Source organism: Hippoglossus hippoglossus, chromosome 12, assembly GCF_009819705.1.
Source record: "Hippoglossus hippoglossus isolate fHipHip1 chromosome 12, fHipHip1.pri, whole genome shotgun sequence".
Classification (NCBI taxonomy): Eukaryota; Metazoa; Chordata; class Actinopteri; order Pleuronectiformes; family Pleuronectidae; genus Hippoglossus; species Hippoglossus hippoglossus.
Genome location: NC_047162.1, coordinates 9817448 through 10058682, shown reverse-complemented (window position 1 = coordinate 10058682; position 241235 = coordinate 9817448). Strand labels below are relative to the sequence as shown.

General features: G+C 41.3%; 2 protein-coding genes and 1 long non-coding RNA gene across 3 annotated transcripts; all 3 read right to left on the bottom strand.

Moving 5' to 3' along the window:
- Nucleotides 1-34023: 34023 nt before the first annotated feature.
- On the bottom strand, nucleotides 34024-34999 carry cmlc1 (cardiac myosin light chain-1). Its single transcript, XM_034603033.1, has one exon. The coding sequence runs from the start codon at nucleotides 34901-34903 to the stop codon at nucleotides 34298-34300; it is 606 nt and encodes a 201-aa protein (XP_034458924.1). The 5' UTR covers nucleotides 34904-34999; the 3' UTR covers nucleotides 34024-34297.
- A 40324-nt stretch (nucleotides 35000-75323) lies between these two features.
- On the bottom strand, nucleotides 75324-92738 carry LOC117771807. The gene is made up of 2 exons (XR_004615651.1): nucleotides 92608-92738; nucleotides 75324-75437 (listed from the first exon to the last, which is right to left on the bottom strand). It is a non-coding gene; the product is annotated as an uncharacterized LOC117771807 (long non-coding RNA).
- A 27712-nt stretch (nucleotides 92739-120450) lies between these two features.
- On the bottom strand, nucleotides 120451-233245 carry brinp1 (bone morphogenetic protein/retinoic acid inducible neural-specific 1). The gene is made up of 8 exons (XM_034603165.1): nucleotides 232798-233245; nucleotides 207256-207523; nucleotides 181309-181499; nucleotides 172812-172981; nucleotides 153565-153670; nucleotides 139224-139460; nucleotides 134963-135185; nucleotides 120451-125641 (listed from the first exon to the last, which is right to left on the bottom strand). Exons 2-8 carry the CDS (start codon nucleotides 207471-207473, stop codon nucleotides 124501-124503), a joined length of 2286 nt encoding a protein of 761 aa, XP_034459056.1. The 5' UTR covers nucleotides 207474-207523; nucleotides 232798-233245; the 3' UTR covers nucleotides 120451-124500.
- Between the last annotated feature and the right edge of the window lie 7990 nt (nucleotides 233246-241235).

The following is a 241235-nucleotide window of genomic DNA, read 5'->3' as shown; positions in this document are numbered from 1 at the left end:
TTGGTTTCATCTTTTACTGGGAGAAATTAATCTTTACTAACTGGAGCCAGAGTCTGAATATCACAAAGAATAGAATGTGGCTGTTAGATTCAGCAAATGCAATATTTATTAGCGCTAATTAATCAGCACATGTATGCTCGGATATTCCTTTACATTTGATGCCAATCCCATGATTGTTGAAGATCAAAAAAAACATTCGTTTTAATTATTTGTACTGTCTTGTGCTGGGGATTTTTTTTTTTCTTCCTCCATCAAGGGACATCACAGCACAAACACTGGCGTTTCAGTCCAGGGATGTACTTGGGGGTCGTCTTGGATGGTGTCCACCATAATTAGTTCCTCAGCAGAGCTGGTGCATCCTCAGGCTTAATGGGGAGCAATTAAAGCCAACACAAACAGTGTGTCTCTCCCCGTGTGTGTGTGTCAATATAAAGTGTTTGTGAGAGAAGATTACTGGAACCAGCTCAAACTTTATATTTTGTCTCGCTGCTTTTTTCGGGGATATGCTTGTGGATGCGCTTCGACAGCTCACACGTGTGCCACCGCAGCCGCGCTTTCACAGAGCCGGGGATTGCGCGCGCACGTGAGACGTCAAGGTAGAAAAATGATATACATGCGAGCGCTCATTGCATTCTCTGTCTCTCAACCTGCTGTCAGGGGTTAGACATATAATTGTGTTTATAGCGGAGCACATCTACGCAGAAATATTCCACCTACACACTACTTTGAAAATCTCATTTATTTTCTGTGGCCATCTGCAAGTACTCCATAATGAACCTTGTGAACCGAATGAATCACTCTGTTTGCAGGCAGCAGCACATAACTTTTCTTTTTTTTTGCTTTTTTTTCCCCCCTCTGAAACGCACAAGTCTTTCAAATGGAGAATGTTTTTAGATACGAGCACCTTCTCAGCTGCTCAGACGTTCACATGCAAAACACACATCGCTACAGGGTGAGTTAAAGGACAGAGAATAAACTCTGGAATAATACTGTTATTATGCAGACAGGGTACTGTTCATTTTTTATAAATCTGATTTTTAAAAAGTGTGCATATATGCTGTAGTTTCTTTCTACAAATGTTTAAGTAATAGTTCAAGCTAAATTAAAAGAAAAAAAATCTGTTTAACTTAAAGTTTTGGATAATATATGGTCATTAGGTTTGCATAGATCTGTGTGAGCCTCAAACAAACCAACTAAAGCAGCTGCGTGTACAACATACACAGACCTGGAATTACTGGAAAATTACCTTGAACAGCTTGTGCAGCATAATCCAATTGTGTTGTCATTAGATGAAATCCATGGGGGTCTAAAAAGGGTCTAAAAGGCCAATAAATAATGATGCTGAACATGTTTTCATAAACGTTGCCAAAACATCATGCTTCCAGTACTAGTTTTATTAAGTGGCCTAAAAAAACGAGGACACATCAATGTAATCGTTCTCTTCAATAGGCAGAGGGGAGAACAGGGGGAAAAACAGATTGAGTTTCGATGAAACTTGGAGGCATGATGCAACCAATCGCGTGTGTTTCAGCATCTTCACACACTGTCTGGCCGGGTGGTGGGAACTATTAGCTCAGAACGGCTCAAAACAAAGTGTTCGGCTCAGCTCAGACAGAGGCTGCATCCATGGGTGATTCCATGGGAAACATGTAGGCTGGAGCCGGGTGTTGATTAATGAGCCTTAAGTCACTTTCAATAGGTCATAGATGGGCATCTTGGATTTCACTGAAAATCTTCTGAGCAAAAATGCAAATGCGGCAGTTTCGCTTGCAGCACAGTTTGATCCGTCTGTGCTTAAATTCCCTGCTGAGTTTGTTGTCTGATTGTGTTACTGATTGGGATGGAGAGTTAACTGCTATTTCACAGGAGAACTAAGAAACAGGTCCGTATCTGTATTTTCAGAGAGGAGGAAATAGTGTGACATTGTTATCGAGTGTGTAAAAAGTTTTTCTGCTTCTGTTAACACCGAAATCCTCAATAAATCTTTGTGTCAGTTCCATGGGCAGCCACGCAGGCTTGACCCAAAACAGATCCACCGCCATGGTGGCATGGTTTGGTTCATGAGCTGTTCCTTTTCTTCCCTCCCTGACTTTCCTCTTTCTATAATCTTGATGGAGGATTTTGTTTTTGTTTCATCCATGGAACTTCCACATCTTTAATGGCTTCTATTCTTTTTTTGTTTGTGTTTTGAACTGCTGCAAGGTCCCTCTGTTTTCAAGGTCTACCAGGGGCTTGCATCTTGTCTACATGACTTCAGGACCAGTGTAACAATGGCAATTAGTCAACAGTCTTGTGTGTCACAGAATTCAATGTGCATTTCAATTTATTTTATTTTCACAACTACACAAAATCGATGTACTTAGTTATTACCTGACATGTACAGGCCTACACTGTCAATGCAGAATATTTGGTCCCTACGTCCACCTTTGGGGGACCCCCTCCTGCTTCACCTCTCCCCTTTCTATTGTTGTACCATTCTACTGGGTCAGACATTCAAGTTTTTGTATGTTTGCTTTATGTACCATATGCTGACCGACTTCTGATGTTTAATTTGTGTCTCGGTCAACACAATGCCCTCCAACGACATTCATGGTCCGGCCTTGACGTTAAATAAATCGCACTGTAGACATCACTAGACTCCATCGGTTAAACTAGGTCATATTCCAGTTTAAAGGTTTGCTGTGAGCATCTGCGTTTGGCAGACCAACAACCTTTGATTCACCGGATAGATTTTAGCTTTTTAACCTCATTATTATCACCTCTTCACTCTTCATATTGACGTACAAATCCACCTCAATCTGAACTCTTGACCCAACTCCGAACCACGCATGAGCCCTTCAGTGCTTGAACCACTGCTGAAGTAACACACAGCAGCCAAATCGACAATTACTACCCAAGTGTCCAATTACGTTTGGGCATGATGTGTTAAAAGGGGTATTTTTTAACCCACAGTTCTTTTAACACTGAACCCACTAAAATTGAGGCAGAGATTAAGCACTTTAATGTAGTATTATTATTTGTTTCACATTGAATGGGACGAAGCACAAAGCCTGGGGAGCAAATCAATGGGTCACCATTCAAGTGCTTTTATGGCCTGAATGAGCCTGAATGAAACATGTGTATATTCTGGAGGGCAGATAAAGGTTCAGTGTGTAGAATATAGTGTCAACTAGTGGTGGAGTTGCATGTTGCAGCTGAATAACCCTCACCTCACCCTCTCCTTCCAAACATGAAAGAGAGCCTGTGGCAGCCTTCAGTTGACATTCAAACTCAAAAGATGTTTACTTTGTCCAGTTCGGGCTACTGTAAATAACATGGCGGCCTCCGTAGAGAGAGAACCTGCTCCTGATGTAAATATAAAGTATTTAAATATAAAGGGCCATTCTAGGGTAAAGAAAACAACAATTTGTACAATTTAGATGAAACACACTACTTAAAACATCACTGGGATTATTTGATATTCAATTTCTGCCAATAGATCCCTTTCACCTTAATCTAACACACTGGACCTTTTAAGAAACATTATGTTTTTATATGTGGAGGACTTGTGCTCTGTTGGCCCAGGGGGGGACATTATGGATGTGCAACAGTGCAGATACACTTTTATACACACACTCATGCACACACACATACACACACACTCAAACACACACAGATACCAAATAAATATGCAAAGGTTTTTACTCGTGTCCATTGTTACTTATATGAGGAGGTTATGTTTTCATTGCCGACTGTTTGTCTGATTGTCCGCGGGATTACGCAAAAACTACTGAGCCGATTTCAGCCGAGACATAATGGAAAAGTGGAGGATGGGCCAAGGAAGAACCCATCACATTTTGTTGTGGATTAGATTAAGGAGAAATTTGATATTTGATAGATATAGGGCTGTTTTCCCCAAGGTCTTTAACACTGTAAGTCCTTTTTCAACATATATGTGAATCTCTCAAAAAGTTAAGCAGAGATTTTTTTGAAAACAATCAGGAATACGTAGAGTACTGACAACTGTGTACTACTGAAAGGTGCAGATCCGAATAATGATCCGGATTTTGTGAATCAAAACAAGGATTATTAGGGGGTGATCTTCATTCAATTACTGTACTGTAACAAATAACTATATCAGATAATGGAGGTTTATTGAGAGCAGAACATTTCCGTGAGATCGGATACAAGCACATGCATCTGATCAATAATTTCCCAGCGAATAATATGATGCAAAAAAAATCTGGCATATTTAGGGGACTGATATTTATGAGTGGGTGCAATTTATGAGTGGGTGCAATTTGTGAGTGGGTGCAATTTGCGTGATTGAATTTACAGAGACTGCTGGACCATGGCGGAGGTATGAGCGCCACTGTGGTTCCTCGTGTTATCGTCAGTGCTCATAATTTATAATAATTAAACACTGAATGACCCCTAGATTTGATGTCTATGATGAAGTTAATGTCAATTAACATTAGATGTCAACTGTTTATCACTGGTAAAATATTCACGCTAGGCACAGAGAAAATGAGCGGCAATGTTTACATGACTGCTGCAGTCCTTTCCTTCTAGAGATGGTTTGCTCTGCCTGTTCGTGCATGTGACCCCCGACCATGAATATTTTAAAGACCATAGGAATTCTACATGTTGTACATGTTACCAGCAAATCCAGGGTGGGGTGGGGGGGCTCTACCACATTGATTTTCCTCATGTTTTTGGCGCCGCGCCACACGTTCTGTGGGAGGTTCCTGGAGCTGACAGGCATGACCTTTCATTAATTGCCTTCTACTTCATCTGCTTTGTTTTAATGAGCTATAGAAATGCGGTGAGACTCCGTGGACCACCACCGCAACACATCAGAAAAGGCAACATCAGCCTTTCACGAGGTAGTCAGAAGTCAAAGGTTCAGAACTCCCAAGGCACCGCGGGTTGCGTTCTCTTTCAAGGAGCTTGCTTTCGCCATTCATTAGAATTGTGCGAGAGTGAACATCTGTTGCGCGGCGTTGCAAATTGAGATGCTATTTTTATTTTAAAATTCGAAAAGCAAACTAGAAGCAATCTGATGTATTGTATGTAGAATGGTCTACAGAGGCATTACATATCATTACTTCTGAATATTACGAACAGTATTCATTCATACCTGGTTCAGAACATATGCAAGGAACAAATCCAAAAGGTACGGGTAAGCTATGGCTAATTAGGATTAAATTATTAATCGCTGCAGTATTAAATTGAGTTATAATGAGACAGTGCACACATTAATTCTCGACAGACATGCTCTAGCATTCGTGTCCCCTTCACCGGGCCAAGGAAGGCTTTAGTGCCAAACACGTTCCGACCGACATACTTTCCACACTTGAACACACCGCCACCCAAGACTCCGGTGTCAGCTTCATTAAAATGCATGGCTACTCACACAGTCGCACACCTTGTGTATGCAAAAATTTACATGAATGATTCCACGCCGCGTTATCCCTGTTGGAGGCCCCACATGACTCTAATGTTAACAGACTAAATGAGGGGACTTGCTTCCAGGGCTGAGTGGAACGTGCATTGAAACACGAGGAGGAGAGAACGTGCGTCCACGCTTAACCGAAGGCAAATGGTCTCCTCGACATCGTCCAAAAACACAGATGAATGCTTCATCAAAGGTGAAAGGAAATGTCAAACGTAGAATTTAAGGGATTAAATGTGATTCTTTGACTTCTTGCGTGACCTTCAATATCCAGAACTGACTTTATTCTTGTTGATTAAACCTAACACACACACACCATGTTTGAAATTACAAGACAAGGCAGATCCTTCCACAAAGAGCAATTATCCTCCACATGAAATGGGGCTTTGCTCTGACCATTGTCTGCAGGTGTCATTCAGGACGGCGAACACAAAACCCAGTTTCTCATCAGTTAGATAGCGATCAAAGCTGTTTCCCATGCAGATCATCAGGAATGTTTTTATTAATCAAACCTTCCGGTGGACTCGCCACCAGACGGACAACAAACTGAGGACACGGCTTCTCTTTTCAGGACGGTTAATTTGACTTTTGAGAACCTCATTTGCATGGCAAGCACCAAAGAAGAATCTATAAGTGGATGCCGCTGCCTCTGACAATTGAGATGGAGTGGGCATTTCTGCTCTGTGCTATGAAAAATCAATCGATGCGGAGTGGAGACCTGGAGTTAGAAATGTTTCCTATACAGTGTAATTAACAGACACAAAAAGTCTATTACATCTTATGAAGGAATCACATTCTTTATAATTTCTGGGATTTTATTATTTTGTACTGAGCCTAGAACATTAGCACTATGTGTATTTTACAAACCAAGACAAATACCACAGGTATAAACTAAGTGATAGAACGGAAAACAAGTCCCCATTGAGTTCAAGGAACATAGAAATAGTCTTATTCTGAACACCATGCCCTTACAGCAGGGAAATTTTATTTTTGTTCTAATTGCATTTTAAAATTAATTTCCTATATCTGTGTCTGCAGCTAAAGACAGCCTGAGAGACCTGGCTTACATGGTGTCCCAATCTTAAATATGGAATTGAATAGAATTTAGATGGTATTTTTTATCCTTTTTTTCCAATAAAAATATTATTATGATCACCATTCAAGGTTAAATGACAATGTATTGATGCATAAAATCACAGAAATTACATTTCTACCATCCCAATGCATGGCAGAAAGTTCAGATTTGATGATTTGGTTTTGACAAATTGCGCTAATCTTGCTTTTCTTTTTCTGACCTTTTCATCATGCAATATATTTGATTTCTAAAGCACATTTAAACACAGCCCAAGCTGACTGAAGAATAAAAAAAAGATTAATAGAATACAGTATATAGCAATGAAGAGAAACATGAAGAGATGATGAGAAACATGAAGAAAAACATGACAATAAAAGCAAACCATGGACAAATAAATCATTTTAGATATTACAACAGACAAAACTGGACTTTTAGGCAATAAAGACGCGAAACAGCAGCTGCAGAAGCTCTGTCACTTATTGTCACTTTGCTTTCCACAGCACCTACAACCGAGAAGTTTGAAAATACAGCTTGATAAAGGAGTTTGTTAACTTCAGGGCTTCGTTTCAGTTTGGATGAGCAAAAAGGAAGACGTTCGGAAATGATAACGCGGGCTTATCAGTCACGGCTCGATTAAAAAAGCGGTGTTTGCAAACACTAACAATCAGTCATTATCAGTTCTACCTCGTCGTTGGTCCAACCCCCCCCCCCCAAAAAAAAGTAAGGATGGAAAGTTACCCTTGAAACTGAGTGGAAACAGATTTCTGAACTGAAATTGTTTGTTTTAATATGCTGTTTTAGAACAAAAATATATTAATATGGATATAGCCTATATATACTATATCCATATAGTTCCAAAACCACTGCACATATAAGAGAGGTGTGTTGTCAGATCTTGGAGCTGAGCATCAGCAAAGGTCTGTATATTATTTTTAAAATGGAACAGGAGCCACTGGAAGAAGCTTGGACCGATTTCTTCTGTCACACGCTCTTCTCATTCACTGCTTCTATACTCTGCACCGTATTTGCTGCTGCTGCGGCTATAACCTCCTATTCTACAAAACAGATGCCAAAATAAAATATTTCTTTTCTACTCATTAAAATGTTCCCTACCAAGACTACTTACTGAACCCTCTTGAATAAATTCATCCGACACTTTAGCAGGCTCTACATCTGGTATGAGAATCAACGCAGTAATTAGCACCGTGAGTATTGTAAAAAAACAAAAAATAAAAACTTTCCCCAACTTTCAGTAACTGTTCTTCCTGTTAAATCTTTTTAATTAAACTCTTTTATTTTATTATTTCAAATGCAGAATTGAATAATTCAATTATGAATAACCTTGCAGAAAGAAGTTGGAATCATTTGACTGATTTTCACCTTTTATTTGTTTGCTCGACCCTGTTAATCTGCCGTCGTGTGCTCGGTGACAGCGGTTAAGTCGTACATGCCACATGCTGACACGGAGAAAAATAAACAGGGTGGGTGGAATAGCTTCTAACGAAAAAAAGAAGAAAAAAAAAGAAGTTGACTTGAGCAGAAATACAGCTCGAGAGAAAGGGTAAATCATTATAAGTTGCTGAACCTTACAAGTGGCGAGGGCATGGTGTTACAGTTCTTATGCAAAAATCCTGCTAATAAGAGGATGCTAAGGAATGTGCCTCTGTCCCCCGGGGACTTTGCACAGCTGTCTCCACCTGCTGAGTATTTTCTCTGTTAACTCGGTTTTGTCTTCCACCTTTGAACACGAGAACATCCTGATGGCTATAATTAGCTCCGTCACTCTGCACTCATGAGCACGAGGCACGCTGTCATTCATTCCTCCATACTTAACACACTACACCTAACCACTCAAGCAGCTGTACCCGAGCCTGGTGCATCACAGTCTGATTCAGCCTTTGTCTAATATTCCATCTCCACATCCTTTTCCCATTTGCTCTCATTCGTTACTCCAATCTTCTTTTATTTCTTTTTTTGCTTCAGATAATGAAAAATGCTTAACACTGGTTTTGCGAGAACTAATGGCACTTATAACCTGTGACTCTGCGATGGATTCACGTGCCGTCCACACGAGTCTTAGAGCCGCTAATACAAAGAAGGTTGGAAATGCTGCTGGGCTCGTTTTAGCTTGAAAACTCCTGGGCCGTGTTTTAATTTCGACGGGCAGAAAAGGAGATGTTTGAATTGATGACTCAGACACCCACAACCACTTGCTGATTCAGTCTTTTCGGCCATGACGTAGCCTTCGCTGATTCGTCAGACGCTTATCACAACCGGCATTAGCCTTGGCTACCGGTGGTAGAGCGCAACATGGATGATCAATTACAAGTGTTGTCTTTGCTAACATCTGTTGTGAAGCTAAATTCTGCATTTTACAATGATACAATTGCTTACATGCGTAGGAGACAAGTTATTTTTTGAGTAATCTGCGACATTTCCTGTGTCCTGTTTACACCAGAACACGCACGCAGAGTTTTCAGGCGTGTTAGTGTGGACGGGGATTCAAATTGATCCGAGCCAAAACAAATGTGTGAACAGGGACTGTTTTAGTTTTCAAAGGAAAACGTAGTCGTATAGATGAGGTTAGGTTAAATTACCTTATTTGTACCAGTAGGTAGATTTTGTTTGCAGCAAAAATGTAACCTAAGATGTAGCCTAAGTTACCCTACCCCTACAGGAAGAGCTAGGTGTTACACATGCTAAAGTAAGGGGGGTGAGCTGTGCAGGTGTGTGAGTCTTTGCATTTTTCTTTTTTCCATTATGGAAGAGTAAACATGTGTCAACAACCTTTTCATGCAATGATTCCTAATCAAAAACACCATCAAATGTATGTTCTGCTGATCATTTTCTGATGAAAGCTTGGATTTCTTTGTTGTGATGCTTTTGCAGTTGTCTTTGAGTAGAAGAAGAAGAAAAAAGGAGATGCATATTTTACGAAGACTGAAAGACAGCTTCTGGTTCAACGGAAGCTCTTCATGAAAGGTACGCTATTAAATATATACTCTTAATTTGTCACAATCAGAAAGGAGAGAAAAAACACATCTTAGAGTGCTGTAAATATAGCTCCCTTTCAGCACCATGCCAACCTCATTTGCTTGGTATTCATTACCTGCTGAGCCTCTGACAGGTGAGTTTATTCTTGGTACAGTGGCATTTTTTTGTTCAGCTCTATACGTGCGTGTGTGCACGTAGGTTTGGTCAGTAAAGATGTGCGTTCAATCAAGGCCTGTGTGCGTTTAATTGCACAACAGATAATGAAGCATGTCCAACAAGGAGCCTGGTGCTCAGCATATTTATCCTGTATGTTTCTAGCTTGTGCAATACTATCGATTGAATACAGGAAGTTACTGCTAAATGTAAAAACAAATTAATTAATTTAATTTAATTTATATTTTTATTATTTTTTGAGGTGAGGACAGTCTACCCTGTTTTAAACCCTGCAGGGCTCCCTCTGAGGCACTGGTTGAAATGTGAGTTAATTTGTCAGCTCTAATTTGGCCACAAGTGTTTACGTGTTTTTCCGTCTACACGTATTCACCCTGTGACGGACATAGTCATCTGTTAAGGCTGCACTTCATGTCTCACCCAGTATGTGCTGGGAAAGGCTCCAGCCCCATGTGAGCCTGTACTGGAGAAATGATTTTGAAGGGCGGACAGACAGATGTGTTAGTTTGGCCACAAGACAACATAATAACAAATGTGTAACTGTCACAATAAACTCTTACTGCACTGTGCATTTCAATAAACAGAGACAAGTAAAATATAATGTTTTCTTTTTAATTTAAGACAGCAATATCACAATAATCATTCAACAACCTGTATCAATTCCAAGCTTGACGTCTCTTTTGTATACTAGCTCATAAATATACGTTAGACACAATAATCTACTTGAATTTCCTTCCCAGACAGCTCCAATTTGCAGAAGAATCTTCTAAGACATCTAGACGTTGATGCTTAACATCTGTGCAGTTCCCATTTAGTACAAGAATAAAATCTTGCTTTGACAGATTGCAACAAAAACTGTCCCATACATTTGCGTAAATTCTCTAATAAGAGGTAACATTAATCACCAGAGGTGTAGGTACAACCTCCTTCCAAAATGGACTCCAAAATTGTACAGTTCCATGTAATTTCCATGAGCACAATTTCAGATCTGCCAACTAAAGGAAGCTGGTGCACAGAGTTCAATGAAACCACCAAAGACACATCGGACACCACTGATTTCCTGCCAACCGGAAAATAGTGCCCTGTCTTTTCCATATACATAATTACTGTAGTAACTGGCTATCAAGGGAGCAGAATAGAAAGTGTTCACTTATTTGTATAAGTGACACAGGGTAAACACTGAACTGCATTCATAGCTGTCAGTGCATCACAGAGCTGTCAGTTCACTTTTAACCGAAGCAGCCGGTGTACTGTGAGGGGCTAAAGGGACAATGTCCTTGGAGTCAGATGACACTATTCCCCTGCCTTAGACGCGTCATGCCCTCCCTGTCAACTCAACTGTTTTTCCCAAGGATTCATGAGAGGGAATTCGTCCATTACCTAATACAGCCTGGAGAGCTGTGTGCCTTGGAATGTGCATTTTGGAGCAAAAAGGGTGAGTTTTATAAATGCTGAAATATGATGGTTGATGACATGCTACTTGATGTCATGCTAACACGGAAACCATTTGAAGGTCACAATAGAATAGAAGGAGGAAATTATCTTTGTCAGTCCAATATGTCACAAACATAAATATTTGCAACTCTTCCTATAGCCTACCCGTTTCAAAATAAAAGCACTCCAGTGTTTCTGTTGACTGAAAGGATGAATAAACCGAAGCTTGGATATAATAAGTAAATACACATTTCTATTCCTGTGTACATTCTGACTGCCAGTTACTTGGGCTGAACATTTCAGTTGACAAACAAAATGTAATTTTTCTGAACAGTATAAATAAGTACATGACCCAGCTTGCTACTTTGAAGATAATGCATCTGTTCTCCGATTGGGTTTATCTTACCATTATTTCCGGATAGAGTGAAAGGGAAACCTTTGATGTGGCCACCTAGCGATCCGGATCACCAGCCACGACAGAACGGCTGGTGTTGTTTTCACCTTGTGAGTCGGTGTGTTTCTAAAGAAGACAAGGACTTTACAAGTGTGTGGACAGAGTTTTCTCACTGCAACAGCAGATGGACTCACAAAACTTTACAGGCATGTAGATGGGATCAAAATGAATGATGATGGGTGTGATCTGACCCATGACTACTGTTTATAGTGATAAATTAGTGATCACTACTGATTACAAATGGGTCGTAATGTTGATGAGAAACGCGGTTGGGAGATGAGATGGGCTCCGTTTGGATCAGACACTCGGGCTACAAAAAAAACCATTTGCTTTTAGTGAGCACTCTCCCAGACTTCGTCACTTGATATTCTGTGTAGCTCTTGGCTTCATAGAGAATGAAAGATATAACAGCTTATGAATTGCTTTAATTTGTGGAATATGATGCTGCCATGATTTGCAATCTGTTTGTAGGCAGGGCTTGCAAATGGAGTCCCTGACGTGGGCAGCTGCACAGCTGGAACAGCAGACAGCAACCAAACCACAGAACAGAACAGGGAAGACATTACCATGTATCACAAAGGAAATGTTTGTGTGAATCACTGTGAAAGGTTCACAAGTTTATCTGAAGTAAATTGACCATGGGCCCTTAATTTTTATAAAGCTTACATAAAAGAAAAGAACTAGAGTGACAAATAGCATATTGACAGCATAAAAAACGTATCAGTATAAGCAATGTTGTTTTAGAAAAGCATGAGTCAGTTAACAGTGTCTGGAAATAGTACAAGAGTCTTTTTTATTTCTTTTCAGCAGCTAAAGGACCCACCCACAGGGATGGGCAACGGCGAGAAGAGAAACTGCTCCTGCATCCTGGAAGTAGTACAGGATGATGGACGATACGCTTAGTCCTAAACATCACATTAATCCTCCGGCCCGGTGCGACTCCCCCAAGGACGCTGCAGCACAGTGTACTCTGCCACAAGCACGGGGTAGAATCCGGGGCAGGATTGTGAAGAGGTGGACACACCAGTTCCGAAGGCACGGGGAGCCAGACTGACTGGTGTGGCTCCAGGAAATGGAGAGGAGAGCGGCAAAGGAGGGAAAGATCAGTGGAGCAAAGAGGAGGATGAGAGGAAGGCACAAGAGGGAGAGACTTGAAACAGAGTTGATGGAAAGAAGATACAAAAGGATTTATCAAGTGTGGTGTGAGAGGACAGGGTTTTATTTTGATGTTTATATTCCTCTTCAACCCCAATTTGAATAGAAATGAGATTATCATGATGTTCAGATGTAGTCTCCATTGTGTAGTACTGGGAATATAGCTACAATTAACGTTTCTTATATTTTTCAGCTCGAACAAAAGAAGGAGGTATTTTGTTTTCATTCTGCATGAATTGATCTCAACAGTCAGCTAAAGCCTTTTTCTTATTTTCCTTCTTTTACATATGAACATTCAAGATTCAAGATTCCTTAAATATAAAGAGAACATAGAATAGCACAAGGAAATTCTACTAACGTATACAGATGCATGGTTATTAAAATAACCCATTCACTTGAAATAAATGAAGGGCATTGATTGTTGTACCCAGAAAACACTTCCATGATGCATTTATGATTTTCTCTGAAAGTGGTCATTCTTAGAAATGAGGAGACAGCGTGCAAAGAAGCAACCGGGGCTTTGCTCCCCCCCAACTGTGATCTCTTGATCAGCCATTCCAGGCACATTGATAAAGTGAATAGTCTGTTAAGTCTCTTATTGGCCTTGATGTGATTGAGTGAATGGTGCGGGGGTGGAAAGACTATATTACATACATGAATTTCTCCTCATATCCTGGTATTTGTTAAGCTCATGGCCGAAGTGAGACCTTGGCAAGTGTCGTTCAGCAATTGTGATAAAGCCAAAGGTGAGAATCTCAATCTTGTCATAATCTGCTTGAATTCATGTCATTTGTTTAAGATCATCTGTTGAAATGATATTTGTAGATATGAGATATGAGATATGATTGTCATCTGTCATCAATGAAGTTAACTTGTACCAAATTGATCAAATCTGCCAAAAGGATTTGCACATGCATAGGAAGAATAGTTGATATCCAGAATGGGTACAAGTAAAAACAAAAAACGAATGAAATAAAAATCTACTTAGTGATTTTTTTTAAGGCAAATTATATGTCACAGGTATATTTCTGTTGTTTGAAATGTATTGTTAATTTCTGATATTGTGATTTACCACATTTCAACGTGACTTAATTAGACTGCATATAAATAGCATCCTGCATTCAGGACATATTTCGGTTGTACGTGACATATTATGTTCACGTACAATAACTAAGTGTAAAGCGACATGTGAAATTAATGAAGGGAATTTGCATGTTATTCATACACCATTTGGGGACACCAGGCTGTGTGGACATTTAAAGCTTTGAATTACCGCAGGTGTCCCCCCAAGTGTCTGACCTTCTGTCTTTGTGGCTACTAGCAATTGCAATCATCCTATTAGGGATCAACAAAAGAGTAATTCATCATGCAGACACTGTGCTTAAAAAAAGAAAATAATGAACGCTGGAGCTCTGTACCTGCTGATGGCCCCCGGTGCACTTATTGTAAATGACCAAACCTCCCTGCACAGCTTGAGGAAAGTTCCTCTTTGCAAGCAATTTGATCTTGTCTTGCCACGCGCGGCTCTCCGGAGTACCTGGAGGCACGAGCATTTATTACTTTCTTCTAATATCAAGGAGACCAAGGAGATCAGCAAAGCAATTAATCAATCAAGTCAAGCTGGAGCCCAGCGTGTGGGATGAAGATCCTGCTGCATTGTGCCGTACCTCTGGAGCTTGAGGGTAGTTTTTCACGGAGGCTCCAGGGAGCTTTTTGCCTCATGATATCACCACAGAAGCCTGGGATGCTGAAAAGACACTGGAGAGTTGTGCTTATATAGAAAGTGCTTTCATTGTTTGGCATCCAGGGAAGACATTAACAGCCCTAACAGCACTATCTTAAAGACAATATTGAGTTTACTTCTGTGCCCGTTTAAAGTTTCTTGTGAAACACTGGGAGTGAGGAAACACCTGAGGAAGTTCAAGTTTTAAGATGTCAATAAAAAGATTCACTTAATCTAAAGCAGCCTTAACCTCAAATACAAACTATTCAAAATATCTGCAGGAGTTAACAGTCAGACAATTCTGTTAATAAAAGTATAGTCTATAGAAATGTTTTAGTTGAGAATGTTCTTATATATCCACAATGCGCTTCGCTGACGAAATGTTGAATGTGACTGTCACCTTTACATTGAATAGGTAATGGAATAGTTTAATGTCAGAATTAATAATATGTTTTTGCAGGATGTCAAAAACAGAATCTATTTGAATGCTTAAATGCATCCATACAACTGTCTTCGTTTGAAAATGGCATTTTCAAACTATAGTGATATTTGTCCACAGGAGTGTTTTGGCTTCCTATCAGTTTGAATCCCCGTCCATACCAGCACACCTGAAATTCATATCCCACGACCACTCACATACACTGGACATACAATGTGTACATTTTTCTTTTTCTGTCTTTTCCGCATATAGTTCCCTCTTCTTTTTCTCCATGTTCACACATATTTCTCTGAGCCTGTCAGCTCACACCTGAGGCTTTACTCATTTCCCACATAGTCTTTATGTTCTTGAAGGAGCGTCGCTGGCAGTGATGGTCTGCGGGGGAAACAGTGACGGGCAAGTCAAATTAAAGATGACTCACCCATGCTATATTCGACTCTTTTAATACTGTCATTGCGACAACACTCTTCCTCTTGTTACCAGATACGAGGAATCACACTCCCGTCATGTAACTGCTTGTATTGAAGTTGAGGCCCCTGACTGGGATTTAGCATTAGCATGTAGTGGGTCTGCCTGTGTGACACTGGTGTGGAAGCTGAGCACGGCGGCACAGAACACAATGAAAATGCGAAGGGGCTCATACTACATCAACCTTTCATTTTCCATTTCATTTAACAAATTCATTTATTACTCCACATCATTTACTTCTTCATTATGTTGACAAAATGAAACGGTTATCAATGTTACTTCTTTTTCTTTTTTTAGAAATGCTACAGGACTTCAAATTATCCAAATTAATTCCTGGTTTTAACCGGCGCCATGTTGCGATGCTCGGTGCACGCTTCATTTATCTGGCCTGTGCCTCATACTGGGTATGTGATGGTAAAAGAGACGGCTTGTGTTTTCTGAATACTTCCATGTGTGCTGTGCATTAATGTTGACCAGAGATTCATTCTTTAAGACATTCCTGTTTCACACGTCAGTATTTATTCCCACTGGCTCAGTGGGAAATGTTGCCTCATGACAAGAGGTGCATAGGTTCAAGCCACAGACTGTTTACTTTGGTTAACAACTCACACTCCTACTTCCTCCCTGAAGACATGCACGGTGGAATGTAAATACTCAGGAGTTCACGCGTTGTTTTATGCCCTCTGCCCGAAACACCTCAGTCATCAGTGACCCTGAGATAGAATAAGTGAGTAAAAAATGAATTGAATGAATGGATTTACTTTGCCTTATTGATTTCCTTACACATCATCCAAGTCAGCCAATAATCCAGGAGGGAAATCCAGTCTATGCCCATGGCTGATTTTCAACAGAGATGCACTGTATCTTTGGAAAAACCTCATGAATCACAATACTGCTTCACATATCTTACCACTAACCCAGAACTTGGCTCATAAGATGCAAAGCTCAGGCAGTAGCGTGTGCTTTAGGAGAAGTGCCTTCATCCTTCTTCCTCTCCTATTGTGTTAAGGAAGAGCCCGGCACTGATAAATGTCTCTATAACCTTGGCAAAAGTCACGCTGAATACATCCCCAGCAAGTTGGGCTGTCAAGCGAGAGGTTGAAGTCAAATGCACGGCCTCTGCTCTCAACAGCAAAACTGCTCTTTATCACACATGCAAGCTGGGAGCCATTCCTCACTGACAACTGCTACGAAAGCTCACGTGGAACATATTTCAAACTGACGGCAGTTGATGTACATGTAAAAAGTGACAATGTCGCACAAAACCGTTGAATTGCGCATAAACTGCTGTACTTTTAATTACTCTGTAAAAGCCATCTAATCACAACGGACACCGTGCCATGTCATAATGAAGCTTGGTTTCTTCTACACGTCCATTCAGCTGTGGCCCAAAAAAAAAATCAATCCCGTGCTATTTAATTAAAGGCCAAGCTCACGTTACATCGAGTTCTTTCAACCACACTGGTTGTGCAGCAAGCATCTGTTTTGCTTGAGTGTTTGTATAGCGGGGGGAATACTTGGCATTGTTGGCATTTATTTGGATGTGTGACCTTTTTAACATGCTTTCAATTGGGGGTGATCGTGTTTTCTCGCTGAAGCAAAGGTTTTTGTGGAAATGCCACCGAGTGGCAGCGTATAATGGGAGAGTAATGGGGAGGTAGTTAGATATGTCTCTGGAAGACAGATAAGGTGCACATGAGAAGGGACCCTGCTCACAGAACAAATCAATGGATTAAAGGGTTTTGTTTAGCTTCACCCATGGATTTCTCAGATCTGTACGAGTGTGTGTCTGGTCAGTGTATCATAATTTATTTCTTACTGATTCTTGCTTTTTCTGAAACAAAGAGCCTGATCAGAAAAATCGCACTAGCTGATGGCTTCGCATATATGGTGCAGTTTAAAACTGGTCTATCTTCATCCTCACACATTTCACACCTTGTTCTGTCCGGACTTTCACACTTTTCAGTTTAGTAAGAATCAAAGTATCAGGTGTGAACAACAGACCAAAAGAGTTGGTTTTGATCTGGATCAATCTAAACAACAGGTTGGTTCATTTGCGGTGTGGAAATGTTGAGACGGCATTAATAACAGAAGAGTGGAAGCGACTTGCAGGATTGCTTGTAGACTTTGCCACTGACGATAAAAACTGTTTACAGTGAACCGTTTTATTCATTCCACTCAAACAGAAATGCTACCACCCACTGAATTGACTTCATGCCGACGTCAGATCCCCGCCCATCTACAAACCAGTCAATGTCAAGTATAAGTCGATGAAGACCAAGGAGGTGATGACGACAGGATGTATGTGTCTCATGCAAAAAGCCTTTGGTCTGCTCCATACATTTTAATATGAAAACCAAACTTACCAAGTCAAATGTTTGCATCATAACAAAGCCATTGACCTTGGTTCTGACCTTGGTCCAGACTTTCAGGTGTGACAACAAGATTCACAAATTTCTTCAATCAACAGTCGGATTAACATTTCTACTTTGTACAACAGCAGCAACTGACTGACATCACACCAATACTGCAGGTCTGATGTTGTAAACGTATTAATACAGAGTGGAAGAGTAGCTGCAGATACAGAAAGAGCTACACATGGTCAATAAGGTTTGGTCTATCAACACTCGTAGGTACGTTTCTTATTTATCGCTCTGTGTGTGAACGTGGGGGGGGGGGGGCCTTATTATTATTGCCTGAGTTTTATGAATAGTGCCATACAAAGATTTATTGATGATATTGTTTGTGAGACCTTAGGGGAATTTCTTTAAATTTGGTATAAACATTTTCTTAGCCTTTTTTTAGTGGTCTAAGGTCAAAGGTCAAATTGAAAGTGACCTCCTGTCTTGTGAATGCAACATATCAGCAATAACCACAGGGATTGTTTTTTTATGTTTGGTATAAACATTCACTTGGACTCAACAGTGAACTGATTTGAATGAGGTGGTCAAAGGTCAAGTCAAGGTCACTGTGACTTCATAATACATACTTTTATCTCTGGAGGAACATGTCGGAACTTTACACAAACGTTCGCTTGGACTCAAATTGACAAGACTTCGGTCAAAGGTCGAGGTTCCTTTGACGGCAAAGAATAACATTTACGGCCCGAACTCAAGAAATCACACAAAATACAATTCCTTAAAGTCTTCGATGGATGGATATGTGAGTCCATATGTATGCAAAAGGATAAACTGATCAGATTTTGGTGGTCAAAGGTCACTGTCGCTTCACGCAACACACTTTTGGCCACAACTCAAGCATTCATAAGCTAATGTTATATTCAGTATTGATTGCATACTGTACATAGAGGTGTAAAGTTCTGATTCATACAGAGGGGGAAAGGCTGACAAAAACAATCTGCTGTGTCTTTCAATGCAGAGCTGCTCTTTTCAGTCTGCACAGGACTGTTGAGAAATGCTCTACACTATTAATGCACGCTGGGAGATACAGGTGAGTGAACAGCCCGAAGCCATACATCCCAGCAAACAATCAAATATGCATTCAAGAGCTGTCCATAAACACAGAGCTGCTGAGGCCTACGCTATGATAAATCCCTTTTGTGATTTGCTACACCGTATAATCAGATCCTTCTTTTAAAAGTCTATCAACTTTCAACAGATATTCCTGTTGCTGTGTAAAATATACAACATTATTGACACAGTCATATTGTTGCACTCCTGTGTGATTAAGTTCCCCTGAAGCATTCAAGTCTTGCTCCTGCAGACTACTGGAGCCGACATGCTATTTTCACTTTTGCTTTCCACCTCCACACCTGTGTTGTCAAGGGCACAGTTGGCTTTCATAGTTTTATTTTATAAAGACTGTTCTTGCCATTCGCATCTTTTGTAATTGCACGTCTTTGACACGAGGCATGTTTGAATTCCAATGTAAAATGCTGTCATATATCCATCAGCATTATACTTAATTATCTTTATTCAGAATCACTTTGTTTACTTCACTTTATCTATAATGCTCACACACTGATCCGCAGTCAGTTCGGCTCGATGAACAAAGTTCTGTTGATTGCAGGATACTGCAACCCTCTGTGAATCCTCCCTCGCATCACTCAATAGTGTGTGTTCTATTGCTTAAGAGCCACGGGGACTTTTGATCAATACTGTTTTATACACAAAATATTAACAATAACACTTTTATTTATTTATTCATTACTTTCGCACAGCGTATTTTCAGACCCCAGTGCAGTGCCCTTTAAATGGTAGATATAGGTCAGGTTAGAATTAGCATGTTCAGGTCTGAAGGTGTAAATTTGCCTGGTGCGGCAATTTAGAGATCAAGGTAAACTAAAGTGCAAAATTTGACTCACCTTGGGTTTCTATGCCCAATTTCATAAAGCAATGTGTCAATTTACTGTCTTTGTTTTCATCTCAATTACTATAAGAGGCCTTTAGAAAAGGTCGCTCATAATGAGCATTCAAGTTTTGATTTGTGTTTGATGAAGGAGCAGGAACTATGGTGGGGGGGGGGGGGGGGGGGGGGGAGGAAACCGCATTGACTCCCCATTTATCAAATGCGCTCACTAGATAGACAATATCGATCTGCGATGTGGGAAGGTAAAACCAGTGGGAATCTCCAGGCAATCTCTCTTTTATGCATTCGCAAACCTGCACTGCAGTGATTTTTTTTCTTCTCTAATAGATGCCGAGGTGGTTGTCAGAACTGTCGAATCAGTGTGTGAGTGTGTGTGTGTGTGTGTGTGTGTGTGTGTGTGTGTTTGTGTGCATGTCTGTACATTTCTACACATAAAAGGTTTCATGTTTGTTTACAAATTGATTGTCTGACCATCCCTGTTACTCCAGCGCTCTGGATTTTGTTCTGGCTCTGTTGCATCGTCACGTCCCCTGATCTCAAGTTTGTTGGTGAAATATCAACATAGCCCGAAGGCACAATAGTCCGAGGTACAAAAATAAGACCCATGTTGCAAAAAAAACAAAAAAAAACAGGATTCACGCTTCTGCTTCTTTGCCCTCAGTGACATCTTGCCAAGGACAGTGACAAGCGAGGTAGCAGCTAATTGGGACATATTTTGGGTCTGCAGTAGAGAGACAATGCCAAAACTAAGGTTATCCACAGCTAAACTGTGAGGCTGCAGTTAAGCAGGAAATTGACAGTCATTTCTTTCTCACTTGCACATTTGGCTGCACACGTTTTCCACTGGTAATGGGACTAATAGGATCCACGTGATGGACATTTGTAAAACTCTGTCTACCTTCTGGCAGTGGTGAGGAAACTAATAACTGTCGTGTTATAAATGATTCAACCTTTTACACTTGTACACATTTTCTATACACATGATACATTTTCTTTCATCTGATGACATAACCTTCTTCTTTTTTTTTTTTTATATTTCAAGGCTTAAATGGAAGTTTTGGTAAATTGCACGTCATCAGGGCATTATTACATTGTGCTATACAATTATACAACGTGCTTTATTGCCAAACCCAGAGCACTGCAAACTCCAGGAGGCCGTGGAACTCCTAGAGATGGTCGGCAGGGTGCTGAGGTTCCACGCATTTGTAGCGAGCACATTATGGATCACCTGCTGCTTTTTAGTGTGCTGCTCTCCCAGCGTACAGCAGTGTTTGAGCCTAATGAGCCCATTGGGGGGCGTAGCCTGTGTGAAATTCTATACATTTAGGGCCCTTTTTTTTTTTGTGTGAATCATGACAACCAGTACTAGGCTCAGGGGGAGTGTGTGCGGGAGTGTGAGGCAGGATTTTGGCTGGAGGCATGTAGCGCGCTCACAGAGAGCATGGTAATGGTTTGGAATTAGGAAGAATACATTATCATACATTACTTATCAACGACTGCGTTAGTGATTGTTAGGGACTGGTACGATTCACATCAGCTGCTCTTATTCCGTGTAAAAGAAAGCAGTGCTCTCCCAGCCCTAACATACTGACATATTCTCCTCCTGAGGAAACTAACACATGCAGACACACAGTTCACCCAACCAGCCATGCATTATCCATACAGCTAGTCCTGTGAGGGTCACAGGGGGTCACATAGTTTGAATTCGAGGAAGAGTTTAGAAATAGTTTTTGGTTTTCTAGCTTGGAGTTTGACCATTTGTAAATGTCCCTTAAATGTAAAGCTATACATCCAGGAGAGGATTAAGCCAATAGAGGCTGGAAGCAACAGCCAGCCTTGCTTAGGTAAATGTAAGCTTAACTCCTTATATTTCCTTTTTTATGTCTGTACAAAAGCCACTTATAACTCAATTTTAGATTCATAGTAATGTCCTGGGTTATTTCTTGACAAGGTGCAATGAATTTTATAGCGTATATAAACAGAATTTCCCCAAAAGTTGAATTATTCCTTTAACTTTATGCAGCATTTCTCCCGCATTGAATTTCAGAGAAAATTTTTATCTGCCACATTATTCAAAAGAGGCGAATTATAAACAGGCTATTTCATGTCTATGCTTTAGGTTACTTTTAAAAAAATCGCACTTGCTACAAAATGAAACGGTTAGACACAACTTTTATTTGGTCAAATTAAATGAGGGAGATGCTGCTGCAGTCCCACAAGCCATTGTTTTTCAATTAGAAGAAGAGACGAGGGGAGTGAGTGGGTGGTTTAGAGAGAAGATATAACTTTTTTTATTTTATTATGATTTTTCACGGACGCATGGGCTCATTGGACACAGATCGTGCACAGCGACTGAACTGTGTGTGTCCAATGTGTCCTTTGAAACACAACCGACCACTTTCAAGTGCAGTGGTTTGCAGGCTGCACTGCAGCAGCCTGGAGGTGGATGAGAACACCTTCCACCTTGAAATGGCTGCAGAGATTCAGGTAAGACCCTAATACATCATGCAGAGGCCAGCTAATTTTAAATTCTATCTCACAGCAAAAGTTGTGGGTCATGGAGCATCTAACTAGGACACAGATTTATGTTCTTAGTCAGTCAGTTGGTTTAATTTAATATTGATGCATTAATATAAATGACACAATGTCAACATTTATAATGCTGACTGCTATTGAACACGAGCCTTCTTTTCACTAAGGTTAAAGATAAATAAATTGCCATGGAGATAAGTGAGGCACACTGCATCACTTGTGGTAGACGGGTTAAGAATGGGTCGGGCCCATTGTTTGCAGGCTTTGACGAATTGGATGAATTTGAACCTTCACAGAAGTAACAATAGTCTGTGGTGCTCCTTTCTACAACCCATCAGCCGTGTCCCATTTCGGGGGCTGCATCCTTCGGAGGACTTGGTCTAAGAAGGCCATGCTATCGAAGGGCAGGCTGAGCCACAATAAGACAGTCTGGTCTCAATGTGCATGCTGTGATAAAGCGAATAAGCTATGCAGCCAGCCGAGGTGCAGTAAGTGCAACGGCTCAAAGAGGCCAACCATGCAACCGAAAGAGCGGGACATGGCGGTGACGCAAAGATGAGACCACACTGTCTCATTCTAGTTCTGCCTTTACGGTCTATTAAGGCCAAAGGGTTCTTAGAGCCATCGTTAGCTACTTAGAGCCGCTGCACTCGACTGGCCACATAGTTAGCTGTTAGCTTCAACACTGCACATGCATTTAAATCCCAAGGAAGGATCTACCTGTTTGATCCTTTGTTGTTTAGGAATGGGAGGACACAATTGTTGGCCGAATTTGAAGGAGCCTTCGAAACCAGGCTACAAGCGACGGTTTGATGCCAACAGTCTACAAACGCAGCCTCCAAAGGACGCTGGCCCCCTGAGTCGGGACACAATTTACAGTGACGCCTTACTCTGATTAGCTAGCAGTAGTTGCTAATCAGTAAAAGCCCTGTTCTACCCTGCATTTAACACCTGTGGTCAGGTTAACATGCAGTATCATGAATCAAGCATGATTTCATTGGAACAGGCACCAAGTCCCCATTTAATACACATTTAAAAGAAAGAGCAAATTTCACTTTCTCACTGAACAACTGGAAAGGGACCTAACTGTCCTCGTCTATACATTATCCAATCAGCTATAGTGCAGCCCATAATATTGCAGTCATTATCTATAGTCCCACTTTTCTACTCTAATGGGCAAAAAGCCCTCTCAGAACTGAAAATAACAGACTGACTGAAATTAGTGGTTATAAGAAAATAACATGTTGTCACACCACTAGAAAAATAAAAGAAAGTGAGGAAGGCAATTACGTGGACTGTGCATTAGAGCTCTTAACCCACTGAATGGACGGACATGAGGCCCCAGTGCTTCACCGCGCCGTGAGCAGATGTGATCACAATGGCCATTTCTGCTTCACTTATCTTTGCGTTTGACGTTTGAAAAGAAAATGAGCCTTTGTCTCTGGAACGACAATATTTGGACATATGCTGCGGTGCGGTGAAGTTTCTAAGGCTGTGTTTTAATTAGTAAACTACAGCCAACCACATGATCAAATGTTAAGAGTGACTTAATTAATATTAGGTGGCAGTCAGCCAAATATCTTGCTAAGTAGCATTAGAGGATACCGTGGATTTAGTAGGTTGCAATTATCAAGTCATTAAGCAATATAGGTGAAAGCACATAAGTAAATTGTGTTATTAATTTCCTTTACTCACTTGTGCCAAGAAAATAAAGTTGCACTACAACACATAGGAGTGTGAATAAGAACAAATATGTGCTGAGAAAAAACGCAAATACTCGTAACTTTTACTTTCTGTAGTGGAATCGCTCAGTTTGCTTTACTGTACAGATGCTGGAACAGTGACCAGAAGCTGCAGCAGTGTGTTTGTAGGCCATGAACGTGCAAACGGATTTATCCTGTAGATCAAATTTTGACTCTATATATGGTTCTTGTGGAAATCTGTATTGATACGTAAGAATACAAAAATCTATCCTCTGAACATGTTATTCTGAAGACTCATGGAGCAAAAAAATGGTGTGTGTGTGTGTGTGATATTTACACATAACTGAGCATGAACACGTTGGGCTATCATAAATAATAAATAATCCCCCCCAAAAAATATATATATATAACTTGGAAGACTGCAGTAAAGCAAAACAAGAAAAAAACAAAACTTGTTTATGTCCAATGTCCATTACAAGTGTTGGGCTGAGCTTGGTGCCAATGCATTGAGGCGTCATTACCTGATTGCTGCCTTGATTTGATTTCCAGCGCGGGGGTACATCTGTCATCTGTCCCCTCAGTCTCTGCAGCAGCTGCCTTCATTCACATCTCACTTGATTTACCTGATGTGTCTATCCCCGGAAAATATGTTTCTCAGCTTCATCACTTCTCAAACATCACAATTTGGGAAGAAGAACTTAGCGGTTTGAACGTTTTCTAAAAATGTTCTCTCGTTCCCTGCGGCCCAAACCGATGCTGATATTTAATGTATTTTTCAGAAAGCTTACTGATCAAAAGAAATTAATTCCACATGAAAAAGTAAGGGAAAGGCATCCTCTTTGCTATAATGAATCCCAGCTACTTCAGCAGATTAATTAATTTCCTTCCCTGAAAGAATTACTTTTTCTTTTTTTTCTCCTTTAAAAAAACCATTTCCTTATATTTTCTGACACGGGCTCAGTGGGTCGTTGTTTCGGGGTCAGAGAACATTTGCAGACTGATAATCTGCACCTATGAGGCAAGAAAAGGGCAAAAAGCTGTGAAAGAAAAAGAAAAGTTTCACCGATGAATTCAAAGCAGACTCGAAGCAAAGTAAATTTGCAATATTTTCTGAGAAATGTGAGAAAGTGTTTCCTCTTAGTGCCACTTTAGATGTTTTGGCCAGAGGCTGTCTCTGTAATCCCCACAATGGTTTCTCAGTTACGGCAAAAAAATAAGGAGAACACTGTCTACAACACTCAATTAGGATCAGACCTAAGGACATAGATTTACATTAAGTGTTTTTCCGCCAGAACTATAAGACGTCAATATGATTTACAGCCGGATGACCTAATTCCCTGTGATTGACGTGGAGGTTCAGGGCACAAAGATCAAATGTGTCTCCCTGCTTGTGTGATACTTTTGCAATATTTGTCTATATATGGTCAGGATTGCTGGTTTTGTAGACTGACGTTTTAGCAGCGAAACGTGTTTCCGTCACAACACAGCTCAGACAGTCTGAAAACTGATCTTATGATTTATGCACGCCCCCACAGGAGCACAGGGAAAACTGATTTGGAAGCATCCTCACAATTAAATGAAAAATCATAATGAATATGTACAATCGCTGTGAAACGCCAGCAGGCAGCCGATTAACATTTACATCCACAATTTTTTCTGTAGTTAAATAAAGCTTTGACATCAGATGTTTCTTTAACTCTTTTCTTTTTAAACGGTGGCCTCTGGAAAGACGAACATCTTGGACTTCATAATTACCAGGGTCTTGCCTTCAAACTTTAATTGCAATTGGGGGATAATGAAGTTATTGTTTTGTGTCGAGAAACAGAAAAAGAATCTCAAGTAATTACAGTTGAGCGATCATGCCAAAAATGAACAACTGACCTCAGTATTGAGACTAATGAAGGGTCTAATTAGTGCAGTAAAAGTACATTATATTGTCTTAAATTAGTTTGTGTGCACGTTACATTCAAAAACTTTCTTCTGAATAAGACCAATTAGGATTTCAGACATTTATTATTACCCTGGCAGGGATTTTACACACTAGATCCAAATGTTGAAGATGTTGTAAAAAAACCTGTGTCAGCCTGTTCTCTCTCTCTCTCCTTACAGCAAGCTATCAAATAATAATGATCACACACACAAAGACCAAGAAAATGAAGAGCGTTAGTGTCGCTGGAAGTCGGAGATTCAAAACATCACACAACCCCTCGGTGGACTGAGATGCTTCAAGCAGAGTATTGGTATTTTTCTCTTTGGTCAGTCAGGGTGAGCTCTCCCTGCTCTCCGACTTCCCTCTGGGTTAAATGATTCGACCGCATCCAGTTGTCTTTGTGAGGATTTCCGCGAGGGGCAGCTGAGGACCCAAACCCAGGGCGACTCCGGTTGAGACGTGGGCAGCTGCCTGGTGGGGCTCCAAGTTATCATCTTCCATCCGAGTGGAGGTGGTGCATTCACAGCTCACAGCCACATGAAGCGAAATGGAGTCTGGCTTTTGTTCGATTTATGACGTTGCCAAGAAATGTTTTGTATCTGCGGGTGTGACGTCAGTGAAGCTTGCCCGCATCAGCTCGGAGGGAGAGCTTGGCTCGTTTTCTTCATTGAGAATCCAGCTAAACCCTCCTCAAAAACCCTGGCAGTTCAATAAAGTGTTGAATGAATTTGACTGACAAATCAGAGCCGTGCATGAAAGATGTAGAGAAAGCGAGTTCTGAATCAATGTGTTATTTTGAAAACTTATTTGCGTAAGTCGGTGTTATATATTTCGTTTTTTCCTCTGATGGGATTTGCTGAGGTTTCAAGTTGACTGTCAGCTTGACTCCTTGTCGAGGAGCACGGACTACAGGAAAATAATAGCCTCACGCAGCTGAGGATGGCAAAAGAGACATCTCTGGAGGGTTCAGGCAAGGGCTCACCTTCCCTATGGGCAGGCACGGACCCGACAGGACAACTCTGTCCTCGGTGCAAAATTATTTTTATTTATAGGCCAGTCGGGATAATAAATGTCAAATGAAGGATTTTGTAAAAGGTTAAGTTATAAGTGGTGAATCTGTTCTAGGGCTTGATTTACCTCCGCGGCATTACAGAGACGAAACAGCAGCCTTATCGTGGTCGCGTGTTCGGTCGGGCAGTGCTCTTAAACTGAAACAAGTTGAGAATTCAGTCAGAGCAAAGCCACACGTCATTGGATATATATTGAAAATTGACTCTTGTTTAAGCACTTTTCTGTATTTTTTGTTATTTAGTAAGTGACTTTTTTCTTTTTAAAGACTATTGACAATGTGGTGTTTTCAGTTTTAATACATGTAATGTGGAATTAAAACAAATGGCATTGGGCTGCATGTCTATGAGATGGTGTACAGCGTCATTAGGCAGCCTAATGCATTTCTGAGACACAAATAGCGAGAATGAACCAGTCGAGGCCTAAGTTATGTCTGTGTGCGCTAACTTCACTTCAGCTCTTCTCTCTGAAATTCAAGAGTTAATTACAGAACTTTTAATATAACAAATGAAGTTGAGGATTGGTGGTCTGTTGCCTCTCGACATCCCATAACGCTCTGATTAAAAAAAATATTTTGGGAAACCATTTGGGCAATCGGAGAGAATAGCAAATCACAGTGCAACCCATGAAGCAGAGCAGAAGAACACTGACTCAGGTTCAGAGTTATTAAACGTATTCACCACTTGAAATCAAACGGGAGCCTATAAACCAATATAAGTAAATGTGGGATAATTACTCCCTGTTTCAGGTGGATTTTGTATATTTGAGTTAATCTGTAGATAACTGTAATCTTTCATGTTAAGTAAAAACATGAATTTTCAATTAATCAGTCATTTAATTCCACGTGTCTCGTGTTGCACCCCTGAGGAGGGGGCCATGTTTTTTAGCTTTTTTTTCATGGATTGAATATTTTGCACTCAGGGAAAACTTTCCATTTTGAAGAGAAAAATAGAATAATCCAATTAAAGGTTTTGATTTGCAGTTAAACTGTATGAAACCAAAAGGGAGTTCGACAGCATTTACATTTTCATGCAATCATCAAACAGAATTCTAATAGGTTTATCCAATCATACAGAATCCCGTAATGCATTTTGTGCCATTTAAGACAATCTGTTAAGATGTATTTCTATAAGACACATTGCTTTGTATGCAAATATCCCCTAATGTTAATTCAGCTGACCTTGAGTTCTCTCCATCACCGATCAGTCTAAATGTTACAGGCTCATGTGTTTGTGAGAAGCAGGTTCAGGCTGCTCCTCATTATTGCCCTTGGAGCTGCATCTCTGGTGTCTGTGCTGTACGAGGAGAAGAAGTATCGATCCCCGGACACAGTATGTGGTGAATGAACGATAATGAAAGCTGCTGTGAGGATAGAGCCCGTTTTATCATAGAGAGCCTTCGCCTGCACTTAGGGACATTGCACAAAAGCTTATCAAAGAGCCCCAGACAGTATTGACATTGGGAATCATCTGTGTTAGAACTCCTTATTCTGCAATCATACAATCTAAAAAAATCCAAAACAAACCGAGATGACAACATAAAATGAGAAAACCCTTCAAATTTGTGATCTCCTTCTCACTTCTTTTTCAAACTGATCCGCAGATTTCGGATTGATACGTATGTGATGGGTGCTACTGGGAAAAAAACATGGAGTTGTAGCTTGTCATCATTTTAATGGAATACATTTCAGAACCTCTTGCTATTGGAACAACATTTATAAACTGCATCGTGTGCTTTAATGATCACAAATTGCAATTAATAATTATAGAATTTATATTTGTATTTTTGAGAGAGCTGAGAAGCTTCAGGAGAGAATACAGCAATAGTCTATGGAAGAATTCAAGCTAAATCAAAGAGGTGGAGCATTACACACACACACACACACACACACACACACACACACACACACACACACACACACACACACACACACACACACACACACACACGTGTATTGAGGACAGCATCAGCATAATTACTTAACTGCCATCAGTCAACCGCCCACATACACACTAATGGCATTAGTGCTAACATGTGTGGTGGTGTTGTGCATTACAATGACTGTATAAGCAATTCATGAGCTGTTGAGTTCCGTGGTAAATGCTACACAAAGTTTGACGAATCTGCATCCCGGCAGAGATACCGTTTGATACCAGTCTCAGGGAAATTCAAAGGGAATTAGTTGATGCTGTTCCCATTAAAAACTGATTAAGTGCATTGATTTCTAACGGCTTTCATTTGCAAGGGAAGACACGCAGATCATTGTTAAGGTGTCGATTTTATTTTCAGCTCGGAAAAAGACAGTAGGGACGTTAACGGAAAGTTAGGACAGCTGACTCAAGTTGATCTCAAAGTTCTCAACAATCAGGTTCACAGCAATGCTGCGGCCACACAGTGATTTATTCTGTTGTGCTCTGTGTCTGAGTATTATTATAATTAAGTGGGTTTTGTTTTGAGAATAAACATAGCTTATCAATGTGTTGACTGACTGCAGAGTCCCACGCACTGAACTGAAACAACAAAACGTTGGACACTACCCATGGTCCCCAGCTTGTATGTGAAAAATACACCAAACTCTCTCTATGACCAACAGCTCGGCTGATTCAGGCAACTTTAGCTGCAAATATCAGTCGTGAATACAAGTGACCGAAATAGGTTTTCGCCGTCGAGTGCCTGGGCTCAGCCCTGAAGAAAGAGTGAGGAATTAAGACGTCCAGATGGAGATGGGAGAACAGATGCTCCTTCATGATGAAAGGGGACATTTGAGTTGGTTCAGGTATCTAGTCAGAATGCATCCTGGGTGTAATCCAGAGGTTTACCGGGCATGCTCTACTGGGAGGAGACCCTGGGGTAAACATGCTGGGGGGACTACATATTCCATCTGGCCTGGGAACGTTCCTGGAAAGCGTGGCTGGGGAGAGGGTCGTCTGGAAAACTCTAGTTGGGCAGCTACCCCTGTGACCTTGGCCTGGATAAGCAGTAGACAATGGACGGACGGACTATCAGTCAGTTATGCACTTCTCACAGGCGATCGTACCGGCTCACCAAAGTTACATAGAGAAAGAGGAGGGCAGCTCAGGATGAGGAGTGGGAATTGAAGAGGCACCATTCTTCCTATTCCAAGTCAGAACCATGAAACTAATCTTGAAGTTATTATTTTAAGGTACAAAAAGTTGCATAACGTAATTGCATTGTGGTTTGGAACGAAGAGTAAGCAGCAGTAATCACATGTATGGACCAATGTTAAATAGTTGATAAGGTTTGCAGCTCGTGAGTTGATGATTACTTCTTCCCATTATAGACAAAGGATTTTATTCAACCAATATCAGGCCTCATCCACCATAAACAAGACCTGCTCTCGATATTCAGAATCCAGTCACACTCCTCAGGACAATGAAATGAGTTCATCTACAGAGAGTGGTGAATTTGTGGCACCCCATGAAAAATGATAGCCTGCCAACAGATGACGCCGGCTGATCTTGACCTTGGCACGCCGTGTTTGACTCGCGCTTGCTTTGTAATCAAGGTCGCTATTTATCGTTGTCATTACTTTCATAGTAATTTGCAACTGCTGAGCTAAACAGTGTCAACTGGACGTTAAATATCGCAGGAAAATGTCCCCCCAGGGAAAAACAAGGAAAATGAAAAAAAATATATATATTTATTTTTATTGATAGAGAGTTCAAGGCTTATATTTGTTGTTATGCTACCTCTAAATCCTATCCAACAATGACAGAAGAAGAAGGAGGAAAAAGGATTGCAGGACCAGCATGGAAAATTAAAATTCAAGGTAAGAGACAAGTCAGTGCTCATCGGACAGTTTGCCTGCCAAAAACACGACACAATGCAAGATTGCTACAGCAATAAATGCTTGGCACCAAAAAGTGAACGCTGCCTTTGGCGAAAAATATGAGGATCTCACAAATTGCCACTTTAAATGAGACAAAATACTGCCACTTGATATTTCTTGAGTGTGTGTGTGCTGTGGTGTTTAATGCACCACCTGGGCTTCCCGAGCCACGGAGAGAACAGTTAGTGTTGTTGACATTTTAATATAATGCGCTCTAAAACAACAACGGCATAAACCACCGCTATAAAAGTTACAGTGGAGGCATCACCTAACGCGCTGTCGCCACCCACCGTGCCTCACGCGCTCTGCACAGCCCCGAGTTAAAACGTATGCACACGCAAGCGGTCGGATCCTCTCGGCCAGGAGATCCACATATTTGACAAAGGACTTTAAAGCTAACAGCTGCTGATTAATCACGATGGGTCGAAATTACTGGCTGGCTCTCGACCGGCTATGGAGTCGAATGCACAGTGCACTTAGAAGCTCCTTTGCATGTGCTTGACAGCTGCATAGAGTAAGTGCCACTCCTGCCGGTTTGGCTCCATCTTTCTACTCCTACAGTAAAAAAAAGCTTCTAAATACCATGTATCTAAAGTGCAAATTCAATTGTTAATTAACTGTCAGTGTGGCTCATGGGCCCCATCATTACCTGGCTTAATGTGTGTTTGGTGATCTATCAGTTCACTTCATGTAATAGAGTGTCTCCACATGTGTTTACAGTGACTACTTGCGATTGAATCCCACTTTCCTGCTCTACATGCAAAAACAAATCTCTGTAATGTCTCTTTGCAGTAACCAAATGGGCTGTTTTTAGCCAGTCAAGGTCTGTTTTATTCTTAAAACTTATTATTGTATAATAATTGTGATGTTTTATGATGATTATTTCTTTGATATTTCATTTGATTTCATGTGGCCTCAGAGTAAACGATGGGAGCAGACAGAACAGAATTCTATTGATGGCTCTCGTGCTCAGCGGGGAGCAGCATTAGTTCTGCAATTGTGAGGTCTGAAGATGACTAAAGTGATAACGGGACAGAATAGTCACCTTCCACTTTTCAAAAGACGACATCCGTGAATCGAATAAGGAAGCAGATACGTCTCCGAGTGAACAATTTCCCCTGAAACACTCCCCGGAACACAAATCTAGAACCCGTTACCTGCCGATAAAGTACATACATTGTTTTGCTAAGAAATATTCATGAAAAAAATGTACACCTTTTTAAACATCCTCGTACATTTTTCAGAAAAAAGAATAATGAACTCACTCCAGTGTGCAGCAGAAGCAACGGAGACGCACATCCTCCCAGAACTGCACAAATTCTAACTACCCTATAAAACAGGCAGAATCATAGAAAAGTAAACACAGTTTACTGTAATGGTCGACATAAACCATGACGAGTTGTTTCTACATATCTATCAGTGCACTTTATAACCACTTATGCTGCCCACTGTTGCTCTCAGCATGGGGAGGAAATCACACACTTAACATTTGTTGCAGATCTACAAAAAAGTAGAGGGGAAAACAAAAATCATCGCTCATCAGCCTTAGTTTTGCCATAGCTGAATTATACGCTCATCGACTGACGCTGGGAGCTATTTGAGCGTCTATCAACATTCCTGATGATATTTATCCTACACTGGAACAGAAATACACACCTCAGAAGTCATTGATTTCCCAAAACCAAAGCACTATAGCGTCTACTCTTAAAACTGATTTAAAAGTGTTACCTAAACAGATATGACGTATTGCAGAACTAATACCAGAAACAAACGATATCCGGTTATCTAAACAATGCAAAGATATCATACCTGTTGTCCGTCCAGCTAAGTTTATATAACAGTTTTTAAGTGTGTGTGTGTGTGTGTGTGTGTGTGTAGCATAGATGGACCTAATCTGTAATTTTGCATACCCTGACCCTTTGCATAACAAAATTAATCTTGAAATGATTCTTTACTGTGTTGAATCTCCAGAGAATCCCAATACAAGGAGATGATATTATGTAAATCAGGCCGTAACCAGGAGCTTGCAACAAGTCAGCCTCAGACTGCATTTTTACATTAGTTTCTATGTTTGGCTTGCATCAATATATTATTAAAAAAAATTCAAATCAAGCTATGTTTCCTTCCTATTATTGACTTAACTGGGTTGACAGGAACTTTTCTTGAGTCTTCACTTGAGTGATTGGGTTGTATTGTATGCAAACAGCATTGCATCAGAAAGGTCTGAGCAAAAAACAATTTAATGTGATATTCGAGGTAGGTTGTGCTGTGTCTGTTTTTTGTGCGAGATGTGCTTTTACAAATTCAGTTTTTAACCCCAAAATCCAGACTATGCAATCACATTTCTAAGCCTACCAGCCCTGTCTGTTCGGTTTTGAATCTGAATTGGTGAGGTCTCATGATGTGAACTTGCTTCCCAGTAATGTCAACTCCACTCTCAATGAAAAGCCCACTTTAAACCTTTTACTACATTTTTCTTTTTCTAGCTTTCATCCGCTTTCAGATGACTCGTCCACGAGGTTGAGTTCCAACAGCTCTCATAAAACCGTTATATGAATCATAGACGTTTCCATGACATGAACTCGCAAAAGCCAAACCTATGCTACTCACTTGAAAGAACACAACCTGCTTTTGAAGGTATTTAGTGGACTTTTAAGTGGACGGTTAAGGTAATAAGACTTAATAAATACACTAGATGTACTCAGAAGCTAAAGTGATAAACATATGAGACAAGTACTGTTTTAAGCGATTAAATAATGACTACAAAATAAGAAGTCTTAAACTCATCAGCTATACACAGAATATGATAATAGCAGTAAAGAGGCCAGTACAAATCTTTCTGTCAGTTGCTACACTAGAAATGAGGGGGCCCATCCTCGGAGCACCTGTCTTGTAGTTGTCAAAGGGGAACTTGACATTCATGTGTGGGTTTGTGTGTGTTTGTGTGTGTCCAGAATGTGGGTGTATATCTTCATCCACAGCAGCTGCCCCTCAAGCACAATGACAAACATGCTCATTCAAACGCTCTTTATGTAAAGCAGAATAGAGGAAAATCGGTTCTAGTTTCAAATGGAGGAAAATCCTATTTGTTTCTTGTTTTTTCCCTCTGTCCCAACAATACTTTGCACTAATCACATTAACACAGTTGACGTGATTAAGTTTAATAGACTTAAAATGGGCACTTTTATCAGCAATCCTGTGTGAGTCATCGTTTTCTCTTCACATTTAAATGTTGCGCATGCTGAAATGACATTTGTGAGGCAATTTGTTATCATATTTTCCTTTATTAATGGGATTTTTCTTCACGGACGTCCATAGTATCTCACGGGCATTTAATTATATTTCAGTGTGTTTGTTAAAAAGAGCTAATCTAGCTGTCATCATTTTTTTCATAGAGCGGTGACTTCTTCATTTGACGGTGGAAAAAAGAATGTCACCGACTAAATCAAACGCTCACCTCTAAATCGACAAATGTTTAGTAAGGTTCCAGAAAAGTGGTGTAAACGGAAATTAAGTCTTAAATGCTTAAATGTCCCATTCAGCCGGAAAGAATGTGCTTCACAAAGGAGGCATAGTTGATGCACCCGTTGGCATCCTCCTGTCCAGCCATCAGCCTGTCCACCTCGTCTTCTGTCATTCTCTCTCCCAGTGTTGCCAGCACATGACGCAGCTCCGCTCCCATGATGGTGCCGTTGCCCTCCTTGTCGAAAACCCTGAGCCCCTCCACAAAATCCTCGAAATTGCCCTGATCTTTTGAACGGGAGATGTGTTGGAGCATCGGCAGGAAGGTCTCGAAGTCCACCATTTTCGTGCTCATGTCCTCCGGCTTTGGTTTCCCGAGCACTTTCAGCACGTCGGCGTTAGTAGGGTTCTGGCCCAGAGCTCGCATCACGTCCCCGCATTGGGCGAAGGTGATCTTCATTTCCCCGGTGGGTGTGCGGTCGAACAGGGTGAAGGCCTCCTTGAACTCGTCGATCTGGTCGGAGGTGTACTCGAGGGTGATGCTTTTGGGGTCAAAATCTGGCTCCTTGGGAGCCTCCGGCAGCGGCTCTGGAGCTGCAACTTGTTTAGCCGGGGCCACATCTTTCTTGGGTTCTGGCTTTTTGAGCTCAGGCTTCTTCGGTTCAATCTTCTTGGGTGGCATCTTGTGAAGGGATTCGGAGGTGAGCTGGTACTTGCCGAGAAGCACGCGAGTGTCTGAGAGGATTGGGGGTGATTCCCAAGCACGAGGGGCCACCTACTATTCCAAAGCTTTTATATGTGCTTTCTCTCAGGAGCCGGATAGCAATTTCCAATGGCACACTATAAAAGGAAGAAAACCGAAATAGATCCCCATAGCAAGTGATGTCAACATTAAGTATTGTTCTCAGCTGCTGTCATGTAGCCGACAGGGCTATTTGCTGTCATTAGCGAGGGTCCAGTTGCATTAGGCTGAAAATGTTCTGTCTCTCTGATGGACAAAGGGATCAGAGCACAGCCAGTGTATCAGCTCATGAGGGAGACAGACCAAAATAGCTTTGCTCGCTAACTGCTGAAAGTCTGGGAATCACTGGTTTCTGGAACAATGGCTTTTTCTTTCCCAGAGCATTGTTGAACCTACCTCAGGAGCAGTTATGTCTTTATGGCAGAGGTCTCAGGTGGGCTGAGGACACTTAGGGACTTATCATTATGGATTATTTTATAATAAGAGAGGGACATTCTCCTTTTAGACAGGACGATGATAGGGCTTTAGGGAAATGCATTAAATCTGCCTTGCAATTCCTGCTATCACTTTATAGTTTTGAAGAGACAGAATGTCTGCCAAACCTTTTTTTCAATGAGAGATATGTTTTGATAGTAACGGTGCTCAATGATTCGTACAGGGAATTTGGCAATTTCTCATTTCCCAGATAAATGAGCTTGCGTTCTCCCTCCTGTCGCTGAATAGCTCAGAGTACTTCACCGTATCTAGGAACCTGGCAAACTCGCACGGTCCCTAAAGGCACTTTTAATTAATATTTTATTAAATGGTGATGTACTGGAAAGGTCAATGAGTTAAGCCCATAAATAAGAAAATGTGCCAGTGTGCGTCAGTGACAGCATTAACCATGCTGTTGTGAAAGAATATCAATGCGTATTTATATTTCAAACAAAAAAGTAAAAATGACATTACATAAATTCACATGATTTCTGACTTTTTTATGATTACATTGCTTTAATCAAAAACACAGTTATTCATATTTCTGACTGACATCATCCTGCGTGGTTCAAATCTCCATGCAGAGTGTATTTTTGCAGGGTTACAAGGTGAAGGCAGGGAAAGCAATCCCATTATGCCGCTACTTTATAAACACATAATGTGTCACTTGGCTTTATGTAGATGGCTGTTGGGTAATTCCCTTTAGTGAATAATAAATTAACCAACAGAATATTAATTTCATATATGGGACAGCGAGTGTATGGAATGTGCGGTTCTCTGTCGCAGTCTCAATCAGTAGTATCTTTAATTTCATGCAGGCATCACAGTCTATCAACTAAGTTTAAAACAGCTAGAGCTTGTCATGCGATAATCACATTTAGCCCTTCTCCATCTCCATGCCAGTCCCCCCTTGATCCATCACTCTCCAGCCTGAAGTCCTTGGACAGTGTTCTTTCAGTGTGCAGATGTGCGAGTGTGTGCACGTGCGTCTGTATACTTGTCCTTAGCCTGAGATCATTATCTCCCTTCTCTTTGCTTTTTTTTGAGGTCACATGGCTTGTAAAAACTGACAGCTAATTTGTCGTCCGCTGGCGTGTACGTGCATGCGGGTACGTGCACATGTGCGTCTGAGAGAAACAAAAAGAGTAAGACCTGCAAGACGGGCCAAACAGAATATTTATCTTCAAACACCATACACTATATGTAAGATTCCAGGTATTTCCCTCATGGCTACCACTCCAAAAAAAAAAAGAGAGAAATGATGAAGCGCCTCGATGCTTTACTTCATTCCCCATCCTCTTCACTTGGATGGGTTACTTACTGGTAATCATTACTGTCATTTTGCTGGCAAAAAAAAGGTTCAAATTAATCCATATATATCAATCATACCCACTTTCCTGCCTAGAGTAATTTAATCCTTTCACATTCATGGTAACCTCAAGGTGAGAGCCGCTGCTGTTTGGCATCTTTACATTGCGGCAAAATGAAGCCCCGTGTTGGATGGGAGTAACCTGACATCAGACCTTGATGAGAGCCAAACAAACCACGGCAAGGTCGGTCTAATGTTTCGGAGCATCTGACCAAAACTCTGTAGCGTGAGCCTCGTCGAGCTGTCAATCGGCTGTGCACAGATGTGCCGGCAGGACGGGTCAGAGAGGGACGGAGTATTATTGTTCCTGCTTATTTGTCGAGCTCATCAAACAATTGCTTCAATCGGTATCACAATGCATCTGCAGTCAAACAAGTGGCAACATCGTTATGATCTGTAAAAAAAAAAAGTGTCAGCTGTCAGTTAATGTTGAACTTAGCCGATTTATGGTGGATCTTAAAAAAAAAGCATCTTTTATTTTCAAAGGCTTCACTTAAACTGTGTCACATTACAAATGGCTGATTATGTACTTGCTCACATCTCGAGTGTCTTAGATGTGAGGAGAAAAACAAAATGATTATTCAATAACCTGATAAATCTGAAACACCAACGCTCAAGACTGGACATGATGTTGAATAGCACTGTGTTAGATAACTTCAACTAAGGTCACGAAGCCAAATTCAGCCGTGCATAACAATATTTGATCAAATGCAAGTGTCCCCGGGAGCCACGAACCCAGAAGTGTTCCGTCGGTTCATAGTGATGATGCTGTTACCACGGATACAACGGAGAGACTCCTGACAACTGCAAAGACGGATGACAGTGATAAAATCCTGGATGGCAACATAATAATGCACCATGGGATATATTTAAAACAAGAAGTGACTTCATGTGTACAATATTAGATATTGCATTTACTTAATCGCTGTTCTGTTGAAGATCATATCTGGGGAAACATAGTACAGTCTCACAATTACTGGATATTGATATGTCCATGCTTCTGTAATCCATACAGGTTTACCATTTTACTCAATAAAGGGTTCTTATATTGAGTTGTGAGACATTGATGTTCACGGTGTCACTTTGGTTTATTCAATAAGCAGGAATGTGGGTTAGATACTCGAGGTGATAAACACTTATAGGCTCTATGGCTCTTTTTTAGCCTCTTTGAGCACTTGGTTTTGGTTTTATCGCCCAAATTTCACTTTTCTTAACCCTGCTTACCTCAAAATAAACACATTGAAGACTAACTCATAATTACGACCTTGTAAGGAAGAGATCTGAATCATGGGGCTATTAAGATCTCTTCAATGTCAGAGTAATTCACGTTCAGCACATCCAGTGGTACGCAGCAAACAAAAACCCAGAGCCATTAAGTTCTTGTTTTTTTCCAGTGTTTTTATGCAGATTGAGAAAGGTACGTCTTGTTTGTTTGGGAATTCAATGAGGGACAATCTGGCTTAAGTGCTCTAGTTAGGGCTGATTGGGTAAAGTGAAGTGTTTCACTTATACAATTTACAATAAAATGGCATAAGAGATTCGAAGTGTCAACTTAAAAGCTTGTTATGTGCTAAGATGTTCCATTTCAGATTTGTTCATTGTGTTTAGAGTATGTGGACTGCAGTGCGTTGGTGGGCTGTCCACTCACAACCGAGCTATTTCATGCATCTTAGCTAATGCAGTGAGTATATGTGATCATCCGAGACCACTTTCGGGAAGCTGGCTTTTCAACCATTTCCAGTAATACTGCCCCCAAGTGGCCTAAAAACACCCTGCAGCTTTTAAAAGAGGAGATTCAAGTTCTTTTTCTTCTCTTTAACAATATTGTCTGCACTCTTAATTCACTGTTGCCTTTCTAAAGTTTCAAAGCACAACCATCTGAACTATCCCACCACCCGGAATTCCCTATCTAACATCAGTCATTCCCCTCCAACTCCGCTGGGTAACTCTCTTTCCCTCCAAACACATGTGTGGGCGAGTGTGTGTGCGCTTCCACGCCTGTGTGTTTTCCACAGAGGTCTACAGAGGGCTTGTGTGTCCAGGCGAGGAGAGGGTGGTCAAAGACAGCAAGCCCCTTAATCCCAGAGATAACACCGGGAATGAGGGCAGGCAGACCAGCGGTCTAATAAAAGAGAGTGATCGAGACAGCGGTTACATTCCTCCCACGGCCGTGACGGGGTGTGACTCAGACTTTAAAGATTCGGTGTTTTGTTAACTGGCTAAAAAGGGAAGCAACTCCGAACCCGTTTCTTTTCTCCCGGAGCCCAATTGACTGTCGAAGTACGTGGAATTATTTCGCTCCTATCGTGTGATGAACAGAATAATAAAACTGTCCTCAAATCTCAAATTGTATTCATCCTGGACACATCTCTATATAAAGAGCCAAATACGTTTGTACATTTACATCTTTCTAAAAGTATGACCACAGCACCCAACAACGTTCAAGTAACTGTTGACAGTGAGGTATTTAATGCGTAAACATTAGTGCTCCCCCCCCCCCCCCCCCCCCCCCCCCCCCCCCCCCCCCACCCCCCCCCCCCCCCCCCCTCTTCAGCTGCCACTCCAGAGAACGGTAGCCTTTTCAACTCGTAGGAATTAGCTAATCTGAAATAGGGCTTAATTTCTCCATTTTAGTGTTTGGCAAACAAACCTTTTCTTACAGAGTCCAGTAATAATATTGCGTTGTTATAATGGAATAACTGTTACGAGGAACCAGCTTGCAGACATCTGTGTAAACAATTTAATTAAGACCATGTTTGATGAATTATAGCTGGTGAAGGCACTGCCTGTTCTAATACTTATGTTTAATTACACCAGACACCCATGTGTTCATTCTCTCTGCCCGAACCCCCCGCACTCTATCCCCCTGCTCACAATGAGAGAAATTGAAAAAAGAAAAAAAAAGTAAAGCTACAAAAGGGAAAGTACATTTCACACTCTACTGAAGCAAAGCAAGCAATTTGAAATTAATCAAAATACAATAAGTTTACAACATGATAAAGAGGTGCTGTATATAAAGTGAGGAGAGTCAATTTGTGATACCCCGCACTCGGTTCAGTAGTACGACGTTTAAAACAGTCGTGGCCAAGAATTTAACGACATTGTAGGTGAGATAGTTGAAATATTTACATAATAAATAAAAGCAAAAGTCAGAGTAACAAATATGCTTTTGAGAAAATGGAATTTGGAAAAATGTGGGACACTGCACACGAATTTTCTATCTTTCATTCACAGTTATAAATAGAAGAGACCTTTGTCATTAATAAAAAAAAAAAAGGTGCAGCATCCCTGAAGCCAACAAGCGTCGAATGCCAGCCCTTCTCATAACAATAGCACTGACGCATCCCAGTGAAACTTGAATCAGAGGGGAGCGCGGTTCATCAGGGTCAGATCTTCATATGTGATTCAGACAATCAGTGTATTGTGTTTCCTTTTGAGAGGCTCATTAGCCCGGTTCAGAAATCAAGCAGAATGATATTTCAGGGAATGTATCCCAGCGGCAGATCTGTAAAACCAAGTGATGGTAAAAAATCCACTTGTTTTAATATCACTGCACTGAGGTGGCCTGCGATATTAACTTCCATAATAAAAATGTAAACCAACTGCAAACTTAAGAATATTGTAATTCCCAACTTTCTAAAGATCTGTTTTATGCTTTTAAATGTTTTGTTTAAATATATAATTCTCGTTGAATCTTTCGGAGCTCTGACAGATTTCACCTCAGAAGGTTTAGCTGAGGTCACGGTCGAGGGCATGTTAGTATGCACTGACTGTGACTGTAAATGTGATTAGCTTCTTTGACAGCACTTGATATAGAGCAGAAAAGAATGACTTGCATTGTTCCAACATGATCCTTTATACTCAACGTTGAGTCTATATTTAGTGCTATAAAAGATACCTATGTTAGTCCCAAACAATAGCTGGAGGATCACAGTGCACATCCGCCTCACTGGGAATGAGCACTATGCCTCCTTCTCGCGAGCTTGGCGTGGAATTCTGACGGGGAGATTAGGGAAGTTTCCAAGCTATTCATACCCCCCCCCCACCCCCCCACCCCCCTATTCTACACAGAGGACTTGGCTTGGCGGCAGAATCCTCTCCTGTTCAGCTGGACCGGTCTATTTCTGATGTGCCTCTGATGCCGTGTTTGGAGCGTGTCGCTGAATGGCTTGTACCTGTTTATCCCAGCTGCACACGGGCTTATGAGATGTTTTCCTCGAAGCTTACGAGGTGCTTTTCTCAGCAGGAATGCCTGAATGTTAAATTCAGACCCTTAATCCCGGGAGAAGTGGACTAAACATGTCTTCATAGCGCTTCCACTATCTAGCACAGAAATGTGCTCCATAAACTTTACCTTTTTGCTGCATCTTCTTCTAGTTCGCTCCTCCTCTCCACCAAGTCTGTGCTCAGGAGGCATGAATCCTGACAGAACACAGAAGAGGACACAACCGTGACACATGTCGTCGATGCACATAGATAACACAAATGTTATGTTGACAGTGGCCAGACACAGCTGGCTTGACAGGTGGTGAAATATTGACATGAGGCATTATAGTTGCCATGGCTACTGTGCCCATTATATCTGAATTCGGTCACTCCGCATTTCACACTCCAGTTGTGTTACAGCTGTTTTACTACACGAGGCTGAGGTGGGTCAGTGTTGAGGCTCCACTGCGTCATTAGTTTGACGTGTTTATTTCTGACAGATTTGGCTTCAGACCAATATGTTTTCTGCGAGGAGCTCTTAAAGGAGAGTTGTTCAGTGGTTCGCTCTCCTGAATCCAGGGCCGTCAATATCTCATCATCTTATTCCTTATTTTCATCCAATTTAAGCTATTTTTCTCCTTTCTTTCTTCCTTTGTTAGTGGTCACCATGAGAAATGGCCGCTGTCTCAATTTCAGCTTAATGGGATCAGATAAATGTGAATGGGACCTTTCTTTAAAAAACATATTAATATTTTTTGAAAAAGTATTAAAAGCAAGGAACTGAGATAATATGTATTGATACAAATTAAAATGTTTTTAATGGCACCACAATGTCAAAAGGTAATTTATTTTATAATTTAACATTAGATATCAGAAGCTGTCAAAAGGTTTTTCCGAGGCGCAGATTATTCATTAAACGATCCAATAAACTTAATGGATAAAATTGAAATAATGACCATAAATAACTGTGCAGCTTACCACTAATGGAATAGAACAAACAACACTGAACATTGGCTATGATTGGATTTTTCGGAAAAGGACAATAAATAAATATACGGAACGCAAACTTTTTCATTTGGCAAACTTTCATTAACTCTCTCGACATGAAGGTCGAAGCCTGCGCTCTCCACCGCCGGTCAGTGTTAGAAGTGCTTGTCCTTCTCAAACCCCAACGTCTGGTGAGACATACTCAATGAGACAAGGTCAGTTGCCGGGCAACAGAGAGCCTTCATGTAGATATCACAGGGAGAACAGGGCCATGGGATGGTTTCATCTTTTTGTTCTGGTTTTTAGTCATCATATCTACTCAATTCCATCTTATTGTGTTGCTGCGTTCTTCATATTCATCTCCGCTTGCAGTGCTTTTAGAGTGGACTGTCTGCATGGACCTAAAGCTGCAGACCTAAAACTGCCTCATTGTTGGGTTCAGGCATGATGAGAGTGATGATTGGTTCAAGTTAGGGGAAGGGGGAGGGGGGGGGTAGGGTTCAAATTAAATAATAGTGAATGAACTGCATATCATGTGTGTGAATGCAGAATGTGATTGCAGACAAGCCCTCCAGTGTTTGTTTGCTTGCTGTTTGTTTCCGGAGGCGGCAGCTTTTGGTTGAGTGGATTGTCATGATTGTGCCCCTGTTAGTGAATTGACTCTGGGCTGGGCGGAGAATTAAACAGTCCAATCCAAATTCAGTTTATATTTCATTGAATAGTTTTATTTTTGTTTACTGGCCAGAGGCTATTCTTATTTGTTTTAAGTTCCATTCATATCATTTTTGATCTCTCTCTATTTGTGTGCGTTTTTTCTTCTAACCCCCTGTGCCTGTGTTGGTGTGGCCTGAGGATTTGAATACGTAGCACAACCTTTGGAAAGACACTAGTTGGTCTTTCGCCTTGTTGGCCTAAGCCACAGATTAGTCACTGACAGTTCAGCTGTAAATGGAAACAAAGAGCAGGAAGGAGGATATTGATGCATTCATAGTGGGAAGAATACTAAACTGGAGTAAGACTCGTCCCACGGAGCAAATTAGTGTGAGCGAGTGAAACCTTTCAATTCTTATGCTACTCAAGAGGCCATTGAGATCATCCGTTTCTGTAGTTGATATAGAAACACTGCAAACATGGGTCTAAAGTGAATGTTTCAATCTGACAATTCAGACTAACATGGCAGCAGAGTGAGGAAAAAACAGACATTTGAGTTTCTTGCGTGAGATATTTTTTTACAAAGTTACAATTTGTGCTTTTCTATGCTCTTTAAACAAAGCCTGTATCTGATCGTACGACATTAACATTCAACCAACCTTCTGTAACTGCTTGATTTTGTTCAACTGCTCTCATTTTCTAAACTGCTCATCCTGTAAATGTGATGTTGGGGACTGATAGAGTGCTTCTCCCCTGTAAGTGTTGCATTTTCTATTGCAGGGCTAAAACAGACTGACAAAAAAAAAAACAGCACTACACTTATGTGCAATTTAGAATTTACATATCATCCAACAGGCATGTCTTTTAGGGTGGGAGGAAACAGGGGGAGCACCCAGAGGAAACACGTGGACAACATGCACAATCCAAAAAATAAAAGGGAAGGAAATTGTGAGTGGGGAATTCTGGGTTTCTCTCAGAAAGTGTTCACTGGAAAGTGGTTGCTTGACCTTAGAAGCTGACTTTCTTGTTCGGAGGATATGTGAAAAGGATGGTCCGTCAGGGCAGCAGCACCCCTCTGACTGCTCGGGAGACCCATGGGTGGCTGGAGTGTATGTGGTAGAGGCTACACTGCTTTTGATAGAATTGAAATGCAGAGTATGTCATTTCAGGAAATCAAGATCCGTACTTGCCCAAACTTAGAAAAAAAGGAAAACGGGCTTAGGTGTGTGTGTGTGTGTGTGTGTTGTGCTTGTGGCTCTAGCCGTTCTTAAACCGATTGTGCAATGCAACTCCACGTACAAGCGATGTTTTCACACCTCTAAGACAAACATGGGAAAGATGATTTGGTGCTCTGTTCAGCTGCCTGCCAAGTCCTGGAAGAAAGAATATGATCACAGCACAGCTCAACAGGTATTGCTTTGTGTTTTTTTTATGTAAAATTGCATTTAGTAAGTGCTTTCTTGACATTTCCAATACCCTGTGCCCCTAAACTACAACCATCACTGCTTACATTGCATAAGTCCGAGAGTATGTAGTCAGACTGGCCCGACTGATACATCATTTTCAATTCAGTCTTCAACCTCTCATATCTAATCTATCGCGGAGGATTTCAACAGTAATACAAGCCATCAATTTTATGGGAACTAATCAGTCCTCCTGCCCTTTACTAAGAAGGAGATGGACATTATAAATGTCACAAAGATAAAACACTTTAATTATCAAAGACTTAAATGAAATGATTCATCTGTGCCAAAAAAGCGGCGTTATGTCTTCTCATGGGATGTGGCATCAAATGTGGGTGGGGGGTTAATCTGCCGGTGTCACATCAGGCCAAAATCTCACTCATTAAAAAGGTCCCTCGCACACATTTCCTTTGCTCCATGGTAACACTGGCATCACTACATAGCGCCTGGGAAGAATTGCATTGACCAAATTCACTTGGAAAAAACGTGACACCCTGCATTCAGATGTCATATTTACAAAAAGGTCATTTAAACAATGTGGCCGGAACAGTCTTTGCGGTCTGGTCGTTGAAGTTCTGCCAGATTTATGTGCTTGTTCTTAGTGGCATAATTTCATAGAGGACATAAATGGAATTTGTATTATTTTTTCAATCGAGTAAGCAAGCTTTGCAAGTAATTCACATTTCGTAAATAGAAAATATGTGTGTGCCCTCTGTGTACACTCAGGAAAGAAAAGAGTAATGAAGTGAGGACGGGCCGTGGTCAAAGAATCTCTCGTAGATACACTTTGAGATTAGAGCTCTTCATAATGACAAAGGTTCAAATACCAACTAAGTTACATTACCAGCAACTACAAAAAGTGCTGCCTCCATTCAGGCCGGCGTAGCAGAAACTACTGTATATCACATACACATTTACAGAGAACAGCTGTAGTGGGTTTTGAAAGACATTGCATTAAGCAAATAAAGACGATGAACTGAAAATACATTTTTGGATCAGTGAGAGGTACATTCTGTGTTGGAGCATGTTGTCGGCAAAAGCTGGGCAATATATCCCAATAAAAACACCCAGAGAACATAAAATAATCACAATGCTGAAACCGAGAAGTGGATATGTTTGGCTGAGCTGTACCAGTGACCCTGCAAATGCATCCATGAGCAAGTGAGCTACACCAATGCTCCGACCTTTTCCGATGAACTGTTGCTTTTTCAAAGTAATTTGGCTTGAAAAGTTAGCATTACGTCATCGGGAAGTGCAACCTGTCTCTTTTGGCTGCTCAGATACTCTCAGCTGCAGTGTGAGGTGTCTGCCTGGGTACATCCCGCCTGCTGACAACTGCGTGGCCTTTACAGGAACCCACACAGCCGAGTTAACGTTGGCTGACAACGCTGTTTGCAGCCTGGCACGAGAAATACTCTGCATCACCAAACGGATTTCATAACTCAGCTACGACCAAGCTGCCAACTGGAACAGTCAAATCTTCAATTTCCCACACCCCAGCTATGCACTTTTTGTTTAACCTGATCCAATTGTTTTCTTCTCTTGTGTTTTTGATCATAAGCAGTTCCTCACACAACTAATGCCAACACAGCTAGTAGATGTAGATATTTGCTGCTCCTAGCAAACAACAACAAGGATGATCAGCCAGAGAACCATTGACTGGAAAAGCCAATCAACACATTTACTTTCTGTAAGTAAGTGTTTTCAGGTGGTTGTTTGTATACATTCGGCTTTATGCAAACACATATCGAGTAGCTTAAGGACGCATCTAGAGTCTCATCCACTGGATCGAAACATTTGAGGCTTCATTTGCTTTATTCATGGGAAAGAAATCAAACGTGGCACAGGTTAGAAAAACTGTGTCTCGGGATACTCACTCAGAATCAGGCTCTGTTTCCCAACAAGAAAGTCACTTATCCACCATTTCAGCACAAGTAGAAAAAAAATTTCACAGTGTGAAGATACACAAGTTAAATAAAGTGAGAAGGCAAAACAAAGCACATCACAGACAAACAACTGTGCATGCTGCTGACAGCGCCTCTCATTTTTTTGCAGGGGCTCATGTCGTATCGATCACTTAAAGTGTGAGATTTTTATTGAGTTAAATGGAAGGCACGAGTAACAGCTGGAGCCACTGCATCAAACTGTAATGAGTGCACAAGTAAAGATGGAGATGATGATGAGAAACACAAAGGCCTGCTGGGATGTCACGCCTCTCTAAGGCAGCATTGCAGGACACAAACTAAAACCTACCACGGCCGCGTGCCGTGATAATGTTGGAGAAAGAGCCAAGCATGTAGGCAATCAAGTAGTATTATGTCCTGAAACCGTACGGTCAGCAATTCTTTAGTGAAAGTACAATTGGTGCAACACTTTCTCAGGTTAAGAGCACTTTTAATTCGGGCCATTTGTTTGAAAAATGTTGCTGATTTCGCTCGTTTCAGTTGCCTTTATCAGAGTGCTTCACACGCTGCGTGGACAGATTATATGCCCTTTTACCTAACTGGAAACAGTGGACCTTATCAGCGCTCGAGGACGAGGCTGGGTCAAAGAATGAGGCAAGCAGCGAGCACGACGGAGGAATATTAAATACACGTAAAAAACCAAAGAAATACACTTTTATCAAGAATGTTTCTGTTACATTTGAATGATGAATTATCCAGGTTTTGGAATACACAAATGCAAGCTATAAGGGCAAGGAGCATCGTTCAAGCATAGAGGAAGACATGCATTAATCAATACTGTAGCTTCAAACTAAATATGATGCAATATAAAAAAGTATTCATACGAGAATGCACGGCTATAAAAATTGGAAATCGAAAATTAGACCTCTCCAGCTGAATGACACGCGGATGGTTTTGTTGCAGCAGGGTGTTGCAACTGGGAGGTGAAACAAACAACCTGCTTGTAATGGAGAGGCAGCATGCTGGGAAATACTGCGACTTGCCAAGTGAAACGCAAACCGGAGGAAGGTTCAGGCATCAGCCCACCACCACAACCAGTAGCAGAGAAAACTTGAACTATATAAGGTCACACACAACTGTAGATTGGAAAGTGTAGATTGCAAAGGTCGTCCTCTGGAAGATGCTGTAAAAAACACTCATCACCTTCACATGGTGAGCAGAAGCTGACACATCCAACAGCCACGGAGCAACATTATTCATTTGGAATCTCATCGCTGGGTCGTCTAAAAAAGTCCAGCATTCACATCTATTTTGGCTTAAATTCTGTCTCCACCAACCTTTCTCTCTAACTAGCCCATACTGTTGTCTTTCTGTTGCTTGGCGCTGGGCAGTGAGTATACATCAGAGCCTTAATAGATAAAAACACTACGATGGTGATGGTAAATTAAAGGAAAAAACATGAAAAACTGAAGGAGATGTCAATGCCCCGTAGCTATATGAAACGGCCTTCACGGTCCCCAGGTCTCAACCTAATCGGGAGAAGGGAGATTTTTTTGTTTTGACATGTTAAACAATTTTCTCCACAACCTTAATGAAAACAACAAGAGACTTGTAAAAATCAATGTGATGGTGCATTGAAGTCCTTCTGGAGGCGCAGGCCCTTATTAAAAACACTTTGGGGGTTTGTCCTTTAATTTGTCACCTGTCTGTGTTCATTAGTGCAGCTTAAACTCTTAGCATCACACGGTGGCCTTGGAATTGAGAGGTCGGACAACTCATGCAACATATTGTGCACTGGCATCTAATATGAATTAAGTTCCAATAACAGCTCCATTGTGTAAAGACAGAAGCATAAATAATATGCTCTTAAGCAGTTGGTCGACCCACATATCATCTAATTTCTTACTATAACAGCTACTGTGTGGCAGTTACACAAAACTACTTAAACTTTCACATATTCCAATTATCTAGTTTCTCGACCGCAGTGTTAATCATGTGTCACATGACATTTTGATGGCAGGGATAAGAGAAAGTAAGCTGTAAGTGAATGTTGAGCCTTAAACAATGTGCACCTGTCCACAGGCTTCAGCTAGTAAGCTGATACTGTTCATAGACAATATTCAAATGCTTCTGTGTGTGTATTTGAATCAATGTGTAGTTTTGTGTTTTAGTATATATATATTTGTTGTGCTTTCATGGTTTTGTTGCCTCTTTATGTCTTTTTTCTGGTATAATCATCAACCTTGTTGGAACCATTAGACCTTACGGGGTCAAAGCCTGGTCCTAGAGAGCTTTCAATTGAATTGTGTCTGAATGGTGCTATAGAGATGTACCTGCCATGCCCAATTGGGATTTTCAAAGGCCCTATAGAGGTTAAGGTATGATAGGGTTTGGGTTTAAATAAGTAATGGTCATGGCTAGGGTTAGGTTAATGTCCCAAAAAGTGACCTATTTCTAAAACAGCAACGGTACTAGGCTACTAGGCTGACTGGAAACCTAGGTTGAAATGTCTGATGCCATGCTTTCAGTCAGTTAAATTTTATTTCCAGGACAGGAAGTACTTTCATTTATTTTGGTAAGGTCTGGATCTGCATCCCAACTGTTCCCCAATGTTCAATCCTTGAGCATCTTTCATTGAATCTTAACATGTTTCCTTCAGACTTATCTGTTTAAAATCACTGACTAACAATTATGTATTCTGTCTCGTCCCTTGAATAAACACTCGCGACCAACACTCCTGAATCTTCATACATTAGATGGACATTCTCAGCATTTCATTTTGTTTATGTGTATTCCAACCAAAAGCTAACACTGAGGTCTTGCTGTAATCGTGGGCAATTATTTTGAGTCAAAAGCAAAGTCGTCTTTGTTGAACTTTATTCGCACATTATGTAAAGTGCTTTGAAATACCAGTGAGCGTCTGAGAGGAAATAAATAAATAAACCCTCTCGCCTTTTTTCTCATATGTCAGACGTGAGCTCTCCAGCTCGAGACCTACAGCCACCAAATTATTATGGCATTAACTCTGGCAGCAGAAACACTCGCACCGTGATAAGAGTAACCTTTTCGGGGGAAAAACTGCAAAGATATTTACTCAGTGAGCATGTGTTGGATCTGGCAGTTCTGCTCTGTGATTTGCTCAAATGGCTCACGGTGATGGTTATGTAGAAGGGCGTATCATGAACTAACACCCCCCCCCCACACACACACACACACATATTGGGGTGACTGTAATCAACACAGTTTCTCAGTTTCCAAAATTAAACACCTGACCGATTTAGAATCATGTTTGCAGATGTTATAAATTAATTAAGTCGCATTCACACACACACACACATATATATATATATATATATACACACATTTTAAGAGGCTTAAATATATTGTGTGTTTAGAAAGTTGGTAACTGTTTCCCAATGCTCTGTTTTCTCCTCTCTGCCATGATACAAACACTCTAAACAACTATAAGACATTATTATACCCTCCAGAGCTTCCTCTCCTTCATATATAAAACCTCAAACACGTCTGATAAAAGCCCCACATTCTCGTTCCTATTAACCGGTGGGGGATGCTTTTATTCCCTCTTGATGAGGTTTGTTTTGCAGCCTTGTAGCTGTCAAATTTGCTGCAATAACCATTACGATTGACAGGGAGGACAGCGGGAAAGTATAGGCTGTGCTCAATCTCGGTCTCACACTGACTGCAAGGCAGCACCTAATTTAATAAATTCTTCAGAGAAAATCAGGAGAATGTGAACAGATGTGGCCTCAACAGGCGAGCTGTCCCAATCTTTGGCAAGGTCTGGGATCCCCACCTTTGGTGTGAAATTATGCCGCGCGGGGTGAAGACGATTGGCGGCGTTCAGGTCGGGAGCCACGGCTCTATGAACCCACTTTATGATCTCTGGGGATAAAAAACTTTTAGTATCTCCAGAGAAAACAAGCTATAAAACCAGCGGGTTTAGCTTTAGATGGCACTTTCGACAGCTCTGATAATCTTGAAATTCTGCCGTGGACTCTCACAGTAAAAAGAGAGTGCCATTAACAGAATATGGCCATGCTGTGCCCTGCTGCAAAACACACAACTGCCTCCTCTGCCACACCCAGGTTTATGGACACACGACCACGCACACAACCAGCAGCCCTTCAGAAGGTGACTGTTGTGAAATACCTGCACAGATCAGCCATGTTGAGGTCATGTAGAATACAGCAGAATGTATTTCCAGTAAATACTTTTAATAATGTGCTGAGAAGAAATGGTTTAGCAGGACAACTGTGATAACTGCCCAAAATATCACATTCAAATATATTTTCCCCAGAAATATTGCAATTTCCGTTAGATGACTGTGTCCTTTATGGAAGCAGCTGATGCTTTACACACTAAAACACACATCGCCTTCCCTCTCATACAGCTCCACATCAGCTGCCTTCATAACGGCCACAGCAGCCGTGAGGTTGTGTTGATCCATAAAACAGGAGCTGAGAAGACGGGCCAGCAGCTCACAGCTTGTTTACCTGATATCACAACCTGTGTGTACTTTGTCCTTCAGGCTAAACATCACAACCTACAGAAGCCACAGCGACCAAACACCAATTTTCTGGACAGTGGAAAATCAGATAAACATTTGAAAACATATATTATAAAAGCACTATATAATCTATTTAGTTTGTTTTCCAGGAATAAGTAAAGCGGTATTAATTGAAATGTGTATATAACTAATTAGTTTTGACATTCATTTTCCTGTTTATCATATTTTGACACATGGTTTTCGACAACACACTCATCTCAGTCTTTACACCTCCTATTTTGTTAAGAGGGAAATTTACTGGCTGTGAATTCTAAGAGGAAATACACTCAGTTGGTTCAGTTTGTGTTGCACTGACTGGATCCACATGTTAGAGGCTGATGTCTGTAATGCTGTTGAATTGTACTGCATCATATCGACGGTTTGTTTTTTTATTTTAAATATTAAAAAGACATAAAAAATGAAAAACTTTAAGCAAAATGCAATGTTTTTTTTTCCGCTTCGCTGTAGCTTACATATGGATAGGATAATGACAAATGTGCTCAGCCTATCACAGTAAGCACATTTTCTAGCTTCAGGGGGGGAAAAATGACGGAGAAAACAGCAGGAGGTAAATCCAGGCTTCAAAACATCACTCAAAGACGAATGAGTGGCATCACAGACGCATCCATGTTGTTTTTTCTATAGCGCCTGCAAAAACGGAAAATATAAATCACCTCAAACTTGAAAGTTCATCCCGGTTAACGTAACTTTTGCAGAGTAGTTATTCAGAGTGTGTGTCGTCTTCTCTCGGAGCAGATTTATAAATTCACGGCTGTGTTGTGAGAGTTCTACCTTCCAGACATGCTCTTAATAGTTATTTCTACAGATATACACTTTCACCAATAAGGTGCAATAATTCACGTTATGGTAGTTTTGTTTTTAATTATAGAGAGTTTTAAAATATGTAATGGTAAAAGGATATTGAGTCACGATATTATGATCCTCAGGCCCAGAAACCCTAAATTGCACTGACTTAGTCTAAATTGAATTGAATTGCAAAGCTGTATTATTTCCCCCCTCTTGCAGGTGTCGGGATGCACTGTGACACCTCTTGTATGTCTTCACAATGCCACCTTGTGGTAAAATCCTATATGCAAAACATAGGCGTGCTTCAGAGATTGAACTTAATTACAGCAGCACAAAAAAAAAACACATCCATCATGACTCATCTTGTGAATTAGCCACATTTTAATTATAGCGCATTATAGCCAGTGTGTTCCCAGAGACGAGATTGAACTTTTTCTTTTTTTTCTCCTGGAGACGTGACATCAGCACTTTTTTAAAAATTCTACTCTCTGTAGGCTACTCCACCTCGCCGCCTATTTATAAACATAAAGAGATACAAGAGTAAAATGCCAGTTTACATTCTGTGGACAACAAAGAAGAAACACTGATCATCACGAGAGTTCAATAAATGGACTTCACAGTTTTATTATGGGAGTAACCGTATGAAAGGTGAATCTGTCTCCCTTTGTGCCGACTCTCTAGATCCACTCTAATTCGTGCAAATTCCTTTTTCTTTAAACTTCCACTTACTTTGTGCTCTTACAAAAATACATTCCTTTCTTTGTACTTTGGCAGAGTGAAAAGAATTTGTTCAACTGCTGTGTTTCTGCACATAAGATGGCACATGTGGTACATGATTATTTCTCTTTTCTGTATTTCACATTGTGTTTTGATACCTTAATTGCAAATTTAAAGAGTAATGCAAAGCAAAGGTATAAATAGTTTTGTCCTGTACTGATGTACATTAGCAAAACTAATGAGGGATGGGTTTGGCATCAGATTTAGTGTCCTTGATTGTTAGCTCTTTTAGACATGTTCTGAAAGGAAATTAAGAAATACTGTCTCCTTTGTAGGATTTGGCAGAAACTGACACTGTCAACATGCTTCACAGGGAATGCTTGTCCAATCGCCAAACATTATCCCAAACTGTCCCCTGACATCGGTCCAAATTTTAGCAAAACTTACAGTTGGGGGAACTTTCTGTAAACAATCTGACAAGCACTTCACGAGGCAGTTGGCCACACATGCAGAGTTGAGAAAGTTGGTATGAGGGTAGTCGAGTTTTTGCATTGCATTTGAATAGTCATAGATACTTATGGCTTCCTATATGGTCGGACAACACGTCGTACAAAACTCCAGCGTCAACACTAACCATGGCCCCGGCCCTAACCCCAACCATCTGTATGCCAAAGCATTTGATTAGTGGTGCATATCATCTGCAGTGACAGCCCAGAAGGACAGAACGTCTTTCTCCTTATCAAATTTAGCGGCATGTTCCAAAAGTTTACAACTTTACCCGCGTGACCTTCAACTCATTGTGGTGATTGGTTTATAGGTCCTGTCAACAGGGCCTGTCTGTGTATGCTGCATTTTTACCAATGAAGCCCTACCGCCAGCCAACGCTCAGTGTGACCCCTGTGTTACATCTATGTCTAAAGTCTGTTAAATAATATACAGTTTATCATTTTCTGCTTTTCTCCCCAGACTGTGCAGTTATCCCCTTTGTCTTGTGTTAACTGGTCTTGTCTCCAGGTCAAGCATCATTAATGGGTGTGCCTGTGTAATTGTTCCACCTTGAAGTATATATGGGATTATCGAAGTTTTCTTATGATGACAATGTCAACAGGTTTTGGAATCTTGGAATCTGCTGTTTCTGGAGCTGAAGGAAACCGTACTGTTCACGCTAGAACCTGATGAGGAGGAAGAGAACAAAGACGGCCCCGAAAAATGAACAACCAAATGAGCTGAGTTGAGGTTTCCCCCCCCCGATTATGAGAGAAGCAGCGGTTGATGAGAGAAAAGCGTTGCAGACGTTGTGCAGATAAAATAAAAAGATTAGCCTCTTCATAAAGTTACCATCTCGCCAGAAAGCCACCAACGGCAGCATTATTGACTACATGACTACATTCATGTTACAGCAGTGACTAATGCTGAAGAAAGTTTAGCAACAGACTGTGGGTTGCAATCATTTTGTTCGACCGAATCGTTAAGACCGTTCGTCATCTGCATAGCGCGAGGTGATAAGAGTTGGGAACCAAGTCGAAGAGCTGCGAGAGCCACCGAGACGCCGACTTGAATGATGACATAATGAAGGCAAGTGGCTCAACTGCGGTAGTGAGGCCGAAGAGATAAAAAGGGGCTCAGAGATAACCTGCTACAACTGCAGCCAGGAGCGTACTGGCGAGCGCGGAGATAGGGCCCGCAGTTTTAGCAAGAGCTCCACTCAGAAATGCAAATTGGTAGATGAAACAGAAGAGACAATGTCAAACAAGCAAACCCGCGCTGAGGACCACGCATTTGCATTCTGATGCATCTCACTGAATCAAAGATTGTGCTACATGAATTGAGGGGAGAGTGAGTGGCAGTAAAACTCTGTGAGCACGGTGGAGAGCGTTGCTGTATCAAAGCTCCCAGTGTGTCGCTAAAGATGTCAACACATATCTGACATCCTCTCTTTTGCTCTACACCTAGAGCTAGTAAGATAACCTTTGAATATTGTCTAACAACATGGTTGCAGGTGTTTTGCCGACCCTGCAAATTGAAATTTTAAAGCGAAAATGTGGGCGTTTATAATTATAACTGCAGGACTTTGTTGCAATTCTGAGTGATTGATAGTGAGCCTGTGCTAACCTGTGTTTCTGGTTTAAGCAACACCAACGCTTAGAGTGTGCGAGTATTCCTCAGTGAGTTACATGTAGTTACAAAGGTTTTCTTGTCTTTATGATGACAGTAGAACTGCATGTCTCAGCCATCTCGTCTATCTACCATCTTTTCATTCCCACTTGACATTTCACCTTTTATTTTCCTTCTCACTGCCTGAAATTTCACTGCAATACTTTGCTAGAGGCCAAAGTCCAGAGGCCTTGTGCTGACGATTTGGGTTACAACTACTTGATGTGATAGAATTTTGCAAACTCTGATGTTCTATCCCTAGGTTTTTTTACTTCAAATGTGAGCTCATACACGTTTTGTGACAGATGTACAACACAGCTCCCAAAATACTCAAACTGCTAGCCTCAAGCTGAGTTGAGGAGCATGCTACTGCTGCCTCTGTGAAGTCCTCAAGTCGCAAAACCAGATTGAAATATCAAATGTTGTCAGGATGTATTAAATCTATCCACGCTGAGGTCTGAGGTCTGACACTGAAATCACATTGAAAGTGTTTATGTTTTACGTTGAATAATCACCAGATTTTCAATACTGACTGACAATGGTTCACCCGTTATCTAACAGGTGTCTAGGATTGAAATGTGCTTGATTTTTTTAATATTCAACAACCTGAAACCAGAACTTTCAATGAAAATGTTTTACGTACAACATTTTCTATACACTGTTTTGTTCAGCATGTGAAAAAACAAAGCTTTTACTTTCATTTGGAAAAAATAAAGCTCAATCATTTAAAAAAGCAAATTACAGATTCATCTCTATATAAATTACATGTATCAAATTAAAGAAAGCAATTTAGCTTTGCATCATGCTAATTTGAACAATGCTTGATACCTCATATCTCCAAATGTATGTGTTAATCATGTGACTGTAATGACTCGCACAGTAGCAGGATTAGTCTACGACTTAGTTACCAACAGCCATTCACACCTCGATGCTGGGGACCCCAAAGACTCACTATTTGGCCACGACCTGCAAAGGTTTAATACCTAAAACCTACCACTAGAACTGAAGAAGCCTCTTGGGTGAGGAGTGAAACCTTGAAACACACGCAAGTCCTGAAGATCCCCCCGCCCAAAAAACAGTGTGGCACCTGTAGGCTAATACAGACAATGGCTAGTAGGCTAGGTGGCTTGTACAATTAAGGAGTCACTATAGAGGTAGGAATACATTTTTTAAGATGGGTTTTGAGATGGGATTTGAAAATGGAGAGAGAGTTAATGTTATGGATGTCTGGTGGGAGGGAGTTCCAGAGGCGGGGAACTCCCATGGTGGTCAAGCGGGCAGGTGGTACAGTGAGGTACCTATAGGGGCAGATTATCCACAGTCACTCCATTGGCTTGGTGTGTAAATGTGTTGCCTCCAAAATCCACCTCACACTCTGACCGTACAGTAAGTACCACACCAGGTTTAAGTCTTGATGTGTAAAACGTAGCACGATGTCGTGTCATTATTTCCAGAGCTACTGGTCAGTAGCTTTATATGGCCGCCATCTTCTGGCGTGCAGAAACTGCTGGTTGTGATTCTAGGAACTGCTCTGTCATTTGTAATTCTGTGGTTGAGATGTCGACAGCCAGCGCCTGAAGGTAAAATGCGAACCTGCTATGCGGCTCACGTAGCTCCTCCACAGTAGCTGTTCCCGATGCTCTGTAGGGAGATAGTAATGCTGAAATGCCTTGTTTTGATGTGTGCACAAGGATAGATAGATCCAACCGCTGAAGTAGCTTAGCTAGTGCACTGCTCAGGGACATAACTGTGAACAGACATATAACCTATGAAAATGTCCAAGAAATGTCCGCGGCCTCAGTTTCCAAGCAACCGGCACAACTGAATTGATTACTCTCTTCCTTTAAGCCCAGAAGAGATCTGCCATTTTCAGAGCTCCCACTCTGTTTTACAAGAGGCTGGTGTGATAATTTAGAAGAATGGGAAAAAAATGTTATTCATGCACAAATTGTGTTTTACCACCATGTAATGCTAAAGTGAAAAAAGGAGTAGAGGCAACAGTGTCATACTGAGATAATCCCATCACTTGTGTCCTTCAGCAGCTTCATTGGCTCCCGGTCAGATATCCCATTGTTTTTAGAGATTCTGCTCCTCACCTTTAAGACCAGCCAGAATCTCGCTCCCCTTTCCGAACTCCTGCACATGGACACTCCCTCACCCGCACTCTCAGGTCTTCTTCCTTCCATCCACCTCACTGTACCACCTGCCCGCTAGACCACCCATGGGATCTAGAGCCTTCAGCCGCTCTGCTCCCCGCCTCTGGAACTCCCCCCTCCCACCAGACCGTCTCAAAACCCATCTTTTTAAACTGGCATATTCAGACTGATTGTTTTCCATTTGGCCAAACTACATAATGTTTTATTCAGGGTTCATCTTTTTGATAAATATGTTTGTTTTTTGTTGTGTTTTTATCTCTTCTTTGTAAGGTGATCTTGAGTGCTGTGAAAGGCACCAATAAATAAAATGTATTATTATTATTATATGGATAGTAGAAGTCTTGAGGTTTGAGTGATGGGTGGTAAATCTGTCTCTGACCATCATGACCAGTATTCCAGGTTTAACAGTGCTCTTCAGAGCTTAACTTTCAGAGCGATGACCCAAAAAAACTAACTCAAACTATAATTAACCAATGATTTTAGTCATTTATCCCTAAAATCATGAAAGAATCACATAATGAAGGTATAATTATACTATTGTAATACACTTGGTGCCAATTTTGGTGTATTGTCATTTAAACCTTTCATAGAATATAATCATCTCATTATTCACATCTAACTGAAGCACCCAATAATTAAAACTTTGCAGCGTTGGAACAAAGAACAGAAAATCTAGGATGCGCAAGACATTTAAGGTTTCTTATTTCTTCATGTTTTCCATTTTCCAAGTGGATTGGTGTTTGTGTTGACGTTTCATTTCATCTACGGCCCGATGATAGGATTATGGAGTTATTGTTTGTGGTTTTGTCTCCAGCTCCTCGTTTCCCGCTGTGTGTGCCTGTCCTGACTTGATCCTGCGGCTGTGTGTGTGCTGCTGAATGGGCGTGTCTTCTGAGTGTCTCGCCACGTTTGAGTTTCCTCCTCGAATCATCTCCAAAAGCTGCTGCAGTATAAAAAAAAAAAAGGACCCGTTCTCCCACCACAACTCTACCAGATCATTTTTCACCTGCACCTTTGCTTTGCTATGCTGAAGATTTGTTACCTCGCCTGTCCACCTGAAGGTAAACCCCCCGTTTTTTGCCTGTGCTCAGCATCACACACTGCCATTCTCAGCCAGCCTTCACATTTAGGCACATTGTCTAAATCAAACTTTGACTCAAACCATTCACTATTGATTAATAAATACACATATCATAGTATTAACCATCTGTGATTCATAATCTCACATGCTCTATGTCATCTTTCCTTTAAAGGTGATAAACACAACCTGAATGCAATGAAGTGGGCAGATATGCGTCTCAACTTTGTGTGACTTACAGTATGTTGTCCGGCACAAATAATCTTGCTCGAGCTGCCGTATATTTTTGCAATATTAATGTAATGAATAATATATTCACTTACTCACTTAGCGTCAACCTAAATTTTCTTTTTACAGAACAATAAAAACAAAAAAGAGGCTGCTCTTTATCCTTTCCCATCAATCTGTTCCGAAAACGTGAAAGGATGTCATCTTCACATGGCGTCATATTTGGGCCCGTGCATCTTCAAACCGGCAACTCTGCACATCGGCAAAAACAGGAATAGATTCCTCTCAAGAGAAGCTGCTGTGGACTCTCAGTTCCATTACTAAACTGTCAGTGCGTCACAGTGGGAGCGCAGTGCTTTTAAGGAGGATGAGAGGAGTCTGTTATGAAAGGCAGGCTGACCCTAGCTCCTCGCTCTGGGAGCCACCAGACCCTGAAGACAGCGAGCCACAAAGCACCTTCAACTCAGAGACTGTCCGACACGCAGGTCAGTTTCCACCGGGTTTGTCTCATCGGTGTCATGATCAAGTTGGACAGGCCGACCCTTCCTCAACTCCCGCTGCTCCGCTCGCACTGTTGTTTACTGTTGCTCCAATTGGTGGGAGATTTGCATAATGCTTTTATCATCAAAGTTCAGTTCTATATAAATAATTAATATGTTCAATCCACTTTTTATAAAAGTGCCTAAAACACACACACCGATGTTCGTCTTTTAAGCTTCCCTGTGCTCAAGTTGAAAACAAAGTACATTTGCTTTGTTTATGGGAAATGTTTTTTTATCTGACAGACTGTAGTGCTGCAAGTTGGTTATACAATTTTAATGTCAGACCAAAAGACAGTTTCTTAACAATGTCCATGTGTGTTCACAGCAGGGACGCTGGGTGTCAGAGTTGAACTTAGTCTCTATATGACCTCATTCGAGAGTTATTAACAACACTCTACTTTAATTTAGAAAAAAGTTTCCTCAAACTCAGGTACATAACACGGGAATAGGGCATAAGAACTGTTAGGAGACATAGTCCTTTGTTAATAGTACATCTTTATTTAATTGATAGTTTATTTTCTGAGTTGGGCTCAGACAATTTAGCTAATATTCTGTCTTTTTCTCGTATTATTCTGTCTTTCTCTTTAATTCACAGTAACACTTACCCTTTGTTTGTACCGAGCTCCCCTGGCAAAAGGCCTGAAGCCTGCAGGAAGTGGCCTTTTAAGCCCACCCCACAGGAAGTGGAGGACGCCAAAGGCAGATTGAAGAGGTGGGGGGATTAGATTTAGAATGGTTTGAAATTTAGTTTGACTTTATTATTTGTTTAAAGTGAATCCTATTCGTTTGTGTATATACTTGTTTGATAGGTTGTTTATGCTTGTATGTTGATAGTTTCTTTGGGTGGTTAAGTTTGATTAGGTTTCCCCTGTGTGTCTTTCTGGACTAGTCTACCTGTGTATATATCAGGTATATATACGTGTGTCATTTGTGTCATTTGTAAGAAAAGTCTGTTAGTTATGTTGAAGCTGTAGCTACCTTATTTCTTAGTTGACCTCTTTAAGTTTAGGCCCTGATATTGTAGCTTTTTTCTATTTATTGTAAATGGTATGAGTATTTAGGTATTTGTCATTTGAGAAAAAAATACCTTTTCCAATTTAATTAAAAAGGAAAATTACCTTTGACACCTTTGTCCTTCACCTTTCAGCTTGGTCCCTAACAGAGACGAAGAGGGATTGTATGAGAAAATATGACCCATTACCAGATTATTATAGTCTATAATAATGCATCTACAGTTCCATACAGGAGATATGAACTATACGTGTGTCTACTGATGTGCATTCGCCCCTCTGAGACATCTGTCACAGTTTGTCACACTGAACAGAGCGGTCGGCAGTGGAGTTAATACACTTCACTGATAGACTGGGAATTACAGTTTCAATCATACTATATGTTGTACTTATACAACGCTGAAACAAACTGACAGCACAATTTATGATTTTAGCCCAAGAACATCACACAAGACAGAAATGGAAAACGATTATGAAACTAGATATAGGATAATGTCATTTGCATTGTTTCTGCCTGGGTTCACTCTTACAAATGCTCAATTTTAATAGGGAGTGGTAAATGTTTTCGAAGACAGTCAAACAGTCAACATAAATTATTTGGGAAACACTGTAAAACTTCAGAGCAATGACAAAAATTACCCACAGGAGAGAAGTAAATTTAGGAGCGAGAGCCGCTCCTGTCATCTTTAGAAAATGAGACAGCGCCCTGCTTATCCTGCTAAAGTCTGCTGGCACCTTCAGATTGTTTGCCGATGCATGTGCCTTTTTAGACAAAATATCCTCCAGCGCTCTCTCCTATGCCTTTGAGAATATGTACAGTATGCACGCTTTCCTGTGCACCCTGCAGACATCTTCACGTGGCCATGGGAGGCCTGAGGACTGATTCCCAACACACAAGCCCGAAGCCAGTCCATCCCTTCTTGGCTTGCTTGTGAAGCCCTGCGACTTCTGCTTGTATCTTGCCATGAACACTTGGATCTTCCTGGAGCGTGCCGCACCTAGTGTCTCCAAACAGCATTGGCGTATCCTTGATATTGCTTTTCTCCACACAAACCACATTGTTGGACACAACCCAATAATGTTGCACGTGACATCTTTATCACAAGTACAAGTTTTTGCACTTTGCTGCCTCTCTGATGAGGGGGCGATGTTTTGCACATGCACATTCTGTGCTACCACTTTCAGCGCCAGATCATAAATGGAAGCAGCAGCAGCAGCAGTGTACTGAAACAAGGTAAAATCCCCTAGGTTGCATTTGTACCCGAGAGAAGTGACTGATATTTCTGATATGTATCAGGTGCATGATAAAAATCCTAACAATTCATGCTGCTGGGAAAAGTTGGAATTAACAAATGACAGGAAAGCTGCTCGGATGAGTCATTGTCGAGCATTCTGCCTGTGGTAACCCCACAGTGCAGAGAATAAGATGCCCCAGCAACTATCTTCCAATGAACAGCATGCGCAAGGCATTCAAGTATTTTCATTCTGCGTCATGTCTGCGGATCCAGTTTGTCTCCATAGAGCAGCCAGCCACTTACAAACTGCTTGTTATAAATATGTTCTCTCAAGGATAAGATGCCATAATGCTCGGTCATAACACTGGCCACCGAGAGTTCAGGTTTATAAGACTTATGTGATTTTGCAAGAATCAATTAATAATTTGAAACTTTGAATTATGTACAGTGGAAACCGCTGACAGTGATCACGTTTGTCCCCGGCTCGATTGGGTTGAGACGCAGAGAGGAGCAGTAAATTACTCACAGAGCCGGTAAAAACTGTAAAAATGGTCCCAAAATGTACGAAAAGATCGCAAATGAAAACTGTAAGTGGATTACCTGATCACTTTAACCAATATATTTAAACAGCATTTGTATTGGAATGATTCTGTCCTAAGCTTTTTGATCCATATAAACAGTTGATCACTATATCCATGATCCCTATGAGCGGTTTCCACTGCATTAATATTGATTATATTATAAAATTACCGAAATGAAACCATGTTGACAGTAATGTGATGTAGCCTGGAACTTGGGGACACATCTGCACTCAACTGAATATCAGACCGGATCGGCTGAGAATAGCAGGAAAATTAATTTCCTTTCAAATTAAACATTTGTGTACACACCAGATTAATGCATCACATCGAGACACAACGGTGGAGCGATGATTCATTCCAATGCCTCCATCTGACGGATTTCGCCATAACCACTGCAGACGTTGTTACACACTTCAGTAAAACTTCAGTCAAAAGAAATCTTATTTACTCTCTGTTCAAAAACTGCCAATGAAACCCAAACATCCAATGACTGAGACAGAGAAGCGCACAGTGCTAAAAGAAGCGATGTGGGAGGAAAAGTACACATCATTATATGAAAGCAATCTCCGCAGCATCTTCAGAGACCCGACCTGAGCCAACCAGAATCCTGTGACTCATGCTCGGAAAGATAAACTCTTTACCCAAAGGAGCGTGTGCAGGACCGGCCAAAACTGATGCAACCTTGAGGTAAGCATGTAAGACAAACCTTTCTTACGCCGGTCCGCCGCATCAATCTGACCGTGGGTGATAGAGAAAGGACCAAAAGGAAAATGAAACGTAAATAGGACAAAGTCCCGTTCAAGGCCATAATCTCACTAATCACCTTTTGTCTCGTTTCATCACTGATAAAGTAAAATGACTACAGGTAAAATGCAATCACTGTAGATGCAGCAAACACAATCAGCGCCCGGCATCTCAAGCCTTTGTCACCGGCGTACTGACCATCACTCACTGGCCCGGCACACGAGAGGGAGGTTGTCCCTTCATCTACTGCTGACATGTCCATTTTGTCTGGAGGAGCTTTCATTCTGTGTGACAAGAAGTCTGATTAAGCCAATGTCGTGATGGATTGGAAGTGGCTTACGTAATTTGGCCGTCGTGCAGATGTGTTTAGTGAAGCAAACAAGATGTGAGGAACAATGCAGGGTGGACACAAAAAACAAGTATGAAAGGAACTTGTCCCTCGTCTAGGAATAAGCGAGTCAAGTTGGCTCAGATTTAGATGTGTCGCATCTTCCGGAGAGAGACCGGTGAGGGATGAAATGAGCAGTGAATCCTACCGGTTGGATGAATAATAAAGATCCTGTGATATGTGTTAAAAATGCATTTTTACAGCACTTCAGAAAGAGCTCATAGGAAAAGAAATACTGAATACCGTGCACTCTGGTATGTTTTTCTACAGCTAAGCATGCAATGTAAATGCATCATGTTCATGTTCATATTCTGACTGTATTTATATAGCCGACCACTCCAAGTGCTTTACACTGACATTCACCCATTCATTACAAATCATACATCACCTCCATACACAGTGAACACAAACACCATTCACACACTGCGGGCACGAGGGTCGGCGCTCGGTGCTCAAGGACGCTTCAGCATGCAAAATGGAGGAGCCGGTGATTGGACCACCGACCTTCTGATCAGTGGACGATCCGTTCCACCTCTTGAGCCACGCATTCGTATCACAAGTAATGGAAAGATGCATTCAACACCACTTTCCTTGATTTTCCGCCTTTGTAGCCACATTTTTCTGGACTGTAGAATAAGTTAAATATATTTGTAGCAGAAGGTTCAATAAAGATTTTAAATATTAATCATTGATGATGAGTGTTTGAGAAGTATCACTAGCCTATGGTTCATTTTTGTATACTTGTAATAAACTGTATGACAGATAATCAAGAATGAGTTAGAGTGTGTGAATTTGTTTCCATTCAAACATTATTTGCTGCTCTAAAGACAAAATTGATGAGCGGCACTCAAGCTGTCATTAAAAGACAGATCTGGAGTCCAAAGACAGACTGCTTAGAAAGAAGACTCCTTCCCAGAGACAGGATTTATATAAAATTGGAGAGGGTATGTCACACAGAGAAAACAAGAGACATCATGTACAGATACATACTCAGAAGCCCAGCAAGGTGCAGTACCCCCACCAGCAACCACGCTGTGTGCATTATCTGAGCAGTGCAACAACACAGTCTATTTTGCCACTTGTTTTGGGTATAGGGGCGTCCTGCTGGGCGCAGCAAATACTTCTAAAAGACATAATGTCAGAGAGGAAAAAAGAATATAATGGCAACAGGAAACCAGCCTGGCCTTATGTAAGATAATCGTGTGCCGTTAGAAGACGATGCCAGAGAACATCACAAAGAATGTCTCTGTTCTCTGAGTAGATGTAGCGAGAAGGGGCAGGAACTATTTGTTTGCTTTATTAGCTTTGCAGAGTATTTTATGTTCACAAAATGTGTTTTGTCAGGTTTCAGGAAATCTACAAAATGTATTCATCTTCATTTGATTGGTTGAGTGAGTAAAACTTGCAACTATTTAAATTCTGAAACCCATTTCTTGCAATTTTTATTTATTTACAACATAACCTGGATCGGTCCATATATATATAAAGTCATACACTTTTAATCCAAATGGTTTTCCTGCATTATTGTTTAATTGCTGCCATGGCTCTACATACATTTCCATCAATTTTAACACACACTGTGCGACCACAATCAAGTTTTGGTGAAAATCCAATAGCATTATAAGACACGGTTAACCTCAAACTGTTAAAGTAGAATTTAACATTTACATTATCCCCAGTTATTATATGAGTGGGTCTAAAAACTACCACTACTAAATATCTTTTTAATCTGTATTTTACGTTTGTATTAGCAAGGAAATGATTTTGGAAATCTCAACACGTAGCATTACAGACACAATTATATTCAATAGCTTGTTTCCTCGAACCATGACTCAGCTCCCTGTCGGATATCAAAAATGTGTGAACAGGTTTTGTGGGGATATTTACAGACAAAGAGTCGAGAGTGAAAACATAACGTCTTTGCCAGAGGCGATACACACTTCCACAAGTCTGCGAGGGGCTGAGCAGGACTTTACTGATGGGACACCATGCTGCAGCGACTTTCACTGGACTGTTTACTTTTATTGGATTCTGTTCCGGATGGCGGCGCTGAGCGAGCTCTTGTGTGCGACAAACAAGGGACTCGAGACTCTCTTCAGAAGCTTAGCGGACTGAAAATAACCAATGTCAACCGGAGGAGGAGGTCAGGAAACAGTCCAACGTCTGAAAGCAAGAAGTGCTGATTAAACGCCTCACAGAAAAATAACCATTTTGACCTTTCTGCAAAAATGATAATAGACGGGGACGGGATTCTTTTGGAGGGATTGCTCTTCGCTACGTTGCGTTTGGAAGATTCATGCCAGTGTCAGCATCAACACAAGGTGAAAGGCTAACAAGGCGATAGTAATTGATTCAAGGAAGAATTTTCTTTTCACCTTAACAAAATCACGTCTCATGTTTCATGGGAAAATTGTTCTTTTTTGGCTCTTTATGTGTGACTGTGAAGAATTTTGCAACATTGGTTCTTAAGGGCTGCCAAATAGTAAAAACCACAACCTACTGTTTGTTGTGTTACTTTCCTCAGTGTATTTATTCATGTGAATATCTGACAGTTCAGCAAAGGCAGTCATTTTGTGAAATGCGATTAAGTCCTGTGTTTGATTGCAGGAAACAAAGACGGAAACATATCTTGTCTCAAATGCAGGAAAATAACAATCCAATAATGAATGCATGTTAGTCTGACATGCATTTATGAATAATGGATTTTAAATTATGCAATTTAAGATACATAGTATCAGTATTGCAGGAAAACACTTTCACTGTCCGCTGAAAGCTGACGGCACGTTGCGGTTACACCTCCCATCTCTGTTTGCTATTTAAACTGAAATTTGTCCGCTGACTGTCCCAGTTGTTGTGCCTGTGTTCATTTTGTTCCAGTGAATCTGCAGTTAAATGTGTATTATTTCACAATCTGTGACAGTGGCCCGGCACATTTTCCCCGTCACAGCTGTTGATCTGGATGAAGCCGATTTTGTGAATTATTTTGCCATCTGAATCCCATCGGCGGCTTTTTTTTACAACAGCACAGAGGAGACTGGTGTTTATGCCCTGATTTCTGTGGTGCTGGCTCCTGATCATATAATGCTGCATGCTGTGTTGTCTCACACATTTGGTCTGGTAATCTCAGACAGATTCACCAGATTATCACCTATTATCAACACCTAATTAACCATATCAATTTTATTCTTCCCCAACATTTAGGGATTACTTTACATTCCTTGTATGTACCTAATATATTGATTCCTTTAAGACTTATTAGATGTAATAAATTATTTGATGTCAATTAATACAGAGTTTTCAATGGGCAGTGCCATTTAGAGAGGAGGGTTTCCATTGGATTATATATAATACCAATATATTGTTGCCTTTTTTATATTTTGCATTTGATGAAATACATCAGTAAAAAAAAATCATTGTCAAACATTGCATTGTCCATGTTTGACTATGTCGATCTGTTGTTTATTGCTATTCATAATTATTTCAAAGGATTATAATTTTAAAATGTATTATTTATATTTTTAATTTATTATTATTATATTTTAGGTTAAAAGTTTTACTTCAATGTTTCAGATGTGTCTGCAGCCTCTGCCTCGGCTTCGTGAGTACAGGCATCAGCCGATTTTCTTTTAAGATGCCAGCTATTAATCCAAATACTGACAGATTAATTAGCATATCGGTGAAAATGCCTGGGTTTCAGCCTGTAACCTGAGAAGTTGGACTGAAGCTTTTAACTTCGTAAAGCTATTTAATGAGGTCAATAAAATAAATCACCTCTGCAGTCATTCTCCTCACATTAGATGCAACCTCACCTCCAATAACAACGCGATTAAAGCCGCGAGTGTACAAATCTCTGACAGCAGGGAGGTGCGGGGCCCCCCTGGCCCCAGCAGCAACAAACTGTTCAAGTGCTTAGTGTGATGTTTTAAAAGGGCTGACAATGCATGCAAATCATCTTGAGTGTCCGGGATGTTAATGCGCCTGAATCACCAGAGAGCAACATCCTGCCAAGCTGAACTTTAACCGGTGCCATACCTGTAATCACAGGGTTTACTCCCCGGCTGTCTCACTGGAGGGGAATTAAATGCCTGGTGGGGCCTCAAAAGTCAGATTGAATGTTTGTGTTGTTACCACTGAACACACACTGTCAATCATGACAGATTGCCCAGGGTGGAAGGGCAGATTAGGAGACACTGCACGGGTTTAAATCAGCTACTTGTCAGAAGGCAGGCATCTGTGAATTAGTCTGGGGCTTTTTAATGTGTTTCTTAAGCCCTTTATTTAAAAGTGTCTCATGCCCTGATTAGCAAACTTTCCAGAGGGACGATGGTTGTAATTATATGCGGTATCTGATTGTGACTAAAAATAAGATAAGGAATTTTCCTTGGAGCATTAAATGGTCACTTCAGTGACAGTTTAAGCAACATATAGTGGCTCCGAATAAAAATAATGGCAGAGTCCTCTCCTTCAAAACAACAAGACACAACGAGATTAAAGCATACGGCCACGGTGACATGTGTGAGATTGATTAAAGTATGATGTTCGCTTGCTGACTGTCGACGTTTTCCTCCTGCCCGTTTCTATCAAGCTCCAGTCAATATCACCTTGGGGATCCAGGGGTGTGGACGGGGGTTATATGAAGTATTTGGCTGATATATGACTGGCCCGCATCATTTTTGACTGCCTTATCACTCAATCACTCAGCAAGATGGAGATGCACAGGCAGACTGTTTTAACGACCCCCAACCTCCACCCAAGTCAGGAGGCTGACAGGTAATCTCAGTCTCTTTCCATTAGTGCTCCCACTATGGTGCGTGTACATAAAAATCCATGCTATGTTGGCATGCCCCTGTTTTAATGGGATTTCTGTGCATCAAGGAGTGTCATTTTCCAGATGGAAAAATATAGACTATGACCTGTAGGGCTTAAAATATATCAAATTCCCTCAAGGCGAAGACTTGAGATATCACATTGAAGAGGCCAAAAACATGTTGTGTGAGGCCACTGGGACCTTTGACCACCGAATTCTAATCAGGTCATCATTGAGTCCAAGTGGAATGTTTGTGCCAAATCTAAAGTCATTGCCTTGAGGCACTCTTGAGATAACATGCTCACAAGGCAATTTATTTGTATTTGTGAGGTCACAGTGACCCTGACCTTTGACCACCAAAATCTAAATAGTTCATATTTGAGTCAAATTGAATGTTTGTACCAAAATTTAAGGACGTTCCCTCCATGTTTCCTTGAGTGTAGCGTTCACAAGAAAGGCACGGGCAGACAACCTGGAAACATAACGGCCACTGGATCACCACGAATCATCTGCAAGCTATAGTGACTGCTCCGTATATGAAAGTGAGTAATTGAGGTTGGTTTAAATTTTCCAGAGTCTGTTCATATCAAGCTTAATTCCAAAGTGTGCGCCATTCAGGTGCTCCGATGCCTTATCCCTAATGCAGCTTTGACCCTCAGAGTAGATATATCTATCAGTGAGTGTGTGTGTGTGTGTGTGTGTCTAAGCAATTTTTCAGCCTCCTCAGTATTTTTCGTCCATAATTGCCTCCTGTCAAAACGTCTGAGTGAGCTGATTGCAGGAAATAGGACAGGACATGTGTGCCCCTCATTAACCCATCAGTTGGTGCAGCAGATGTGGCAGATTGAAGGATAGGGTAACGCGGGCAGACATCACCTCTGCAGCTCGTGTATTTGTTCTACGGTTTGTCATTATTTTTAACATTTATTAAACCAGGAGTTAAACTGTGTGCTCAAAGGATCCTTTCATTAATTAGCGTGTAAACGGAGGAACGGTAAATTCGTCTTGAAGCCGGTGTACAGAATGACACGAAGACGATATGTGTCGGTGCTGCGCTTGACTGTTAATATAAAATTCCCTTTGAAATTAAGAGGGGGGGGGGGGGGAAAGTGTCACATCACATTGGAGGATTTAGGACTTTTCATTGTAAGCAAAGGATAAATCCTGCAGGGAGAAGAAACAGGGCTGGACAGCGGACGTCCATGGTCTGGTTGAATACTTAATGAATGGCTAAAATAGATGGGGGGAAAAAAATATCATATTCAGTTTCTAATTCACCTTCAACTTGCATAATTCAAATTGGACTGTGGAAGAGAACGGGAGGATGAGGAGGATAACCACAGACGAGGGGAGAATGCAACCCTCTAACCAATTCCAACCACTAAGCCGCGATGTCCATATTCAAATGTAAAAAGGCTCCGTGCATTGCGGTGCTCCCTAAATGAATCAGAGTAGCATATATACAATTCTGAGGGAGCACATTAGAACTACCAGAAATATACAAAAGAGAACCCAGAGGGTACATATCACAGAGATAGATACATAATGCAGAAGGCAGGAGACACCATCCAGCGTATGGTAATAAGACGGTGGAGGAGGGAGGAATCGGCACATGCACCGCAGCGGGAGTCGGCAGCAGACGCAGAGGATACGCACGTGATCCGAAGAAGGCGAGTGCGACATTGCGGGATCATTAAGACCGTCTTCACCCACTTGTTGGAATGTGACTGGTGATTGGAAGAGTCAACTGGTGCTCGTCAGCCTGTGACGTGCATGACTCCAGCGCGCAGCCCTGAACTCAAGTCAGACGCGTCAGAGGATTTAGAGCCGTTTACTTCTCCGATTGCACTCGGCGTTTGGGGCTCTGTGCTCGTGCGTCGTCCCCAAATGAATGCAAACAGCCTGTGAGATTATGAGGGGGAGCAAAATTAAAATCCCTGGAATCACAGCATTGATCTCCTCTTTAGTCTTGAGTTGGCAGACAAGACAACGCATAAGGACTGAGCTTAGTCATTGTATCTATAACTACGAGGGCGTATGTTGATTGTTTATTTTTATACAAGAATACAATTTACTACAATATGTTCCGATTTAAAACACATTGCATATCGTCACTGCTATATCGTAGTTTACGGTACAGTAATTTATTGTTTTAATCTTGTTTTTTTCCTTTAATCTGCGTGTATTTGATTATTGAGCAGCATTCTACAGGAACTACCTTACAGATCCAGGGGCAGATCCAGGTTTTCTTTTATTTTCACTTTCTTTAAACATTGAGAGAATTCTCAACATTTTCATAGATTTCTCAGAGAATCGTTGAATATGATTTAAAATCTGGATCTCACTGATTTGAATGTGGCTTCAAAAGGGGATTGTTAGGCCTTGGCAGAGGTGTGCACTCTTAGTTAGTTCTATTTTTTCAAATGAGAACATCTACAGGAAGAATTAAGAGGAAAAAATAATACGACATGATTTGTTTTAATGTAATGTAACTTAAATGTTAATAAAAGGTCAATTAAAATATGCAAAACTTGAAGCAAGTCAGTCTGTCGTTTGACAGGTTGACCAGAAAGCCTAATTCTGGAAATGACAACCTCCGAACTGAAATATACTGGTTATTAATTAAAAAGTATTATTTAATTATTAATGTTTATCAATTATTCAAATGAATATTAAAAATAACATTCATTTAAAATTTATCGGCCGCTGAATCTGCAATATCCTTCCCTGCTGAATTGGTACAACCCTCTCTCTCCTTCTAATTGCAAACCAGACTGAAAACATTTGAAGGTCCTCGTCCCTCCACATGCTCCCTTTAGTTATTGTGGCCACAGTAGATTTTTGGCCTGTGGTAAAAAAACCTTTTCTCCGAGTGTGGAGCTGTGCCGCGTTAACCAGACCTGGATGATATTATCCGATTTCAAATGTCCTCAACCACTGCCTGTAAATGGTAAAAGTTTCAAAGGTGGAATCAAAATTGACAGACTTCTTTTTTCTGAGTGCATCCAAACTGCACACAACACACAGCGTTACAGTAAAGTACAGCCTCTTCTTTGCCATCTGATCCGTATCACTACCAGGTGGTGATCGGCTGACAGCTCGGTCCCGTCTCTTCACACAGGACATAACACCTCGAGTCTAATGAGACAGCTCCAGAGTCACTCACTGATCTTTGGGCCCAAAGTGCTCGGCTACTGCCAAATGCACCCGTTTGAGAGCGCTGCGGCTGATCCTGTGTTTATGTGGATCGATGGCACCGTGTGATCTCTGGTGCATGTTTTGACGTAACATCTCTGGCTGCGGAACGCGTCGTCTCGGACCATTTTTAAATCCAGAGTGCAAAGAACAGTTTTTGTGACAGCAGTCGCTGCGGGACCAAGCGGTTCGGGCCGGGCTCACGTTGCACAGCCGCAACTTAATCCTGCTTTTTGTGCAGGAAATCATCTTGCGTTTGGATTAGTGTAGCTCTCACACGCATGAGCTCCTGAGTTCCTGTGGCCACACTGTTCACCCTGAGCATCGCTACCTGACTGGACTGAGACGATTGCGCAGGCTGAATTGAAATACACTAAATGAATATATGGTATGTGTCAAAGTAAGATAATTAGCAACCAGTTTTTATTTCCATACTGACATTTTAGTACATTGCAGCCTCTTACTGTAAGCACAGCTATGTCAGTAGTGGAGGTGATGTCAACGAATGAGGAAGATCGACCTGCTGTATAAACAAAACAGTAAATGCATTTGATGTAAAACATGTGGCGTAGAATCATCCTATAGGGCAGGGGCCGGGAACCCCCCCACCCCCAAGGGTCCTTGAGGAATCATTTATTTTCACTATTTTCAAATTACTGCAATTTCACTGTAATTTCATCCATAAGTAACATGCACAGAATGTGAGACCCGTCCTGACTTGCATACACGTCCTGAAATAAAACACCTAAAACCAAAGATCTTGCTAAATGGGGGTCTGTGGTTTGAGAACCGCTGCTGTAGGGAGACTGGGCTGCTTAGATTTGCATCATAATATTACTGTGCACTCTCTAAAACAGCAATTCTATGAAATATTCTGTATATTTCAAATAATCATAATTGCTCATGGAACTGTTCAAATGAAATAATTATCATAAAAGTGGAACACAACATGCATTAAAACTCAAATTACACTGAAAGTGCTTGGACTCCAACAATGTTAAATTATATAGGTGATAAGTAGTCTTACAAATTACGTAGAAATGTAGTTTAGTTTCAGATGAAATATTTAAATGGCTCAACTAGAGAGTGTTACATTCATCACATCTCAGTTAGTAGTTAGTCATGTACTCATTCTCAGCTCAATACAGCACAGACACACAGACACTGACACCAGAAGGAGACAGACCATCCACTGGTCGTATGCTGCTGTGTCACTGAATGACTCAGACACCAGGGTCTCAAAAACACACACACACACAAAGAAAACCATCATCTTAGATACAACAACCAACTCCCATCATTCACCTGAAAGGGTCAGATTGTTTGTGCACAAACATGAACAATATCTAACTGTAAATGGAGGATTCTCTGTCACTCTGGAGGAATCACAGTGTAAATATTACGTTTTTCAGGGAAGCTTCTAACATCGTTCTTTTACATGTTGAAGCAAAAGGCAGAAAAACACTACAAGGGGACGGTAGCATCCTGACAATTTACATCTGGGGTTTTAAGAAAGGCGGGACTCAACCGCAACAGCACTTCTCCTCGCCGTCACCCAAGCACGATCGGAGCAGAGAGGGGACGTGGCTATGTGCCGTGGCAGGTGTGTTGTGCTCAGGACGAGCAGCGTCAAATGTGAAGTTGTTTGGACTCTCGAGAGAAGTGCAAGCTGGATTAACGCAGGGCCGAGCAATCAGCCTCTACCGACGGGGACATTTTGAATGGCGACGCCGCCGGTGTAATCTAAACATTGCGAGGTCGAGGGTCGTGTCGCACAGGACGTCGGAGCTTGTCGCAGAGGACTCCCGTTTGAATCTGCCATTGATTTTCTGTCAGAATGAAGATTTGACACCAAAGAAATCAGTGTGTGATACATAAAAAATGTAAAAATAAGATGATTGGCGACATTTAACCCAGTTTTTTAACTTAGATTGTCTCCCTTTGTCCACACAGCCAGCCCCAGGGCTACAACAGCTGGTAGACTGACCTTAAGGAGACTGCAGATGTGTAAATTCTTCTTTTTTTCCCCCGTCAGAAATGTCACTGTTCAATGTATAAAAAGAGCCCTCGAAGCAACAGATTCACCCCCATCAATTAAAACCAATTGCTAAGGATGGAAATGTGTTAAAACAGAGGATCAACGCACTACACTGTGCATTTCACAAATCCTTTCTCAACCCTCCTGAGCAGATGGCGTGTAAAAGAAAAAAAAAAAAAAAAGTATGCCAACTAGTAATCATATGTGCAATAAATGGCGCTGGTTATGTTCCTGTGGAGTGACTACAGATGGCGTGGTGATAGTGTTGCCACAGAGTGCATGTGCATATTTTAGACACACCCTTCATACTGCCCCGGTGGGAACTTTTAGCACGGAGCGTGTCGCTGCGTATCGCCGAGGCAACTTTCCAGAAAACCAGTAAATCAGAGCGGAAATGACTTTTACGGACGTCTCATTTTATTGGTCTTTACTGGGCCAGATGCTAACCAGTGAGGAGAGCTCATTATTTTTTTGGTTTACATTTATGATTTTATCAGTGTTTACCTTGACGGATAAATATGATTTTCCCATTCATACACAATGCATTCCGTGGCAGCTTGTCGGCGTTTCACCTCTTTTCCTGAACACCAGAGGCGTTCAGGTACATCTCAGTGCAGGAGGCTCACATTCTCCAAACACAGCGCTCAAAGTGTCTCCTTTTGGCAGGAAACCACCGATTGTGGATCGACGCGTGCAGACATAATCAAATTCTGTTAACAATTGTCCCGGTGAAACCACCTTGTGTTCTGCGACTTGGACGGATCTCAGAGTTAAATTAGGTGACAGCGAAAAGGCAGACTCGAGAACATCTGTGCGTTTAAACAGCGAGAAAACCCACACTCACTCTCGCTACTTAATAAGCATTTGTTCTGGATTATGGGGAGACATAGATCTGCGAAAAAGGGGGAAAGTTTTACTGACAACACTTGTGTTTTCTGTGCGGCAAAATCGGGGCCGTTTTACAAAGCTGTAAATGTTACAGTTAATCAACATAAGTCTTAATTAAACTCGCAGCGCCGCGTGGAACAATTTATGCAGAACGACCGCGCAGGACAATTTATTTACATTATACTGTTAAAAAGGAGGCGAGTGTTTGTTCTGCCTCAGCACTGACGTCACTCTCGGATTAGCTCCCTGGCGGCTGCTGCTGATTTTATTTAACGCTTCACAGTCACAAGCACATTGCTCAGCTGCCTGACTGCTAATAAACTGGTATTGTTCAGTCATATTCATGCAGGTTTTGGTTTAAGACCCCATGTGTTTACGGAGGAGATCATTGGCCGAGACATTTCCATCAGATCTGCATAACCATTTCCTACGTTTAGTTTAGTCAGAGACATTTATGTCAAGGAGCTGACTGTTAAAAGTTGCCCTATGCTTGTTAAAAAAGAAAAGAAATAGAGCTGTTGTGATCAGGACTTTTTTTTTTTAACACAACTTCACTTTGAGATTTTTCATTCTCTAAAATGCCTCTGCAGCGCTGAGTCGGTGAATGCTCGCACTTGTCAGCTACCTTCAATGGAAAAGCTGCCCGGGAGCAAGGTGAACAAGAGGGCATGAAGAATAGCTGCGTGTGACTCAATAGCCCGTCACATCAACACCATCTGGTGCTGTTTGCTATGCTATGGAAATCTATGGACTGTCCTCCCATAACTGCTGCTGCCTGGAACACCCTATTTACTATTAATGCACAAAAGTGCACAGCGTCTGTGCACACTTCTCCGTTCAACACACCCCAACAGCCACAGGAACTACTGCACGCCAGTGTTTATTAAGAGGAAGACCTTGATCCACGGCATTGTGATCCAACCTCATTTGTGCTTTACCCTCTAATGCCAAAGATCAAACTTCGCTGGTCAGACTTTGTACTCTGCTAGACTTTAGATTTGGCTCAGACACAATGATAATGACTCATGAACAAAATCTTTCTCAGAATAATATTCAACTATTAAAGACCTTTCTTCATTCATCACAGTGTGTGCTTGCCAACTACAAGTGTATGAATCAGTGCGAGAAGTGTTGGTCACACGTTTCCTCCCCTTTTGCATTTGAATCTAAGAACTTAAAAGTCCCTTTAGGCTAAAGGTAAGAATAGCGGTAACCTGGTGTCCCAGCATCCCAGCAGAGACGCCTTTATCTTGTAGTACCACAGGTTTGAATCCCGTATGAGGCCTTTATCCATATCATTTACATTCCCATGCTTCTCATTTGGACTCAAAAGTCGTCAACCTTCACAGTTTATCTAGACGTCCTGAGGCAGACGAAATTCAATTTGTTGGCTCATCACTTCTAACTTACTGCTGCGGGATTCTCTGGCATTCAGACATGTCAGGACATTCGCACATGAATTTCACATGAGTGCTGCTGCGATCTCGTGCGCCTTATCAAGGTCACGTGACGCTCATTACAGTTATCACAGTCATACCAACTTGAGTGTGAATTGTGTGAAACCGCCTCGGAACAGACTGCAGGAGAGCATTTTAAGCAGCCGGGTAAGAGCTGCTGCAGGCTCTTTCTCGCCGTGCAGGAATGGCTGCCCGTGTTTGACATAGACTCTCTCGTTTTTTTTCTCCCTCCTCTTTCAAAACGATCCGTTTCATCATCACCTGTCATCCGTCTCTTTTTTTCCTCGTGGGCAGTTTCACGTTCCCCGGGAAAAGATGAGACGCCGCGCTGCGAGCTCCAGCCCGGACGAGAACGGGCCAAATTGCTATTCAGCACCAAGGACAGTGCCCACTCCCGTACTCCCATCTGAGGCGAGTGTGTGCGGATCAATACCGGATCAATACTCTCTAGATAATTTGACAAGTGCTTTCAACTCTACGTGCCCCAACCTGTGCTTTGTATCTTGATTACTGATTAGGTGAATGCCCCCATGACCTGACCTGCAGTGGAGGGATTCAACACCGATTTGGACTGTGACTCAAGCACTTGTAAACCAGGCAATTCCCCCCCCCCCCATTATCACCTCATCGCTCACTTCCTGTCTTTTCTGTTATCTCCACTGGTCAAACATGCCTGGAGTTTTTAATCCCAGGCAGAACGTCTTTATGTTTTTCCAGGCACATCGGGGGTTCCCGCTTTCTCCTCGTTTACCTCGCCACAGACTTTTGAGTCGTTAAATGTAAATGGGCTGCGTCCCTGACGTGGAGCAGATGAAGTCGTGGATCAAACTGAGTCAGAGGAAGAAAAAAAAAAAAAAAAGCATTAAAACAGCAATCATCTGAAATTATGACCACAAGCCTCACTCATATGCAATGGAATGTAAGTTATATACTGTCAATCAAGCGTGTGCATAAAGTCAGACTGCACTTACTGGAAGTGATAATTAAATTCTCGTAAAACTATACTTATTTTTGCAAAATCAGTCTCGATAATCTGAGAGTATAAAGCTGCAAAGACCAAAATGTGGCCAAAATGTAATGGCTCAGCTACCTTGTATCATATTATTATTATATTATTGGATTGCTGCTAGTTGCCTCTCCCCTGGATATTCAAAACAAAGGAAGCATCTGGGGTTCGAGGTTTCTTTGTGTGATTACCTCCGCCAACAAGGTTCTGTTTTCACCCCTGTCTGTCTTTTGGTTGGCTTGTTTGTGATCAGGATAACACAAAAACATACTGGACAGATTAGTACAAACATAGTGGAAGGATGTAGTGTGGATCAGTGAATAACCCATGATTATACGTCTGTGTCGCCGATCGGCTGCGACTCAAGCTCGTCTGCTGCAGAGCTGCCACATGAGATTCACAATAAAAACTGTAAAATCAAATAAACAGTGAGTGCTTTTAGGTGCTGCAAAGGTTTGTGACATTCGACATATCCCAGAAAATACAATGTACATTAAAACTGTGATGAAAGATCATTTTAATTGTCTATTTTGCTGTGAAACCCATGCAGCATACAGGGAAAATAGGCGAGACCCCGACTCTCTAGAGGAGCAATGCTTCTCACACGGCTGTGTGGCTGCTCCAACCCGATAACATGAAATATATGCTGAAATAAAAAGTCAGACTTTCCACATGCACCGGTCGCACTTCTACTGTGGCCAAGGTGTTTGTGTGGATAGGGGAATTATTTGGTTTGTTTTATCATTCTTTAACATTGCGTGATCAATTCTTTATTTTTTATGTTACCAGGCGAATAACTCATGGATCTTGATGAAAAAAATCAGACGTATTAATGGGTCCGATATTGTGAGTGTGAGCAATTTGCTGCTTACAGGAACTTGGCACAAAAAGTAAACTCATATACTCTATATAGCCTATGTGTTTTTTTTCCTTCTTTAGCTATTGATAATCACCCATCGTGGCACCATGACCTTTATATTTTCAAGTGCTCCATGTTAGCAACAGGGAAGAGCAATGCTGTGTTTTCCAATACGACCTGTACCTACCAGACGAAAGTGAATCACCCAGAATTATCACCCTGCCTCTGGCAAAATGACCTGCTTGCTTGACATTTTTCCTGGGATCTATTTTCTTATTCTTGTCCCAACAACAGGGACTTGTGGCCGTTCCAAGGTCGACCCTGAAAACTTATGGTGACTTTAAGCTTTCGCTGCTTTCAGAAAAAAACAAATCACTGCACCTCTTTAGATGGGATCATAAAAACTCCCTACTTCCATAAGTACTACATGGTTCTGTGTATTTATCTTCCCCTTTCTCAAATATGCTGCTGTGATGGGCTGCGGCTCAGAGAAATTATGATGCTTAGGTGTTTCATCAAATTCACAGCGTTTATTTAGAGTGATTGCCTTGGTAGAAATTTACCCTCCTGATTCCATTGATTCAAACTCCACTAATATTTTATGCATAGTATAGTCTATTTAGATTTTAACAGCACTTTAATATTCATTTAAACTTCATGTAAAACGTCACCGTCTTCATTTCTGATATGTGCTACCATTAAATACAATTTTTAAAAGAAGACGTAAAGAGTTTAGTTTCCAACTGTTACTTTTCCATGTGGCATTGCAGGAGCAGTTTGAATATTTTTAATTATCATTTTTTTCCACATTAGGCTTTCATGCTCTTAAATCCTGAATGATTTCGTAATTTTCATGCGTAAAAGTAAATATATTTTGAGATTTCCCTTAGTGATTTTTTGTAGCCAGTTTTATTGTTGAAGCAAAATCATGTTGCTTAAAAAAGAAATGTTATTTAAAGTATCTTATTTTATTGCTGTGGCTGTGTAAATCATAATCATAATAATCTAAGGAAGGATTCTGCAAATTAGATGCTGAAACTCTAATGTTTCAAAGCTGTCAGATTTGTCTCTAACATTAACATGATTCATCTTGTCATACACATATTCACATCTTCATCTCCCCCTCTCCTCTCATTCATTCTTGTTGCTTATTTTATCACCTTTATTTAATCTGGTTTAAGTTTCTCTGTAACTTTATGCACAATCAGTTTGCTCCATTTCATTCACTCTTTGCATTTCTCTTCCCGCTGCATCTTTCTGCACATTCCCCTTTCCTTCCTTTGTGTAATCAGATTATTGGTTGTATCTTAGTGTCATCTAATAATCCACTCGTTAATCCTCCGCTCTTTGTTTAAATAATAAAGCAACTTTCCGTATCCATGTTCTAATTGTATCCTTGTGTTCTGGAGGACCGGGTGTGGAAGGTGGAGATGTGTGGGGGTTTGGAAATGGATGGGAAACTCATGAAAGTCATATAGAGCTGTTAAAGAAAGCATATTCACTATAAAGACCTTTTCAGATAATAACTAGTGCTGGTTCTCTATTTAACATTTGGCCCTGACCACTGTCGCTGCAGAGAGCAGCATGTTGGAAAGGTCAAAGAGAGCCGACCCTTCGTCAGGAGGAAGGAGGTCAAGTTGTTCCAACATAACAGGTGGGAACAAACTTAGACAGGTTTAAATAAGTATAAACTGTTTATTTAAAATCAAGTGTAGTTGTATAACAGTTGTGTGTTGAATAATCACTTTATAATACAAAGATTAGTCAGGGTTTCAGGTTCTATTTCAAATTTACCGTTTGAACGTAGACAAGTGATATTTGATTTATATTGATCCGTCTAAATTTAGGCACAGCAGACGAGCACAAGCCGTTTCCTTAATGGTGCTTTATCGCTAAACTAGACAAGTCTTGCTCTTTTCTTTAAATGGAGTGAACACAATCTACACCAAAGTGATATCACAGATTCAATTCATAATCCGACACCATTTTTCTCACTGACTCCATTAAGAGAATCCCTTACAATTTACCCCCTAATAATGAATTGAAACTAACCAGTAAATTGACAAATACAACATGCATCATACATGAATAAAAATATCCAGAATGCAATCAGCTCCGGACACACATTGCCAGAGTGCGTTAATGTACTTTGCAAATTAACTATCTCTTTAATTGAATAATTAAATTGAAGTGACATTTGAATATAGCGTGGATTGATTCGCCGCCCCCCCCCTGGGAAATCATTAAGTTCTACACCGTTTACAGCATCCCCAGGGAGGGACGGGATGACCCTTATGTGATGATAACAACGGCAATCATTAGGCAGTGCCCAGCATGTAATGTGTGGCCTTAAATCAAGATCATTTAATTATGATGACCCCAGACACTGGACATCCACAGTTATCTCTTGAGGTGAGGAACACGCGAAGGAGCCGCTGTGATTAAAGTATTAGACCCAAGGTAGTGTGCTGTGAATAATTTATTCACATTTTCACAGCGAGGTGGGTCCAAAACGGAGTGTTTGAGATTGTTTCACTTTTATTTAAGAAAGAAACCCACTTCCACACGTTTAGCAGATTGTTTTAGTTTCCATATATAACTGTCAGATTCCCATACACCCGATTCTACGTGAATAAGCGTCGCAAAGAGTCAAACCAGTCCTCCTTCATATCGTCTACACAGGCAGAGAAACCACCTACGGACAAAACGGTAATTGAAACCTATGGTTAACGTTGACGCACAGCGCAGAGAAAACAGCGACTGATAAATGATTCCCTCGTGGAGCGACGGATGATTTCCTTCTCCTTCTCATCTAGTCTCTCAATATGGTCCTTTTTAGATGTGGAGGTTCCTTTAACCACAGGAGATTACTGCTTCTGAGAGTCACGCCTGAGGTTGCACCACTTTTTCATCTTTTTTCTAGAGGGCCAGATGTGGTGCTTGAAGTTCCTTTGATGTGCTCGAGCCGAGGTGCCACGGGGTGAAACTCAAGGTCACACAGATGAATTGGTGATTATGACTCCTGCAGGTTGAGAAAGAGGCTTTTTGAAAGCCGAGGCTTCTGATGTAACACAGCGCATGAACTTATTGTACTTGCTCTGAAGCCCCACTGACCGATAACACTACAGAGGTAAGGAGTCTTTTATTTTTTGGAGGCTGATCAATCACGCCTCCGATATTTGATTTCTTTCGCCGCTGCGTTCAGTCGTACCTTCACGCCGGTCGCGTCCAAATCACAAAGCAAAACACAGCTGTCAGTTTCATTGTTATTTCACATTCTGATATTTTGAGAACAGCAGCATAAGAGGCAGATCTATAAATAATGCGGGGGGGGGGGGGGGGAGAAAAAAATACAGATTAGTTTAGGGCTGTTTACTTTTGTGATTTTTGCTAAATTCATTTGATGGAGCTTTCATTCTATGCCAGCAGTATTTGTTTGCCTCTCGCTGCTGGCATCAAAGCAACAACCCTTATCATCATGTCATACACTCGCTGTCATTTTTCATCCACATAACTGACAGCTTGCCATTTCGTTTCCATAACAATGGGGGGAGTAGACTGAAAGTAAACTTCGTTAGTGTCACACATTTTTGCTCAAGATCCTGCGTGTTTGAACTTTCGTAGCAGGCTGACCGGCAGCTATCTAAAAGTATACTTGCATAAAATAAACGTATAAAAAAAACGCATGTAGACTACAGACATACACTAGTTACAGATGGGTGACAAAAGAAAAAAGCCACAAGATGAAGATGATAATACCACAACACTTTCAATGTCTTTTGGCATTCGATTCTACAAACCAACGGATCTACTAGAAAATATATCCCCTCATTTGGTGTTTAGATGGTGGAGATAAGGAATTTGGTAGCGATGTGGTGACTGTGGAGGCCGTATATGATTCACATTAGAGCAGTGACAAAGAAGTGAAACTGAAGCTCGATATAATACAGTTTAAACATAAACTTTATTATCATTAAATCGGAATTAAAACATATATACAATTTAATTAAGTAAATACACACATTTTCGGTCATTGTGTAAAATAAAAGTTTCTAACAGCGCATATCAGCAAAGAAACACTGACACCGATGCATCAATGACAGGCTCATATCATTTGATAAACCTTTACATCAATATACCCGTTATTTTAAGGTATAAAGGTTATATATCGATATCAAGGGGATGTAATGGAATCATAGGGGATGTTGAGGATGTCAGTTTCTTTGAATGTTCCACTTATTTGTACAAATGTTCCATATACATATATGTAGGAACAGACGGTGTCATGTTTGGCCTCGTCAAGCTTAAACTGTTGTACGCATCATACTGACATGTCCCCAAAGAGATCAGCACATTGTAAAACACAGGCACAGACATAAGGGAAATGTGAGAAGTGCCCAAGTCAAAACATTTCATATTGAATGATAACAGAAATAATATTTTGTAACTGCGTGTCCCAACACTTCATTGCAGCTGTGATGGATAAACTGCGTGAGCGATTCACTCACATTTTTATGGCTGCATCACTGGAAATAAATTGAATTTTTCCCCCGATGTCTGCTGCATTACTCCCGCACAGTCCATATCGCAACCAAAGTTTCACACATAAATATCCACAATCTGCTGCGTCTGTCCGTCCGTCATCCTCGCCGTCTATCTGTCACCGCTCACTCCGCGCGTCTTGTCCGTCGGCACCCTTTGTCTTTCCGTCTGGGCCCTCTCCTCCGTCTGGCCGTGTCCGTCCGTCTGTATGACACAGTCAGTCAGCTGGTCAGGGCCTTAATGGCGACGCCTGTCACATCAGTCTGGGTTTAAAGTATTTGCTCCCTCTCCATCCGTCAACTGCTTGTCGTCATCGGCAACTGCTTTCTGGGAATCTTGGCCATTTTTTTTTGTTGTATTTTCTGACCCGTCTTTGAATAAACTCACACTGTTGCTCTTCCTCCCGAGGACAGGCATGACATGTGATTGTGATGCTCTTGAAAATTGTGTTATTGCAGTGTCGGGAATACTGAGAACGCCAGTCACTTAAAAATGGATGGCAACAATGTCTCGTAGGGAAACGGGGGCCTCATTAGTTCGGAAATAAAGAAATTAAGAGAACACACGGTTGCCACTGCCGGATGTTTGAAGAATGAAATGATTGTGGTTATGTGAGAGGTTGACCTCTTTTCACCACATCTCTTATTCTGTGGCCTTTTCATCCCTTTAATTGGCGAAAGTGTGCCCACGTTGGTGTATTTAAAAAATCATAGAGGCCTCCTTTATGTATTTCCTCATCCGTCTTACTCATTCTTCAGGCAAGGAGACACATTCCATATGCTGTGCAATATACAATTTTAATCAGATTATAGCAGTGTAATGCTGGAAGGCTGTGATATTTACAGCATATGTCAGCCGCGACAGCCTTCACTCTCAGGCGATTAAGTCGCTTCACAGCCATCTGAGATCAGCGGGTACGTTCCAGCTGCAGCCTCGGATTTCAGCGGCGTACATTGCACACGCTTTACCTCCACTGTGGTTAAAACTAATTCATTCTAACGCCACCAGATTGCTGCAGAAAGACCACACACACACGTCCGTCATCACCAGTATTACTCTTCAAATTCCTCGTGAAATCCTCAGAGGTGTTAAAGACTCTCAGGACACTTAGGAAGCATGCACAGTGGGTTTGCACTTTAGACTTAAAAAAACAACTGCAACAATTAAGAGTCATGTCAGGACTCGATAACAACGTGTTGTTATCGAAATAAGCGAAATAAGCTAAATAAGCGACTCGATAACAACGTGTTGTTATCGAGTCGCTTATTTCTTATTATTGTTAAACTGAGCTGTGATCTGCTGTGAAGTGTCAAAACGCAGTTCAACCTCCTGAACGTGAATATAGTAAATGGTGGATTTTTACTGTCAGCCTTATGTTGTTGAGATTTCAGTGAATACAAACATAGTAAACCCACATTTTCTTCACTTAAATAAAGATGTTTCGAAGAACATACCGGTTTTCTTGTAAATTCAGACGCTTCACTTCTCTCTGCTGCCAGGTTAGCGCAGGTCAGACGGCGAGTTTCTGTCAAACAAACAAAATGTCTTGTTGTTTACTGGACACAAAAATTAAGATGTCAGAAAAGTCAGGTAGATCAGGAAAGATTGAGAAGACAAGCTTACAGTGAGAAAGAAATCGGGTATCCAAATCTAAGTAGAAAACTATAGGAAACACTTGGGAACAAGCTGAACCAAAACAGGCCTGAAACTGAACCGAGGAACAGACTGAATTCACGTGGGGGGGACGGGGACAGTAAACCACATCACAGGAACAGGAAACAGGAAAAAAGGCAGGAAGTAAAACTGGCAAGAGACACAACCAATAAGTAATTTTAAAGTTAAACAGGAAAGAACAAACTCCAAGTCTAATAAAAAAATGGATAAACAAGTTAAAAGTCCATCAATTCAGGAACAAAGACAAAAGTAAGAGTTTAAAATTACCACAAAGTTAATCAAAAGTCAAGAAATGATATAAAAACAAATACATTATGAGGTTAATTAATTTCAGAGCGAAGAAACTGCTACAGATCAAAACAAAGCAGATCAGCATAACTTGAAGTGTGACACCTGTCATAGGTTAATTTCATTTCATCTAATCATTCTGGATTAATTTAGGTGTTTTTTTATTTCACTGTTAATTAATATTATGATTTGATGTTGTTTTGAGAGGATGTGCTGTTGTGTTTTGTATCACACTGTCATGTGTGTACTGTGTGTCTATACTAAATTTAATGAACGTCTGGTCAAGTGTACCGTTTTAATTATGTTTAGCCTGGCACTACCGGAAAAATGTGCATGTGTGAACGGGACTGGAACTTCACTCAATTTATTTTAGATTTTCAAGGGTCGTTAATAAAATCTCTGAGCAGAGCGACTTATAAGAGTGACAGAAAAATGATGCATTAATGCCCATCCGTATATTTGAAAGACTTTTCCATATCAACCAATTTGCTTCAGCAACATTCCAATTTTGGGTGCTCCACTGTCAGTCATCATATTAAACCCTCCTCATTTCAAATAAATGGTTGTGATTGGCCTGACCAGTTTCAGGATGCAGGGGAATTGGTCTGGATGGAGGAGTAGACCCATCAGCAGGAGCAAATAAATATATGAGCTCTCAGAGTGGGCTGCTTTCCAGGCTATTTTTTTTATTATGATGAGGAAATAAATATGAAAACGAAGGGTTCTCTCCATCGCGGCGTTGTTTCTCCCCCCCCGCTCCCTGCCATTAAACACTTGCCCTGCTCTCTTTTTCCATTTCCTCCTTTGTCTTGAGTGTGGCCATTTGTACCGCTTCTCTTTTACTCTCCCATTTCACCTTGTGTACGGAGCGTGATTCAAAGTATAATGATGTTGCGGTTAAATTACGAGCAGGAATTAAGCAATAAACCACACACTTGCCACTGAATAGACCCTTTAAATCATCAGAAGAAATGCTAACTGCTGTGCATTCTGTTGCAGTGACTTTAGGACCTTCATTTCATGAATGCAGTTGCTTGCCTCTCATCAATATCACAGAGGCCAAGACACGATAAGCTATGTGGAGCCATAATTTGAAAGGCCCTGCAATCCTCATTAAGGGCTGAGAGGGAAATTGTTTTTGTCAGCATGAGAGGAAATAACCTGAGCTCTCTGCTAAATGTGCTGTAATATTGTAATGGAATGTATGCGGCAAGAGTGCATTTCTGGTATGCAGCAAAAGGAGATGGATGTGATCCGGCGGCAATGAGAGAAACGCCAAGCTGACCTTGATCGCGCGGTGCAGTTGTTTTTCTTGTCGCCCCCGTGCGAATGCAGTCGATGTCGGAGTCCTGCCGGAGTAAATTCTCGATTTGAAGAAAATGATTTGTAATTAAATACGGTACGTATGCTTCTCTGCCAATTTGAGTGGTATCGACCAATCGTACACACCGAGTTGGATTCGGTGACTTTGGGAAACCATGGTCACACACTACAATTTGATGTTTGAGATTTGCAATCACGCATTTCTGACGTGAGGTTGAACCCAACTACACCGTCAGCTTCATTGCTGTAATTTAAAGCTAAGGGTGGTGATCCTGGAGAAGCCATTAGCTAGTTGATGACTCTTCTAACACGCGTCAGAAGCAAAAATGAAAAGAAGACAAAAAGAAAACAAATATCTCTGCCTGAAAATGTGGTGAAGTGCGGGTAAAGTTCGTTGCCAATTCTCTGCATTTTACCCGGAGGTCACGTATGAAAACGGCTTCAGTGACCAATCATTTTGTTTGGTCAGAATGAAATGATTGGTCGTGTCTATTCCAGTCATTTCTTGATGGGTTTCAGGACGTGAAGAGGAACAACAGCAAAGATTAAAAAAGCGTTTCAGAAGCAACTTACCTTCCCTACCTTTGACTGTAAAAACACTTTTAGCGACTTTATGGCAAGAACAATATTTTCTTCAACCGCTCTGACAACATTTTTAGTGACTTATTTTAAAGTATGAACATGGGCGTTGAAAACAATCCCCCCATTTTCTCTACATTCTGTAAACTGCAGTGCCAGAAGCTGAATGAATATCATGCTTCTGCAAAGCGTTTTTTTATCATTTCAACATTAACATTCAAAAACATTTATTTTCCAACAGCAGCCATGAGCATGTCCTCTGCATTGGCATATGTTTTTTACAATGTATTTACTTATATAATCCGTAGGCAACTGGCCACAAAAGGCTGAGGCAAGGAATCTATAGGAGCAAATAATTTATCCACTCACTCAGATATCCATTCATCAAGCTGTCTCACTGGGAGTAAACAACAAGGCGGCACACCTCCCCGAGCCGTCCTCCTTGAGGGCTGCTGTGGTAGCGTTTGACAGTGGGGGCAAACCATTAGGTCCCTGCATGCTCCCTGTCACGGAGAAAGTGACAGCACACAGCGGTTTCCTGGCCATTGGTTCACTTCCATATAACCCGGGTTAGGCAGCTGGAGCAGGCCGGGGGCGCGATCAGCTCGGTTATGCATACAGTTAGTTGGTGTCTGAGTGTGCGAGGGGGTTTGTCAGCCCCTTTATCACACGCCGGTTAGCTGGTGTTCACTGTAAAAGTTACTTTTCAAGGTTTTTGGTCGGGACACTTGCAGTTTTTGAGCCTCTCTCTGATTTCCATGAAAGAAAAGATGCTAAAATTATAAACCAATTTTCACAAATCACAATTATCCTCATCATAATTGCTTAAAACACATTTTTAAAGGGCTCAGATGTTTTTTGAGTTCAAATATTTTCTTTTATTTCATTTTTCTTAGTTTTGTTTTATTGATCTATTTTGTTTATAATATTATCTTAACAATCACAATGCAATTGTTCTCCCACAGAGCAAAATTGCAAACATGTATCGTGACAACCACACACACAAAAGTTTAACACCAGCATTAAATGTTCCCAATAAGATTTAATGTAACGTCATTAAATCATTGGTGTGCAGACATGAACACAAAGCCTTTCGGTGAGGTAAGTATCTCATCTGGCATTCGAATGTGCTTTTTTTTTTTTTTTTTCATTTGCAGGGAGACATGCATTTCAAGGAAGCAAATCCAGCTCATGAAGAAGCCGCGAACAGGAGCAAATATAAAAGCAGTAAAAGATATCCAGGAGATCAGAGCTATCTGCAGTCATCGGGCTGCGGAGCATGCATCATGCTATTGTCCTTGAGAGATTTTCCTCACTCCGCTCTTCGTCTTTCTAATACTTTACCCCCCCCATCACATGAAAAATGTGATTAAACTGTTCTGCAGCGGAAAAACTACAGTGATTTTCACAGGGCCATTATTTCTGAAGCTGTACATGTAGCAGCCTTGATAGCTTCACATGGATTGCACCTGTTTCAGCTGTTTTATTTCTTGTCTTGAACACATTTCCAGGGACCTGGGAGAGAGCCTGGGTCGTGGATTGAACTGCTCAAACACTTCACAATGGAGCATGATCTAATATAAATGAAAATTTAATTTAATACTCACCACAATCCACGTACAGCTAATTGCGTATAGAATGTCAAACAAGGGAAAACAAAGACTCTAACATAATGTATTATATTTGTGGACCCATAGAGCAGGTTTCTGGACTTGACACTTTGATTTGATGCAGTTTGTGTACAAACTGTGTGTTTACCTGCTCTTTAGTTCCACTGAGCACAAAAGTAATGCAGCCTGTCAAGAGACATTTTAGCAGGTTTTTTTTTTTTTTGCACCCATGGAGTGGTCAGTTTAAAATAAAAATAAAAGAATGGTAGGTTTCCTGTTGACAACATAAAGGCCTGTAAAGAAGACGTCTATATATGTATTCTTATCCTTATTTGCTCTTCTTAAAGGGATAGCTCACCGGAAAATGAAAATTCACTCATTATCTACTCCCCACTATGCCGATGGAGGGGTGAGTGAAGTGTTTGAGTCTACAAAACACTTTTGGAGTTCCAGTTCCAGTGTTGCAGCCAAATCCAATCCAATTTAGACATTAAGGCTAAAAACACGGTGTAAATGACGTCGTTTCGAGTCGAATTTGAATGTCGGGGCTTACTGACATTTTGATGACACCAAAGGAGCAGTATGGAGGCTTTTTATGTTTATTTTTGGTTGCCATTTACTTCGACTGTATTGGATTTGGCTGCAATGCTGTTTACCCCTGAAACTCCAAAAGTGTGTTGTGCACTCAAACCCTTCACTCACCCCTCCATCAGCATAGTGGTGACTAGATAATGACTGATTTTTCATTTTGGGGTGAACTACCCCTTCAGATAAAAGTGATTATATTTTACACCGACATAATTTAGAGTACCTTTGGTCTTGGTTACACAGATTTGGAGCCACTGCCTTGGGAAATGACATCAGAGAAACATCTGCCTGCTCGTCAGTGAGTCTACACTCACACAAAAATCAATGATCAATGTCCTTCACATTTCTTTTATCGTAGCTTTGCTTGTGAGGCGCGGACAGGATGTGTCTGAGGCTTTTCCTCTCCTCCCATCTGCAGTAAAACATTCAAACAATACCATCGCGGGCGGCGACAGGAAGTCGGACATCAACACGACCAAAGGGAAACGGGGAATAAAAGGATAAAAATGTGATTAACGCTAGAGTGGAGGGATGGAGAGAGAGAGTGATGGATGCAGGGAAACAGGGATGAAGAAAGGAACGGTCCGAGACAGAAATGTATGGAGGGGGAGTGGGATCAAGGACAGAGAGAGAGGGGGGGGGGGGGGGGGGGGGGGGGGGGGGAGTAGAAGGAATAAAAGAATAAGAGATGAATTGTGTAATGGCGCCCCTAACTGCCTGGCATTACACTTTTATGATTAATGACATGTTTTTCTCTTCCTCTCTTGTGCGTCATATCTGAACATTTACCGTCCTGGACACTACAGAGTTCTGGGTGGTAATAAAGGAAAAAGCATTTTGGGCAAAAGGCAAAACGAAATTTATGGGGGGAAAAAATTCAATAGAAAAAGCAAATTCCTCCTGTTGTTTTTGCTCTGCACAAATATGTGTCCTCAGATTTGAAACCTCAGCAAAAAAGGCTCACTTTCCATCACTTATGGACAATTCGTGTCAGGTAACGTTACAAAGTGGATTACGATTCCTGCACCAAGGGAGAAAATCCTATTTAAGCCACTATCTGTTTATAGAATGCGGCAGCCGAGACAATGGGAAGAGACACAGTGTCATCAAAGTCAAATCTGATAAGGTCAGTTTAGAAAGCGAGTGTTTTAGCAACAAACACTGTCACCAGAAGGATAAGAAATATAGTGTGTTCCTTTCAGGCAAATAGGTTCCCATGCCTCTCTATGCTAAAATTTCCCATCTCCCAAGCATATATCTTTTTTAAAGTCGGGGCCCGTCTCAAGACGGGACATGGACACACACTCGTAAATATTTATCTCATGTACCAGGGTAATAAAAAATGCCTGGCAGCCTTGTTCCTCCCTTGGGGCCACACCTGGTATATGGGCTCCAGACCATGAGAGGATCTGAATAAAGATGTATCCCTTGTCATCCCCATAATGCTGTGTCCCATGTCCGGGATCTGCTGAGTGTGCGTATTGTCATCACCAATAGAGTGGTTAATTTAAGATGTCAAACTCACAGCCTATTTCCTGCTGCTGTTACTTATCCATGTCACTATCCCCCCCCCCCCCCCAACGGAGGAAGATAGCATTGATCGCCTCAGCTCTCGCTTTTTCTCGGCTTTACATTTTTTTTTTTTTTCCTCACTCACGAACCCGGAGCCCTGACACCCAAATCAAATATGTACTTACATTTACTGTATACCCTATTAAAATGTGACAGGAATATATCAGCTTTGCTTCAGTAAAGTATGAGGCTAATCCAACGTGGCATAAAGCGGACCAATCTGCAGGTGAAAGAGGGAGTCGGCGCAGGCAGCGGCGCCGTGGTTACGAGATCTTCATCCTAACCTGTGGGTTTTTCCGCAGCTCTCTCTATTCCCCCTGCTGAAATGTTAAACCTTTTATAAATATGGGGCTTTGTCAAACCAGACAATAATACAGCAGTCAAACACTTGTACTCTCGCATGCACTCGAGCCCCAGGGTTTGACTTGGCTGACTTTCGAATTCTTGACCATTCGAGTTAAATCCTTTGTAAGATTCACAAAGCGTCCTTGCTTATGAGAGAGTTCGGAAAGGGGAAGAGCTGTTGAGGAAATGCATCTTGGGAGTTTCTTTCTGGAAAAGTGGGATTTTGTCAAGTTGCATTTAAGCAGGGACGCTGGCTCTGCTTTACCTCAGGTGTGTTTGGGTCTCTCAGTAATCAAAGTAAAGCTATCAGGTAATTCAATGAAGCCGTTTCAGGGTTTTAATTGATTTTCTTTCCACCAGACGTATGCAGCTTAGAAACCAAATATACCTTTAACGGATGGAGCAGGTTTTCACTGTGCTGTTAATGAGATGCATTTCCATGTTATCACCAGCCATCATGCATACGTGAGACATTGCACTAATTCAATTATGTAACGAGACATTTTTACCTGATCTTAGTTGCACATGATTCTAAATGTTAGTGGTTAATGGGTTTGAAAAACAGTGAGGTCCAGGGTGCACTTGAGAGACTTCTTTCTATTTGCAAAAAAAAAAAATTATGTTGTGGGTGTTTGAATTCTGAAGGTCTTTCCAAACAAAGTCAGTATTCTTCGTCATCTGTCATCCAATGAAAATCTTCATGCACAGAAACCTTGTACACTGAGTCCTGTGTGTATTTGTTCTGAAAATCCGCAGTAGGAGATAAAAAGGGAGTCGAGCAGTGGGGATGATTTTGTGGTTCTTTCAGCACGATACGCTACCAGAACTGAGATCACATGTTAAAAAGAAGAAAACTAGTTTCTGTGATTCAGTTGAACCTGAACAGCTCAAACAACCATCTGGAACACCTTTAATAAATTAAGGTTGGGTGTATTTTTAAACGTGCTCCTAAAAAAATAAGTGCTTGATGTGGAAAGACCTTCATATGAAAATTTGAAAAACAGACATCCTGTGTGTAAAATTCGCTGTGTGGCTCTAGTCTCTGTATTCTACCTGTGACTGTCTTACTTTCTACCAATTCTGAACATGTGTGTGTGTGTGTGTGTGTGTGTGTGTGTGTGTGTGTGTGTGTGTGTGTGTGTGTGTGTGTGTGTACATAGGTGAAGCTCAGTCATAAAGGTCAGTCCATTGCTGGGTTTCTTTAAGACTACTTTTTTTCAATTTCCTGTAAGTTGCAAAGCCATACTAGTCACTGTAGGCTTTCTTTAAGTTCTTTATAAAGTAAGGCCACAAGTGACCATCTTTTTGCACTATTACACATATCACTGAGTAAATAGTTATAACATGATTTATGCTTATTTGTATGTTTCTCACCTCTTTCATTAAGCAACGATTTGCTGAGTGATGCTCTCTTTTTCAGGAGGTGACTTAATCACTCCTATACAATTCACACCTGCAAGTTGCCAAGCGAAGCTGCATCTCACTCTGCCACTACGCAGCTTCAATGGGGGGGCATGGGACATGTTCATGCCTGCAGGATGGATGGAAATAGAAACACACGCATGCACAAAGCAAACAGCACACAAAGCCAGGAGACTGTGGACACTTGTGAGATTGCTTTTAGATGTCCTAAAAATCAGCAAAGTGAGACAAATTGTGTTGCAGGAGAGGTTAAAGCTTTGGGCTTTTGAATCAATCTAACTGAGGAAGAGGGTCTTCGCTCTCTCTAGTCCTGGAGCACTTCTAAACATCATCCCACTGCCGGCATTAAGAAGAGTGCTTCCTGCAGTCTTTTCTCAAACCAATCCACTTCGCCAAATCCCTAAGCTCTGGCGTTGAACTGCATTCACGGCGGCTTTGTAATAAAAGGTCACAATATTCTCAGACCGGGAGAAGAGGTAAGGCTCTGTTATGTCAAATTATGTTGTGGCCTGTGGCCGGGCCAAAACAAAATTATAGGGAGGATAGGAGGCGGCTGGAGACTGGTCTGCTGGCGTGTTAGAATCGAGATAAATCCGAGGAAAGGTTAGGGTATGTTTGGGAAAGTGAAAACAACAGAAACCTTCCAGAAATGTCTCAGTCATCCAGGTCATGTTAATCCAAGAAGAGTTAATTAAGTCACAACTTGACTTGGTCTTACAGGGGTTTAGTTCCCTCATTTGTATTTCTTGTCCCTCTCCATTTAAGCTTTATGTATTAGCTCGGGTAACAAACGCATTCATTGGCCGATAAACACGTTACTGGTCCTTGATTGTAGTTGATGAACAGCTGTTTGTTAGATGAAGAGTGTGTGTCCCCCGGACGCAACATGAAAGCTAGCTTCTTTACTCGTAGTTCAACTAATCGACACCTGGTTTGTTTGCTTAGCTTTAAATTCGCTGTAAAATGCAGTGGAATTGCAAAAGATTTTGAACAACCCCCTCAGTCACTTCCTTCTGCACCGGGCCTGTTGTCGATACTTCAAGAAAATACACTCTTCATCCAAAGCCTCTTTAAAACGGAGATCCCGCTATATTGCTGTTAATACGACGACCCTAACTCCGGCATTATGCTGCCCCAGTGTGTTGTTAGAACACACATTGGATCAGGGCACGTTACAGCACGATCTGTCCTGCCGTGTCTGTTTTCAACAGACGTTGAACTGAAGAACAATGTCCCCCGTTCTGTTTGGGTATCTACAATACTAACTGGTGTGGTGGAATAAAGGTGCAACATTCCTGCCTTGAACATGCTGTGCAAAAACTTTTCAAAAGGCTTCTTCAGTTCCAACTGACTCGGTGGGGAGAGCCAGGTATGTGTGGGTTCGCCACTGATGTCCCTTTAATCGCTAATGCCTCAGCCTGTATTTTCTTCAGGAAAACACAATGTGGTAAATGTGATATTTCCGTATCTCATCAGTTATCAGTTAATGCTGACACGCTATCTTTGTGGAAAATGCATTTTCGTAATCTCAGAGTACCTGAGTTAAGCAGCTATCACGAGCAGATAAAAAATTATCAAGAAATCTTAAGTCTCTTTGAAGCAGTCCGGGCGATATCTACTGGGAAGGTCCGCACTGATTCTCGGGATTGATGCCAAAGTGAAAAAAAAATATCAACCTCAAAGGGCAACCTTCAAAGTGCGATCTTCACTTGTAATTGCCTATCGTCCTCAGAGTGGGACGAAGAAACACTGTTTGCCAGGTTGTTTCATCTGGTTTTGTATAAGTGAGAGATCATAGAAAACCATTTCACTGGTTTTTGGCATTTTTAATGATCTGAGCTTAAATTATACATTAGAAATGGCAAAGATTCATCCATGTTGAATTATGTTTCTCTCACAGCTTCAACAAATGTTCTTGGAAATTGATTTTCTTGTATGAATCAGTGTGGTCGATATTAATTACAAGAACATATTAAATCAATCTCTGTAGGAGTTTCCTCTTTGTAACATTGTGTGCTCAAGCAGTACTGGATATTGTGCGTATGTACTTTTGTCTGGCTATGTTTGGCCCTGAAGAATTATTATTTCATTTTGACCAAAGGGTATTTTTTACACGATGAATGAACTCAAACTGTCACACTCGCTGAAGAGACAACACAGGAAAAGGAGCAAAATGCAGATGATACAAACCTTCACTTGACGACATAGAAATGTCATTCTCGAGGGTGATACAGGAAGCGTCCCAGAACCAGAGAGGTAAGTCCAAACAAAGGAGCAGTAGGTGAAGGTCCAAAACCCCAAACGGACGTAGATACACAAAGATACTAGAAATAACACGAAGGAGACTGTGTCCAGAGATGTAGAAAAACAATCTGGCAGCAAAGCAAAGGCAAAGCATGGCATGTATGGGGTTTCTTGGAGGGAAACACAGGGACCGGACTGATCAGGTGACAGGTGAGTATGAGTCAAGTGACAGTGAAGCAGGAAGGGGAAGGAAATGACAGGAAGAGGAGACCAAAATAAAACAGGAAGTCCAAGAATGAAAAGTCATGCAAAAGGTCCTGGAAACGTGAAACGAGATGTCACTTATTTTACAGCATTAAGATCTAAGGCCCCGAAAAAAAAGAAATACACTCTAAAACCAAAGCGTTGTTTGAAAATTACCACCTATTACCTGAAGGTTTTCTGAAGAGCTGACAGAACCAACGTTTACAAAAGCTTTTTTAGCCTCTGAAGCAGACAGAGAATGTTGCTGCTAGATTGGCAGTTTAACAGCTGTTAATACTAATAGCACCTTTATATGTGTCGCTGTCGTCTGATAGAGATTAAATCATTGCCGACATTAAGGCTTGTCAACGCCAACTGGCTGCAAGTTTTTCTATCGAAACAGATGCTTCACTTGAAACCATAACTCCTGTGAGGATTGCTTCTCCCAGGATCTCCAACGTAAAGTGGCTGAACCCTGTTGGATTTGTCTACCTTTAAAACGTAGACAACATAAGTGATGGGAAAATAGACAAATCAAGCTGTGCTGGCTGTGTTCTTTCAAACACACAACAGAAACGACTGAAAGGTGAGAGTGATGCAGAGTTAGCTACAACACAACTGCTCATGTGCTTACCTCAACTTCGAGAACCAACGGATACCCCTAAATGACTTTTAATCATAACTTTCAAGTGGTTTTGATTTTTCACTTTTCCTTGCAGTCCGTTTCCCCATCATCCTAAAATATTTTGTATGTATGTGCTGTAACTATTCTAGCACTGCCATTTGCTCTGCTTGCAGCCAAACACACATTCTCCACGCAACTGGAAAATACAGATTTCTATTATTAAAAAGCAAAGGCGTCTGTGCAGGTGGACATTATACACACCTGCCCTATTTTACTGCTGACGCCCCAGAATAGCAGCTTTTATTTCCACCCTGCGTCTCACATCCTAGTTTGACATTTCCCGCTGCACGTCTTCTTTTGTCAGGTGACATTCCTTTGTAATCTCATAGTAGTCACAATGTATAATGAAAACTTTGCAGCAGAAAAATATCTGGACCTCGACGACCCGCAGTCCCAGCATTACAAAGCTAAGAAGTGAAAATGTCATTGGCTAGGCAAGGCATAGCTGAGAGATTGGCTCTGCAGGTGAAAAAACACACAATAGAGTTCTGGGTAGGCTGCACAGACCTACACACACTAAAAACGCCAAGTGACATGTTTCACCTCTGGCACAGCCTGCGTTCTTTCACTCTCACTCGTTTCTTTCTTCTGCGCTGACATCTCCCCGGACAACTGCTATTTACTGTATATATAAGCGTTTCTCTCAAACAGCTACTGCCTCTTATGAGTTAAGTTGTGTTATTTGCTATCTCCATCCAAAAATCTTCATATTTACTGTGGTGAAGATAAATTAACTTTAATCTCTCCATTTTTTCATACCCGTCCCAACATTAACACTATAAGCTTTATAGTGTTAATGTTGGGTCTAAGCGCCACTATTAGTATTGTTCAAAAAGCCCTGTTAAAGTGGTGGACAAAATCCCATAGCATAAAGATTAAAAGACATTTTGTCCTCAGACAGGGACCATGTGAGAAGTTTATTTAGATGTGTTTGCATGTCAAGATTTTTTGGGATTGGATTTTAAGTTTTTATATACTTAAAATCAACCAACTAACTAACTAAGTAGCTAATTAACTAACTATATAACTAACTCACTGTGCTGGAGTGTTTGGAGAGAAGACAGCATATTGTGGGGATTGGTGGGATAAACCATCTTTATCAATAGTGACACAAGTAATTTAAATAATTTACAACAAGTTCTACTTTAGTATGTTGAGAGAATGAATAACTTTTGGACGTAATAAATATTGTATAATAAACTAAAATTTCTTTGCAAATTTATATCAGACACAACTGTCAACACTAAAGTAGCTTAATACAAGTTTTGTTTGTGAAAATTGCACAAAATGCACTTTTGTCATTACACATTTGCAGATACTAGACTTTCTCTGGGTAAGCCTCCATGAATTGTGCGACATTTAAACAGAAGGTGACACCAGACGCCCTCCTCCACTTTCATGTGAAGCCTCGACACCACTGCATCTAAAAAAATTGAAATAGAGAAATAAATAAAAGGCATGCAGCATGGAAGATTAACTTGCATATACAGTAGTGTGAGGCCTAACTGGGGGAAGAGGTGTTGGCTTTCATTGTGACATGACTACATTTAAGAGGTTGATAAAATTGTTGTCTTCATTTTAAGGAAAATATTCACTTTATTCATCCTATCTCCATTCCACTACAAAGGCGACGCAGGTTTTAACAAGCGGACTACTTATCAAAGCTAATGCACCTTGCTATTCTTGACATTAGATAAATTAATTTAATAATAAACAACGATGGTGTGCAGTAGGAGCAAACACATTTCCTTTGTTTGCAAGTAACACCAAAGAGAAATGGGCCATGCTTTGTAAAAATGGATCGCACATAACACTCGCGACATATATTTGGAGTCAAAGTGTTCAATCTTTGCTCCATTTTATGCTGCAGCATTACTTTTTTGAAGCACGAACAAAAGTTCTCTCTTCCCTGAAAATGTCGCCCCACATCTTCCTGGCTATCACGAAGCAGGATGTATCATTTCAGACCTATATGTAAAATATTTCACTCTGTGACAAACAATATTACCCAGAGCTTCACAGTCTGGTTGAGCACGACTTTTCTTACAGAAGGTTCAAGACACTGAACGTTTTGTAGCAATACAACAAAAGATAAATCATCGCTTGGTTTTTTTTACTGTTTTATGCACAAACATAAGCGTTTGACTTTCCTCATCCCCCCCACCACCACCCCCCCGACAGCTAAGGTAGAGGTAGATTACTTTGGACATGATATGTGCTGCAAGATTCTTTTTAATTAGGGGGCTACTGTTTATAAGCCCCAAACAGTAACTCCAGATAATAGTGGATTTGTGTCCAGTTAATCAAAATCCTGTTGGCAGATAATGGCTGCCAGGGGCTCCACCAGGTTTGCAAAAATTTAATTAGGAAAGCCATGAATCTCTACAACGCCTGCTCAAGGGTGAAAAGCGACTGAATGCAACATTGAGTTTGTGACCGACTGGCTTTAAAAGTGAAAAAGTCCTCCCGTAGAGAGGAATGGGAAGATGCCAGGGTTTTTTTTTTAAGTGCAAAGTCACACACAGAGATGTATGTGCTATGTGAACCTGCCACGTGTGCACCAGAGCCTGATTTAGTTCCTCTGTCATCACCGGGAAATTATCTTTGCTGTAGCGGCCCTAGTAATGGATGTTTGGACTCAGAAGCAGGACTCAGCAGGTCGGTTCAAAGCAACAGCAGCCGGCGGTGAATCAGGGGAGGCAAGGAAATCCAAAAAAAGGGAGCGAGCAAGAAAGAGAAAGACACAGGAAACATGAACAGGAAGGTAGGTGGACAAGCACAGAGGCTGGGAGCTATATGGCTACAGAGGCACCCCACACAATTTGGCCGTGGCTTTGTGAATCACAGCTATATCCACTGAGGGACTAATGAGGGAATGAGCAGCATGTGGGGTGTAAGGCTGCTTCCAAAACCAGTCACTACTCACTATATATAGTCCATTACACAGGGAGTTTGGCATTTTGTAGAGCCGTCTGGGCGTTTATTGATATTTTTCATAAACTGTATGGATGACTCATTGTATCCCACAATGCATCGTGAAAAGCAGTGCACAACCGATGGTCAACTGAGGCAATCGTGCATTGTGGCTCTTCTGAGTGGCAGACGAGAGGAGAGACTGCTGTGCGATCTGAAATCAAAATTGTGCCACTTGTGAATAAAAGGAAATGAACAAAAATTGTGTTGAAAAGAGCTGAATGTTGTAGCAGACACAAAATATTTTCTACTTATTCATGTAGGAAAATACTCTCAGTAGAATATGTACAGACAAATGATGATGTATGACGTTTGACCCGAGTAGTGTCCCAAAGTGTTATTTTCATTTGAGCAGATGGGCTCACCAGATATCTCTACACATGGAACTCCCTGTACAGTGAGTGAATGACAGAGTGGTTTCAGACACGACCCAGGTGATATGGAAATGACTGGACCTGGAGAAAACTGCTGGACAGGAAATAAGAGATCTTGAAACATAGAAACACAAGGGACAGGAGGAAATTTGAGGCTCCTGAGTCAGCGAATGTGTCCACATGACTTTAGTAAATTCAATACACATAGGTGAACCTGCTGGGTTTGTCTCACTTAAAGCTAAACTGAAGTCAGAGTTCTTCGACAATTTAAATTAAATGAATACAATTTAACATTAGGAGACAAAATAACAACAAAAAAAATTATTACAGATACATCTAGTATAAACATTTCATTGATAATCCAGAAAATAAATCCTCTCTACAAATATCTACTAAATATCAGAGTCCTAAAGTTGATTGAAGACGTTTCACCGCTCATCCAAGAGGCTTCTTCAGTTCTAACTGCCTGCAGGGAGTCCCAGGTTTTTAACTTGTAGGGTCGTCAGGAGTCGCTGAGGTTACCTGAGAGGCCGGGCCCACCCCGCTGTTGGTTTAGTTGGGAGTCGTTTGCGGGTCGTTGGGAGTCGTTGACCCACCCGCCCCCTGTCAGTCATGTGTCCTAAGCTGCGAATTGTAGTGAAGCTTCCTGGGGATTGAAGTCAAGACTGCGTTGTGTGCGGCTGAGAGGTGGTGTCTTAAACCTCCTCCTCTGTTCAGACATCTGTAGTTTGACGTAGATGTCTTCCTTCACTCGTCTTTCAAAAGGAAGCCATCTACGTCAAACTAGAGAAACCATCTCTTCTTGGATGAGAGGTGAAACTTCTTGAAGAAACTCAACCAAGTCCAGTTGACCCGCTTTTAGTTACTTGGATGTACCATGACCTGGATGACTGAGAATACCCTAAATGTCGTTCTTATAGCCTAAAATTCAATGGCTTTTGCAAAAGTGACCCAAAATACCCAATCTGAATGATTGAAAAAGAAAATATTTTCTGTACATGTGCCACAAACTTTTGTACATTGAGGCTGTTCTGGGTCAAATTTGACATGTATCTATTAAAATGGATTATAGATCCACCAGTGAGGGTCAAATAAAGGAAAATGGTGCTTTTATGGAATCTTGAAACTGTGAAACTGTACATGCCATGTCTGTGTGTATTTTTTATATCTGTGTTCTCACTACATTCATCCAGGTCCCCACAGAGACAGGCACCTGCTGACCTTTGAAGGGAATCTCGAAGCAGTGAAAGAGTAAAACAGCATAGGAGGGATCATATATGGTGCACATAAGGAACAGAAGTCATACAGAGGTCAGGGGGGGCCTTCACACAGACACTAGATCTGCACCTGCAAGCACAAGCTACATCACAACATAATCTAAAAATAAACAAATTAGAATCAATTTATTCTGAGCAAACTGAGATCAATGCAGCGATCAAAAGAGGGGTTGGGGGGGTCATAGGATTAGAAAGGTTAGTGAGCTGCCATCTCAGTGACTGAGGTTATGGCAGCAAGACAAACTGTGCAAGAGGCTCTTGATCTAAAACTTCCAAGATGAGGAAGCAGACAGTGGAGGATAGTTGGAGGATGACTCAGAGCAGGAAGACAACATGGAGGAAAACTCTGATTAGAGCCCCTCTGGTGAAGATCAATCTGAGGGAGAGGACCAGGCAGCAAGGGAGACATATATGTCGAAAAACAATCAGTTGGTCCTGACTTCCACATCAAGTAGCAGGCAGCGAAAATGTCATTCGCGTGACTCGGTTTTAACAGTTATAATGGTTATACATGGTTATATAATAAATCCCAACGGTTCCAGAGGGTTCTTATCATTCTCACTTTCAATAAAATATATGCATATCATTACGGCTGTTATGTTTTCATGTCTTAGGTAAAACAGGACATGATATTGTGTGATAGTAGATACTTTTCTCCAAAAACGATTGGTGTAAAACCGAAAAAATACACTCTCCCTTCTCTCTGAAACATTAACTAAGGACTAATCATCCATTTATTAAGGTCAGATAAGTTATTTATACATTCTAAATAGTTCAAAATCCGGTATAAACACTTAATATGAGGGAATTCTTGGCCAGACTGTGAAGGCATGAATTATGAACAGTATCTAAGGGTTAAAAAACAAAATGTCAACGTCGGTGCTGTTATAGGGAAAAGATAAGAGAATCACCACAGTGAGAAGACTTCATCCTCTGGGGACAATGAACAAAGGTATACTTTTCCATCCCTAGAGTCACTTCGCTGTTATGGTTTAAAACAAATTCCCTCATTCTAACCCAGACTGTTTTACATTATAGCTGCATATGTTTGAAGAAAATGTTGAACAAATCGTAAACAGCCAATTAAATATACTGTCCAGTAAGCAGTGATGTTTATTAAACCCAACACTGACAGTGTCTCTCTGCGTATTGTACACCAGCCTGGTAAGAATAAGGGAAAAGACTGGATGATTTTTTTTTATTTTCTACCTTCCCAGGGTTTATATAACAAGTATTATTGTATATGAGGCCCTGTGCAAGTTTTAAATTACAGAGGGGATTTAAGGACATCTGGGTCTCACGAGGCTCTGCAGGAAAAAAAAAGGAGTGTGCACACATTTCACAGTTTGAAACACCGAAAGGCTCAGATAAAAAACAGAAAATAATAATAACAATGATAATATGGTAATGATATCGGGGAACATGTCAGAGCTTTTTACGTAATTTTTCTTTTATTGTTTTTTCCCCCCCCTAAATCAGATTTGCTACTCACATTTTTATCTCTTAGATATTGTCATTTCAAAACTTTTATTAAACATACACTAATATCATTGCACGGACAGAAAGGGGAGAGGGGATTTGGAGGATTTGCTGGCCGCGTTCTTGCAAGAGATCAAATGACTTTCGGATTCAGATCTGCCATCCCCACAAACAAATGGAAGCGTCGTCCAAGCAAAGCCTAATGCACCACGGAGAGGACATTAGAAACACATATCCTGTTTTATTAATGTGGTCAATACAGTCCATTAGGCCAGGGATTTAAAAGCCACAGAGCTCTCCCACCTCCATTAGTATTTTCCTCTGACCCATGGTAATCTTGTTTTTTTTATTCTTTCTTTTTCTGGAGAGGGCCAGGTTGTTTTTCGCATTCTCCAAACAGCAGCGACATTACATTGTTATTTATGTACACAAAACTTTGCATAGCAGTTGTAGATTTTTTACATGTCGGTCAGGGGATTTCAGCAGGGACAGTGACGTGAATGAGTTTCTGAGATTACAGGTATTATGTTGATGCCATTCCTCTATCCGTTTGCAATTACTTAAGGCTGTGATTTGCCTCAGGACATATTTTCTCATACAAACACACTAAGCTAAGGCAGAGCAAAATTTTTGTTTGAAAAGCAACTAGGGCCAGAATAATAGCTAAACTCAAGGTTAAACCCGCTGAGGATTGTTGTTTACAGAGGAGCAGAGCTGAAAATCTGAAAAAGCCAAACGATTTGGAGCCAAACTGAAGAAAAACAAAAAAGAATTAAAGAGTTAAATGATAGTTGGAACTGTCGGAGAAGGCAATGTCAACACATCAGTGATCAGTGACCTCAGTGTCTTCGCAGACCTCATTAGTCAAAGTGAAAAAAATATAACGAGATCAATGGTGTGGCCCTAATGATGTTATAGACTCAGGAGCAGAAGGGAAATGTAAAAAAATACACCAGGTTTAATAATTTAGCATACAAGATAACGATATAGATATACAAGACAGATATAGATATACATGATAACACTCCAATGGTATGCGGCATCATGACTGCATGGGATCTGAGCAAATACATTTCTATGAGCTGTATTTGGATAGTAAAATACAGAAAATTCCCAAATTGTCAAAAGGTGTAAGGATCATTATCCAAATCAATTAAGGCCATAACTAGAATGGTAACTCAGCAGAGCAAGTAGCTCCCGCAAGGCCCAGCAGTCCCTTTAAATTCAATCAAGCCACATCACATTTCACACACTCAGAGATATCAGACCACTATACCTGATTTTTCCCTGAAATGTCAAAAAAAATCCCTCATTTCACACTGTTAAACAAGAACCTCACGAGTGACCTTTGAAATTGGAAAGACATTTTTGCAGAGACGCTTTAGGAACAGGGAAACGTGTTTTTGTTTTACTGGTAGAGTTTAGTTTACTTTCCACTCATATTGTTTGGGGGGGATATTAAGTTCGATGTGTAACTCTGCCTATTAAGGGTCCTCTTTTTGTTCTATTCTTTTGCTTTGTTTTGAACAGCATCCATCCACCATGTTCCCCTCCTTTTGTTCAATAATTCATTTGTACTGTTCTACTCGATAAATGCTATTATTTTAACCACAGACATCGTTGTTTTGTTTTACCTTTACCCCCTAACAAGCTTGGTAAGTAACAGTGCAAAAAAAACAACAACAACAACACCCAGATCAATCCCTTTCTTGCGGATTCACACCAACATTTAAATTGGCCCATGTCCCGTCCTTCCATCAAGTTTTGCGGAAATCTGCTCTGTAGCTTTGGTAATCCGGCTGATGAACAAACCAACAAACAAACCAACCAACATACTGTGGGAAAAACATAACCTCGATGGCAGAGGCAATGAGATTAAGATGTATAATAGCAAACAATGATTGATGCAAACTAGTGTAGTGAAAATATTTAAAGGGAAACAAACATTCTATCTGACTAAATGCTAAAAACCTTACTCCTCTATATGTGTTTAAAGTGTTAATAATTCCAGGCTTTATTCTTTCGTGTGTTGCTCTAAAAAACTGTGGATTGCTTATGCAACACAAGCAAGAACAACAGGACAAACAGTGTCATGAGGGCTTGAGTCATACTTTTGTGAAAATGTTAAACGGTTACATAAGGTGAGAAATGTGCTATTTAAACCCGGCCTGCGTGTTTTGTGGGAACACGGGTCAGCTACGGGACTGCTGACACAGTAACTGTCCATTCTGGCACCATTAGAGCATATACAGTATCTATGTCTGTGCGCCGTGCCGCCAAGGTTGTCAAATTATTTCTCTCCGTAGTCCCATTCATAGCTCGTGTCTGGCCACTCTCTATGACACTAATGGTTCTTTAAAAGCTTGGCAGGCCTGCACTCCCTTCGCTGTCTGACAAGGTTGAGCAACAATGATCGGAGCCCACCTTGTCCCACTCCTGCTCTTCCCGCTCACACAAGCGCTATTTCGGGCGCGTGTGTGAGGAGTCGATCCTGACTCACACGGACATTACGGCCGCACAAAGAGATTCATGGGTGCGGTGTCGTGCCCTCATTCCAAAGATCTGTACTGAGCAGTTAAAATGTTCCCTTTTCTTTTCTCCTGCATTGTGTCCTGATTCGCGGGGGCAAAGAGGGATCCCACGCAGAGATAAGACACAAAAACCTTTTATTCACCACCACGGTCTGAAACAGGCAAATTAATTCAGTGCTATTATTCGACTCGTTGAGGAGCCAGAGGACTGGGAGACAATGTGCTGAAATTTGAGAATCGTCTGCAGAGATTCTCCCAAAATTGTGTTCTAATGCAGGTGCGGTATATCACTCAATTTCCATATAAAACATGAAATGATGACTTCATTTAAATGTAACAGACTTCAGGAGTTCATAACCGGCAAAATAATGAATATATGTATCAGCCTAAAGTCATTTATTTGTTCAGTCGCAGGAAGTGGAGAATGGAAAATGGATTTTAGGTTATAAAGTGTCGTGGTGTAAACAAGAAACACTGTAGATAAACGATAAGGGCTGCAGAGTCTCCGCTGTTGTTATTGTAGAGATGCAGCGTCCTCGGCACGGATCGTGAGATTGGGAAGGTTTGACCCCTAACATTTCCCCACAAGGTTAGCATGCTCTGTTCGTCCACTGGGCCCATACATCAGCGGTGACACTGGTAAAATTAATGTCACCGACATCCAGAGCTCAGCAACGACCACTGATGGCATTTTCTAGTGGCCGCACGCAGGAGGGATCAGCTAAGTTCACCCTCGACAAAACATTACACGTTCAAGTTAATATCAGAGGAAAGTAAGTATCTGATTTCACCCTGTCTCTGAGTTTAATGCTCACTGCTCACAATACTGTAAGTTGCTTTTACATTGTAGAAAATATATTCTCCACAATGTTCAGTATGTTCTCTTCTCGTAGCAGCTTTTGGATCTTTGCATTACAAACGACTCTCCAAAGCAGTGTAATGGACAGTGATGGTGATGATCCTTTTAAAAATGAACTCTGCATTTTGCATATAAAGAACATTTTATATGAGGTCAGAATAACCAGATTAATAAGACGGAGCAGTTTCTCAGCGAGAGCCTCCCTCCCTCCGTTTTAATTTGCTTTCATTAATAACACATTATAGATCAGTCCGAGGGAACTAACAATTTATCATGTCACAAAGGGTCAGAAACACGACAAAGTGATTAAAAGCTAATGCTCAGTTAATGATCATTGCTATACTTGGAGAAAGTGAGTGCGGCCCGATGAGCCAGTTTTACACAGACAGTTTTGGCAGAAACACTTCTGCTATGTTTATCTTTGTAATTACGTTGAAATTCGGTTTCACTACATTGCTGCTTGTTTAATCTGTGAGTAAATATTTCCATTAAAAATGTGATATTAACTTTTACCTCGGCCAAGGAGGTTGTGTTTTCATCGTTTTTATCCCTTTCTTTAACATTTTTCTCTCTCTTTTTTTGACATTTACACTGATTTCCCGGAGAATACTTCATGACTAAAAATCCAAAATTAGGCATATTTACAGGACTGATTGAATTTAAGCTATTTGGCCTTAGTGGAGGAATGTGCTCTACTGAGTGCCATTCAAGTTTGTATCTGTAGCTACTGAACCTGTCACATACCAGGTAACTCCAGAGCCAGTTAACACATTCATTTGTATCGCAGTACAAACAAGCAAAAACCTTCCCATTATATTATTATGATATTAAGGGTCTTCCAAATGCGACAGACAAATGTGTCCTTCCACCCCCTAGCAATGGAGGCTCCAATGGGTGGATCCTTCCCATCCCAACATATCCCATGATTCATTGCACTTCAGCAAAGAACTGTTTTCAAAGAGGCAAAAAGCGAGACGAAAACATCAGACGAATTTATTTTTTAAATGTAAATACTAAACCAAACAGCTAACGATACACATGTTAAAAAAAATGAATGTTTTCAAGGTTTTTTAATCAACCAAAAAACAACTTTTTCGTCTATAGCTCTGTTGCTAGGCGACGGCTGTAAGGGCGAGACAAGCTCGTAATGCAATAAGAAGACCAGACGTCTCATTTTAGTTCGGCGGACACACTTAAGCGGCCGATGAAGGATGCAGCCGACGTCGACTGTATAGATCGGGTCCTCTGAAGGACGCTGCCCCTGAACTGAGACACAGCTATAGAAACATAACAGACTGCACTCAGTATATTTGTGCCTTGAAAACTTTAATCGAAAGCATTACTGCTCTAACCAGTTCAAGGAATATGCATCTCTACCAAGTTAAAAGATAAGATGAACAGTAACTTCCTGAGCTTCACAGCTAGAAAAAGAGAAAGCACTGATTACCAACAACTGGCTCCTCACACAGACAAGACATTAAGTGCTACCAGAGACAAGGGTGAGCGACAGAGTGGGAGAGAAAGAGAGAGGAGGACAGCAGGCACCATTCCAGCCTGCAGTAACCTTGATGACACCCTTCATTACTATGTGCAGGGTGACGTCCTGACAGAGGCATGCGGCACCAGATGGAGGGGAGGGACCGAGCCCCATTCCCACCCTCCACTCGTCCTTTGTGGCGGGACATCGGGGGGGAAAGGAAGTTGTGGGTATGGGGAAGAAAAAGGGAAAGGATGGCAGTTGCGTTGGTGCACAGCTTGACTGACACTGCACTGGCTCAGCTCGGCGAGGCTGCCCTTGTCCTTGTTCTTTGACAGCAGGTGGCCCACACTCTGGCCTGACCTTGCCATATCAAGAAACTTGCACTACTGTATGAGGCAGGAAGACCCCGACTCCAACCTCTGTACAGTTTCTCAACTTCCTCTAGGGACATCAACGCATGCACGGTTCATCGGAAATTTAAATATCACAGCGGGATTGAAAAAAAAAATAAATAATCCGTAGCTAAAAATGATACAGCAAAATGTAAGAGTAATAAAATCCCTCTTATATAAAACACTCATTTCATATTGATGATGTTCACGGTTTTGCATTGAACATCATTTTCCGTGCATTAACTGGATATTCTTGCTCAGCTTGTTTTAATCCACATTTCCTATAAAGAAATTTAAAGTTGTATAATGAGCTGTGCTGAAACTAAAAAAGAGCCAGACACACACTGGACACGAGGTGTTTTGATAATAGGCCACTCGGAAAATACAGCGCTCGTTTGAATTCTACAGGATGACACAGGAAGCTGTCTAATAGCCCCGGCGCTGTGGGAAATTCAGTCATGGCGGACTGATCAAAGGTGGCATTGCCAGCAAGTCCCCTTTAAGGACATTGGCAGTTAGCGCAGGGCTGCCCAGCCTCTTTGTCTTCCTGGCAGCCCTTTGATGAGAGTCCCCTGGGTGATTCACTCTTACTTACAGAAGTGCACACAGCTGTTAAGAATTGGATCAAAACAGACTGAGACAAGGGGGCTGGATGCACAGGGAGGAAGAGTGGAGCGAAGGATTTAAAAAAAGGGGAGAGATAGATGGGGAGGATAAGGGGAACGGCGTGGGTAAAAAAAAGTACGAGGGCAGAGCACCGGTTCACGCGGCGGGGGCGACTTAAAGAGGGGGCGGCTAATGTGTTGAAATATCCCGTGCTATTCATCAATTTCACTGTTGACACGCTGAAAGACAAAAGGTCACCGCGTTTTTAATGGCCTTCTTGTCCTGGAGGGGGCAACATGGATCGTCTAATCAACTCGTCACACGCACGCACTCGTCTCTGCTTGTAAATCTTTGAGTAAATCGAGATGAATTCCTTGCCCCACTTAACTCATCAGCCTTGACAGTTTTACATACACTTTGCCAGTCTGTATTATTGTCTGCCGCCTCAGACGAGGGGTGAGGGGTGACGTTTTTATGCCGTGTCCATTAAATAGACGTCCGCGCAAATGATGATGAGCGAACAAAATAGAGATTTCAGGATATTTCAGAAATGTTTAATCCGCAGCGGTGGGGTCATTTTTAAAAACTCTCTGTTTGTTTGTTTTTTCTGATTTGCTTCATGATAATGGCAATAAGTTGGTGGGGTCAACACATTAGTGGAATCATTGATGATACATAAAAGTCAACAACTCACAAAAATACTTTTAATAATTTAAACATTCATGACAACACTTCACCAGATGTAATACATTGCGTTAGTCCTTGCATTTTTACCCATCCTGGTGAGTTGGATGTTCATTACCAATTAAAACCTTGTTTGTTTTTTCCAAGTTGATTTCCTTAAACCCTCAACTGTGTTGAGTTGGATGCAATTATTTTTTTTCATATTTACATTCCCAGGAGAGAAAATAATGCAATGACTAAATCCTTTGAAACTTGCTAAATCACTGCTGAAAATAGTGAAAGATGTCGAGCCAGGCTGACAGGCACACCACATCACACCAGGTTAAGGCAAGACAATATTATTTATCAAGCACCTTTCATACATAGAGGTAGATTCAAGGTGCTGTACAAGGACAGCTGGATCAAAGAAAAGTTGAATAGAGAGAAACTGGACCTGTTTTTTTCTACATAAATACACCCCCTTAATGGAATCCATTAAAAAAGTACTTCCTTGGCCCAAAGTCAATGTGTCGACACTGGTTGAGTAGTTTTTTTTCATAATCCTTGAAACAGACAAACAAAACAAACAGCAATGACATCACTAGAACTTAGTCGAAACCATATTTTAATCACCAGATCTGAAATTTTTATTTGGATACGCACCAAAACACCCACACATCCCAGTCCGCCTGAAGGTGCCAGAATTTATTTCCTAAGATCAATGAAAATTTTCTCTTAGAAATCAGTTGAATAGTGATTGACTAATCCTGCTAACTGACAACAGACAATAAACACAACCTCTTTGGAGGAGGTAATAACCTGAGAGGTCAGAGGTCACATCTACAACCAATAAACCATGACCTGCGTGACTGAGAACCTTAAGAGATGACCAACCTATAGGGACTTCATGGGTAACAAAACAGTTTTACTAAAATGGCAGATTAAAAAGGGCTTAATGAGAGCAGCTTATACTCAACCATAAAGTAGCTGTGCTGGCATAAAAGCTAAATAATGAGCTAGATTCTCTAAAATCCTCTTTGGTGCTTCAGGAGTTTGGTGTTAATGTTGAACGATCTCTGTACAAAGAGGATCTCTGTCGTTCCCCTGCAACACAACATTGGATATAAATGTATGCAAACTATACAACATAGTTTTCGGCCCCTGCAAAGGTTTGTCATCAGTGTGATATTTCATCCTATCTGTGATTTGCAGCAGCGCTGGTTCCTGGCTGTTCCTGCAGCAGCGACAGGCCGATATTAAAGCTGCTAAATTTTGGTGGCAGATGGCAAAACTGTGTGCTCTCCCATGGGGTGGCAGCCAGCCGGCCTCTCTTCGCCATTGTGACAAGGGTGAGTGGAGCTGCCACTTTATGTACATTGAAATTAATAAAGGGGACATTTCTGCTGCTTCGTAATGTGCAAGTATTGTACAATAAAGAACATTGTGAATTTACTTCACCATATTGAACCACTTCGCTAGCCTCAGTAGGGTTTACTTGTTATTCATTGTTATGGTTTAAAGTGCAGTATTGTTCACTTGTAAGCAGTATCAAGGGTTTCTTTGGGGGGGATTTGCACAGAAGAAAATCTTTTATACTTGATTCTACTGACTCCGCTTGAACAAAGGTGCTTCAAGTTTTGAAAATTCATCATTCTTTGCTTTCATAGACAAAACCTCAGAAAAGGCAGCTCGTGTGCTCACTTATTTCAAAGAATTCCTCCTTGGCCCATCGAGCCCTCATCTTATTAGTTTCGATTGAAGAGGGCCGTGTGGTGATTTCAAGTCTGTATATATTTCAAATGAAACCAAAAAACCCTCATAAATAATGTAGAAAAACCTGAAGACTTAACACCAAAACAAATGCACATGGCTGAGGTTGCTAGGCAACAGGCTCTTTAGCCACGGCGAAGGTAAGAGAGAAAATCCCACAGCCATTTACTGTAGGTTTCAGCCGGAGCCTTATTAGCTGCAGTCGTCTGGAGGAGCTGATGAAAAATATCGCAGAGCCGAGCAGTTTGTTTACGGAAATGTGGGCGAACTCTCACAGAATATGAATGCAAATGAACAATGGGACCATTGCATGCACCAAAGTGATTCACCATAACAACATGGATGGCATAAACAAGCCCTGGAGTTTGGTAATGTGAGAGGGGGACGGGTATAATAATTTAACGAGACCAAAAAGCAACATGTCCAATGAAAGCTGCAGTCATAACAGTAAGACGTGTGGTGAAGTGTCTAATTAAAGCGAACAAATACACAACCACCGCCAATTTAATTGGATAAAAATAAAAATATTTAGCTTTGGCTAGTTTGATAAAAGATGGAATTATTTTCTCTTGTCCTTTTGAATATGTTGCATGGAATGTGTCATAGTCATCAGGTAATATTTCTTTCACACAGATTAACACATCGCACTGCGTTGGCGTATTAAGGCCATTACATACTGAGCCAAAATATGATGTTGCTGTCCAATTTATAATAATAAGGAAACACAAGTGATTTCAGTCCAGAATATATGTTCTGTTAGAAAAAGTGAAACTAAAGGCCGAACACTGCTATAAATGATACAGTGAAGACTTACTGGGCAGATGAGGGCTCCGGCTGGCGAAATGAGGGCAAAGTGGAAATGGTGGTTTGCAGGACGGAGCTGGACGGGGGAGTGAGCTGTGAGCGGGTCGGGTTAGATGACTGGGCCAGCAGGCAGGAGAATGAACTGCGGTAAAGCCAGCACGGTGTAGTTTGACTGTGCTTCTCAAAGTGGAGGCTGGCTTCATACTGCAGTGGGTAAGAGCCGGGGAGCAGACTCGGCGAGGCAGGGGGTTAAGGGGGAGGGCAGCTGGAGACCCGGTGGAGACGAGCTGCTCGTGGGGTGATGTGTGCTGAGTGGTGAGCGTGGCAGACAGAGATGAGCAGAGAAACAGGAAAATGCCATCGTAAAACTCAAGAATGGTTAGTCCTAGACAATAAAAAAATCCCATTTCAATTGTCTGTAATATGTAGCCAGCGATATCCCATTTTGACGTAGCTCCTGAGGCACAAAACCCCATAAATTTGAAACTTTAATCTCAGTTTTTTTTCTCACGAATATGTGACTTTGTAATCTTGGAGAACATTCAAGTGAGTGTCAATGTGAAAGATTTTTAAATTTTATGTCTTTGCATCTTTTACGTATGAGTTAGCAGCAGCGTTGCAGTCAAAATGACACATTCCCCCAATTGTCTCACGATAGCTGACTAGCGTTGTATCAGCTCAGACTAATTACTTGTCCTACAAATCATAATTTGTTTTTCCTGAAGATTCCTCTCACTGCCATGCAAAATAAGGCCAAAGGTAATCCCATTGATTAGTGTCATGTGAACTCAGCACCTTTCAACAATGAGGTGAGCATGCCGTCCCATTAAATTAATTAATTACCTTTTGCCATTGGGGAACCATTTAAATTTGTAAAAATGTGCCTGGGCCAGGCAAGGTTAATTGGGCATTTAGCTCTCAGAGCTCCCCTCAACACCCAGGAGGAGTCTGTCCCTAAAACAGAAGCAGGTCCTTAATAAAAAGTAGCACAATGACCCCTCCAATAGACAATAGCAGGTTCCTCGTCTTTGACCCCGTCCAACGTAGTAAAGCTGATGAATGGAAAGCACATGAATTTGTCAACAGAAGTTTACTCCATTCTACTACAATCCCTAGAAAGTAGCAGGGGAATGCTAGAAAGGTGTTCCTGGCTTGTGTTTTGAAACTGTGATCATGGTGCTTGTGTGTGTGTGCGTGAGAGTGTGTGTGTGTGTGTGTCTCCCCCATGACAGAGACAGATGGAGTGGGATTTACTAGAGGAAGCAGTTTATAGAATATTGTCAGGGGAGAATAGGCAGTTTCTGAAATACAGCTTTCAAGTCACAGCCATCAATCTCACCAGTGCCTGTCTAGATCAAGCAGGCTGGAGAGCTAGTTTGTTAGTGTTCAGAAAAGACGAGCGTGTTTGTGCGACGCTACGCCCCGGCCTCGGAGACAAAACAGCCGCCAGCAGCTTCCTCGCAGAGAGCTAAGTGGTAAAGGTGAAGCTGTCGGTCATCGCTATGTAAATAAATTGCCCCATTCTGTCAATCAGTCGGTGAAAGTAGGGCAGTGAGACTGGGGGCCCTGTGTTAATGAACGGCCTGTTAGGACGGCTGTGTACATTGGGGACTAGCAACATTTTAAACTAATCTGATCTTTTGATTCGATTTGAATCCAATTATCCTTTTAAATCCTAAAAATGCCTACACTGATAATGGTGTTTTTTTTTTAAGGTCTAGACCTTAATATGTTATGATTTGTCAGTTAAAAATGACCTTTTATTTTGATTCATTTGTACTTGAACTTGCTAATTGGGGTAAAATGGGTTGCCGTGACATTTTCATGTTTTTTTCAGGCCAAATCAAACCTTTTGTCAAAGCACAATAGTGATGATCAACAAAGTCCCAATGACAACCTCAACCAAGGAATCCAGATGTCCGAGAAATGGGAATTTGTTTGTTGTGTATGTGGATAAATGGAAATGAAACCTTAAAATCCAATTCATGAGGCAACTTAAAAAAAAAAAAAAAACACATGTTGTGCCATCTATAATTCAGCAAGCAACACTCAGGGCTGCTTACAAAAGGCGAAAGAGAAAACAAAATTGTGAATTTGTATTTTCCGCCAACCTGCGAGGCGGTGATACTGGAAATGCCGCCCGTGTCTCTATTTCTTTACCACCAATGAGCTGTTAGTAGATTAAACCAGAGTCCAATATAAAACAGGGAGGGTGTTCTCTTCCAATAAACTCGAAGGTTTCAGATTCCATTACCACCATGGCTGTTTACGTTCCTGCCGAGTACTGTCCCGCTTATCTCAGGTCCCTCGGATCAACCTCCAGATCTAATTGGACCATATGGCAAGCGAGGCTGCGACTATGGACGTTATACTGGAAACAAATGTTCTGAGGAATGTCTGAAATAAATGTACAGTCTCATTCAACGACCTTAATAGTCCCGGAGCTGTGTGCTTACAGAGTTGTCCAACCCAAACAAAATGTATTTTCAAGCAGCAACGGAGAAGGTTCCAGGAACACTTTGAAAATGAAAGAAATAATGTATTTTGACAGAGCGAGCAGGTGAATTCATCATCACAGGTTAAAAAAAAAGACAAGCCTGGAGAGAAATTTACCTTCAGAGTTCAGAACATGGAAGGATATCGTGTTCAAATACCAGTCCGACCCCCACTTCAGTTACATCAGCACAATTGCAATCAAGTGCAGAACCCAGAGCTTTACATACGGAGCTAATTATCAGCCAGCCGGTGACTATTCAGGTTTAAAGCACGGGGTTCTGTCATGCTTGCGACTCACTTTCTCAAACCTAAATCCTAAAGGGGGAGCAGCGCGATTCTCCCATAGAAAGAAGAGGGTGAACAGTGTGAGTCCAATTACACTTCTGCTGAAAACGCGAGGCAGTTCAGGTTAACATCTGTGCTCTCGTCACCAGAAGAATGGAATCTCACACCGAAATGTGATTCTTGAATTTACCAGAGTTGCAAATGTGTCAGCACCTTCCAGCAACCAGGACCAATTTAGAATCCACTGGGATGCATAACTAGAACTGCATTTTACAAAAGGTGAATGAGGAGATCACAGCAGCATTTCTTTGGAGACTTTGTGGGGTGAAAGGAGACATATTATGCTCCTATCCAGGTTCAACATTTTAATTTGGGTTATTACTTGAAATGGGTTTAAATGCTCTCATGCTCAGAAAACACGTCACCTTTCTCTGCTGCAGCTCCTCTTTTCAGCCTTTGTCTGAAACACCTGTCTCTATAAGGCCCCCTCCCAATAAAGCCCAGTGTGCTCTGATTGGCCAGCTGCCCTTCTCTGTTGTGATTGGCCAATGACTTTCAGTGCGTTTAGGAAATGTTTGCCTCCGCTCTCGCTTTCACTGGCTTTGATAGGGGGTGTGCCAGACTAGCCGCGAGCTAAAATGGAGCTTCAGTAGCAGTGTTTGTTTGACATGAATATCTGGAATGGCATTCAATGGCAACAGTCAATTTATGAAAATGATTAAATAAAGATCCATATTTTAATTTGTATCAATTGTTCTTCCCTAACCCATACCACATCCTTCCACCAAGTTTCATTGTAATCTGTCCTATACTTTTTTGTGTAATCCTGATACAAACAAACAACCCAACAAACAATTGGACAGGGTTGAAAACATAACGCCCTTGTTAGAGGGAAACTGAAACAGATATCATGTCTCCTTCAATTCCTTTGCCCTGTCGGCCTCATGTCTTTGTATTTTTGTTTTTTAATTGTCATGGTAGTCTGATTTATTTGTGTTGCTGTGTTATTCTGTGCTTTGATCCATTATTTCATGTTCTCGTTGCTTATTTTTGTGACTTTGCCCTGCACCTGGGGGCCGCCATAAATAACACCGCGGCCGAACCCGTAAAAAAAACATCATAATATCGAGACAGATCGACAAACCACATTAGTTCTCACCACACACAACACTCTCTTAAGGTGTTTTGAAGTCATTCCTCTCTAGCTGCGAGCCATGTGACAACATTTTGCACCTAAAATACTTTTTCTGCTGTAATCTTTGTCGCGCTTGTCACAGGATTTGTCGTGTAGAATGCCCCGAACATCAGCACCCGCACATTTCTGTCATCCACAGCTGTTAACAAGATTCTAGAATAACAACAGCCTTGAGGTGTTTACGGTGCAGTGTCTTCAATTATCAGGAGAGCTACCTGCCAGGTTGTGTCTAATTCCTTGCAAGGCGAGAGTGTACACTAACAAGTGTGTTTATTCCTGTCAGCTGTTTTCCTGCCCAGAGGAGAGCACAAACTTAACAGTAAGTTCACCAGTTCCTCGTTAATGGGCTTTATTTATTTGACATTTATTTAACCCAGGCTGGATCGTGTCCCCCGCTTATCCATTATCCACGAGTTGTGTGTTTTCATTGTCCCACTTTTCATCATTCTAGTCTGCTCCCCTGCCGTCTCGAGGCTCTGGGATTTATGAACTTTAAGAAATATGTCTCTTTTACTTTTTCTTTTTCCTGTGCTTCAAAACATAATCAGTTCCTGTGAACCAGAGGGAATGAAAGGTTGCGGGGGAATCAGTATCTGATTCTGCACTTCCCACACAAATTTCATTGCACTGTCATACTTTTTTTATTTCTCTCTTAAGCGCGTGACGAACATTGTTGCCACCTTTTCCTGATGAAATGAGTCACAGAGTACGAACTCTGTGACAAACTTCTATTGGATTCCGTGTCTTTTGATGGGAGGCATTTGTCTCCTCCACAGCTGCACCGCTCCTGCGCTGCACTCCTTCAGGTGTCGGCGACGGAGCTTCAGTCACGGCACCATGGAGATGTGTACCTAGGATACCAGTTTAAGCACGATAATACAAAGTAAATGTCAAATTGAAGAAGCAGCTTCATCACCATTGTAATAAAAAAACAATTCTGTGTCATGGAGATTTGTTTTGTGTCATTTTGTTGCTTCTTAATATTAAAGGTGGATGTTGCTATTTTTTAATGGCCCATCAAATACTTTGTATTAAATTGTATGTTTATTTAAAAAGAAAAAATGTCTATGTCTATTGTATACATAGCACATGAACCAGAAACCACACCATAGGCCAAACATGTGAGCTAGAATTATATAAGACAAATAAACCTGTTAGTTTAACAAATAGGAATCTAAAGTAGACTAATAAGCACACTTTATCAATAGCGTACGCAGGAGTCAAATAATTCTAAAAGTCAATACAACACATGGTTTCACTTTTGACTGGGAGGTGTATTCTCCTGAGACATTTCATTACTTTCACAAAACAAAAGCCTGAAGTGTTAGAAATGTAAATGTTTCTTTACATAATTGTATTTAAATGGAGAACATTCAAAACTGCAGGCACAGGGCTAAAGTGTGGGTGGCTACTACATGTCGGCAACTAACCTATTGTCCATGCACTGTAGAAGATTATTATAAAGCAAGACAACCAGAGGGAAAACTAACCACACATGTTTTACCATAATATGACCTGCTAACTCCTATTTTGTTATTGTTTCAATACAGTATATTAGATTATACCAATGTGTAAATGTTTAGAAATTCAGTTACCATGACTTAAGACCTATCATATATATTTAAACATACAATGTGTTGTCTTTACCACCATTGCCGATGACAATCTACGCAATGTGACTAATTGGGTGATCAATACAAACAGTGGAAGGGAAAAACAGCTAACTGGCTAATTAGCTAGCAGTGTGATTTTCCATTGCCGTACGTCGTTTGCCCCGGAGGTTAGAGCAGAGACAGACAAAGCCACGGGTGAAGCGGATACGACACAATTGATCAAACCAAAAGGAAACGTCCTGTTACCTCGGATAAAATTGGGTTAGAATGTTGTTAGAAACATTTTGGATTGATGTAAATAAACAAGTCAACAAATGATACAACATAGATCCATTGTTTATTTTAGACATTTTAAGAAAGAGTTACATATTATGTCTTTATGTATGGTTAAAAAAATGAATGATAAGTTATATATTACAAAGGAAAAACCTTGTAGCTGTTCATCAATAAATCAATACATTTGTGAGTTAAGTCATTCACTATATTGATATATATCAACAAATTCTGAAAGCATAGAGGGTCAGGGGGGAACCTTGAGATGCTTCAGGGTTCACAATCTGTTAATCAATCAACCATTACAGGGCAGATGCATCGTCGATGTGCGCTCATGCACATAATTGACAATATGTGATGTTTTAAGCATGAGCCTCACAAGTCTGTGTTGCAGTACAGACACATGAGGCTTGTTTTTCCATCCCTTAGTGCACATTGTGTGCTCCTCTTCCTTTTGTCTCTCTGTGTGGAGCTCGGCCCTGGCCCTTGTGTGTCTCTCATCAATCCGGCAGAAGCTGGTGTTTGAGGAAAGTGCTGGCGCCTTTGAACGAGCGGCATCACTATAGCTTCCTCTTGCTCCTCCAGGAAAATCCTGCCAGTGAATGTCTCCCTCTGATTCGAGTATGGTTTCGCCTCCTTCCACACTACAAAGGCTTTGTGGGGTGACACATCGAGGCTGTCGGGAAAAAACACACCACCGAGGGGTATGTGCCTGTAACAATCAATCAGTGAAGTACTGAATACATACACAGTGCATGGCTTTTCTAGTAATGTGAAATATTATGTCTGAGAAACGTCTTCAATCCATCACATGTAAATAAATGTTTTTCAGTGGACACGTTGAATTACACATTGTTCCTCATCCAGTGTGAAAAACATACAATGCAAAAACAACACATGAATGTTAAGGCATATAAAGTAGTTTACTTTGTCAGCTCCAGGACAGCTTCTCCTCCTCCTTGGTCTCAATGTGTCATCTCAGCAGGGTCCTCGTCTGAAGGAGAGTTTGGTTTCTCCATGAAGGCGACCTGAGATGAAATCGGAGCTCTGCCCTTTGCGGTTGTGATAGAGCAGGAGGAAGTTTGGACTTGGACTCTCCCTTCCATAGTCATTTTTATTTTTACTTCTTGGCCAAAGACAATGTCACATGTGATACTGTGCCCCGAGAAACTTGCTGTCATGTCCAGGACCACAGACTTGGCCTGCAGAGCCGGTCCTGGTATCACATGCTGCCCCCAGTTCCCAGGTTTACTTGGCATACAATACCTGGCATATACTACACTGGAAATGGAGCAGATGTTCATCCACTGAAACATCTGGACTGGGATTACTTTATGAATGTGGGAAGGGCCAACGCTTTCACAGGCAGGGACTTACATTCATGGCTGACCGGTGACAGAGAAGTTTGGATTACGACACACACAGAGGGAGTGTGACTTAATTCACTGCTCAATACATCATTATTCCACTACACCTTTATATAGAAAGGTTGTTTGCTGCTATATTAAGGTTAAAAATATTGTATATATGATATTAAATAAGCTAAAAACAACATGAACAATAAATAGGTCCACACATTTTATGGACAGTGTTAGTGCATGGGCTGACATTGGTTGTGTAGTTGTGCAAAAGCCCTGATATTTTTTGTTCTACAAGCAACCAATGGTTATCCCAGCACATTTCCTCAATGTTATTAAACTGTGAATCTTTTGAATATTGGAATAGAAAATATATATTTTTAAAGAAACTGAAAAGATTGCAAACCTTGGGCACGGTTCAAATTATTTGCAGAGGGGAAATAATAACTTTTCCAGGAGCACTTTCACATGTGCAGCAGAATCTCTGAATAGAGGTACTTTGTTTTGTGTTCGTGTTTCCGTCCTTTAAACAGGAACATGTCAAGGTTTGTGTTCACGTTTCTCTTTCCATTCCTTTAATCTTGGATGTTTGGGATGTTTGTCACTGGCTTCCTTGCTTTTATGTTAAGTTGTGCTCGACTGAAAACGATGGCAATTCTATCTATGAAGGTCATGTCTATGAGGCATAACATTAATATGTGATATTCCATTCTATAATTGTAATCCCTCCATATGTATTTGCCAAGCACATGTCTGTATGTGAGGAAGCTACTTGAAGAGCTGCTTTTCTTTTTACTGTAGTTAAAAGCTTCACCTCAATTTATTTTTTCAAATCTCTTTAGTTTAAATCACAGCCTGGGATGACGGGACTATATTTTCCTTTGAAAAGAAAGGAGCTCTGAGGAACTAAGCAGTCACTTCTGTCAATCAAGTCATACATTTGACCCTTTTGTTCGTTCCTCCATCATCCTAAATGTAATATTTTTAAAACCCCACAGTATTCTACTAAAATGTTGCACGCCAGGTGAACATGAAAAACTCTTTTGTACCCCGCACAACATGTGAAAATATGGTGCAGTAAAAGTAAGAATCAGGTTTTACACTATTAGCCTATATCAGTTTGCAATTACCACATATCCTGTATAATTTTTTTCTTGCAAAAAAACACTGAGTTGTTTGAATATAGGCCTTAAGTATTTTAGTTGGACAACGTTACTCTACTCATTCGTGCAATTACCCAATCAAGCCATCATGTGGCTGTGGCGCATGTCTATGGCTGCATGGAATCATGCAGATAAAGGTCAGGAGCATCGGTGAATGTTCAAATATGTGCTCTCAGTCATTTTTAACCGTTGTATAATCATTCTACTACTTCTGAAAGTTCTGATCTTGTGGGATTTTCACCAATAACAGCCTCTAGAGTTTACTCACAGTGGTGTAAAGAACAAAAAAACATCCATGGAAAGGCTTTGTTGATGAAAGAATTCATAGGAGGATTGCCAGGCGGTTGGAGCTGTCAGAAAGCCTACGGTAACCTCAGATAACTGCTCTTAATAACTGTGGTGCGCAGACGAGCATCTCAGAATGCGTTTTTGCAAACCTTGAAGTGGGCGATATACAACAGCAGGTTCTGCTCCTGTCGACCTGAAAGCAGAAATCTGAGGCCGCAGTGCAAGCAGGCTCACCAAAACTGATGACTCTCGATCTCTGCCGAGGCAAGCAGATGGTCGGGTCAGAATTTGGCATCAACAGCACGAATCCATGAACTCAGCCTGCCTCGTGTCAACAGTCCGGGCTGCTGGTGGTGGTGTAATGGTGTGGGGAATGTTTTCTTGGCGAACTTCGGGCCCCTTCATACCAATCAATCATTGTTTGAATGCCAAAGTCTATCTGAGCGTTGTTGCTGACCATGTGTATCCCTTTATGGCCACAATTTACCATCTTCTAGTGGATCCTTCCAGTGTTATAATCAAACTGTAGTCAGCTCAGAGTGGTTTCAGGAACATGAAAGCTGAACCAGTGTTTCTTGGCCTCCCATGTGACCAGATCTGAATCCAGAAGAACATTCTGGAGATCTAGCTGAAGGGGGGGATTAAAAGCTTTATTATGCAGCTGACAAATCTGCAGAAATGATATGTGTCATTATCAACAAATTGAAAAATACATTGATAAAAACATGTGAACATGGATAAAAGCATGCCTGAGTGCATTCATGTGTTTCATGTAGACATTTAAAAAAATTACTCAAACTCATCGTTCTAAAACAAAGGTCCAGGTGGCGCCCATGGGTCCAGTGCCTGACTGGGGTTCCTCTGGCTTTACCAGGCATTCCAAGCAACGCAACTGACAACGTTCACTGGTGGGAGGCCATGTGAAGGTGCATGTTCTGGAGTTTGCATTAGGAGCTCTGAGTGAGGGCTGAGACCAAAACAGATTTCTGTAAAATGGCAGAAATGCAGTGAGTTCATGCAGGGGTTCACTGAGAGGCTGACATGCAAAATTTAAAAGTCTGCTTCCCTGTATATATGACAAAATTGTCAATGTCTGAGCAGGGACAGGGTAGTTAGCTGCTATGCTAACATAAGCTATTGTTAAGTGGGATAGCATTATTGAAAATAGTGCACTGTTTTATTTATATTTATTATTTCCATGGCTTTTAAATTGTAAAATAATTCCATTCATCCATCCATTATCTATAGCCCTTACCCTTTGAGTGTCGTGGGGGCAGCTTTGGCCAATCACGGCTGACATTGGACGAGAGGCAGGTACATGCTGGACAGGTCACCAGTGTACTGCAGGGCCAACATACAGAGACACACCACCATTCACACTCATTCACACCTGTGGTCAGTTTAGAGGCTCTGCATGTCTTCGGACTGGAGGAGGAGGCCAGAGTGGATAGAGACCACCCACTGTGAACTCTAACAGAGAGGACCGGGATTCAAACTGGGAACCTTCCTGCTGTGAGTCGACAGTTCCACCCAACGCATCACAGTGACCAATTATTTATGTACTAAATTTTTGGTCCTAGTATTGGGAGACTGACAAATACCTAAATGGACACACAAGACAAGACTTGACCATTTCAAATGGAAAGCCTTTTAAAAGATGGCATATGATGGCACTCACGTTCTGTATTAGCAATTAAAGTAGTTTTTTTCAGGCTTAAGGCAGTGCACTTTTGTATGTAATAATTTAGATATTTTAAAATCAAAGGCTACACATGATGCTGGTAAACATTAAAATATGATAAATATATAAAGGAGGTCAAAATATGTGTAATGTGCGTTAGACTGACAAATCAGTACTTGTGTGTAATACAGGGTTGTTTGTTATTTGTCCACACCCATCCAGCATTAAAAACCTTGACAATGCAGTTTCAACACCGACACTATCATCACAAGATTTTTACAGATTCCCTAAACGTATGTATCCGAATCTATATTTTTTCGCAATGTCCTCTTTGTCAAATTTATGCTTTAAATAATACATTCAAATAATTTTGCAACAATACTTGTGTATTCTGACTTTATTCGACTTGCTGCTGCAGCTGTCAGTGGCTTATATCTCTCAAAACTTCAATATGGGCCCCATGTTTGAATTTAAGATTATAAAAAGATTCTAATCTGAAGCCGGTGCCAGCACTGCTTTTCACCACCAGAGTACAATAAAGACGAAAACAGAAAATGACTAAGTGGGTGAAAAGATAAAGAGAAATGATGCGTCTGTGTGCTACCAAATCTTGTGGTGATGAATGCCACAGACTTACTGGATTTGAATCTTTGAGCACAGGCGCTGGTTCTTTCATCGCAGCAAACAATAAATTGTGAAGCTACAAAAATAAGTGGTTGGCCATGGGTAATATCTCTGTTATCAGCAATTGTCAGAGACAGGATAAAGCCCACGGTGAGAATATTCAATAGCAGCAGAGACTAAGATAAGTTATTTTTGTTATACTTTGATCATGGCAGGACACAAAAATTAGTTGGGGCTTAGAATTTGGAAAAATACTCTTCACAGAATATGTATTAGAGCCTGACCCATACCTATCAGTATCTGTGTTAATGTTAACCAATACGCTGCAATATACAATTTTCCAATGCAGAAAAGATGCACATTTAACTTTATATATTACCTGGTGTATTTTCTAAAGTCAAGTTTTCTTGTTTTTTAACAGTTATTTATAATAAAGTTGATCGACAAATTGTAAAATATCAAGCCTCAGTTACCTTTCTTTGTCTGAAGGGTTTGATAGACATCTTAGGAATCATTGGCTGTTTTATGTATATGATAATATACAATAATATATTTAATACACTAAATCATAATTTTTTACCTCTCAATATCGGTACTGGCATTACCGGTCGGGCTCTAGCATGTATTGTGCTACATGGATGTGTCGTTTCTAGAATTGGAAATGGTAAAAACAAGCCTTGCTCTTCTTATTAAATATAGCATTTTAATGAGAAATAGATTATTATATGAAACATTCATTTGAAATAAGCTGATATAATGATCCCAACAGAACAGCAAAAAAGTACATAGGCAAGGTATTAGGTGTAAAAATCTTCAGACATAGTCATGGAATACATGTAAGCAACACTGTGGTAGCATAACGCCATACGAGTAAATGTGCTTGTTTTATGGACCTTGCAAGTGGCTCAAAACTAAATTGTAATGTACAGCATGTTCCGACGATATAAAAACAGTCATAAATTGTCATGAGTCTAATTACATACATAAGACATGAGTGCCCTGTTCCTTGTGCTAATGTACTCAGACGGAGGGCTTTTTTTTGAAGTAGTCTTTGTATTCCCTTTCAATACTTTTATATTTTATAATGTTGTTACCGTAGCAGAGTGTTGTCACCGTAACAGAGTTAATATTTACACATGTATTGTACAACAGGGGACAAAAAGGATCCACCGGTATTACCACAAGTCATTCTTTGTTTTCCGTCTGGTGGCTGAAATCCCCACATGCACAAACCTCCTCGAAGCTCAGACCTCAGGAGGAGATGAAACGTTTGTATTTGATCGTGTACGGTCTGGAATTCTGAAGCTAATCGAGTGTCGCTCCTCGTGCGTAACATCAAAAATGTTTTCTCCAGCTTTAAACATGTTAAAGGGATTGATAACAGGCACTTTAATAATAATATTAAGAATGATGATAATAATAATAATAACCGCGTTGTTATTATCACTATTACAACATGGTAACAATTCATTTGGATTCTCCAATGTGTTTGCTGCACTATCATTTCCCCTGTTTACTGCATTTGTATTGACTGTAGGATAATGGCCATCTCGGGCTTGTGAGGGCTTAGCGTCAATATGTTAAAAATTAGCTCGGCATCCGCTAAAACAAATCCATTCGCAGATACTGTTGCCATGCAAATGTCAGTGGTAATGCAATGGATGCTAACATATTTTAAGTGATCAATGGCACAAAAGGAAGATAATGGCCCCTCGAAATTCATCACAGAGCCTGATAGCCTCCAACGCTAAAGCGAGTCTAGCAGTTACCGCCGTGTTTGCCCTGCAGGGAAGCTGTTGTTTGGGCAGCGGCAGAATGTGAGTCAGCGACCAGAGCTGCTGTCTACACCCGAGCAGATGCACCGGTCACGATACAGTACATTTTACTACGCTATGCCCTGGCCCGGACGCGCCTCGGAGCAGGGCTGTCATCATTTGCACACTGAAAGCAACGGTAGAGATATTGAGCCATTAACAAAGACAAAGACTGAAGAAAGTACTGTGAACTGTGAGATCAACCTAAAAACATGGAGCTGAGCCCTACAAGCTGAGCGTTAGTTGTTCCGAACTGGCCGCCACATACTCTACGTGCTAACATATACTACATACTACATAGATAATTGTAATTTTGCAAAATACCCAATCACCAGAAATTCCAGGACCGCTGCAATGTCTCTCGTTAATCATTGCTCGAACTATTTACGGTGTTATTTCAAGAACTTTTCAGTTTCATTGTTTGACCCGCCCACATTTATGTCCCTCTCCGAACTGGTTGTTTCCAGATATTTTACGCACCTCTGCTTACAGCTAACCTCACAAGTTATTTAATCACAAAATAAAAAGGACTAGTACAGCTTTTTAAACATACAACAAAGTTCAACGAAATAATATCAAGGCAACCAAACTAAAGGTACATCAAGGGACGCAAGACATATGGAATCAATGGGTTTTAAATACTATTCTAAAAGCTTACTCCTGCAGCTTTAAGAGTAGGGAGGTTTTTCCAGAGTTCGGGGTCTTTATTTTATGTTTCAACGCCAGAACAGCTACGACATGGGGGGACCTTGCCTTTCTTGTTGTGGACAAATATGCAAGTAATAAAGTGGACCTACAAAAGGTCACCAGTAAAAGCAACGTTTCAGCATCAGATTTACCAAAATAAAGTGTGACCCGAAGCACTTACACTACATGAAAAAGGTTTTACAACCCCTCAGTTTTAAGTTGTTGCTGAAATGAAATGAACAATTGGTTGGAAGATTTGTCCACAACAGTGTTGTAGAAGTTTCCACAGATGTATTAAATCACATCCTGTCCAGTTCATCTGGTAACTGTGATGGTTGAACCCTTCCCACAGTACAGTATTGTCCTTATAAGGAATCCAATGGCGTAGTAACACAGTTTGTTCCAGTTAGTAATTAACAGACTTTGTAATTTAAAAAAAGTTGGTTTACCTGTAGGAATAGTTTGCAGTATCTTTCAGGGCCTAATTAACTTCCATTGCAGCAGGAACCTTGTAATTTAACCAATTTGTTATACTTGAAAAAAGCCTGTTTTCCATGAAATTTACATGGATTTGCAGCTTTTGGGAACTTTTCTTTCCTGTTCTTTTTTTGCTTTGGCCAATTTACTGCTTACTGCATTTAAGGTTATTCACTGGAGACTAACTGCTCAAAGTTTTTTAATAAAAACTTAAACTGAGGTGTTATTAAACTTTTGATTGATAGTAGTGTAGTAGGTTCTCAAATTTCAAATTTGATGATTCAAAATGATAAACGTTGCAGCTTTGCTGATGTTTTCACCAACATGCAGAAGAAACTTTGACATCTAGATAGAGAAACAAACATTTTTACACATGGGCATAAAAAGCTTACATATTAATCACTGCCAAAAAGGTATTTTAAGCATTTATATATATTTTTTTCCCCCTGTGACACATTCAATGGCTTTCAAAACAATTTGCATCCAGCAGTAAATGCCCTCTCTTGTCATCTGTCTTTTTGTTGTGTTCATTTATGAAATCAAGTGAGAGAATAAAATAAAAACATATAAATGGAACATCTTTTTCCATGTAGGTACTAAATGAGACATGGATGAGCTTCATGTTTTATGTCTACCTCAGGGAAGTGTATGGCTTTAAGTTGTCTTGCAAATGTGCCTGAACAATGAATGTTTACATTTTGCTCTTGGTGCTGGAAAGCTCCACGGATCAGCAGTCACAACATGTACATTTTGCAAAGCTGTACAAAATAGCATTGATTGTTAAATCTTCAGACCACAATATTGCACTCACGCACCAGGAGGTACTGCCTTGTGAAAAAACACAGCTTGAATTTCAAACACGGGAAGAAGCGATCCAAATGCGAGATTCAGCTTAGACTGGAGTCAATCTCAAATGACACATTCAATTAACGAACAGCAATAAGCATCAAGCCAAAAAAAGGTATGCGCACACTTGCACACTCACATACGCACACATTCACCCACATATATATGTATATATAAACAGCTGGCTTTTTGTTATTTGACATGACTATCCATTACTGCCCTGCTGTGTGCCTTATGTGTCAGAACAATGACGGAGTGGCCTCATAACTCACAAAGAGCAATGCGGATTCACTGTGGGTTTTGAAATGTAATAAAGAGTCTATAAGTAATTTGTTGACTACTTACTCACTAGGGCTATTTAATCCTTACAATGTATAAACATCTTTGATATTAAACTGTCGGAAATATTTTGCACATTAGCTGAAATAAAAGGATATCTGGACTGCCCTTGTGTTATGTCATTATTCCTTTAAAAATGTATATATTTTTTTCTTCTTTTTTTTTTTCCCCCAGTAAAGAATGGCAGTTTCAGATATAACCTTTGATCCCTCAGACTAAAATCAAGGCCTCTTTTTCCACCAGTACATAAATTTTAATATTTCTTTTTTTCTCTCGCGCTCTTTATAGTTCATTAAGGGAATGACAGACATGCTGGGACAAATATGATACAGTCCTTAGAGTTGTTCCATGAATCTTCTTCATCTTCCTGAAATGCTTTTCATCACTGCCTTTTCCTTTTTTTCTCTTTAAGAATTATGCTTACAAAGTTAATATTACATCAAAAGGCAGAAAAGGTCCAAAAATGAGAAAGAGAAAAGAAAATCAAGATTAATATCCCCTCATAGTTCATTTGTTGGGCGTTTGTGTGTTGAGTTTGCTGTCCTTCTGTTCATGTCACTATGTTCAACAGAGTTTCGCAGTCAGGTGATCCGACTGTTTTAGTATTTCTGTGCTGTACATGTCCAAGGCATGATTAACTCGAATCATCTCGCTGTTGTTGAGCTTGAGCCGATGCTTCAGCATACATGAGAAGAGGTCCAGCTGGGGTTTGCCAGGTGCAGATGGAGGGGCAAGGCGGTTAATCCGATCCCTAATGTCCAGGAGCAGGAGCATGACAGATGAGGATGAGTAGAACTGAGTTCCTTGTGTGTACGACTGGTTGACCTGCTGCACAGCACTGCGGAGCAGGTCGGCATTAAAACGCAGGCTGTAGCCGAAAACTTGGATATCAGATATTTTGATGTAGATCTGCCGTTTGTTCGGGTCCGCGAGATCCACCGGACCCTGGCCTGTGTCATTGCGTAGGCCCGTCGGGACCTTCGCGCGGCTACGCAGGTAGATGTGCACCGTCTCAAAAAAGGTCTTCCACCGGTTGCCCAGCAGGAGAGTCCAGTTGAAGCACTGGGTGTTCTGCAGTCGTACCTTTTCCCAGCGTGGGTAGCCGTGTTCCCCGAAGGGCATGCTCCAGCCTTCTGAGTGACTGCCACTGAACGGGTTGACGTAAACAAAGAACATGGGATCAATGCTGCTATTTCGCATCTGGCAGATCTTCATTGATAGGCCGATTATCATGTGGAGGTAGTCCATCCGGTTTTTGTTACTTTTCAGAGTCAGGGACATGCGCTTACGCCATCGGGGGTCAAAGAATGTCTCCAGGCGGATCTCGTTACTGATGAATGTAGTGTGAATGTACAGTCGTGAATCCATTTTCTGCAACAGGTATTTGAGTTCCAGGTCCTGAAAGTCCAAATCAGTTTCGAAGCTGATGAACTGCTCGCTGCGCTCTGAGTCCACATTCTGGGGTTCACACCGGCCGCGGTACAACTTGTAACCCTTGTTGCAGGAGCCACATTGCGAGATGTTGGCCAGGCTGCACATAGCACAGCTGTTGTTGCCGCCTATGACACACGGGATGGGTCTCAGGCACAGGGTGACGCCTGTGTGGCACACGCATGTCCTTTGGCTCTCCAGGAAGGTCCCCCAGAACCCGTTCTCATTACAGTAGAGGAAGGACTGAACCCTGTTGAGCCACTGCATCACAGACCTAGAAAGACACAAAAGAAGAAAAAAACAATACATAAATACATTATTGCTGTTACATTTTCCATGGCTTACTGTGTTTTTTTGGTTGTTTTTTCCCCACCAGAAGATCTTTGATTTTGATTAATTTGTGACAATGTGATGAACGGTTTGTGATGACAGCTAAATTATCACAGTGGAAGCTTGGTTTTAATTGTGTTCTATTATCTCCAAGTGTTAACAAGGTGTCTCAACCACACTGAAATGAATCAACACCGCTGACAAGAAAATAAAAATAAATGACCTGCGTTGTTTACCAGTGGCACAGTTAGATGATAGATAGATAGATAGATAGATAGATAGGCCTTTAGAATTACCTGGTTTTCTACATTATGTGCCCATACAATACATACATACAAGCTAATCACAGATTGTTGAATTTATTGACCAGAGCCATTGTGTTTGTAGAAAAAAATAAGCGATCCCTTGGAATTAATAACAGGTCGAACACCCTTCAGCATCAGTATCCTCAAACAACTGCTTCCACTGCAGACGATTAGAGGTATTTTGGATCATTCTTCTGATAGAACCGCTTCAGGTTCATACTTTTTGGATGTGTGGCCTAAACAGAGTCATTCCACAGCATCTCTATTATCGGTTTAGGTCTGGGCTGCGACAGAAGGACTCCAACAGGTGGATTTTCTTCATGACACTTCCTTCATCCTGACATGTCATGGTCCTTCTGCAGCAGTCAGCTTTCATTATGCTTTAACTGGCGGAGAGCCACACTAACAATGTCTTGTTAGATGTCAGATACCTTAATAACTTGAACTTGGGAATTCATTTCAACTGTTCAAGCCCGGAGGCAGCAAAGCAGCCCCCGAATCATGATGGGATGATGTTTTCGTATTGGTATGCAGTTCCCTTTTTACCTCTTACCCCACACACATGGTCCTATTTGTTCTTTCTGTACAATTCATCAGTCCACAAATTATTTTCCCAGAAGCATTGTGTGAGTGTGAAGTTACTCTTTGGCAAACCTCTGGCATTCATGACATGTCTTTTTATAATTTGTTTCCATTTGAAGAGAAGTGGCTGCTCGAATAATGTCCCACCAAGGACACCATACAACCATGTACCATGATTTGCATATCAACAGGGACTGAGTGACTAGGAGGAGTGTTACTGCAGAGGCACGGTGGTGGAACATGGCGGACTCTGTGGAGGAGGACTTGCTCCATGATGTAGATACAAAGGCCTTACTCTGGGGTAATGAAATATACAATTCACCCTGGACATTTGAGCCTTGACATTTCTCTGGGCTTCATTTTTTTTCTTTTTCCACACTGATTCTTCTCCTTTGTGCCTCTCTTAGCTGCACAGTCTCTTCTAGGGGAAGAAGCCGCAGAAATAAATCATCTCAATTTCGGCTTGTTTTTCGGTTTGTCAAACAGAGCTAACATCTCCGAGACGATTTTAAAATTTAAATTTTCCAGCTTCATGTAAATCCACAGTTCTTGATCCTTCATTCTGAGGTCTCTTCTTAGTGAGGCATCATTCACATCAGGAGATTCTTCTTCTTTAAACTCAAAATGTAGTTTTTGATAAGCCAGACAAACACAGGTCCAATCTGGTTGTATTGAAATGGACTGCAGGTCTACCCCCAGCTTATTATTGTTTGTGTCATTAGGATAGACACAAACAGAGGTTAATAGAATAGAGGTTAATAGATTTATATCCTACATTTTGAATATTTTAAGATGAGGAATGAAACGATCTGTGTGTTATTTGTCACAAAACATTGTGTTTGCTTATTATTGGAGCTTAGATGTAGATCTAATCATATTGGAAGACACATTTATTATTAAATGAAGGAGATTTCAAGGGGGTCACTTACTTTTTCATGCCACAGTATTTTAAAAACATCTAGTCAGGATCGTGAACAGGGTAATTTCTCTCCTTCAAGAGAGGAGTTGTGTTATTTCACTCAAGTGGAAGGCATTACTTGTTATTCTTATCATGTCTCCTTATTTCCCCTAAGGCATCTTTTCTTGTCATCCTGACAGTATTGGAACTTCTTTTTCTGACTATAGGAGATTAATTTGGAATCCTGATTTTTTCAGGGGAGAGGGATGGTCAAGGTTAGCTTGACATGTTAATGAACCTAAGCATTAACTATGATGGATGACATTGCATTCTCAGCAGGCCACTGAGCCCTCAAGCTACACCCAGAATGAGCCTAGAACAGATCACCTATAGAGGACAATGGAAGCACATTGTTTGATCCTGGATTCACAATGTGGGGGGGAATTAAAGGAGTGCTGTAGTTTCCATGATCCCATATTCCCACACATTCACATGACCTTCATTTTTGTGAATGTAAATACTGCACATACTTAATAATAACAAGTATGTGTCTTTATTACCCCTCACAAAGCACATTTACAAATAAGTAGTGAATGGCTAGAAATCGTTTTGAGTGCTGAAGAATGATGGAGAATAAGAATGATTGACATAGAATTCCATTAAAATATAATTTGGAGCAAACCTACACCAGCAGATGTGTCAGACCCCTTGTGCTCATGGTTACAGGAATAAACATGTGGTGAAGTTTTCTGGGTGATCATGGTTTTTAAGGGCAAAACTTGGTGAGAGTTAGGCTGATAAAACATCCTTGGTTAGGTTTAGAAAAAGATTTTGGTTTGGGTTAAAAAAGGAATGTTCTTCTATTCATGAAAACAAACACGAGTTTAAGGCTGTGAAATGCAGGCTTCTTTACACGAGGCCACTTGAGTTCTTCCTTTGAAGGTAGATTTACAAAAAAACACAAATTTACAAGAAGAAAAACCTGAATATCTGAGTCATATAAATACACAAGAAAATCTAATTTAATGGACAGTTGAAATGATATTGCTGGTTACATCCATCCACCTAATTGGGATTTACAATTTTCTGTGAGGAACCTTTATATCCCTGAGCTCCGAGATCACCCCATGTTCCACTCTGCCCGTCATGCCCAGCACACAGCGCCCCCTCTCCATAACCAGCTCATCTCCACCCATCTCCAGCTTCACTCAACCCCCTGCCTCGGCAGTCTGCTCCCCAACTCATCCTCCTGCTGGTCGGTCCTCCAACCCCGCTCACTGCCCAGCCTCCATCGCCTGCTCTGCTCATTCCCCAGCTGACTGGTCAGCCGTCCAGTCCCACTCACAGCTCAGCCTTCTTTGGCTCCGTCCGGCAAAAATGCGCCATTTGCTCTGTGGCCTCGGCCTTCGCCTGCCAGAACCCTCATCTCTGCAATAAATCTGCTCTGCATTCAGGAGATCGCTAATATATATTCTAGGCTAAAATAAGAAGTATTAAATCCTACAGCAAAGTATTCTAATTTCATTATGTCCCCCTCTGCAGGTGATTTCTTGACAACAACACTCAGTTTCTGAAGATTGTCTTATTTTTTAAGCAAATCTGAGAGAAAAAACGTTTATGTTTTACTTGTAAATGTTTGATTTTACTAAAGGAAATTTTTTTTCTTGCAATATTACACCCCTTTCCAGGTATGTTTCTTTTTTGTATTCACATACACACTGGCATAAAAACTAGAATATCAAATGCCACATTAAATATTTCCAGTAGAAATATAATCACTGAACTTTGGGGAAAAAATCTAAACTTTTGCTGCATAGTATTTGCAGCGTGAATAAATTATTTTCCAGTGGTAGGTGGGGAAAAACAAAATAAAAAATGAATCCTTGTTAGATTCTGAAGAATGTAACTTCATATAAAATCATTTCAAGGGTGTTATTTATCTCTCAGAGATGAAGTGTAATTCCTCTAATCTTCTTTTAGCCATTTCCTTAATTTAGTGTGGTTCAAATTTCCAACTCTCTCACTGGCAAAATGTATATTCATCAAGAGTCGAAAGTTTAGTTCTGTCTGTGAATTAAAGTTATGTGCATTCAGTCTGGAGAGGAACATTTTCTCTGTATATTAAATCTAATGAATGAGAAACAGAGAGAGTTTGGTATCTTTTTCTCTAAGTTGCTCATTGATTAAAGTGTGTATTTTATGTCTGTGTCTGTCCTTTGAGTGCAAATTGTCTGTAGAGTTACATTATTGTCAATGTGGCCTTTTTTCTACACAAGAAATACTTTATCAGATAGAAAGAGCAACATCTTGGTTGTATGCTTTGGCTTTTGTTTGACATATTTGTTCCCAATGTGACATTGCATACGGAAACAGAGCCTGAAGTCATCTGTCTGATGCCAGAAGCATGAGAGTTGGCAAACCGCTAACTATGAACTGTTCCCAGACTTTGTCTCTGCCTTAAATTTGTCATGTTTGTTCTTGTATTCTTGCCCAAAGTCCACAGGATCATTTCAACACTGCAACACAGTCGCCCTCTGATTTCCACCCTTTGTTTGTTCAGTTGCAGACTGGATATATACTGTACCTTTGCGTGGACCTGCTATTTCTAGTGCCTGTTTGCTTATGTGCACTAGTGTGCTGGTATCTGCTTTTGGCTCTTCCTACGAGAAGAAATGTCTTAATCTCCTGGTGCAGGCCTGTGTTTGTGATTTTACTTCACATTGCAGTGCTGCAGTTTGGTCCACAGTGTCTTCGGAGAGATGGCTGGATCCTGTTATCTTTCCCCAGCTTGTGTTTGCTGCCCACTACGGCATGAATATAAGAGTAGCTACCAAGTAGAGACCTGCCAGTACACTGGGTTTACTATATACCCTGGTGAAAGATTCAAATGGTAGCACTGCCAACAATATCTTTTACTATCATAAGTGTGATTATTATTGTTTTCCGGGGAACTGTGAACACACCTCTCGCCTTCTTTTGCAGTTTTGTTTTGATCAGCCACGAGGGAGGCAGAGCAGCCACAGCAGGGGCAGCGAACCTTCCTCCTTGTGTTTCTAGCTATGAACCCTCGCTTCATTTGCCATCACTTGCTATTCTTACACTAGCTAGTTGGTCTGCTTTAGCACAACTTGTTCATGGGTGCTGTCATAATATTCTCTGAGAGAGTAGGCATTCGTTTTACATCAATGGCAAAACAGAAAGTTGCTGTCTCCAGTTGACACACACCATGTCCTTCCTCACAACTGACCTTTATATGCCTCTGGTGGCCACAAACATGCATTTGACCCCCCCAGTTATTTTTCAGCTGTTGGTACTGATAAATTAGATCAGATCTGGAGCACGTAGGCTTAGTGGTCCTTAGGACATAGTAGTCCCAGCCTTCAGCGAGGCTCTCTCAGCCCTGCCAGCAACCTCTCTCCATTTTGTTTGGCCTTTGGTTTGGTTCTACCTGTTACAAGGTAGATTAGTTCCAGGGGAGAGGCCAGACTGAGAGTGATTCAGTGTAGAGCTGCTGCTTTTTCGTGTCAAAAGAGGTGGTTGGGGCATGTGATTAGGATGCCTCCTAGGCACCTTCCACTGGAGGTCTTCCAGGCACGTCCAACTGTTTGGAGGCCTCAGGGAAGACCCAGCAGATGCTGGAGAGATTATATATCTCATCTGGCCTAGAAAAGCCTCGGGGTCCCCCAAAGGGGGCTGTTGCTCGGGATTGGGACGCCTGGACTGCTTTGCTTGACCTGCTGGTACCGTGACACAAACATGGATGAGCAACAGAAAAATGGATGGATGGATGGATGGATCTCTTGGTTGTGACAAACTGGATCTGAAATAATTCAGGATATTGAAGATAACTTTTGTTGAAAAAATAAATAATTGCAAACAGTTTTTTTTAACAGGGGCCTCACAGTTAAAACTATTCCCGTCATTTTTTATTAGCTTTTCATTATTGCATTGGACACAGGCCCAGTCATTATGATCCCTCCTCTGATTGTAATAACAGCGGAAATCTCCATTCTGAAGTATTGAGCATAAACATATTTTATCAAATCAATGCCTCCTTCAATAAGCTATTTGAGTGCACCATGCAGCCAGTTTTATTTTTGCCTTATTTTTTATCTAAAGCAATGGCTTTCCTTAGATTTGCCATAGGAAATTAAATGAAAACACACTGGAATGGAAGCCGTTTGTTTTCACTCTTTGTTTGTAATGGGGTATCAGACAGCCCTGGTTTTCCTATAACATGCATCATAGCTCCTTCTCATTCAGGTGCAAGGAAAAAGAAAAGCTGAAAAGAGAACATCAGAGCAGGAGAATAGCAACTTCCATTAGAAGAAAATGGAAAAAGCCGGACCCCTTACCTCGATGATTCTATGTGTGAGGATCGCTATAGTGTGAGGCTGAAAAAATATATGTATATGCAAAGATTGCGATAAAAAAATGAGAACTTTAATGGTAAACATAAGCAGTGCCACGTCAAAATCAATATAAATTAGGGCAAAGCAGTTAATCATATGGAGGGTACACTCATATTTGTAAATATGCTTGACTTTGAACATGAATAATTAATGGGTGCAAATTACTTGGCTGGGAGTGATGCTACTTCATATCTGTCACTATTAATCATTTATACCAAAGACAAACTGCTATGTTCATTCTTCTTGAAGCGAGCTGCTATACTCATTACAGGAAATGCAAGAGCAAATCCAATATAGCTCACGTATTAAGTTTCCACACGCTTATTGCAGTGAGTGCTCACAACAAGAATTTACAATGCTTTTTAATGACTGGATACCTGGTGCTGAGGTCAAGCTCGGAAAATCGTGAGGTGACACGTATTTGTTATTATGGACAATGCATCTAGGCGCCTGACTTTCATTAGCTGATGTAAATATGTTTATTGACTGAACTTATTTAATATACAGCGGTGAGAGGGCAACGTGATTTAAGACTTAAAATCTTTTTTGGATAAGCATAACTTGATTGCACCAGTTTACATCATAATAATTGCACTCAGTAATAAGCAACTTTCCCTTGTTCCATATCGCATCCATAATTTAATTAAGCTAAAACCTGCTTTGAGTGGCAGAATATGGATGCCCTGCTAAGGCTGCATGTAGGAAATAAAATGAATGAGACTAAAGAGGACCAGTTGTTCAGGGAATGCATTATTATTATTATTATTATTATTATTATTATTATAACAGTTTATCTATTGTTAATTCCCCTAACCCTTTACTTATATTCACAGTTATACCTGCACTGAGGGTGTGCGCCAAGTTTGAAATGTTTTATTAAGTAGCTTCTAGGAGACTTAAATAAAACAAATCATTAAAAAAAGTACTTTTTCTTAACTAGCTTGCCAAAGCAACCAAGCCTTAGCAAAAGATATTCTTATTACCTTTCCTGTGCATTGCAAAAGACACATCCCTTTGATGAAGTATCAGCCTTTTTGAAAAGTATCAAGTTCTAGTGTACTCTCTTAGTATGTGTATTATTTGTAGTACAAAAACTGATACACATAAGTATATCATCTGTCTAATCTTGGCTACTTTGATTCCTCGTCGGACCCATGTATTTATCCTTCCCTCCTCAAATGCACTGCAATATCACATCAGAGTTTTCAGGAAACATCTGAATATAGCATCATTCTGAATGGCACTGAAGTCTATAACACGCAAAGGTTAGAGGAAGATGGTACAAACCCTTGGGAGCTACTTTATTTCCCACATGTTGATCTGACAGAGTCGTAGAGTGTGAAAAACTGGGGTTGGTCTGTGAGCTAAGCTGTGTTCCAAGTGACCCCTGGGGCTCCAACATGCACAGCTCTGAGGATTCCTCCCAGTAGAAGAGCCTGAATGGTGCTAAAACCACTAAGTCAGTGAACATGATTCTCACAGTGACTCTCCAGGTGGGAGTATGCAGAGAATAGCATGTGGGTGACAACGTCATCCTACCCATTGTCAGCTTGATGTATGAACTGGAGGGGATCCAAATGGTCTCTCACGAGGGAGCCGGCCTGCTGTCACTTAGAACCCTGGTGTGCCCATCCTTGGCCACTGGGGCCAGGCGAGATGTTTTTCACAGCATCATCAGGCCACTCTGCAGTCTCACTGACAGGTTGAAAATGTGCTGGAAGGCCTCCCTGAGGTGTTTGGCACACACCTTGAAAAGACTTGGGCTGATGCTTTATGGGCCTTCAGCTTTGCTTCAATTCCCTCATCCTGTGATCAGCTCTTATAGACTGCCCAGAGGAGAGGTGAGGGCTGGAGTCCCTGTTGGCGCTGGGCGTGGGGGTGCATTTTCTCTTGAATCAGGGGGAGAGGCAGGTAAGCAGGTAATGGAATGATATCATTACTGACTGATGACATGGAGTGGGGAAACCCTTTAACATCGTAACTATGCAGTTAAATACTGAGCAGATTACCATTAGCTCTCATCCAACAAGACATAACCGGGGTTTCATGAGCCTTGGGAAGGCACAAAATGATATTTTGTATACCAAGTTATACCCATTTCAAAACACAAGTGTATACCTGTATAGTGGAAGGAACATTATCTAGGAACCCCTGCAGAGCTATAGACCACTTATTCCCACTCAGGCTTGTATGCACAGTGTATTCACATGCACACAGAGGTGATGAAAACAAATAAATCCTCCATCCGATGCAAAACTGTCTCTCACACAAGCAAGCAAATAAACACGCCGCTCTTATTTCCAGTGCCATCAGGCACCCTTGATGTGTACTCCATGGAAGAGGGAGCGCATACTGTGGCTTTTTGATAACACTTCAGCACAAACCTCTGCCAACTCTCACACACAAGTGTGGTTGTGCTCCTCCTTTCCCGTCGGTGACAGTTGCTCATTTTCAAACCACTTAAATTAATATTTTACAGATTATGATTCCATTAATACGGGGGCATACCCTACATTGCACCGTTTTAAGGGTGTTCCAGTTGGAAGCAAGGAACTTTGCATATTTTGCAAGGTGTTTTCTGATTTTTGTTTCTAATCTCAGAGACTGGATGGGGAAATTCCAGGCTTTTCAGGCAGTGCTGACACCAGGGTACATCTGCAGCAAGGCTCTTAAGCTGCAACTGCAGTGGGTGGTGACAGATGTGTGCAATGACCTATCAAGAAAACTCCCACAGCAACATTTTCTTCTCAGACTGCAACGTGAAATACAAGAGTGAGCAAGAGTGCTTTGGGCATGTGCAAGCCTCAGCACTAAGTTGACTTGATGGACAGAAACAACAGACCCATAAGTTGAAATGTATAATGGATGACATCCTTACTGTTCATGCTTCATAAAGTAAGAATCAATATAAAACCCTAACATCCCCTCAGAGAGGAGATCACTCCTTTACAACACAAAAGCAAATATCCCAAAATATCACGACCAAAAACAGCACCCTTGGTTTTTTGTTGCTAAATAAATCCTCATCACATTTCCAGCGTGAGGGGGGAGGTCGTGTTTCTACCCACCTCTCCCTAGGCATCTGGTGGTTGGGGTTGTGGTGACAACGGATGCTGAGGCCAAAAAGCTTGCGGGCGGTGCGCTGGATCTTGAGCCGCTGAATCTCCAGGGAACTCTGGAGCAGCCTGTATCTGGCTTGCAGGTCCCAGTCGCTGCCCCAGAGGAGATGCACACTGCTGATGGGAAGGAAGTGAGTGGAGGGCAGCCTCTTCAGGAAGGACTTGAACTCATCTGGATAATAAAGAGAGACAGAGATGGAAGGAGTGAGCAGATTGCATAATAACATCTGTTTTCTGGCAAGACTTGGCCAGACAGATAAGTCAAAAAAGTGGCTGGGCTAGTTCAGGTATTTTAACAGATCAGAAGGAATCGTCATTATCAACTGAAATATGAGGAAACAATTGGTTTCAATCCATAGCTATAAACTTGGCTATCTTATCGAGGAGTTTCCCTCATGTCTGTTCTGGATTGGTTGCTAAGAATACATTCTGTCAACTGAAGCCCTTTTCAGACATGACATCCGAAAGGGCGCCAGAGAACTGGGTCAGGACTTTCTCCAGAGTTTTCCAAAATGAAGCTCAGAGACGTTCACAACAGCAACAAATCATCCACAGGATTCAGGGGAGGGGAGAGAGGGAGCAGATATTTCCAAATAAAACATGAAACAGAGGAACAGAGGAACAATGTTATCAGAAAAGTATTGCAAATGAAGATTTTATTCCATGTGCGTCATTGTTATTGGTTTAGAAAATAAGGCCAGAAAACTGTTGCCATTATCTTTTAATATTCACCAAACCAGCCTCCTGTGATGTTTTTAGGCCAACCAGAGGTCTGTCTATGTTTCTAAATGCCAAAGGTTGCTTTTATAACATGTTCAATTTATCTGCGTCTGTTGTGAGAATATCAAAAGGGAAATGAGATCTCCCTGGCACAGTAAACACCCTCTTCTTCTGATGCTCCACAGACTTGTTGAAGAGGGACCCATTTGTTCTCAGCAGTGGTGATGATGGTAATTCGTGTTCCTCTCTGCTTCCTCTGATCCTTTGTCCGTGTCCCCTCCCCAGAAAACCTGTGAGCCCATCTCCCTGACCCCTGGTTTTTGATACAGGTCAAATTTTATGCAACAATGGACACGCAGGTGTGAGTAACTTCAATGGCAAACACGCAAGGATAAAAACAACTTTTATTTGGTTTGTTAATTAAATGAGTCATGACTCTCTGAGAAGGTCATTATCATCTCTGAGGATAGATGTAAGTGCGTCATTAGAAATAAACAATCCAGCGCCTAAAGTGTCTCCTTAGCGATGTCAGTGGTTGAGATCGAGACAAAGTAGCCTCGTACAAATGTAACCGTCTCTACTCCGGGTCCGAATTTTGTCTGAATACTGTCATGGTTTAGGTGATGCATGACTATACACTGATTCGCGCAATGGATTTAAACCCTTAGTACTGAATAAAATTGGGTTTGAAGGTAAAGATGACACAAATATTGATGAAAAACTTCTTCACATCCACATCTCCGTATTCAAGACATGCAAAGACCTGTGCTGTATGCCAGTCGCCCCCACCCCCTCCCCCCTTCAGACCTCTCCAAGACAGTTTAACAGCATAAACCACGGAGCTGAGAGCTCTTTTTCAGTCGCAGCTGAGAAATGTCAGGATTTCCTCCTCTCCCCTTCCAGGCATGTCAGGGCTCCCTTCCCCCTTTTCTTCAAAGAAGCCAGATTCTCCTCCCATGTTTTGAACTTGCCATATTCCTCCACCCAGTTTTCAGAGATGTCAGGTACCGCCCTCGCCCTTTTCCTAGAAAAGCTGTGCGTCTTCAGCACCTTCAGAGTTGTCTGAGTCCCTCACCAAGGAAAACGGAAAAAAGAAATCAATTTTCAAGTTACTCCCCCAGTCCAGGTCAATAGTTGCCAAGTCCTTTTACACAAGCATCAAAGCCATCAGAGTTCTCCTCCCTGACATAGATTCCAAAGCGTCCACATACTCTCCTCGAATGACTCTCATCACAAGTCACCCAACACACCTTATCTAAAGATTACAGCCCTCGCTGCACAACTCCACTTTGCCCTTTGTGCCATTATATGTCAATTTGTGGCTCTCAGACATTTAGCAATCGTCACATATAAAGTTTCCAGGACTTACAACCTGTTCATTTGAATTTGAGATGTAGGCCTATGTTATGATTGTACCAAAGAAGATGCTACAATTTAAAAACAAACACATGCAACACAAAGGAAACAGTGTGTAATGTAAATGTAGTAGTTGGGTTGCTGTCGGGTTTCTCTTTATATTTTAAGGTCTTGACCTTATAATGTTATGATTTGGACCTTAAATTTGAACTGAATAGCTTTTATTTGAGTTCATTCATTTGTGGCCTTTTTGTGAAGCACTTTGTAACCTTGTTTTGATAAGTGCTGAATAAATAAAGTTGTCATAGTTAGATTTTCCAAAGAAACGGGCAATGGAAGTCAACAGAACATCCAATCCAATCAATTTTTTTCCATATTATCTGTTGCAGTAGAAGATGGTAATACCAGTTGTGACAAATCAAATCACTTATTTTCCTTCCTTTCAAAATAGAACTGACAAGGCCAGACGTTTTTATCCCCAAGAGGAAACAGGAGTCTTTGTAGGGGATGCACTGTACATGATCACCATGAGCAGCAGAAAAGCCTCTAAGCATTTTTTCCCATCAGTGCTGACATTGCTAACTCTGTATGGCGCATCCACATAGCTGTAAAAAAAAAAAAATATGATCATGTTGGTTTGATCATAGCGAGTCAGTGGAATACTAAGTAGGCTGAGGTGATAAAAGCGCCACCGTGCCGACATGCTTAACATTAACAAAAAAGCTCTTCACGTCAGTTTGGTTAGTCTACAGCACATCTCTCTGCAGTGATTCAATTTAATAACGAAATAAAATGTGTTATTAGTGGAAAACACTCCTCTTTTTAAATGTTCTTATAATATATCATATTTTAACATTTTTGATTCTGCTTTCAATATGTGAATCGAGGAAACTGTGCTATCCTTTATGTAACCCCCAAAAAACGTGTTGTGCACTCTCTACACACACCTCTATGACTCACATTAACTTCCTTTCTATGGGACATAAATATATGTATCTGTTCCTGGCAGGTTTTATTGGGACACTTGTACATGCCATCAATAATAAATACAACAGCTGGGCAAAGTCGTACTCTTTTCTTCACCGTGTCCAATATTCTACTGTGTCTTGTATTTGCATCAACGGAAACAGACGTAGTTGCCATGACATTCAAGCAGTGGGCCTAGGAAGGTAATCTTATTAGCCACCATTTCCTCCGTATGTACAAATCCATGCATCTAAATAATACAATAATTTGTCAGTGCATTCCAAAGAAGGCCCATAAGAGTGTTTCCTGATGGATTTTCCAAACATAAAACACTCACTGTGGTGGTTAGAGGAAACGGATGTTTACCATCGGATCGAGACAGAAAGCAAACCCCCTTCTCTTTGGAGTAGGAATAGCAAAATTGCATTAGCTGCACTTCAATACACATTGACCTTCACGATATGATATTTTGCAATAATACGAAAATTTCACGCTACTTTCTGCAGTGAAAATAAGGGAGTTTTGGTTTCTATTAACTCTGGTAGTGAACGAGAAAGGTCTCAAGTGAAAACGTATCAAACATTTTTAAGGGTCATCAAGCACAATAAACATTTAGGGACTCAAAGATTACTAACTGTCAGAACTCTGCATCTGTGCCCTTTAAAGGGGACATGTTATAATTTTTCAAAATGCCAAAACCTTTGGTAAAGGGAGCTTGTCCCGCCCACAAAAAAACCCGCTGATCCTGAAGAACCTGTCACACCTCGTGTAGTCCAGCTACAACGACCAGCGACTAGTCCGTCACGCCCCCAAAACAAAACCATGTAAAGTGAGATCCGACACTGGCAGCGGTTGACCAATCACAATAGAGTGGTCCAGCTGGCCAATCAGAGTAGACTGGGTTTTTCAGGGAGGGGGCACCTAAAGAGACAGGAGCTAAAACCAAATGTTTCAGACAGAGGCTGAAAAGAGGAGCCACAGTTTTTCTGAACCTGAAAATGAGCAAACTGTGTTTTCACTAATAATATGCACTTAATTAATTAATATTGCTAAATGTGTCAAGAATTCTTCATTTCCCAAAAACCTGATACGTTTTAATTCACATCACATATCATTTACATAATTATCATGATGTGCTAAATGAAAATTGGATGGAGTTCTAACTTACCAGAGCTCTCGAAGTCTTTATAAGAGGTAGCCCACGACTCAGACATCCCCAGCAGGGTGTTCTCCATGATCTGGATGTCGGTGATGGGACAGTTGCATTGGGGATACTCCTCGGCGCATTGGCAGATGCACTGGTTGCTGCGGCAGACGTACTCTCCCTCTCCATTGCACATAATGTAGCTCAGAGCGGACTGGACAAATTTCTCCTGCAGGTATTCTGGGAAAATTACCTGAAGACCTGGAAAAGAGATAAGTGGGAGGTTTTAATCAGGCATAATGCATTCTTTATTGTTGTGATATGAAGTACAAGCTAAGAAAAAAATGCAATCCCGCCCTTTGTTCATTTGTCTTGATGTTGGAAATCAGTGAATAATTAGAGACAAAAGAAATGTAGCGTTTATATAACTGAAACATACTAGAAAGTAAACTCCTCTTTATAATTTAAAAAGATACAAGATCTAATGAAGATGTGTATGAAAAATGTGCAGAGGACAAATTACGGCAAATTTCTTTTTCATTAAATGTACTTTATACTTAATAGAGTAAAAACAGCATCTCCACAATGGTATAATAAACACTTATGTGAGAAAAAAAGTTACTAGAATTGAAAAAAAGTGGGTGTGAAATGGCTGACTGCTCCTCCAAGATTGCTTTGTGTCATAAGCACTCATTCGGTACTTTTAAAAAGAAGTGCTTCAGATCTCTCCTGTGTTCGACTCGAGTCGTTTCTGTCTGTGGTCACTCATCATGTGGCAAAGTATAACAGTGATTGATCAGTGCTCTCTGGTGCCATGTTGGTTTATTCAGCACAGAATTTGTTTCCCCTTCATTCACGTTGTGTTTGCATACTCAACTTTGAAAGAACACATTCCATTCTCACCACTGACAAGGTATTTATAATATTTTAGACGGAGCCAATGCATATCTCACTGTGGGGATCTCATAAGTGAAGGTGGGTGAGCAGTAAAGGCGTTCTCCTCAGTCCAGCCCCAGATCAAATAAATCCTGAGCTCTACAAGCCACTGGATTGGAAAAGAACTAAACAGATTTTTTTCCTTGTTGTATTAAACTGCATCTTGCGAGGCAATATTTTTCTTAATGGGTTTACCTGTGCACAAACAGTGCTTCAGCAGAAAATATGCAACCAGGAGCCAGAACATAATATGTTATTGAATGATGAATGATTGCACTGTTTTTCGTTTTTTCCCCCCACCCACATAGTATTTTCACCCAAAGGTGAAATCCATTTATACAAACACTCATGAAACAACATAATGTTGCTGAAATGAAAGGGAAAGTGAGGCTATAATTCACACTGCACGCATGAATTATTTTCAGGTTGGAGTCAAATTGCATCTGTTATTATGCATGTGGCAATTAATGCTGACGCACAACATACGCTAACCTGATAACAGTGGGTAATTTGAAAAGCGGATAGAAGTTTCAATACAATATGTGCCAATACTTGGCTCTGGAGCCAAAAGTACAACTTCAACATCTGCTGTCATGGCAACAGCCTTTAAAGAAAAGACTGTGTAATTAATCCTAGAATACTTGTCAATAGTCTAGTCATTATCGTGACTTATAATCAAGGTCGTTTCTGTGTAGAATAATGATGTAAATTACATTTACTGGAGAAAGAAATGTGATCTTGAGTTCCCATGTGTGGCCACCACAGAGGGCGATCTTTCACACTTTCAACTCCCCTGCCACGAAGCAACCTTTCCCTCGTAACGTCTCCTCTCATTTGAATATCACTCGCGTCCCTTCTCCTCTACACCTCATCAGAACCACTGCCCATCAGCTCTGAGGGGAACAGACGGAAGGGAGGGATGCAGCGAGTAAAAGGGAATGGATTGATCATGTCTGACCACAAAAGAGTTGGGTTGCACGGGGGCTTTTTTCTCCATCAGGCCTGTCTGCGGCCCCTGGATCCAATATTCATTTAGCTTGATGTATTCCTGGGCTTGAAACTTTAATGTGATTTGTGGGAGAATCCAGATGGCAAGTTCACGGATCAACGCGGCTCACTGACAGTGCTGGTGCCAGCGGCCGGGTGCACAATAACACCAAAGTGCCTCAGCCCTCCCTCTCTAGCCTCTCCTGTCTAACCATACCTCATACCCCCTACCCTACCATCAAACACACACACAAACACACACACACATTTTCTATTTTGAAATGAATGTGCTGGTGCTGGGAGATTGCAGAAGGAACCATTCTGGATGCTGACACTCAGGTCAGTACTATCAGTCTTGTGATCTCTTGTTTCCACTCTCTTCTTCCCACAGTGTTTCTGTCCCTTCGTTTTCAATGCTTCTCTCTCTCTCTCTCTCTCTCTCTCTCTCTCTCTCTCTCTCTCTCCACCTCTGCTTCCGTTCTCTGTACACATCTCTTCTGTCTTACTTCATTACACTCACTCCTACTCCCGCCACACTCGTGCACATGCCCCCTCGACTCATCCCCCCCATCATCCTTTGCCTCTCATTCACTCCATCAATCACGCTCCTCATTCGGGTTTCTTCACCTCTCCGGCTCCCCCCCCCCCCGATCCCCAACATTCTCCCACTCGAGCACGTACTCCACTACTGGATATTCGATGTCTCGTCCGCCCACTCCAGTGTAGAAATGATGTCATGCAATAAAAGTAAATCCATCAACATTTGTTAGTGCGGCGGGGAAGGGGAAGGAGCGGAGAGAGCTGGAGTCCTCGGGGCCCAAAATGAAACGAGAAACTAATCAGAGTATCGAAACATTTATCTTTGTGACTTTGCTGTGTTTGTGCAGTAACATGTGAAAACTCTGAGAGTAACTGGACCATAAATCCACGGTTAATATGGGGCCGAGGCAGGTACGTGGTTGAGGAAAACACTAGGTATTGGATTATCATCATTAAGGAGCTGCTGATGAAACGAAAGGTGCATATTGGAATTCCCATGCAGCCATTTGATAACCTCCAACTTCATGCTCTGTCAGTGCACATAATTCCCTGCAACCCCTATGCCTGGCTTGCTCTAAATAAATAGCGCCTCAAAATGGCAGTTAATCTCACTGCATACATCAGAGGCTGATATATTTTCTTCACGTAGGTCGGAGGATATAGGCCCTCAAACATTCCATGAATGCTAAAAAACTCTGCAACTGTGACTTTGCCTTTTCATTATGTCTTCCTGGAGAGCTCTATTTTTACATGGTGATAGTTGGGGGGGGGGGGGTATGGTGAGGGCCACAACTGAGGCTTGTAACTGCCTTGGCAAGCAGTTGCCTGCTTATTGCAATGCCACGCTCCGCCTCATAAGTTACCCTTTCATTAAAGATTAATTGACCATTGTGTGGCCGCAATTTTGCAAAATAATCATTACTTAATCCACCGGTGCAATAAAGTGCATTACTTCGATGGGGGGGGGGGGGGGGGGAGGCTTTAAATTACCATTGGAGATTACTGTTGCAGCCATGATACAAAACCGAAGACCTCTGAACTGGAAGACTGCCTGTGTTTCCCCCTCAGTACATGCAGACCTGCCCAGGCTGCCTCCCAGACACTTGAAACAGCAGGGGCATATAGTTTTAAGATTTGCTGCGTTGGCCCATTTCACATGAGTGACAACTGTGCAGGTAAAGGTGCAGCTAAAGTAGCTATTTATCCACTTTTCATTTCTTTGCATAAATCGCTTTCCGGTCTTTCACAGTGTGTGTGTCTGTGTGTGTGCGCACGCGTGAATTGGGTCTGACAGAGAATAACATGTTCCACTGGAGCTATTCTCCGCTCTCAGAATATGTTAGCATTTTTTAAAGTTCTGAATGAGGTGCGTTTTTTTGCATTCAAACGGATAATGTGTTGCTGAGTCTGTGCTGAGTAGATTATTGTAGATTATCATAAGTGTTGGAAGCACTCTAGAAGGCAGCAGCTTTTGTTGTCAAACAGGGCTGTTGATGCAAACAGTTTTTAGTTTTACGTCTAATCCAAGCGTTTGTGTGTGTTTAAAAATACTGAATGGAATCAATATTTTTATATCTCAAATGTCCTTTTCATGCCCTGTTTTTGTTTTTTCTGCGACATGAATATTTAGACATGGATGTATTTGAAGCAGCAAAGCAGCAGGGAGATGGAAAATCCCATTTCCTAGAGCAAATTAACATACAAGTGGCTGCATATGCATACATGAGACACTGTACTGTATGGGAGCCACAAAAAGACTTACAGAACACAATGTGTTTTGCACCATGTCGATATATTGTTCGCTTTGATGGAACCTACTAATATGTGTTGTTAGCACAAAACAGGGAAGCAAGGATGCCGGTGCGGTAATCACAGTAAAAGCATAAATTACGTATGAAAATGGTTTTGGCATTCGGGGCTCACTGCTCCTGCCTCCTGAGTAAAAAAAAAAAGGGAACTGCTGAAATTGCATGTGCAGGATTGAGGAGAGCAGACAGTCTGCGGAGGCAGATGAGCTCTCCACCGGCTGAGTTGTTGCCAGTTGTGCTGCACACCGGACACAGACACACAAGTCGAGTTAAAGACACTGATTACTTTTCTTCTCCGTCCCCCCCCCCCCCCCCCCGTGTGCATGATCACAGCGCAGCGAAAACAAATTTGTAATTTAAGTTTGGAATGATGCTAAATCTGTTCAAGCTGAATGTGATATTTTCTTTTTGTTGTTTTGAATTTGGATATTAGGTGTTTTACAAAATATGGCTTCAGCATGTAATTAGATATCTGGTTGCTGTTGGCCGCCCGTGCTCTTCTGTTGCACTGCTCAATCTGTTCCGTCGTGCGCTGCCATGTGTCCCCGCACAGCAGTAGCAGTCGGGCCTCGGCTTGTGAGAGATTGTACCCGTGTCGCACATTCGCGTGCGCGCAAACACACAAGCGTGGTTGCTCGGGCGCGCGCGCAAACCTACACACCCCTCGTGGGCCCCTTGAAGAAATCACATGTTTTACAAGAACCCTGGAGAGTGGGGGAGGAGGGAACGTATGACAAGCTCTGACATTTCCATTTCAGCTATAAAAGACACAACTGCCCTCAAAGTGTCAAGACGCGCCGTATACACACGCCTCGGATCAAAAGCCCAGATTTATCACTGACATGAAACATCCCTAAATGCAAAAATAATGCTAATCTGTTTGTATCGGAACGCACGTGTTTGCTTTACATTGCGTTAAAGGGCAAACAATCTGCCGAGTCATCCAGTCGTGCAGTAATCTGAAATTGAAATCCAAACATTACACAAGCTAAACCTCGTGGGCTGCCTATACATATTCAAAACTTTAGAGGTTTACGTGTTAACATGTTATTCAATTTCTCAAATACTGTATCAGTGTACCGGCATCATAAACACTTAAAAATATATATACATGCAATATAATGCATAGGTATTACAAGTTCTTTCATCTTTATTGACAGGACGTGAACTGGGTAGAGGGCGGGAAAGACACGCAGCATAGGGCCAGGTCGGAATCAAACCTGCGGCCGCTGTACGAGGACTCAAGTCTCCCTGTGACTGTGGAGATAACACATTTTTAATATTGGCCTCATTGTACACTCAAGTTTTATGACTTATGACTTAACACAATATGCTGGTGACCTCTTCAGGGTGTACCCCATCTCCTCCCCAATGTCAGCGAGCTCCATCCGCCCCAGCCACAACCCATAAATAATAAGCCGTATTGATAATACATGGATGGATGGACGGACTTAAAACCTTTGCATAACACCCGAGTGATGAATGCACATTGACTTACTATAAAGAACAATTTAAGTGTTTGTAAAAGCAGCTTTAACTAGGCTACTACAAGGTCTCTTCTCTGTAAAGAGGAGGAATAGAGTACAGATGCCCTCAATCTATTCATGAGACAGAGTCTGTCAGCGATTGAAAAAAGACTGAGTGGAGAACCATGGCACTTGCAGAAATGGCAGACTGCAGCTGGCAAGTGTGAGTGAGGGGGGGGGGGGGGGGGAATAAGGGGGAGGGGGGGAGGGGGGGATTTATGGTCATCTCGTCCCCAAATGGAAACTGGCTCTTGATTGACCACTTCCGATTGAAAGCTGACCTCCCGGTCAACACGGAGAGATTTCATCAGGTTCTGGGGATTCAGCATGTTAGAGTGACGCGAAATAAGAAATGAAAAAAACACGTGCAGCCATCCATCTTGAAAATTGTCCAGCGTTGTCACTGCCATGAAGGAAAATGGGGACGCACGTTTTCATAAATGGTCTCTGCTGGACAACAGGAGCCTGTCCGAGAGGTGGTTCGCTGCCTCAGACCACCACTGTGACAATCTATGAGGCATAGCCCGATTTACCCAGCAATTTCGAAAGCAGTTTTCAGACATGAACTCTGGGGGATGACCGCAGAATTGGGTCCAGGCTTTCTCTGGAGTTTGCCTCACACACATGAACACAAAGCTGGAGATTCTCCGCTCGGCACAACAACACACACATCTCTATCTAGGCTGTAGCGTGTTAATGCCGCTGCGGTGAACACATGTTTTTGTTTTTGTTTCACATCGATAGTGGCATCGGCCCTTATTACCAAAAGCTCTCATGACATCTTTGTCTGTGTCTTCCACGGAAATGGCACCTCACTTTTTCATCCTGAGAAATTTGGATTCTTTGGATTTTTTCCAAGTTTTGCGTCGGTCGCGCAATTTTATTTGTTTAATTATCCCAAGGCACTTTACATAGTGAGGTCAAGACCTTGAACAATTAAGCCAACAATTCTAACAATGAGCAGCAGTTTGGCAAATGTGGATTTAAAAAACTCCCTCATAAAGTGGAAGAAACCTCTGGCAGAACCAGACTCACTGTGGGCGGCCGTCTGCCTCGACCGGTTGGCAGGTCATCAACATGCCCACTCACTGGCGGTAAATCCTGCGGAGGATCTCTTGCTGTGTTCCCATATCAGCTCATCCGAACACTATCCAAACTATTTAATCGGGAGCGTTCAGAAGTTCTCCCTCGGACCTTTTGCATTCACACATACAGCCCCTCCGGAGAATGTTTGGAGTTTCCGTTCAGTGAATGTCTGAAAGCAGCATAAGAATTGTCAATCATCATGAATCCATGTTTGTATAATTAAAATGAAAGACGGTTTAAAGGCCAAACAGTGTTTGTATGTCTAGGGAGACAGAGGCAAGAGAAAGAGCAGGGTCGGAGAGAAAGATGATAAAAAAAAAATACCTCTGTGTTTACTGCCGCTAGTCCGACGTTTGCTCTCCATGTTCTGCATCAAAGATTTTCCTTCTGTAAACGCCTCGCTAATAAACCAAGGACACTGTGTTTACTGATATACTTTAGTCTTCAAATCAATTTCTCAACAAGTCTGTCATCAAAAACAACTTAATTGATTTGTATGTTTGTTTGTCCTCCCCCCGCAATGTTTGCAGCTTTTTCACTTGAAAAAGAGCGACAGGCATCGAGCGACAGAGCAATGAGTATCTAATTCATCACTCTCCGCACGACTTGCCTACAGGGCCAGTTTAATTTATTTTCACTTCACCACTTTGAAAACTGTTGGCTCAGGCTATTCTAACATATTCATAAATCTTCCGAGATAGGCTCATGGCTCTTCCAAGATGGGCTCTTGAGGAAACCGGGGGGGGGGGAAGGGAGAGAAAAGCATGTGGTGGGGATAGAAGGAAGCAAATTAGTTTGCTTTTGTTTTGATGCTTAATTATGACAGCCATATTGGAGGTGATTGGGTCCTTGCAAGGTAATGGCTTGTTGGGGTTCCAGGGCCTTTCAGCTTCCGTTGGCCCAGTCACTGCACTGCATGTGACTAATTTGCTGTTTTCACTACAAATTACACACATGCTAATTCAGTCTTCTGCCTAATACACAAAAAGCCCCTTTCATTTTCTATTTAACAAAAATACCACCAAGTCAAATAAAGTGATCAATGATAAATACTAGCAGATGGCTGGACTTTAGGATTTGAAAATAATATAAAAACAAATGGACTTTCTCCCAACAACCTGAAACATACCGTGTAATAAGATTTTAAGTAAACAATTAAAACCCTGACAATTTCCCTGCCACACGCTAATTCCCTCTTTCCTTTAATTGTCACGCCTTAATAATAGATTTTTTTTTACTTCTGGGTCCCGGGGGAGGCAGAGGGTGAGAATCCAGCCAAAACCAATATCATCAGGTTTCTCGGCTTTAGCCTGGAGAGTGGACAAACAAAATAAAGAACAAATTAATGTGGGGGAACCTAAGTGTATTTAAATCCCAAATTGCAGTGAAGCTAAATAGTGCCGATTGGTTCAGAATAAACAAAACGGGATTGTCTTCCGTTCCGATTGGAGAGTTTCAGATTCATGCGTTTCGCTGCGGATGCACTGTTTGTCTTTGCCGCAGCTGATAATTTAAGACACAAAAGAGGTCGATTTTTATCATGTTCAGTTTCATCAGCGTGTGCGAGGGCTGCTCTGTTATTTATTTGGGCTGACAGCTTTAAGATCAATGGGTTCCTCTTGCATGTCCACCAGTATAGTTCTCTGCTAATGACACGTTCCGATGCTCATCTGTGCCGGAGTCCTAGTAGCTGCGAGTGAAACGGTGCGTGTAGCATGCTACACATGCCAAAAAAATGTAAAACTGAAACCTCCAGAGTCACATTAAGTTGGAGCAAAAGGAAAGTTTAATAGATCAAAGCTCTCGCTAAGTCATGCATGAAATCTGATGTGAAAAAAATGGTTCCAGTGCCATCTTTAATTCTGATGATTGTTGGGGGGAAAAAAGAGGGGGAAAATGGAGGAAGCACAAAGTGTTGGTTAATTTGCCAAACATTTTTACAAAGCAGGACTGTGGGCGAGCGGAGGACTGAGTTTGGACTGATAGGTAGCTCCCTTGATGTCAGATTCCACTGCAGCACTCTAAAGTAAATCTAAGTGAAAACAGAGGGAATATCCAGGGAGTGTCATATCCGCATTGTGTTATCTGGAGCTCACAGCCCCACCAGCGCACAAAGAGCAGACCACAGGGGTGAGAAGCAGAGAGAGAGAGAGAGAGAAAAAGAAATCCCTTTTTGAAAATGTCTCTTATTTTGGAAAGAAGTGTTTGACCACAACTAAATTCAGTCGTCGTACTTCTTTTCTTCCGCCAGTAGTTTCAACCAGAATGCTGTCTCAGGCTGTTTCCGAACCTAATCTCACCAAAACCAAGCTGTGAAAATGTTTGGTTACCAGCCTGTCCTCAATTCCTTCTATTTATTTTCCACCAAAGTTACATGCAGGCCTCGAGGTAGATAAAGTGCTGAGGTTCGGAATGAAAAAGTAAATAAAAGAGGGAGAGAAAAAGGCATGATTAAAAGTTTAATTAGAATATAATGAAACAGAGTGGGTTCGCTATTACTGCATCCTTGTTTAACTCACATGGTGCTGCATACTAATATGATCCCCTCTTCTTTTAATTCATAAGTAATTTAAATGGCTGGTCTAGATTAAGGTTTTTACGAGTTTCAAAAGGTGGCGGGGGTGTAGCAGCATTATATATTAAGGGATTTTGTTAAATATTTGGCAACTGGTCAAAGAAAATCAGACTTTATACGTGAGGAGTCCAAAATACGGATCATGATTAAGATATAGACTGAGTGACATCTTAATTTAGGAAAGAGACAATGATAAATAGCACGATGGATGGATGAGTGGATAGCTAGATGGTTGGGCGGATGGATAGATGAATGGACAGATAGATGGACCAATCGATGGGAGGATGAATGGAAGGATGGATGAATGGATAGATGGATGGATGGGTGGGTGGATGGATGGTCAGATGGACGAATGAATGGGTGGATGGATGGATGGATAGATGGATGGGTAGACGGATGGATGGATGAAGGGATGGGTGGGTGGATGGATGGTCAGATGGATGGACAGATAGATAGATGACAGACAGACACTTAAATATATAAAACATCCAAAAAGTTTCCAATATAATAAGGATATTGATATTAATAATAATATATTTTGCAAAACTGAAATTCCAACTTCTCCACACAAATAGAAAAGAAGACGTGCAGGAAACTATACGCTATTCTGCAACTGCATCGTCTAAAAATAGAATTGTACATTTGTTCGCAGTCTTCTCGTTCCCTTTCTGGTGGTGGTTTCGACACCTCGCCTCAAAAACACTTTCCCACCCAAAACTCAGTGGGAGAAAAATACATGTTTACATTGGAGCCTAAGGAGCCGCCAAAAAAAGGAGTATTCAGGAAATGTCCCAAACATTTTCTCTTTCTGTTGCTGATGACACGGCTCACTGTATTTGACTACTCTCACTCAGCCTGTGTTAGGTGGCCTGTTGTGTTGCATCGCCACCGGCTAATGTTTTGTTAACCGGTGAATATTTGAGTCTGGATTCACACAATAGCTCAAGCTCTCCTTCAGTTTTTCAGTTTGAAATCACGTTGAAAAAAAAGCTTCAGACTCAAAGCATTTATCTCCTTGCTTTATTTCCCCCTGCTGATACATTTTGGAGTAGAATCTTTCTTTGCAAATTTGTCCAAAACATGTTTGTTTCCATCTTACAGAAAGAATCTGAACAGAAATAGATTTTTGTATTCAGCTGAGATTCGTTCTTGTTATTTAAATCCACAATAAAGTGACTACATCAGAGTTAAAAGAGCAGCTTTACCCTCCCTCTTCTAGACATTACCTCACTTTTCTCCCAGCTCTTGATTGATTGATTTCAACAAATTGGATATAATGAGTCGACTGAGCTCTGCGGAGTCATGCAACACAAGTTCATTGTTAATTTTGTTAATTTTTTTTATTAGAATTACTTTGCCATACCTGCACGTTTTCAAATAAATCATACCCATAAGGAGAGATCAAACAAAACACAGATAAATCTACTGTGGTCATCTGAAGACAGGTCAGTGGAATTTAAGCAGTTTGAGGTAAATCTATACCAAAATAAAAATGATGATAAATGAGGTTTAACAAGATTTGTCCAATGAATATTTCATTACGCAAAATTCAATATCAACTAAAATGTAGCAGGAGGATGCCGTCTATGTTCCATGGTGCCTCCATGTTATTGTGACCGTCCACCCTGGCCAGCTGTGACTCCTCCCCACAGTTTAAATGCCAAAACTTTAGCATTCTAGCTAATTGTCTGGTAAAAGGTCAACAGGCGTTTGAAATTGAGACACACGCCGGGTGTTCATTAGATGTGCTGAGAGCTGCTGGTGCTTATTAGAGCGGTCCTGGGCTCGGCACATGCCTTCCTTCCTCTGGGAGACAGCCTGTGAAGTACATTTGTGTGGTGGGCAGTCAAAGAAGACAATTCTGTCAAAGCTGTTATTTTTTTGCGGGCCTCGACTGTGAAGTCCAGTCAAGATTTACAGTTAATCTGTCAGGTAACATGAAAGGTGATCAAGCTTCTTTGGGAACGACTGAGAGGTTCGCATGTTGTTCCAAATGGCTCAACCATTAACTTGCAATTTTCTACACATGCAATTTTTCAAAGTGCAGTCAGATAAAAGGGGGGGGTAACATCCATACACACGCTGCTCAGCCGGTGCTTTAAACCTGATCTTCTGTTGAGTGTGTGTGTTTTTCTAATTTGTCTAAATCTATTTCTATTCCGAGCACTTCGTCGGCTTAATTGGATCCACAGCCGAATAGAGGAGGCATTTGAAGCTTGGGACCCTTTGGTTCCAGGAATTTAAGTGTGGCAGCACACACTAGTGCTAATGTTGCAGTATCCATAACACACATAGAAGTGGTGTGGGATTAGGGGGGGGGGGGGGGGGGGGGGGCTATCATCGTATACATAATCAGTTGAGTTGTTGGGGGTTGTTTGGGGCCTGGCGTCACACATGTGGACAATCACATCACATATATCTTATGTCTTTAACGGCAGTGTTCTTTCCCTCCATTATAACCTGATAATCTGGTTCTGGAGTGATATCACCAATATACAAGTGGCAATGAAATGAACAAAATTTAAGTGGCTCATTCATCTTCTCATTCAAACAGAAAGACTACTCGCCGCTGAATTGTTGTCGTCAGATACTCGCCCCTTCTGCATTGCATTACATTACTTTTCATTTAGCTGACACCTTTATCCAAAGCGACTTACAGTAAGTGCATTCAACCATGAGGGTACAAACCCAGAACAACAAGAATCAAGAAAGTACATTTTTTGTGTCTCCATAGCAACCACCTTGTATGCCCTAGCAATCCCACAGAGTGTCACAGCAACAACTTAACAACAACCTCATGACACCCTACAGCCTGAAAGTACATGTCAACACTCTAGCAGCCACTTAGCACCCACCAGGCAACACTCTACCAACTAACGAAACATCCCTCATGCATTTTGTGTGTAAAACAAGCAGATATCGGAATTACATAAGGAAACATATTAGTTTCATTAAATCCTTCAGAATCATTTACACGAACAACCCACCAGTGTTACATGACTAAACACTGCATGTCATTTGGAAATTTGAAAAGTTGTTGAGACCTCCTCTGTGTCTCTCTGTCATCTGATTGTTGTTGTCGACACAGAGGAAAAAAATGCTCCATGGACAAAACCCTGTCCAACTTAACGTAAGTGCAAGTAATTAAAAAAAAACAAAAAGCATTAATCACATCGACATGGGACCAGAGCCTGAATTAAAAAAGACCCAGGTGAATTAAAAAAGTTTAACCCTATGCCAATTGTATGTGCCTAAGAGACCAATACATTATAAATGCACATGGCGGGTTTGATCTGAGAGGAAGATACCATATGTGTCACCAAAATAATTCGAACTGTTATGCTTGCACTTGAGTTCAGGACAAGAGTGAAAACTGTAGGCTACATTAAATGACTGGATCTCATCAAAAATACATGTGAGCGGCGCAGACTCTAAACGCTCTCCGCTGACTACATGCCGCTGCATGGGCCGTGTGAAGCGACATCACTTTGAAGAGCAAGTGTGACTGTCGAAGAAGTTACACCATCGGCCGTCTTTCTAATTAGAGGCAGAAACCATAATTGTTTTTAAAGGATCACATTTTGAGGAGAACTCCCAACATCTCCCTCCAGCCAGCGCGCGCACACACACACACACACACACACACACACACACACACACACACACACACACACACACACACACACACACACACACACACACACACACACACACACACACACACACACACACACACACACACACACACACACAAATATAACTCAGCCTATAATATAAAAACTCTAAGTCGGGGAACCAATCACAAAAGGCTTTTCCATTCCATTGGAGTCGTTATCAAGCCAAAAGAAAGAATCGCTCCCAGACCTGTCATCTATCAGTCAGGTGACAGAGCAGTCTTCAAAGCACAAGGCCAATACATTTGGAGCATGACAATAAAGCTTTCCCAAAACCTATAGAGTCCTTTGAGTAAGTGGCAGCGGAGGACTTAAAAGTGTTTCTTTGACAAACCGAGTAATGATCCCGTCAGCGAAGGAGAGGGAGAAGGGAGTAGTTGGGGATTGGATTGAAAGTATGCCTCTGTGATTCTCAAACCGCTTTTAATAACCTGCGTAAACTCCTATAAATCAAAGAAACCAACGACTCCGCTCAAACACTTGACCACGGTTACACTGTCTTTCATCATTCTTTTCCCACTGGGAGGCTGTCACCGCAAGCAATTCCTTCTCTTAGGCTAATTATTACTTGTGTCAATATTCAAGACGGAACTATTTTCTCGCTTAAAAGGACATCGCCGCTAATGGGTAAAAGTTGCTATTTGAATCCATTGATGTGTGATATGTGAGTGAAGTGCTTGTACAATCATTTTAGAGGTGAAAAAAAAGTGACTTATTAGATGTTGAATTCTTGAGATACAGAATGATGGAACACAAATATGTCAGACTTTGAATCTATTGCTTATTTGACTATTGATAAGTACAACAATACATACAAAATGTGTTTTTCTAATTATCTATATAACACATTGCACTCAGTGTCATCTGTAAAAAAAGTTTGCACAAATCATAAACCTGATTTGAATTCAGGCTCATCCTTGATCAAAGCTTTGAAAAACGTCGTAGGACAATCATGTCGGAACATGAGCAGACATCTATAACCTCAGAGAATCGCATCACAATCCCTCGAGGGGATCTGTAAGCAGATCCATCCCAGTCCCAGCCCCAATTAAAAAATGCACTGACATTCAATTTCTGAGAAGGCACAAACCGTTTCCCCCCCCCGGTTCCACTTTTATAAGCAGAACGCCTTTGATTCTAGAGGCCAAAATGGAGTTCGACCCCGCTGGCCGGTTATGTCGAACATCACGGGGCGGCTCTATGGGAAATATTGACGGGGCTGGGTGTGTTTACCTTGCAGATGAAGCTTGCTCTCAGGGCTCTGCAGCAGGATTGAGCTCACCGAGTCCAGATTGTCGTAGCTGCTGCATCCCAGTGGCCCCGTCCGTGTCTCCGTCACCTGCGAGAGAATTAGGAAACAAATGAGAGCCGAGCTAATGCACTTATGGCGTGTGTGTTATGTGCGCAGGAACTTTATATGCTTGCTGTAGTGAACATCCTTTTTTCCGTATTCTTTTCTGATGTATTCCTTTTGTGAGGCTTTTACATCAGACAACATAAAACAATGGGTATCACAAAACCAGCCATTAACAAAGTCAAATGTTAACATGTATTCATTTCAGCTCTCATGAGCTAATTGCATGAGATTGTACATTTCACAGCATGGGGCCAACAGACATTCTGCAGTAAGACAAGGCATCAAGATAAAAATATAGTCTTTTTTTTGTTCATAATGCGTGAGTGGATTGAGTCAGTGCTCGATTCAAGGATTTATTTGAATTGTAAGGAATACCTGAAGGACAAACATTATTTTTCATTAACCATGTCCTTTTTCCAAACAAAAGCTCTGAGGCCGTGGCAGCAGTTCCTGTTGCCAACCCAAGACCACAGTCAAAATAAATATCGATGCTATTCAGCTGTGACGAGACTGCTTTCAAATATCCAGCCTCCGCAGTTTATGACAAAGTAAAAGTAAAATCTCTCCTGCTCATTAAGTTCTTCAAGCTGCTCTTATGAGTACTGTTATACAATCCCAGATACTCAACAAAGAAAAGATGCAGCTCATCAAAAACCTCAAGTGTTTCTTTGTTGAGTACCAAAATAAAATGGCAGTCCTATTAATGGAACATGGCAGGCTATGAAGAGTGTTAAAAAGATTTGCAGTCATGGCAGAGTTACTTTTTTCACTCTTAACAGCTGGATACTGACATGTTAGCGTTCACTTGGAGTTGTGTTACCGGCCACCTGGGCGTCTGCTCAGTCTATATGCAATGTGTTGGGTCTAATTCCTGAGCACTGTATCTGATCCTTAAGCAGCTAAATGCCTCATTATGTTCATCAGCTAGTCGCTAACTTTGTCCATCTGCCGCGCAGAGCAGACAGCGTGCAGTGGTTTCATCAGTTACAGGAAATTCTAATGATCGGAGAGCTGAGAGCGAACAAACACTAAGGAAACCAAAGGGAGGTTGATAATTACTCTCCCGTATAAAGAAGAAGTCTCAAAAGTCATTCTTGTAAGCAGCTACTTCTGACCTCTGCTTATGTTTTATTTCCACGCGTGTGGCCAAGGTCCTCTTACTTTAACGAAGTAACAAAACCACGATTTTTCAACACACCTGACCAAGCATTGTCACAACTTAGCATGGTTCTTTAGATGCTGTGATTGAACTGTTTATCTTTTGTATATCTCTTACAGCAGTACAAGATAAGAGAGCAGGGTTAAATGAATTATATAGATGTTTAGAATGGAGGACTTGACATTTTCTGTGGATTTGTAACGACAACCAATTTTGATCCATTGTTGGAAAAAAACAATATCGATTGATATTGATTTTAGCTGCTTTAAAATGAAAGAGTGAAATTTCCCAGAAGACTGTGTTGTGTGGTACTAACTAACTAACTAACTAACTAACGTGTGACTCTGCAGAATATGGTTAAACAAACATTCCTGAGCCCTGTGTGGTGGAATTGCCTTCACTTTAATTTGATTAGAAGCCTTGGTTGCAGTTGGAGGGAGTTCCAAGCGGATCCACAGTGTTGGGATCGGGGCCAATTCAAACACGATTAATCAGTTTCCACTGCAGAATCGTGCTCTGTGTGCGTCAACTGGTAAAAAAGCACTCGTTCACGTTCTGTCAAAACGCCAGTTGTGGTGAAGCTACTCGGGTTTGATATTTATTAAAATTTTCTGAAGACTTAATTGAGGTCTCGGGGAAAGGCGTCACATCTGTAGTCACACTGAACCTGACAAGACATCACCTTGATGTATAAACAACAAAAAAAACAATCTGCCTGTAAGATGTCACCACGGATGGTCTTAGTAATGAATGCATTCTGCACTAGTGTGTGTTTGTGCCTATGATTGATAGTACGATACTGTTTTTCCTGTCTTTAATGTTGCCACAGCACCAGATGGTGAGCTGACAAGCAAGAAATTAGACAGATGTATATCTTACCCTTGGCATCAGGCTGTTGATGGAGAAAATGGAAAATAAGGGGAGACAGAGAGGGGCAGCCTCTGTAGATATATACAATCTTAGTATTCAGTGGATTTAGTGCTGAATAAATCTTAACATGTATCACGTTAGGACACATGACAGACAGGCCAGTGCTGTAAAAATCATAGCTGGATGTGTCACTATCACTGTTCAGGGAAATGAGGATATGCAGCACTGAATATAAGTGGCATTTAATCTCAGGGTGGTACATCAGCATTATCTGCACATATTACAGTCCCATTGGAGTAGTATTCTTAATGTGAATGTGTTAAACACCAAACTACTTAAAGCTGCAGTAGCTTACATATTTCCATTGCTATTGAGCAACAACTCCAGACAAGCCACGCAGCATAATCTAAATCAAGTAATCTGAGAGAAAACTAGATTTCTGCATTTTCGCTATGCTCAATTTCCAGAGTTGGAGAAATCTGGCCTGTTATGGGAGACTTTCACCTATCACAGGGCAGTTCAGAGAGCGGGCGATCCTATTGGATGGAGAGGTCACTATATTCCAGCATTGGTAACACACTACCTAAACTGTAAAGCAGCTTAATCGCTGGTTACTATAGAGACTGATAATACAATCTAAATGATATGGTATAAAACATTACAGATACCAACTTAGTAAAGTTTATAGTGGAATTACATTTTTTAAGCAATTGTTTTTACATGGAACATATAAGCCAAATGAAACCGACTATTAGTTTGTTAAAAACCTGTTTCTAACAACTACTTGACTGTGTTGGACAGATAAATAGTTTACGAGAGACTAGCGATCATCCCGTTGCATTTTTCATCCAACTGATCCAGAGTTCCCGAGCCTGTTTCGTGTTTAATTTCCTTCCAGCCAAGCAGCGGACTTTGAAAGGCACTTCATGGCCTTGCATAGAGTCCATATGCAGATTGATTACTGAGCCAGACATGCCTATCACACTCTGCCATCTTGATGGCTGCTGACAGTGCACTTTTTCCTCCCCTTTTTTGTTGTGCTTATCTCTGAATGAATTACTTCCCTCGAAGGGTTGTGTTGCATGATCCATGGTGACTGAGCAAAGTGAATATCTGTCCTCTGTCGCCTGCGGACATCTTCCCAGGTGGCAAAGCGAGCGAAAACAACGTGCTAGCTCAGCCCTATTTACATCAGTAGTCACACACGCAAAACACATAATGGTTGTGCATGTACATAAGTGTCGCGGGCCACAGCCAGGTTAACCTACAGTATGTTTTTCTCCGAGAATTATTTTTCCAAATTGGGCGCCGACATACCCAGCTTTATGGATTAGAGGGCGACCCTTGTAATCTGAATGACCTTAGTAGAGCAGCACGCAGCACTCGTTAGGCCGTCTCTTTTCTTTCTCTGCAGCCCACACCATGCGGCGGCTGTGGACCAGATTATGAAAATGGAGTATAACGTAATAAAAATACAAGGAGCAATCAAAGGACTGAAGTGGGCCAAAGGGGATTAAGAGGATTTAGATTATTAAGCAGAACACAACAGTGGAATCCCACTGGACCAAGACTGTATCACAGCCCTCAGTCAGAAACCACAGTTCTGGAACATCCTCCCTAATTGTCATCTGCCATCAAGAAAATCATCTAACCAAGTAAATAAGAGATGATTCACATGAGATCTAAAGAACCAAATGTACACGCTCTATTCCCCAAGCCCCAAATGTCAGAAAACTGAGTTCCTCCAGTCTGTGCAAAACTTCAAAATGCTAAATTCATCGTGGTGACATACAAACAAAGAATGCAGCTGCAGTACATCATGTGTTTGTGTAGGCAAATGTGGGGGTACTGGATGCATGTGTGTGTTTGTACGTCGAGACTCAATTATATTGTTTGCCATTTTTTTCATGCCAAAACCAATCCTACATGAGCTCATGTCTCATCATGTACATGCATCATCAGTAGAAAACTCCGCCAGCAAAAGCATGACCTTGAGCATATTCTACACTATTCTTTTCCATGTGGAAATATATGATATGTAACAATTCTTCATACAAATGTCTTGTAAAAGCCTTTGTTGTATATTTTGTTTACTTGTGTACTTATATTATGCCAAAAATCATTTCCAACAATGTTCAAACCCAGAACAATGCACAAGTTTATTCAAGGTAACGGGACGTTTTATTTTATTCTCAATTTAACTGCGTCATATCCACTTCACTAGCGTTCTCTGCTGCAACTTCTGGAGCAAATGACGTATGATGACGTAAAAGCACACTGTTAGTTGTTTTTTTCCTTCCACTGTTCTTTTTTGTCACTCGTAATGGATCATAATTACTGATTGCTATTTCCTGCACATTCTGTCACCAAAGCTCTCCCAGTAGATCCTAAGGGAACACAGGGACCCAAGAAACTTAAGGGGCAAGACAAATTCTGGTGAAGAGAACAACTCCCATGATCCCACACTGCTTCACGATGTCATCAAACTAAGTCTTCTGTTGTTTTAATTGAGAGATTGATGGAGGCCGAACTAACATATCGTACGTTTAAGTCAAATGCCATGCACTCTTAACAGTGAAAAAGAAATGTTCGCAGCCTGTATTCAGCAACAACAAGCTGAACCATACACTGTACATACACATACATTCACTTGTGTGGGTGACTAATAAAAACAGGTGGCATTAAGATTCCTGGAGCTTCACAATTTATAGCACAAAGAGAACATTGAGCAATGACTGCATAGGCCAGCAATGCAGGTCATTCTTACACAAAGACAAAGCAAAACAAACTTAACTCCATAGAGCTTTGTGAAATATCCTGGATAACTGCAGGCTTCTTAGAACTTTGATTGCAATTTAAATGTCATATAACTTCCTCATGCTAAATTAGAGTGATTGAGAATTAGGTCATTTTCTATCAAATAGGTTTCTTTTATTCATTATTTTCCATCTGTGGACAAATGAGGAAATATTTCATCATTTACATGTCATGCTTTGAAAAGACGGCATGTGGGTTGAGCCCAGATGGTTTTATCTGTCTCCCCATGTATTGATTAAAACTGCAGTAAACGGATATATTCCTCTTATTTGCACTGTATAACTCAGAATGTATGGAATGAAAAAAAGACAATCTCTACAGACCTAATTAGTATTAGCCGTATATAAGTAGCACAGTCCTGTGAGGATGGAGATGGAGACTGGTGCATTTAGATATCACCCTTGGATGTGTTTCAGTTCTGCAATAAAACCACTTTTCACCAAGTTCATTAAAATTATCACAGCATACAGGGCTCTCATTATTTCTATAATTCCTGTAACTTGTCATGGGAGCTGTGCGTTCTCATTTCCGTTTTTCAAGCCACACTGAGAGGAGCATATTCTCAGACACCTCGACTTCACATCGCACCGTGTCCCCAAAGTTGTGCTTCAACTTGAAAGACCCGAGGAGAATAGGAGAGGGGTAAAAAAAAAAAAAAAAAAGAAGGTGGTTTGAAGCTTTATAAGTAAAAAGGAAAACAAGGGGATGAAGGCAATAAGACGGGTGAGTGGTACAGGGAAGAATACTGTAAGGCTGAACTGTCTTCATTACGTATCGCCTCTGCTGAGCCTCACTAATCTGCCCATCACCTGCCATTCTCTTAATGACTTGCTATTTCTGGCTGCACAGAAATGAAGAGACGTGCTCCTCAGTAACTATAGTGGAAGTTCTCGGAGGACGTTTTCTTTCTCTGCCTCGTTCGTATCATATTACATGTGGCTGCACTGTTACTGTAAGTCGCACAGAGGGGAACAATCCAACCGGGCTTGAAGAACACGTGTAGCAGCACATTTCTCTCCTATGTTCCTTGCATGCATATTTGAATTAGGCGTAGAAGTCATGTCTAATGCAGCTCATTTGTTTTAAGTGATACTGAGAAATATCAACTTTGGGCTATTTCTAATTAGAATAGAATCATCGCATTTTTAAGTGCACAACTCAAGCAACGCCGCTAATAAAATCCGTCATGCCTGCTTGTGGCGAAAGCAAATTAGATTTACGCAAACTTGGCTGCTGCAGACGACAAGAATCTGGGTCAGTTTTTGCAAAACATGTAAAATTCCCCTCACACCACACGTGAGGCTCACATGACTGGGCTGTAAACTGGGGATGGTGTGTGTACCTCGGCTGCTCCAGCACCACCACCACCACCACCACCACCCACGGCACTGCAGCATCATCGGGGAAATATGCATATTGAACGCTGGTGTAAATCAGCCCAGAGTGACTGCGCGGATAGGTGACCTTGTGTGGGATGCAGCGAGTGCACTGCCCAGTAGGAATGCATTCTTGCACACGTAATGCATGAGTGGATACGCAGCAGACACGCCACACTCAGACGCTCAGCCGCATGCACGCAGTCGGTTTCTAATCATACCTCTTCCTGCATAATCACACTTTTTTTTGCCACGGGAAGACACTCACTCGTAAAATTGACATTTTCCTTCCATTAAAACACTCCATTGGGTATCTTATTTTCTAAATGACCCTCCCTCCCCAGTGGAGTCGTGGCTCGCAGCAATCAGGTTCAGCAAAGGCTTGGACAAACAACCACACGTCAATTATTTCTATCAGCGAGACATGGTGTTGTTCACAGTGGGGAGAGAGACTCCTCTTCCCATTGAGTATATATTATGTTCTTGTTTTCTGACGCACAATATATATACACGTGGAGAAATGTGATCACCTCTCCAATAGAAAATGGTTTATTTTTCCTGCAAAAAGAATCGGTAATGAAGATAGAGAGAACTGTTTCCTGTGTCCGTGCTGCGCAGCCCAGCGGTTGTGTGTGCGCGCGTGTGTGTGTCAGCAGAGTGTTTGAAAATGATAATGAATACAGATTTTGGCAGAAGAGTGACTGAAATATGATTGATGAACCAGTAAAAATGGATAATACCTCTATGCTAAATGGCGTCTGTGATGCTTTTTTCTGTTTAATAAAAGAGCTGTGATACAATTATGGAGATAAATGATGTACAGCAGGAGCCCCTCCGATACTGTGCGATCTCATTAGATCGTAACCCCAGGCAAACTTGTTCAGCACTGTGGGTTTGCTGTGTGCCTGTGTGTCTCAGTGTATACATGCACGCTCGCGAGGTGCCACAGCTGCATGGTGCATGTTTCCCACGAGAGATTGAAAGACAGACGAGGGACGACGTGAAAAGGATCTTACAGTTGTGTACCATCCGTGATTGAGTTGTTTGCCATTTGTTCTTTGCCTGTGTTTGAACTTTTATTTTTGTGGTCTTTTTTCACACTGCCTCGGTGTATTTTTTTCAATGCACCACGGGGCAGCAACACAAATCATTTGTTTTTTTAGCAGATGTATTTCTGGATAGGTGGGTTCTCAGGTAAATAACAAGGCTGAGGTTGTGCTCAGGGCGCCGGCAGCACAGCGGTGATGTGACTTTTGTTTTGATTAACGTACACATGCAGCTAAGACCTCTTAGGCAGTTCAGAGGCTCGGGGAGCCAGAAAGGATGAAAGGCTTGATAAATCCAACCAGCCTCTACGCACATAGTCCATCAGTCCACACATTTGGTGGCAAGCAATTTCATAAGGCATAAACAGAGGAGACACACACACACACACACACACTGGTGCTGTTCAAAACATATCTCATGACACTTTGGTTATTACCCATTTTAATTACCACTGAATTTTATTTAACAACAACATCAGGGCTCCTCGGGGAACAATTTAACATGTAACCTTAATAGCGCTCTATAATGTGTTTTCAGTATTCAAACCGTTGACGCTCGCACAGCATGTGTAACCTGTAGGAGTCCAATAGCAATCAAACAATTGTTTGTATTCCCCGCAGATGAAAAGGCGACTGTGTTCGTAATGAGAAAGTTTTGCATTAGCGCCTGCACAGATGTCTGATGTCATCAAAGACGGACTGGTTTTTGTCCTGCTGGCTGCCCTGATGTTTACGTTCCCTAGTCTTCTGATAGTGACGCTCTTAATCAGATAAAACCTGCAAACTGTGTACACAGCACTGTGTTTGGATATACTACAGTTACCCATCGATTTATATTTTCATTTAAATTGTTTCATGTTTCAAGAGTTGAATCTGTGCAGTTAATTTTAATCTACGAGGATTATACTTGTGTATAAACTGGATCAAAAGCCAAAGTGTAGTGAAAGGTACACCGTTTGGGAATACAGGGTTTGTCATACTATTTGTGAACCACATTCTACCCAAGAAACCAATGTTTTCTTCTACAGAGGAAAGTCTCGGTCTTGGTTACCATTTAATTTTGGTGCGAGGGTAAACTGCTATCCACAGGAAACAGTTCTGTGATACCAGGCGAAGAGCCAGAGAAAAGTTGGCGGCGAACCATTGGGGACATTTTGTTGAAAGGAGGGGGCATTCACCAGCTTGTCCCTGACATCTGCACAATGTGCAGCCATCTCCAAATTAGAGGCTCTTTTCTCTTCAAAAATTCAAATTGGAGTATAATAAAGCTACTTTGCTTTATTCGCTAATGGACGGTCAGTGGGTAACAAGGGTTTCCTCAACAAGGTCTTTCTGACCGCATTTGTTTCCTTGATGTTGAGGTTTAATGTTGTTGAAGACAATAGAAGGAGAATCTTGGACAGAACAACAGAGTTTAGAAGCTGTGAAAAGTCATTAGTGTCCACATGTATTTCCAATTAGAATAAAGTATAACCTGTTTTTTATTAATTACATATATATAATGTGTTTAAGATGTTTAAATCTGGCTTTTCCAGTGGTTTCAGTATTTAACTTCTAGTGACCTAAGCAGTGTTGCCAGATGTATGATAGTTATCACACTGGTACCGTCTCCAGCATCTGCATCACATGAAACCTACTATACTTCGCTTTATAATCTTATGCAATGATTTGCTGACTTGAAAGATACGTTTGACTTCTCGTTGAATTTCAAGAATTCTCTCTGGAATCTCGACACAGCTTCCAACAGTCGGTTTCGAGCGTCCAGTCCTTACTCTAGTTGTATACGATAATCTTCCTCAAAATACCAGAATTTTAAACATTTCCCATCTGGCAACGCTGGATCTAAGTAAAGACACAAATCTTCTTGGATTTGTTATTGTAGTTTTTATTCTGGGGTTGTTTGTTAATCTGTTTCAAAATTGAAATCGATTTAAATATAACATTATTTAAAATGTGACACTATCAATGAATCTTTACCCTGATACTATATTTGCCACAGTGTGTTTATAATTATGGCTCTAAAGCTATTTTTCATGGAAGAGAGCATGCATTGCTTGTGGAAAAATGCATTTTTATAAAATATGCTTTATTGTTTTTATTATAATATTGCTTTTATCGCTTTTATTTAATCAATTGTCTCGCATTAACTTTAACTTGTAAATACGCTGCATGTATTTTCAGTTTTTACGTCTGTGGAGCACTTTGTAAATGTGTTTTTGGAAAAGTGCTGTACAAATAAAGTTATTATTATAATAATAATTATTATTATGTATCTCGACAGAGTGTAATTTCTGGGCATACACTGCTCATTATTACAGCTCCAGTGCTGACTGAAATCATAACAATAAAATCATTGAAATGTGTTCATGTTCTTAGAAATGTATAAAATATATTAAAACATTGAAAGTATTTAGGTGTCATGCAGTCAATAAAGTGGGTGAATGAGTAAACTATGAGTAAACGGGTCAAACCATGAATCCCAGAGGTTAAAGCTACATTTGCCACGCAGCATATTTCTGTGGAACAAAGTGGACCTGCTTACTTGCAGACAGGAAATATCTAAAACAGTTCCTGCCGTATTGACATGTGTTTTTCATCCTGATTGTAAGTTTGCACTCCATAGCAGGTCTCACAGCCACACTGAATCAATATTGGAGGAGCAAAGCCCTTGTTCTCTGTGTTTATAGATCCCTGCCTTCTGCAGGACTCTGCTTCCTCTGCACATTCTGATCACTGTCTGTCTGCTGGCAACGTGACTGGAGAACTGCAGTTTATTCTGCCGTTATCTGTACCCCAGAGACGCCAGGACGCAGATGAGTCATAGATGATTTTTTTTTAGATATGGAATATGTGACAATCCTGCACATTGTTTAAGAGTACAAGAACTTATTATTTGTATACGTGGAATTAAATAAAACCACAAACCATGATTGTCTATTTCAAGGTCTGCCAACTTTGATTTCTGTATTTTTTTATGTGATATAAAATTCTTATGCTGTGGCTGTCTGACAACATAATGATCAGTTTGTGCATCAATACAGAGCCTATAATTTAAAGGGTGCAATATTTATGTAAAGTGCTACACAGATATGTTTGCTTAGAAATCCTATCCTTTACAACCTCTGAGAAAACCTATTGCACATGGAAGTGACACATTACTTAAAGGACGTGCAGCTCTCAGTGGTTCGGTTTGCTTTGTGTCATTTAGTTTGAGGGACTTGATGAGACACAAATATGCATCATGTCATCACAATATAAGCTGCAAAAAGGAAACCAAATTTTGACTTTGGACGTCTCTACCATGCAAGACCTTGAGATTGGATTAAAATTGAATTTTAAAGCACATATCATTGGATTTGATCGTCTAATTAGCATAGACAAATTACACAAACAGACAACCTGGAGGTTTTAGGGGTCCCCTGGGCACTGGATTGTTTTGCTCAGTAATTAAGCTTAAAACTGGATCATTACACATAAAAAAAACACACAATGTGTATGTATCTCTAACGCCGTGACACCAAAAACAGTGTTTTAAGTGACTAAAACAGAGATTTTTACAAACGCCCTTGTGCAGATTTTCAAAAACTCTGGTTTCTATGGGAAACAATGACGTCACAGGTTACATCGTGCAGGCCCACTGTTGCTGTGTGCAGAGAGCAACATAAAGCAATGGCAGCTACATACCAGTGCACTGCTCGGTCTAATTACAACTTTGCAGCTGAATTTAGCACCGGGTCGTTGATGTGGACTTTCTCACCACCTACTGGCCCGCGAGCTTGTTTGAGAGTTTGCAGTTATTTTTGTGTGCGTCTTGACAAAGATATTTTGGAAAACTAAGCTTATGTGGAGATCAGAAGATATCCCCAGCATTATTATGTTTTAAACTGCATTTAACAGCATTTGTAATATCCAAAAAAGCCCCATAGGTTTGCAGTCATACTTGCTTTTTGCTGCAACTATGCAAATTCATGTTTGTTTCCCTTGAAAGATAAAACCTACTGAGCTTCTTATCTATACAAGAACAAGAAACATCAACTGTGAGTTTCAAACAACTCATTGGCAAGTCTCAGAGGATTCAAACATCTGAAAGGTAATAGACAAGTTATCTTCACCTTAACCAACTTGCTAACTCACTCAATCCAATCGTGAGCCTTTTCCAAACTCAGATAAAGCCTCACCTCTTGACAGATGCTCCAGGTCCATCAGTCCTGATCAGCAGATGTGCAGCCCACTCAGCTTTGCAGTAACTTTGTGTGCGTGTGCGTGTGTGTGTGTGCCATATCGATACCCTCTCCTCTCAACGCCTCCAGCCTTCCTTCCCCGAGAAACTGACTCAGCAGCCACTGTCAGGTTTGCTTAATTTCGTCATGGTTGACTTCCTGCTACCCGGAGTCTCATCTGCCAGGGCCCCTTAATCCACTTGTCAGTCACAGCAACAAAAAGCTTGGTTGGCGCCCCTTGAAAGGAGACGGGGAGGTGGAGCACCGGTGGGTGTGCGGGACGGCCGGTTTGCAGGCGTTAGTGCAGGTGCACGGGCACAGGTGCATGGCAGCAGCTGTGGTTACTGTACGTTGTTTTAACACTCGTTTGCAAGAAGCCAATAAATCAAACAAAACCATTAAAATGCACCAACCAACCTTACAAAGACGATATCAAACAGTTTGTTTGATACCAAACTCGTAAAGTTTTATGATGTAATGAAATATACAAGGGGGGAGTGGTTTAGATAAAAACAGTGCGTGTCTATAAATGGCTCAAACGTGTATTTGATGTTAAACAGTGAAATTGTCAATAATATGTTTAAAATACAAAAGAAAAACACAATATAATGGATTGGGCAGTGTCGACACACTAAGGGATACATGCAAATGATTTCACTGTAAATAAATCTATGGAAAATATTGAATTAATCCGGCAGCTTGAAGAGTTATTTAACAAATTAGATTTCAAAAAAATATGTACTACGTCTATGTTGAAGACTTTTTAAAAATACCTCTTTAGCAGCTTTATTTGTCATTGACCCGTCTGACTATTGCGATTAAAATGGGTTCTCTCGATGCTACTTTTGGCAGAGCCACTGGCAAACAGGAGCACGAGGCGTCCAGTTGTCTCGCCCCAGTAGGCTGAGCTGAAGACGTGGAGAGAAGACAGGCAGGAATGGGCAGCCCCGAGGATGTGTGGTGATGCAGAGAGGAGACATACATTTAAATTAGTTGTTTTCACACATCTCTGTTGTCTGCTTGTGTCCGGTAGGCCTCCAGGAGGCACCCTCACCAATCTGCACTGCAAAAAAAACTGGCAGCTTGGTGAGAACACCTACCGGAGATGGCTGCAGTACTTTGTGTTGTTATTTTAACTGCACTTTATTTAATTTGACCAGAGATGTATAATTTCTGTTGCTTTCTGATGGCTGCAGGAATTATATAATGAGACTGTCAGGTTAAGTTGCATAAAGTAAAGGGGGCATTGTGAAAGAAAATATGCATTTTCACATAATAATTACACAATTACCATTTAAATATGTATTAAAAGTAATTTAAATAACAAAATTAAATACACTTGCTGTCGAAGTGAGTACTTTGTCGTGAATCCTGTAGATTTCTGTGAGTGATCATACTCTGTACCATATAAGTACCAAGTCCTACAGTGAATGGATTTGAACACTTTTCTCATCCTCCTATCCAATCCGAATGTGTAACAGCTTTTGGCCGCTCACCAAATTTTTTGTTGGGTCAGACGTCTGCCGACAGCTCACTCTCACTCTCCCGGTGGCCGCCAGTCAGCTGCCTGAGCTACTGTTGCGAGCCGATTCCTCACTGGTCTCTTTCTCCTCTCATAATTATTTTCCTTACGTTTCTCCGACTCTTTTCGAGCTCATCGTCTGTGACAGGCATAATTCTTGGCCGTCTGACAGATTTTCTCTCCGCTTGATTTCTGCAGCACAGAGCACTTCCCCTCCCCAACACCCCTAACACTCATACACGCCTAACTAGCGCTCACTACGCCCTCCCGTGCACCTCTTTGCCTGATCGTCGACACTTTGTCTTATTGAGCAAATTTAGCATCTGGTACTGCATTCACGCTCTGCTACTGTGCTGACTCTTTGGTTGTTTAGTTCAGCTGGAAGTCGCTTTGGATAAAAGTGTCTGGCAAATCACAGAGTGTAAATGTAAAGACTTTGGAGGAGGCTGAGAAGTCATCCTCACTTTGAATTAAATTACTTCCACTGTGGCAGAACAACGTGTTGCACAAGCATTCAGGAACTCCTGCAGGTGAAACTGGAACTACTCTGTTTAGTTTAGGTCAAGGTAACAGAAGTACTTGGTTACTGAAGACTTTTAAGGCTGTTTAACTGTGAAAAACTAACTGTGAATTGAATGAGTCCAAGCACTCACAAGCCTAGCAACATAATAAGGCTCCAAATAACCCATAAAGCAACACTCTTTAAAAGACTTCAGTTGCAGTGGAGGGAACAGTTAATTGTCTAGTCCTGAAATAAAAAAAAAAACAGCCCTCACTTTATTAAAACTAAGTTCCAGAGAGAAATATTGTCTTCTATTAGGGCCAATGTGGGATACTTTCTCTCCAGAGCCATAAAGAAGTAATGGGCTTTATGTTTATTCAATTTAGGTGCTGTGCAAAAAAGGCTGCGCTTTACAATGGTCGGGAAGCTGGGTGCCACCATTAGGTGCTAAACAAACACCACTGTCTAAGAGGGAGGCTCAGACCAGTGTGCAAACATGTTCAAGACTTTCACTCGAGAGACTAGGGTTGAACATAATATTTAAAATATAGATTTTCTTATATTCAAATTTCATTTGCAGCTTTGTTAGATTTAGGTTACAAACCTTCTTGGTTAGTTTGAGGTCACAAAATGTCTTAGTTTTAGGCAACAAAACCATTTGGTCAGGTTTACACTCTTTCACCACATAGGGTTAAGGTAGCTAGCTGGAACTTCACTCGTGTGACTCATTGAATTGGTCAGGGACAACCTAAAACTTTTGGCTAACCAACTCCACTGCAAATAAAAATGTTGTCTACAAACACCTGAATCAAGTAGCATCAACAATAATTGTATATCAATACACTTATTAATGTACAAATTCCAATTGTGATTTAGTTTTACTCTCAAATATAATTAATCTGTACGATTTCCGTTGTGGTTGATTTGCCAACACCCGTAATGGTGGTAACAGTAAATAATACAGCGCTACAGGTCAGATCATTCTGGGAGCAGCAAAACAATCTATTGCCATTTTAATAAAGAAGTCAGGCAGCAGTTGGCCTCTCGCCATCCTTCTGCGAGCAGCCGTGATCTGATTTTATGCTCAACACAGCATCAGTCTGCAAACAGCAGGGCACCGTGAGTGAAGTTGGTTGTCTTGCTGAGAAGTTGGAGGTGTGCAGCCCGACGCCTGCGGTTCTTCATCTAACAGCTCACTGCGGCTGCTTCTTCTCGTTTCATTACTCCCTGCAATATTTCAAACTGATCCCCTGTCAGAAACTGCAGAAAACGGCCATCGTCTTGTGTGTTTGATGAAAGACAGTGAGTGTGAGCTCACTGATAAACATGTTATCTTTCCTGTGACTAGTTCATAATGAACGTCAACTCATGTGTTGCTAGTTAAATGCTTTTAATTTGAAGCTGCAACAGTAGGAAATATTTCTTTTTTTATTAATTTTGTGAATGTTACCTTAGACTCAAAGTTCCTAATACTACAGATATATAAATATTTAAATACTTTCATCGATAAGCCATGTGTTCAATCGCCGTTATCACCTCACCCAGCGATTGATACAGATATTTATTTAAATGAAAATCTTTGCCACTTAATTTACAAGCGCTGATGGACTGTTGCAGAATGAAAGTCTATACGATCCATTTCTTTTTCTCTGGCTCAGCCTATTTTTGCAAATCTGCAATCGGCAAAGAATTGTGTGTTTGCAGACCCATGGAAAAGCACAGAAGTCTTAATAATTATGATCACCAGGGCTTGAAATTAACACCCACCACCTCATTCAGTGTTGGTAAAAATGTGACTGTAGGTAGCAGGTGACACAAATTCTACCTGCGGCTTTGTTGGGTTGTGTTTTTCAGAGTTTATCTCAAAAAATAAAATAAAAAAAACTTTGGTACGGAGGCATCAATGGTTTCCTTTGTCTGTGTTTTCTCCCACCTAATCTGCTTCAAAGAGAACAAACAGCACATTGTCAATTTCCTGTACAGCATTCAGTCTCATTTCCCATTTCAATCTCTTTTGTGCCTTTTTGAAGGTATGGTACAGTGGAGATGCAAAAGTATCTTTTTTCCAACTCTTTCATCCACAGATAGTTTGCTTGTAGTGATACGTCCAAATGTTGAAAAGCAAAGAAAAGGCATCATTCCCATTATGTGTATTACGTTTCTGTCAGGACGCAGCTGTAAATATCCTTTTTGTGAATATGTTTGTTATCTTATATGTACTTGCAATATCTACTTATTACGGAAATAGTGGGATGGAATAATACTGGATCATACTCAAATTACACTGATGCATTGCAGAGTCAGTAATCAACACTGAGTTTTTCAGGGCTAACCGTGTCCCAACAACTATACCATGATCATAATAGGGTGGAGCAGTCCGGGATGCTGAACGGCAAAACACGTTAATCAAGTTGACGTACTCACACAGCAAAACATCCCAGAAGCAGCGCTGCACGCTCACATTTACTCCGGCTTTATATTTTTTAGCCGTGATGCATGCATTAACGTGCAAACTAGGTGCATATGAGCAAGGTCATAGTAGACAAGAGGTGCTGTCCTGGGGCCCCAGCAGTATTATTTATTTTTCATACAGGTACACACATGGAATCATAATGCTGGTGTGTGCAGCCATGCTACATGTTAATACTTTGGTTTTTTTTGTAATGCAGCCAACTGAGTGTTCAATACTTTCTAGTGAGTGACACATGCCATTTGATAAGGGCACTCGGAGAATGCAAACTTCCACCAAGGCCCAACATCCCCTCATGAAACCAAATTTAAATTCACTTGATCTGAATTATTATTTGGATCTACACCAAATTTCACTCACTTAAAAATATCAGTCCCACAAACATGGCACGCGCCCCCTGATCCTGAACCAAAATGTTTGTCATTCTGCTCGCTAACAGACAAACGCAGACGAAAACATAACATTAAGCATAACTCCAGTTTGCAAAATACAGACCAACATTTCTCTGGAGGAAGTGAAACATCCAGCCCTGTTGTTAAACGGTAAATGGACTGTATTTCATAGCACTTTCCAAGTCTTAACGACCACTCAAGGTGCTTTTAAACCGCAAGTCACACACACACACACACACACACACACACACACACACACACACACACACACACACACACACACACACACACACACACACACACACACACACACACACACACACACACACACACACACACACATTAATACATCACTTTCTATGTATGTCGAGCTTTTCTACCACATCATTCTCACTCTGCTGGAGCAGCCGTCAGGGCCAATTTATGGGTTGAGTGTCTTGCCCAAGGACATGTGGCGCGGGGGATCAAACCACCGACCTTCTGGTTGGTGGACAACCTGCTCTTACGACAGAGCCACAGCCTCCCATGGTTGCTCAATTCACTATCAATACCAATATTATTATTATGAATGATCATAATTGTGTTTATTTTGTCATAATCATACAATTACATAAGATATAGTAATATAAGTGATAGTTACTAACAATATAATAAGAGCAAACATACGGTAATAAATGATATATTATTATGTTATTATCATATAAATAATAAAGTAATAGTAAAAGTATGTTTTTTGATCTGTTAGTGGAGCTGAAATTGTGTTTTAGGATGAAAAACAGCCAATTGAATCACACAAAAAACAACTTTTAAATGGAGCATTTTAAAACGAGCTTGTGCTGCCTCCATCCTCCCACATGAGCCGAGGATGAATACTTACATTCATTACATGGCTGTGGGCGTACTGAGGAGAAAACAACATACTGGTTTGGATGAGGTGAGCGCAGCGGACAGATGCAAGGCTATCACTGGTTACATATCGGGCGTGATTCACCTCGCAAGATGAAGCGATAATACTCGGCAAGCGGTGGCATCTGCGGTGCGATCACGTTCATGCGAGCGTGCAAAGTGAAGCAATGTGGTTCCTTGGAGAAAAACAGCAACTAAAAAAACAAAAAAAAAGTGTTTTCTCACAATAGTATGACCTTATAATGTCCGTGAATATTCAGGAGTTTTTTTTTTCCCCATCACTACTTTCCTCCAGCTCGAAGAATTTATTATTCATTCATTCATTTTACCAACAATGACCCTGTTGTATAAACACTGTCACGGGGAAGGGATTTTCCAAAACTCCGGCCTATTTGTGTTTTAATGTTATTTATATTCTGCAAATGCTTTTCCCCGGCCCCCTCTCTCCTCGGGGTCCCTGCGTGAACGACTATGTGAATGACCACAATTGGCCAGCAGTCAGTTGCAGGCAGACGGCTCGCACTGTTTACAAATCACATTGGGTTTTTTTTGTTCCATTTCTCTCTTTTTTTTGTATCTGTCGGATAGCACAACAGCAAGAGGAGACTGTCTTCAGTAGAGAAAACACGATGGGTCATTTGCTCAAATGCCTGAATCAATCTCTGTGTTCCAGTTTCTTATTTTCAGCACTTCCTGGTGTTTTTTTTCTCTCTTTTAACTGGATCTCATATGACACTGACCTATAATGAATATGCAAACAGGGAGTTATTTTATAATCAGTTATGTATGTTAATCAGTATGTTTTACAATCTATCCACATCTGCACGTGTTTATATGTATCACACCTACTCTTCCATACGAGTTCTTTGTAAACTTTTTTTTGTTTAAAACTAACTCATGTTTATGGAAATTCAGTGAGATGCTCTATCTTTGCATTTCAGTTTTTTTAATTACATTTATTTGTAGTGTACACAATCTGTTACAGGAGATAGTGAAAGTACATTGTTGACTTGATGTCAAAACACATTGTTTGCGTGGGTGGGCTGTGTTTATGTTTTCCTGACACGAAACCTCTTTCTATTAACTGTTCTGTCTCATTACTGAAGGTGGGAGTATTCACAATAATCCTCACCTATAGGTTGGGTGTATATGGAGAAAAACTTTTTAGATGTGAACTCCAGAGAAGGTCCACACAATGGGGCCGGAACCTCTCTGGAGTTTCACACATGAACACAAGAGATTCTCCGCTCGGACGTGTTCAAATCTCTGCAGCGTTCAGATGAGGGCTGGCACAGCCTACAGGAGGCAGAACACAACGTAGACATTCCACTGTGGAGATCACGTGTATTTGTTTACAGCACATCAACACCATAGTCGGCCCTTTTCATGAAAAAGCTCTCTTGACATCTTTGTTTGTGTCTTCCACGTGTATGGCACCTCTTTTTCATCCTGAGATGTTTGTATTCTTTGCGTTTTTTTCAGTTTTGCGTCTGTAGCACTTTAGAAAAGTCATCAACGCACTAAAGGTGGATCCTCTGGAGGACATCCTGCTGTGTTCTTGTATGGGCTCATTCAGACATTCAGGCTGGCAGGAATAACTCAGCCCCTCTGAAGAATGTCGGGAGATTATCCAGAGTTCAGTGCATGTCTCAAAGCAGCTAAAGAGTACGACCTTGACAACTGAGATCACGGTTTACAAGGAGCAAAAATTCCCTCACCATAAGAGAAAGGATGATCGTTCCCTCCTCTTTTAGTTTGAGTTACTTTACCACAAAGGAGGCAGATCAGGCATCACATCTGTTTCATTGCAAAAGAAATGCATGTAGGTTGAGTATGGACAAACCTTGATGGCATTGGTGGAAATCTGGATCTCGTGCAGCTTCCTCATCGTGCCGTCGCGGTCAATGAAGTATGACGAGGCGAGCTGATGGAGGGCCTCCACGTTCTGAGTGGAGTTGACAAGCTTCCTGTCCAGCTTGTTTTTGGCCAGGTACATAGTCAGCGCCTCCTCCCCTGCAGGTAGGACAAGGGAAGAGAAATATGGTTAAAGATTATACTTCCACTTCCAGCGACTTGGACGTTTTTTGGGGGGGAAAAGTACTTGATGTACTTAAGCTTTAAAGCAAAATGGCGAGTGAAGTATTCACGGTCTAAAGTGAAGAAATGATGTTTACTTAAGGAGCACTGAGTAAATAATGTGAGTGTCCTGTCGATGTCTTTATTTGCGAGGGTTGTCCGATTCCGGCTTATCGCGGCTGCCAGCAGGGAGCTCATAACACGCTGAGATAAGTCCGAAGTCTGAAAACGAAAGGCAAGACGTTTTAGCTGGAGAAACCAGATGCCCCAGTTTTCCAGGAACAGTCTCCATATTTGTTGTTTCATCCGCAGCTGGAACCATCCCCAGAAGTGTCTCCAGATTTACTCCTATTGGTGTGGTATGAACTCCACGAGGTCTCGAATTTTTGCCTCAATACCAAAGGAATTTTATCGAGTGGAAATAAACACACAAATAGAAAATAACATTACTGATTGCAGAGATTGAATTTGTGCCAAGGATATTAGAAAATAGGAGGGGGAGGGGGTGCAGGAGCGGCTGCAGCTGGTATTCAAACATGTGGAGCAACCTGAGGAGGATTTTACCTTTTATCAGTAATATGAAATTGTTTTGTATTGTCCTGGATCACCATAGTTCCACCGACCTTATAATTAGGATGATTGAATAAAAATAATTCCTGAGCATTGCTAAATTAAATTCCAGACACCGTCTACTGAACCTGCCTGGAGGCATGTTGAATTATATATCTGTTTTCTTTCTTGTTTTGAAAAGGCCTGAGATGTTGATAAAACCAAATCTGATCTCAATAATTTGGTATTCTACAGACGTCTCGGTCTGATAGACTGAAGAGAAACACACCTGACGAGCCATTGTTCTGGTCGGTGTCGTACTTGAGATGTTCAAACGTACACTAAGGTCGCCCTGAAATCACGACTCATTAGCTGAGGTAGAGGTAGATAATGGGATGTAAATTTGAAAGCACTGATGTGAACAAAAAACTATGCGCACGACAAAACAAAAAAATCTGCATATCTACAATCTCCTTCCGTAAGAAGTCCAGATTTAAAATCTGAGAGGTGAGACCTGAAAACCACAAACATGACCCTCATCCTAGGCGTGTATGTGCCGCAGGTTAAGTCTGACTTTCCACAGGAAATACGGAGATCGCGTTTATGCTGGACCGCTGACCTTTCAGTAAGTGTCTGTAAAGGGGCAGGAAGCGAACGCTTAGAGCCGCAGCAGGGCCCAATATTTGCAGAGCACCAGACAATCGCTCCTATTTGCATGTCATATGTTTGTTTGTTGACACACTATAAATGGCTTGAGCTGCTCCATCTCTCCGCCGACATATTTCTGCATCTTTCATTCCGACAAGCGGGAGCAGATGCATAAAAAGCAAACACCAATTCACTTCCACGGGCTCGCGCAATCTTTCCTTCGAAGATTACCGTTCAAATGGCAAACCATACGCCTGGAACTCATTCAAGAGCACGTCACATATGCTCAGGTTTCCAGTTCCCGCGAATGGTTATTGGGCCCGGAGCGACGCGTTGGAATTGGTCACTTAACTTGTGGTGACCGTGACTACGGGTGGGAAGCAGTCAGGGCCGATGTCTCATGCCTGGTTAGAGTACAAGCACTGAGTGGGGGGGACGAGGCCCCGTTCTCTGACGCTGCCCGGCTCTCTCCCCCTCGGGGGCTAGCGAAGTTACTTACACACACTTGACTTACACTACTGCGCAAGAATAATGGGCCCACATTAAGCCCTTGATTTGTCCTTTTTTAAATCTCTATTGCAACTTAGTGTGGCATAAAGGAGGTCTTCTGAACATAAATATTTTGTGGCTATTGCTGCAGCTCAGGCAAAAATCATTACCCCCGTGGCTTTAAAAGAATCATTTGTGCTCACCTATCTGTAAGTAATACGTCCTGGAACATTATTATCGGGCGGCTCACTGGAAACCTGCCAGAATTAATCAGCTCATGCAGAGCTTATGTCTTTAAGTATTTAAATTCAGAATCAGTCCATACAAACTACAACCGCTCTCAGTAGAGCTCCTGCCTCCGTCAGAAACCAGACGTCCTCTTACATTCAAACAAGCCCTACAGCTAAGGCCCTGTCACATTTCTAAGCTACACATTGGTGGTAGTTACAGGTTTCTATTTGTTACCATGCACTACTATGAAAAAAAACATGTATATCCACTAGATCCAGATTTGTGTTTGGATACGCACGAAATTGCTCAGACTAACCGATTCCAACACCTAAGTATTTTCTGAATTTGTTCCATCAAATTCTCTGAGAAATCAATGAAAACGTTGAAAAACACCCTATCTTGCAATGTTAAGTGATGTAGAAGATAATTCCTGTCACCGCCCCATTGATCCAGATTCACACCTAAATTGAATGGGTTATTTCCTGACGTATACCACAACCTTTTACCAACTACTACTCACTAACTAACAAACAAACAAATGCAGATGAAAACATAACCTCCTTAGGGGAAGTATAATAGCTTGTTGTTCAATATTTACAATGCATGAAGTAAAAGAGGTAAAGTCCAGCTACTCTGAAAACTCTGTTTATAGACATCCTGTGATAAAGTTTATATTTATTTATATTTGAGTAAGCATAGGAATTGAATAAGTCATATTTATTCTCTGCTGAAGGTTATTGGTGGTTTATGCAAGAGATGTCAATGTCAAAGTATGATCTGTACTTTTTTTATGTTGGCAGCAGAACTACTACAAAAAAAGTTTCAAGTGTGATTTTCCAAAAGGTATTAGTGTTGACAGACAGTGCAGTCTTCAACTGCAACCCAGGGCCCTGCCAGAGCTGTGCACTCTAGCCTCAGGCTCCAGTGACTGCGAGTCATTTCAGTAAACCTCTTCTTCCTCCACAGCGCTGAATGCATTCGACTACTGCACTGAAAAGGTCTCTGATCCAGCCAGAGGTTGTGTATTCACAGGAGAAAAGCAGGGCAAACGAGTCTGTGGAGCTAAGATGCAGTCCTTCCTACGAGCGGAATCGTTGGCTCATCGGTGGAAACAGCAATCAGCAACAGAAATGTGTTTTTTGATTTTTTTTTTTTAAAACACTAAGTTTTGAGACGCATTCTATCTCTTAAAAAAACGAAAAAGTAGAAAATAAAATGCAACCCTCTTCAGTTGAATATAGCCTATGACTGACAGTAACCTCTCGTGTGACTGTTACACTCTGTATAGCATTCACCATTATCTCGCATTTGTCACTCATAGCTGCAGTGTTCTCATTTGGAGATTTTGTATTTCTGTCCTCTCCGGCCCTGCATGCAGGACAATGAGCTTTACAACAATGTATTTTTTTTTTGTTGGGAATTTAATAAATAGGGTTTGTGCTCCCACTCTGCCATGATTTTTCTTTCAATGCCTTCTCTCTACTCCAAAGCTCTAGACCTTTCAGCATTCGCAGTGAAACAGCAGCGCTCCCGCTCGCAGTGGAAAAAACGATTTTGAAAACCTACGGGGAAGCGAAAGTGACAGATGTGCCGAAACGTGTCGCTCACAGCTTTAGCGAAATGCAAAACTGTCCATCACCCTTTTATTTTTTTCTCTTCTCAAAGGAGCGATAGCTTCCTCTAGCATTTATACACGGCCTTGGTTGTGCAGCCTCCATTCTGAAAGCCTTGGGCACGTAGAGACGTTGGGGTTTGTCAATAAAGTTAAATCTACAGTATCCTTCACAGTGGCTGCAGGCAAATCAGACATCTACGCATCTGTGTCAAACCGTTTTTGATGTCTTTTTCAGTTTCCCACTCACTGTGGTGGTTTCTTTTTGTCGGGAAATCTGTCGGGTCGTATCTTGCATATCCCCGAAATTCTGCTTCAGGTTGTTTAAGGTAGAAAAGTAGCAGGTAAGTACTTCAGCAAATGGTGTCAGTCCCTCGTGCTGTGTGAGCGTAAAGTATATACGTTTCCTTTAAATGCTTTTTTAAAATCAAGTTTATTACTTACTATGGTAACATATCTACATTTACTAATTCCAAGAGCTAGAAGTTGGAAAGTGCATGGTCCAATATCCAAAGGCAGACGTCAGATAGTTTTATGTATTTTCGTCATTATCACAATTGTCCAAAGACTCAATACATTTCAGTGCTTATCAGCTCAGTCAGTTGTATTTCATTCAAGTCAGGTGGTGATGGAGCAGTAGAAACACTCGATCACGGCAGTAAAGTGCATTTGTTAGCCTCAGACAACCAGTGGGCCGATAAAAGAAAAAGAACAAGCTCGATACATGTCAACGGTTATAACCATTTCCATTGAGTGTAGAGGAGGGAAACTCTTTCCACTCAACTTCACGTCGCCTGGGAGAAGAAGAGTTCAGCCCCCTCCTCGAGTGTATGATGACTCTTGAGACCACACAGAATTGGTGGCTAAAGAGAGAATGGGCCTGCTCTTCTTACTTTATCACTAGTGCCGGTGTGCCCATTTATTGGTTCATATAACCGGGCTCTTTAATGGGCAACCCCAAGATTGAGATAAGAGCGTGCTGACCCACGACTTGAAGCAAAATGGCTTCAAGGTTGAAGATAATATGGTGATAACTCAAAGGTGGAGAAGAGGAGCCAGAGGTTAAAGAAATGCACGCAAGGGGAGAAATGCAACGAGAGCGTGAAATATGTGGCGATGCAACACAATAAGACGAAGACGGATGCTGTGGTTGAAAATGATACTGTGACTTATTTTCGTAACCAATTTTTCACCCATTGTCCAATTTCAGCCATTTGTTACATCCGTCTGGCTCAGAAACACTTAATTTCATTTTACCTTCATATTATGTTTCCCCCAAATATTGTATTTCCAATTTCCCAAATTAGTTTGGCAGCATGAATCGCCTTACAAAGTGAAGTGAACGTGATATCGCAACTCTAACCCTTGACACCTGATATTCCTTTGCACGATTACACAAGAGTATCATTGCAAAGTCTATGGTGAATGGACTGAAATATTTTAATGTCCTCCGAGATGTATTTATATATTAAATTATCTGGTATCAGTATATTAAAGAGGTAAATCATGATATGAAAAGTATCATGACTGTTTCTCAAAGGCATTTGACTCTGAGATGATTAAGCTACAATTAGGATTTTAGGAAACTTGAAGCGACTACTTGCCAGTGTTTCATGCATACAATTATGTAACACAGGGTTTGAGGAAATGCATTATCTTCCTAATTATATCTTTAAAATGCAATTGGGAAAGTTATCACTGTTGGCCGCCTTTATGCATCCCTTCCAGCTCCAGATAAGATAAGAGATACGAGGGAGAAGCCATTTATTTTGAGCAGGGGGGGGGGCTTCGCTTTTTATTTTGGGAAGCACATCCGAAATACTGAAATCATTCATTAGATAAATTCATTCCTCGTTCCGCAGTGAGTTTATGTAACTGCCAATGTAATATGACTTTAAGAATATTTGATTAGAATAGTTGGATTTTGGGGATGTTTATTATTTTTCCCAAAAAATAAGAGCATTTTGTTGATGTATATCTCTGTACCTGCTACAGTATTTATGAATGTGCCTCTACTCTAATACAGATTCACTTTACTCTAAAAAAGTGAGAGACAGTTCTTCTAGATAACTCACATTCATCTGAAAGGTATATACAAGTATGTATGAGGAAGTATTTAATCCTATTTTTTGTAATTGTCAGGTTGGATTTGTTTTTTACAGAAAAATGCAATGACTGTGTCACATTCGGTTTTTAAAACATATCAGAAGAAGATCCCAAAAGCAGAGAAAACCAAAATGGTGCTTTAATGAAACAACAGGGAAGTAGCTCACGTGGAGATGATGCAGGCAAAGTCCAAAAACCAGGGGAACAGGCGGAATCCAATAAACAAATGCAAGTAAAAGGTTTAAAGTATAATAAGACACTGAACTAGAATTACGAGAGGGAGGACGAGCTGGCAACAAATGAAAGTCAAAGCATGGAATATATGGGGTTTCTTGAAAGGGAACCACAGGGGCTGGACTCATCAGGTGACAGGTGAGAATGAGTCATGTGACAGGGACGCAGGAAGTGACATAACAGGAAGGGAAGTGACAAGACCTGGAAGACCAAGAACAGGAAGTCCAATATCGAAGAGACACACAGTCCACAGGAGGTGGATCATGACTGTAATGGTCTCGCTGAGTGATATGATGATGAATCTTCCTCTGATCGTCATATTGTTTTCACATTCGGTCTCTCAATCTGTTGTAGTATAGAGACTAGCACACAGTGTGGATATAAAGTCAACGCGGATTTGAACAAGTTCTTTCTGGAGTCGATTTTGATTTTCAAATGCCAGATGAAGTGCGGTCACGAGCTTAAATAACATCCCACAATATCCACAACGTCACCGTCAAACTCGTGATGAGATGTTTATGTGGATCAGTTCTCTGAGACACCACCTGGATGTTCTGAGTCTAAATCTGTTTTGACGCACAATCTGAACCTCCCTCAATTTCTGTTGTTTTCACTGAGAGATATTTTTTTACCCCATAAGACTTCATCCCACATGCAATAGATGCAATATGTGTATTGTTTTAGATACGAGGAAATTATTCATTGAAAGTCTGAGTTGAGTACATTTGGGGGCACAGGTTCCATCTGGGGGCGATATCCTGCTTCTGCAATCTGGTAGAATGTGAGAATTCACATTATTTTTTTCATGATGTCGCAGTAAGTTTTACATTCTCACTTATCAAATGTTCCCACACATGTTCAGTGGGGATGAGGTGTCAGCGGATACCAGATAGTCCTGTCATAGAAAAGCCGGAGGAGATGGAATACGATGCAAAATGGAGTGGCCACCAACCGGAGACAGCTGACAAATCCACATTACTGCATGTATAGTACACGCAAGTCTTATATATGGTTGGACACCGAAATCCAGAGCCAATCAGTTGCCAGTTCCTACATGTCCAGTACCTCCCAGACCAAATCACACCACAGATTCAGGTGCCTCATTTCGATGCCTGAGCTACGTATGTACTTAAATATTTGCCCTGTGTACAGGCAATATAAACATATAGTTACCATTACACTTAACCCTGGTGGCAACACACTGTCTTCATGGCTCTGGCAGCACATAATGCAACAAAACGTCTAAAGCTAAACAGTCGAAGTACGGCTGTATTTCACGCGAAAGGATTCCAACATCGAGACCTGCAGCAAAAACCAATTCGGCGTAAAGGAAGGAACACGTCAAAAAGCGAACTTGACCCTGGGCCGAGCACATCAGCTGGCAAGGCGGGCGTTCCCCGGCCCTGGAGACATGAGTTGGAATATTTTGTTGTATACCTATACTTTAAACTGTTAATATGTTGAATTTCAACTTCCAATTTGCCTCAGAAATAAAAAAAGCCTTTCTTATTGTCGACCGTCATTTTTTTTAAAGAAAAAAGTATTTGTTCTGGCAGCGTTTAGGCACCGGTACTGTTTGAAAGTATCCATTTAGCATGATACCCAGCCCTAGTCTTACAGGCTCTAAATTTGTAATGCACTCTACTTTGTTGTTTGTCCAAAGTTGTTGCAAAGTAGCATCTTTTCGTTTTTTTTACGGATGCAGATGCAGCTCCATCTCAAACACATCTCTGATCAGTACACATCTGCCGGTCTTTCACTGAGGCCACTCTAAGGTTACTCAAATCCTGCTTTGGCAGAAAAAGTTATGCGTTTGTGAGATTTTCTCCTCTCCACTTTGTCCTGGCCTCTTGTGATGTAGCTGCAGTTTTTCTTTAGAGAGAGATTTTTTCTTTTTCAGCACCCAGGAGAACAACTTGGCCCAAAACTGTTTCACTGAGCTGTTTTGACATTGTTGCAAACAGCCAGATGAATAATCCAGGACACCATGGCGCTGCCGTTTCAGAGTACAATCATATGGGGTCACTGAATTGTGATGTTTATTCGCTGAAACGAACAGAGAAATACTTATTCATTAAGTTGTTGAAAGGGGATCTGTCTTTCTTTATAGACTATTGCATGCATTATCTGGGATAGTTAATTATACAATCAATAAAAAATGAACTATCTTAAATTATTTATATTAATTATGTTTAATTAATCAAATTCACATTAAACATTCATACCAATAATTAGCAGTTTGGTACCAAGTACAACTTTTAGATCAAGTTCTATTTGCAGCATAAGAAATGTATGTTGCACATAAAGCAAACCCTAAAGCATATTTAGGAACCGTTTGTGAAAACAGTTAATCAAGCGTGGGAGAGAGCAAATGAAACCAGTGAGCCACTCTTACCTCCCAGGGTGGCTGAGATGAGTATGTGGGTTCCATATTTCTTAATGATGGTGTCGATGAACTGCTGAGTGGTGGGTCTGCGGCCCAGCAAGCGAACGCTGCGCTGGAACTCAGGCATGAGTGGCACGGGGTTCCGGATCAGGTCCCTCCTCTCGATCGCTGTGTTCCTCACCTTCCAACGTGCAAATTCCCTGGAAATCACAGGAATAAGCAAAAGCTCAGACCAAAAATTACCTAGAAGATACAAACACGCTATCGACAACGATGGTAAAAACGCTTGAAATTGCAGTTGTTGTGGCCCAATCCGTCAGATGATTAAGATGAAAAAGTAATATTTGGGAGTATTTTTAACATTTCACAAAAGCGCTTTGATTCCTTAGATCTGAAAAACCACATGAAAGTCAAATTTTTGACAGCGGAAACACACACATCTTTAATATATGAGTCTGGTCTGGTGCGTTTGTTTATGCTTCAATCAAAGCCAGTTTTTTTTTATAATAATTTGAGTCCTGTGATGTCTTTAAGGTAATCGTCAAAAAAATCCCCACAAAAACCAACAAGGAATTCTATCAACCAACGATGAAACCCGCTAAACTTCACCTCGTTCTACCCATGTTGTTTTTGGCAGCAGCTAAAGGTGCACTTCACAGCGTCAGACGTTTAAAAAAAAAGATCCTGCGGAAATATTTGTGTGGACGTTCATGTTTGCCTCTGTCCCCACTGAGACGCACATCAAGAAATCATTCCCCCCCGAAAAACATGTTTCAGAAATCTCTGTTTCTCTGAGGGTTAGAGAATATTTATTAAAGGAAAAACAAATAACCCTGTCCTGTGGAGAAAAAAAACCGCCGGTTTTCTTGAGCTGTGCAAAATGCAAAAGAAAACACTGGTCATTGAGTCAGGGGATAAAGTGTAAGTGGTGTTGGCATACAGGTTTTTTATGTGCTGAAATAGAGAGTTGAAAACAAATTAGTTTTTGTAGTTCATACATGTAAATCAGTTTATTTGCTTGTTCTACGACATGCACACAACCGAGGAGATGTTTTCCTGATGTGTTGGTTCAGTAAAGCAGGATCGACATTTTAATGCTAATTTAACCAGAAGCTGCGCTTTTCACGATCTCCTGTCAAATACAGACATGTTTCTATTTCCATATGGATTCCGATGGCAGATTCTCAACACCACATCAAACGTGCACTGGCGTCTATTTATCTGCGATGCACATGCTGAGTGTGCGCAAATACACATGCATGCTCTCCACACAATTTGAGTCAATAGACGAGAGGGGATGTGGTTTCCTAATTACTGACGGATAGAATTCACTTTATTAAATGCAGCCATAAGTGTATAAATGATGAGCGGAAATTAGGGTTAATGTGTGACATCATGTGCAACAGACACTGCATCAGATCGAGCACAAGCTAAAGGTTTCAGCGTCTCAACACTTCTACGCTGAAAGCCTCTAATCCAGATCTGACGTAATGCGACATCCATTCTGAATAGAAATCCACCAACACGCAGGTGCAGGTAAATATAAAATGCTAATGCTTGGAACCAACCGTGTTTATTAGGTCTGATCATTGTGTGGATTTAAATCCCATTAACACATCTTGTGGAAATAAAATGGAAAAGTCCCGGCTGTCCACATAAAAAAAACCCCAGAACAGTAACAATACAACAAGGAGAGTGAAAGGGGGGGATTTTTTTTTTCCTAGTTATTGTTATCCTCATAAAAATAAAAAGAGATGGCCCCTTTTCAGAGAGATTTCCAAGGTTGCTTTGTCAACAAGAAATCCTGCAGATCTGCACTTTAAAAACCTGGCATAATTAAAAAAACACCCCAGATGATTCGGGCCCAAACACACACACACAAGGATATTAGAGGCAATTATACAAGTTTAATGTGGTCGACTCCCTGAATCATTTAGCACATTTATTCTATTATACAGTGTTTTTGTCACTCATCCTCCTGGTGGATGTCTGTTCTTTATAATGTGCACACACTGAATTGGAATCGAGACGTATCAGGAGGGATTGTCTGAAGTGGCCCACATTGAAGGTAAAGGTTTCCTCAGGACACTATGACAAACACTATTATTTAATTTGTTTGCACAGTGCAATGTGGATTAAAGCTACAATACGGCTCAATAACAGCCTCATGCAAAGCTTTCTCCCCCTCCAAGTATTTTTTTTCCTCCGCAGCCCTCAAGGGCTCGGCGTAATGATTTCGCCATGAATAGGTGGGTCCCCTCAAATTGATCGGTTACTTAGCTTGAATTCTCTGACACGGAGTCAGCGATGTGTCAGTCTGCCTTAGCACGGCTTCGCGGCAGCGCTCCTTAATGCCCCGTTCAGCACTCTTATATTAGCCCTTAAAGTTCCATTCCTTTTCTGCCGCCAGACTGTTATGCAACGGTACAACTTTATAATGGAGCCAGCATTTCTGAGGTGATAATCTAAATATCGTTACAGCTCCCGAAATGAAGACGGCAAGTTTACAGACTGGAAACTGACAGAGGGTGAAGTTTCGGAATGAGTGAAGGACTGCTCAGATTTTTATTTTTTTATTTACTTTCTTGACAGAGCAATGTTTTCTCACCGCGTGTTCGATAAATCCTTGTGTGGCAAATTTGCAGAAACCTTCCTTTTTAAAGAATTTTGCAATTCCTCAGACAAGTTCTCATCCTGCGAGACACGTCTCACATCTCATTCTCAGTACATGCTGACTCAGCTTCAACTCCTGCTCCAAGTACACGTCGCTGTTATTTCTCAAATCTGGAGCAAACATTCAAACCAAGAGAACAACAACAGACATTTTTAGATTTGCAGCAGGTCTTTCTGTTCTGTCTCCCCCCCCCCTCATTCTTTGCTGGGCTCTCACTGTTTCCTGTTATAGTATCTGCCTACATTAGATATCAATTCATTTTTCCTCCTCGCGGCTGCGTCACTGCCAATTATTGTATAAAACTTTATGTGGCAGCCATATGTACTTGGACCCCCTCTGCCCCAGATTAGGCATGCCAGCAGATGGAACCTGCGACATGAATCAGTGCTTTACTTCGCACATCCAAGACCGATTTAATGACCTATCAGAAGAAGTTAAGAGGAGATAAATGGCACGGCAGCTGCATAGGAGAAAATGGGAACATAGGTGATTATTGCTTTATGGTGTTGAGTAACTCGTGGGAGAGGGTGGATACGTTACATACGTGGAAGTGTCTGCAGAAGATACAATATGCATGAAATAAAAGTGCAGAGCTATAAATGAATACTAGACCCGATGCAACATATGCCTGTGTATGACTTTAAGACCAGGTGCGATGTTTGACTACTTCTCACTGTTTGGGCCCCGGGCGCAAGTTTGTGAATGTGTGAGCGAGGAGACGAATAAAACATTAACTTCCTGCTGCACTTTGTCATTTGCCTTCCCGTATAAGCGTCTGTGCCCTTAGAATTTCATATGATGTCATCGTTTTCAAGACGCTTGGCGGATAAAATACATTGTGATTCACTGAAATGCTCACTGGAAAGGCAAAATGCATTATGGGGAATGTAGTTTCAGTGCTCTTAGCTACCCAAAAAGTTGAAATAGCAGAGGACAGCAGTGTTTAATTGACGAAAATAGCAAAGACGACCGAGAGACGGGTTTGAACAAGAGGAAGATCTTCGCGATTTTTTCCCTTATGACCTTAAGGGAAAAGACAATGATTTACAATGAAAGCCAAATATTTAAGCTATCAAATGTTTATTTTTTAAATTCAATTCTGTCAGCTCCTCAGGTTTTAAACAATGCTTAGGTTTTCGTGTGCATTTATATTCTCAGGTCTTAATGGGTTCATTTATAAATTCTTACACAACCTAAGTGTTTCTTTCTGAATTTAATGGTGAAGGCTTACACTGCCAGACGTTGGATCTTTATGCAAAGATAATGTGCACTCCTTGATCCCACACACATGCAACAAGCAACGTTTTGGCATTCCGAACAAAGACTTTGCTCCATGATAGAGTTAGCTAAAGTCGGCTAATCCCTCAGTGCCCCCACTGAAACCACCGCTTGATCTGATTCCTTTCCAATGTTTGTCTCAGCACAGTTTAGCTGAGTAAACAGGAACAGCGGTAGCTCGAAAATACATTACTGTAATCATTCAGCCGATTCCTTCACCCAACACAGATCAGAATGAGAATGAGATCAGCTGCTCCTGTAAATGTACCGGTGGCTTCGATCATGTCGGCTCCTGTTTTAAGACTTAATCAAGAAAAGGCCCGAAGAAAAAAAGAATAATGTTTGGAGCTTATCGATTGTAATCAATAAGACTGAAAATGCAAGAGAAATATAAAACCCTGTAAAAAGAAAATACATCAACCAGAGGGCAACTATAGGTAAGTCTGTGGAATCAGCACCTGAGCGATAAACCTCGTAAAAGTAACTTTTATCTGCTTTGTATTTCTTTCCACATGAAACAACGATATTGGAGCACGTACAGTGTCACGTGTCCGTCTGCCCTGCTGGAGGCAAATTAGCTCTTGATCGCACTTGAAAGCGATCGTTTGAGGATCCGCTGGATGCCAAAAGAAGCAGAATCAAAACCAATTAAAGATGGCAGAATCAAAACAAATGAAATATTTAACAGAATGTACCGACGCATTTCAGCCAGTGTCCCGGTTTTTGAAATTATTTTGGATTGAGTGATGTTTACAAGGGGCGCGATGATTCATTCATCGCATCGATGCATCAGCTGTAAATGATGCCAATTTCACAGCATTATTCTGCTCGACTTCAGCCACGAGCAGCTTGAAAAGGCTTTGAACTAAACTTCGGGCAATTTCAAATAGACAAACTTGTTTTGGATGAGGAGAGTGCAACTTTGCTGTGAAACATTTAAGTTGTAATATTCTTTTTTTGAGATGAATGTTTTGGTGTGCAACAGGCATTTAGTGTATACATTCAGTGATGCCACTACTATCAACTTAGTGGCGGGGTCCAGTGTAACCACACACGAAGGATACACAGGAAACGATGTGTGTAAGTTCTCCACTGTTACGCATTGTAACTCTCCTAAAACAGCTGCATTATGTTAGTGCTAATGCAAACTGGTTGTTTCCTTCTGACACAGGATCACTTTAAAAATGTCCAACTGGGAATCCCTTTTATTGTGAAGCAGTTGTAGTGTGTTTGCCACTGCGGGTCATTCATTAAAAACGTGTGTGTCAGGGAAGCCGTCGCTTATTGTCAGCAGATCATTTTTAAATGTTGCAGAGAACGAGACAAAAAGAGCCGCAGTGATGACGGCGTTAGATGAAGAGTCGCAGGTGACAGGCTGCACAACTCCATCTCCTCAGTGAGGTAACCAACTCCATTACCGTTCCCCCTCTGCTGCCGCCTAGTAAACTATTCATACCATGCACAGCAGGAATAAAGTTTGCAGCCGGTTTGTCTGGCTGCACTGTAAACACAAACAATGCCGGTAGTGGCACGTTTGCTCTTCTGTTGTCTCTGCTAAACCAAGTATCCGCTAAGGGAGCATTTGCTGCCGCCATGATTCAGGGATCTAAGACGGCGCATGGTGTTTACCTGCAGGAGGAAATCTGAGAGCCCATGTGAACCAAATCAGCAGCTTTTTTCATTATTTTGTTTTAGCGGATGCGATCCAGAGGATGTGCTCCTTCAGGAGAACCCAGTAAACCCTCCACTCCCACCAACAAACAACTCTATTGAAACAATCCGTGTGCCCGGGCTAAAGCAATCTGTGCAAGTGCATTTAGGGAATGTCCAAAGCCACCATTAGTTCAACAGTGGGAAAAAAAGTTACTGTGCAAGATGCCTGCACCCCGGCAGATTGCTTTAATGACGGATTTGCCAGACAGCAAGAGAGAAATGTAACTGCATGTGTGCAAAGTTAAAGGAAAAGAGCAGACCATCTGATTGTGTCTAACTTCCAGAGTGTCCTCGCATTTTGCACCCACCTATGTAGACACGTACGCTTAATAGGCTGCGCCACTGACTTCAGACAAGGTTCCTTTTGAAATGTGCAAGTGAATTTGCTTTTCAATCTACGTCTGCGTCGCTCCGTAACTCACAAAGACCCCTTTGTCAAATCAGGTGCCACTTTTGGCCTCATGCATTAGGGTTAGAGTTCCAGTACAAAGCCCCAATGTATAATCCATTATACCGCTTGCCTTTTCACTGTATGAATCACTACACGTCTTTAGAGTGATAATGATTCCTTACAGTTTTAAGCAATTATGCATATATGACCATAATGTATACCATATACCATATTATTTAAAATTACTGTGTAATTGCTCAGACAGTATATACACGTTAGATATTTCAGTCCTTTGGTGTTGTGAACATCACAGCCTCTGAAACCATAATGGGTGGAAAGTGTGACTGTAAAATGTCACAACACCTTCCAGGCAGCATGTTGTCTGCTTCAATTAGAGCTGGGCCGTATTGACATCCAGTGAACATCCCCCGGAGCTCTGACAGTGGCAGGAAACGACCATCATACAGCGAGACACCACAGGCGCTTTCCTGATCCCGGTGTTGGAGCCCAGATTTAAAAAAAAAAAAAAAGAAAAGAAAAAATTGCAAGCGCATGACAGTCATTCAAAGTGGAAGTGTGCCGGCAAAGAGACGCTGGAAGAAAATCTCCTTCTAATTGCATGGGAAACTGGCTGCGCAGGACGGAGATGCTCTCGGGCGCCTCGTAAATGACATCAGAGAGCAATAAAGGCAAGAGTGTCAGTGAATTATAGAAACTTGTCATACTTGGCTTCTTGTTTCCCTCTTGTCCTCCTCTCACGTCGTATCAAACACTTTACAGTCAAATACGACACGATTTCAGAGGGACGTGTTGTTCATTTACAGCTTGACCTTTGACAGGCTGCGGTAAAAAAAATAAAAATAATCGTGAGTATCTGACAAGTAAGGCTGCGCAATTTCCTCCTCACTTCAAGCAACAAAAACCACTTATGATGAAACAAGCCGAACAAAAATGTTACATGTGGCTATAAACACGTCGGTGTTATCAAAACAGCCTGACTTTATTTGAAGCAGACGATAAAGGGCAACGGTGTGACACTCAGCATTTCATGACTGTGATTTAAAGGACGTGTCTGTTGTAGACAAAAAAAACATAACACAAGAAAAAAGAAACGGGACAAAATGAATCTTACATTATCTTACATTTTTTCATCTGAGCGGGAATTACTGTGTGCTCATCTGCTTCGGCGAAAGCAGTTTAATAATGAATCAGGATAGTGTTAATAAAGCAGTGTTTGGTAGATATTTACTCCTGCCCTAAATATGCAGTGCTTTTAATTTGATCTTTTTTTTTTCTTTTCCAAGTGCAAATGATGTTACTTTTATTTTGGTAGTACTCTTTAAAAGAAACATGTCTCTCTCTTGTGCGAATAAGAGCCGCAACTGAACTCAGCCTATCGCACATTCGGGGGCTTAAAGTTACTGAACTGAATCGTGACCAAAAAAAGTGTTGCGAGGAGAAAATAAAGTCACTCCAGTGCTGAGAATCCCATAATCATCACTTTTTACACAGTGTCAGAGAGGTGACGATTCCACTCTGTTGTTACTTGTGGTTTACGATCAATTATAGATTGGTGTGATATTAAAACCACATGCTATATGCATAAATCATAAAATATCTCAAATCTGAGTCGGGCATTCGTGTATTTTTAGCCTCAAAGCTTTAATTTATAGATAAAGATACAATATGCATCGCGCTGAAAGTCTCACTTTACTCAGACATGCAATATTTATGCTGCTGAAGTCACCATCCGAATGTTTAATTTAGAGTTACATTATTTGGAAAACCCTGTTGTTCCCTCGCCTCCGCTGTAGAGTGTCCACTAAAAGCCCTCTCATCCGTGGGGGCTAGTACTTGGTGGTTCCATCAGTTTCCCTCCCACTTCCTCTGGAGTCATCCAGTTGTGCACGCCGCCATTCACACGATACACGTTTCCTATCTGATGAGTCAGTCCGCCCGTGTTCCCATGATACATATATTTGAATTTTTTTGAAAAAGGACATAAATCAGAGAAAAACTCGTGTATCTACACTGGATGGTTTCCAGTCACTGTAGTAAATGAATGTAATGAATGAAATCTAATGCTGTTCGCTAAATGAAGAGTTCAGCTGAGGCTACGCTCGACAGTTTGGGTCATTGCACGCATCAATTGGGACATCCACACGTCACCGTTGCATTTCTTACTCGCGCTTGAGGCGTGGTTGCTCGGCGCAGACTTCCCCTAAACGATAGGTGTTGTCGCTTAGGAAAATACAACCCAGCACACTGCCGGCAAAAGGCAAAAAAGAAGAAGTAGAAAACACAAACAGAACAATTTGGGCATTGGCTTGTTTCCTCCCAGGAACACAGCCTTGTGAGCGATTCTTTGAAAGTTTCCTGCAAAAAGCTTTTGTCTTTACCTCCAGTCCTGCAATCTCCCTGGAGGAGCCATGTGGGAATGTCTCTGCGCAGACTTGCCTCCAGCTCAACCCATGTTCGCTAGACGTGCAACAAGTTAAAGTGCGTGACCATCCGAAAAACGACGGCCCGTGCCTCGAAGTGATGTCATTTCTGGCACGTGCCGCCATGCGCAAGGACAGTACCGGTGAGCCTAAACGAAGCTTTAGTGGTGCAGTCACTAACCTGGATGCTCTCCATGACGTGATGTTAATGCTTCATTGTGTTATGGATAGAGTAGAAGGTAAAGAAGCTTTTACCGAATACATGAATCCGCTTCTGAATTTAACTGGGGAAAATTGCGAAGCTGCTTCAAGAGTCGGAGTATTTTCGTGGTGCCTGTGGAAATGGAAAACTTCACTGATTAGACCCCGTGTGTTTGGTGTTTGGAGAAGCGTCTGCTCCTCCTGATGTGAGGAGGAACAGACAGCTTCGGTTTTCAAGCTTTGATGGAATATGAGCCTTTTCCATTTTTAGTCATTTTTTTTCCACCACTTGCTTGTTGGGGATGACTTAACTGATGCTTCAATTGCTGGTTGAAAGGGATATGACGTTAGAAGATGATTTGCAGCTGTCTCCTTTTTAAACTATCAAATTCAGGGTGACTTTACAAAACAGTCCTGAGGGTAACAGTCCGTCGGCTGTTTGAGACTCGACGAAAAAGTAGAACTAAACTCAAACTTTGCTTAAGTTTGTGTGCATGTCAGTCTGTTTTAAATATCCATCCATCCATCTAAGCCAGTCTCAGTTGACATTGGGGCGAGAGGCGGGGTTCACCCTGGACGGGTCTCTAGCACATCCCAGGGCAAACGTACAGCGATAAGCAACCATTGACACTCACATTCACACCTACTGTCATTTTAAGAGTCTCCAATTCACTTGATCTCAATCTTTTGGACCGGAGTACCAGCAGAAAACCCACACAGACACATGGAGAACATGCAAACTGCACAAAGAGAGACCCTGGCCGAGCTGGGATTCGAACCATGAACCTTCTTGCAGCGAGGTGACAGCTGTTTTGCTTGAAATGCGTTCAGTGAGGGGGGATGTAAGGAGTGCTTACGGATGAATGCTCTGATTTACAAAAAAGCATAATTTCCCTTCAAAGCAACTGTTACAAAAATAGCAGTGAACTCTTGAACGCAGACCGTGACATGGTTGAGTCTGTTGGGATATTTGTGTCCCAAACAGAGAGTGGCTTGAAGGTGAAGCAGATTTAATCAGCTCCTGCATTTCATCCACTTGCTGAAATATATCAACATCTTTTTGGAAGTGGAAGGGAGAGATGACGAGGTCAGCAAATCCAGCTCCTGGAGAGGAGGAAGTGTTTTCTTGTGATGAAAATAAAGCTACACGAGTCTAAACTTTTAAATCGATGCAACTTTGTTTTTGTTATTTATTTTTTTGGGGGGGGATAAGGGTTTAGTGACGCAGTATGTGACCCAGGGTAGAGAGGGATTATCTGCACTGTGATGACTTCATATGCCTACAGCCATAATAGTGTCTTGATTAAAATGAATTAGAAATGATCCTACACGTGGGGATTTTTTGCATTCTAGCCTCCTGCATTATTTACAGAAGCCCATTAAACATTCTTGAGACGCCATTGATTGAATCCGTGCCACGTTGTTCTTACGGAGCCCCAACTCCGCTGACTGATAACGGTGCACCGCGATGGTCTCCGCAGAAAACACTGGCAAGCTGCTAGGACCAGGAGAGACTTTGATCCAATAATGGTGATTCCCCCGAGAATGACTTTGTGAAGCGATTTTGTCTTCCCACACAGTATTGACTTATTCCCTTTCATTGTGTACATGGTGTTCCCACACAGAAACAGCGGCGCGTGATCTCATCTACTTGGGTATGATATCTTCTCAGGGATGTCATAAAACTGTTATTACCGTTCGACTGCCATGTTGCACAGCAGGGTTTATGGTTGTCCATATGCGTGGAATTTCAGAGGCTGCCTCCTTAGGAGAGCGACTTGTCAAGGCTACCAACAAGCGGCCGGGCGAGATTTACATCCCACGGCGGCTATTTTCATTTGTCCAGCTCATGTGATTTGCCATTGACCGATGAGCACTAGAGGGCAAACACCTGGTAAATAAAACTTCATTCAGGCTGTCCTCGAATTTACGAGGACAGCCTGCGCCATTACCAAATGGCATACTATTGATCCTGACATAGTGAGGCTGGCAAATGATACATTTTCCGTGAATCTGGGCAAGAAAAGTCTCATTGCCTGACTGAATTTGTGTCTGTGGAAAGGTTAAGCTCTGTCGGCCCCATTTATCAACGTATTAGTTGTTGAAAAGCAGAGAAGCTGATTTTGAGGGATTTGGCTCCTGAAATGAGACACGACCTCTAGCACAGAAACACATAATTGACTCTATTAATACATTTTTCTTTAATTTATCATTTAGTGGACAATTATCTTACTCTGGGACTAAATTTACAGTATTTAGCACTATATGCTTAGTAAGATCACACAAGGTAGAGTGAGAACAAATTAATTAAGAGTCAAATTACATTATATTCAGTATTTAGGTTGGTTATTTAAATGGCTATTTCTATAAGTTGACCTAGCTATACCTCGAGCTATACCATTTTTGTGTGACTTTTTCTAGATAGATTGATAGCTGCATAAAACAATGACAATACTGTTCTAAAACATACCTACATTCTTAATGATAATGCCATTAATGGTTTATTGTGGCAAGTCAACACCAAACCTATTCACATTGCTAAGAAAATCTGAGAAGTACACAGTGATCAGCTCATTGTCTGGTGGTGCGTACAGGGCGAGACCATTTTATGGTTGTGAAGTCACAGTGAACTTTGTCGTTGTGAAACCAAACAACAACCTTTTCTCTAACCGAAGTTTTGAGTCCAAAGTGTAACCACAGTGGCTCACAAATCTTAACAAGAGCTTTGTTGCTGTCTAAACCTGACAGCAGAGACGGGACCATGAATGCCAACCCAGGTGTCTGCTTAGAGAGTTATACGCTTTGTACACCCGTCATCCCATCCAAACACTCCCTGGCATTAACAAATGTAGTGCATCATTCATTAAAAAAAGTACTTTGTCTCAGCACACTGAAAAAATGATGCTAAATGGGAATCCAGTGCATTAAAATGCAACACGGATGGGGACCTGGCCGAGTATCTGCATGTCCCTGTTCCCTGGAAAGCAGTAATAACAGTATTTCTTTGGGAAAGGTCCCTATAATCTGAGTCCTAAGAACCTATAGCCTTGTTCCTGTGCTGCCACAGTATTATGCAGCAGCTTGACAGGATGAAAAAAAAAGAGAAGAAATCCAGGCCTTTCATGGTAATAAGGAGGCAAAGCACAGTAATAAATCAAACAGACAGAGATACAATTGAAATCCTGTACGAATTTCAGCCACCGAAACCATTCAAAATATTATAGAATGAATCTTAATCCTATGCTCCGGTGCACAGAGAAGCACTAAGGCAGAAAGAGGCGGGATGTTATTTTGGCAGGCCCGGGCTTCTTTGCTTCTGCTTGTTTTATTTATTTTCACCTCGGTTCTGGCATGGGCCGAGATTTCTGAACGCAGCGGTGTAAATAGTGCAGGAAATCAGAGGGGCTAGTTTTGAAATTCTCTTATCGTGCTGCAAAAGAAAAAAGGTAGACAGACATCAGCACAGGGGCCATGTGGAAATATCCAAGTGAGTGTTCCAGGCTAATGGGTTTGGATTAAATTAGATGTTTGTTAACAGTGGATTGCGTTAGATTCACTGTCAAGCAGCCCACATTTCTGTCAGGTTAATGATACTGTACACACACGTCTCACAAAAGTAGTTGCTTTTCTGAAGAAAGTATAGAAAGATTCACTGTCCTTATATGTCCTAAATATATGCGATTACATACAGAAAGAATCAGTCTCGTACGTGACAGTCTTACACTTAGAAGAGAAGCTGTTTGATGACTCAGACTGTAGCCTATATTTTTGTCGCTTTCCCTGCCAGAATTCAAGCCTCCTTTGTCTGGCACAACACCGACGACCGGGGCGAAAAAAATCAACATCTTCCCAGGCTGTGACGTCGTGCCTGATGCCTGCAGAGTCCATCTGTGTAAAATGGTGACACGAGTGTGGTAAAGACCATATTGTTGTCGGAGGGAAAGGCGAGCAGACGGAGAGAGAATCAAAAGAATCATGTCAAAGTGACGGTGATGTACACAGTCAACGTGCAGGAATAGAAACGTCGCCCTTAACAAAGACCCGATAGGCAAGTCTCGCCACTCAGCAGCCGTCTTGGCAACACCTCCAGGTTTTTATTTTAAGACCAGACTTGTATCGAAATGAATGGGGAGAGAGCCATAATTATACTTTCGCTGGTCACCTACGCGCAGCAGCCTCATTATTATGGCTCACTCCAGAGTGCTGCGACGTGATGTGTAAGCCTGGCTCCTAAATACATACATTTGATGCATAGCACCTGTTTTTTTTCCTATATCCTCCGCTTTCATGACTGTCGGAGTCCATCTGCACCTGCTGCCTCCATCAGTGGAATCTGCTGTGAACCTCGACTGTGTGCTTGTGTCAGCGCGACAACACGATCCGTTTGATATGTTTCCCAGTTCGACAGACGGTTGGCTGCATCGGGGGGGAAGGGTTCCACACAACACATGTGCGACATGTGCCATACAGTACAACCGCCATCTCTGGTATTATAATATAGTCTATTCAGGATTCTTTAAAAGGTGCATCTCCTGCCTTAGAATATCTTTTAGCATTTAATCCAGATGTGGAAAGTAATATATTTAAGTCGATTTTGTTGTTGTTGCTGTGTTTTTACGACTTTTTACTTTTACAACCTAAATAAATGTTCCACTGTCTTTGTTTTACTTGCGCTATTTTAATTTAAAATGCCATTTTGCACATATTTTCCATATAACGTATACTAATTTAAATAAATATATATATAACTTTATACTTTTGTACTTTTGAGTACATTTTATACTTTTCATCTGTACTTCTGCTTGAGAAAAACAGTGTGTGGATTTTTACCACCTCTGACTTAATCTAAGAGTGTGAGGTCTCAGTTTGTGAAGATCTTCGATGATTTCAGAATTTTACAGTTTCTCTTTTGAAAAGTTTTATTCTTCCATTCATTGAGGAGAAAAGAATGAAATTATTCTGTGAATCTTTCCAAGAACTTGCCCTGCTTTTGGAATAAATTGTTTTCTGAAAGTCCTTTGGCTGGGTCATCATTTTATTTAATTTTGGGCTTGCGGGAAATGGACTGACCCTGTAATAAATCCTCAGCAGACTCGAGTGAAGGCAGAGGGGGAATAAACAGCATAAATCTAATTTACTTACCACCATAATGACACAGTGAATGCAATAAAGTTTGCTCTGTGGTAACACGGCACAAGCTTTTAACTGAGTTATTCTTGTGTAGGACCTTCACATCGAGACAGTGAAACTTCAAAACCTCATCCTGAAATAGTCAAGAACTTTTAGTCCTACGATACGTAAAGAGATTTCCTGTTCACTCAAGCATTTTAGTCATTAACCATTCATTTGAGCATATCGTTAAATGGAAGATGTTTGCCTAAATGGAATATGACTGCTGGTGTAAAATATTTGTTTGTGCACGAGGCATGGAAACGAAAATGGTTGTAATCAAAAATCAATCTCTTAATCTACTTTAATCTGGAGAATTTTATGGGACATGGTGCCGGAAGCGAATGCACGGGTGAGTGACACGAGCATGTGTTTGAATCTAATCAACTGTGTAATGTGAGAAGTTCTGCTGATGAACCACTCCGACTGTGTGGGCAAGGAGTGAATGGCAATTATGATGAGCCTATATGACAACGAGACGACGGACCCCGACTTGCATTCGAGTGAAAACAGAGAGTTGTATGGAAACTCAAAATATCCTGAAAGTAATTTCTTACAAAGGGGGGGGAAGAGCGTACGGCTGAATGATCACCTCGGAAAATATTGTTTACGTTGCATTCACAAGAGCCAGTGGAGTTCAAAAGATTATTCCATCTATTCTAATATGCTTCTGTCTCAGATGGAAAATTCTCCCTCTATTCTGTATATTGTTTACAGTTGATGAAACACTTCATCACAGTCGGTGTCCTGTAATGAAATCGCAAACAATGTTTTCCCGCTCTACGTATAACGTGAAAACGACCAAGGTCAAAGCATCCGTGCAGTGAAAAGAAAGCGCTCCTATTGTCAGTGCCTTGGATGCAGCTTACTGCATATCATCCATTTGCTGATGAACTCAATTTGCCCCACAATAACTGTCAGTCATACCCCAAATAAAACAGCATTATGTTGATGATTTCTATGTTCTGTATTTGCTGTGAGTATAATGACTAAAATAAAAAAAACAGCCCCTTTCAATCCAATAAGCCCCTTTGTGTTTTTATCTACCAAGGGGGGGAAAAAAGCTTTTCACAAATTGCTTCACTGTCTTTAATACCATGATATTTAAATAGCTTCCGCACTATCATGATTCTGATATTGTATGTGGCCATGCAATGAAATCAAAAATGCAGTATGCATTTAATATTGCTGTTTGGAAGGCAGATAAATGAAAGAGTTTATTTTGTCGACTTGTTGGGAACTGCGGTGTAATCTGTGAAGAGACGCTTGATTTCAGCACCTTGGACAGAGACCGTTTTCTCACTAAAAGAATCCTTTGTGCGATTCAGGGGAACGTTCTTCGCAAGCTGGAATGGAAAACACAGCTCGAAGTAAGAGACAAAGAAAAAAAACTAAATTTGTTCTTTTCAGGTTCGCTGTGCGTTTAATGTCCCCTTTTCAAAACAAAAATGTGAGGCATTTCCTCAAGAGGGACAACAGCATTCTTCTCTGGTAAATGACGGATCTTTGATCTGCTTGTTAATGCTTTTGTAGTCGTTTTAAAGTAGAGTAGACATCGCCTAAAAGTACCATCAAACGCATGCAGAATGCAAAAGAGGACACTTGTAATAGAGTGTGGCTTGGCATCCAATTTCAAATATCATTTCGAAATTATTTGTCCGAATTTAATTCCGGGTTAATTCCAACGTGTAGTAATCCGTCCTGTTTTATTTTCATTTTAACAATTATTTAAGAAAACCATCTAAGTGGTAACAAAGGTCAAAACGATTGTTTTATCAGCTGATGTTTTTCATTGTCTAGCTAATTTTCGATTAGTGAAGCCAGAAGTGAGTGATTCGAGGACAAATAATGTATAAACTTCAGTCTCATGTCTCTCTCATAGAAACCTCAGTTAGTAAGAACATTTTCCACAATATCTCCCTGTGTTTTAAAATCAATCTTTAGCTCCTAGATATCACATCAGAGGCGTTATAAAGGACACAGGCATGTACAAGTCGGCGATAATCTATAACACCAGTGCTGCTTCACTGCTCCAAGTCTGTAAATGAGAAACATGTCATTACTTGTTAACCCCCAGTATCAGGCCGGTGCTGTGTGAGCCCCTAGAGATCAGAACAACCTTCCTGTGGATATCAGGCCGGCCAACTCTGTGCCCTCTTTCTGAAACTCCCTTTATACATACTGTGCACTTTTCACTAAAAGAAAAATGATGTAATAAATCTTTGTTTTCAACATGATTTACCGCGGCTTTGGCTTATTATCTGTCAAGGACCAGCAAAACAACACAGAGCTCTCACGCTTCAGCCTCCCTACAAATCGATGTCTTTAAATAGATTTTGCACGGGGTCAGTTTGACCCAAAGATCCTTAAATGACAAAAATCCAGCTGATGTAATTTTTCCGTTATGCTAAGGTTCCATTATTCACTGCAAAGTCGGAGAATCTGAAGTTATTGCTCTGCTCTGCCTTTCATGAATGTAAATGGAATTGGACCCTACAACAGACCAAACACTTGCACTGACTACAATCTGAAATTTGACAGAGTTGAACCAAAGTTTGCTTATAATTTGAACATTTATAAGCTGTAGATAAAATTTAATTAACTTTATGGTCGAGTTCAAGCACCCTCCATAAACCCAATGTTTTTTATATTGAAAAATCTACATTTGCTTGTTTGTCTCTATCCTAAATATCTACATTGTCTTTGTCAATATGCTTTTTTTAAGTTTATGGACAAGAATGTTAGTTGAAGCTGAAGTTTCATTGAGGAATACAAGGTTTACCAAACAACAACCATAGTTGTTGATGTGATATTGTTTAAAATAATAAATAAAAAGGTTACTTTAAAACCATATGCATCTAGCTACAACATATCTGGGGTCAATTTTACCCAAACAAAGCAACAATAATATAATAAAAAAACGTAACATTCTATAAAGGTCAACTCTACAAATGCCAACGATGAAATTCAGTTTTACATTTTGCCAATTGCAGTTATTGAATTTACAATTACTTAGTTACTTAATTACTGAGCTATGTAGCAAATAAATACACACATCAAACTGTGGTGTCTCCACTGGATCCCAGCACAAGCTGGTGAGCTGCCAGCATACTGAGCTACAAAGCACATAACAGCCCCACTGAAATTAATTTTGGACGCGTAACCTTTTTGAGTTCCCACAGCACAACAAAACCTGTTATGCACAATGTTTCTAGCACAGCTGAGATGACATGTCGGACATTTTCAGTGTTTCGCTGGAAGTGAACAGACCCAGACGTTCTGAAGGAGGCCTGGAATAAACCCTTTCTCTGTGTCCGTGTGGGTCACACATAGTAAGACAGCAGCCGCACAATGACTGAGGCAAATGGGAATATGAGAGGAAAGACGTCTCTGCCGAGGTGTTGACAGATGTTTTGCACCATCTCCGGCTGGAACATGTCACGAGCTCATGCATTTTTAAATCTTATGTTGTAGTTTGTTTGTGTCTTGTTTGTTTATGTGAGTAATTCAACGTGTAGTTATTTGTATTATTGGTATTGGTAAAAATCATCCACTTGAAAAACCAAAATCTTGACCTTTCATTATTATAACTCCTGCCTCAGGTATATGTTTTCATCTGCGTTTGTTTGTTTGTTTGTTTGTTTAATTGTTAGCAGGATAACGCTAAAACTACTAAACTGATTTCCATTACATTTTTTGGCGGGTTGATTCAAGCCTCAAGGAAAATCCCATTAAATGCTGGCACGGATCCAGATCCAGTGTGTGCCATTTGGTGCAGATCCAAATAAAAATATGTATCTAGTGATTTTAAATGTAGTTTCTTTTTGTTATTCGTCTTATACTTTTACTTATTTTAAGAACTGAACACTGTTGTTATAATAATAACCTGTTTCTAAGTATTAAAGCCTCTGCACATGAAGTGGACACTCAAATGTTTTCGGTTAGTTTGCTTGACTGGACCTTTCCCCATGACTTTTACCCTGTGAGGTCATTAGTGTTGTGATAAGGTCAAAAACTACTAACAGCTTTATTTTGTTGGATATATGGAGTTTGGGGACCTCAGCCCCACCGAACTTTAACCTGATACAAGGTCCAATCAGCTGAAATGAAAGGACCTCTGTGGGCTGACAATATCTTTAAAAGATAAAACGAAGAAAAGCAGATGTTGCAGAGAACATTGGTCAAATCCTCTTTTTACTTTTGTGGATTAAAGGTCACCAGCAGTGAAAGTGTAGCCACAATGTGTAAGATATTCTTTCAGAAAACCGAGGACTGGAATATATTTGAAAATAGTAACAGTAACACGGCTGCTTCAGAGCCTGTTGTTGGTGACGCTGTATTGTCAGTCTCAGAGGACGGTGGCACAGGCGTCCCACGCAGTGAATTAGTCAGTACTTAACCCTGACAGTTTCTTCTAGCCTCCTGTTTCTCCTCTAATTACCATCCATTCCTTGCCAGTAATTAAGTCATCCCACAGGGAGGGGGGGCTTTTTACCACTAAGTTGGAAAAGGGAAGTGACATGGAGACCCTCCCCAGATCAGCCCCTGTTGATCTTCCCAAACTTAAATGCAAATCCACGCTCAGTATCAGCAGTGCTCCAGTTAATGCATTTAAAGTGGAGCCCCAGGATATAATTGTGCTAAGTGTGTGTGTGTGTGTGTATCTGCTTGTTTCTGTATAAGAAATACAAAATTTGAAAAAAAAAAAAGTCTTATGTTAAGTAATGTCTTAGTTTTATTACATGTTTTTCGTGACTGCCAATGGGTCCATGATATTTTCATGTGCCACACGAGAAATGCCACTTTTCAATTCTAATAACACAATAACGTTCTTTTCACAAGAAAAAAAACAAATGCTCTTGTCAGTTGGTGCCCAACAGAGATGATGTCATTGCAGCTCCTCTGATTGGCTGAAGCTCAGGATCCAAGCGTTGGAAATGTTTAATGCTTCAGTCAGCAAACGGGAATTTACATCTGCTGCCAAACTGCGAGGTGACGGCCAAGTTCCTATTTTGGTGAAAGCATGTTCATGAGCTGTCTGATTTTCTGGATCGCCTTGTAACGGCATCATTTAGAAAATGTGCAAAATATATAGATTTTATAGCAAATGTCTGCTGCAATTATCTTTGTTCAGACTGTGCCCAAAGGGGAAAATAGCATCCTGAACTACAAGCCAACAGCTAAAATGCATAATGTACTTGAGGAAGGAACTAATTCTAGTTAACTGACCTATTGCTATTACTTTTATGAGGTTATATGAACTAAACTTTGGTGTCATGAAAAATTAGTATTGTGTTCTTTTTTCAAGGGTAACTTCATCTCTTAGTTTTGTGTGTGTCTCTCCCTGCATGGAGGACATGGCCCTGCAAGTTCCAACACACTTTGAAACACATTATGAGCCATGTTCGACCCATAAACGTAGATATTCTTTTTATAGATTTGGTAATAAATGTGGTGTTTAAACAGTATTAATGTTCTTTTCATGTAATTTAGTCTAAAGCTTACAAGGTTTAAAGGTTCAGTGTGTAGAATTTAGTGGCATCTAGTGGTGAAAAGGCTCATTACAACCAACTGAATACCCCTCCTTCTCACAAGAGAACTTGGGGCTTCAACATAAAAACGCAAAAGGCCCACTCTAGAGCCCTTTGGTTTGTCCTCTCTGAGCTTCTGTAGAAACACGGCGGTGCAACATGCAGGTTAACTTGCTCCCAGATATGAATAACTTGTTTTAAGGAAATGAAAACACAATGGTTCTTAGTTTCTAGTGATTATTCACCTCTGAAAACATAATTATGAATATTATATTACATTTCTGAATCCAACACACTGGTCCTTTAAGTATATGTTTACCTTTGTTTTAAAAGCCAACAGAAGTTAACAGGAAATTAGCGTTGACTTGCAAAGACACCCCAAGCACATCTAAATAGCCGATTTTGCAATTTTGCGGTCAGCATCATGAACCGTTTCTTTTTTTTTTGTAGCAGCTGCCTGATTTCTGCTTCCACCGCTGTGTTCATCCTTCAGAGACCGCCTGTGTCACTGCTGAGAAATAGATAAAGAAATGAATAATATATAAATAAAATAACGTTGTGTCAGCCGCTGAGCATTGGTAGATAAGTAGAAGGAGGGATTTAAAAAAAGTTAAATAGCATGCAATTTTCTAATCCTAGTCTAAGTCCTGCATGTAAGTGAAAACGTTTTAACCGGCGATAAACATGTGATTTTCCAAGTACATCTGCGATAAGATGCAGAGGAGACCTGAAGAAAGAGTAGTTATTGTGTTTGTGAGAGAGTGGTGCACTCGGGTATGAGCTGTGTGTGACTCATCTGAGACGCTACAATACCTCAGTGTGGCGTCCCCCTCTCACCTTGACGATGACCGCTCCGCCAGCCCATACCTGTCTGCCCCCCCCATCCCTCGTTCTGACGCTATACTCACTGGACCTCGCCTCTATATCTACAGCGTTTTGTACAGGGTTTCTTCATCACACACTTTTAGCACCTTCCTGTCTCACCACCTAACGGCATCTCAGACCCCACTGATGTCTCTGTCCTCCTTTTTCAGTCTGTTTCATCCCCCCCACTCTGACTTCCTCTCCCTACCCTTCCTTGGGCTACAGCCTGCTGAATTAAACATCGCCGCAGCCTCTCCCGGCAAATCTGCCGACTACATCAAATCCGCCTTCCCTCGCCCTATCCAATTACAGATGGCTCATCCGAGCTAATTCAAGACCTGAGTCGGACAAATGTTACACCTTGTTACTGTTTAAAAACAAATGGGGCCCAGATCACCGCCGACACACACGTCCACGCAAGGAAAACTCAAATGTGTTGTCGTCACCGCTCGTTGTCCGCTCGCTGAAAGACGTTACAATATCAGTTGGCTGCAACAGATGGCAGTGCGTTCACAACAAATTAAGATAAAAAGTGACCCGAGTCTCAAGATGCGGGGCGATCTGTTTGATGAACGGTTTAAATTAGAGGCGGAAATAAAACTTGCAAATTAGAGCCGCAGCTTATTCATTCAAGGTTTAATGCTGATCAAGTGGTTGTTAGGGATAATTAATTCATGAAGGAAATGTTCAGTTAGAGATGTGCATAATGTTCTGGAATAAAATATAACCATGTCTTGCCTGTCGAAGTTTACATGACGTGCAGGGTTGATGACGCACTGGATATCCAAATAACAAAGTATGATCATAGAGTCAATGGAAATACATGTTTTTAGTTTTTATGGCTTTTCTGTCTGTCCATCCCTTTTGTCCATCCCACTCTTTTGAACGCAAGAAACACCAGGAGGGAATTTCTTCCCATTTGGTCCAAACAGATTTTCTTTTAGTCAAGGATGAACTGATTAGAATATGATAAAGGTCAAGGTATCTGGCCTTTTTTTGCCCTATGAACTTAATATGTCTGGAATTGCCTTGAGCAAATTTGGCACAAATGTTCACTTGGACGAACTGATTCGAATTTGGGATCAAAGGTCACTGCCACCTTATAAGCCATATGTTGGCCACAACTCAAAAACTCATGCACCTGCTATGACGAAATACACTTAAATACTTTATTTAAAGTATTTCAACATCTTCGTATATGCTCATTAGTAAACATTGTGTAAAACTACATCTCCAAGTATTTACTGTGACAGCGCGTGAAGTACATTTTGTCATTGTCAGTCAGTGCACGGTTCTGCAGGAGCTTTCTGTGACCAGGCCAGAGGCTGTTTAGTTTGACTTTTAACCTCGCAAGCCATTAGCTTCACAGAAACACGTTTAATATATATACTTGAGAAATCAGTGGACACAACATTAGTCATACGAGAAGCAGCTTTAACTGCTGCATCAGTCAGATGTTATTAAAGCTAATAGAATAGTCCTTGTGTTTGTACAACACAAAAGAGAATCTGTGTCAGATGAGGACAGGAGGACAATTAATGTGATTACTTCTGCTTTGAGCAAAGATGCAGTCGTGTCTATGGCTTACTGTATGTATATGTGCTAGGTTTTAATGAGCCTGTAATTTAGTGCCATGATAACAGACATTATATCGTGAGCTTTCCAATTATCTGAGACACTGCAGTAAAACGTACATTGGCTCAATTTCCTTTTTTTTAATGAGTCTGGCTTTCCCACTATGTTATGATACTTACGGAGCTCACAATACTTCAGATTCTGGATGATTAAGTCACTACACTGTCAGCACGTATTCAACCAAGTCCAAAGACGTGTCCGCTTATTGGCACCACGTTGATTTCCGTTTGATTTGGAATTTGTGTTTTCACAGGTCATTACGGGATTTTGTTCAGTTTCTTAGATGGACGCCGATGTTTTGTTGAGCGCTGGTCCAGTGACAAGAGGGGCTACATCAAGCCTCTCTATTCAATGTGCGATCAATCAGAGCTATGCATTTTCATAACTGTTTTTTTTTTTAGTTTTTATTATTATTCTAAATAACAGCCCCCATCTCGCTCCTTTGATTACAGTGCAATGCTGATTTGAGCCCTTTAAAATGCATTAATGGCGACTGGATTTGCATTTATATTGGATTTTCACGAGAACCTGAGATAGAGCTCCGCGAACAAAGACCAAACAGAGAACACGCATCATCTGATACACATTCAACCCCCATAATAGAGTACAAGCGACACAACGGAAGATGCTTGTGTGACCAAAACAGGCCATCGGATTCCGACACCGACTGAAGCACACATTGATGCACGTTATTGAGCCGCAGCTCTGACACAAGAGCGGGCGGTGAAAGCGGCTTTCTTTTCACCGAGGAATACCAGGAAATGTACACTCATGTACACAATTTCAGAGAAGAAAAGGGATCTCAGTTGGAAGATTGCAATCTGCATGCGGCATAGAACAATTACTCACACACAAAACGCACTTCTGTCATTTCTTTAAGAGACGAATGACAAGAGGGAGAGGGTAATTGGTGCCTTGTGGTGTGTCTTTATCCTTCAAGCGACAGTGAACTTCTCAGAGCGCCAGGCAGGAGACTGGCACCTTCTGAAGCCGTGTTTATCCTTCACATTAGGCACAATGCCCGTGTTATTAAAGATGGGGGCAGATTTGTTTGTTGCTGATCAGGTTGGCATTGTCCGCGGCTGCATGCCTCCGGAGGGTAATCGCTCTCGGTAAAAGAAGCGGAGTGGAATGGATGCTTTGTCTCTCCCCCCCCAAATCTGATTCAACCACTTTCCACCACTAAATCGTCGAGGCAGAGAAAGTCCCCGGGGAAATTTACAAAGCGATTCAGTCCTCATTGCTGGTTAGAGGAGAGCGCGAGCCGGGCAATCATGTGCCGGGCGAGGACTCGGGGTATGTATGATTTCATTCCAACCAAACACTAGACCAGCTGATGGCACTTATTTTCTCACCCTCTGGTTAAAGATGAACTAATTGCTGAAATTAACTGGCAGCCCATGTTAGGATGAAAATCCTTGGGAAACACTTGGACCCTCTGGGGTAACGTTTCACACCCTTGCTTTGAATACTGTACTTGATTAATTACTCGTATAAATTCCCAGCATCTTGCACTCAGTCAACTAAATACTCTAAAAATATATTATGTCTTCTAGCATGGGATACATGAAGTACAAGGGATCTATCAAACTTTTCCTGTTGGACAGGTCTGCAGATGTCCGACAGAAGTGAATGTGGATTGTTGATTGCCGTCATTTTATTTTTAATGAGAACTATGTCCACGTTTCCATACCTAATGCAAGATTTACTTGTCATGTAAAGAGGAAAGGGATATTTGATGGGTGGAACTGAAGCCACTAATGGTTCTGTTAAGAGGGAGAAACAACAGGAGCCACCTGGGCCCGGCGACGCTCTCAGCAGCGCCCGACATCCAAGCACACGCACTCGATTTTAATAAATCACCGCAGCATCACAGGCAACACTCCACGGCTGTACAGTGTCTGTGAGAAGCCGCTTTAGAAGTTTTGCCTCGGAGATTCGTGTCTCTGCGCAACATCCCACTCTGTCAAGTTACACATTATGCAAATGCATTGTTTACTGTTCATGTGACAATATCAAGGCATGAAAGCCAGTGGGGACTGGGGGGGCCGTGGCAAGTTACCAAGAGAGACAGGGGAGGGGGAGAGAACAAACTCGGTGAAAGAACCGCCAAAGGAATGTGGCGAATGGCTCTTACTCTCTCTGTCTTTGTACAGTTGTGAGTGAGCAGACTGCGGAGGGATGCAAAGGAATCAAAGCATGTCAGTGTAAGAACGAGGGAGCGTATAGCCGTCTCATTTCTGCACCTGTGACTCAGTATGGGAAATATGAGGAGATGTGCGATAAGAGGGAAAAATGTAAGTTGGAAAATATAAAACCTAATGCAGTTATTGGATGTCAAACTGTATTAGTTGGTCACACGGAAGGAAGAAAAGATGGAAAGTTGAGCATTGACAGAAATGGGCCCAGGCTGGGAGTTTCCCAGTTTGTGACCCATAAAGAACATCCACACGTCCGTACATCATAATCAATGATTCAATCTGTAATAGCCATAAAACAGGACTGTGATTGGCATGAAATATTGAAAACTGGTGAAATTGTGTGACAGATTAAATTAAATTACTGCCTAATAACAATTGATTGCAGTTTTAATGTGGCTTTATACATTTTAGGCTTGAAATCCCTTTGCTGTGAAGTCATACCTTTTAATGTGTCACACAATGTGCCAAAACAGGCACAACACATGTACTTAGTCAGTACGAAGCCTGAAAAAGATTAAAAGGTGTTTTCTGCAGCTGCTAAATATTATTTCCGCTCCACTGTTTTAAAAGGAGCTCCCGCACTAATATTAGATATCAGAATATATTTTTGCAGATCCTCCAGGAACGATGCACTAACACAGTAGATGGCGGTAATGCACCCTGACGTTCGTTCCCTCCCGCCAATAAACCAGGCAAAGAAGAAGAAGAAGATTACATCTGTGAAAACATATGTAGAATTTATTGGTATTTGGTCGATATATAATCTAAAAGGTAAAATATGATCCTTGGTGAGGCCATCAATGGATTTATAGGAGAAATTCTGTGTTATCATCCGGGGCACTATATTGCACTTTGAAGGTCATGTGCATCCCCGACTCGGAGAATCTAATGAAAAACGCAATCAGACTGAATTATGGGAGGTGCAGATTCCAGCATTTTTGGGGTCTTGACCCATACAACGGAATAAAGGTCGGGATATCTCCGTCTCTGCTGTACCATTTTTCCCTCTTTTGAAATATTTCCCTCCTTTCTCCGAGTTACCCCCCCCCCCTCTTTATTTGAGCAGATTTGTAGAAATGAATAAAAGTGAGGCAGCACTTCTCACTCAGACACACTGCACCTGGCAATGCTATATTTCTATAGAAGCCCTCTCTGCAAAGTACATGTTACTGACTGGCAGATTAACATAAATGTGCATCCCGTGCAATAACATCCTACAGTTTTATTACGTATTCTTACTCTTCTCACTGTTCTTTTTATTTCACCTCATTCAGTTTGAGGGAATCATAGACTGTACATAAAGATGGACGACATGACTGCTACCCATAAAGTGAAGCCATCGCCTCTAGAGCGCCCGCTGGTGGCTGGCTGCGGTACAGGTCATAAGTCCTCCCTCCTCCATGTTAGTAGACGGGAAATGGAACAAACTAAACGATCAAAATCCAATAATTGTTCTGGAAGTTGTTTGCCATTAAAGGTAGTTTATATCACACTGACGTTTGTTCAAATCATAGGCGCAGGATAGCAGCGTTCACATCAAAGATATTTTGGTGTCATTTCTGGATAGTGGGATGAAGTGAAGACGCGTCATCCATCTTTATATACAGTCTAAAGAGAAACACTTAAAGAGAAAGACTTGGAACATGAGTGAAGGAGTGCAGAGGTCCTGTAGCAGAAAGAAGTTTGCAGCGCTGAGAGTGGATGTATATTAAAAATGCACACTTAATAGGTTCAGAGATGTACACAGTGTTGCTTTTTGCAGCTGAAATCTGAAAATAGAAAAGCCGTTAAAAAAAAAAAGACAGTCTCTTAAAAAAAGCCTGCGTGGCATCAGTACACAAGCTGAAAGTGAACTCACCTATAAATTTTATATCTGGTCGTAAATCCTTGGCGGAATCTTTCCACAAAGGACATATAACTTCGAGAGTGGTGGAAAGGTCCGCGGTCAGAGATGAGCCAGTCATATTGCTTGGTGACATGTTGCTCAGTGGCCAATGGGTCCTGGCGGGAAGACTGAACTGTTATATGGTCCCATATAAACAGGAAGCAGATGACCTCAATAAACCTCCAGTTCATGCTTTTTTTTAAGCCGCTCTCTGTTCATTCTCGCTCCATTATTTGGAGACCTGACGGGAGAGGAGAGAAGAGGGAGGGAGGGAGGGAGACACAGAAAAAAGAAAGAGCTGTTACATGACAAAGTCTATTTTAGCAGAACAAGAAAATGCCACAGTGTTAGGTTAATTGTGTTGTACTGAACAAATAAGATAGTGCCCTTGTCACTGTCACTTTGCCGTGACATGATTTGTATTTATTTTCTGCACTTTCTCAGATTTCGCCTCCCTGGAGTTTTTTTTTTTAAGAACACCACACAGATTGTGCTCCTCCATACAAGACTGTTACCCTTTTGCAGATGAGCATGGAGTGCACCCAGAGCCGTGTGGCTGTCTTCTTCTTCTTTTTTTTTTATATAATTGGTGTCATGATAAATTCTGACAAGGTTAGAAGGCTGCTTCATGATATGTTATGACACCCAGTCATTAATGTGGGAGAACACCACCTCCCCTAACCCAGTGGTGTCAATTACTGCTGCAGGAAACTTTCAACTATTGACTCGCCACTTCATGAAAAACACTGTGGAACAAAATGCTGCCATTTTTTCATCAAACGCAAAATGAGACTTCACTTTGGTTCCACTAAAGCTGCCGGGGATGAATAATACAACTTTAAAGTTGCCCTTAGCATAACACAATGGCACTGTAATACAAAGCATGACCCAGTGTATAATAAAAGAGAGAACGAATAAAAATAAAAATAAACTGCACTTAGATCAGCAGCGGGGCAAAATCTGAAGAAAGACGTTTTCTAGAAACAGATCCTGACAAGCCCAGATTCATGGCGTGTGCAATTTAAATGTAACTCAGGCAGATAATACAATAACTAATGACACATATTCAAACATATAATAGCACTACATCTTTTTGTGCAGTTAAAAAGTCTCTGAAAGGAAACCCCTATTTTTAACATCACATCATAGATAATAATAACAAATAGAGATTTTCAACTTTCACCTATTGACTCGCAACCTCGTGAATTGTTCCACCAAAGCTACCAGAGATGGATAATACAACTGTAATGCTGCTCTTAGCATTACACAGTGGCACAATAATACAAAGCATGACCCAGTGTATAATAAGAGAGGGGGGGGGGGGACTGCACACAGATCAGCAACGGTGCAAAATCTGTAGAAACATGTCGTCTAAAAACAGATCTTAAAAGCCCAGATTCATGGTGTTACTGTTTTTTAAATCCCTGCATAGATTGGGCAATTTAAATGTAACTCTAGGCTCCAAATACAATGACTAATATTCCAACATATTGTAAGAGCATCACACAATTATTATTTATTTGCAGCTTTATTGCAGTAAAAGCTCCATTACACTGAAAGAAAACAGAATATTTCACATCACATCATGGTTAACATTAAAAATAGGGATTTCAGACAGATCATTAAAATGACTGTGAATATTATTATGAACTTGGCAGTGGAAATTATGTCTGTGTTACTGATAAGGAAATGATTTTCATCAGTAATTGCATTTAAGAACTTTGGCCCCTGGCCGCGGAGCACACACATCTGCGCGCTATCAAGTGCTGGTGTGTGCAAAAAAAAAGAAAAAGAAAATTCTTCACCCTTTTCACGCTTTATTAGACAATAACACATCATGAAAGAGCAGAGAGAATTTAATGGGCTTAATCTTTTCCTGTTAAATAGATGATGAACTGCTCGATTGCAAAAAGTTAAAAGTGATCACAATTGCATTCTTAAAAGGGGGATTTTTTTTCCTTTTCTTTTTTCATGGTTAAAATGATTCTGTCACTTTCCTGTGACACCTTAAATTCAGTCTGTATTTAAATATTTCAAACTCTGCTTCACCTACCCTGGGATAACGTGAATATTTCTACTTGTGTTACTAATTATTATTATGCGGCCATAAGTGAAGTATAATCAGTTCTTTAGACTGATTGTAATTACATTTCTTCCATCAACTAAGAATACTGCATTTCAGATATAATTGCAGTCGCCTCCTTTCCCTTCCATCAGTCAGATACTCAGTGGCATTGACAAAATATGTCAGTGTACTTAACAGGCCTGCTAATTATATTTGACTAATTTGAGTTTGGCTGTCAAAATAAAAGAATTGTAATCTGATTGAGAGGGACGGAGCTGAGAGCAGGATTGATAATGATATTGTGAAAAGATGGGGGGGGGGGTGAATATTCATATAACAAGATGTATAAGAAAATGTGTCAATCAGAAACATATCTGAAGAAAACGCCAGCTCATGATGGCGACTTTAATTGATGGATGTTTATGCAGTATTTATGTGTGCTTGTGATCATTAACCTTCTCCGCACTTAATATTGACCATTTTAGAAAAATGCAGTATTGACTCCAAGCAATGCTTCAGCAAATTAATGATTGATGAAGGTATTTAAATAAATTACTTCACTACAGCGTTCGCCCATAAAATCGCGCTGAAATTCTCTGATTGGCAGATTGGGATGAGTGCTTGAAATGTCGGATGGGGTTTTCTTTGTGTATGACATTGCATTTGGGAATCCATTGTATGTTATTATATGACTTCGTATTGGCCCTTAGAGTTGTGATCCACCGACCAATCTTTGCAGGAGAGGACCACAAATTACACATTTTCACCAAAGTTAGTTATGTTTGCACAGATGATTAGGTCAGATTTTTTTCCAGACGAGGGTAAAATCATCAAATACGACAAACTGTGAACTGAATGTGTAAAGACAGCTGCCACAAAACTTAATAATAAAACTTAGTTGTCAAGTGTTTGATTTGTCTAGATCACTCTCTGTGCAACTTGTTGATTTGGTAAGAAAAGCTGTGTCGCAAACTCAACACCAAATAAACCAATTTACCACAGACACAAACACAGAGAGAGAGATAACAAATTATAGGCTGCACCTTAGCTATAACGTTAGTTAAACCGCTTTTATATAGAAGTCCCACATTCATTATCCTGTCTTTGTTTGAAACACTGAACCAAACAAGCTGACACTATTTGGGGATCAGAGGCGTGACATGTGACACAGCAGCAGAGGCGTCCGTCCCATCATTCCATCCGTCCCTTTTTACGAAAACATCGATTTGGCTCTGTGACTAACCTCCGCTGGAGAACAACAACGCCCCCCCCATTACGTGTTCATACCTTGCATATTGATGGGGGCGAGGTGGAATAAAGGATAAAATGTCCACCTCGCAGGCTAGAAGGGGCTTTAGCATGTGCAGCTGTACCAACGGAAATCCGCCCTGCAGTTGACCGAGAGGCTCAGTCACTTCCACCACCTGAGAGCAAATCTTCACTGCGTCTTTCTATAAGCCAACTTTCCATTCGTATGTGATCTCTCTATTTCCGTGCTGCCACGAGAACTGTCTCATCTCGCGCCAGTGTTTCTGCTCGTCGGCGCCGTGTTTCGCATCTGAACATCATCGCACATTAAACCACGATTTATTGGTAGATAAAAGGGGAACAAACAGCAGGTGATAAAGAGGAATAATGAACAAATACAAGTCGTTGTGGTAACTTGAGCTCTCAACATTAAACAGGTAACTGGTTTTAATGCTGCGATTGATCAGTGTGAAGCCTCATATCTTTGTTTTTTTTTACTATGCAAACTGTTTTCTCAGGATTAAAAGATTACATTTGTCTTAATAATGAGGAAATAAAGCTATTGTAGATGGAAAACATCATTATTAGAAGAAAGACTGATGGCTTGATCAAAATGACTTTAGTGCACGCTCCCAGCACAATTTGAGGGCCGCGCTTTGAATCAATGAACACTGGAGCAAAACCTTGTTCTCATGGGGGCGGGGTGGTTTCCAGGGTTGGAGTCATGTGGTGCAGTGCACCAGCTGCACAGCAGGAAATGGGCTGCGATTTGGAACCACACACTCGAATTCTTCCCTTTCTAAGATGCAGACTCTACAGCGGGCTTTCAGTTCAAATATGGACGCTACAAGGAGCGGTTGGCAGTGTTTACCTCACAGAAAAAGTTTATTCCAAGAACAATATCGCGTTCACGCACAGGAAGTGCTGACTCGCCAAAAAGCCAAACATCAAACCATGTAAATAAGGCAGTGAGGGCGGATGATGTGAAATTAGCTCGGGGGAGATAACACATTTGGTTAATAATCTTTGCCCAGATTCAATGCCGTCGCAAGGAGAGCCAAATAATTTGGCGGAGAACCACGGGGACAGTTTAACAGCTGGACGGGGTCCACTACAGCCAGTCCCTCGCTGGTACTGACTGTTTCTGCAAGCCCAGCGCGAAAGTGGAAAAGGCTTAAGGGGTTGGAGGTTGACATTTAAAGATAAAGTGACTTATAGATTCCAAACTCTGTGAATGGTTTTATTGTTGGTGTTTTCAGGAGGGAATCTGAGGGGTTTTGGGACACGATTCACAAAATCAGCAATATCCTTAATGAGGAGACTACAAACTCCTTATTGTCACATCATTGTCAAACATCATAAAGGTCATCGTCACAGTGACAGGACATTTGAAGATTTTGTTGATACTGTCATAACACTAAGGTCAATGTAAATACTGCCTGTCAGGTTTGAAACCAGCAGGAATGCCAATAATCTTTTGGAATGGTCATTAAGTCAAACTTTAAATTTAAATACATTTTCTTCACGTTCTGTGAACGATAGAACCGATCCCATTAGTTACACATGAAGAGCTACAACAGCCGGTGTCACACCCACATCAAAGTCCGAGTAGATTGTAGACCGAGGAGCAGGGGCGGCGTTGAAGTGATGCTGGCGCCGTGCTCCTCTCGCTGAAGTGGATTCGATATGTTCAAATGGGAAATGGCTTCTTTGAGAGGGATGCTTAGGGCCGATCTCACTATGATGGAGAAGAATATACTCACGGGACTTTGGTCCGCTCGAAGGAGGAGGACAAAATGTGAAATGGCCGAGGCGAGAGCAAACCACCTTCTCATACCCGATTCATTTTATAATATTTTATATTATGGAGATTGCACTTTTAATCATAAAGACAAACCACCTCGATATTAAGAGTCTAAATGTGCAGAGCTGGTTCAACAAATCCTTTTCAATATATTCGTACTAACAAATTACACCTTTTCTACATTTCAAGAGCACTTGTATAACTCAAGGAATAAAATAACCCATCACGACTCCACCCCAGTGTACTCAATCAACCTCTGTCTCCATCCTGCAGTATTTGTTTCCTGTTGTTGTGTGAAATCATTTCATACACCAATCATCACATGCATTTCACATGTTTGCCTGCTGCCATGACAGCGTAATGTTCTTTATTTTTCTCTTATTTGCAGATTACTGTTATTTGCAGAGTGGATTAGCGACACGGGGAGAGGAAGAGACAGAAAGTGGATCACGTTTACCCTTGAATGAGCAGGGTAAAAAGGGGAGGATGTCTGCTTCAGGAAATCACAAGATAGGACAAGGGGGGGCTTGTTTTCTCCATCCTCTTTTTAAACAGCCTTATTCATGCCGCAACTCCTCCTCCATTCTGGTTAATTCAAGGGGATTCAATCTCCAATCTGGTGCACTCGCTTTGCCAATCAATCCCCCTCTCCCCTGTGTGGGGTCCTTAGTGTCCCTCTTTATTCTATAAAGTTCATAAGAATGGGGGGGCTTGTTCTCCTTATTTGTATTCTCAATCCCAGGGAGGCAAGAGACCGATGTATTGTATCTCTGCACTATCCATCTTTCTTTCTCTGCTCGTGCATAAGGCTCGGTCACCAATATGTAGTATTTATTTCCTGCATTATCTCTGGGTGGGAGTGTAACAATATCAGGAGATGGATTTCTCTCTGAACTGTTATTAGCATGAACGCCTCCGAGCAAATCTCAAACTCAGTGATACAGGTATAATGCGCATGGCGAGGCAAAAACCGTTGACATAGGGTTATGGATGGCTGGCAGCCTAAAAATGAATTTTATACTCCTCTGGGCTATTATAAGTTAGTTCATATTAATATGACCTCATGGGGACCAAAGGGTATGTGTGAGGCTGATGCAAGGGAATGACAGAGTGAGGAAAGAGAGAGCAGAGTTGCATCTAAATGTGCCAAACCGGTGTCATCCGAATTCACAGAGTTATTATTGCACAGCTCAGAGCCGCGTCTGCAACAGCGTGGTAATGGTCTGACACTTGCAATTGCCGGGAAGCAACGGAGGAATGGGAGGGCCGGCACGGCTAACTACATTTGTACTGGATTCTCTCTTCCCCCCCCCCCCCAATCTCTCGCCTCGGCCCTGTTGTTTCTTTAGGAAGGACTGCAGTGGCACCCTGACCTTCAGGAAACATGGCTGAGCAAGCAACACTCCGGCCTGATAATTAAATTCTCTGGTTGGTCAGCAACCAATCAGTCCAGCTCGGAGCGGGGATCAATGGCTGATTTTAAAGAGCAAACTAATTCACTAATGGTTAGAGTTATTCCAATTTACCTGGCTGCTGAATTATTGTGTCCAAACCTGGTTCAGAGACGGGGAGGATCAATGTGAGCCGGAGGGGGGGGGGGGGGGGGGGGGGAGAGAGAGAGTCGGCTGCATCTGTCATGTGAAGCGGACGCGAGGGTTTGCTGCGAGGTTTTATTTGATCACGCCCAGTTGAACAGCAAGACTGTGGGGGCGGTTTACGAGAGGGTTCTAAACAAGCGCCGTCTCTCTGCCATAAAGCAAACTAATTAATAAGGTTTCAGAATGAGCGTGAGAGCAAAGTCTGTGCAGGGCAAAGGTATAGGAGCAGGATCCTGACTAACCAACGGAACAGCAATTCAATTTTGCACGAAATAAAAGCGAAGCTCATGACGGATTCCTCAGAGAGGAGCATAAAAAAATATATTGCGACACTTGAATTATCTTTTTGTTCCGTGCTGATTTTTCTTTCCCCCTTCGGTTTGTTATTCTTATACACAGAGCGCATCTTCTCGTTAATGCTGTGACTGGGGAAGAGCTCAACTGATTATCGGCAACATATGTCTCTTAAACACATGAAGTGAAAAAGAGCATGGCAGCGCTGATTTATTCCCATGTTCAATCCCCGTCCAGGGGAAGGTGTTTGGTGCTGATAGGGAAAACAGAAGCGTTCTACCTTATTAGAACCAAAGAATGAGATGCTAGCTACCCGCGCACGCCATTTGTCAGCACATCCACCGCTGCTTCTTTATGCTACTGTGGCTACGGCGCAGATGAAGATTGATCATTTGTCAACTCGCAAATTGGCTTTCAAGTGCTTTCTCTAATTACTCTGTGTTTTTATTGATGAGAAACCACTGACTGCTTTCCTTCGATTTACTTCGCCGGGCACAGTCTTTATTTTGAATATGTCGTTTCTCACCTTTTCCTTACAAAGGCAGTAGAGAGGGGGGGCGAATAAAATTGTGCAAAATGCTTCAATCTTTACAGATTTGCATGCTACCTGTTCTCCTAATGTTCCGCTGGAGAAATGTAAGATTGGAGGTATAAAAAAAAAAATGGCGGAGCAAATTCCATTCCCTTAACTGGTCACACTCAAAACGCACCCGGAGGAGCCCCCGACATGAATCAGAGGCAGAATAGGAGTTGCTGGGAGGACGTAAATGACACTGTTTCGCCGAGCGGTTCCTCGTTGCTCATGCATGTAAATGTCAAGTGATGTTATCAACGGTATGGTTTCCACTGACTAGATCCGAAAGGTCTAGACCAGAAAGAGCTGATGAACAGGGAATAAAGAGGGTCTCAGAGGGAGTAGGAAAAGGTTTTTCGCTGTGAGATTAGTAGAACATAGTAGGTGCTTTCCTGGTTTTACATGTCTGTATGCACGCATGATGTTTCTTCATTGTTACCTCTGCTACATTTCCTTTTGTGTTTGAGAGTTAGCAGGATTACGCAATAATAACTTATAATTTTACTGTGAAATCGTGTGGAGGGGTGGGGCATGACCAAAGGAAAAACCCATAAAATCTCTGGATTGGGCGTTTTTTTTTTCCATTTGAACGGATTTCACAGATTCATGGATCTTGATGGAATTTCAGGGCACTGATATAAATGATTATTAAAAATTTGGTGCCGATCCACATACAAATCTGGATCTAGTGAATTTAAATGTGGTTTCATAAGGAGACTGTTGGGCCTTGAAGGAGGTATGTGCTCTCCGTTTGCCCTTCAAGTTGTGTTTTCAACATCCAGTGAAATATAACATCCACAGCTTGCACTTAATGGAACTGCGATGAAGCTCACATCATCTTTTTTTACTGTAATTACCAGCAGAATTAAACGGCAGATCCTCCCTCCTCTTTTTTTCCCTTCTGTGACTGATCTGTCATAATTGCTTGTGTCTGTAACAATTAATTCAAATCTCACTATCAGCTCCGCGGGTTGGGGTGTGATGAAGTGTTGTTGCGAGGCAACTGTGAAGACGACATGCAATTGGATTGCGGCGCCGCATTTTATTTTAGAAAGACATGTGAGGAAAGTATCACCTTATCAGGGTGAGGACTAGATTTTCTGATCCAATTTCATTATCTGAGGCGCAGAACTCCGGTCGGGGAAAAAAGAAATGTTGCTCCTCTTCCCCAGCCTGGATTTTATCAGCTCCGGCACGAGATGAAGCTCAAAACAATACAATGTGTTTCTTCCCGAACTTGTCCCTCCCCCGCTTGCACTCGGAAACAACCGTCATACTTGGGCGATGTCTGCCGTTTATGGGTGTTTATAAATCACGGGGCAAAATGGTCTGTAGTAAAAGAGGGGGAAAGATAAAGGGAAGTGTTTTGCCAGCACATTTCTGAGTCTTAATGCCGCTTCAACTAATGTTTTCATGACAACTTTACACGTTTATGCCATTTTTAAGGAGGGGGGCTGGTTCTCTGACTGAAATGCATAACAGCTGCCGCCCTCTCAAGGGAGCGGACCACTGGCATTATGTGGAGAGAGGTTTTGTCCAGCTGCTGTAGGTTATTTTTGTTTGCCTTTGCTTGCTGCACTTCTCTGCGATTCCTGGATTTACTGACCTAATTTTCTCCTCAATTTGATGTTTACCTTCTTATTCACCCCCTTTGACGAATCACCACTCCCGAGACTTTGGCAAGAGTCCCCTATCTGACCCCCCGCCTCGCTCTCCGGCAAAGGGAAAGAACGGGGTGTTAAGGTGACGGCCGCTGCTCCTATTGTTCCTAATTCAAAGCCATAAATTTGTTGAAATGGAAGGGAAAGCAGAGGAGCAAGCACAGACTCCGCCGGTCCATAAATCAGCAAAATCTGCAGAGATGCAGAGCAGATGGTGAAAACAAAACAAAACAAAAAACACACTCTCATCTCAATTCCTTGCAGATTAAGCATTGCTAAGCTGAACTGCTGCGAAGCACGTACACCTCATGTGAGCACTGAGCATGAACATCAATATTCTTAGGGTGTTTTGACCGGTGCCAGGATCAATCCCCATCACAGTTAGAACGAACACACAGTTTCAACTGCAATTTAGTGTCATCCATTAACCTACAGTGTGAGTCATTTGCAATTTAGTGTTGTACAGTTCCTCAAGGCTTGTTCGACTCATACAGAGTACCTTTATATTTCTCTACCTTTCATACTCAAATCATACTAATGCCGGAGCTGCAATGTTTCATAAATGTAAAAATTGTCTTTCAAGGATGGGCTATGGATTTGCTTCTAGCCTCCAGCTGAATTGGACACATCTGCCATTCATCCCCGGGAGCATTTTTAGTGATTACCCAGCAAGTGCCAAGGACAATAACAATTAAGTCCCAAAACGGCTGGAAATCATTCATTTGGACTTATTTAGAGAGTTTGTCACTGTCTGATTACAGATGCAAATATGAAGACACATGAGTGCAAGTACGGCGGGGGGGATAAATGGAGGTCAGAACTGTTTTTCATTTTCCTAAATAAATGTGGTGGTAAATGTTTTTCAAGTTACGAAATTCACAGATTTTGCTTCAAATAAGGATAAGGCGTCTTTGCACCTTTGGGGAGATGCTCTGTCGTGCGCTGTTTACACCAGCGCGCTCACATGCGAGCCCACAATCCCGGTACACAGAGCCACGTTGCGCAAACAGCATCCCGAGCAGACATTTTTAGTCCTGATATGACTAAAAGGATTGTGGGGTTTTTTGCTGAGAAAAGCTCTTCCTTTTCTTCCATCTCCTCTTCTTGGGAGGTTATCGTTTACAAAAAACGCGCCCTTGATATGGGTTATTGCGGCCGACTTGTACCCATTCCCCATGTTAAGATTGAAAATAGAGTGCTCTTGACCTCCTGCCTTTGAAATTCTCCCACTGCCGCCGTCCTCCCCCTAAGCTGTTCTCTCTTTATGCCGTAGCTCAGAGGTTTTTGCCACCAGGCTAGCATTTTCATTTCCCCATGCTCCAGCGTTTCTTTGGCCTCCTTCCTCTTGAGGAAAGAAGTCAAATGAGTCATGAGGTGAACTGTTGTGTAATAATACAAGCATGTGTTATAATGCATATAAAATAACTATAGAGGCTATAAATAAAATAACATGGAGGCAAAAAATTATATTCTCCCATACTTTCAAAAAACATGGTGGATGTTATTGTAGATTCTGTGGTTCTCAAATGAATGAAGCTTCTCCTATTCAGTCAACGGTCAGAATTTTTCCTTTCAAGCCTGCAAAGGGTGAGAGCTTAATGTTGAAACAATACATTTCTTGTATATCGAACGTGGCTGTCAGCTAAAAAAACAACCTGCATTTCAGAGCTGCCATTCAGAGTGAACTTCGTTAACAAAACAGATTGTCCTCATGGTGTGTTTAGGGACGATAAGGACGGCTGGAAAATTTCCCCCCTAACTTTCTTATCGACTCGGTTTCACTTGGTTGATTTTTTTTTTCTTGCCTGCTTCACTGCTTTTCCATCAATGCCATTGTTGCTGTGAAGACTTTTTTTCTTTTTTTTTTTTAAAGTCCACATGAGACAACCTCTGCATTTTCTATTCACGTGGCTGGAGGCAATTTGAACAGTCGTCAGTAAGGTCGCAATAGCTTGTGGTCTCGAAGGTGTGAACGTGTGTATGTGGAGTCTTGGCTAATTTAGTGTTAATGTTATTATACACATTGCTGGATTTCTTTTTACGAGAGAAAATGTGGAGAAAACTTGAGTGTTTCAGGGCAAAGTCAATGTTATGCTGTTCAGTTGAATGGGTTAATATGGAGTTCACCACTTAGTGATTATCTCCCTTGAGAGCAAGAGAGAAGGGGTACATTTGAGGTTTGCTTGATTGGAGGAAGAACTGCGAGTAATTCGCCTGCTGAATTTTAAACCGATGTGATAATGGAAGGAGGTGGTAATGAAAGGACAGCAGCCGAGAGGCGTGGCTTCGTGGGAGTAATGAATGGAGGAGTAGCCTGGAGGTGAAGGAATTAAAAAAAAAAAAGTAGCCTTCCTTATTAAACTTTCGCTAAGCTCATTTACAGTGATAAAAGACTTGTCTGATGAACCGTTCACACAAAAGAACATTGGAGCGGAGCATCAAAGTACAAGCACATTCGGTGGAATCCCTCCTGTGCTCAATAATACGCTGGCAGTATGTCACTATCTGTTTCTCTTTTAAAGGTGATCTGTTTTCAGAGCGACTGCTCCTTGAACGTAGCCAGGCTGTTACCCAGCCAAAGGCTATATACTGCCGTTTTTTTTTTCTTCTTTATGCTCACCGCTGTGACTTGAATGTGCCGCGTTGCCTCTTCTCTGTCCTACATCGGTGTCATGTTGGTGTGCTGAGTGTGCGGAAAACGCCGGAGAGGATGCTGCCCGGGCTGCAGCCTCACCTGGACTGGCCTCTCCATCATTAAAACTAACAACACCAGCTCCATCAGCGGCACCGAGGTCTCTGGAGATGATCCGGGCGTGTGTGATTTGTGAACTTGTGCGTGCTTATATAAATGCATACGAGTCAATGTCCCCTTAGATATAATCAATGGTCATCCATTTGCAAAACATGGCACGGCACACATCATATGTATTTATGTGGTTGAGTGAGCAGACATACAGAATCAATTTACAGGATCAATGAAATACATATTTGTAACGTGTCATATTTCATAAAAGACTGGACACATGCTAATAACCTCATAATGTAATATCTTATTGTTGCAACTGTAACAGCATTACAATAATAATCATTATGTCCCTTTAGCGTCTATTTTCTGAGTCCATGTCTGAGGCCAGTCTCTGCTGAGGAGGCTGTCGAGAGCTTTCATTACATCTACTCCGAATCGGAGCAAACAAAAAGCATTCGCGACAGAAACGCCGACACAAAGACGACCGCGCACGGCTGAGATCTGAACGCAGCGCCATCTGCCTGCGATGCAACTTTGTCAACCTTCAGGCAACATTGCTGCAAGAGGCATTTCCACCGCACAGCAACCGTCCCACGAAGCACCGCATCAAGCTATGATGCAACATTAACACCGCAGCGGAATACCCACATCGCTGTGGCATTGCATCCATAATTAACTCGTTGGGAGTTAGACACAGCAGAACATGTTTTGCGGTATGCAGTGGCTGACTGAATCATACATGAGTTGCTCTGTATTTACTTCACTTAGCATCTTTCCTCAGACGGAACACAGTCAGCAGTTTGATTCTAACACAAATCTGACTGAAACACAAATCGTTTCACTGTCTGGATCAGGCGTGCTTGTCGGATTTTGTCGGTTTTTCGTGCTAAATCGGCAATTCGGCGTAACAAATAGGCCCGCGGTGGGTCCTGATTTGGGATTCTTTATTCATACATCAACCACTTAGCGTCTGCACCCGTCTGTCTTCTCTGTGCAAAAAACAACATATAGGCCTGATGGGGGAAAAATCATCTCAGCACGAGGTGATTTCCTGTTGCTGCAAATTTATAAAGAGGGATGTCAGTGGAGTAAGGTGCCAGATTAGTACCGCAGGCGGTTCAGAAAACAAATTATTCATGTTAAGACACTCAGTCAATGATCATTTCCAAAGTCTCTGCTGTTTTCGCTGAAGAAAACAAGTGTGTCACCCACTGAAGTTTTGCAGAGTAAATCAAATGATTTCCTGCATGCAATGTGTTTGTAAAGCACTTTTCTAGTCTTATCTAGAAATGTTCAGATACCTGGACTTTGTACCGATCATTGTTGTGTGGCCTATTGCGAGTGTTATGACTGGAACCCCTTGACACTGAAGTCTATCAAACCACCAAGTATCAAACTAGAGGGTATCAAACCACCAACCTTTTGGTTAGTGGGCAGCCCGCATCACCTCCTGAGCCACAGTCACATATGGATTGAATTAATAAGGGGTTTCCAGTTACCCACTTAAAAACACAGAAGGAATGAACTGTGACGTTCAATGTCCATGGAAAGACTGAGACTTATAAAAATAACTTTTGTTTATTCTTTTGATATATTTTTTGTTACTGCGGGATACAGAGTTGAACTCAAATCAAAAGCGACACTTAAACGCAGCGTTTTCGCCCGACTTGCATCTCCATCTGCTGATTAATATTATCTGATATACAATCATCCCAAAGTATGTTCCCTAAATTTACTTGATTGTGTTTGACTGAGTGAAAAAAGCAAGCCCAGAGGGAGCAGCATGAAATATAAAAGACCTGCTCCGCTTTACACATTTCACATCATTGCAGTTGTTTTCATCTAAAACATCAAATTAGTTCACATGTCCTCTGGCAAGTTCTTTTTTTTTCATGAAGAAAAACTTACTGCAGATTGCCTGGATGTTCCTTTTAACGCCTCCACTGTGCACAATCTCTTCAGTTTGGAAAACCAGTAGCGTAATTGTCTGCACTACCTCAAGCTCCATCTCTTGTTGACCCCCTTCTCCCCCTCGCTCAGGCATCCCCACACTCACCATCCCTGCCACCACGGCTCCTTTAGAAGAGGATGAGGAGCGAAGGCCCCCTCCAATTTCTCTCCACCTATAATAGGCACTTCCTTGCGTTACATGATCACCGGGTGTCAAGATTAAAGAATGGCTACTGCTTCCCGGGGCAGACATAGATGGGAGACAGAGAAAATAGCACTCCATAATTACTGATAAATCGAGCACACTGCCTCCTCTCCTTTCACTTCCTCCCTGTCCACCTGGCCCTGATGTCAATGTGAGGGGCTGAGCAAGTTAAGCTGGGTGAAGAAAAAAAAAAAAAGAAAAAAGGTTGACCACGCCAGCCACTCTTTTGTGGACTGCTGATATTGCAGTTAAGTTCAGGCAATTCAGGGCCAATTGACTGACTTCGAGCTTTTATTCACCCTCCAATCGTTTCCTCTCTGAAGTGGGACTCACAGTTCCAGTCTCGAACAAGGCAGCTGCAGCCCGGGCACAATGGCACAAGCTCACACTGCAGCAGAGCTATAGGGTAGTACACTCTACTATCTAACACAGGTAAATTGCAGTTATAAACATACAATCCTGCTCTTTTCCTCCAGGCCCCGGCAGGGTTATAACCTGCAGAGGATGATGGATGCGAGCACTCATCTATACTGAACACTACCCATGTGTTTCTATAAGGGACAGTGGCTGGCACCAGTGGTAAAGAGTGGCCAGCTGGCAGAGTCTTCTCCCTCCACCAGGCAATCGAGCTAGGTTGCCAGTTGGCATCCCGCTGCCATTGTTTATTGGTAATCCCAACAGCCTTGACGGAGACCAAAGCAGAGGTGAACGGAGTCCAAGAGTGCATGATAGCCTCTGCTGCACCGAGACTGTTTTTGGTCAATTTTGTCATGAAGGAGAATTTGAATGCTTAGTTGAGTCAGCAAGGAACCAGGTGGTGATGAGGCTCTGGGCATTACCATCACACGCAGTACACTCGTGAAATAATAGGGTTACCACAGTGTGCCAGAAAGCTTCCTTTTTAGATGTGTGGATGAGCTAAACCAGGCCAAACAATGTGGGCCATGTGTGTTTGCCTGATAATCAAACTGGACTCTTATCTCATTTCACTTCTTTCATCGAGGACTGGGCCTAATGCACGGTGAGGTTTGTTCCAAAAGCGGCAAATGTACAAAATGTCACAAGATACAAGGAAGAGAATTCAATCAATTAAAGCATTTTTTTATACAAACACAACTGATTAAAAAACGAGATACATAAGACAAATCTGTAAAACTGGTTCTAATCATGGATCTAAATTGACCAATTAGGTTCCCAAAGAGTTAATTTCAGGGAGCGCTGTGTGAAGAGCTGCAGGTGCTCCGAGCATACAAACTAAAAACAGATCTGAAAGGCCTCGGCACAGACGTCGCAGAGGAAGAGAGTCATTAGGCCGAGTCTGACACGGTTCAGAGCACCGGTCTAACATGAGAGCGGCGCTTCTCAATAAACGTCTTGTAAACAAACATGCGAATGCCCATCACGCCAATCGGACAGACGACGACGACCCAACTTCTTTTTTTTTCATCCAGGACGCAATGAGTGCTATAAACATCGCCGGTGATAAACCTATACGAGCAGAATGATAAACAGCACCGCAGGGTTTAGGAGTGGAAGCAGAGGCATGCGTATAAATCACATCGCCATCATCCATAACAGGGAGCAAATGACTTCATCTTTCCTTTTTCTTAGGGGGAAGTCAGTTTTATCTTTACACAAATTGATTGGGCATATGTTGACGTGCCATTGTCTTCATGCAACCTAATATTGGGTCGGGACGAGGGATTCGCTTGCTGATCCGTTTTTCATGAAAACCCAAAGAATACATCGAGTTAAGAGTGATTTTATGAGGAATCATCACCTTTTTCTAAATTACATTTTGCCTGTTTGATTTGGTCACATAAGAAACCAATGGAACCGAAATTTCACGTGTGGGATCCTCATTAAGGAAGATGTGGGTTAACAGATTTGAACTTTTTGGGGGGGACTCTGACTTTGATTGTGTCGTAAGTAAACTTACAGCTAGTACAGATGCTTCAATCTGACGGGTTCTTGCTACCATTTTGTGCCCATTTTTGTCACTGTTATTTTGACAAGCTACTGTAGCTCAACTATGTAGGACAATGGCGTCGCTAGTCCTACATGAATCCAGAGGTCTAGAATGATTCTAGCATTGTTATTCATTTTGCACTTCATCTAACATATGTCTTCCATGATAGGAAAGGGCCATGGTCGAGCATAAGACATTTGTAAAATAATGCTTTTTTTCCCCTTAAAATTAAAAACGAGCTGCTATAATTGCCCTAAAAAGTACTTACACCTCCAATTTTAATCTACAATTCATAATGAAGGCATCTCCCATTCTTGCACTGACCCTCTTCATTGCTATTGATTTTATGCCACGTGAAAAGCTGCGCAGTGGACCTGGGGAATATCTATGACACAGAGGAGCAGCAGCAATTTTTGAAGCATATTTCCAGTTGTAAACACTTTGACCTACATGTTAAGGACTTTACCACGGTCAGGAGAAATAATACAATTTTAAACAAGGTGAAAGGAATTAAGAAATTACTGCTATGACTGCAACAATTGGTCTGGAAATCCTTCACCGAGTCCCCAGTGTGTCCCGTTTGTCCCACTGTGTTTCTGTATTCACTTCATTCTGCATTTTATCTATTAATAGCAGTTCTCTGGCCACAGTTCACTCTCAACATTTAAATATGCAACGTCTGATCCTCTTTCTCGGAAACCACGCTGGCAGTTGACCTAACCTTCTTTGCTGCAAACCGAGTGCTTTTGTGGCTTGACCTTTTTAATCCAGGATTTTTTACTTTTAATAACACAGTAGGTCTTCTTTATGGCTGAAAATAATATCTCGGTATTAAGTATCCTACAGTGAGACTGGATTTTGTTTCCTCTACAGTTTTCCAATACTGAGGTTGTGATCTTCTTTTTCTGGGGATGTAGCTTCCGAGAACATTTCTTCATTAGTTGGTTTTGAGGTACACAAGTTCCATCTGCTTCAATATCTTTCGGTCAACATCAGCCTGCCCGCTTCATCTTCAGTGGACATGACATGTGGGATTTGCCAGGGTTCAGCTTTAGTTTAGTTTTTTTTAGAATTGTAAGCCCAGTTCAGCCTCTTCCGACTGAAAAATACTAAAAAAATAAAACGAGAAATATTTATTTTGCTTTAAGTCCTCTTACCGGCAGACACTATACTGTATAGAAACTGTATTGCCCAACCATCTCTGCATGTATTATCTGTTCATTCCACATGAATTCCATCATTTTACCGACTTCTTTCAAAGCACATGCAGCTTTAATAACTCATAAAGCACATAGCACAGGCAGACGCCCTGAAGATGGTCCCGTTTTTTTCTCTTTGTACTGATTTTTAAAGTTCATTAAAACAGCAGATTTGTTCCTAAAAACATGTGGAAATGAATGTTTACAGTCCATGCATGCGTAGTTTAAATACAATCATTAACCAAAACATAAAGACTGTTTAGAGGCCAGGCAATAACAGCAACAATGGGTAGACACCTGGAAGCAATTTCATATTTTATTCATTACTTTTTAATCATATTCTCCATCCCAAGGCAAATCCAGTTTATATTTAATAATGTCCAGAACAATATTACAGCCTTCAGGTGTAAATCCGCCTTTTAAAAACACAGTAGTTGTGAAAATCCAGCTACCGCGGTGAATTCACATGAGTGGAACAGACAGGTCGATATAAAGCTCTGTTTAATCAGCATTCATTCATTGAGTCAATTTAAAAAATAATAAAAAATAAGAACTTCATGAATGATAAGTAGGACATTAAGATAATACGAGTGAATACTGAGCAAATACAGGAACATTGGTTGAAGACGTGATACAAGGTTATGAGAGTTGCCATGGCAACGGCCCTGAAGGCAATGTTAAATGATCACAGATATGCACGGGATGTCAAGTCAATCAACGTTCCTCGGGTTATATGTGACAGGATGTGCGGCTTATGCAGTAAAGCTAACACGTTGAGAATGAAAGTGGACTAATGTTTTCACCACTGGGACGTGTAGGATTGACAGTAGTGAACATGAAGGAGCGATGTTTGGAATTTTAATTAATATACCTGTCCGCTGCGGTGGCAGATTCTCACACACACACACACACACACACACACACACACACACACACACACACACACACACACACACACACACACACACACACACACACACACACACACACACACACACACACACACACACACACACACAAGGTCAGGTACATAAAACACTCCAGAGGTTTGTACTTCTGTGAAAGTGCAGTGTCAGGTCATTCCATGTGCTATAGGAGTCAGATGCACAACAATGCCTCTTACAGCAGTGAAGTTGTTCAGAGGAAGAACGCTGCGCCACTCAAATGCCTCTCCTTCAAATGATTCTGTCTGCATTAGCCGTTACGTTTTAAGGGCAACACGCCGCTGCCTCGATTATGTTTTCCCACCACTTTGAATTACCATCCTCATCTACCTGTTAAAGCTTTTTGTCACTCAGACACAAGCTAGCTAACGTAAATGTTCCTCACAGCTTTACTTATAAAGCATAACGGGACTTTCGCAGAGACACTTACACGCTCGGGCGAGTTCTGGCACCTTGAGCAGAATCACCTCTGGAAAACAGTGAATTGAAAAGGTGATGATGTTGAGGGAGAGGAGTGGTTTAAAATTAGCTTGCCATTGAAGCCTTAATTAAGAGGGCCACTCACTAGGTCTCTTCCAGTGAAGCTGACACCATCTCTCATCCACTTCATCATTTATTTGGTAGCAGCCCTTGTTATTAGTATGATTACTTTAAATAAAGTGGTGCATGTCTGGTTTGATTTACAATCAAAGTTACATGATTGTGCAGTTGTTTCATTGATATGATTACAGGACTGTCACAAAATCCAGTTTGTGTTAAGGCAAAGTCAATTTACATAATCATGGCTGCAGCTTTCAATCACAGTGTCACAGGACACACCTTACAATTACATACCATGGGGAGGTCACAAATTGATAATTGAATAAATGCACATATGCTGATCCAATGGCTTTTTTTTGCACTAAGATTAAAGGTTCAGTGTGTAGAATTGAGTGACATCTAGTGGTGAAGTTGCATGTTGCAGCTGAATACCCCTCACCTCACCCTCCCCTTCCAAACATGAAAGAGAACCAGTGGTAGTTATCAGTTGTCATAAAAACTCAAAAGATGTTTAGTTTGTCCAGTCTGGGCTACTGTAAGAAACATGGTTTAAATATAAAGGGCCCATTCAAGGGTAGAGAAAACAACAATTTCTATAATTTAGATGAAACACACTAGTGAAAACATCACTAGGATTATGTTATATTCAATTTCCGCCAATAGATCCCTTTCACCTTAACACACTGGACATTTAAAGGATAAAACCAAAACTCTGGAGTTGACGCATGTCTCGGAAGCAGCTTATCCAGATAAGAAAGCTTTGACTACACTGCACAATGTTCTTTTATTTTTTTTTTCAAATCTGATCAGTCGTTTGCTGCTGCTGCCCCGAGCTGCAATATAGGTCACCAATGCAGCGAGCCACAAGCATCAGACATCAGTGCATCGACTCACCAACATCCCCAGTGGTCGCCGGTCAGTCTGTGAATCTCCTCACTCTCCCAAATGACCGCTCCGCCGTTACATTTTTCAAAATTGGGACATACTGTATGCACTGAAAATAGCAGCCTCTCACCCCCCGCCCCTCTCCTCCTGCCTTCGTACGAGGACTCCCAGACTATTTGAAATCTTTCAGCAAATGTTTCTCCACTCTAGAGTAACTGAGGACACCTAAAATATTTTTCAGCAGGGAGCGCTTGTCGCTTGCTAGTCAGCACGAGGAAGATTGGAAAGATTAAAAAGCCTGCTCTGTGAGAGGCATAATTATTATTTTTTTCTGCTTTCAGAAAGATTATTTTCCTATGATTATTCACATCTCAAAATGTGGCACTTTTTTAACACTGGCAGACACTTAGCTGAGTCACAGACATGAATAATAGTTTTGGGCTTGTTTAAAAAAAAACAAAAAAAAAACGACGACAGTGAGGAACTGAGCCCAGAATTTTGACCAACAATGAATAACTTTGCAATTTATTGAATCAACTCATCAATTCCAAAGAGAGTTTGCACTCAGCAGATGAATGGTTTATTTATTTCCATGAAACAAGGCAGCCATTGCTAACGTCTTTACGTGAGATAAGCACCTAATAGAACTTGTATATAATCCTGTGGTAGTAACTCCGTTTCATTTTCTTTCTCTTTTGGACTAAATCCACCAACAAATCACTTTTATATTGTTTTTCCATGTGGAGCCTGATTAAACTTTTGGCACAGTGGACTATAAAACTGAGCTACAACCAACCAGTTGGCTGTGTGCCACTGAAGTCTGGAGAAGTTTGTGCAACACCTTTGGTGAAGCATAAGGCTAGAAGCTAATCTTTCACACAAGCTGCCTGACTGTGTGAGTGTTTTCTTTAACTTCTACACAGTTGAATGTTTCCGATACTAACTTACAATGACCAATTCTGGAGGTCGTGTCTGCATTAATGCATTTTTTGGCAACAAGGAACAACTGACTTTCTCTCCTACACTGAGCGGACAGAGCATCACTGGCTTTTATGGAGTTGTGTTTGTGTCCGTTTAAGGACTGTGCATTGAAAAATCACTCCTCTAGCTGTTACCTGTCTGTTTAGCCGCCGAATGCTTTATTATGTGGAGCCAGTTTGTCTTGGTGATGTATGTGTGATCAGTGGGAGTGAGTGAGAACATTAAAGTTGCGGGCCCTGGAGCCTAAGCAATGAGTGAAGTGGAAACTGCAGAGATGGGTGCTAATTGTCTTTGGGTCCATCATTACTAGGATAGTCGTTGGATCCATCGATAGTGGAGAAATAAAGCAGCTGAACTACACTTAAATAATGCGTTAATGCAGCTGCTAAAAGGGGAACAAGACAATCACAGTAAAGTATGTGAATATTCTGGCTGTGGAAGTTTATATCAACATAATACGCTGATATAGAGCATAATCCAGACAGTATTACATTTCCCTCGAAATGGGTTTATACCACGGCTGCCCACAAAATTACCAGACAGAGGCAGATGGGAAAGAAAATCTCCTGTAACACAATTAGCTAATTGCAAAATCAGGATCGCAACTTCATTTCATCTCCAAACAAACCCCTATGATATTTTGCAAACCGAGAGGACTCTTTATTTTGTTTGAAAAGCGTCGGACATAACTTCTCGACTGGATCAGATCAAATTACACCACTGGAGGGAAGATGGGAGGCAACAGCGAAACAAATCAAGTTAGAGCTTCTATGTGTAAGCGCCGGCCAGCGCGGGCCTCTGTTGTGCGCTTGCGATGTGAAAGACCACTGCAACACAGGGCCGAAAAATTCAAACAAGACATATAACCGGTGCTATCAGCAAGACAGCAAAGACCGAGGGGGGTGTCAGGAAAGATGAATTTCTGTGGTTATTACTGTGTTGTCAGAGTTATCATGTTTTTTATGGAGTAATAACTAAGCTCCCTGGCAGTGCTTAATGACACAGGGGTTGGGTTTGTAGGTGCTCAATTTAGGTTCGTTTTTCAATCCAGTGTCTCCTCCCTGGCAACTACTACGTGTAAGGTCAAGATGGACGGTTTGCAGAGCGGTGCAGAGGGTTTGAAATCAATGTGTGAGCTCTGCTTTTTGTACCTTTGAAAGCAAAAGTCTTGAAAGCATGTGCTTGAGAAAATAAATGTTCACCTTCAACAAGGGGGGGTTATGTTTTCATCCGTTTGTTTGATTTTCAGCAGAATTATGCAAAAACTACCGAGCGAGTTCCACGGTACTTGGTGGATGGATGGGACAGGGGCCAAGGAAGAGCAGCATTATTTATGTGCACAGATCTTGGACAAAGGGGCAGATCTAACTTTTATTTTCATCGTCTTTAACATTGGGAGTTTTTTTTTCTCACATTTTCACCTATAAAAACATCAGGCATATTTAGGGGGACTGATATTTATGAGCCAAGGCAATTTGGTGTGGCTTGATGGGACCATTGGGCCTTGGCTTCCACTCTATGTGGTGACCATTCTATGTGGTGATACTTCTACTCCAAATTGACCAGTAATATCAGTATCAATTTGGTGATCTGGGATGTAGTGACTTCTTTTTCTATCACAAATACGAAACTTTAAGCACACACAAATAATATTGCCCATTATAATCCAGTCCAGAACTCTCCTCAGCTGCAGCTCCTGCAAATAAACTTAATATTTAATGATTTTTTAAGTAACATCACGTTCAGGTTCATCAGCACTCGGAACGCGAGCTGCAGCAGCCTTTGCTTTCAGGAGCGGAAGGTGCATGTGTGTTTGTCTAATAAATAATAGATTTCTGTTTGTTCACTAACTTTTTGATGTGCAATGCATTTCTTGATTGTATCATAAAAATGCGGTTCTTCAGTTCACTCACAAACATCCAGTCTGTGGTCGCCTGCTGCGAGCAAAGAAAGAGGGTGATACAGAGGGAGAACAGAGTGAGGCCACTGCATTCAGATGGAGAATTGTGTGTACCGAATGCCTAAGTAGTTTGTAACAATAAAATTGTCCCCGTTGTGATGATTTTCCGAGCCCGCTCTCCGCTCCCCGGAGGCTTCACACTGTGCCCATACTTTGTGGCTTCGGTAACCACAAAGATGGCGGAGAGCGGCGGATCCAGTTCTGAATTTCTAAACATTCCTTCACAAAACTGCAGGCGCCGACTCACACAATGAGTCAGTGTTTCTCCACAGTGGAACACAGGCGTGCACGGAGGGTGTTCAGATGAAAGTATTCTTAAAAGGCCATTGTGAGAAACTAAAACAAAAAAAAAAAACCTTTCCCCTTCTGGAATTGTTAATTAAGGCTTAACACGGTTGGAAATTTGATGCTGTGCAGGAATGCAATTAACCACTTATGATCAGCTACCAACCCTTTAATTATGAGACTCCGGCTGAGAATTTGTTTTATTTTAGCGTTACTCTGCACAAGCATGTGGTCTCATGTGGAGTTATAGCAGTGGCGCATAGGTCACACGGGCTCCAGTGGAGGTCAAATGATTCAGCTGCTTTTCCCAAAAATATTGTAAGCTCTCCAGTGTTTGTGTGAGATTTTGTCACACGTCATTGTGGGACCCTGTTGTTTGTTTCTGATAAAAACAGATTCTTTTTTTTTTAAACCTCTTGGGAGGCCGCCTTCTGGCCATTACAGCTGCAGCCAGCACCCACATAAAAACAATGCCGTGCCAGTACAGAAATACAAAGAGAGAACAGAGAGGAAGAGAGAGAGAGAGAGAGAGAGGGGGAGCGAGCGAACGTGGGTTCTGCCAATAGCGTTCTCTATCCACCACAAAGACTGTTTGTATATACACAAGGGGAAAGAGCAGCAGTGTGTGTATATATATATATATTCATATGTAGGCTGAATGCATAAACTATCCTCCATTCCTGCAAATTATAGTGATGGGTGGTCCTTTCATTTAGGGAATCATAGCTACATTCTTTGGGACCATTCATCAGTCGACTTAAGTTGCTGTAAAAGACCCTGTGCTGCTCAAAGGCATCATCATCATCATCATCAGGTCATCTAAAGCCATGACATGATATATTATTGAGCCACCGCTGGCATTTCCATTCTAGCAATGTCATGTGGAATGCTTTCCCTCGGAGAATGATTACATGTTGCCAGCGTTTTTTGCCATTGAAAAGGCCACCGGATTGAATGAGGCGTGCTGAATAGGGGCCGGCTTTTTCTTCCTGCCATTTCCGCCGCCGGTGCAATTTTCTGCGCCGCACATGGAGGCAGAACCATATCGCAGCGTGGATTGATTTGCTGTCAGCATAATGTTAATTTCAAACAGTAAAGCTTGACTCAAAGTTCAAATTCAGTATGGAGGGATTATTCACAGTTGGGTGCCTCGCAGACAGTTTGGAGACTTGCTCTTTAAAGGCTAAGCTAAACAGACTTTGAGTTAGATTAAGATCTTGCATTGTGGCCTATTCATTTTTTTTTCTTAAACAGTGGAAGAGTCTTGTACTCTAAACCTCCTGCAATCCTAAATGCATGAAGTGCACATTTTTGTATATTATTTCTGGTTTCTACATGAGTGTAATTACTCAGCCGCTCTCAGAACAAAGAACCAATGACAAACAAAACTAAAAAAGCTGCAGTGGCAGTCAGGGAAGTGCAGATAAATGCTTCCGGACCAATTTCAAACAGAAGCCGCTTCTCTAATTTCATAGAGTTGGTATCAGTATCGTGCACAGTTATCTTGCCTTTGGCCACATAATGACACCCAGCGTAAAAGAGCATGAGCTCCCCTCGCAGTTAGTCAGTGGAACAGCAATCAAAGCAACTTGAGGGGAACACAGAACGGCCAACTTTGCCTCAGTGGTGAAACACACACACACACACATATATATAGACTAAGCCTACAAGAAAACAAGCATGTACGTGCTCGCTGTCGTGCACGCGCCCTTTCAAGCGCTCAGAGCCACGTACGAGGCAGACCAGCACGTCCACATTAACACAGAGAGGCAGCTGACTACATCTGCTGTCACAGAAATCATTACAGGCAGCGATCCATCCATAACATGGAATCCAGAGAGGGAAGGCAAATAATAATAATAATAAGCACAGGAAGCATGTCCGCAACTCATCCCACACACTGTCCAATATCCAGGCTGATGGGGATGACACTCACTTCCATGGATAGCAGCAGTTTATGGGATGAACTGATCAACATGGATGTGGAAAAAAATTAAATAAAAAAAAGAACCACGACGGGACTGCGAATGGAGTTCTCCTGAATACAAATATTGATGCGCAGGCCTGCCAGCGAACCTTCACTCTCTGCCTCCTCTAATTCCATTCATCCACTGGGCAGCTCTGCGTAATGATGTGCGAACCCAACCAAATTCTCATCACTGCTTTCTCCGCCATGTGTTCGGTGCTCCTTCGTGTACGTGTCCGCACTTCTGCAGCATCACCTCGGGGAAAGATGCTGTCTCACACCGTGCAGTAGGGGGGGGGCAATCATTCGTGTGCAGTCGAGTGCACATATAATTCGACTCGTTTGCCTAATGTTTGGAGATGATAAGATAATGAGGAGGCGCATGATGTGATCTTTCTAAAAGAGACTCAGCGTCGACGGACCTGCAGGGCGATTATTTATTAGGAGGAAATAAAAATGCCTCCATCCCGCAAAGGACATCACCGGCCACCTCAGTAACATGCTGACCACGCAACATCGCCATAATTGTGCCACAATACAGCCCTGCCTACCCGGGCACATACCTCGTGGTCAGTGGTAGAAACATATCTGCGAGATATATCTCCAAATGATGGAGAGAGAGAGGTCCAAGCCGCACTTACCTAAAACTGACTCTCCCCTCTCCGCTGTCTCTGTGCTCCAAGATTTCTTAGTTCTCCGGCCAACAACTTCTGCTGGAGCATATGTATCCAGTGCTCATGCTGGTGGCTCGGTCGGTGATGTTGGATTGCGGATGATTTGGCAATCCTTGTCATGCTCGAGGGGGAAAAATCCGTCGTTTCGGCGCGGTCTCGGGCATTGGCGCGCAGAGGGATAGAAAGTGGCGAAGTCCAGTCAGGAGAGAAGAGAGCTGGAGAAAGCAACACCAAAAAAAGAAAGGGAGCCTCTGGATGCGAGATTTATGCCGACGTGTTTGAAACTGTTCTCCTCTCTCCTCTTTTTTTTTTTTCACCCCCTCCTCTCACCGTAGGAGCCGTTTGCGGGCGGAGAGGTGTGCTAGGGATATCTAGGAAGGGAGGCTGGGACGCACAGACTGAGGGCGAGGAAGGGGAGGTACAAAGAACACAGGCTCGTATTGTGGAGGACGGTCATGGCAGGCAGTGAGGGGTGGGTCCGGACTGTACGAGGGCGGAAGGGAACCGAGGGTGGGTGAGGATAAGAAGCCATGTCGTGACTTTTCTTTTGCTGATGGGTAAATATTTACACCGAGGCTGTGGGTATGAAGCCCACCACAGCGGTGGCTTGGGTGGACAAGGGTGGGCAAAGCTGGGGGGAGATCTAACAGCTGCAGGAGCTGAGAGGCTTTGTGGTTTCAGGGATTCTTGAGAAAACCAGAAAGTGAGAAGGCGGCGAGTTGCTCAGAAGGTGCCACGTGTGGGATGTGTACTTTGCATAAAACTCAACGTGACTGTGACTTAATGTAAAGTTGGAATGACTCAAAACTGCAAAACTCCTTTTTTTTTTTAAACTCTCCCACAGCTGTCCATGGTGCTGAAACTCAATACCATAGAGAAACTGGTGGTTGCTATCCATGGTGCTGAATTTAAAGAGGCAAATGTTCATGTTAACTGAATATGTGACAGGTGTAATGGCTGCTGCTGAATTTACTGTATTGATAAAGCACTATTCATACACAGAGGTAGATTCAAGGTGCCATGCGGGGGCCGTTAAAAAAAACACAGAGACTAAATTAAAAGAAATCAAATTAAAATCAGGAAGTACGGTGATAAAAACAATCAAGCAAAATGAAAAGAGATTAAAAGAGGTGTGAGAAATGAAATGGATAAATCTGAAAAAAAACATGTTGAAGGAGAAAAAACATACAAATGAAGTAGATGTAACTGTGCAAAATGATAAAATAAAATACAAATATGGTATAAGCTTGTAAAATAGACAAAAGGCAGTTGGCTCCAGTGATGTACTGCATAGTGACTAAAGGTGCTTGACACGCATTTCACATGGTGAGTTTTTCATGCAGATACTAATATTTGTTTAGTGTTTGATTTGACCAAAGAAGATGAATTGGCCAAAACATGAATTGATTCAGTATTTCATGACCAACATTATATTTTTGGGCCTCGTAGGAAAGGCTTTTACAGACGAGATAATGTGTTGACAGGAAATGTATTTTAACAGTTAAATGAATTCAGATAAAAAGGAGAAAAACAAATAGTCACATTTGTGGAATTGCATTGGGGGTTTGGGACCCATCACATCAATATTTAGAAAAATCGCCCTGACGACTGGGGTATCTAGACATCAATATTGGCCGACAATAAAAAAAAAGGAATTGGAAAGTTATTGAGTCTTTCGTGGAACCCTTATTTTGTGGAAATCTTGCCTTAAACTAACAGCTCAGCTCACTGTGTTGTATTCTGCGTCTGCTGTGTTAGAAATGACTTCCCCTCCCCTGATCACTTGATAATTACGGTAGCACAGGCTGCACATGCAAATCACATGAATACTTGGCATAGTTTAAGCAAATAATGAACCACATTCATCATGTAATTGTTGCTTAATGATATTTATGCTAATAGATTCTTAATATTAGTACAAACCAGTTGCTTTAACTGTGAAGGGGAGCTTACCAGGTAGCACTCGTATAAGAATACTCTCCACCTCCATTAACGTTTTAAATAATGTAAAACTATATAAATTAAAACACTACCCAGGAGGCTGAGTTTAGAGGCATGATGCTGATGACGTGATGCGATACCCTGATTAACAAACAGGGGGCTTATGTTACTTTGGTTTGAACCTTTCACAAATTGTATTAGATTCAGGTTGTCCCTCTTCCCAGACTTCAGAGTAATTGGTTCTTGAAAACAGCCGCATTGACCGAGCCCAACAGATATGGATAATTTGAGGGCGAATGCTGACACAGATATCAGAGAGTATCTATCGCTGATATATTACCAATTAATCATTATCAAAAGGTTATGACGAAGAAATGTAGTTGAAATAAGATAATTTATAGTTATAAACTTTATATATAAAAGTATAGAACTTGAATCAAGAAAATAAACATTCTTACGTGAAATAGAAATATAAATTCACATATTTTCTGCATTGTTTATTCAGTTAGACAAGTTTTATATCAGCAAGCAAATGCTAATACTGTGTGAAATGCTCATATCAACATTTTTTGTCCAAACGATACCTTGATTGTTGTAATAACAGCTTTGTTTAACACCACCAATAAACTGAACTATATTCCCATCTCATGATCCATCAGTTGAAAAGTATATGTGACAGCAACTTAAGGTTAGAAGTTCATTTCATCCAAACATAGAAGAAAGGGTAGAAAACTTTTTGACTTGTTTTCGATGCCGCTATATCAGTTAGAATCAACTCACCAGCTCGCCCCTGTTCCACTCACAATCAAGTGCTCGAAGCATCAACCGACGGGCGAAGAACCTGGCGGCCTCAGCACTGTACTCAATGAGGCTGGATGGATAAATGGTGCCATTACAGAGTCATTAGCCTGGGAGTGATGGAGGCACGTGACACGTTGCCATTGCAAGAGCAGGCATATTATTCTCCAGGGAACATTGAAGTCATTACGTTTCATGATTCTATGAAATTTTATCTGAAACATTCCCTCTAACTTTGTTCATCATGAGATTCTGAGATTTACTGGAACTGGAGGATATGAGTCTTTTGATAATTGTTTTTGCGGTTCTGACAGCATGGATTAATTTATTTGTAGTATTACTTGTTTCTTTTACCCTCTTAGTTCTTATTCAATTAATGATGTGATTTTGTTTCATTATATACTCTATTTAACTCTTTTTAATTTACTTCTAAATGCTTATTTTTGTGTTATCTTATGTTACTTTTGTAATTTGTCATGATGCAATTTACACTTTTAGTTTAAGTACTTTTGCCCTTCCCTTGCATCATTTTGCATACTATATATTGTATGTAACAACAAACTCGCTAAAAACACATTTTGTGCCGCTACACAAGACTGAACATGTTTTTCAAGGACACTCTCTGAAACTGTGTATTCGTATAGACTGCATGCCATTCAAGCCTTCATCAAAATCAAAAAGTAAATCAGGTGGATTATATGGTATGCTGTAAGATGTTCAATGTATTACTGCTGCTGGTGCAGACATACAGGGAATGAAAACTACATACTGGTCATGAATGCGATAGTGAACCATCAATACCACTGAGTACACCTGTCTGATGAAATGTGCACTGCTCTGAAATGTGCATGTGTGCGTGTGTGGTGGGATGATGACAAGCAGAGTGTTGAAGGATCCATATTTTAAATTCCCCCATCTCCAGAGGGGAAGTGCTGGTGAGGAGCTGTTGGCAAACTAAAAAGAAAGAGGGGGATTAAAAGAAGAGGCAAACAGACTGAGAAGACAGAAACCTTGGCAAGAAAGGATGAGGTCTATAAATTATTTGAGTTTTTATGAATGATTGAATTACTTGAATGGGATCTGGAGTCCATTATGTACCACACAGTCACAATTAAATCAAAATATCCTGTAATTCAAGGCCACTAAACAGCTTCTGAAAAGGTAAATACAGATAGAGAGCCGCGGCGTGTCTGTTTTGGATAGCTTTGAATTTGTCAATCATTGGCGATGACAAAGAAGTGGTGAGGAGACAGACTCCTCTCAGGCTGCTGGAGATAAAATGAGTTTTTCTGTTGATTTGATTCTATAAGTTACAGGCAGGTTAGTTCAGGGACTGTGCGCCTCAGGCACAGCCGACAGGATTACTGTTTGACAGACGCATGAAGGTCTTATTAGTGAATTTGGATGAGGACTCAATTCAAACTCCTCCAGTCCAAATGGAATTAGGCTGCAAGTTTCTCTGAGTTAGACTTCTTTGTTTCTTTTTGTTCTGCAGCAGAATACAAATTTGTTCTCTAAAAATCTCTAAATGGGGTGTAATTATTTTTTGGTATAATGTGTGAGTGCTTTTCAGACTGAGTTTTGAGAATTCTTCCCCACCCTTGTTTAGCATTCCGCCAAAATGTCTCGACGGCCAACAGCGAATAAATAGCAGTAGCGTACAGGGCAGTTTCAAAATGTGCCTGCAAACGTCGACACTGTTTAGAGGCTAAATAGTCCCCCCCCCCTATTTTTCAATGCCATTACTAACAAATGATGTTTGTCCTCAGAGTGTAACATGGTTACACCACAGACTTGTTTACTTAAATACCCCCTGCCCGTTCTGTTTGAGGCTTGAGGGGCCGAGGAGGTTTTATTCCTTTCAATAACACAAATATTAGCAATGACAATAAGTAGAAAGCAAACGTGCGCTAAGGCCCCTTAAGGTCAACCAAGCTTCTCCAGATTGCACAGTCATAGATATCAGTCCCCTAAATCCGTGAATTGTTCGCTGGGAAATTGGTGAAATTGTCAAAATACACTTTCATCTTGCATTGTTAAAGAAAGCGTGAAAAAAAAGATTCCTGGATCCTCCCCTTTGTCCAGATCTGTGCCAAATTCAATGGATTCTCGTTTGGCCCATGTTCCATCTTTCCTGCAAGTATTGTGGAAATCTGTTGTTTTCACGTTATCCTGCTGACACACAAACAGGCGTGAAAACACAACCTCCTTCATGGAAGTAACACATTTAAAAATGAATTCAGCAATGATTTTGACCAAAATTGAGTTAGATTCTAACGTCCAGAATCACTGACTCCATTACAGACGCACACACACACAGAACAGGAACAAACTTTGTGAAGAATTTAGAGCAATAAGCTAAATAACAAATACATGACAAAGGACTAGATTATTATTTATTTAGAAATTTAAAAAAAGACTGAATTTCAAACTATTATCCATGAGAGTTAAATTAATAAAAACATGTATTACCATGGTAGTATAAGTGTTGTTCTGGTAGTAACACCTAATTAGCCCTATAGCTGACTGGTTCAAGCTCACCACTAACCTCATTAACGGGCATCAACTCCCGTCTTGTGAGGAGAATTAACGAGTGATATGTTAACATCACTTAAGTCATCATTTAATTGGGCGCACGATCCTTATTGCCAAAGTTTGAAACCCACAGCCTTCTGGCCTTATACCACTGTCAAGTAAAAATACACTTTAATGCAGCACAGATTTGACTCCATCATCCACATGACCGCAATAATTATGCTTCATTCTCCACCAGCACAGACATAATTCCCTTACAGCAGCTAAATTTATCTGGACTGTAATGATCTCAAATATACCTCCTTGTTGGAAGCCATGGGCTGAATCTGCCTCCTAGCCGCCCAGAAGACTATTAGGGCTCGCGAGATTGACAACCTACTAATGGCTGATCTCTGAGGCTTAGGTCGCAGAGATGTTTCTGCCCGGTGTTAGCACATGCTGCCGCGCAAGCCTGTCACACTGTACCCAGACCTCACCCAGCCAGGGTTATGAGGGAGGAGACAGATGTCCAAATAGCCAGCAGGTCCATCAGTCATGAGAATTTTATGTCTTGCGGGGGAGGGTCATGTGGGAGAATCACAGATGAATGCAGATGATACCCATCCCAGCCTCTCTGCTAGTCTAATGAAAAACAAACATTTTCAGCAAGTTTTCTGGGTAATAAGACAGGCGGCCCGAGCCGGATCCCAAACACGATGACAGCAACTTTTTAAAAGTATTACCTCACTATTCAGGCCACCTCGTGAATCCTCAATTCGGAGCCACAACACAACTCCTGGGTTCTGGAAATATCCCTTTTAATTGAGAAAACATTTCAGCATGCAGCGATGTCCTACTTCACTATACATCTATAGCCTAGGTACACATGCCATTAATAACCATTTACAGACATGAATTACGGATGTGCGCACAATTGGGTCCAGAGTTTTCCTTTTACATAAAAAAAAAAAAAAATGTGAGTGTCTCCCCTCAGACATGTTCACAACAACACAGAAATCTCTGCCATTGTTCAGGAGACGGGTGGTGGGGGGTGCAGTGTGCAGGAGGCAGGATGTATCATATAATGATCTTGTGCGGAGATCACAAGTTTTTTTTACACTGGCGTCTGCTCTCAAGTCTCACTTTCTGAGTTGACATCTTCGTCACCGTCTTCTACTTGTATGACACTTCTTTAGCATCCGGAGATACTTGTATTCTTGTTTTTTTTTTCAGTTTTCCATGTGTTGTACAAGTACACTTGCTGCATTCCGGATGCATTCTCACATGGGCTCCTCTAGACATTAACTGGAGAAACTCTGCAGAAAGCCTGAAGCCTCGGACATTTGCATTCTCACATACACACATCACAGCCCCTGATCCGCAGTTCAGTCCATGTATGAAAGCAGTTTAAAGGTATCGTGTTCATTCGACTGGAAAGCAGACGTCTGTACCACATTACAGCTCAACCATGATTTTCCAAATGATGACACTTTGAGGCAGGCATGCGGTTCTTGGTCTCACATTCTTGTGAGACTAATCGATGTGTCACTTTCACAGATTCACTGCAGTACTTTATTTAAGCGTGAACTTTCGCTCATGCTCCTTATGGATGAAATGAGATAACAATTTATAATCTGACTGGAAATATAAAAAAAAAAAAGTATTACAATTTAATGCTTTTGTATTCCTTTTCTTATCGTCAAGCATAGATATATCATAACTGCGTATGTTAATAATCCATTCATCACATGAGGAAAGCCCTACAGAGCATTACGTTTTTTCATGAAGGTGAAATTTGAAACAGTTGATCCCAGACGTATGCTGGTTTTACAGTTGAGATGGAAAAACTGTCGATCAAAATACAAACTAGTGTCAAAACATACTTGTAAATAGATTTTTCTACACAACATTATGCTTAGTGTATACTTGTACATATACAAAATGTGGCTTTAGCTCATGTACAATCCCTCACAACATGTGTAGAGGCTTTCTAGAGGCAGAATGATGAAGTGAATACACCATTTAAAAACCTGCTGTGACAAGATCACAGATGTCAACTTTTGTGAAGAATACACAAAGTTTTTTTTTTTACGCTTCGTGACAAGGACCTTGAATGAGGTTTTTCATACGAGTAATTTTGCAGGTAATCTCACCACATGTGGCAATGTTGCAGTCAGTGTGTGGGTGGCTGCTCAGCATGAAGTTACCATATCTCTAATAGCCCATCTGGCACAGAAGCAAAGGACTGAGCGCACTATGGTTGCAGATCACAAAGTTTAAAAGACAAGTTTAGGGAGTGAAGTCATTCTAACTGGGTGAGATTAAATCTGCCTGTGGTTTTGATTGGATTCTTAACTAAGGAGACCCCTTTGGAATGCTGCCTCTTTGGTTTCACGCCAATGCACCATCAAAGTACTGTTACTTCTGCCAAGGGGGTTATGTTTTTTGTGCATTTGTTTGTTAGCGGGATTACACAAGAACTATTCCGCCAATTTCCAAGAAATTTGATTGGGGAGGATGAGGGTTGGGGTGAGGAATGATCCAAGGAAGAACCCCTTTTGGTGCAGATCCAGATCAGGGACCGGATCCAGGAACTGGTGCAATATGGTGCAGATCCAAATAAAAATCTGGATCTAGTGAATTCAAATCTGGTTTCATAAGGGGCCTTGGAGGAGGTATGCGCTCTATGGAAGTTAATTTGTGAGGCAAGTCACATGAAATACAAATAATATATTATCAATATAGGCTGTGATATCATAGAAACATCTTATACATTTTTGAAGTTATTATGTTTTGTCTTAATATAATACAAATGGTAGGTTTCCTCCATGTTACCCACTCTATAAAGTGTAGTAACCCCCCCCCCTAACTTTTAATATAGCGCCCTCAACATATCAAAATGTAGTGTTAGTTGACCAACATAGTAAATTATGATGGTGAACTTAATGCCTGTATATACAGCACACATAAAATATATGCATCGCTCATTGACATTTTTATTTTCCAAAGGCATTAACCGTTGCTGTGTGTAAGAAAAAGTTTCAGGCACCACTTTTGTAAAGATAAAAAGGAAAAGAATTATTGTAACCAACTTTGGTGCACGGTAACTGCAATAGGGAAACAGTGCATAATGCTGAGTAACAGCCACGCGG

What these genes read in the sequence shown, in the direction of transcription:
- brinp1 (XM_034603165.1), bottom strand. Translation starts at nt 207,473, where the DNA reads ATGAACTGGAGGTTTATTGAGGTCATCTGCTTCCTGTTTATATGGGAC. An exon ending in ACCAGATATAAAATTTATAG is followed by an intron (nt 181,500 to 207,255) that starts GTGAGTTCACTT and finishes TGTGATTTCCAG; the next exon opens with GGAATTTGCACGTTGGAAGG. An exon ending in TTTCCACCAATGCCATCAAG is followed by an intron (nt 153,671 to 172,811) that starts GTTTGTCCATAC and finishes ATTCTCTCGCAG; the next exon opens with GTGACGGAGACACGGACGGG.
- cmlc1 (XM_034603033.1), bottom strand. Translation starts at nt 34,903, where the DNA reads ATGCCACCCAAGAAGATTGAACCGAAGAAGCCTGAGCTCAAAAAGCCA.